The sequence below is a fragment of the Myxocyprinus asiaticus genome, chromosome 21, assembly GCF_019703515.2.
Source record: "Myxocyprinus asiaticus isolate MX2 ecotype Aquarium Trade chromosome 21, UBuf_Myxa_2, whole genome shotgun sequence".
NCBI lineage: Eukaryota > Metazoa > Chordata > Actinopteri > Cypriniformes > Catostomidae > Myxocyprinus > Myxocyprinus asiaticus.
In genome coordinates, this window is record NC_059364.1 from 45,891,319 (window position 1) to 46,179,676 (window position 288,358).

The 288,358-nt window shown below is 42.0% G+C and overlaps 2 protein-coding genes across 2 annotated transcripts in view; one reads left to right on the forward strand and one right to left on the reverse strand.

Annotated features, from left to right (window-relative positions):
* Window positions 1-7,671: 7,671 nt before the first annotated feature.
* Window positions 7,672-174,547, reverse strand: LOC127411741 (inactive phospholipase D5-like). The gene is made up of 10 exons (XM_051647472.1): window positions 174,429-174,547; window positions 123,458-123,594; window positions 77,681-77,858; window positions 77,377-77,485; window positions 38,141-38,268; window positions 30,510-30,707; window positions 29,327-29,463; window positions 12,590-12,758; window positions 12,124-12,214; window positions 7,672-11,669 (listed from the first exon to the last, which is right to left on the reverse strand). The coding sequence occupies exons 1-10, from the start codon at window positions 174,435-174,437 to the stop codon at window positions 11,455-11,457; spliced, it is 1,371 nt and encodes a 456-aa protein (XP_051503432.1). The 5' UTR covers window positions 174,438-174,547; the 3' UTR covers window positions 7,672-11,454.
* A 40,424-nt stretch (window positions 174,548-214,971) lies between these two features.
* The window catches only part of LOC127411727 (reticulon-4-like), an 88,042-nt gene continuing 14,655 nt past the window's right edge, over window positions 214,972-288,358 (forward strand). Inside the window, exons 1-5 of the mRNA XM_051647437.1 lie at window positions 214,972-215,870; window positions 247,652-247,696; window positions 249,075-250,394; window positions 272,530-272,737; window positions 273,212-273,350. Coding sequence (XP_051503397.1) covers window positions 215,168-215,870; window positions 247,652-247,696; window positions 249,075-250,394; window positions 272,530-272,737; window positions 273,212-273,350 — 2,415 coding nt within the window. The 5' untranslated portion in view covers window positions 214,972-215,167. The remainder of the gene's footprint in view (window positions 215,871-247,651; window positions 247,697-249,074; window positions 250,395-272,529; window positions 272,738-273,211; window positions 273,351-288,358) is intronic.

The window sequence follows — 288,358 nt, forward strand, 5'->3', positions numbered from 1 at the left end:
GCTTATATGTTGCGTTTTCGCTTAAAACTTCACGAAAAAATAAACAGAACATAAAATATCACATTTCATTATTTAGAGGAGGAGATTATCTTTCAAACGAGCCCACACACAAGGTAATTGGATGCATAGATCATTAGATAATCTACACAAAGCACAATGTTACATATGGCTACCAGGAGATGGCACCAGTTACATGACACAGACTCAATGATGACTCAAATGGCACAGAATGAAACTCATTCTGTGAAATCTCATTACTAAAATCATGTCTCCATGCTATGCATACCTTTTATCATTATTGTTTTTGCGTGTAATTAGTTTTGCTTTTGGATACATGGAGGCGTTTTAGTACACTAGGATCAATTATTTTTGTAATGCTATAATTTTTGATTGCTTTATCATATCAACAGTAAAACAATTCTCAGACACAGATGACATGATTGGGAACAAAACAAAAGCAGTTTTTCAGAGCCACCTTATTTACACCCAGAGATATATAATGTCAAATAAGAAAATTAAGAAAAAAGTACATTTTTTGTGATTTTTCAGCAGTTTCTTAGGCTGAGAGTCTCAGAATGTATAATAATCTATATCACAGAAAAACTTGGAACATTTTCTTTACAATGATACCAAACACTTGAGTTAAAAGCCTTTAATTTTGGGTATGCCACTGAAACAGGAAATCTTTAAAAACACATTCAGAGCTTAAAGGGTAAAAATAAAAATGGATGAAAAAGCCAAGTCAAGCCAAGTTTATTTTTAAAGGACATTTAAAAACAACAGATGTTGAACCAATACCAATGCTGTACAATAGTTGGAAATCCAAGTATAATAATAAAGCATAAATAGTAATAAAAGTGATAATGGAAATCATACTACAAAAAGTAATTAATAATTACAAAATTAACAGAAATAATAAAAAACACAATAAACTAAACAAAGAAACACAGCTAGAACATTTTCATTTAAAAGAAACCGATTTTTAATTACATCCACTTTATCAGCAACAAAGCACATGAATGTGAACACGCATTATCTGCCATTATCTAGCATAATTAGTGCATATAAAGCACCGGACACGAGAATAATGTCATTAAATTTGCCAGGGCATTGTTTCCCTGCTGTCTGCCACCCTATCCGAACAGATCGCAACCACCAGTTAAAAACTCTAATCCAATCCACACTGCAGGATTTCTTTATAGTTTATTGAACACATGAGTGGGAATTCACTGAGAATGAATTGCGGCCGGTAAAAACACCGGTTATTTGTACATGCTGTCTGCACTGGTTTAGCACCTGATTCACTAAAGAAATTATGCAGATCAGGCAATGCTGCAAACACACGGCCACAGACTACTGTGATGCAGACACTTGAATAATCTCTTTAAGGCAAGGCAAGTTTATTTATATAGCACATTTCATACACAATGGCAATTCAAAGTGTTTTACATATAAATGATAAAGAAAATACAAGATAAAATTTATTTTAAAACAATTAAGAACAAGAAATGAGGGGAGTCATGTGATGCCATGCGAGGAGCGGACATGTGAACGGCGAGCTCTGCGCACTTTGCTAGTTTTTAATACTTTTTATGTCATAAACTGGTGAGATTCGATACACCCTGATTCTTAACTGTGTTATGAAGACAATATGTCAAAGAATTCAAAATCCTCGGGCTCTGGAGATATTAAAAGACACTTACGTGCTCAAGCTGATACCCCAGACAGGGCCGCAGACTGGGGACTCAATTTGGACGGTGCGTCGGGAGAAATCCAGCGGCAACTGGCGAGCATGTCTGCAATGCTGGCAAAAGTCATCGCAGACTTGGAGGATCTGGCTGTAATACATCGATCGATCACTTCCATGAAGTTGAAATTCACTGAGTTGGTTACAAGATTGTCGGACGTCGAACAACGGATAGATTATCTGGCGTCATCAGAGAGGGAATTAGCTGCTAATCCGCTAGCAACCAAGACAGACTTGCAATGCATTTGGGAAAAACTGGAGGATTTGGAGAATCGTAATTGACGAAACAACGTCCGAATTGTTGGAATTCCTGAGCATGAAGAAGGCCGAGATATGGTAAAATTCCTAGACGGGCTCCTTCCGAGTCTGCTCAACATAACAGGCCATAAGCTGGGAATCGAGCGAGCTCACAGGGTTCCGGTTTGGAGATCCACTGAGGGATATAGGCCCCGATCAATTCTAGCCAAATTTCTGAGATCATCCGATAAAGATCTCGTGTTACGCAAGGCGAGGAGCAAAGGAAAGCTTTCTTTGAAGAACCACGGCAATTTCTTGTTCCCAGACTTTGCGAATTTGATGAGAGAAATGTGATGGATTCAAGGAATGCAAGAATCTCTTACATCAACGGAAGATTGCTTTTGCACTGATGTTTCCGGCCAAATTGAGAATAGATACTAAGGATAGCCGCAAAATATTTACATGCCCACAGCAAGCATTGTCTTTCATAAAGACATTGGAGTGAGTAAGCCATTGATTTTCATGTTGCTGTTTAGTGGACTTGTCTCACTGAACATACACTCGACTGTCCGAAGAAGCTGGGCACCTTTGGTTCTTTTTGTGCTGGTTCCACCTAGCGGCTGGAGTTTGTTTTGTGTAATATAATTTCTTAGGGATAGCTCGTGGATACATTTGCACATTTCTGGTGCTTATGCCTCCTGTGGCCTGGAGTTTGTTTTGTGGAATATCTCTTGCAGGACATTGGAGTGATTACTCATGTATCGGACGAATGGCCGGCTTACTGAACATTTGTTTGACTGCCCGAAGAACTGAACTTTTTATTAATTTATTTTTTTATTATTATTAATTAATTTTTTGTTATGTTTTTTTTTGTGCTGGTTCCACTAGTGGCTGGAGCTTGTTCTGTGGAGAAACACAACTTCGGGACAGTTGTGTGGATGAATCTACAAGTTTTTTGGGTTTATTCCGCTTATTGGCTGGAGTTTTTTTATAGACTATTTTTTGCTGTGTAATCCTGTTTCACAACATTTGTACAGCAAAGTTGTACCGGGGACTCTACCGGGGGCATACATGGACTGTTTGAGTTTAGAGGGATGGACACCGGCTGGCGTTGTCGTATGCAGGGTAAATGCGCACGTTTTTCTTTTTTCTGTTTGTTTGGTTTGGGGGAAGTCTGGGTTTGATTGTTACACTAATGTTGGAATGGGGTCTTTATAATATTGTTTTTGACACACAATCTATTTTTTTTTAATATGTCAAATGTTAATATGAGTGGATTATCTCTCTCCATGTGGAATGTGAATGGGCTGGGGCACCCCATAAGGAAGAAGGAAGGTTATTTCTTTTCTTAAACGTAAGAAATACGATATAGTGTTTCTTCAAGAGACACATCTTTCCCCGCAGGAAGCTGAAAAATTTGGGAAGCTATGGGATGGACATTTTTCCTTTAGTGCGGGCTCAAGTAAGAGCAGGGGAGTCATTACATTGATAAGTAAGCATCTACAATTCAAATGTCTCAAACAGATTACAGGGGGGGTTATTTTATTAATTTTGTGTGTGTGTGTGTATTCTGTTTTGTGACCACAGGGGTGTTCGATGGGGGTCGGGGTGGGGCTGGTGATTGGGGAGGGGTAATAATGGGGGTTAAATGTTGTCTCAATGTATATTTGTTGTTTTTCTTTCTTATATGTTTGAGTCAATAAAAAAATGTTAATCGAAAAAAAAAGTTTTATAAACATCTATAAACATAAAAAAAACAAGAAATGAGATTAAAAAGTTTTGAATTAAATTTAAAAAAATAAGTCAAATTACTAAAATGATTAAAAAAGAAGAGGAATACAGAAATAAAATGATGCAGTGCAATAAGTAAGTGCAGCACAGTGCTCAGTCAGTAAATGCACAGTTAAACAGATGTGTTTTCAGTGTGGGTTTGAATGTGGCTACTGTTGGAACACACCTGACCTCTTCTGGAAGCTGGTTCCAGCTGCGGGTGGCATAATAGCTAAACACTGTCTCACCTTGAGTGAACCCTCTGTATGTCTAACTGACTCGATCCTAATGATCTGAGAGGTCTGTTAAGTTTATATTCAGCAAGAATATCTGAAATGTATTTAGGTCCTAGGCTATTGGGCGATTTATAAACAAGTAATAGTACTTTAAAATCAATGCTAAATGTAACTGGAAGCCAGTGTAAAGACCTGAGGACTGGAGTAATATGTTCTGATTTTTTGGTTCGGGTGAGAATCCTGGCAGCGGCATTCTGAATGCTGCAGGTGTCTAATGGTCTTTTTGGGAAGGCAGTTAGGAGTCCATTGCAGTAGTCCACCATACTGGTGATGAATGCATGAACAAGTTTCTCTAAGTCTTGACTAGATACAAAACATCTAATTCTGGCTATATTTTTTAGATGGTAGTAGGCTGATTTAGGTCTGACTCCAAAATGACACCAAGATTCCTTACTTGATTTTTTGTCTTTAGTCCCTTGGATTCAAGTTATGTATTCACCTTGTGAATTTTGCCTTTGTTGCCAAATACAATGACCTCTGCCTTGTTGTTGTTTAACTGAAGTAAGTGTTGGCACACCTAACTGTTCATTTCATCAATGCACTGGCACAGAGAGTCTATTGGGCTGTAGTCATTTGGCGATAGGGCTAGATATATCTGTGTGTCGTCTGCATAGCTATAGAATGCAATTTGGTTCTTTTTCATAATTTGGCCTAGTGGGAGCATATACATTTTGAACAGGAGCAGTGCAAGAATTGAGCCTTGTGGGACTCCACACATCATGGATGTCCACTCAGACTCATAGTTGCCTATGTTCACATAGAAACCCCTCCCTTCAAGATAAGACCTGAACCAGCTGAGGACCGTCCCAGAGAGCCCTACCCAGTTTTCCAATCTGTCTAGGAGAATATTGTGGTCAGTGGTGTCAAAAGCAGCACAGAGATCTAATAATACCAGCACTGATATTTTGTCTGAATCAGTATTTAGCCGAATATCATTAAGGTTCTTTATGAGTGCCGTCTCTGTGCTATGATGTAGTTGGAAACCAGACTGGAAATTGTCCAAGTAGCCATTCGAGATTAAGAATTTGTTCAGCTGATTGAAAATAATCTTTTCAACAATTTTATCTATGAAAGGAAGATTTGAGGTCTGTAGTTGTTCAATACTGATTTATCTTGACTGTTCTTTTTAAGGAAACATGCCGGAGTAACGCATTTACTATTTATAACAGATCTTTTTATAGACAGTTAAACACATTTTTGAAAAATGATGTGGGGAGTGTGTCAAGACAGCAGGTTGACGTTTTAAGATGCTGTACTATTTCTTCCAGGGTTTTGCCATCAATAAGTTTTTGTGGTGGGTGCTGTCTGACCAACATGAGGATGAGCTGATCGCCATTCTAATATCATTGATCTTCATGAAAAAAGATGCAAACTTGTTGCATTTGCTGTCAGAGAGCATTTCACAGGGAACCTGTGTTGGGTGGTTTGTTAACCTCTCTAACAAAAAGAGTGCGGGTGTTGTTTATATTGCTGTTAAAAGGAATAGTTCACCCAAAAATGAAAATTTGCTGATAGTTTACTCACCCTCAGGCCATCCAAGATGTATCTGAGTTTCTTTCTTCATCAAAACAGAATTTATGACTTTTAGGATTTCATTTCAGGCCTCCTCCTCTAAACAATGCAAGTGAATGTCCTCCATTTTTTGACGGTCCAAAATGCATATTTAGGGTGCATTAAAATAATCCACACGAAAACAATACTTTTTAACTACAAATGTTCGCTTCCGTACATCTCTGTGACGTGCGCTCATGAGAGGGATGACTTAAGCTCGTTGGTAAGGTCACGCGACGTGGAGGAGGAGTCAGGAAGCGCATCATTGTTTATATTGTTTTTTTATTTTTTATTATTATTATTATTTGGAAATTATTTTTATTTTATTTTATATTGTTTTGAACTGTTTTGGTTTGTGAACGGCACAAGTTTCTCTTGTAAACAATGACGCACTTCCTGACTCCTTTTTTAAGGATATATAAGTATATCCTTAAAAAAAAATATATAAGTATTGTTTTGTTTCTAAAAATAATCAATCGTTTGCATTCAAAATAACTTTATTTGTCAACTGGAGTCATGTGGATTATTTTAATGCACCCTAAATATACATTTTGGACCATCAAAAAATGGACATTCACTTGCATTGTTTAGAGGAGGAGGCCTGAAATGAAATCCTTAAAGTCTTAAATTCTGTTTTGATGAAGAAAGAAACTCAGATAAATCTTGGACGGCCTGAGGGTGAGTAAATTATCAGCAAATATTAATTTTTGGGTGAACTATTCCTTTAATAATGTTTGAGAAGAAGGTCTGCCTAGCTGTGCCTAATTCTGTGCCTTCTGATATTTTACACTTATTACAGGGTGAAGAAACCGTGGGATAAATTCTTTGAAGCCTTTATTTAGAATAGTGGAGCTTATGAATTATCTTAAACTGAATTAGGTTGTGTCTAACATTCACATGTATGTACATTTCTCAAACATTTATTCCACATGTTGACATGAATATTAAAACCCATTTCCTCTTCCCAAGCGTGCTTTATTTTATCTGTGTTGTTGTCCACATTTTCCAGTAAGAGATTATAAAAGTTTGACACAGTCCCGCTCGTCCAAGGATAAACATTAACACATTTTTCTAAAATAGGATTCTGACACATAACTTCAAAACCTAGAATGTGTTTTCTGACAAAATCTCTTGCTTGTAAATAAAAAAAATAAAAACATTAGCAGATGAGAGGGCATAGTGTAATAGTTTAAGCTGTTCAAATGAACTAAATTTGCCTTCTTTATAGTGATCTTGGATTGTTACTATATCTTTGTGCTTCCACTGAAAAAATATCTTATCGTCTAATCATTGGGGGGGGGGAAGAGGCATGATTGTTACAGGAAGCCTGTCCAAATACTGTATATATCTGGAGTTTTTAGATACGTCTTAATCTGTTTCCATACTTTAAGTGAATTCAAAATGACTACATTTCCACTTATTATTATAATTATCTGTTTTAATGGGACTATTAAGTAGGGCCTTTAATTAAGTTCTCATACAAGAGGCTTCCTCAATTGCTAACCACTCTAGTTTGTCGCCTGCTTCCTCCAAAATGGCCGTCCTCCACCACGTCAAAATATTTAGATTAGCAGCCCAATAATAGCATTTGAAATTTGGGAGGCCAAACCCTCCTTGAGCTTTTGCTTTATTTAAATGTTTTCTGTTGATTCTTGCTGTCTTATTGGCCCAAATAAAAGTAGTTATGATTGATTCAAGTTGTTTAAAATTATGAAGGCAGATAAAGGAAGGAATAGCTTGAAATACATACAAAAATCTTGGAAGCACCACCAGTATAAAAAAGCATTAATTCTTCCTACCATAGACATGGGGAGTGTCTTCCATAAAATAAGATCTGCTTTAAGTTGATTGATTTTCTTTTTCCAATTCAATTGTATTAATGTTTCAGGCTTTCTAGTGATTATTATACCTAAAAATGTAAAGGATTTATAGGGAATTTTAAATCTAGTGTCACTTAAAAACTCTTGATCTATATAATCAGAGACTGGCATTAATTCACTTTTTTCCCAATTTATTGTAAATCCAGAAAAACTATTACATTTTTCAAGAAGATCGAGTAATGGTGGAATTGACATTTCAGGTTTAGAAACATATAGAAGAATATAATCTGCATACAGTGAGAGATGACAGCGAGAGATGTTGGGGTCTTCCCTTGATCACTATAGGAGCTATTTTATAGGGTGACCATACATCCTCTTTTTCCTGGACATGTCCTCTTTTTTGGACCTTAAAAAAGCGTCCGGCCGGAATGTCCATTCGGCTTTAGTTGCATTATGATGTGCATCTGGTCTAATACTTCATTGTGTGTGTGTGTGCATATTTGCATTGCTTTAACCCCTCTTTGTAAGTCCCACCTTCTCGCACACCAACTGGTCGATTATAAGAGGCTTGCAGCAACTATTGGCCAAATTCCTGCCTGCCAATCTCTCCGCGAACACGCGAAGCGCTGCTGTGTTTGGCATCAAACAGTTGCTTGACAGTAGCAGCAAAAGACAGCTGAGTGGAAACAATGCCAAAACGAAAGTGCAACTTTACAGAGGATTTACACAAAAAATTCCCATGCTTTTGTCCAGGTCGAGATCCGTGGGAAACAGAATGTATGACATGTAAAGCTGGCACTTATGTGTCAGTTGCTAATAAAGGTGTGTAGCACTTCTCAGTAGAAGGAGGAGGCGAGACGCAGATTTCCTGGTTCAGGTAGGTGCTTTTATTTTCCTTACTGCAGCACATACACACTGTCAGGGCTTTTCGTTGTTGGATAACTCAGTCAAACAAAAACATCCACAAACTAGTTTACAAAATACATTCTCAACTTTGTAATACTAATAACTTTAGACTTCACAGTCCATGCCCAGGCTCTCTCTCCCTTCTAACTGCTGTGTGGCTTTATTTATGCCACTCTCCCCGTGCTCACTGAAATTAGAGACAGGTGTTAGACATAATTTAACTCAGGTGTAAGCGCCCTTACCGCTGTCTCTCTCTCCGGAGAGATGCTTGACCACGCCCCCGCTGCCACAAGGTGCAAGTGACTTAGAAGCACACATTAGCTCTGCGAAGCATAAAGGGTCAGCAAAAGGTGAAAGTTCATCAGGTAAATTAACGGACTACTTTTTGCGACCAGGTAAAATTATCACATTGCTTCATTTTCCATGGCCATTCAAAATAATAGTAATAGTAAATGAAGGTACACTCATGGCATCAAATATTTTATTTTAGTGCATGGACATTCAAAAGAATGTTGGACATTTTTTATTTATTTATATATATTTATGTTATGCTAATAGAGTCTTTTTCACTGTATTAAAGTTTGCATTCATAGTAACACTGTTTTGAACCCTATTATTCCACCCCCCGGCGAAAAAAAAAAAGGTGTCCTCTTTTTGGAAAACCAGAATATGGTCACCCTATATTTTAGGATGTTGTATAATGCTTGCAGCCAGTGGTTCCATTGATATAGCAGACAGAAAAGGACATAGGGGACATCTCTGTCGCGTGCCACGAGACAGTTAAAATGGTTTTGAAATGTCTTGATTTGTAATAACAGAGGCTTCTGGATGTGCATAAATTATTTCAATCCATTTTATAAATTCTGAACCAAATCTGAGTTTCCTTAGTACTGATATCATATATTGCCATTCTATTTGGTCAAAGGCTCATTTGGCATCTAGTGAAATTACGCTTGCCTTTGTGCTTTTCTTATTATAAATTATGTTAAAGAGGTGTCTCAGGTTAAAATGTTGGGAATAAAACCAGTCTGGTCCTGATGAATAATAGAACACACATACTTTTTCAGTCTGTTAGCTAGAATTTTACTTATCTCAGTTTCAGTTGGAATAAGTGAAACTAGACGATATGAAGAAACTTTTAGTTTATCACGTTTCGGTTTTGGGATTAGAGCTATATTCACTTGGTACATTGTTGGTGGAAATTTGTTGTGCGCAGCTGCACATTTGATCAAACAATGAATCATTGGAACAAGATTGTTCCTGAATTTTTTTGTAAATTTTGGCACTAAATCCATCTGGACCAGCTGCTGTGTTATTAGGTAACTGAGATATTACTTAATTCACTTCCTCCAATGTGATCTCTTCATCTAAAAACTGTTTAGCTTCAGTTTTAAGACAGGGGAGTGTAGCATCTGGACCAGTCAGACACACAATTATTCTTTATTTAATGAATAATCCAACAAACGTCTCAAGACCGTAGCAAGCAAAGGTCCAAGTAGGCCCAAGTAGACTCCGAGATGTCTGCTCTCCCACTGATCATTATCAGCTTTTACTCCCCCTTTGCTGACACTGGTCCAGCAACTAGTGGACCTCAGAGACATTCCAGGTGGGGGAAGGTAGCCATACGCAAAAGCAAAGGAATGTGGGGAGAGTAAGCCACTCCATTCCCCCATAGGAAAGACACATAAAGCCCATAAAACAGACTTTTCTTCATTAATTTCTATAAATGAACATGCATATCCCCAGGACATTGTTATGACAGAACCACTAGATAATGTAAAATTATTGGTATCATGCTTCCTATCAAATTAATCCTTGTGTGACACCCTGCACATTGGTGTATAAACAAACATAAACACACAGACACACACACAGTGGCCATGTGTCTCTCTCTCTCTCCCGAACTGGCACCTCCAGCTCGTCTTTATCCCCCTCCCGGCTGATTAGCCCGATTCAGGGCTGGCCAAGTGTCCTCACAGCCCGGCTCTGCCCTCCTCGTCGTCACACATCCCCTTTCATGCTCGACTTTTCTGCTTTCTTTTGTCTTGTCAGCATTTTGCAGGATGGGCAGAATGAACAAATATGTGATTTCTAAATGGCTGCAAGGAATGTTAATTTTAAAAACGCTATCTGGCAGTAATAGCACGATGTAAATTGCACAAGGCAAATTTTGTGAATAAAGCACAATCTATAATAAGCCTAATTTACATAGAAAGGAGACGTGTTTCCGCGGAAAGGAATGACAATGACTTAATTTAAATACTCGAGACGGAGTGCAATTTCAGTGCTGATTGTGGCTATTTAAACTAGACTTCAGGTGGTTTGGTGAATAAGAAGCAGGGTTTTGCGCTGAAATACCATGTGAAAAAGTGGCACAACTGTTTAGTGAATTGGCCCAATTCTCTCTTAACACTCTAAACTGAAATGAGCATTCTGTAATATGCATGACTACAATAAATATGATTCATGATTCATACCTACAGTTTTTTTCTCAAAACGCTTCTCAAATAAATATTTTACATTACACAATTTAAAAATATTATTTACATTTGTGGAAAACATTTCCTGAAAAAAAAAGAATGAAAAGAAAATAAGCCTTCATTGATTTGTATAAATAATTAATAAATAGCTGCTAATTTCCCAGCATATCTAAATATCTATAAATACACACGTGCAAATCATGACAAAGTATGCTCAGATAATACTTATCTATAAATTTATAAATTTGATTAAACATCTGAATTGGCCAAAAAAAAAAAGATTAAATTTATGAAAATCTGTAGAAAGATTTCTTTTAGAATCTTCGAAACAAATGTCAAATAGGATACACAGTGCTGATAATGCATAATGATTTGTATGGAAGCACATTCATTATTTTGTAGATACAAAGTGTTACTGCCATCTGAAAACATTTTCATATTAAAAGATAGAAAGAAACAGTCTTTGGAATTCAGTTAAAAACTCTCACAGCACCTTAAAAGGCATCAACAAAAGTTATATTAATAGCATGAAATGCATCAGATTTCTTATTTAACAAATGCAGAAGCAAAGTGCATTGTACTATTTAAATGGAGCAAATGTACATGAATGAGTTAAAGGTTTGCCTGTGGTTTTGAAAGAGATATGCTCAAGTTGAAGCTGTTTGCTGTTTGACTGTGTGTTTGATGCATGCTTGGATGTTGTTTGGCTTTAGAGTTTTACTGTAGCGCGAGTGCCAATCACGTTCAAACACAGCTTTTATCCGGCCAACTACAGTCGAGTTCCTCTCCTCCACCGTCTGACTGATGACCAGACCCACACCAGTGCTGAACACAAACTCACTGCCCACCCAGTTCAGATTCCCTTCCAAAAAACAAACACAGAATGATTACAAAAATGAAAATCCGGTCATCATTCACTCACTAATGTCTTTCCAAACCTGTATGACTTTCTTTCTTCTGTAGAATACAAATGGAGGTGCTTAATGCAAAATGTTAGCTGCCATTCACCATTCACTTTTATTGCATCTTTTTTCCATATATTGAAAGTGAATGGGGACTGAGGCTAATATTCTGCTTGATTTCTCCCACAGTAGTAGGAAAGTCATACGGGTTTGGAACAACATGAGGTTGTGTAAACGATGACAGACTTTTCATTTTTGGGTGAACTATCCCTTAAATACAGATGTGTTACACACCTTTGATTTCTTGTACAGTATATACTGAAACAACAACAGCATGACATATTATTATCCTTCATTCTAAATTAAATGAAAGCATGACCTGAGAATCTGAATGAATATGGATGCTGTTCTCACCGAGATACACAGATGTGTCTGTCACCATGTATCTGTTGTGATTAACTCCATAGAGATGCCCTCTGCTTGACTCACTTGAGCTGAAGAACTTCTACACGAAGAAGAAAACATTCACTGGAGGTTTCCACTTTAAGTTGATTTACTCATTTGACAGTAGAAAAGTGCCATAGAAAAATCTGTCTGGTCATAGTGGAGATTTGTAGTGTCTCAGATGTGTTAATTTTTTGTCAAGCAGTATCCACTGTACTTCACTATGATGATGTATAATAGTCTGATTATAGTCACAGCATTATATAGACCACAAATTATGTAAAACTATACATAATCCACTTCTCACATGTTTCATATAAACCGAGAACCTCGTCAAAGCTCTTTACATGTTGACTGGATAGATAAAGAACTATAACATGCAAAGACAGATGTACTGTACATACTGTATTTGAGCATGTGATTATATATGACTTACCGTCTCCAGTGAACAGTTGAGCGACTCCACACACAGTGTTTCTAATGACCACAGGAAGTTAAACATCATTGGATTGGTTTGCTCATGGCAGCTTACTAACAAGCGCACTTCGATGTTGTTTTTCAGAATCAAGGCTTCTCGCAGCATATTGTCGATACGTGACCAGTACCTGTTAAATTAAATAAGGTAAATCTCTGTGGTCATGAGTTGAAATATTATGCTGAGCAACTATCTCCTGTTTTCATTTCAGTTTTCAAATCCTCTTTAGATCAGCATATAGTACCAGTCTTACGGAAAACCTCAACCATTATACCTGTTCCCAAGATTTCCAAACCTGTGGAACTAAATGATTATCGTCCTATTGCCTTAACTTCCCTGGTGTTTAATTGCTTTGAAAGATTTATTAAAACTATTGGATCCATATCAATTTGCTTATCAATCCAACAAGGGAGTAGATGATGCTATTTTAACTTTGCTGCATCTTGTGTATTCACATCTTGAGTCTCCAAAAAATCATGCTAAAATTTTATTCATTGATTTTTCCTCTGCTTTTATTAATAATAAACCATATATTTATTAATATTAAACCATATATTTAGTTTTTTTGTAGATGGAGGCATGATCTTGTAGTTGTTGGACTTCATAAGTTGCAGAGTACAGCAGGTGCATGTGGGTTTCTCCTTGTCTGACAAAGCTATTACCAATATAGGTTCCCCTCAAGGCTGTGTCCTCTCAGAGGACATGTGACGCCATGCGAGAAGCAGACGTGTGATTGCGAGCTCTGCGCACTTTGCTAGTTTTTTAAGTATTTTCATGTTATAATCCGGTGAGATTCGATACACCCAGTTACATATTTGCTCTTTGAGGTAAACATGGCAAAGAAGTCAAAATCCTCAGACTCTGGAGACATTAAAAGACACTTACGTGATCAAGCTGAGGCCTCTGACGGGCCTGCGTACCGGGGACTTGATTTGGACGGCACGTTCGGGAGATGAAATCCAGCATCAACTGTCCAACATCTCGGTGATGCTGACGAAGGTTGTTGATGACTTGGAGGATCTCGCTGTAATACGTCGATCGATTACAGCAATGGAAACAAAATTCTCTGAGTTGGTCACATGTGAGAATTTTGTTTCCATTGCCGTAATCGATCGACGTATTACAGCGAGATCCTCCAAGTCATCAACAACCTTCGTTGACAGATGTTGAGAAACGAGTCTTCGGAAAGGGAATCATCCGCTAATCTGCCCGCGTCCAAAACAGACTTGGAATACATTTTGGAAAAACTTGAATATTTCGAAAATATGAACCGAAGGAATAACATATGAATTGTTGGAATTCCTGAGCATGAAGAAGGCAGAGATATGGTGAAATTCCTGGACGAGCTCTTCCCAATTCTGCTCGACATAATAGGCCATAAACTGGAAATTGAGCGAGCTCACAAAGTCCCTGCTCGCAGATCTGCTGAGGGAGACAGGCCCCGATCAATCCTGGCCAAATTTCTGAGATCATCCGATAAAGATCTAGTGTTGCACCAGGCGAAGAGCAAAGAAAAACTTTCTTGGAAGAATCACAATATTTTCTTGTTCCCTGACTTTGCGAATTCAACAAGAGAGAAACACGATTGGTTCAAGGAATGTAAGAAACTCTTACATCAACGGAAGATCGCTTTTGCACTGATGTTTCCGGCCAAACTGAGAATAGACACGAAGGACGGCAGCAAAGTATTTACATGTCCAAAACTGGCACTCTCCTTCATAAATACATTGGAGTGAGTAAGCCATTTGATGTTTCTTTCTTATATTAGTGGACTGACTCGCTGTTCAGTGACTCGATTGTCTGAGGAAGTTGGGCGCCATTTTTGTTTCTTTTTGCATTGGCTCCGCCTAGCGGCTGGAGTTTATTTTGTAGAATGACACTCCAAAAAACTTTTGCATTGATGGAAGTTCACTTTTACACTGAAGTTCCCGGCCAGATTGAGAATGGACACTTTGGATGACTGCAAAATATCTACATGCACACATAAATGACGTCTTTTATAAAGTTGACAGACTGAGTAAGTCATGGTGTATTTTTTATTTTTATTTTTTTTACATGGCCTCCAAGTGCATTTGACTCACTCAGTACACACTTGATCATCCGAGGAACCGGGATGCCTGTTTTGTTTCTTTTCATGCGGATTCTGCCTAGTGGCTGGAGCTTGTTTTGTGGAATTACACTGCTTCGGAACAGTGTTGTGGATGAATCTGTTCATTCTTTGTGCTTATGCCTCCTGTTGGCTGGAGTTTGTTTTTGTGGAGTATTTTTAAGGGACAGTAGAATGATTTTTCTAAGGTGATAATTTGCGCTTTTTGTCCACAACAGTTCCCCGTACCGGTGAACTCTGGATGCCTCTTTAATTCTTTAGCACTGTCCGGTGACGAACTTGGCAGAGGAGTAATGCCACCAGGCCCTGTACTCGTGGTATTCCCCTTTTTAGGTGAGCCTGTGTGCTTGGGCTCAGTGCTCCAAGTGTGGTGATTCCCCTTTGGTAATCCTGAATGATGTGTTTCCACTGTTCGATTTCCCCTTAGGTTAAACACAGGTCCCCTGTGTTTCCCCTCATCAGAGCTTTCTCTGTCTTGGCCACTGTGCTGCGTATCCTCTCTGTAGATAGGGTCCTCCTGTGGTATCATTCCATATGTGTACTTCCCCATTGGTAAGTCCATGTGAGGTATGCTCCACATGTTAACCTCCCTCCGGCAGGATGTGGTCTCCCTGGAGAGGGAAGAGCACTTCCCAGCGCTATTCTAGAAAATGCTCGGCGGGAGATTGCTTAACAGCAAATTAAGAAAGGCACCGCTGGTAGCCTACTTGGGTAAGTGCCCTCTCCCCCCTTAACGGGACTAGGGAGATGCCTTACCTAACTCGCTGGACGGTCACGACAGCAGCTTGCCCGTGTCCACTCTTCCGTGCCTCATGACACGGTTCAGCGCCTGCTGCATTTCCTATAGGAACCCCTAGTGTCACTACATCGACACAACACCGAGTGAGTGACCGAGTGGGTACTGATGTAACCTCTGTTCCCTGATGGAGGGAACGAGACGTTGTGTCCCTCCTGCCGCAGCGCTGAACCGGCCACTGACATGGCCGGGACTCTCTATCGGCTCCTCAGCATAAATCTGAATAAGTGACACACGCCATCTCCTTTTGTACCCATATGTCCGGGGCAGAGAGTGGCATGCAAATTTCACACGGCAATTTTTATTGGCCTTTTCTATTTTAAGCAAAGGTGATTGGGGCTTTCAAGATCGAACCCCTAGTGTCACTACATCGACACAACGTCTCATTCCTTCCATCAGGGAACAGAGGTTACATCAGTAACCAAGACGTTTTCTTTAGTGCTGGCTCAAGTAAGAGTCATTACATTGATAAGTAAGCATCTACAATACAAATGCCTCAAACAGATTAAAGATAAATTAGGAAGAGTCATTATTGTTTTAGCAGAAATTCAGGGGCAAAGGTTGATTCTGGCTAATATTTATGCACCTAACTCTGATGATCAGGGCATATAGATCTTGAAAGGATGTCGCAAGCTGCTGGCACCCCTCATGATATAATACTGGGAGGAGACTTTAATCTTTTGATGGACTCAGTCCTTGATCATAGTGAAGCAAAAGTGTGTAAGCCCCCTAGAGCAACAGTGATGCTTCACAGGATGTGTAAAAATCTTGGTCTTACAAATATTTGGAGACTTTTGAACCCATCTGGTAGGGACTATAATTTTTTTTTTCAGTCCATAAGATTTATTCTAGAATAGATTTTTTTTTATATCTAAGTCTCTCAATTCATCCATTGTTGATTGCTCAGTTGGAAACATTTTAGTCTCAGATCACACCCTGGTGAGTTTAAAGGTGTTGCCACATACGGAGAAAAAGAAATCATATAGTTGCCGCTTTATTGTATCCCTTTTGCAAAATCCTGAATTTTAACAAATGTTAAAGGCTGAAATCAGTGTTTATATGGAGACCAACTGGTCCTCAGTATCCTCTGTACTAGTTCAGAGGGTTCTTAGGGGTCGCATCATATAGTATGCCTCATTCATCAAAAAATCCAAAGCACTTATCAATAGTGGATTTGGAAGGGAATATTAAAGTGCCGAGGCAGAGCTGAAGCGCTGAATGTCGTCTAATGGCCTCAGAGAATTTACCCATTTGAAATACAGATATAATACTATTTTGTCACGGAAGGTGGAGTTTTGGCTATTCAGGCCAAGACAGTCATACTTGGGGGACAAAGCAGGAAAACTACTGGCCAGATATATAAAGCTGAGAGAGTCTTTTTCTACCATTCCCTCAGTGAAATCTGCTGGTGGATATATATTTACCTTGGCCATTGATATTAATAATGCTTTTAAAGAATTCTATTTTGATCTCTGTAGTTCCATGTCTTTGTCTACTGATGAAGATATTAGAAATTTTGTGGAACCATTAGAACTCCCTAAACTGACAACGGAGCAAAATTTTTTTTTTAATTCTGAGATAACATTGGAGGAGCTTGTCGAGGTAATTAAGGCCTTGCCTACAGGCCAGACGGCTTTGCCGCTGAATTTTTTAAATCTTATGTTACAGAACTGGCTTCACTTTTGCTAGAAGTTTATACGGAATCATTAAAGAATGGAAAGCTTCCGCCAACCATTACACAAGCCTGGATCAGTCTGATTCTTAAAAACGACAAAGATCCAAGCGAGTGTAAGAGTTACCGTCCAATTTCCCTGATCCAGCTAGATGTTAAAATATTGTCAAAGATTTTGTCTAACTAATTAAATGAAGTTATGACATCTCTTATACATATAGATCAGGTGGGTTTATTCGGGGCCACAGCTCTTCTGATAACATCAGGCGTTTCATCAATATCATGTGGTCAGTGGCAAATGATCAGACTCTGGTCACTGCCATATCACTTGACACAGAAAAGGCGTTTGATATGGTAGAATGGGATTATCTTTTTAAGATTTTGGAAATATATGGGTTTAGGAATACTTTTATTAGATGGATTAAGTTACTTTATAGACACCCGGTAGTAGTGGTACAAACAAATGGATTAAGTTCAGATTATTATACTCTGGATAGGGGCACCTGGCAGGGTTGCCCTCTTTCCACATTATTGTTCTGTCTTGCCCTGGAACCATTAGCAGCCGCGATAAGAAGGGAAGATGATTTTCCAGGGGTGGTGGCGGGAGGTATGGCGCATAAGCTTTTGCTTTACACAGATGATATTTTATTATTCGTTTCTGACTCTACTATATCTATGCCTTGCCTCCAAGGAATTATTAATTCCTTTTCTAAGTTCTCAGCATACAGAGTGAATTGGTCTAAATCCGAAGCTTTGGCTCTGACAGCGTACTACCCGGTAACAGCTCCTCAGCCGGGTGCCTTCCAGTGGCCCAAACAGGGCATTTGCGTATTTTATTCTCAACAAATTTGTGTGATTTAGTTAGAGTTAATTTTGACCCTTTAATAAAAAGGTTTTCGAGCGATGTGGGCAGGTGGGCTTCATTACATTTATCTATGACTGGGAAGATTAATTTTATTAAAATGAATTGTATTCCAAAATTCAACTCCCTGCTACAGTCTCTCCCTATAGATGTCCCCCTCTCTTATTTCAAGCAATTTGATAGCGTAAGTGAAGTCCTTCATTTGGAATAGTAAAAGACCCAGATTACATTTCGGTAAATTACATTGGCCGATTGACAAAGGTGGGCTAGGCCAACCCAAGATTTTGTTTTATTATTATGCATTAGGCCTCAGACATTTGGCTCATTGGTTGCTTCCACCTGAGAGAGCCCCTCCCTGGTTTTGTATTGAACAGGAAGTTCTTGCCCCTATTTCGCCATTGCAAAGCCTTTCTATCAAACTAACCAGAGACGTTAAATTACACCTCGTTACCTCGCATTTGCACGCCGTATGGACAAAAGAGTCCAGAGTGTTTAATTCTGACATTTATTTAAATGTTGCTTCGAGCATATGGCTGAACCCAAAAGTCCCCTTTCTGCTGGACAGAGTGGATTGTGAGGGAGGTTAATACGCTCATTGACCTATATGAGAGTGGAGTGTTGAGATCCTTTGAAAATATGGTTCACCATTTTGGGATTACCAGATCTCAATTCTTTCAGGTTCTTACAGTTGCACCATCTTCTCTGTACCACCTTTGGGAGTAGTACACAGCCCCCTAAAGCGGCAGATACCCTTGTGGTGCTGCTTGCTGCTTTTAGAAAAGGTCATGAAGCTTCAGCGTATTATTCCTTATTGATCCAGAGTCTTGGGGACGGGGCGTTAACATCTCTTAAGAAGTTATGGGAAAAAGATTTGAATTTGATATTGGAAGATGAGGAGTGGGGAAGGATTTTCAAAAATGTTAATATCACGTCCAGAGATGCCAGGGTTCGCCTTATGCAATTCAAGATATTACACTGTTTCTACTGGACTCCATCCAGATTATTTAGGCTTGGTCTAAAAGATACACCCACATGCTGGCGATGCTAGTTGGAGGATGGAGATATAACCCATGCCTTCTGGTCTTGTCCTAGGATTTAGGAGTTTTGGTTAAGAGTCCAGAATTTTGTCTGCGAAGTCCTGGGCACTCAAATTCTGTTCTGTCCCAGACTTTATGTGTTGGGTGATGGGGCGATTATTGAAATAACCGATATATAAGGTGGGTCCTCACCAGCGTGATGATTGGGAGACAGATAATTCTGAGGGGATGGAATTCAGTGGGCGCTCCTGCTTTTTATGAATGGTGCACCGAATTGGGCAAGGAAGCATCATTGTCATATAGACAGCGTGGCAGTTCGGATGCATATGACAAGAAATGGGGCAGGTATTTGGCCTTTTTAGAGGGTACTCAGTGAAGGGCAGTGGAGAGAGACATTTTATTTGGGTATATATTTGTTGAATTTTATTTGTATGTGTATATACTTTCATTTTGTGCCAGACCACTAGATGTTTGTAGTGTGGGGGGGGTTCAGGGGGAGGGACATATAATTTTATATAATTTGATTCTGTGTGTGTATGTTCTGTTTGTTTAATCCTGTTTTTGAATCAATAAAATGTTAATATATATATATATAAAAAAAAAGGCTAATGAAGCTGACCACACATGGAAAGGGAGACTATTCCATAGATTAGGACCTATTGCAGAAAAGGCACGGTCACCCTTAGATCTATAGCGACAATGAGGAACCCTCAATAAAAGTTGATCAGAAGAGTAAGGGTGTAGAAGGTTACTGATATATTGTGGCGTGAGGCCAGATAGTGCCTTGTAGACAAAAATCAGAATTTTTAAATCGACCCTGAATTTCACAGGAAACCAGTGTAGAAACGCTAAAACCGGGGAAATGTGATCCCTCTTTCTTGACCCTGTTAAAAGCCTAGTTGCCGTGTTTTTAAGTAGTTGTAGGCGGGATAACGTGGTTTGGGGCAGACCAATGTACAATGTCTATCCTTGATGTAATAAGTGAGTGGATCACAATTTCCAAGTCTTTATGGGAAAGAAAATGTTTTATTTTAGCGATAGATCTCAGGTGGAAAAAGCTACCCTTGACAACAGCACTGATCTGCTTATTGATAAGTAATGAGGAGTCTAAAATCACTTCAAGACTCCTGACATGATCTTGTACATTCGACAACAGAGACATTGTCACCTAACTGGGCAACCAGGCCAGGTAAGGAGGACATGGAGGAACCTAAAATCAGAACTTCGGTTTTGCTTTCATTTAATTGTAAGAAATTGTTTGTCAGCCAATGTTTAATATCTTTGAAGCAATTTAGGCCGTTCTCAGATGAAAAATTCTTGTCTACACTCACTGGGAAATAAAATTGGGAATCGTCAGCATAACAGTGATAAGATATGCTGTACTTCTGAAAAATAGAGCTCAGAGGAAGCATATACAAGGAAAATAAAAAGGGTCCTAAGATTGACCCTTGAGGAAAACCACACTGTAATTGAGCCGATGTAGAAGATGAATTACCTACATTTACAGAGAATGTCCTTTCTTTTAGATAGGAGGAAAACCACTGGAGGGTCATACGGCACTGAGATCTAATAAAACTAATAAGACGACAGGTGAACCTGAATCCATGGATAGTAAAATATCATTAGTGACCTTCAACAACACAGATTCAGTGCTGTGCAAGGGTCTGAAACCAGGCTGAAATGTATCTAAAATGTTAAATGTATTTAGATAGGAGTAGAGCTGCGAATAAACAACTCTCTCCAAAATCTTGGAAATAAAAGGCAGTTTGGAGATTGGTCTGTAATTGTTGTGTATTGCTGGATCCCAAAAATTTTTTTTAACAAGGATGTAGAATTGCATGTTTAAAACTACTTGGAACAACTCCACTTCCTAATGAGCTGTTAATTATAGCTGTCACACTGGAACTGATAGTCATGAAAACTTCTTTAAGATGGCGTGGAAAAAGAATATCCAGCTTGTAACTAGAACACTTAATCTTGGAGACTACATCTGCTAACTGTACTGACATAACTGGTTCAAAGTGAGTCAGGGAGCTGGACAGGGAAGGAATTAGTGGTTGATCAAATTGTGCAGGTACAATCGCACTTTTAATCTGCTCAATTTTGTGAGTAAAGAAGTTTAAAAATGTTTCACATGTCTCTTGGGTGGCGTCCAGAAAAGCATTTGTAGTTGGGTTTAAAACAGAATCAGTTGTTTTGAGCAATACGTGTGGTCGATTTGCGTTATCAGAGATTAATGTATAGGAAAACGTAGCTTTCGCTTCCTTTACAGCTCTTTGATAGTTAGTTAAACACTCCTTTAAAATGTCATAAGAGACCTGAAGCTTGTCTCTTTTCCAATTGCGCTCTGCTTTTCTGCACTCTTGTCTGAGAATGCGGGTGACATCATTAAGCCAAGGCTGTGAAACACCTTTAACTCTCCTTGGCTTAAGCAGAGTGACATTATCAAGTGTAAAAGTACAAGATTTATTAAAAGCTTCAACCAAGGGGGTCACGTGATGCCATGCGAGAAGCAGACGTGTGAGCGACTAGCTCTGCACACTTTGCTAGTTTTTTTTATTATTTTCATGTTATAATTCGGTATGATTCGATACACCCAGTTACATATTTGCTCTTTGAGGTAAACATGGCAAAGAAGTCAAAATCCTCAGACTCTGGAGACATTAAAAGACACTTAAGTGCTCAAGCTGACACCCCCGAACAGGCCGCGTGCCAGGGACTCGATTTGGAAAGCACGTCAGGAGAAGAAATTCAGCGTCAACTGTCCAACATCTCGGTGATGCTGACAAAGGTTGTTGCTGACTTGGAGGATCTCGCTGTAATACGTCGATCGATTACAGTGATGGAAACAAAATTCTCTGAGTTGGTCACAAGAGTGGCAGATGTTGAGAAACGGATCGATTATCTGGAATCATTGGACAGGGAATTATCTGCTAATCTGCCCTCGTCCAAAACAGACTTGGAACACATTTTGGAAAAATTGGAAAATCTCGAAAATAGTAGCTAAAGGAACAATATACGGATTGTTGAAATTCCTGAGCATGAAGAGGGCAGAGATGTGGTGAAATTCCCGGACAAGCTCTTCCAGAGTCTGCTCAACATAACAGGCCATAAACTGGAAATCGAGCAAGCTCATAGAGTCACTGCTCGCAGATCTGCTGAGGGAGACAGGCGCCGATTAATTCTGGCCAAATTTCTGAGGTCATCCGATAAAGATCTCATGTTGCGCCAGGCGAGGAGCAAAGGAAAGCATTCTTGGAAGAATCACAATATTTTCTTGTTTCCGGACTTTGCGAATTCGATGAGAGAAACACGGTCAGTTCAAGGAATGTGAGAAACTTTTACATCAATGGAAGATCGCTTCTGCACTGATGTTTCCAGCCAAACTGAGAACAGACACCAAAGACGGCCGCAAAGTATTTTTATGCCCCAAACAGGCACTGGCTTTTATAGAAACTATGGGTGAGTAAACTATTGCATGTTTCTCTTGTAAGTGGGCTGACTCGCTGTTCAGTGACTCAACTGTCTAAGGAAGCTGGGCGCCATTTTTGTTTCTTTGCGTTGGCTCCGCCTAGCGGCTGGAGTTTGTTTTGTGGCATGACTCCTTCAAGAAACTTTTTCATTGACGGAAGATCGCTTTTACACTGAAGTTCCCAGCCAGATAGAGAATGGACACTATAGATGATGGCAAAATATCCACATGCCCACACAAAGGATGTCTTTTGTAAAGTTGACGGACTGAGTACGTCATGATGTATTTTTTTTTCGTGGCCTCCGAGTGAATTTGACTCTTGATCATCTGAGGAACCGGGATGACTTTTTTATTTTTTTATTTTTTGCTGGTTCCGCCTAGTGGCTGGAGCTTGTTTTGTTGAATAACACTGCTTTGGTGGAGTATTTTTGCGGGACATTGGAATGATTACGTCATATGCTGCACTCATCACAGCCAGCTCACTGAACACTTGTCTGTCTGTCTGAGGAAACTGAATGGCTTTATATCGGTTGAAATTTGTATTGTGGAGGAACACACCTTTGAGACAGTTCTGTGAATGAATCTACACATTCTTTGTGTTTATTCTGCCTATTGGCTGGGGTTTGTCTCACAAAGTATTTTCTGTTATGTAATTTTGCCTCACAAAATTTGTGCAGAAGCACTGGCTTGAGCAATCCGACGGCAAAGTTGTCACGGGGGCTCTCGTAGGCGTACATGGACCTTTTGAGTTTAGAGGGATTGACGCCAGTTGACGCTGTCGTGCGCGGGGTTAATGCGTTTTTTCTGTTTGTTTTATTCGGGGGGAAGTTCGGGGTTTGAGTGTTGCACTAATGTTGAAATGTGGTCTGTACAATCTTATTTTTGACACAAAATTAATTTTTTCTATTATATCAAAATGTCAAATGTTAATATGAGTGGACTATCTCTCTCCACATGGAATGTGAATGGGTTGGGGCACCCCATAAAAAGAAGGAAGGTTATTTCTTTTCTTAAATGTAAGAAATGTGATATAGTTTTTCTTCAAGAAACACATCTTTCCCCACAAGAAGCTGAAAAATTTGGGAAGATATGGGATGGACATGTTTTCTTTAGCGCTAGCTCAATTAAGAGTAGGGGGGTCATTATATTGATAAATAAACATCTACAATTCAAATGTCTCAAACAGATTAAAGATAAATTAGGGAGAATCATTATTGTTTTAGCAGAAATTCAGGGGCAAATTCTGATTTTGGCTAATATTTATGTACCTAACGTTAATGATCAGAGCTTTTTTATTGATCTTGAAGGGGTGTTGCAAGCCGCTGGCACCCCTCATGATATAATATTGGGAGGAGACTTTAATCTTTTGAATGACCTTTGAACCTATCTGGTAGGGACTATAAATTTATTTATTCTAGAATAGATTTTTTATATATATAAGTCCCTCATTTCATCTGTTGTTGATTGTTCAATTGGAAACATTTTAGTCTTAGATCACACCCTGGTGAGTTTGGAGGTGTTGCCACATACGGAGAAAAATAAATCATATAGTTGGCGCCTTAATGTATCCCTGTTGCAAAACCCTAATTCATCAATCCATAAGATTTATTCTAGAATAGATTTTTTTTGTATATCTAAGTCCCTCATTTCATCTGTTGTTGATTGTTCAATTGGAAACATTTTAGTCTCAGATCACACCCTGGTGAGTTGCCACATACGGAGAAAAAGAAATCATATAGTTGGCGCCTTAATGTATCCCTGTTGCAAAACCCTAATTCATCAGTCCATAAGGTTTATTCTAGAATAGATTTTTTTTTTTTTTAATTATCTTGATTCTGAGATAACCTTGGAGGAGCTTGACGAGGTAATTAAGTCCTTACCTACAGGCAAGGCTCCGGGGCCAGATGGTTTTGCCGCTGAATGTTTTAGATCTTATGCTACAGAATTGGCTCCACTTTTGTTAGAAGTTTATATGGAATCATTAAAGAATGGAAAGCTTCCCCCAACCATGACGCAAGCCTGGATCAGTCTGATTCTTAAAAAAGACAAAGATCCAAGTGAATGTAAATGTTACCATCCAATTTCCCTGATCAAGCTAGTTGTAAAAATTTTGTCAAAAATTTTGGCTGACCAATTAAGTTATGACATCTCTTATACATATAGATCAGGTGAGGTTTATTCGGGCCAAGCTCTTCTGGTAACATTAGGTGTTTCATCAATATCATTTGATCAGTGGCAAATGATCAGTCTCCGGCCGCTGCCATCTCACTTGACGCCGAGAAGGTGTTTGATATGGTAGAATGGGATTATCTTTTTAAGATTTTGGTAATGTATGGGTTCGGGAGTACATTTATTGGTTGGATTAAGTTACTTTATAGACACCCTGTAGCAGCGGTACAAACAAATGGATTAATTTCAGATTATTTTACTCTGAATAGAGGCAACCGGCAGGGTTGCCCACTTTCCCCATTATTGTTCTGTCTTGCCCTGGAACCATTAGAAGCTGTGATAAAAAATGATGATGATTTTCCAGGGGTGACGGCGGGAGGCGTGTCGCATAAGCTTCTGCTTTGCGCAGATTATATTTTATTATTTGTCTCTGAACCTACTAGATCTATGCCTTGCCTCCGCAGAATTATTAATTATTTTTCCAAGTTCTCAGGATACAATGTCAGTTGGTCTAAATCCAAAGCTTTGGCTCTGACAGCGTACTATCCAGTAACGGCTTTCCAGCCGGGTGCCTTCCAATGGCCCAAACATGGCATTAAGTATTTGGGGATTTTATTCCCAGAAAATTTGTCTGATTTAGTTAGTGTTAATTTTGACCCTTTAATAAAAAGGTTTTCAAGCGATGTGGGCAGGTGGGCTTCATTACATTTATCGATTATTGGGAAGGTTAATGTTATTAAAATTAATTGTATTCCAAAATTTTACTACCTGCTACAATCTCTCCCTGTCGATGTCCCCCTCTCTTATTTCAAGCAGTTTGATAGCATAGCGAAGTACTTCATTTGGAATGGTAAGTGTCCCAGATTGCATTTCAATAAGTTACATAGGCCGATTGACAAAAGTGGGCTAGGCCTACCCAAGATTTTGTTTTATTACTATGCGTTCAGTCTCAGACATTCGGCTCATTGGCCTCTTCCACCTCAGAGAGCCCCTCCCTGGTTTGGTATTGAACAGGAATTTCTTGCCCCTATTTTGCCATTGCAAAGCCTCTCTATCAAACTAATCAAAGAAGTTAAGTCACACCCCGTTATTTCGTGTGTACATTTGGTATGGACAAAATTATCCAGAATGTTTAAATTGGACATTTATTTAAATGTTGCCTCGAGCATATGGCAGAAACCAAAATTACGTATCGGTAAGTCCCCTTTCTGCTGGTCAGAGTGGATTGGGAGGGGGGTTACTACACTCGGTGATCAATATGAGAGTGGAGTGTTGAGATCGTTTGAAAATCTGGTTCAACATTTTGGGATCCCCAGATCTCAGTTTTATAGGTATTTAGAACTGCGCCACCTGCTTTGTACTGTTTTTGGGAGTAGCACACACCCCCCTAAAGCCGTGTTCTCTGGGGGAAACCTAGGTGTGTTAAACCGCTTACTCTTAATCCCTTAAAAAGCGTAATTAGATGTTCTCGTTTTCGTTATGTTTCAGAACACTGCTTTCTGCAAATACCCTGGAATAAACCGTTTTCTTAAGTGCATGTAAACGTGGTCACAAACTCTCCATCTGAAGGCTAACAGCTGCATAACTGTCCAGTCAGTCAGTAACTTCACAATGAAATTTTTGCATAATATCCTGTATACTCTGTACTTCCGTATTGCCATTTTTTTTTTTTATGTACTGGATCTATTGCTTACTATTGTAACCCACAATTTCTAATCACAGTTCTGTTTGGCACATGATGTGTTTAATCGGACAGCCTTTTCTATTTTTGACCCAACTTCCTGTTTGGATTTTAAGACTCTGGAAAGATTTATTAGTTTTTGGCCTGTTACAATTCCTGACTTTAACAAACTTCATACACACACAGATCACATTAATACGGAACCTCTTAGAGGACAGGGAGGCCACATTTACATCTTACATTAACATGCTTTTTCAGTGATCGGATTGCTATCAGACAGCACTTGACCATATTAAATGCCAGGTGTAAATGCACCCAAGACACATTGTGATCGGATCAGACAACTGTAGTACTCATTATGTTCATTGTTAAGGGTAAAGGGATTATTTTTTAATTTCTTTGAACAATTTCGTTCTTCCGGTGTAAAAACAAAACTTGAAGCAAAATCATAAAATATGAATTATATGCATTAACTCCAAGTTGTGATTTGAAGTACAGTACACTAATATCATTTGATTCTGAGCGTTTCTCCACATTATTCATGAGAAGGAACACTTCCATTTAATCACTGCACTGCTGTCATGTATTTGGTGTCTTTTGTGTTATGAATGTTATTTAGAATTCTTGTGTTTCTAGTTGGTCAGTAGTTCATGTGTATTAAAGCCCTGGTGTTTCCTGTGTTCATTGTTTGGTCATGTCCTTTCTTGGCTGTATCATTGTTGAGTGTTGTTTAATTATACGTTTTCTTTGTGTCTTTGCGATCTTGGTTTACTAAACACTGCACATGGACCCTACCCCTTCGCTCTCCGAGTACCATTGTTACAGAAGACCAGACCCAAATATATGGATCTAGCAGTGGAACTGTTGTATCTCAGGCAAGAGAATGACTCCAAAGAGGAATGTACTGAGCATTTATGTGCACTTGCTGGCTGTATGAAATGGGGAGACCTTGAACTGAAAGACCTTTACAGGTATGGTCTGAATAAGCCAATTAAATCTTGTCTGCCAGGAGGCAGATGTTATTTTACCAGAGCAACTGATCATGCCCTATGGCTAAGCTTCTCTCCCTACTCTGTGGTATAGTACCATACTCCCCCTTGATCCTGCTCCAGTGGTCTCAGAGGTCCCTGCAACAGAGGCCCCTTTGCTCTCTGCTCTGGTGGTCCTGGTGGTCCCAGCCTCGGTGGTCCCAGCTTCAGTGGTCCTGGTGGTTCCAGCCTTGGTGGTCCCAGCTTCAGTGATCCCAGTGGTCCCAGTCTTGGTGGTCCCAGCTTAAGTGGTCTCAGTGGTCCCTGCTTCAGTTACAGTGGTGCCAGTTACAGTGGTACAGTGGTCCCCTAGTGCCTTGACTATTCCTGAGTACCCTAGTTGCACCATTGCCCTTGTCAGTGTCCCCTAGTTCCTTGACTATTCCTGAGTTCCCTAGTGCCTTGAATCTTCTTGAGTCCCCTAGTGGCTCAAATCTTCCTGAGTCCCCAGCTGCCCTGACCTCGTCTGAATCTCCAGCTGCCCTGACCTTGTCTAAGTCTCCAGCTGCTCTGACCTTGCTAGAGTCCCCAGCTGCCCTGGCTCCACCCTCTGTGTCCCTAGCTTCCCTGGCTCCACCCTCTGAGTCCCCTGTGGCTCTGCAGCAAGATTCGAGCCACTAAGGGACTCAGGAAGAGGAACTCTGAGTCCCTGTTGAGGCTGGCACTCCTCCAGAGTCCCCTGTGTTCACTATACTAGTAACTCTCCTGTCAGTCCCACCTGGCCTCGCTTTCCTCGCAGTCCCACCTGGCCTCGTTCTCTTGTCCTGTCTGCCGGATCCCCCATGGTCTTCTGTTCCTCCACTGGCTCTGCCCTGGTCTCCTGATCGGTGGCTGGCTCCCCCATGGTCTATGCCCTCTCCTGATCCCCCATGGTCTATGCCCTCTCCTGATCCCCCATGGTCTATGCCCTCTCCTGATCCCCCATGATCTCTGCCCTCTGCTGATCCCCCTTGGTCTCTGCCCTCTCCTGTTCTCCTGTGGTCTCCGCCCTTTCCTGGCCCCCATGGTCTCTTGCTCCACCGGCACCCCACCGGTTTCCAAATCTTCTGCCTCAGAGCCCCACCCTGTCCACTTTAGAACTATGTTTTGGGCATCAGGAGCCCCCCTTAACCTGCTCCAGTAACAGATCGCTAACAGATACTGAACCAGTCAGCTGTGAGCAAAGTGAGATCTCTGATGCAATCACTCCCCCATGTCTAAAGATCATGAACTCTTTTCAAGTCTTGTGTTTCCTGTTCCTGTTTCCTGTTGTTACCTTGCCCAGGGACCTATATAATGCAACTGGTTTAGGTGGCTAACCAGGTAAGTTTAATTTTAGTTTGCATCAACTCTATGTTTTAGGTACCATGAAAGTGGGTCATTTTTACTAGTTTTCATTGCCATAGTTACTCATGCTGCATGGCTAGCCTGCTCCACAGCAGGTTTTGTTCTGGGTAACAGATCGCTAACAGATCCTGAACCAATAAGCTGTGAGTAAAGGGACATCTCTGATGCAACTAAGTCACTCCCCTGTGTCTCTTAAAACTCATTTTACAGAAACAATCGGACATCTACAAAATCGACTCTCCATGATAAATTCTTTAAATATAGATTTTCAGCAGATGCAGTCTTTCATTTTGTTTGAATACACTAAATTTGCTTTGGATTAATATAATACATGCCATTAATGATACATTTTTAAAATATTAAAAGCTTTATCAATTCACAAGATGGCAATAGAAAGGGATGAACACCTCCCAAACCCCTTTTTCATGCACTACTAGAGATGAACATACAGTATTTCACTTGAAGCTCAACAAGCGGTACACAAAATACTTCTTAAAAGTATTTTGGGTGTAATTCACAGGTATAGTTATAGTAATTATAGGACTCACCTGGTTTGGATGCTGTTGAGGATTGGTAAATAGTCAGTTATAGAGATATAAATAAAAGTCTTGGCCTCTTGAATGACTCTGAAAATGGCGTCAAGGTCTTTCGTCCGGTCTTTAGGGCACAAAACATCTGGAGAACTCTATCACCACAAACAATAAAAAACATCAAAGCAAGAAATTTTGTGATTTACATATATAATGTGAAAAGTTACCATACAGTTTTTACCTTAAGGAGCGAGTTCTACCTAATCTGACCCCTACAATGACTTTCACTAATGTAACCCAATGTAGTCAGGTTTCATCTGTAATATTGTTATTTTGTGACTTTTTTCAGTTGTAAAAATCTTCAGTAACACTTTACAATAAGGTTCCATTTGTTAACATTAGTAATTGCATTAGTTATCATGAATAAACAATTAACAATACATTTGTTACAGCATTTATTGATCTTTGTTAATGTTAGTTAATACAAATACAACTGTTCATTGTTAGTTCATGTTAGTTCATTGTGCATTAACTCATGTTAACTAATACAACTTTTGATTTTAAAAATATATTAGTATATGTTGAAATTAACATTAACTAAGATTAATAAATGCTTAATAAGTATTGTTCATTGTTAGTTCATGCTAACTAATGTTAACAAATGGAACCTTATTGTAAAGTGTTACCAAATCTTTAAATGTACATATAGAATATCTTGGGAAAACCATTAGCAACAGCAGGCAATGTTACTGGTAAGATTATGAAATCATCACAAACACGGTATTACATGAGCTCTGTAGTTTATATTCACAATGTGTCTAGCACTGAGCAGCCATGATTTATCAATCATCTCAGTATGAAGGAAGCGATATCTTTATGAATTACAACACATCTCACAGTATGGTATTTAATCAAGTGAGAAAACGACACTGTGATGGATTAACAACATTAATTCATAAACACACTTTATGAATTTCTAATCCCCCCCCCTTCTCTCTGATCTACTAATACTGTAGTACAAACAATTTAATAAAAACAGCATCATTACAGTTCTGCTGGATTAAAAAAAAAAAAAAAACAGCTAGTCAGTTGGCTGGTTTTAGAGTAGTTTTGGGCACTTGCTAGCTGGTCAGGCTGTGAGACCAGCAAACCATCTTAGGCTGGCTTAAGCAAAACATGCAGGTGTTGAAACACGACTCACAGAAAAGTATGCTTTTGCTTCTGTGTCATTCAGGTGCAGATGAAGGTGTTTGCCTTTGTTATACAATGCGCTCAGTTTCTTGGACCAAATGGAAGGCACAAACTCTTTATATTGCAGCTGCCAGTAGAGGCTGAATATCCTGTGCAGATCCAGCACCAGACAGCTGCAGTCATAAATGATAATTCCAAACTCTTTCATCTGTAGAACAAATGAAACACTACTAAATTTGTAAGAACTCATATGACACATTACACAATCCTGTGATAAAGAATAATTAAATATGATAAGAAGTGGAGTGCTCTATGTGCAGGAAAGTATGGAGCAGGTAATGCATTATGCTGCTAACAGAAGTGTACACATGTCTTATAGAATGCACTGGAGAAACAACTCATTGGCTAGTAACTGTTTTTTACTCACCAGACTTTTGATATGACAATGAAAGTGTAATGCAGTTGAAAACTGAAAAAAATATTAAACAAAACGTACCTGTCTGAATTGCTCTTTCAGCTATGTCTATGACTTCACACACTATAGTATGTGAAAGCATATTTTAATTGTAAATTACTTTTCCACATTTGAGCTTTTAAAAAATTTACAGATTACACGTATTCTATCAATATGATGTCACAAAATGACATCAATAATAATAATAATAATAATAATAATAATGAGCTGTCACTGAAATTTCATGCCAGCTACATATTTTTAACACAAAATAATGTTAAACAGTACTTGCACAGACAGGTCGACAGCAAACAGCAGCAAGCCTGTGAAGACATTGTCATGGTAACCAGATACATTGTAAGCTGATTTGCTGATAAACTAGAATTAAAGTATCAGCAAATCAGCATGCATTTAAACAGTCCAGGGGTGGATCTACTGGGCTGACATTGTGTGACAACAACGACAATAATCACAACATAGACAGATACATGGAAAAATAGAGGTCCCTGTCTGTCACTCACTCGACGTTGTGTCGATGAGAGCCCCAATCACCTTTGTTTTATTCAGAAAAGGCCGATGAAAACTGGCGAGTAGAATTTGCATGCCACTCTCCGCCCCGGACATACGGGTATAAAAGGAGATGGCGTGCACCACTCATTCAGACTTGTTCTTCGGAGCCAAGCGCATGTGTGTGTTTGTCCCGTCACCTTGTTATCGCTGCTGGATTACTGCGCCTATCAGCAGTCACCCTCGCATGGTCGAGTGTTGTGCTTCCCCTGGGCGCCTCGGCGGCTGAGTCCACAGGTGTAAAAAAGAATATATTTAAAAGAGTATATTTTCTCTAAAAGAGCTCGCACAAACGAATGGCGTCTTTTTAAAGATGTCCTTTCGCCATTGTGCTACTGGGTGTGGCTGTTATCTCTCCCCACCGGATGGTCACAAAATCTGTCTCGAGTGCTTGGGTCGCCAGCATGCCGAGGCAGCTTTTGTGGATGGATAATGTTTTCACTGTGAGAACTTGCCCATGAGAACGTTGCGGTTGCGGCTCTCTTTCTTCTCCGTGAAGCAGAGAGCCACCATGGCTGCTTCCCGACATGGTCCATCCTGCGTTGAAATTCAGGCGGCTGGGTCGGCGAGCGCCGTGGGCAATTTGGATGTGAATATGGGAGCTTCTCCGGCAGTTCAGTTCCCGCTTGTGCAATGGGCAGGCAGTATCGGGGCTCTGGACAGGGCCCTGCTTGCAATGGCACATCAACTGCCTAGAGTTGCTGGCGGTATCACTGGCCCTGCGGAGGCTTTGGCCGCTGATTCCGGGCAAGCATGTGTTGGTCCGGACGGACAACACAGCGACTGTCGTGTGCATAAACTGCCAGGGTGGCGTACGCTCACGTCACATGTCGCAACTCGCCTGCCGCCTCCTCCTTTAGAGTCAGCAGACGTTGAAGTCTCTGCAAGCCACTCACCTCCCGGGTGTCCTCAACCGTGCAGCGGATGCGCTCTCACGGCAGGTAACGCTCCACGGAGAATGGAGAATCCACCCCCGCACAGTCCAGCTAATTTGGTAGAGATTCGGGGAGGCGCAGGTGGACTTGTTCACTTCCCGAGAGTCCTCTCACTGCCCCCTTTGGTACTCCCTGTCCGAGGTTCCCCTCAGCACGGATGCCTTGGTGCATAGCTGGTCTTGGGGGCTGCACAAGTACGCGTTTCCCCCAGTGAGCCTTGTTGCACAGATGTTGTGCAAAGTCAGGGAGGACGGGCAACAAGTCCTGATGGTTGCGCCGTACTGGCCCAACTGGACTTGGTTCTCAGACCTGATGCTTCTCACTCAGGGGCAGGGCATGCTCCGGCACCCGTGGCCAGACCTCTAGAATCTCCATGCTCCTTGATGGGACGCCAACGTTGGTACACACGATCACTCAGGCCAGAGCCCCCTCCATGAGGTGGCTGTATGCTCTGAAGTGGCATCTCTTCACAAATTGGTGTTCTTCCCATAGGGAAGATCAGTAGAAATGTGCAGTCAGGTCTGTGTTGTCCTTCAGGAGGGGCTGAAGAGACGGCTGTCCCCCTCTACCCTGGAGGTGTACGTGGCTGCTATAGCAGCATATCACAATACACTGGATGGGAGACCCTCACGGCAGCACAACCTCATCACCGGGTTCCTCAAAGGTGCGAGGAGATTGAATCCCCCTAGATCGTGCCTGGTTCCCTCTTGGGATCTCTTTGTGGTCCTACCTGCCTTACAGAGAGCCCCCTTTGAGCCCCTGGAGCAGGCCAAGCTCAGCACTTTGTCGCTGAAGAGGGCCCTCCTGGTGGCACTCACTTCTATCAAGAGGGTTGGGGACCTGCAGGTGCTCTCTGTCACCAGCGAATGCCTGGAGTCCGGGCCGGCACACTCTCGCGTGATCCTGAAACCCCGACCCGATTACGTGCCCAAAGTTCCCACCACTCTCTTCCGGGATCAGGTGGTGAAACTGCAAGTGCTCCCTTCAAAGGAGGAAGACCTGGCCTTGTCGTTGCTGTGTCCAGTTCGCACCTTGCGCGTCTATTTGGACTGCACGCAGAGCTTTAGATGCTCAGAGCAGCTCTTTGTCTGCTTTGGAGGGCAGCAGAAGGGGAAAGCTGTCTCCAAACAAGGACTTTATTAGCTCTAGAATAACATTGTCTGTGCATACACTCTCTAGTCTTGTGTAACAGCTTTGGGAGACCACAAGAGGGTGATATAACATTTATTGAAGCAGGTCGCGGGTAGGAGAAGGCACAGTCCAAACTAAGGCCAGTTTAACATACTGTGTCCTCCGTGAGTGAGGCGTGAGCAGCGCGTTTTCATTTCAGCATGCATGTTAACAGATTACACCCTTCACATTGCAAGCATGAGTCACGTCCCAGTCGTGGCAGCGAGCAGATAGTTTCAGCGCCATGCCTATTTTTGCCGTGTGACTGATGCTGGTGTAGCAGAAAACTTAATCAGGAGATTATAGAAAAAGATGCAAAAGCAAATAAACAATATTTACACTGAACCTAGCCTACTATACACTACAATTATAGGTCTGCATACAAACAAACACAAAATAACTAAATAAAGGAAAGAATAAATAAATAAACTGCAGGACGTTTGCCTGTGTTGTACAGAGACAGTTAAGAAAATGTGCACACAAAATGTGCATCAAATTATCCAATATTTAGACCAGCCAATAGTCAACAGCGTTTTACAAAAATGGCAGAGTAAAGCGTGGACACACTGTCATCAATGGATGTGAAACTGGAAAATGGTCAATTTAAGTATCAAGAAACCAATCTCAGGCAAGTCAGATAGACATCAAGTCAGGCATCATCTGATAATAGCACTAACAGAAAAATAAAACATTCTTTGTGTACACTTGCTGTCTATTTGTATGGCTTTTGCCCTATGTGGAAAACAAATGTGGGGTTGCGGGAACGGGAGCAGTCGGGAAGAAAATCACTGCAGTCAGAGAGCAGGTGAACATGGAGTAAAATTCAGCAGGAGCATTTGGGTGCGGTATAGAATCTTGCGGGAGCGGGATTGAAAAACAGTCTGCTGCAGACCTCTAACTGGTATTAAAATGAATGGGAGAATTTGGAATGCCCGCCTTACAGGTAAAAGAGCCAATCACCTTTTAAACAAAGACATCACCTGTCAATCGACTTAAGAACGTGCATGCGCATTAGCTGATCCAGTCTGAAAAGAGTTTTTTAGCATAAACTGAGGTAAAGCAGCACGATTCATCATACTATTGTTGTCAGATTTTACTGCTGATTTTAAATATGTACTTTGATCATAATCATGACTAACTGTTTTAGAAATTTCAGTCTTTCCCCATTCAAGTAGATAGGAGCTGTACTTTTATGCCGCTTGTTTACAAAGAAAAAGCTACCCAGCCTGCCCGAGAGTGTTCCAAAGATGACCGCAGGGTGGACTGACTTGCCTTAAAAGGGGCTTTGAAATATCAACCAATCACAACCAAGTTCACTGATAAACAAGTGCAAGTGACTACCCGCCATTGCCATAGGAACCTAGAAAAGAGATGCAATGTGAAAGCCCAAACGCGATGCATTGCTCATGCCCCACTGCATCTGAAACCAGGTAAATGCTGCCTCCGGAGACTGCATACAGAAGCAGGAATGGACCAAGGCACGTCTGAATCCAATATTCTCGTCACATCCTGTTTACTGAGACACCTTCATCTGATTGATTTTTGAAGGAAGTATTGATGTATCCTTCGATGCCTATCTAATCCCACAATCCTGTGCGTGCGGATCCACAGCAGTTGAATTGAAGAGAGAAAATGGCGGCTGAAGAGGCAGTTGATAGTCAGTTTGTGTATAAATTATGTTTTTTCCCCAACTTTTCCATTTCTAGCTAGAATGTTGTAGCATAGTTATTAAATATACGCTTGGTTATCGACAAAACTCTCTTGATTTTGTTCTAGATTATTAGACCTTTGTAGTTCAGTTGGACTGAATGAATGCTGGTATCCTAGCAACAATGTGACGTAGCGCTGCCTAGGAAGCCTGTTTGCATGCAGTTTCCAGAGGTACCTTTGTATGCAAATGCTGTCTGTTTAGTCATTAACTCATAGGTCAGAGAAACAACCTGTGGTTTTGGATGCAGCTTAAAGGGATAGTTCACCCAAAAATGAAAATTCTCTCATCATTTACTCACCCTCATGCCATCCCAGATGTGTATGACATCCTTTCTTCAGCAGAACACATTTGAAGAAAAATATCTCAGTAGGTCCTTATAATGGAAGAGGGTGGTAACATGATTTTTGAAGCTCCAAAAAGCACAGACAATCAGCATTAACATCATCCATATGACTCCAGTGGTTAAATTAATGTCTTACAAAGCGATATGATCGTTTTTGGTGTTCAAAAGAGGGCTGAGGTCACATGGTCTCTTGGGTGACGTATTGGCTTTGGCATGGTCACACGAGAAGTGACGCATGCGCGACACACCCGGAAGAGCAGCGCTGTTTACAACTGAGTAAGAGGAACACTGTATAGGCCGAACACAAATTGAAGCAATTTTAAACAAAGAAGATTTTGATTTAAGAGGAGAAGAGTTTTTGCACAGCCATATTTATTTTAACCTGAGTACTCTGATCAGGAGCACAGGGAGATGGAGGAAGCTGGACCAACAAGCCTCAGAGAGACAGAGAGCTCAGGAGACATGGTGGTGCATATGTAGTCAATGCCAGGCAATGGTAACAGAGGTAGACAGCATTTGCTGCAACGAATGGAACGTTGCCATGCCATCGCTGGAAAGACCACATGACCTCAGCCCTCTCATGAACGTGCATACTGCTGCTTACCGGATGCACTGATTTATAGTTAAAAAGTACTTCAATATTTATCTTTTTTGCACCAAAAGCGATCGTATCACTTTATAAGACATGAATTTAACCACTGGAGTCGTATGGAGACGTTAATTGCTGATTGTCTGTGCTTTTTCGAGCATCAAAATCGTGTTACCATCAACATGCTTGGAGAAAAAGCCACTGAATATATGGTCTTTTTGTGAAATGCAACTGTATCGCAAATTCATGGGCATTTGTAATTTGATAGTCACTTCAATAAATGAACTCCCAGATACACACACATAATTCTCCAAGATGTCTGTTTAAGAGTGTTTCATCTGGAAAGCATCACAAATGAATTAACATCTGATGAACATCTTAAAAAGATTAGATTATATTTACATACATTCTAAATCATACATGTTTCAAAGACATCTGCTGAATGTATTATTGACATTCGAGAAGAAATGACTTATAGACATATTGCAGATGAACAAACAACCTAAAAGATATGCCTTCCAGATGTAAACAAACACATCAAGAAGACGTCGGGGTGATGTATTGTACTTGTTGCAATGAAGCTTCGTATATTAATCCACAAGAACTACAGTATGAGTGGGCACTTGCTTTGGTGTTTTGCCACCATTCACAGTCCTCATGCCACCCCATAAATAATTTTCTAGATTCGCCCCATAAACAGTCTTTCCTTCTGTGCAAACACTAGAAAGAGTTGATAGCTCAAAGGACAAAGATATTTAATTTCAAAGAAAAAAAGCCAAGGGCCCTCAGACAAAACCAGGACAAATTTGTAAGAATCGTTGGGACACCAGGACACACATTATGAAACCATACACACCTTGTGACACATCCACAACAAATCCAGACCCATGCAGCTATCCCATAAGGTAAACTTCCTTTAGAGCAATCGGACATGCAACACAACACATAGTGAAAGGATCTTGGAGCTAAACTTCTTCACCTCTACACAACCCAATCACTGGTGAGGGAAATCTGAAAATGTACTTACCAGTGGCAAATGACAAATACTTTTTAATAACCTATTATGAAAATTGGTAACATATGCGAGTGATTCTTTATTTGATTAAACCTAAAACATAACATTATTCCGGGTAAGATCATCTTAAAATTATGTTTACACTCCAACAAAATGGGAACACAATAGCCAAACCATTGTCATACAATTTAAAATAAAATAATAATTATACAGTATATACATATTTATAACTGCAATATCTAATATATAAAGTAATATTTCAGGTTCAATAGAAGTTAAGCTCAATTGACAGCATTTGAGGCATAACGTTGATTACCACAAAAATCCATTTTGATTAGTTCCTTAATTTTAAAACAAGCAAAAATCTGGGTTACAGTGAGGCACTTACAATGGAATTGAATAGGGCCAATCTGCAAGCATTAAAATACTCACTGTTTCAAAAGTTTAGCCACAAGATGTAAACAATGTGTCTTAACATGATTTTAGTGTAATAAACCCACTTACTAACCTCTCTGTCTAAAGTTATAACTAGTTTTAAAATGTAACACTTGTAGTGCGGGTAAACAATGATTTAAATGAAACAGCTCAAATAATACACAGGATTTAACAGAAGAATGAATGTAGGTGCTTTTATAAAAATACAAGCTTTACATTTCTGCCTTTAACCCCTGCAAATATTGCCCCCCAAAAAGTGTTTCATTGTAAACTCTTATTTTTGCTTCTTTTTTTAAAGGAGGGCTGAGTCAAATTATTTTTGTGGTAATCAACATAACACCACAAATGTTGTATAATTTGAGATTAACTTCTATTGAACCTGAAATATTCTTTTAAGGCAGATGCAGATATTTCTTCTTTACCAGAGAGAGTGATCTCCAGTCCATGCCAGCACTTCCGATGTACATGTGCTTTCTGTCCACCACCCAGAAGGAAGAGTTGAGCTGACCTTTAGTGAGAGCTTTCACGTTCAGGTAATGCACGTCTGCACCTGTATAGTCAATGAACACAGTCAGTTTCAAATACAATATACAGGAAACTGAAAATAAACCATTAGAAGGCATGCTAAAATTCATCATGAATTTATTAATCATTTATTGCCAATATTTATAGATATGATTCATGCCACAACCATCAGGGTGGGGCAATTCAAATGTTGCACTTGTTAGGTGTTTTCAACTTAATGCAGGGCTGCGCAGACTGATCGGTGCTGGACTTAAAGCAGTGCATGTCGGTTCGAAATTTTGTCTGACTTTAGATGCCGCAACCGCTGCGTCACTGTGACATATGCCATCAAAGTACCCCGAGGGCGATTCGAGACCAGCCGCCTGGCACATCTGGGGCAGTTGCTCCAAAGTAGCTCCACAATCTCTGATGACGACACAGCTTACTCGTAATTGTTATTTTCACATGCTAATGAGCTTTTGATTCACCGCAAATGTTTGCCAGATGTTTGCAACTCTTCGCCGCTAGTGGTGAACCTCCAGAAAACTTTTGGCAACAATGGGCAATTTGCTGCAAGTTTGCCACAAAGCTTATTTGCATGTGAAAATGATCAGTGGCGAATTTGTTGCAAGTTTGTGGTAAATTTGACATGAACTCTTTTTCAGATTAACAGTTTTTATTGATTCACATATTTGAACACAGAAAAACAAAACATATATACACAGAATCAACATTAACCACCAATATTACCCCTCCCAATCCCCGATCCCACCCTGGCCCCCAACAAAATCCCAGTGGTCGTACATGATATAGACACACACAAACAAAATAAAAAATAAAATAAATAAATAAAAAAATATAATAATAATAATCACACATCCATAAATTACAGATATCAGCCCTATTTCTCCTTGGACAAGTTAAATTTCCCCATTTTTCTAAATGACCCCTCTTCAGAGGCCTTCCCATCTCTGAGCACCACTCCTGAAATGTGGGCGCTCCAGCTGAACTCCATCCCCTTAAAAGTATCTGTCTGGCGATCATGACACTGGTTAAGACCCAACTCTTTGTGTCTATTTTCAATATCGATAACTGTCCCATCGCCCAAAATACAGAGTCTGGGGCAAAATGATAACCGAGTGCCCAATACATCACACACCAAACTCTGAACCTTCAATCAAAACTCCTGGATCTCAACACACACACAAAAGACTTGGGTTATGTCTCCATCCTCTGATTGGCATCGCCAGCAGGAGGGTGTGTCTTTAAGACCAAACCTATACAATCTAGAGGGGGTCCAATAGAACCAATGTAAAATCTTGAATTGCATAAGGCGCACCCTTGCATCTCTAGATGCAGATTTGATGTTTATTAGAATCTTAGCCCACTCTCCCTCCTTCAATTCCAAGTTTAAATCTTAAATCTCCAAGAGTGGGCTCATTTAAAATCTCTTGATAGAAGTTAAAGCTCCATCCCCAGACTCTGAATTAGCAGGGAGTAATACACTGATGCCTCATGACCTTTTCCAGAAGCAATAACCACCACTCCCATAGTATCTGCCACTTTAGGGGGGTGCATGCTATTCCCAAAAATAGTGCAGAGCAAGTGGCGCAGCTGTAAATACCTAAAAACTGAGATCTGGGGATCCTAAAATGTTGAACCAAATTTTCAAAGGATCTCAACACACTACTCTCATATAGGTCACCGAGTGTAGTAACCCCCCTCACAATCCACTCTGACCAGCAGAAAGAGGATTTATTAATACATAATTTTGGGTTCAGCCATAATCTCGAGGCAACATTTAGATAAATATCCGAATTAAACACTCTGGACACTTTTGTCCATACCGAGTACAAATGCGAGATAACGGGGTGTAATTTAACTTCTCCGGTTAGTTTGACAGAAAGGCTTTGCAATGGCAAAATAGGGGCAAGAACTTCATGTTCAATACAAAACCAGGAAAGGGCTCTTTCAAGTGGAAGCGACCACTGAACCAAATGTCTGAGACCGAACGCATAATAATAAAACAAAATCTCAACTTTGTCAATCGGCCTATGCAGCTTACTGAGATGTAATCTGGGACGCTTACCATTCCAAATGAAAGACTTCGCTATGCCATCAAATTGCTTGAAATAAGAGAGGGGGACATCGACAGGGAGAGAATGTAGCAGGTAGTTGAATTTTGGAATACAATTAATTTTAATAACATTAACCTTCCCAATCATCGATAAATGTAATGAAGCCCACCTGCCCACGTCGCTCGAAAACCTTTATATTAAAGGGTCAAAATTAACTCTAACTAAATCAGACAAATTTGCTGGGAATAAAATCCCCAAATACTTAATGCCCTGTTTGGGCCACTGGAAGGTGCCTGGCTGGAAAGCCGTTACTGGGCAGTACAAATGAATCCATCAATAGATTAAAGTCTCCTCCCAATATTATATCATGAGGGGTGCCAGCGGGTTGCAACATCCTTTCAAGATCTATAAAAAAAGCCCTGATCATCAGCTTTAGGTGTGTAAATATTAGCCTAAATCAACCTTTGCCCCTGAATTTCTGCTAAAACAATAATAACTCTTCCTAATTTATCTTTAATCTGTTTGAGACATTTGAATTGTAGATGTTTACTTACCAATGTAATAGCTCCCCTGCTCTTACTTGAGCCAGCACTAAAGAAAACATGCCCATCCCATATCTTCCCAAATTTTTCAGCTTCCTGCGGGGAAAGATGTGTTTCTTGAAGAAACACTATATCATATATCTTAAGTTTAAGAAAAGAAATAACCTTCCTTCTTTTTATGGGGTGCCCCAAACCATTCACATTCCACGTGGAGAGAGATAATCCACTCATATTAACATTTGACTTTTTGAAATATTAGAAAAAATAGATTGTGTGTCAAAAACAAAATTATAAAGACCACATTCCAACATTAGTGCAATAATCAAACCCTGAACTTCCCCCAGAACATAACAAACAGAAAAAAGAAAAACGTACGCATTAATCACGCGCACGACAGCACCAACCGGCGTCCATCCCTCTAAACTCAAACAGTCCATGTACGCCTACCAGAGCCCCCGTGACAACTTTGCCATCGGATTGCTCATGTCCGGTGTTTCTATACAAATTTTGTGAGGCAGAATTTCATAACGGAAGAAAATCTATAAAACAAACTCCAGCCAATAAGCAGAATAAACACAAAGAACATGTAGATTCATTCACATACTGTCCCGAAGGTGTGTGCCTCCATAAAACAAGCTCCAGCCACTAGCGGAACCAGCACAAAAAAAAAATGGCCCGTTCAGTTCTTCGGGCACTCAAACTCACTCCAATGTCCTTCATGAAATATTGCACAAAACCAACTCCAGCCATCAGGAGGCATAAGCACCCAAATGAGCAGATTCTCTCACAAGCTGTCCCGAAGAAATGATACTACACAAAACAAACTCCAGCTGCTAGGCAGAACCAGCACAAAATGAAATGAAAAAGGCGCCCAGTTTCCTCAAACAGTCAAGTGTATGTTCAGTGAGTCAGGTCCACTAGGTGGCAACATGAAAATAACCAAATGGCTTACTCATTTCATTGTCTTTAAGTAGGACAATGCTTGCTGTGGGCATGTAAATTATCTACGGCCATCCTTAGCATCTATTCTCAGTTTGGCCAGAAACATCAGGGCAAATGCAACCTTCCACTGATGTAAGAGTTTCTTGCATTCCCTGAATCATTTACGTTTTGCTCTTGTCGAATTCACAAAGTCTGGGAACAAGAAAATGCTGTGGTTCTTCCAAGAAAGCTTTCCTTTGCTCCTCGCCTCGCGTAAGATGAGATCTTTATCGGATGATCTCAGAAATTTGGCCAGAATTGATCGGGGCCTGTCTCCCTCCATGGATCTCAGAGCCGGGACCCTGTGAGCTCACTCGATTTCCAGCTTATGGCCTGTTATGTCAAGCAGACTCAAGAAGAGCCCATCTAGGAATTTTACCATATCTCGGCCTTACTTATGCTCAGGAATTCCAACAATTTGGACGTCGTTTTGTCGATTACGATTCTCCAAATCCTCCAGTTTTTCCCAGACACGTTCCAAATCTCCCTTGGTCACTAGCGGGTTAGCAGCTAATTCCCTCTCCGATGACTCCAGATAATCAATCCGTTTCTCAACATCCGACATTCTTGTAAACATCTCAGAGAATTTCATCTACATGGAAGTGATCGATTGACGTATTACAGCCAGATCCTCCAAGTCTGCAACGACCTTCATCAGCATTGCTGACACATTCATCAATACATGCCGGATTTCTTTCAGTAAACCGTCCGAATTGAGTCCGGGGCTTTCAGCCTGCCGCTGAGAGGAATCAGCTTGAGCACGTAAGTGTCTTTTAATGTCTCCAGAGTCCCAGGATTTTGAATTCTTTGACATATTGTCTTCCTAGAACAGTTAAGAATCAGGGTGTATCGAATCTATGACACAAATAGTATTAAATCTAACAAAGTGCTCAGAGCTCGTTCACATGTCCGCTCCTCGCATGGCATCACGTGACCGTCTGGTTAAAACTTTTTTTGATATTTATTAATAATGGGATGACAGAGAACCTTTCTGCACTGGTTTGGTTCCCATCATGTGAACGGACTAGGACTAGATCAAATAGCTGCTAAAAGATCATTTTGTTGATGGTGGCCATGTTTTTCTAGGTACGTGACTGTCCTTATAGACCTTGATGGCACCTTTTGTTTTTATTTATTTATTTATTTAAAAAAAAAAAAAAATTTTCCCCTTTTTCACCCAATTTGGAATGCCCAATTCCCAGTGCTCATGGTCGCGTAGTGATTCGCCTCAATCCAGGTGGCGGAGGATGAATCCCATTTGGCTCTGCATCTGAGACCATCAACCCACGCATCTTATCACGTGGCTTGTTGAGCGCATTGCCACAGTGACATGAGGCTTCACGCCATCCACTGTGGCATCCGTGCTCAACTCAACATGCCACCAAGAATTAACCACATTATAGCGACCACGAGGAGGTTACCCCATGTGACTCTAACCTCCGTAGCAACCAGGCCAATTTGGTTGCTTAGGAGACCTGGCTGGAGTCACTCAGCATGCCCTGGGATTCGAACTAGCAAACTCCAGGGGTGGTAGCCAGTGTCTTTTACCACTGAGCTACCCAGGGCCCCTTGATGGCACCTTTGACACAGACACTGCATGCAAAATTTCAAGTTGATCAGTCCAGCTGTTCCATAGTTTGATCCATTTTAATGTTTTTTTTATAGCGCCACCAAGAGGTTTCTGGTGCAGAGAAATGTGATCTGTTACCTGGTTGCTAGGGTAACCCCATCTGGTTGCTAGGCAGTTACCAAGGTGATACTGTTATGTCCTAGGGTGTAAGTATTATTGTTATTTGTATGGGCAGTGATAATTGTAATTGTAATTACTGTGTATGTGTTGTCTGTATTGTGGCAGTGTTTTAAGGTGTTTTGCTCTCTCTCTCTTTCCTTCTCTCTCACTCTCCTCATTGCGAGTCTGAAGCCAGTGCTGAGCAGTCTCATATGCATCAACCCAAGCTGTGTGGCAACCGCAGAGGATGCCATATGCCCCAGGAGCCTCTGAAATGTTTCAGTGGAACCGCTGTCTTCTGTCTGAACGCCTTAAGACAGTTCAGCACCGAACTTCGTGAAGACGCGAGGGGACAAGGACAGGTCGAAGGGGAGGACCTTGTATTGGTACACCCGGCCCTCGAAAGCAAACCGAAGGAAGGGTCTGTATCGAAGTAAAACCGAGACGTGGAAGTACGCGTCCTTCAGGTCTACCGCCGCAAACCAATCTTGATGCCAGACGCTCGCTAAAATGCGTTTTTACGTCAGCATCTTTTGCGTCAGCAACCCACCGCCTTCGGTACGATGAAGTAAGGGCTGTAAAACCCTTGCGCTGTAAAACTATCGTGCCCTTGCGCAGAAGGGTCACGATTGCTACACGCAAGGTAGCGGTGCTCTCGCCCTTCACCAAGATGAAGCGGACGCTGCTGAACCTGGGCAGGCGCCTGGCGAACTGAATCGCATAGCCGAGTCGGACAGTCCAGGTCAGCCATCACGACGGGTTGGAAAGCACAAGCCACGTGTCCAAACTCCGGGCGAGGGGGACCAAGGGGATAATCATGTCGGACGTACCAGCGGGTGGGGCCTCACAGCGGGGCGGAGCCTGAGGTGCCACATCACGGGGGCTCAAGCCCCGTGGCCGTGCTGAGTCCAGGGACATCGAAGCACTTACCTGGCTCCTGATACCCACTATAAGACACTATAAGGGAACATCGTCCCTGCAGTCCATCGGAGCCAACCCGGTGTGGACATGTTTGTGCCACAGCTGGGCGCGCAGGGGCGGGGGGTCCGCCGCTTGAGTGCCAAACCTGCGAAAATGGGACGGTGGACGGCAGTCATGATGACGGCCATGCACACCTGACATGTGACCCAGAGAACAAGGAAACCACTCTTTTTTTTAAGTTTTGGGTACCGCAGCCTCTTGGGCATGTGGTGAAAAATGAAACAAAAGATTCTCCTCCTGGTCCTCCACCGGGGGATGGAGTGGTCTGTGTATCAGCTCCATAGATGTGGATCTCCTCGTCCTTGGCTCGCCCATCTCAGGGGCGCTTCAAAGCCTTCCTAGGGTTCTTGGTGGCCGGCCATGAGACGGGTGGCGTCTGCTTCCTGCGGTGGGCTCCATGCCGGGGCCGGGCCGTGGGGGCAGGCTGCAGTGGAGCTAGTGCTGTTGTTGCAGGAGGATGCCCTTGGCGATGAGTAGACGGGGTGTGGGGTCTTGAGCCGCACCGGGGTAGGATGTGTTGAATGGCCTCCGTCTGCTACTTCATCGAACTGCTATGCAAAGTCCTCGATGGTGTCGCTGAATAGGCCAACCTGGGAGATGGAGCGTCAAGGAACCGTGCCTAGTCGGTCTCTCTCATCTCGACCAGGTTGAGCCAAAGGTGGTGCTCCTGGACCACCAGGGTGGACATCGCCTGCCCGAGAGACCAGTGACCTTCGTTGCCCGGAGAGCGAGGTCGGTCGCCGAACGCAGTTCCTGCATCAATCCCGGGTCAGAACTACCCTTGTGCAGCTCTTTTAGCGCCTTGGCTTGGTGAACTTGCAGGAGAGCCATGGCATGCAGGGCGGAGGCGGCTTGCCCAGCGGCACCGTAGGCCTTAGCCGTCAGGGACGACGTAAACCTACAGGGCCTAGACGGGAGCACCTTATCCACCTGGGGGATCACCGAATACCCCTTGACTGCCCCACCATTGAGGGTAGCAAGAGCGGGGGAGCTGAAAGATCGGGATCAGGCAGTAAATGGTGCCCCCCATGATCTTGTCAGATCTTCATGCACTTCCGGGAAGAAAGGGACTGGGGCGGGGCGTGGCCGTTCTTGGCCCAGGAACCAATCATCGAGCCGCGAGGGTTCAGGGGAGAGTGGAGGGTTCTACGCCTGATTCTACGCCTGATCGCAGACGTAAGAAGAGAGTTTGCCACTTTAATATGTTAAAGCCATATGTTACACATGTGGAACCCAATAACTCTCTGCCTTCTGTATCACTGTGTAAACCTTGTGTTACAGTCGTTCCTGCCTACATTTCTGATGAGGATGTGGTGATGCTGACTGAACCTTAATCCCCTGGTGTGCGGTTGAACAATTCAACTATACTTGTAGATGCAAGTGCTGTGGGAGCTGGTGCCGTCCTGCTGCAGAAGGACACAGCTGGAATCGAACACCCAGTCTGTTACTTCTCGAAGAAGTTCTCTAAAAGTCAACTGAACTACAGTACCATCGAGAAGGAGGCTCTGGCGCTAGTGATGGCTCTAAAAAACTTTGAAGTTTACATGGGAAGTAGCTGTATTCCACTTGTTTTATATACTGACCATAACCCTCTCATTTTTCTCTCTCATATGTGCAACATGAATCAGCATTTGATGCATTGGTCCCTGTGTCTCCAAGAGTATAACTTGGATATTCGTCATAAGAAAGGCTCCGAGAATGTGGTAGCGGATGCAATCTCCCGAGCCTATGGTGCTGATGAGTGAGATGGGTTTCAGTTAAGTGAATGAAACAATTATTTACAAGCCATTGGTTGTAAATTTGGTGATGGGGGTTTTACGTCCTAGGGCAAAAGTATTATTATTATTTGTATGGGCAGTGATAATTGTACTAATTACTGTGTATGTGTTGTCTGTATTGTGGCAGTGTTTTAAGGTGTTTTGCTCTCTCTCTCTTTCTCTTTCCTTCTCTCTCACTCTCCTCATTGCAAAGGTTAATGGACACCAGCTAACAATGGTTACCTTTGATTGCTGCCTTGCTCTGATTGGTTGCTGGACGGAGAGCTTGAGGATAAAGCTGGAGAGTCAACTAATTTCTGGGAGGCCTTTTGTCTCCAGGCTGCTGAGACGGTTTTCTCCTGCCCCAGACAACTAACAATTGTGCTATTATTATTGTTGAATTATACTAAGTGTTACCTGTTATTATTGTACAACCTGTTGTTATGGTACAACCTGTTACTTAATGAAGTAACGGTGGTAAGTGTTGATTCTTTGTTTCATATTTTTAGATATTGATACTGTTCAATAATACTGTTTGTAAAGGTTAGAAAGTACTCCTTAAAATTAGTCAGAAGAAATGTATGTTTGTTGTTTTGGTCTGGTCCCCTCCTGAAGCCTTTTGAAGCTTCCCTTTTTTTGTGTGTGACCTTGTAAATAAATATGATTTTTGATTGATTTGAGAATTGGGTGATCTTTGTGACAGTGCTGGGACAGGAGAGGATACCTCTTTAGCTGCCTGTTAAGTTTATTTTTATAAATTTTTCCATTCTTATTATTTCCTTGTTACCCCCTTCCCAACCCTAGACGGGGAGGGACGTAACAATACTCAAAAGGCTCCTTGCTACCCTGAGTCAAATGAATGAATTTGGAAGTCTCTATGATGTTCTGGTGCAGAGATACACTATATTGCCAAAAGTATTCGCTCACCCATCCAAATAATTGAATTCAGGTGTTCCAATCACTTCCATGGCCACAGGTGTATAAAATGAAGCACCTAGGCATGCAGACTGCTTCTACAAACATTTGTGAAAGAATGGGCCGCTCTCAGGAGCTCAGTGAATTCCAGCGTGGTACTGTGATAGGATGCCACCTGTGCAACAAGTCCAGTTGTGAAATTTCCTTGCTACTAAATATTCCACAGTCAACTGTCAGTGGTATTATAACAAAGTGGAAGCGATTGGGATGACAGCAACTCAGCCACGAAGTGGTAGGCCACGTAAAATGACAGAGCGGGGTCAGCGGATGCTGAGGCGCATAGTGCGCAGAGGTCGCCAACTTTCTGCAGAGTCAATCGCTACAGACCTCCAAAGTTCATGTGGCCTTCAGATTAGCTCAAGAACAGTGCGTAGAGAGCTTCATGGAATGGGTTTCCATGGCCGAGCAGCTGCATCCAAGCCATACATCACCAAGTGCAATGCAAAGTGTCGGATGCAGTGGTGTAAAGCACGCCGCCACTGGACACTAGAGCAGTGGAGACGCATTCTCTGGAGTGACGAATCACGCTTCTCCATCTGGCAATCTGATGGACGAGTCTGGGTTTGGTGGTTGCCAGGAGAACGGTACTTGTCTGACTGCATTGTGCCAACTGTGAAGTTTGGTGGAGGGGGGATTATGGTGTGGGGTTGTTTTTCAGGAGCTGGGCTTGGCCCCTTAGTTCCAGTGAAAGGAACTCTGAATGCTTCAGCATACCAAGAGATTTTGGACAATTCCATGTTCCCAACTTTGTGGGAACAGTTTGGGGATGGCCCCTTCCTGTTCCAACATGACTGCGCACCAGTGCACAAAGCAAGGTCCATAAAGACATGGATGAGCGAGTTTGGTGTGGAAGAACTTGACTGGCCTGCACAGAGTCCTGACCTCAACCCGACAGAGCACCTTTGGGATGAATTAGAGTGAAGACTGCGAGCCAGGCCTTCTCGTCCAACATCAGTGTCTGACCTCACAAATGTGCTTCTGGAAGAATGGTCAAGAATTCCCATAAACACACTCCTAAACCTTGTGGAAAGCCTTCCCAGAAGAGTTGAAGCTGTTATAGCTGCAAAGGGTCATATTAAACCCTATGGATTAAAAATGGGATGTCACTTAAGTTCATATGCGTCTAAAGGCAGATGAGCGAATACTTTTGGCAATATAGTGTATGTGATTTGTTACTTGGTTGCTAGGGTAACCACATCTGGTTGCTAGGCAGTTACCAAGGTGATACTCAAAAGGCTCCTTGCTATCCTCAGTCTAATGAATGAAACCAGAAGTCTCTTCGAGATTCTGATCTTGAGATCCCCATCTAAACATTTTGAATGGAAGTCAGTGGGGTTTGGTTGCTAAGGTGCTCTAAATGGTTTCTAGGGCATGACTAAGTAGTTTTTCAAGTGGATACATGAAGACTGATTGCTCACCCAAGTGAAACAAGCCAACTGTCATGTCTGTAGTCCATTCTGATCCAAAGATATCCCTCTCAGCCATTTTGAAAGGAAGTCAATAGGGCAGGTTGCTAGGGTGCTCTAAATGGTTGCTAGGGTGTGGCTAGCCAGTGACCAGAGAGATTCTTATTGGCTGATTACTAACCTGACTCAAAAGATCAAATCCCCAAGTGTCTACAAAATTTTGTTCTGAAGATATCATTCTGAGCCATTTTGAAAGGAAGTCTATGGGGGTGGTTGCTAGGGTGCCGTAAATGGTTGCTAGGGGATGGCTACGCCATTTCCAAGATGATACTTAAAGACTGATTGGTAGCCTGAGTGAAATGTGCCCGCCCCTATGTCTCTACGACATTCTGATTGGGAGATATGTTCCCACAAAATTCATTGTTTTGTCACAATAGGAAAAAAACAATTGTTTTCATGGGCAAGAGCCTTGACATAGTATGCCTGTGGGACATTTCTGGGCTGGTTTTAAGGCAGCATTTTACAGGCCATGTTTGTTGATTTTCCCAAATGATATTTGAGTAATATGTTGCAAATAGAAGATGCATACCATTTTTCAACCTAATAGATCATACAGCTGCAGAGGTATGAGCGTTTTTCAGTTGAAGTGCCCCCTATAGGTGGAATTTGACACGACTTGGCTTGCAGCCTCAGAATATCGTGTTGTCTGTGTGTATCTAGTTTCGCTACATTTGGACTTTTAGTTTGGTAGATATAGGTCAATTTCGATTACATGGACGACGCCTGACCAGTTCGTTGGCTTATATTTTCGTAACGCTTTGACGAAATAAAATTATTTTGATATTTTTTTGTCAAGAGGTTCCATAGATGATACATTCCAAATTACGTGAGAATCGGACATACGGCCTTGGAGGAGTTCAAAAAAGTAAATTTTCCAGAAAATTCAAAATGGCGGAAACATTTTATAGACAGAAGATGGAGATGTTTTGTAGACCTTAACTCAAGGATTCAGAGGAAAAAGAATTTTGATCCTAGCCCTTACGGCCCCAGAGTTATGACCACAAACGCAAAGGTGCTTATTATAGTGCCACCTAGTGTCCGACGGGTGTGTGTGGGTTCCTGAGTAGTTGGGGGTACTTCTGACCATCCCACCAAGTTTGGTGTCTCTGCGACTTACGGTCTCTGACGCCCAGACACTTTTAAGGCAGAAAAAGAATAATAAATAATAAAAAGAAAATCAGTACGAATACAATAGGGTTCCAGCAATTAATGCTTGGACCCCTAAAATAAAATCAGTACAAATACAATAGGGTTCCAGCATTTCATGCTTGGACCCCTAATAAGAAGAAAAATAATAAGAAAATCAGAACAAATACAATAGGGTTCCTGCACCTTTGGTGCTTGGACCCCTAATAATAATAAGAAAAATAATAAGAAAATCGGAACAAATACAATAGGGTTCCTGCACCTCTGGTGCTTGGACCCCTAAAAATCCTTACAAAAACAATAGGGTTTCTAGCCCTTCGGGCTTGTCATCTATCAATGACAATAGACTAAAATTATCAAAAGTTATTATCATTTTTAGAAACATCATTATGATTTGATTACAAAATAAGCCTTGATGCAGCATGATACATCTTATCGTATTTCAGTTATTTTATCAAAATACACACTCGGATAGATGTGAATTCTTTTTTTTAATTATAAAATTGATAAAACATTTAAATACAATAAATTAAAATAAAAAAAAATTCCTTACAAAATGTTGCAAATGTTTTCTTCTTTAGTTGTCATATGAACAATCAGACAGTAAGTATACTGAAGAGCTAGTTTAGCCCATTAACTGGCATCATCCCATATATGCTTTTTTTTTTTTAGCATTTTTTACAGTTGAAGTCAGAAGTTTACATACACTTAGGCTGAAGTCATTAAAACTCATTTTTTTACCACTCCACAGATTTCATATTAGCAAACTATAGTTTTGGCAAGTCGTTAAGGACATCTATGTTGTGCATGACTCAAGTAATTTTCCCAACAATTATTTACAGACAGTGGGTCAGAAGCTTACATACACCAAGTTAACTGTGCCTTTAAGCAGCTTGGAAAATTCCAGAAAATAATGTCAAGACTTTAGGCAATTAGCCAATTTGCTTCTTATAGGCTAATTGGCTAATTTGAGTCAATTGGAGGTGTACCTGTGGAAGTATTTTAAGACCTACCTCAAACTCAGTGCCTCTTTGCTTGACATCATGGGAAAATCTAAAGAAATCAGCCAAGACCTCCACTCCACAAGTCTGGTTCATCCTTGGGAGCAATTTCCATATGTCTGAAGGTACCACGTTCATCTGTGCAAACAATGGTACGCAAGTATAAACACCATGGTACCACGCAGCCATCATACTGCTCAGGAAAGAGATGCATTCTGTCTCCTAGAGATGAACGTAGTTTGGTGAGAAAAGTGCAAATCAATCCCAGAACAACAGCAAAGATGTGAAGATGCTGAAGGAAACAGGTTGACAAGTATCTAGATCCACAGTAAAATGAGTCCTATATCAACATAACCTGAAAGGCTACTCAGCAAGGAAGAAGCCTGCAGTTTGCAAGTGCACATGGGGACAAAGGTCTTACTTTTTGGAGAAATGTCCTCTGGTCTAATGAATCAAAAATTTAACTGTTTGGTCATTATGACCATCGTTATATTTGGAGGAAAAAGGGTGAGACTTTCAAGCCGAAGAACACCATTCCAACAGTTAAGCATGGGGGTGGCAGCATCAGTCTGTGGGGTGCTTTGCTGCAGGAGGGAGTGGTGCACTTCACAAAATAGATGGCATCATGAGGAAGGAAAATTATGTGGATATACTGAAGCAACATCTCAAGATATCAGCAGGAAGTTAAAGCTTTGTCACAAATCAGTCTTCCAAATGAACAATGACCCCAAGCATACCCCAACCAAAATTTGTAGCAAAATGGCTTAAGGACAGCAAAGTCAAGGTATTGGAGTGGCCATCACAAAGCCCTGACCTCAGTCCGATAGTGAATTTGTGGGCAGAACTGAAAAAGCATGTGTGAGCAAGGAGGCCTACAAACCTGACTCCATTACACCAGTTCTGTCTGGAGGAATGGGCCAAAATTCCAGCAACTTATTGTGAAAAGAATGTGGAAGGCTATCCAAAATGTTTGACCGAAGTTAAACAATTTAAAGGCAAAGCTACCAAATACTCATGAAGTGTATGTAAACTTCTGACCCACTGGGAATGTGATGAAAGAAATAAAAGCTGAAATAAATCATTCTCTCTACTATTATTCTGACATTTCACATTCTTAAAATAAATTAGTGATCCTAACTGACCTAAGACAGGGAATGTTTTCTACTATTAAATGTCAGGAATTGTGAAAAACTGTGTTTAAATGTATTTGGCTAAGGTGTATGTAAACTTCTGACTTCAACTGTATGTTTATTGGACTATATTACCTTCATATAACTTTAATCTTGACAAACCTTATATTGTTTGAAAGTGACAAGTCTCTAGCTATGAAAATATGCCCACTGTTTTGTGATCTGAATGACATCATTACAGAAATGCATTAAAATACTGAAAAAGTGGATTTTAAAACATGCAACATGCGAGTGGTATTACTTATCTTTTATATCTTCTGGTTTTGATCCAATCGGATGATGGCAGAAAATTCAAGTATACAATCCATGGTAAATGTCCATGATTGAAAGTAGACTTGACCATTTTATCCAAAAAAGCTAAAATTGAGGAAAAAACCGACTGATCATCCTTTGCTTGCGTCATCACGTAAATTAAAATGTCTATTATCAATAAAATATTGATTATAAAACTTATTTCATCAATCAGCATCGAGGTCTTGAGGTCTCCGCTATTCCGGTGAAACGTCCGCATTGTTTGAGCCCACCCTTGAGTCTCTCTGTAATTCACAGGCAGAGCTGTCAATCAAACCAGATCAAAGGCTCCATGGCCTCTCCAAAGTGCACATTGGCTGTTTCAGTGAATAGATGCAGCCAATGGATCACTAGTCAAGATTTGATTGACCGGTCATGTAGCCACTGGTATGACATTTCTATGGTTACAGGGGTTGGCCTTACTTATTCCAGAACAGTGACATAATAATCCTATTGTTTGTTTGGATAGAAAACCTAAGGCCACCATTACCAGAGGTGGGTAGAGTAGCCAAACACTGTACTCAAGTAAAAGTACAATTACTTAAAAAAAAAAAAGTATTACTCAAGTAGAAGTAAAAGTGCTAACATAAATAAGTACTTGAGTATCAAAGTATCCAATTAAAAGAGTACAAATACTCAAGTGACTTCCTTTCTTCTGCAGAACACACATTAAGTTTTTTAGAAGAATATTTCAGCTCTGCAGGTCAGTACAAAGCAAGTGAATGGGTGCCAAAATGTTTATGCTCCAAAAGCAAATTCAGGCACCATAAAAGTAATCCATGCGACTCCAGTGGTTAAATCCATATCTTCAGAAGTGATATGATAGGTGTGGGTGAGAAACAGGTCAATATTTATGTCATTTTTTGCTAGAAGTTCTTCTCCCCAGAGAAGAATATGAATCACCAAAAACACAAGAAGAATGTGAAAGTGATCTGTTTCATCTCTTATGAAGATATGGATTTAACCACTGGAGTTGCATGGATTACTTTTATGCTGACTTATGTGATTTGTTTTAGCATTAAAATGTTGGCACCCATTCACTTGCACTTTATGGACTAAAAGAGCTGAGAAATTCTTCTAAAAATCGTCATTTGTGTTTTGCAGAAGAAAGGAAGTCAAATACATCTGGGATGGCATAAGGGTGAGTAAATGATAAGAGAATTTTCATTTTTGCGTGAACTATCCCTTTAAGGGCTAAGAGGTTTGGAAACCTTTTTAGTAATTATTACAGTGAAAAGGTGAACAAATATCCCACAGGGAAATATAAACCAAAGCAAGATCATGTTATATTAATGCCTGCTTTCGCTATTTCATAGCTTATAGTTGTTAGTTCAGTGTAGTTACAGTTTTCAGTCTCAAAATAATTTAGATCATTAGTTCTGTACAGCAGGACCGCCGCCCCCTAAATGCAGAGTACACAGCTTGTGAACTGCAGTCTGTTCGCGCTCCAGTTGTCAATAACGCGATTGGCAGAGAAAAAAGGCATTTACACTTAACATGGATTTTTACATGGATTTATACAGTTAATCCGCCCAAAGTAGCTGCAATAGTTTCCAGTATCTCTGCGAGGGTGCGGGGTAAATGCATAAAAACTGCTTATGACATTCAGGATGCAGGACAAAGTGCACTGATATATTGCTGCAGATTTAAAAATGTACACTGAAAAACTGATGGCACAAGAGCCCATATTTACAGAATCACCTTGAAAATGACCATTACAATGTCACAGAAAAGTCTGCGTTATCATTAGAGCCAAAATTTACCTCAACGTACTGAAATAGCCACTTGACTTGGTGTTAAATTAAGGCATTGCATGTCAAAACTATTCTTTTTTTTACTGTGCAGAGCAAAGAAAGTGTTTCAAGAGCATGATGCTGCAGCAGTGATGGACGCAGGCTTGAGTGACAATCTGTGACATCGCGCGCAGCTGTGAGAACTTCTGCTGTCGTAAAAGATCCATTCAATAATCTCTCAATAAATAACACATTAATTAAAATTAAACCCATTAATGTAACGGCAGGAACGCCGCCCATTGTAACAAAGTAAAAGTACAACAATTTCATTAGAAATGTACTTGAGTGAGAGTAAAAAGTACCCACATTTAAACCTACTCTAAAAGTAAATTTTTGTCCCAAAAACTAAGTGAATGTAATGGAGTAAATGTAGCGAATTACTACACACCTCTGACCATTATGCTCTGAGCTTTCTTCCATTTCTGATGACTGATCGGAGACTAAATCTAACATTTTAGCTGCTTCTTTCAAAGGATCTATGCAACAACAGTACAATCTAGCTAGATTTGAGTACTTTGGAATATGTTCCACACAGTTTTGAGGAGTAATAAATGCCAAACCGACAGGAGTGCATATTCTGTGTTTGGACTCATAGCAGCTATTAGGGATGGGCACGAGTTCTCGAGTACTTGGACGTGGCAGCAATGATCGATCATGAAAATGATGATGGATTGTGATGATGGATTGTGAAATTCAGTGACAATTATCTGACAACTAAACACAAACATGTCAAAGAGGGAGCTTATTTTTAATTTTGAGATTGATTACATTGTGGTTTTGAGGGATAAATTAATTGTCAGAGACGTCTCATAGCAACCAAACTGATATGATGCTACAATGCTATCATTATGATAATCAAAACAAAGAGAGTATTATTAACTGTGTTTTGAACACCTGTCTCTGCAAAATGTTTGCTAAACACGTTTTATTAACATTTAATGTAAGAACTTTGACTAGTTGATGGATATTATTCAATAAAAGTGAATGTTTGTCACTGACTGTAAACCTCCCTGCCCTAAGTGACGTAACACACACCTGCATCTCGTCGAAATGGGAGTTGAAGATGTAAACATAGACATAAAGTGTCATTCCGTTGCAGTTTCCCCAGTTGAAAGGTGGAAATTCAGACTCTCCGAGTTGAATGGAATGCTTCATGAATCATTACAGCAACAACAATACAGAGCATCACAGCTTTCCCACAGGAATGAACACGCACACACACACACACGAGGCGCGTGTGGCAGTGGACTCAACACATATACAGCAGGCGAGTGTTTCAAACAGCTAGACAGAGTGCAGCTAAATGGAACAGAATGCAGCATCTTCAAAACTGAAAGCGCTTTGAAAATAGACGGTTCAGACAGTCACGGAAAAACTGGTTCACGTTTACTAAGATTACTATGGTAACCTGAAGGAAGAACATACAGCAGTGTGTTGTGCCCATTCTTTCATTGAGTTGGGCAGTGAACCTTCACATAATGACAAAATATGATGCATTATATTTTGATTATGCAATCTTTTGTACATTTTGTAACAGATTAATTTATAACAACCTATAACAATTAACAGACGATACTCTGAAACAACAAGATGCAATTCAGCAGCCAAAGATGTTTGTCAGACATGTTATTATATATACAGTTATGTACATGTCATTGCCCCTCGAGTACTTGAGTAGACAAAATGACCAACAATGCCCATCTCTAGCAGCTATAGGGCTAAAGCTAAATGCACAGGTGCTGATCAGTGTGAATGAATGGGCTGTTTGGATCATTTATTATTTTATTTAGTGGTGTAAACAAACTATTATATTATGGCATAAAAATATGATATGTTTGTTAGAAATGTGAATAATTACTGGCATCCACTGCTAACAATACTTACACTGTAACAATGCATTATAAATATAATTATAATAATTATAATCTGTAATTAATTTTATATAATGTTTTGCAATAAAATAGTGTGTAACAGATATATGTGTAAATACCATATGTGGTTTGAGTGGTGTTTCTGAAATTAGTTTTTCAAAAAATTTCAGAAATTACTTTTCACTCTTGCACCAATGAAGTTCAGATTTCATCCTGTGGCCACATTAATAAAATAAGTTAAAGTGCATTGCATTTTCATTTTTATAAACAAACTTCTATAACTTTTGTTTTTTAATTAACTTAACTGATTTCACTTGCACAATAATCTCCTAAATGTCTTCTTTAAAAAGAGTGCATAAATAGGTCTGCAGACAGAGGCATTTAAATTGGAGTATGCCACTCTTGAAACAATGTAGCTTTGATGTCATCTTGTTATTTGGTACTGTATCTACAATAATTCTAAGAAATTTGGCATTTTATAACTTATTTTACTTTACCAAAATTAGGTCTCTAGTCCCAAGTATTCAATAGTAAAGCTGAAAATGTAATTTTCTGGTAAATGCTAAAAGAGGTGAGTGCCAGTTAAGGGGTGTGGAGCAGAACGTGGTTGTGTGTCTGTCACTGGGGAGAGTAAGGGCCATCACCTGGTGATTGTTAACATTAAACACCTGTGTCTCATTTCAGTGACGACGGAGACGGGCTTTAAAAGGCCACTGGAGCAAAAGACAGAGAGAGAGAGTCCGAGGCACACACACCCCGAAGCTGAAAAGCTATTTATGACTGTCTACGTGATACTGTTTATTGTTAGTGTGAAGCTGTGTGTGCAAAACCATAGAGACTTGAGATACTTTGTTGTGGAGCTGAAAAGCCAAAGACTGTGTTTGTGAACCTGAAAAGCCATTAAAGGTTGACTAACCTGGACTGCCACCCCTCTTACTGCTTCCATATTTTTGGAACCTTTACACTGGTTCCGAAACCCGGGAACAAGGAAGAAGTCTGGTCCTCATGGACACCTCACTGCTGGATGAAGTCATCCATCCCCTGGATAGCATCCAGGAGACCCATCATCAAGCCCTTCTTGCCCAGGAGCGATGGTTCCAGGAGCTCCTCCAAGCCCAGACCGAGGATCGGCAGGCCTTCCGGAGCTGGCTAGCTCCAGGCGGTCCTCCACCGTGACCCCGGAGGCAGCAAAGAAGCTGCATATCCTACTCACCAAGATGGGCCCCAAGGATGATCCGGAGGCATTCATGGGTATCTTCAAGCAGTTAGCCACCGCCTCTGTGGATGACGCCATCCAGCTGGCCGAAGCCCACATGGCTTCCTACTCAAAGCCGGTGAGTCGCAGTCCAGTTCTCTCTCTCTCTCTCTCCCCCTCTTGCTTCTCCTTCTCCTCTTGCCCCTCCCTCTCCTCCCTCTCGCCTTATACCCACTCCCCGGAAATGGGGAGTGGTGCCACCCAAACCGGCGCCCCGCCTTCGCGGGCTGCACTGTGCGCCGGCGCCCTCCCCTACCCCTCTTTGTCGTCCTTCCCAGGTTGAATTCTCTGCCGCCACGAGTGCAGCCGGGAAGCCTGGGTCAGTCTGTCGGAGTTGCAGGGAACTGAGACGCGTCCAAAAGCAGTTTCCAGTAATAGAGGCAGAGACGTGGATCCAGGTACCCGACATGCCACGACTGCCCCCGATCGAGCAGGGACATACCGTATACAGGTAAAAATTAAGGGGCGTACATACCAAGCCCTGGTGGATTTGGGCTGTAATCAAACCTCGATCCACCACGGCTTGGTTCATGACGGGGCTTTGGGTACGAAACACAAGGTGATGGTGAGGTGTGTGCATGGGGATGTTCACAAATATTCAGTAGTGACTACCGTTGTTCAATTTCAGGGGGTAAAGCATAGAGTGGAGGCCGTGGTTAATTCCCACCTCACCCATCCACTAATTCTAGGGACCAATTGGGCAGGGTTTAAAAGATTACTAAAAGCATTGTGTGTGGATGGGTCCTGCAAACCGAAATCTTGGTGTGTGATGTGTGATGCGGTGGCTGGGGAGGCGAGCCGGGGACGTCTGTGTCTGCTCAGTGTCAGAGTGACGCAGGTGGGGGATCCTCCAGCATTCCTGCCCTTAGGGAGTTCCTGGAGTGGGATTTCCCTCTAGAGCAGTCGCATGACGATCTCTTAGGCACGCCTTTGACCAAGTGAGAGTAATCGATGGCCAGCAGCTCCAGCCTAATGCTGCCCTCACATATCCGTATTTTTCAATTATTAGGACCGGTCGTTTCGAGTGACGCAGGACACCCAAACCCACAAAAATACAACCCAGTTATTAGTCTCGAGGAGCCGTCGGGAAACACTTTTCCAGGCGGCTCACCATAATCCTATGGCGGGTCACTTAGGACAAGAGAGGACACTACGCCGGTTAATGGCCTGCTTTTATTGGCCGGGCATTCGTGGGGATGTGTGCAGATGGTGTGCGGCATGCCGCAAATGTCAGTTGGTGAATCCACCGGCCACCGCAAGAGCGCCATTACGCCCATTACCATTGATCGAGGCCTCCTTCGAAAGAATTGGTATGGCCCTCGTCGGGCCATTAGAACAGTCAGCATGCAGATATCGGTTTGTATTAGTCATGGTGGACTATGCAACGCGATATCCGGAAGCAGTGCCTCTTCGCAACATCTCAGCATGCAGTGTTGCGGAGGCACTCTTCAAAATTTTCTCCCGGGTGGGGATTCCGATAGAAATCCTCACCGACCAGGGCACAACGTTTATGTCACGTACACTACGTGAACTTTATGAGTTACTGGGGATTAAATCGATTCGCACCAGCGTTTATCACCCGCAAATTGACGGGCTGGTGGAATGATTTAATCAAACCCTGAAAAACATGATTCGCAAGTTTGTGCACGAAGACAATTGGGAAAGCTGGAACCCCTGTTATTTGCAGTCAGGGAGGTCCCGCAAGCCTCCACTGGGTTTTCCCCCTTCGAGCTCCTGTATGGACGTCGGCCCTGCGGGGTGCTTAACATCATACGGGAGGCATGGGAGGAAGGATCTTCCCAAAGCAAGAATTAAATTAAATATGTCCTTGATCTTCGAGCAAAGCTACACACTCCAAGCTCAAGAGACACAAAGCCGGCTCTATAATAGGGGTACCCAAATACGGGAATTTGCACTGGGAGACAAAGTACTTGTATTACTCCCCACATCGAGCTCAAAATTACTCGCCAAGTGTCAAGGACACTTTGAGGTTACACGGCAAGTCGGGAATCTCGATTATGATGTTAAACGAACAGATACAAGGGGTTACTATACCGAACATTTGTTATTTTGAAGTCAGAGATGACTGAGAGTAAAGAAATGCAGTACAGTGAGTCAGATGTTCATTTATTAATTGTTCTGGGCTGTGTTTCCCAAAAGCATTGTTTGTGTAAGTTGATCATAGGTACCATAGACACCAATGGTCTTTAAGAGCAACTTGGGCTAACAATGCTTTTGGTTAACACAGCCCTGAGTGATTCCATTCATTTAGTTGAATGAATTATCAGACTGAATCAACATGCAAGTTTGTGAGTAAAGGTGAATTATGGTGATGCTATAGAGGCGATGCTATAGAGTAATTGTTTTAATTTGAGTAAATTTAGTGGAATGAGTGAAAATGACAACAAGAAAGAAGTGCTTTTTGGCATTGTTACATTCAGTTTAGACTGCAAGCTCACAAAAACTTTTGATTATGACCATGACAGATGTGGTATCATTAAACTTGCCTTGACCAAAGGAATCTATCAAGACCAGAGTCATAACAATAGGCTAAAATTATCAAAAGTTATTAGCATTTTTATATATTTTGTTATATTTTTTGACCACAAGGTGGTGCTGTCCTGAAACTTGTTGACCACTTCAGGGCATCATGCCGATGACACATACTGGGTTTTGTAACAATACACCAATGTGTTTGTAAAATACAGCATTTTACAACAAAATTAAAAATGGCCGACACACAAAGTTGGTATCACTCAACACAGTATGCCACACAGAATCTAAAGAGTCCAGTTTCATGATTTTAAGACAAACTGTTCAGAAATTATAAGCAAAAATAGCCATTTTTTATATCTCCTGACCCGTAGGGGGCACTGTGCCAGAACGCTGCAGGTCACCGCAGGGCATGATGCCTATGACCCATACCAAGTTTCGTCACAATCTGTCAAAGCGTTGTGGAGATAAAGCCTCAAATTCAATTTTGTGTGTTCTTCATTGAATTTGTTGAAGCCCCATTTAAAAACGGTTTGGTCTATCAACATTTTTTTTATAACTTTTTGTCCTGAGTGTCTCCAGATGACACACATACATTTTTGTGCAAATCGGACTTACGGCCTAGGACAAGCTCGAAAAAGAACATTTTCCTGAAAATTCTAAATGGCAGAAAATCTAGTCAGGCAAAAATTTTAACCATGGTATGCTTTCGACTTGGCATGAGCTCAGGAATCAGGGGAAAAAGGAAATTTGTCTCTAGGACATACGGTTCAATTTATTAGCATAAACATGAGTAAAACTTTGAACTGTTGGTGGCCCTAGAGGGTTTGAGATAAAGACTCCAAATTTGCTATGGTAGCACAGACTGTCCTCTACCTGTTTACAAAATATCATAACTTTCCTGTGAACGGTTCTATGGGCTGCCATAGGAAACATATACAGAAGAATAATAATAATAAATATAGCTGCAAGCAACAATTAGAGTTCAAGCCTTTAAGGTCCTTTTAGTAAATTTTTAACAGATATTAAATATTAATTAGACAGACTGTTAGCAACAAAAACATTGATAAAGTGCCTTAATTTTCAAACACATCAGGTTAGGTAGCACAGAGATATGGTATATTTTTATATTTCTGACTGTTATGGTGCCAACAAGAGGAAGAGGTACCCAATGTTTTTCGTGTCCTTAGACTGACCTCTTACATGAGTGTTTTAAATTTGGTGATGATATATCATTCCGTTCAAAAGTTTTAACCATTTAAGAAAAATGTCCATCCTCACTTTGTATGTTTAGGCATACTGTTGCAACAGTGCTTCGACAGTTCAAACTTTTTTTTTTTTTTTGATAATTATTGAGATTGGGACTTCAGAGAACCTTTCTGCACTGATTTGGTTCTGATCTGGTGAACGGCCTAGAACTAGTTAAGATAGCAGGTAAAAGTTGATTGGTCAATGACAACAATATTTTTTCAAGATATGCAGATTTCCTCATAGACCTAGTGGAACCTTGGACATACACACTGCATGCAAACACACTGCATGCAAAATGTTAAGTCATTCAGACCAACAGTTCCATAGTTAGTGCAACTTGTAGAATTTGTATTATTATTACAGTGCTACCAAGTGGCCAATCCCAAAAATGATGTGTCTTCATTTTGATCCCCTACAAATTTGTGTCAAGTTTGGTTGAGATTGCTTATTGTGTTCATGAGTTATAGCCTTGTAAGTGTTTTAGGCTCCACCCACAAGATTTCATTGTTCTATTAAAGCCATGCGAAACGTGAAGTTCAAAATGTTTTTTAATTATTGATGTAGGAACTCCAAAGAATCTTTCTAAACTGGTTTCATTTTGATCAGATTAAAAACCTAGAACTAGTTCGCAAAAGCACTGATGATGCTAAAACAACAATTTGATTGACAGCAATAGTTCTTGAGGCAAAGTTTTTCAGGGTGAGGAGACCTATCTAGCTACATGAATTACTAGTGTATTTGTTAAACATGGCGAGACAAACAGCTATTTCTGTGCTCGAAAAATGTGATAGTGCCTCCTGGTGGCCGATTTTTTTTCAAATTTCATACAGGTGTCTGTGACCCATAGTTGAATAAGCCCATGAAGTTTCATTTCAATCGGCCATTGCTAACCTTGTCTAAAAGCATCTGATTATTAATTGGCTGATTGCGGAGTGGTGGTGGCGTAGTGGACTAAAGCACTGAACTAGTAAGCAAAAGGTTGTTGGTTCAATCCCCACAGCCACCACCATTTTGTCCTTGAGCAAGGCACTTAACTCCAGGTTGCTCCAGGGGGATTGTCTCTGTAATAAGGGCACTGTAAGTCGCTTTGGATAAAAGCGTCTGCCAAATGCATAAATGTTAATGTTAAATGCTGATGGCAGCCATATTTTTTTAGATAAGCAAATATTGAAATTTTGTGTGTAGCCTCTTTGTCCAGCACCCCACCAATACCTAAGATGTTAGGTATTGATGGGGTGCTGGACAAAGAGGCTACACACAAAATTTCAAGTCAATCGGGGCTACGATGTCATAGAAGATTCATTTTCATGTTTTTTCAAATTATAGCGCCACCAAGTGGCCAATCACTGGAAAATTATTTGTGTGTCCTCAGAATGATCCTCTACATTAGTTTGGTGAAGATATCTATTTCCATTCAAAAGTTATAGCCATTTCAGTAAAATTGGCCCCGCCTACTACGGATATTTTGGATGGGCATGGCCATCCTGAATTGTAAATTCAACATGTTTTTGATAATTATTGATATTGGGACTCCAACTAATTTTTCTGCACTGGCTTGGTTCTGACCGGTAAACGGCCGACTGGGGCGAAATTTTGCATCCACCGTGTCAGCTGGAGTACTACCATCCCTGAAAGTTTCAGGTCTCTAGGACTTACTTACTGGTCTGCACGATCAGTTTTGCAGCAAAATAATAATAATAATAATAAATATAGCTGCAAGCAGCAATTATCGGGTTCAAGCACTGTTCTGGACTATATTAGGCATTTCTCAAACATTATGCAACAAAGACAATGCACAAATTGCATACAAAATGTCAACTCAATCGGAAAAGCGGTAATGTTGTTACATCCACTTTAAATTTTGTCATTGTTATAGTGCCACCAAGTGGCCGAGCCCCATTTCTTTGTAAGTTTTTCTTCAGAATGAGCCCTTACATAAGTGTGCCAAATTTCCTGACAATATCTCATTCTGTTTAAGAGTTATAGCTATTTAAGTAGCAGTGGCTAAGTCAATAACTTATATTTTGCATGCCGTCGACACGTAAAATCGAAAGTTCCATTTTTTTTATTTTTATAATTATTCATAAATAGTTTCCAGAAAATCTTGTAGCACTTGTTTCAAACTTTGTAAGATTGAAGGACAGTTTAACACCACCAACTCTAGAAGCATGTGGCAGGGAATTAACATCATCACGGACTATAAAGGGAATAAAAACTCCGCCATGAACACCGCTGCCTCTCTACCGGATGAGCTAAATACTTTTTATGCTCGTTTCGAGGGAAATAACACCGCCCTCGCGGAGAGAGCTCTCGCGGCTGAAGCTACAGAGGTTAGTTCACTTTCCATCTCTGTAGCGGATGTAACCCGATCCTTCCGACGGGTGAATATCCGCAAAGCCGCGGGCCCAGATGGCATTCCGGGCCGCGTCATCAGAGCGTGCGTGAACCAGCTGGCTGGTGTTTTTACGGACATTTTCAACCTTTCCCTCTCTTTGTCTGTAGTCCCCACATGCTTTAAAACATCCACCATTGTGCCTGTACCAAAACAATCAAAAATAACTTGTTTAAATGACTGGCGTCCTGTTGCTCTGACCCCCATCATCAGCAAATGTTTTGAGAGACTAATCAGAGATTACATCTGCTCTGTATTGCCATTCAATCTTGACCCGCTGCAGTTTGCTTACCGCAACAACCGCTCCACTGATGATGCCATTGCATCTACAATACACACTGCTCTCTCCCACCTGGAAAAAAAGAACACTTATGTGAGAATGCTGTTTGTAGACTACAGCTCAGCATTCAACACCATAGTGCCCTCCAAGCTAGATGAGAAACTCCGGGCTCTGGGCTTAAACAGCTCGCTGTGCAGCTGGATTCTGGACTTCTTGTCAAGCAGACGCCAGGTGGTTAGAATAGGCAGCAACATCTCCTCATCACTAACCCTCAACACTGGAGCCCCGCAGGGCTGTGTTCTCAGCCCACTCCTGTATTCCCTGTACACACATGACTGTGTGGCAACACATAGCTCCAATGCCATCATGAAGTTTGCTGATGACATGACGGTGGTAGGTCTGATCACTGACAATGATGAAACAGCCTACAGAGAGGAGGTGCACACCCTGACACACTGGTGTCAGGAGCACAACCTCTCTCTCAACGTCAGTAGGACAAAGGAGCTTGTGGTGGACTTCAGAAGAAAAGACAGAGAACACAGTCCCATCACCATCAATGGAGCACCGGTGGAGAGAGTCAGCAGCTTCAAATTCCTGGGTGTCCACATCACTGAGGAACTCACATGGTCCATCCACACTGAAGTCGTTGTGAAGAAGGCTCATCAGCGCCTCTTCTTCCTGAGATGGCTGAGGAAGTTTGGAATGAACCACCACATCCTCACACGGTTCTACACCTGCACTGTGGAGAGCATCCTGACTGGCTGTATCTCCGCCTGGTACGGCAATAGCACCGCCCACAACCGCAAAGCACTGCAAAGGGTGGTGTGAACTGTCAGACACATCATCAGAGGTGAGCTTCCCTCCCTCCAGGAAATATATACAAGGCGGTGTGTGAAAAAAGCTCGGAGGATCATCAGAGACTCCAGCCACCCGAGCCATGGGCTGTTCTCACTGCTACCATCAGGTAGGCGGTATCGCAGCATCAGGACCCGCACCAGCCGACTCCATGATAGCTTCTTCCCCCAAGCTATCAGACTTCTGATCTCTTGATCTCCCACGATCAAAATACATCAGCACTGCACTTTATTACCCTTACTCTTATATCTCACACCGGACTGTCATAAATTATATTATTATTATTATATTATGTTCTCTCTTAACAACTGACTATCAACCGACAGCCTGAATGTCAATACAGTACAATACTGTACATTCTATATATATATATATATATATATATATATATATATATATATATTACATTTTTATTGAATAATGTGTATCTATATAGTAAAAAAACCCCAAAAAAAACAGCGTATTGTATACTGTACAGTGTATGTTATTATTTGTATATTGTTGAGTGTAATTATGTGTATAACAGATGTTTAAATTGTGTTGTGTTAATTTGATGTTATTGTAAATTGGTATATGTCTCATCACTGTCACGACTGCTATGTTGATCGGAACTGCACCCAAGAATTTCACACACCATTGCACTTGTGTATATGGCTGTGTGACAATAAAGTGATTTGATTTTGATTTGATTTCATTGGGATTGAGTGAAAAACCTAGGACTAGTTCACAAAAGTAGGTTTTTACGTAATCTCAAATATTTAATGAACGGTTTGACGGACACCAATGGTTCATGAGGCAAAGTTGTTCCCAATGAGAAGAGCTATCATATGATATTAATTACTTGTGTTTTTTTTTAAAACAATGCGTTATGTACAACCGTTAACACGCACAAAAATCATGATAGCGCCACCCAGTGGCCTATTTAAAAAACAACTTTGCACAGACCTCTTAGGCCAAGAGTCAAATAAGTCCACCGAGTTTTATTCCAATCGACCTTTGTTAACCTTGTCTAATAGCTGCTAAAAGCTGACTGGCCGATGGCAGACATGTTTTTAAACATACACAAATGTCCTCATTGATGGCACCTGAGACAACGACACTGCATGCAAAGTTTGAAGTCAATCGAACCATAGTTACAGCCATTTTCATGTTTTTCCCTGTTATAGCGCCATCAAGTGGCAAAACTGTGCAGATTTTTGTGTGAGTCCTCAGTTAGAGCCAATACATAAGTATGTCAAGTTTAGTGAAGATAACTCATTTCCTTCAAGAGTTATAGCCATTTACAGAAAAGGGGCCACAACTTTTACCTGTTTTATCGCATATCGTAGCTAACGTGAATCAAAAGTTCAAACTTGTTTCAATAATTATTGATATTGACACTCCATAGAATCATTTGGCATTGGTTTGGTCCCGATCGGATGAACGGCCTAGGACTAGTTTGCAAAAGTAGGTTTTGCAAAAAATCCAAGATGGCGGAAAATGATTCATTGCTGAATTGAAATTGGAGACATACATATTATTCGTCTTGAGCCACAGATTCCATTGATACAAGACACTTGAGTCTATGACAAACAGTTAAAAAGTGATGGCCATTTTTCTTAAAGTCTTTGTTTTGCTCACTATAGCACTACCGTCTGGCCGATCAGGGTGAGATTTTGTGCCTGAGTAGCGATAGTGAGTACTACCTTCTGACCAAGTTTCATGTCTGTACGCCTTACGGTTTGGGCTCCACGATCAGTTTTAAGACAGAAAAATAATAATAATAATAAAAAAAATCTGAGCAAACTTAGAAAAACAATAGGGTTTTGAACCCCTAATAATAATAATAATAATAATAAATAAAAATACTTACAAAAACAATAGGGTTTCTAGCCCTTCGGGATTGAACCGCTAAAAATAGCTGCAAACAGCAATACCCATCAAGCCCATTATCGGCAGCATGAGCAGCCAAAGAAGCATCATGACACATTTTAAGTTAGAATCCGATGAAGAGTTAGAATAAGTAAGCTTTCAATGATTAAAAAAACATCTATTTTAGAAATATCTAAAAATAGCTATTTTTCAGAATTGTTATCCAGTAGGTGGCACTGTTCCGAAACTGCTCAGGTACCATCAGGGCATGATGGCTATCACATGTAACAAGTTTCATTTTAATAGGCCAAAGCGTTGCCAAGAAAAAATCAAATCAAGTCACTTTTATTGTCACACAACCATATACACAAGTGCAATAGTGTGTGAAATTCTTGGGTGCAGTTCCGAGCAACATAGTTGTCGTGACAGTGATGAGACAATTTACAATAAACATCAGATTTACAACACAGTTTAAAATCTAATATACACATAATTACACACAACACAATATACAAATAATAACATACAACGTACAGTATACAATACACACAATATAGAATACACATTATAAAATAAAAAAAGTATATATAGTATATATAGAATGTACAGTAGGTTGTATTGTACTGTATTGACATTCAGGCTGTCGGTTGATAGTAAGTTGTTAAGAGAGAATATAATATAATAATAATATCATTTATGACAGTCCGGTGTGAGATATAAGAGTATAAAGTGCAGTGCTGATATATTGATTGTGGGAGATCAAGAGTTCAAAAGTCTGTTTGCCTGGGGGAAGAAGCTGTCATGAAGTCGGCTGGTGCGGGTCCTGATGCTTCGATACCGCCTGCCTGTTGGTAGCAGTGAGAACAGCCCATGGCTCGGGTGGCTGGAGTCTCTGATGATCCTTCGAGCTTTTTTCACACACCGCCTGGTATATATGTCCCGGAGGGAGTGAAGCTCACCTCTGATGATGTGTCTGGCAGTTCGCACCACCTTTTGCAGTACTTTGCAGTTGTGGGCGGTGCCATTGCCGTACCAGGCAGAGATGCAGCCAGTCAGGATGCTCTCTACAGTGCAGGTGTAGAACCGTGTGAGGATGTGGCGGTTCATTCCAAACTTCCTCAGCCGTCTCAAGAATAAGAGGCGCTGATGAGCCTTCTTCACAACGGCTTCAGTGTGGATGGACCATGTGAGTTCCTCAGTGATGTGGACACCCAGGAACTTGAAGCTGCTGACTCTCTCCACTGGTGCTCCATTGATGGTGATGGGACTGTGTTCTCTATATCTTCTCCTGAAGTCCACCACAAGCTCCTTTGTCTTACTGACGTTGAGGGAGAGGTTGTGCTCCTGACACCAGTGTGTCAGAGTGTGCACCTCCTCTCTGTAGGCTGTTTCATCATTGTCAGTGATCAGACCTACCACCATCGTATCATCAGCAAACTTAATGATGGCATTGGAGCTGTGTGTTGCCACACAGTCATGTGTGTACAGGGAATACAGGAGTGGGCTGAGAACACAGCACTGCGGGGCTCCAGTGTTGAGGGTCAGTGATGAGGAGATGTTGCTGCCTATTCTAACCACCACAGGAAGTCCAGGATCCAGCTGCACAGCGAGCTGTTTAAGCCCAGAGCCCATAGTTTCTCATCAAGCTTGGAGGGCACTATGGTGTTGAATGCTGAGCTGTAGTCTACAAACAGCATTCTCACATAAGTGTTCTTTTTTTCCAGGTGGGAGAGAGCAGTGTGTATTGTAGATGCAATGGCATCATCAGTGGAGCAATTGTTGCGGTAAGCAAACTGCAAGGGGTCAAGTGAGGGAGGCAGCACAGAGAAGATTTATTCTCTGATTAGTCTCTCAAAGCATTTGCTGATAATGGGGGTCAGAGCAACAGGATGCCAGTCATTTAAGCAAGTTATTTTGGATTGTTTTGGAATAGGCACAATGGTGGACGTTTTAAAGCATGTGGGGACTATAGACAAAGAGAGGGAAAGGTTGAAAATATCCGTAAAAACACCAGCCAGTTGGTTCGCGCACGCTCTGATGACGCGGCCCGGAATGCTGTCTGGACCCGCGGCTTTGCGGATATTCACCCGTCGGAAGGATCGGGTTACATCCGCTACAGAGACGGAGAGTGAACTAACCTCAGTAGCTTCGGCCGCGAGAGCTCTCTCCGCAAGGGTGGTGTTATTTCCCTCAAAACGAGCATAAAAAGTATTTAGCTCATCCGGGAGAGAGGCAGCGGTGTTCGCGGCGGAGTTTTTATTCCCTTTAAAGTCCGTGATGATGTTAATTCCCTGCCACATGCTTCTGGAGTTGGTGGTGTTAAACTGTCCTTCAATCTTGTTCCTGTACTGATGTTTTGCTGATCTGATTTGCTGTTTTTGGAGGGCATAAATGGCTTGTTTATGCTCCTCCATGTTCCCGGAATTAAAAGCGGAGGTCCGTGCATCAAGTGCCGTGCGAACATCACTATTAATCCAAGGTTTCTGGTTCAGATAGATCCGTATTGTTCTGGTCGGAACGACGTCCTCTATGCACTTTCTGATGAAACGCGTTATGCTATCAGCGTAAAGCTCTATGTCGTCATCAGAGGCGGACCAGAACATCTCCCAGTCTGCGTGATCAAAACAGTGTTGTAGCATAGAGTCTGATTGGTCTGACCAACACTGGATCATTCTGAGGGTGGGTGCTTCCTGTTTCAGTTTCTGCCTGTATGCGGGCAGAAGCAGAATGGAAGAGTGGTCTGATTTGCCAAATGGTGGGCGGTGGAGGGATTTGTAGCCGTCCCGGAAGGGAGAGTAGCAATGGTCCAAAACCCGGTCCCCTCGTGTGTTAAAACTAATATGTTTGTGGTATTTTGGTGCGACTGATTTGAAACTGGCTTTATTAAAGTCCCCGGTCACAATGAACGTTGCCTCAGGGTGCACGGTTTCCTGCTTGTTTATAATCCCATACAGTTCCTTGAGTGCCCGGTCTGTGTCGGCTTGTGGCGGGATGTAAACAGCAGTGATAATGACCGCTGTGAATTCCCTCGGTAGCCAGAATGGTCGACATAGAAAGATGAGAAATTCCAGATCAGGAGAGCAGAAAGACTTGATACAATGTACGTTCCTCTGATCACACCAGGATTTGTTGATCATAAAACATACACCATCACCTCTGCTTTTACCTGAGAGGTCTTTCGCTCTGTCCGCTCGGTGCACGGAGAACCCCGCGGGTTCAATGGCTGAATCTGGAATCTCAGCAGACATCCAAATTTCTGTTAGGCAGATAATGCAGCAGTCCCTTGTCTGTCGTTGGAAAGAGATCCGCGCTTTCAGCTCACAGAGCTTGTTATCCAGAGACTGAATATTTGCCAGTAGAATACTGGGTACCAGGGGTCGATTTGCGCGACATCTTACTCTGATGAGAACGCCGGATCTGTTTCCCCTTTTCCTCCTGTGTTTCCGCGGCCGGGCAACCCAGACAAAGGGCTCCACTGGCGTGTTTGTAAACAGCAAGTTGGCATTGAGGAATTTGAAGTCCGGTTTGTGGTGTGTAATCGCTGAACCAATGTCCAAAAGTGTTTGTCTGTCGTAGAAAATAAGGCAGACAACATCCAGTACAAAAAACATAAGAATTGTAAACAAAACAAACAAAACACTATAATGTTGTGTTGGAGCTCGCAATGCAGCAGCCATACTCGGCGCCATCTTGAGTCATCAATACAGCCTTGAGACCTGTTTGGCATGCTCATATAGAAATTTACTGTTGATTGGTCAATGATGGCTAGGTATCTCAAGATACCTGCTATGCTCATGGTCAATGATGGCAAGTCTGACAAAGACACTACATGCAAATTTTGAAGACAATCGGACCAATGGCTGTTGTTTCCTGTTATAGCTCCACTAAGTGGCCAAGCCCCGCAACTTTCTCAGATTGAGCCTTTATATAAGTGTGTCAAATTTGGTGAAAATATCTCATTCCGTTTAAGAGTTATATCCATTCACATAAAAGTGGAGACAACCTTTAATTTCACCGGCCTGTTTTGGCACTTACAAGTGAAATTTTGCCATGTTCCTAATCACCTCAAAAAACTTGCTTAGAGCGATTTTACTGGTGGAGGTTTCGTTCCGATTGGACGAATGGCCTAGAAGCAATTCTACAAGTATTTTCAGAACTTTTTTCAAAATGGCAACAGGCCATAAGGCAAACCATTGCAAATGTGGTATCGTTGCACTTGGCAAGTCCTCACGAACATAGCGAGACCAGTATCGTGAAAAGAGACCAACACCATCAAAAGTAATAAGCTCACAAAGTTATATAATGCAATTTTTTGGCCACTAGTTGGCACTGGAACCCAATTTCTCAGGCACCTTCAGGACATGGTGCTGATAACACATACAAAGTTTTCTACCGATACGTCAATGTGTTAATAAAATACAGCATTTTACGACAACATTTAAAATGGCCGACATGGGAAAATTGGGTATCATTCAACTCGGTATGTCACATTGAATCTAAAGAGACCAGGTTCGTGATTTTTGGCCAAAGCATTCAAGAGTTATAAGCCAGAATAGCTTTTGACCAGTAGGGGGCACTGTACCAAAATGCTACATATCATCTCAGAGCATGATGGCCATGACACACATCAACTTTCGTCAAAATCCGTCAAAGCGTTGTGGAGATACAGTCTCAAGACCTTTTCAAGATTTTGCGTGTTCTTCGTCTAATTCGTTGAAGCACCATTCGAAAATGGTTTGGTCTATCAGCTTGAATTCCATAACATTTTGTAAGCACTGTCTACTGAGCATCTGTGCAAAATTTGGTGAAACTCGGATGAAAGGCCTAGGATGAGTTTGAAAAAGTAGGTTTTTCTGAAAATTCAAAATGGCGGAAAATGTAGTCGGGCAAAAAATCAAAACAATGGTATGCTTTCGACTCGGCATCAGCTCAAAAAATTTTGTCTCTAGGACTTCCGGTTCCAAAGTTATTAGTAAACAAAAGTAAACATGAGTGAAACTTTGACCTGTTGGTGGCGCTAAAGGGTTTGAGCTAGACACTAAAAATTTGCTGTGTTATCAGTTTAGACTGTTCCCTATCTGTGTGCATAATTTCACAACTTTCCTGTAAATGGGCTGCCATAGACTTCCATGGCAGGAGAATAAGAAGAAGAAGAAGAAGAACATTAACAATCACAATAGGCGTCTTCGCCCTTTCAGGGCTTGACCCCTAAATAATATTAGCATAGATGTCATTCAATTTTATGCAGAGTTATAGATCATGATAGATGTTTCTGGTTCTGGCAGACCTAACTAAAGCAACACAACAAGAATATACAACCAGAACTTCAAAATAAAAAGACATGACCAAGAACTTAAGAACTCAAAACCATGAATTACCCCTCTCCTAAAGGTGACTTCTTATGCCCAAAATATCAAAGACACAGAATAGTTTTAATACAAGGTATGAGGGTTCAAGAGTTCAGAGTTGTTGTTCAGGTGTATAAGGCTTCAAATCTGGGGCAGACAACAGCACTTGGACTGGATCACCAAGTGTGTTCTGCAGTGACATAGACTAGGGAGTAAATAAACCTCTGTGACAGAAAACTCTGACATTGCAATGCCATTTATTAGGGTCATGAACGGCCTTCGTGAATAAGCAAAGGGACATGTGTGACTGAGACAGGGAACTCATGGACAAGATGCCCCTTGTCATCTTGTCGACGAGTTCCCAGTCTCAGCCGTACATGTCCCTTCTCTGTGACATGATTAGACTGAGGCTCAGCCCTGGCAGGAGCCTCCATTGGCAAATTCCACACCTTTTAGCCTCTTCAATTGTTTAACAAGGAGGAAATGACTTGGAAAGTGGTTCATCTCCCCAATCCACTGGCAATCAGTCTGTATGCTTTTGGATCTCCTTCCCAGTATGTGAATGTGCAGATGCCCTTGACCAAAAATGTTACTAGCCAGTAAAACCAAGCAACTTCAAGGAGGTCCTTAATGTCAATGGGTCCGTTTCCTCAAAGAAGGTAATCTTCAATCTCCAGTGGGACCTGGAGCATTCAGGTCATTCAGATGCCAGGTATAGCTAAATCATAGAGCAAATTTCAGACTTTTAGTGCACTCTCTTCTCCCCTGCCTGACATAATCCCATCTAAGGTGTCCTGCTTCTCAGAAAGGCCAGGAACCAAATAACCCATGGACATGCTTCTCCAGGATCCCAATTCGAGCTCCTGTTCCTTTTGAGTCTATGGCAGCCACTCTCAAGTCTCCAGTTGCCTCTCTCAAGTTCCTTACTCCTTTCAAGCCTCCAGTATGCCCTTTCTAAACCTTCGCTCTTTCAGAAACCCATCTGCCCCCTATTCTTCTTGAGTCCCCACTTGCCCCTCTTGAGTTCCAGGGTTTTTTCCCCAAGACACCTCCAAAGTTATCTGTTCCCCTTCTGTCACTCACTCGATGTTGTGTCGATGTAGTGACACTAGGGGTCGCTCTTGAGAGCCCCGAACACCTCTATTCTTTTGAGAAAAGGCCAATGAGAATTGGCAAGTGGAATTTGCATGCCACTTCCCCGGACATACGGGTATAAAAGGAGAAGGAATGCCCACTCTCATTCAGATTGTTTCTTCAGAGCCGAGTGGTTGTACTATCAGTGAGCTGAATACTACTGCTGTTCCATTCACTTCTTAAGAAGCGTATATGGATATATGGCGCATTTCCAGCGGCTTTCTCTCCTTCTGCATGACGAGTGCAGATTTCGCCCCTGGGCACTTCGACAGCACTAAAAGTGTGTATATTCCTGCTAAAGAGTATATTTTCTCTATTAGAGCACACACATTGACATTGAATGTCTTTTTAAAGACGCGTCTTTATAAAGATGCCTTTTTGTCTTTGTGTGATTCCTGGATGCGGTCGTTATCTCTCCGCCTCTGACGGCCATGGGTGCTGCCTCACGTGTCTGGGCAGCGATCACACTGAGGCAGCATTTGTGGATGGTTCATGTTCTCATTGCGAGAATATGACCATGGCAATGTTGCGGTCATGGCTTTCCTTCATCCGAAGCGGGAAAGCCACTCTAGCCGCCCCCCACGCTGCGCCTTCTACCCACAAGTATGAGGCCGGCCTGGCCGGCGCTGGAGGCGATTTGGGGAGTTCAATGGGCGCGGTCTCGCCGGGTAATGCCCCACGGACCTCCCGTTCTCCAGCATGCGCGTTTGCTCCCGTCCGGTTCCGAAATGAGACGAGCCCACCTCATGGCCAGCTTGACGTCAATTTCAGGGCCTGCGAGCAGGATGAGTCTTCAATCTCTGCATCGGAGAGTGCACTGGCGATGTCGGACGCTGAGGACTCGACTGGGCTGCCACCTTCAGGTCTGCCCACCCAGTCTGAGGCTGATGCAGAGCTGACCGCCATGCTTGCCCGGGCTGCCGTGAGTACTGGAACCCTCCACCCTCCCCTGAGCGCTTGCAGCTTGATGATTGGTTCCTGGGTTTGGGGCGCCGCTCACGGCCACTCCCCCCCCCCTCCCCTGGTTCCTTTCTTCCCGGAGGTGCACGACGAACTGAATAGGGCACTTTTCGCTGCCCGAAACAGACTTCCGGGTTTGTCCGCTCTCACTACCGTTGACAGCGGGGTGGTCCACGGGTACACGGAGGTCCCTCAGGTGGATAAGGCGGTTGCGGTGCACCTGTGCCCGCAAAATGCCGCCATCTGGCAGGATCATCCGGCGCTCCCCTCCAGAGCCTGTAGGACTACGTCGTCTCTGGCGACCAAAGCCTACAGTGCCGCTGGACGGGCCGCCTCCGCCCTGCATGCCATGGCCCTCCTGCAGGTACACCAAGCCAAGGCACTAAAAGAACTGTACGTGGGTAGTTCTGATCCCAATGTGCTACAGGAGCTGCGCTCGGTGACCGACCTCGCCCTCCGGGTGTCGAAGGTCACGGCGCGAGCACTCAGGCAGGCAATGTCCACCTTGGTGGTCCAGGAGCGCCACCTGTGGCTGAATCTGGTCGAGATGAGGGACACCGACAAAGCACGCTTTCTCAATTTGCCCATCTCCCAGATTGGACTTTTCGGCGACACCGTTGAGGACTTCGCCCAGCAGTTCTCGGCGGTGAAGAAGCAGACAGAGGCCATCCAGCACATCTTGCCTCTGCATGGCTCAAGATCCCGCACCCTGTCTGCTCACCGAGGGTGTCCCCCTGTGGCAGCGAAAGCCCAGGCGGCTCCGCCTGAGCCCAGCTCTCCGCCCCAGCGTAGAGCCCCCTGCAGGAAGCTGATGAAGCTAACTTGCCCTATGCCATATATGCAGAGCAAGGTAAGTGCTTTGAGGTCCCCCTCAGCACACCTCGGGACGAAGCAACGCTCCTCAACATGGCGTCACCTGCTCTTCCTTGCCGCGAGGTACCACCTCCAGGTACGTCAGACGCGATTGTCCCTAGAGTGCACTTCGCCCGGAGCTTGGACGCGTGGCTAACGCTTTCCAACCCATCGCGGTGGCTGGCCAGGACCATCCAACTCGGCTACGCGATTCAGTTCGCCAGGCACCCGCCCTGGTTCAGCAGCATCCACTTCACTTCAGTGCAGGGCGAGAATGCCACCACCCTGCGTGCGGAGATCGCGACCCTTCTTCACAAGGGCGCGATAGAGCCTGTCCCTCCAGCCGAAATGGGGGAAGGGTTCTACAGCCCTTACTTAATCGTACCAAAGAAAGGCGGTGGGTTGCGGCCAATCTTGGACCTGCGAGTTCTGAACCGGACTCCTTACACAGACTCCTGTTCAAGATGCTAATGCAGAAACACATTTTGACGTGCGTCCGGCATCAAGATTGGTTCGTGGCGGTAGACCTGAAGGATGCGTACTTTCACATCTCGGTTTTACCTCGACACAGACCCTTCCTATGGTTTGCTTTCGACGGCCGGGTGTATCAGTACTAGGTCCTCCCCTTCGGCCTCTCTCTGTCCCCTCATGTCTTCACGAAAGTCGCAGAGGCAGCTCTTGCCCTGTTAAGGGAAGTGGGCGTCCGCATACTCAACTACCTCGACAACTGGCTGATTCTAGCACACTCTCGAGAGTTGCTCTGCGTGCACAGGGACCTGGTGCTCAGGCACCTCAGCCGTCTAGGGCTTCGGGTCAACTGGGAAAAGAGTAAGCTCTTCCCGGTTCAGAGCATCTCTTTTCTCGGCATGGAGTTAAACTCAGTCTCAATGATAGCACGCCTCACAAGCAGTCGGTGCTGAACTGCCTGAAGTCATTCAGGTGGAGGACAGCGGTTCCACTGAAACACTTTCAGAGGCTCCTGGGGCATATGGCTTCCTTGGCAGCGGTCATGCCTCTCGGGTTGATGCATATGAGACCGCTTCAGCACTGGGCTTCAGACTCGAGTCCCGAGATGGGCATGGCGCCGCGGCACACATCGCGTAGCTATCACGCTGCTCTGCCACCACTTATTCAGCCCTTGGACAGACCTCATGTTTTTGCGGGCAGGAGTTCTCCTACAGCAGGTGTCTAGATGTGTCGTGGTCACCACAGATGCCTCCAAGTTGGACTGGGGTGCCGTGTGCAATGGGCACACAGCCGCTGGTTCCTGGACAAGCGCAACTGGGTTGGCACATCAACTGCCTAGAGTTGCTGGCTGTACTGCTCGCCCTGTGGAGGCTATTGCCGTTGATCCGGGGCAAGCATGTGTTGGTCCGGTCGGACAACACAGCGATAGTAGCGTACATAAATCGCCATGGCGGCGTATGCTCTCCTCGCATGTCATGCTCCTCCTTTGGAGTCAGCAGCGGCTGAGGACACTGAGGGCCACTCACATCCCAGGCAGCCTCAATGCTACAGCGCGTCCACAGGCGACGCTCAGGGGAGAGTGGAGACTCCACCCCCAGGTGGTCCAGCTGATTTGGAGTCAATTCGGCAAAGACCTGTTCGCTTCCCGGGAATCCTCCCACTGCCCGCTCTGGTATTCCCTGACGGGAGCCCCCCTCGGGACAGACGCACTGGCACACAGCTGGCCCCGGGGGCTGCACAAATATGTGTTCCCCAATGAGCCTACTTGCACAGACCCTGTGCAAGGTCAGGGAGGACGAGGAACGAGTCACCCTCATGGCCCCATATTGGCCCACCCAGACATGGTTCTCGGGCCTCACGCTCCTTGCGTCAGCACCTCCCTGGAAGATTCCCCTGAGGAAGGACCTTCTTTCTCAGGGACGGGGCACCATCTGGCACCCGCGCCCAGACCTCTGGAACCGCCATGTCTAGCCCTTGGATGGGACGCGGACGACCTAAGTGGCCTACCACCAGCAGTGGTAGACACGATCACTCAGGCCAGAGCTCCCTCTACGAGGCAGCTTTATGCCCTGAAGTGGCACTTGTTCATGAATTGGTGTTCTTCCCGAGCCAAAGACCCCCAGAGATGCGCAGTCGGGTCAGTGCTTTCCTTCCTGCAGGAGAGACTGGAGGGGCGGCTGTCCCCCTCCACCTTGAAGGTATATGTAGCCGCTCTAGCGGTCCACCACTACACAGTGGACGGTAAGTCCCTAGGGGAGCACGACTTGATCATCAGGTTCCTCAGAAGAACCTCAGCACAAAACCTGAATGAGAGTGGGCATTCCTTCTCCTTTTATACCCATATGTCCGGGGGAGTGGGATGCAAATTCCACTCGCCAATTCTCATTGGCCTTTTCTCAAAAGAATAGAGGTGTTCGGGGCTCTCGAGCGATCCCTAGTGTCACTACATCGACACAACGTCTTGTTCCGTCCATCAGGGAACGGGGGTTACGACAGTAACCAAGACGTTTCTATTTTTCCTCTAAAGTTTCCTGTGACCATTCAAGGGGCTCTTACATCTCCAGAGTCTCTGGTATTCCCCCTGAATCCCCATTGTTCCACCTTATGCCTGAGCACCAAGTGAACTTCCCTAAGTTAACTACTTTTTCCAATGAATACAAATGAAATAATCTGAATGAATTCCACAGTGGATGCTACATACTATCATATACTAACCATACTGAGAGAGAAGCTTGAGCTCTGAGGAATCTGTTAGTTCACTGACAACCCTCAAATTGACTGACCGAGACTTTAAACTCATCAGTTGATGAAGTAAGATCTGACCCTGAGAATGACAGAAGAAACATTTAAAATTAAATATAGCAATTTTGGGACTAATTTAGCTTTCTTTAGTAGAATCTATCTTGATTGATTTTATTTTCTTTATTCAGATATTCTACAAATATCTGGGTGAAGAGAAAGTTCATAGCATTAATGATAATTAATAAATTTGCTGAATTTGCAATATTGTGAATATTACCTGTTTGGCCTGGGGAAGTAGAGACTTGTACTTGGTAGAGTTCAAAGCCCACCATGGTGACACAATCTCAACAAATCGATGTGCTTGATCCAAAAGCTCATGAAGACCAGTGGTAAGTGAAATGGTGCCTTCATACGGAATGGAAACATCTTCTGGAATATTCTCCACAAGCACAACACTGTGAATGCAAGACAATCTACAGTAAAATGGAGATTTTTTTTGATGCTGGATATCTGAATATTGCTAAGGTCCATTAATGATTGCTTCTCATATTTAGAGGGGGTAAAGTATCATTCACAGATTTTTATGTTTGCAACAAATATGCAGGCATTTACAAAATTTTATTTTAATTATTTTGCATAGGGTTATGTTGATGTATAGGATCATAAGTGTAACCAATAAACTGCCACGGCGGTTAAAAAACATTTCAAAGATTTCTAGATGTAGCTTGATTAAAAAATGATACATTTTGTTCATTTCCTGTTAGGAATTCAGCACTGGAAATCTTTATCTAGCTGAAATACAGACAATCAGATCACAAAGACATTGAATACACAGATCAATAAGAGAAAGAAAACACCCTGCTGACAAGACTTACAAACATAACAGAGTATATATACTCATCTCAATGATCTATATAATTAAATATTATAATTTTAACAGTAAATAAATAATAGTGCGAACAATGATCACAAGCAAACACATACATAAATAGTTATATGTTTTGTAGTGGTTTGCCAGTGTTGCCTCATGCAAGTGACTTGATCACAAGGGCTCATGAAGTGGAGAAATCAGTTACATCCTTCCCCTAATAGGGATAATCAGAGGAGGGATCCTAGGTGAGGTGTGTCCCTGTAAAGTGAACATGTTCTCCTAAATGTCACTGCATGATGTCTTCTTGTAAGCTTATCTAAATTAAATTTCAATTTAAAGCACAATGGTTTAAAAAAAACTTTTTAAAAATAGTATAGATTGGGTTTAGATTTACTAAGGAATTATGATTCCACAATGAAGGCAAAATTATGAATCTGATCTATGGGCTTTGAGGAATAAAATGTATAATGCACATTTGCCTTCTCTGCTTCATTATCATACCAATTAAATTAATACACAATTATTTTACATGTCATCTTTCTGAAAGGTGAAATAACATGAATGTGTTTAATAATTACATTTGTGGGCATGAAGGCCAGTCCGTTTTAAGAGAATAAGAGCTTCTTTGCGATTTACTACGTTTGCACAATTTCAGATGTTTATGGCAAAGAGCATTACAGATTTCACAAGAGAGTGGTGGTAGCCTAGTGGTTAAGGATATACAGTAGGCTTTTAAAGGTTGCAGGTTCAATCCAAGAAATTAGATTTACTGAAGTCTCAGTTGTGCATTATCACCAATCCACTACAACACTAACAGCACTGCAGCATTAGAGGCTCCAGAGGGACTTTAAATGTGTGTTGTATTGAAAGTGGCCTTGAATAAGAAGCGTCTACTAATTTTTTACACTGCTGCTAAATCCTGTAGATTTGATCATGGGCATCAATTTCTCATCAATGTCCTGCCCAGTATACTGTTACAGTACAATGCCTGTATATTGAATCCGTGTAAGAGAAGATCTTAAAAGGCTACATTATCCCAAACCTTTCCAGCACTGACTTACATTAAATAGCTCTCAATCAATACTCTTACCAAATACTGATATTCCAAACCAAATAACTAAGCACATTAGAACTAATTGTTTTAAGTATGCACCACTGATAAAGTATGATTACATCTATAATTGTAGCTATGCTACATACGTAATCTGGTGAAACAAAGACGTAGCACACCTCAACAATGTCTTTAGTATGCATCACTCAAAACCAGTGTCAGCAAGATCATCTAAAACTTGTCACCAAGAAAAATACGTGTTCTGAAGCAAACAGAAAGCAAATAATTGTATTTCCTAGTTTAGAAAATATGTAGAAAATTTATATAATTATATTTATATCATTAATAAAACATTAATATCATATACAGTATACATGTGTGCACATGATCCACCACTGACCCCTTTGAGCATTCATCATTGTTTTAAAAAATTATGACCTGAGAGTGTACGGCCAGCACAGACACAACATTCAAACAGTCTGGCCCATATAAAGATGCATTTTGGGAAACATGGCCAAAGATAGGATAATGCTAATGACAGGTCTAAACAGGGTCCAAAACATTTTGAGATTTGCCAACTTCAACCACATTCGGAGGTGGTGAATAATGCGTGTGATTACATTGGACACCTAGTCTAAACAATAATCTGTTCGAATAAACAGCAGCAAAGCACCACCCATTTTCCTGTATATTAACCCATGCACTAAAACCAGAGTTTTAAACTTTGCCAGTTATATGTGGCTTTAAAAGGAAATGACCATCTGATCAGAAAATTTGATGTTCCCTTTCAAGTCGGTCACTTCGACGCTGTGCCAGTAGCTGATGATATGGTAGCTCCTCTAAGGGGTGATGATCTCTGAAACCCTATAAATCATAGCAATTTCAATTAGCAGGTGGCGCTTACCTCTCCTGCCGCTATACTCCTTCTGTGGCTTCCTTGTGACCATAATATGGTAGGCATGCGAGGATGGGAAATAGGGCACAGAGATTTTGAGGAGTATTTGTCAAGTGGCTTCAACTGTTCAGTTCTAGTATCTCGCTGAGATTGCATTCACTGTGAGTGCATGAAACTGAAAACGATTCGCTTTTGGCTCACTTTCATTTTAAAAGCCGAAGCCACTTACCTTTCCCCCTGCTATACTCCTTTATGGCTTCTGAGGGACTGCACGAGGGAGGTGCGCGAGGACGGGATATAGAGCACGGAGAGTTTGAGGATTTCTTTTCCATCTCAAGCAGATTTGCCAGTTCATAATACGCCGATGGCTCACTTCAGTGTGATGTTATCATTCACCTTAGCTTGTGATGATGATATCAGGGACATTTTGTCACTGGGCTTTCAATAGTGAGACATGTACATGCTCAGGTGAGGCGCTTAACGTGAATCCTTCCTTCTGGCAGGAAAACAGGACAAATCGGCCTCTGAGACTGAATTGCTGAAAGTTACTTGCTTGAGCCGAAAAAATTTAATAAAAGGATGAATGGTGTGCAATGTTTTGGCGTGCCTCTGAGTCTCACAGCTGGTGGCATTCTTTCCAGAGCTGTACAAGCAGCTAATTATGGCTTGATGTTCTCTCTATTCCGTGAGAGTGTAGGTCTCTGGCACTGCCATCTTTGAAAGATTGTTGACACCCCTGGCTAAATTTGTCAGGAATTTACTTCTCGCTTTCCCCACCATAGTGAGCCAGGAATGAGTTTCTCTTCTGTTACACAGGATGGTCACTTCATTGTCTTGCTGTTGTTAGCGACATGCCAGAAGACTATAATGTTGCAACACAAGACATACTTAAAACTTAAGACCTACGCAGTGGTTTTAAAAAGAAAAACATCTGTGACTCCAATGCAGCCCTCTCGCTTTCCCTGCCATCGCAAGCCAGAAACATGAACACTTTTACAGTGTGTTTATTGCTTGTGTTACTGTTGGCTCCATGCCATGTTTGTCACATTCCAATAAGGTCAAACCCTATTGCGGTTGCATGAGGCACAAAACTACAAACAAAAATGAGCAAACCTCAGTGAACCCAGCTTTTACCGTACTACATGGTTGTGCTGAGCGACCACCCCAAGGGTGGGCGATGTTCACATACAGTGTCCCATGGGTGTTAGGGATCATTCCACCAGGATAATGACCTCCTCCTGGGCATGGGCAGTGTTGGTGGACATTTGTCTGGCTGCAGGCTGGGCATCCCCTACAGCCTTTGCTAGGTTCTATAACTTGGATGTTTCCTCCCTTTTTTTCCAGATTTTGGCTGCAAAGGAGGGTAGATTTATCAATGTTTCACTAACCTGCTGGCTGGTGTCATTGCTTTTATTATTAGACTGGTCCATTATTAACTGATCATGTTATCTTCTCTTGTCTGCACTTTTTTGTGAAGAGTTGTTATTTTCACTGGTTCACTTCTCTGCCGGCTAGTGTCATTGTGTTACTTGCATGGCCTATGAACCTTTTTATCTCTTCTCTTCCCACTGTGTGAAGTAGAGCTTTGTGAAATGTTTTACTAGTGTTATTGTTTATGTTGACAGATTGGTTTTGACCTTGTCATCCTCCCTTTCTGCACTACGTTATGAAGAGTGTACATTTCATTGGTCCACTACCCTTTTGGCTGGTGCCATTGTAGTGTAACATTTCGGTCTATGTCCATTTTTAACTTCTCTCTTCCCAGTGTGTGTGAAGCAGAGCAATTTATGCAATGTTCCACTACCTAGAATGGCTAAGGTCATTGTCATGCTATTACCATAAATGGTTTAATTCTGGTCTCCTTCCTTCCTATTTTTCAATTCAAAGCAGAGGACATTTAATTCTTTTTACTGCCCTATTGGCTAGCAGGCTTTGTCACATTTGTATAAAAAAGTAGTGCAGCTTATGGTATACAACTCCCATAACGTCAGTGTAAAGATTCAATGATGACCAAGCAGGAAGCTGGGACTGGTTTGACAATCCACGTGAGACTTTAATTACACACCATGGTACTACTCTTTTTCAGTGTCACACATAACACACTGCTTTTCAGCAATACAAAACCAAATACACAGAAGGCTTGCTTTCCAGCAGTGGCCTCACACTGACACGTCGACACACACACAGTCAGCTCCGTGCATCTCTCTCTCGTCTGCCACTGTCTCCTCTCCTCAAATACTCCCGCCGCCCCTCACTGGAATGCGATACCGGTGTGGTACACAGGTGGAGCTCATTCACTACTTATCTTCCCGGCCTCACTCTGCCCAGACGCCGCTCGGCCCTGCCCTGCTTGCCACATACCCCCATCTCCAAACTCAGGTCGGGGAATTCTCTGGCCTGTGACATACCAGGGAGGGAACAGAGGGAGTGTTTATGTGTCGTGATGGTCTCCGGATCTAACCCGCACGTGCCTGGGAGTGGGAACAGGATGAGGGAGAGGAGAGGGGGAGAATAGAGAGTGAGGAGGAAGCAGAAAGGAGAGAGAGACAGGCTCGCAGGCCGCGGACACGCCATCGACTGGCCCTGGTACACAGGTGGAGCTCATTCACCCCGCTCAGCCCCACCCTGCTTGTCACAGTCAGCTACAGATGCAGTGTCAAAGTGACCAATGTAAAAGGGTTTATATGGCCCGCATATGCACGCATAGGGGAGGAGCGCCAAGCCCCACCTGCTAATTGAAATTGGCTTGATTTTGTAGGGTTTCAGAGATTGTCACTTCTGAGAGGAGCTCCCATAGCATCAGCTACTGATGCAGTGTCTCTTTCCCTCCTTTCAGGGAACCAAGGTTAAAGTTGTAACCGAGGTGTAATATATGTCTAATATCAACAAGCATCAACACAGATGAGAATCACACACATCTAAAGCTCAGTTAATACAAGTACACCACAAAAATATCTTAATATGCCTAGTATACATGCTGCACACTGCAAAGATAGCATGAGTAGAATGGATGTATGGTACTTTAAAATACTTCAAGATGGGGCATTGATTGTGGTATGTAACAGTGAGGAGCAGACAAATAAAGTGATGAAAATGAAGGGTGTATGTACGCAAGTGATTATAAGTTGCAAACAAGTAGGTGATAAAGCTTGGGTAAGTGGAGTAATCACTGGGGTTCCATTAGGGGTGTCCATGGCAGACTTGAAAGGAAATATAGAGGGAGGGAAGATAGTGGAAGCAAAACACCTATAGGTAAACAGGGAAAGTAATAGAGTGGACAGCCTTTCTGTAATGTTTCATTTTGAGAGTGGTATGTTACCAAAAAGGGTGATGGTAGGTTATTTCAGTTATCCAGTAAGAGCATATGTGCATGCACCACTGCAATGCTATCACTGTTAGAGACACTGTACATCATGATGGCACCGCTGATGGCCGCCTCAGTGTGGAGCGCTTCTATTGTTTTGTTGTTTTTGTTTGTTTGTCCTGTGTTTAGTAATCTTTTTCCATTCAGTTTTACCAGTGACGAACTACATCTCCTCACACGCACAAACAAGGACTTTTCAACTCTGCTGCCTTGTGCTTCACAGAAACCTGGCTGAGTGAAGCCATTCCGGACAGTGCGTTACATCTGCCGGGCTTTCAGTTGTTCAGAGCGGATTGCATCGCGGAGTTAACGGGGAAAATGAGAGGCAGTGGAACATGCTTTTACATCAATGAAAGTTGGTGTACAGACGTAACAATATTAAAGAATATGTGCTGTCCTAATTTGGAAGCGCTCTTTATTAACTGCAAGCCTTTCTACTCGGCGTGGGAGTTTTCCTCGTTTATTCTGGTGAGTGTGTTTATCACGCCATACGCGTGTTTGAATGCCGTGCTGCAACAGCTGGCTGATCAAATCACAGACACAGAACAACAATACACAGACTAAGTTATTATTATTCTTGGGGATTTTAATGAAGCAAACCTCACACGTGAACTGCCCAAATACAAACAGCACATTACATGCCCAACCAGAGACAGAAATATCCTGGATCTCTGCTACACAACAATAAAGGATGCATATCACTCTGTTCCTAGAGCAACTTTGGGACTATATGATCACTGTCTGGTTTATCTTCTTCCAACCTACAGGCAGAAATTAAAATCAACCAAGCCAGTAGTAAGGACTGTAAAGAGATGGACCAATGAAGCAGAGCGGGAACTACAAGCCTGCTTTGACTGCACTGATTGGAGTGTTTTTGAGGCTGCAGCCACAGACCTGGACGAGCTCACAGATACTGTTACATCATATATCAGTTTCTGTGAGGATATGTGCATTCCTACTAGGACTTATTTAACATTTAACAACGACAAACCATGGTTTACAGCGGAACTCAGGCAGCTTCGTCAGACCAAAGAGGATGCTTACAGAGTTGGGGATAAAGTCTTGTACAATCAGGCCAGGAACACACTGAACAAGGGAATCAGAGTGGCTAAAAGAAAATACCCTGAGAATGACCCTGCATCAGTGTGGAGTGGCATGAAACAACTTACAAATTACGGGACTCCTACCCTCAACCCTTTGGTGGACCAACAACTGGCTGATGACCTGAATGTGTTCTACTGCAGATTTGAAAGGCACAATCTCACACCCCACACCCGCTCTGACCTTCACTTCACACAAACACCAACACCTCCTGCAACCCCCCTCCTCCCCCCTCCTGCTACTCAACCTGCACTTAAGATCTGTGAAGATGATGTGAGCCGCGACTTTCAAAAACAAAGGATAAGGAAAGCACAGGGCCCAGATGGCGTTTCACCTGCATGTCTTAAATCCTGTGCTAACCAGCTGGCCCCCATCTTCACACAGATCTTCAATAGATCACTGGAGCAGTGTGAAGTCCCATGTTGCTTCAAATGTTCCACTATCATCCTCATCCCAAAGAAACCAAAAAACACAGGAGTTAATGACTACAGACCTGTCGCCCTGACGTCTGTGGTCATGAAGTCATTTGAGAGACTGGTGTTGGCCAACCTGAAGGACAACACTGGACCCTTTCTAGATCCCCTTCAATTTGCTTATCGAGCAAACAGGTCTGTGGATGATGCAGTCAACATGGGATTGCATCACATCCTGCAACATCTGGACAGACCAGGGACATATGCAAGGATCCTTTTTGTGGACTTCAGTTCGGCTTTCAACACCATCATCCCAGCTATTCTCCGGACTAAATTACACCAACTCTCTGTTCCCACGTTTATCTGTCAGTGGATTACCAGCTTTCTGACAGACAGGCAGCAGCTTGTGAGACAGGGGAAATTCACTTACAGCACCTGTACAATCAGCACTGGTGCCCCCCAGGGATGTGTGCTCTCCCCACTACTCTTCTCCCTCTACACCAATGACTGCATCGCCAAGGACCCCTCTGTCAAGCTCCTGAAGTTTGCAGACGACACCACTGTCATCGGCCTCATCCGAGATGAAGATGAGTCTGCATACAGAAGGGAGGTTAAACAGCTGGCTGTCTGGTGCAGTCAAAACAACCTTGAGCTGAACATGCTCAAAACAGTGGAAATGACTGTGGACTTTAGGAGGAACCCCCCAACACTGTCCCCCCTCACCATTCTAAACAGCACTGTGGCAGCAGTGGAGTCATTCAGGTTCCTGGGCACTACCATCTCACATGACCTGAAGTGGGAGAGCCACATTGACTCCATTGCGAAAAAGGCCCAGCAGAGGTTGTACTTCCTTCGCCAGTTGAGGAAGTTCAACCTGCCACAGGCGCTGCTGATACAGTTCTACTCAGCGGTCATTGAGTCTGTCCTCTGCACTTCAATAACTGTCTGGTTTGGTTCAGCTATGAAATCAGACATCAGAAGACTACAAAGGACAGTTCGGACTGCTGAGAGGATTATTGGTTGCCCCCTGCAACCCCTTCAAGAACTATACACTTCCAGAGTGAGGAAAAAGGCTGGAAAAATCACTCTGGACCCCACTCACCCTGCCCACTACCTTTTTGAACTCTTGCCTTCTGGCCGACGCTTCAGAGCTCTGAGCACCAGAACCGTCAGGCATAAGAACAGTTTTTCCCCCAGGCTATCCATCTCATGAACAGTTAAAACTGCCCCATTGAGCAATAATTAATGTGCAATACACAGCGTAGTCTTTTTATATTATCCAACACATCCTACCCCTTCTGCCATTACATTCCCTTGCACTGTACATAACCGATTTGTATTTAGATTTGCACTACATATGTGTATGTGTGTGTGTATGTATGTATGTATGTATATGTATGTTTATATATTCATATATGTATATATGTGTATATGTATGTATATGTATATGTATGTGTGTACGTGTGTGTGTATATGTATGTATGTGTGTATGTATGTATGTACAAGATGGCGCCAAGTATGGCTGCTGCGTTGCGAGCTCCGACACAATACTGCAGTTTTTTGTTTGTTTTGTTCACAATTCTATTTTTTTTTTGTCTTGGATGTTGTCTGCCTTATTGTCTATGACAGACAAACACTTTTGGACATTGGTTCTGCAATAGAACACCGAAAACCGGACTTCAAATTCCTCAATGCCAACACGCTGTTTACAAACATGCCAGCGGAGCAGACAAAGTCTGGGCAGCCTGGCCGCGGAAATGGAGAAGGAAAAGGGGAAATAGAGCCGGCGTTCTCATCAGATAGAGTAAGACGTCGTGCAAATCGACCCCCGCTACCCAGTATTCTACTGGCAAATGTTCAGTCTCTGGACAACAAGCTCTGCGAGCTGAGAGCATGGATCTCTTTCCAATGAGAGACGAGGGACTGCTGCATTATCTGCCTTACGGAAACTTGGATGTCTGATGAGATTCCAGATTCAGCCATTGAATCTCAGCAGACATCTCCGTGCACCAAGTGGACAGAGCGAAAGACCTCTCAGGTAAAAGCAAAGGTGGTGGTGTATGTTTTATAGTCAACAAATCCTGGTGTGATCAGAGGAACGTACATTCTATCAAGTCTTTCTGCTCTCCTGATCTGGAATTTCTCATGCTTCTGTGTCGACCATTCTGGCTACCAAGGGAATTCACAGTGGTCATTATCACAGCTGTGTACATCCCCCCACAAGCCAACACAGACCAGGCACTCAAGGAACTGTACAGGATTATAAGCAAGCAGGAAACCGCGCACCCTGAGGCCACGTTTATTGTGACTGGGGACTTTAACAAAGCCAATTTTAAATCAATCGCACCAAAATACCACCAACACATCAGTTTCAACACAGAAGGGGACTGGGTTTTGGACTATTGCTACTCTCCCTTCCGGGATGGCTACAAATCCCTCCCCACCTACCATTTGGCAAATCAGACCACTCTTCCATTCTGCTTTTGCCCGCTTACAGGCAGAAACTGAAACAGGAAGCACCCACCCTCAGAACGATCCAGTACTGGTCGGACCAATCTCTACAAGACTGTTTTGATCACGCGGACTGGGAGATGTTCCGGTCCACCTCTGATGACGACATCAAGGTGTACACTGATAGCGTAACGAGTTTCATCAGAAAGTGCATAGAGGATGTTGTTCCGACCAAAACAATACAGATCTACCCCAACCAGAAGCGGTGGAAATGATTGTGGACTTTAGGAGGAACCCCCCAACACTGTCCCCCCTCACCATTCTAAACAGCACTGTGGCAGCAGTGGAGTCATTCAGGTTCCTGGGCACTACCATCTCACATGACCTGAAGTGGGAGAGCCACATTGACTCCATTGCGAAAAAGGCCCAGCAGAGGTTGTACTTCCTTCGCCAGTTGAGGAAGTTCAACCTGCCACAGGCGCTGCTGATACAGTTCTACTCAGCGGTCATTGAGTCTGTCCTCTGCACTTCAATAACTGTCTCGTTTGGTTCAGCCAAAACCAAACAGAAGCCATGGAAGCCATGGATAAATAGCGATGTTCGCGCTGCACTTGATGTGCGGACCTCCGCTTTTAATTCTGGGAATGCGGAGAAGCATAAACAAGCCAGTTATGCACTCCGCAAAACTATCAGCGCAGCCAAACGCCAATACAGACATTCAAGACAAGCTTGATGTGAAACTCCGGGCTCTGGGTTTAAACAGCTCGCTGTGCAGCTGGATCCTGGTCTTCCTGTCAAGCAGATGCCAGGTGGTTATAATGGGCAGCAACATCTCCTCATCACTGACCCTCAACACTGGAGCCCTGCAGGGCTGTGTTCTCAGCCCACTCCTGTAGTCCCTGTACACACATGACTGTGTGGCAACACATAGCTCCAATGCCATCATTAAGTTTGCTGATGATACGACGGTGGTAGGTCTGATCACTGACAATGATGATGTAGGGCTTTATTGGTTGTTTAGATCAGTGTTACTATCAGAAATAATAATTATTTCTGTAGTTATTAATCAATGTTTAAATTAATTAATTGTATCTAACTCATTAAAACCTCATATGGGACTCCAGTAAATGTAGTGTGCTACGTTTAGGAGCAGGTTTGGTTATTAGCAATAATTAATAATTATCAAAGATAATTATTAATTATAAAAATCAATAGAACATTGATGAGAATCAATGTTAGTTTTTTTTTTAATCCTTTAAAATCAACACTTATCAAAGATAATCGTTAATTGTTAACATCGATGAAACATTAAAATTAACACTAGCTTATTGATCATTCAAATTCAATCAAAGATAATTATCAATTATCAAAAATCAATAGAATATTAATAAGGATTAACATTGACGGGGCACCACCCTGAAATCAGGGACTAATAACCGAATATTAAAACAGTCTCAATATTAGATTGTTTTCTTAGGAAAATCGACATCCGAAGAATATCGATTTTCGGGAAAAAAAAACAATGAATGAAGGTTTGAATCCGAGCACTGACATCCCGTCAGCATGACACAGGTGTATGCAAAACAAACCAAAACACTTCTCTTTGTAATATAAACGAAGTTTATTTATGCAGTAATATCAATTAATAATTAATACAATGCAGTCAATAAACTTCCGACTTACAACTACAAACTAAACAGTGATATGATTAGATATGGAAATAAAATAATCCTATAACACATAAGGTGTGTGTGTGACAGTGTGTGTGTGTGTGTGTGTGTGTGTGTGTGTGTGTGTGTCAGTGTGGTTAGTGAGAGAGAGAGAGAGAGAGAGAGAGAGAGAGAGATGATTAAGTGACAGCTGAAAGCTGATTTCGCGATAGCTGGAGATAAAGCAGCCATGTTCATCACTCAGAGACGCGGTTTTACGAGCGTTATTTGTTATTTGACTCTTTAATGGAAGAACTCAGTTGCTGTCTCACCCGCGATGGCGAAAATGCACAACAGTCCAATTGGTTGGACCACAATACAGCAAAACATATTCATGATAATTAATACCCTGAGTATTAATAATTAGCGGACATGGCGGTCCGTAAACTGTACAAGCAAAAACCTTGAAACACAAGAATAACACACTATAATATTCTATCTCTGCCCAGACGTAAACCTCTTACTTGAATCGCATGAGGACACAGGTAGAATGTGTTTTCCTCCGTCTTTTAACTCTGACCCGGTTCCTTGAGGCTCGGGTGATGACGGGGGCCGTTTCCTCACGCTGTCGGCGGCCGGTACGGCTGTTGATTCTCGGCGAGCTGGCGGAGAACTCAGAAATGTCGACTTGATTGAAGATGGAAGAGAAATCTTTAATCTCTTCACTTCTGTAGGCCAACGGATGAAGATGCGAATTGCTCGGGGGTCTCCTTCGGATCCGTTAGAGTGTTCGGTTGAACACAGAGTAATCTCAACTCGTCCAGCGAGATGGAGATTGTATGGCCACAGTTTCAAGTCGGACGTTACTTCCTTAAGCCACGAGGTTGCACCGGAGAGCAGCAAAAAGCTACGTCCGTATTCGGTGAACGAAGTCGCTGGAAGCAACTTTGGAAACATTTCAGAATTATTTGAAGTCCTGATGATGTCATGTTTGAGGGACGTTCTGTTGTGTGCCTCATCCAATAGGAGTTGAGAGCTCGATCCTTTAGAGGGCAAGGCTTCATGGATCTGTAGTCTGTTTTGGACTCCCTTTGTTTGATTTTGGCACGATTTTTATCAGTACAACATCTGACTTAGAAGGTGGGGGCTTGAGTTATGTTTTTATGACTGTTAGGCCTGCCTTTGTCTTCTATCTGAACACATGAGGCCCAACAATGAAGCAGCCTACAGAGAGGAGGTGCTCACTCTGACACACTGGTGTCAGGAGCACAATCTCTCCCTCAACGTCAGTAAGACAAAGGAGCTTGTGGTGAACTTCAGGAGAAAAGACAGAGAACACAGCCCCATCACCATCAATGGAGCACCGGTGGAGAGAGTCAGCAGCTTCAAGTTCCTCGGTGTCCACACCACAGAGGAACTCACATGGTCCGTTCACACTGAGGCCGTTGTGAAGAAGGCTCATCAGTGCCTCTTCTTCCTGAGACGGCTGAGGGAGTTTGGAATGATCCACCACATCCTCACACGGTTCTACACCAGAGAGCATGTAGAGAGCATCCTGACTGGCTGCATCTCCGCCTGGTACGGAAATATCACCGCCCACAACCGCAAAGCCCTGCAAAGCGTGGTGCAAACTGCCAGACACGTCATCGAAGTTGAGCTTCCCTCCCTCCAGGACATATATACCAGGCGGTGTGTGAAAAAAGCTCGAAGGATCATCAGAGACTCCAGCCACCCAAGCCATGGGCTGCTCTCACTGCTACCATCAGGCAGGTGGTATCGTAGCATCAGGACCCGCACCAGCCGACTTCATGATAGCTTCTTCCCCCAAGCAATCAGACTTCTGAACTCTTGATCTCTCACGATCAATATACATCAGCACTGCACTTTATTAATCTTATAATCTTATTATCTCACACTGGACTGTCTTAAATTATACTCTCTCTTACAACCGACGCCTGAATGTCAATAGAGTACAATACAACCTACTGTATATTTTATATATACTATATATACTATTTTTATTGTATAATGTGTATTCTATATTGTGTGTATTGTATACTGTATATTGTGTATTATTATTTGTATATTGTGTTGTGTGTAATTATGTGTATATTAGATATGTGAATTGTGACGTGTAAATCTGTTTATTGTAAATTGGTATATGTCTCATCTATGTCTCATCACTGTCATGACTGCTATGTTGCTCGGAACTGCACCCAAGACTTTCACCCACTATTGCACTTGTGTATATGGTTGTGTGACAATAAAAGTGAAGTGAAGTATATATATATATATATATATATATATATATATATATATATATATATATATATATATATATATATATATATGTATGTATGTATTGTCTATTGTGTATTTTATATATATACTTTTTTCTTTTCAATATTTATATATTTTTTATTCAATTTTAATTATTTTTTAAAAGTCTTGTTGCTGTTTTTGTATTGTTGTGTACTGGAAGCTCCTGTCAACAAGACAAATTCCTTGTATGTGTAAGCATACTTGGCAATAAAGCTCATTCTTATATGGACACACTGCAAATGTCTGTAGGTCCAAAAAGAGATGTGCACAATGTGGGGAAGAGCATGATTATGGAAAATGTGGAGAGAATGTGGAAGTTAAATGTAACTCTGCGGGGGCACATAGTGTTGCACACGGAGGTTGTGAAGTTAGGAAGACAGCAGTAGAGCTGCAAAAAGAAAGGGATGAAAATTATTTGTCTCATGCAGAAGCTATGAAAAAAGTGAAAGTAAGGAAGAACAAAAAAGAAGATGATAAAAAAGGAAGGAGAGAAATCTGGAAGAGATCAATCCAGGAATGCAGCAGAGGGAAACAGGATTACAGAGGAGACACTGATCGTAAATAAGAAGAATTTCTTGTTGTTTATGGCAGAGGTCATAAATTGTACAGCACAGACAGAAAGAAGGACTGAAAAAATACAAATAATAGTGAGGGCAGCAGAGAGATTTTTGGAAGTAAAAGGGCTGACATGGGAAATAGTTAGAGATGGTCTAGCTACAGATACACAGCCAAGTCAAGAAATATGGGTTGGTCATTAATCATGATGCTAATCATCTTGCAATGGAATGCTAGGAGTTTGGTGGCAAACAGTCTGGAATTTAAAGGTTATCTAAACCAGATGGATGAAAAACCCGAAGTGATGTGTATACAGGAGTCATTGTTGAAGCCTAATTTTGATTTTGTAATAAAGGGGTATACATCTGTGAGAAGAGGGAAATGGTAGTGGATGTGTTACTTTTATTAAATCAGGAATACAATATAGAGTGGTGGGGAAGGGAAGTAAAATGGAATATGTGGTGATTGAGGTGTGGGTAGGTGACAAGTGTTTTGTTATTATAAACTTTTATAATCCTTATAAAAAGCTGATTTTAGATGACCTGAAGCACATAGAAGGTCAAAGCGGGGAGAGGATAATCTGGTGTGGGGACTTTAATGCCCATAGCACCTTGTGGGGCGGAGGTACAGTAGATGGAAATGGTCAGATAATAGAAGAGTTTTTTGTTTTAGTTTTTTTTTCTCCCCTTTTCTCCCCAATTGGAATGCCCAATTCTCAATGTGCACTAAGTCCTTGTGGTGGCGTAGTGACTCGCCTCAATCTGGGTGGTGAAGGACGAATCTCAGTTGTCTCCGCATCTGAGATGGTCAATCCGCGAATCTTATCATGTGGCATTTTGAGTGCGTTACCATAAACAACTCACCACGTGCCCCACCGAGAACCACATTATAGTGACCACGAGGAGGTTAGCCCATGTGACTCTACCCTCCCTAGCAACCGGGCCAATTTGTTTGCTTAGGAGACCTGGCTGGAGTCACTCAGCAGATAATAGAAGAGTTGATGGATGATATGAATTTGGTATGCCTTAATGATAGTGGAGGTACAAGGATAAATGTGGGATCAGGTCAAGAAGCAGCGCTAGACTTAACACTGACAACAGTGTACAGTAGGAGGAATAACCAGCTGTACTAAGGAAATGTACTATAGGAAGTGACAACTTTCCTATAATGACAGAAATTGCTGGGAATATTGCGGCAAAAATAAGTGGAGATAGGATAGGAAAATGGATGTATGAGAAAGCTAATTGGACAGAATTTGTTAAAATGACTGAAGAAGGATTTAGTATGAATGATGTAATAAATGGTGATAATATAGAAACTATTAGTAAGAAAATTATAGGGGTCATCAAACATGCTGCAGAAAATAATATCCCCAAGAGTAAAGGAAGGAGGAAAATGAAAATGGTACCTTGGTGGAATGATGAGTGTGATAAAGCTATAAAAAAGAAAAGGAAAGCATTTTTTAAATGTGGGAGAACTCATAACTTCCAAGATCTGATGGAGTACAAACAAGCTCAAGCAAAAGTAAAGAAAACAGTAAGGTCAAAGCGAAACTATTGAAGAGGATTCTGTAGTAGAGTTGGGGAAAGTACACCAATAGAAGAAGTATGGAGAATGATCAAAAAGATGAATAGAATTTGGAAAGAATTTGAATATATTCATTGAATATATGAATATTGAATATATATTTAGCATTCTACAATAAAGCCTGGAAGATGGGAACATTACCCCAAAATTGGAAAGAAGCAGTGGTGCTACCAATAAGGAAGCCAGGGAAAGACCCAGGTACACTGCTAAATTACAGACCAATAGCGCTCATATCACATATGGGTAAATTAATGGAGAGAATGATAACGGATAGATTAATGAGATTAATGTACTACCTAGAAAAAGAGTGATTTCTAGGAGAGAATTTTCACCTAACCAGAGTGGGTTTAGGATTGGAAGAGGAACAATGGATCCCGTCATGTGTCTAGAGGCAGATATCAAGAAGGCCTTAATCAATAGAGAGTCACTAGTAGCAGTATTCTTTGACATAGAGAAAGCAAAAGATATGCTATGGAGAGATGGTCTGTTGTGAAACTGGAGAAACTGGGGATAGGTGGCAGGACGTTTAACTGGATTAGAGATTTTCTTAAACAGAGAACGATAAAAGTGAGAGTTGGAGATTCCATATCATCTAGTGGTGTTGTAGAAAATGGCACCCCTCAAGGAAGTGTAATAAGTCCAATGCTATTTATAATAATGATTAATGATGTCTTCGGAAAAGTAGACAAGAGCATTGTAAGATCGCTGTTTGCAGATGATGGAGCACTGTGGTACAGAGAAAGAAATAATAAACACAATGTGCAGAAAATGCAAAAGGAATTAAATAAAGTAGAATGGTCGTATAAGTAGGGATTTAAATTCTCGGTGGAAAAATCACAGACAATCATATTCTCTAATAAAAAGTAGACAATGAGTTGAAGTTGAGATTATATAATAAAGAATTATTACAGGTTTCTTTAATAAGATTCCTAGGAGTGCTTCAAGTCCACCACCATTGTCCCCGTGCCGAAGAAGTCTTCAGTGTCCTGCCTCAATGACTACCGTCCCGTTGCACTCACACCCATCATCATGAAGTGCTTCAAGAGGCTCGTCATGAGGCACATCAAGACCCAGCTGCCCCCCTCACTGGACCCCCTGCAGTTCGTGTATCATCCCAACCACTCAACAGGATGCCATCGCCACCACCCTCCATCTGGCCCTCACCCACCTGGACAAAAAGGAAACACACATTCGAATGATGTTCATAGACTTCAGTTCAGCATTCAACACAATCGTTCCTCAGCACCTGATTGGAAAGCTGAACCTGCTGGGCCTGAACACCTCTCTCTGCAACTGGATCCTGGACTTCCTGACCTCAGTCAGTCCGGATTGGAAGCAGCATCTCCACCACCACCACACTGAGCACTGGGGCCCCCAGGGCTGTGTGCTCAGACCACTGCTGTTCACTCTGCTGACTCACGACTGTGCAGCAATGCACAGCTCTAATCACATCATCAAGTTCACCGATGACATGACCGTGGTGGGTCTCATCAGCAAGAACGACGAGTCAGCACACAGAGAGGAGGTGCAGCGGCTGGACTGACACACACACACACACACACACACACACACACACACACACACACACACATTGAACACCATCGGACTCCCTTTGCAATCTTTGCAGTTTTTTTTTGCACTTTTCTATATTATCTACCCACATTTTTTTGCTGCTACTGTATTCATAAAAATATTGTATTTAATTTCTTGTCACTTTCTACCTGGTTGCTACCCCAATAAATGCTATGTCCATATATGGTATAAGCTTATCTGCTGAATACTATGTCATAGTATGTTATGTTTACAGCATTTTCTATTATATTTTCATCTTTTGCATTACCTGTTTTATCTGACACTTTCACATTAGAACTTTGTACTGGTCGGTGCTGCACTGTCTCTTACTGTGCCTATTGTCCTATTTTAGCAATTATTGTAACGTCTTGTACAGTTTGCCCACGTGCACTTTATGTAGTAATGTGTTGGTCTTATTTAGTTCTGTGTAGTCTCACGTAGTTCTGTGTTTGTTTTTATGTTGTTTTTTATGTTGTTTTATGTAGCAGCATGGTCCTAGAGGAACATTGTTTCTTTTCACTGTGTACTGTACTAGTTGTATATGGCTGAAATGACAATAAAAGCCACTTGGCTTGACTTGAGGAGTATGGTTGGATAGCAGATTGAAATGGAAAGGACATATAGAAAAGATGGTAGGAAAATGTAAGAAAGTATTGAATGTAATGAGAGGACTGGGGTGGGGAGCAGACAGAATGGCTTTAAAAACTATATATATAACAATGATAAGATCTATATTAGATTAAGGAAGCAAGCACAAAGAGTGATCCTGCCACCAATTCCTTTGTGGATTCTTCTGCAACCAGCGGTGGATCTAACATTATTGGAGGCCAGACAAAAAGAGGGTAAAGATGAACAGAAAGAAACAAGAGTAAAGGAGTATATTTGGCTAAAATATGGAAATAATATTAATATATTCACAGATGCTTAAAAAAAACAAAAAAAAACAAAAAACAAAAAAAACAAATGGAGGACAAGTAGGAGTTGCAGTTACTATTCCAAAATTAAAGATCTCAAAGAAGAAAAGAATAACTGACCAGGTATCGGTATAAACAGGAGAATTGATGGCTATTCTGTTAGCAGTTCAATGGATAAAAGATTCAAAAATACAACATGCGATTATATGCTCAGACTCATGCTTGGCATTAGCAAGTCTTGACATACAACATTCAGAAACAAGGCAAGATATAATATTGGGCATTCTTCAAAACTTATACACTATATTGCCAAAAGTATTCGCTCATCTGCCTTTAGACGCATATGAACTTAAGTGACATCCCATTCTTAATCCATAGGGTTTAATATGACGTCGGCCCACCCTTTGCAGCTATAACAGCTTCAACTCTTCTGGGAAGGCTTTCCACGAGGTTTAGGAGTGTGTTTATGGGAATTCTTGACCATTCTTCCAGAAGCGCATTTGTGAGGTCAGACACTGATGTTGGACGAGAAGGTCTGGCTCGCAGTCTTCGCTCTAATTCATCCCAAAGGTGCTCTATTGGGTTGAGTAGAGTCAAGTCAAGTTCTTCCACACCAAACTCGCTCATCCATGTCTTTATGGACCTTGCTTTGTGCACTGGTGCGCAGTCATGTTGGAACAGGAAGGGGCCATCCCCAAACTGTTCCCACAAAGTTGGGAGCATGGAATTGTCCAAAATCTCTTGGTATGCTGAAGCATTCAGAGTTCCTTTCACTGGAACTAAGGGGCCAAGCCCAGCTCCTGAAAAACAACCCCACACCATAATCCCCCCTCCACCAAACTTCACAGTTGGCACAATGCAGTCAGTACCGTTCTCCTGGCAACCGCCAAACCCAGACTCGTCCATCAGATTGCCAGATGGAGAAGCGTGATTCATCACTCCAGAGAACGCATCTCCACTGCTCTAGAGTCCAGTGGTGGCGTGCTTTACACCACTGCATCTGACGCTTTGCATTGCACTTGGTGATGTATGGCTTGGATGCAGCTGCTCGGCCATGGAAACCCATTCCATGAAGCTCTCTACGCACTAATCTGAAGGCCACATGAATTTTGGAGGTCTGTAGCGATTGACTCTGCAGAAAGTTGGCGACCTCTGCGCACTATGCGCCTCAGCATCCGCTGACCCCACTCTGTCATTTTACATGGCCTACCACTTCGTGGCTGAGTTGCTGTCATTCCCAAATCGCTTCCACTTTGTTATAATACCACTGACAGTTGACTGTGGAATATTTAGTAGCGAGGAAATTTCACGACTGGACTTGTTGCACAGGTGGCATCCTATCACAGTACCACGCTGGAATTCACTGAGCTCCTGAGAGCGGCCCATTCTTTCACAAATGTTTGTAGAAGCAGTCTGCATGCCTAGGTGCTTCATTTTATACACCTGTGGCCATGGAAGTGATTGGAACACCTGAATTCAATTATTTGGATGGGTGAGCGAATACTTTTGGCAATATAGTGTACATCTTACAACAAAGTGTAATAGAGTTGCAGTTCATGTAGGTACCAGCTCATGTGGGAGTTATAGGAAATGAGGAAGTGGATAGATTAGCAAAGCAAACTATGGAAGAAGAGGTGATAGAAACTGAAATATTACATTGTAGGTCAGAAATCAAATCAATAATAAAACAAAAGATGCTACAAAAATGGCAACAGTATTGGAATAATGAAATTAAAGGAAGACATTTATATGCAATACAAGCAAAAGTTAGGAAGGGAAGAAACACTGGAAGAAATAGGAGGGAAGATAATACAATATCAAGATTAAGGCTGGGGCATACAGGTCTAAATAAAACATTGCAGTTAATATCCAAACATCCAACAGGGCTGTGCGAATGGTGTGGACAGAATGAAACAGTAGAACATGTGATTATTCACTGTAGGAATTATGAAGAGAGAGAAGTGCTACTGGAGGAAATGAGGAGGATAGGAGAACAAGGATTAACACTGAAGAATATATTAAATCCAGAAATAGGAAAGAATACAATTACTGCAATATTAGTGTTCCTGGAAAATACAGATCTAATAAGTAGAATATAAGATATAAACTAATATAAGATTTCTGATCCAGGCTGTCAGCAAGAGGCAGAAATGCACAAATAAATGCGATCTGCCAGTATTTGGATTATTTCTATACGCTGGATTGTTTTCTTTTGAGGATTATTCATCATTTCTCATATGGATTACTTACTTTTGCAAATCTATGGATTAAATTTGTCTGGGAGGAACTTTATTTGCCCATCTTCATAAAGACTATCATTCTCGGACATTAACACCAGTCAGCACTGGAAGACAGGTTTAATGTTGCTCATTTCATTCCATATACCATTTTCATATTCTAAAGATTGGTATATTGCATTTGAGTTATTGTATTATTTTGTTTGGACTGAGTTTAATGAGTTCTTATGTTGGGCAGGGAATGTACATTTGAGCACTGTATATATGTAAATAACACATACTGATATGTTGGATTGGTTTAATATACTCTGTTAATAAGAGATGGATGTAGTCTGCCCTCTTTTATTATTTCTCAGTCGGTTTAAGATCAGGCTGGTTGTCACATAAAATGGCGCCTGAACAGTGACTGTCCAAAAATTAACCAAACCATCCAGAGGTATAAATATCAGAGAAATCAAAGAGTGCTTGGTATTGTATATTTATTTATATCTATATGCATTGCTCTATTTCTGTGGTTTATTGCATTTATACAATGTCTAAACCTGTATCTCACCACATTTTACAAAATGGCCGCTGAAACTGCCATGACCAGGAGGGCCCAGTATAGTTAAATTTCCAGTCTGAGGCATTCACAGAGCATCAAGAGCCATTGCAAGATATCATTCAGTCTCTCAGCAGTCTCTATTTAGAACCTGAGTCAGATAACAATGACATGGATAAATTTGCTTTTCTGCCACCTCCACCACCTCCTGATGAAAATGATAAAAGTCTGATTTTTTATGTTAACTGCAGCCAGAGTAAATCGTATAGAGAGCAAGGTTGATGAAGTAGAACAACATCTTAATTCACGCCTGAATGAATAAGAGACCCATGTTACGGCAAGTTTTGACACTCACAATAGATGGTTATATCATCTAGAGGCCCAAGTTAAAGACCAAGAACTAGCATTTATACAGTTAGAGGAGACACTCATTGTAGAGAGTACAAATTTTCTGGAGGAGAATATACTAGCTCTAGGGAGTACCATCATGGACTGCTTAAAGAGGAGAGATGAGCAGTTAAAAGTCCATGATACCGGTTATCCCACAGCCCATAGAACCACTCATGCTAGACCTGTTCATTACAATACACCCATCAAGTTGGAATTTCCCAAATTCAGTAGTCTCAATAACCAAGATCCCATAAACTTCCTGGAAAGGTGTGACGAATATCTATCCGTACATTAAGCAATACAGAAATCCTACCTATGTTACCCTCAGTACTCGCACACACCACTTAGGACTGGTGGATTGCAGTGAAGTCTCACGTTAAGACCTGGGCAAAATTTAAAGCTGTTTTCCTGCAATCATTCGTGACAGAAGATTATGAGGTAGAAGCTGAAAGGAGGATCAGAGAAAGGACGCAAGGGTAGGAGGAAGATATTTGAACTTTTGCGTATCAAATCAATTCAAATCAAATAAAATCACATTTATTGTCACACAGCCATATACACAAGTGCAATGGTGTGTGAAATTCTTGGGTGCAGTTCTGATCATCATAGCAGTCTTGACAGTGATGAGACATATACCAATTTACAATAACATCAAATTAACACAACACAATTTAAATTGTGTTTCACACACCATTGCACTTGTGTATATGGCTGTGTGACAATAAAGTGATTTGATTTGATAAAGTCTAATATACACATAATTACACTCAACACAATATACAAATGATAACATACACTGTACAGTATACAATACACACAATATAGATACACATTATTCAATAAAAATAAAAAACAAAAAAGTATATATAGTAGTATATATAGAATGTACAGTAGGTTGTATTGTACTGTATTGACATTCAGACTGTCGGTTGATAGTAAGAGAATATATATAATAATAATATAATTTATGACAATCCGGTGTGAGATATAAGAGTAGGAGTAATAAAGTGCAGTGCTGATGTATTTTGATTGTGGGAGATCAAGAGTTCAAGAGTCTGATTGCTTGGGGGAAGAAGCTATCATGGAGTCGGCTGGTGCGGTTCCTGATGCTGCGATACCGCCTGCCTGATGATAGCAGTGAGAACTGCCCATGGCTCGGGTGGCTGGAGTCTCTGATGATCCTCCGAGCTTTTTTCACACACCACCTTGTGCTCACCTCCGATGATGTGTCTGGCAGTTTGCACCACCCTTTGCAGTGCTTTGCGGTTGTGGGCTGTGCTATTGCCGTACCAGGCGGAGATGCAGCCAGTCAGGATGCTCTCTACAGTGCAGGTGTAGAACCGTGTGAGGATGTGGCGGTTCATTCCAAACTTCCTCAGCCATCTCAGGAAGAAGAGGCGCTGATAAGTCTTCTTCACATTGACTTCAGTGTGGATAGACCAAGTGAGTTCCTCAGTGATGTGGACACCCATGAACTTGAAGCTGCTGACTCTCTCCACTGGTGCTCCATTGATGGTGATGGGACTGTGTTCTCTGTCTTTTCTTCTGAAGTCCACCACAAGCTCCTTTGTCTTACTGACGTTGAGGGAGAGGTTGTGCTCCTGACATCAGTGTGTCAGAGTGTGCACCTCCTCTCTGTAGGCTGTTTCATCATTGTCAGTGATCAGACCTACCACCGTCGTGTCATCAGCAAACTTAATGATGGCATTGGAGCTATGTGTTGCCACACAGTCATGTGTGTACAAGGAATACAAGAGTGGGCTGAGAACACAGCCCTGTGGGGCTCCAGTGTTGAGGGTCAGTGATGAGGAGATGTTGCTGCCTATTCTAACCACCTGGCATCTGCTTGACAGGAAGTCCAGGACCCAGCTGCACAGCGAGCTGTTTAAGCCCAGAGCCCGGAGTTTCACATCTAGCTTGGAGGGCACTATGGTGTTGAATGCTGAGCTGTAGTCTACAAACAGCATTCTCACATAAGTGTTCTTTTTTTTCCAGGTGGGAGAGAGCAGTGTGTAGTGTAGATGCAATGGCATCATCACTGGAGCGGTTGTTGCGGTAAGCAAACTGCAATGGGTCAAGAGAGAGAGGCAGCACAGAACAGATGTAATCTCTGATTAGTCTCTCAAAGCATTTGCTGATGATGGGGGTCAGAGCAACAGGACGCCAGTCATTTATGCAAGTTATTTTTGATTGCTTTGGAACAGGCACAATGGTGGATGTTTTAAAGCATGTGGGGACCACAGACAAAGAGAGGGAAAGGTTGAAAATACTCCCATACAGTTCCTTGATTGCCCAGTTTGTGTCGGCTTGTGTGGGAATGTACACAGCAGTGATAATGACTGCTGTGAATTCCCTCGGTAGCCAGAATGGTTGACACAGAAGCATGAGAAATTCCAGATCAGGAGAGCAGAAAGACTTGATAGAATGTACGTTCCTCTGATCACACCAGGATTTGTTGATCATAAAACATACACCACCGCCTCTGCTTTTACCTGAGAGGTCTTTCGCTCTGTCCGCTCGGTGCATGGAGAACCCCGTGGGTTCAATGGCTGAGTCTGGAATCTCCGCAGACATCCAAGTATCAATATAGAGCTATGTGTTTGAGACTACAACCATCGATTACAGAGAAGGAAATCCTACAATCCACACTGAGGAACTGTAGCCTGTAAAAAAGGACAGAAGCACACGATTCTGTGTAGATTACCAAGCATTAAATGTCAAGACACCTCTAGATGCTTTTCCAATGGCGGGGATCTCAGATATACTTACATCTTTGTATGGAGCTACAGTTTTCAGCACCCTGGACTTGAAGAGCGGGTATTAGCAAGTTTGTATGGATGAGAAGAGCATCACAAAAACATCCTTCATTACGAAGAATGAGCAATATGAGTTTGTTCATTTACCCTTTGGTCTAAAAAATGCTGCAGCCACCTTTCAATGCATGATGAATACCATCCTGTGTGAGCTCATCAGCAAATGCTGCTTTGTCTATATAGACGATATAGTGGTTTATTCCACTAGTGTCCAAGAGCATTATGGGCACCTCAGACAGTTATTTGCGAAGTTGGAAGCTGCTGGAACATGAAAAAGTAAAACCTCCTCCAAAAACCTCTTTCGTTTCTTGGCCACATCATTTCCAAAGGAGGAGTGAAAACTGAACCTTCCAAGGTTGAGGCTGTCCAAAATTTTCCATTTCCCAAGTGAGTGAAGGAAGTTCAGTGGTTCCTCGGTCTGGCAGGCTGGTATCATTGGTTCATTTCTAATTTCTCTGAATGTGCAACCCCTCTACATGCTCTAAAAAAGAAAGATACAGTGTGGGAGTGGCTCAAGCCTGTCAACAGTCATTTGAGGACTTGAAGGAAGCCCTTCAAAAAGCACCTATTCTTAGACCCCCTGATTTTAGCAGACCTTTTAAGGTGCAAATGGATGGCAGCAACGTGGGATTGGGAGTGGTGCTTACACAGGACTCAGAGCAAGGTGAGAATGTGGTGGCTTACATATCAAGGTTACTCCAAGGTGCAGAAAAGGCATACTCTACCGCAGAGAAGGAGTGTCTCGTGGTGGTCTGGGCCGTAGAGAAATGGAGGGAGTATCTAGAAGGGAGACACTTCGAAGTACTCACCAACCACTATGCGCTGACTTGGGTTTTCAACCATCCAAAACTGTCTTCTCACTTGACAAGGTGGGCCATCAGTCTACAAATTTTGATTTCTCAGTCCGCTACAGAAAAGGCCAGTGCCACTGTCTCGGGGAGTTGAAGAAGGAGGTCAGGACTATAGCCCTAACTCAAGCTGTCAGCACATCCTGTGACTTACCAGTAAGCTGGGAGGACATAGGTCAAGGGCAGAAGGAAGATCTTACTCTACAGTCTTTCTGGGATGTAGCTAAAACCACTGAGCCAAACTCCAACCGTACCCATTATACCATTCATAAAGAATATCTATTCAGAAATACCACGGCCAAAGAAGGATGCCAAATCTTGCAAATTGTCATACCTACTCAGTACAGAGAACAATGCCTTCAATTTGCCCACACTAACACTTTAAGTGGACACCTCGGACACATGAAGACACTACATAGGTTGCTGGAGGTTATTTACTGGCCTGAAATCTGTAAAGATGTCTGAGGACTTGTAAAGACTGTCAAGTATGTCAACAATACAAACCTCACATCATCAAACGCATGGGCAAACTACAGTCCACCCTAGTAGTAGAACCAGGGTTCATGTTGGGTGTTGACTTGATGGGGCCCTTTCCCAAAAGCATCCACATAAATGAGTACTTGCTGGTGGTGTTACATTACTGCAGCAAATGGGTGGAACTGTTTACCATTAGAACTGCTAAGACCCCCGGTGATTGCTAACATCCTAATAAAAGACATCTTTACCCGGTGGGGAACCACGGTATACCTGGTGTCAGATTGCGGACCACAGTTCACGTCCCAACTCCTCCATGACACCTGTAAACAGTGGGGTGTAGTCCAGAAACTTACCACAGCGTATCATCCACAGACTAATTTGACGGAGCGAGTGAACAGAACCCTCAAGACGATGATCTCCTCATATATTGGTGAAAGTCATCGGCAAAGGGATAAATGGATCCCAGAATTCAGATATGCAATCAACTTGGCAAGACAAGAATGTACGGATTACACGCCAGCAGAGATTACACTTGGCCAGAAAATCAAGGGACCTCTTGAACAGTTAGTCCACAAATCCCCAGACCCTGAGCAGGCTGCATACAATGTCATTGAGAGACAGAAAGCTTTAATAGACCGGGTGGATCATCAAAATATGGAGAAAAGAGAAAAACTAGAGAACATAAGTAGGAATGGAGATGAAACAATTAAAAGTATATTGACTGTTGCTAAAGTGTCTTTCATTGCATTTATGGCAGAAGTAATAAATTACTCAGCTCAAACAGAAAGCAGGACGGAGAGGATTAAGATAATAATCAAAGCAGCGGAAAGATATTTGGGTTTTGAAGGAATCTTAATGGAGCAAGTAAATGAGAAGATAAAGATGCAAAATTCTCAGCCAACAGGTGGTGGCACATAATGGTACTATTAATAATACAATGGAATGCAAGAATCAAATGGATTAGAATTCAAGAAATATATAGATAGTCTAGATAATAAACCACACATAATATGTATTCAGGAAACATTGCTTAAACCTAATTTAAATTTCATTATACAAGGTTATACAACCATAAGAAGAGATAGATATATAGGAAATGGTGGAGGGGTCGCAACCTTTGTTAAGAATTAAACAGGATATAGAATAATAGATGTAAATAAAGAATATGAATCAGTTGTGATAGAAATATGGGAAGGAGCACAAAGTATTAAAATAATAAATTACTATAATCCATGTAATAGGTTAAATAGTGAGGTGTTGGAAAAGTTAGCTGGAGTAGGAGATCAAAAAGTAGTGTGATTTCAATGCTCATAATTCACTATGGGGTTGTAGGAATACAAATCATAATGGGAATTTGGTGGAAGAATTGTTGGACAGTTTGGAGCTAATATGTTTAAATTATGTTAGTATTACAAGATTGGATGTATTGAATGGAAATAATACAGCAATTGATTTGACTCTCATCTCCAGGAGTTTGGCAAGTAAAAGTGTTTGGTAGGTGATAGATCAAAGTAGACATGGAAGTGATCATTACCCAATAAGTTGTAAAATAGGGATTGAAATAGTAGAAGTTGAGATAGAAGAAAATTTAAAGTGCAAGTTTAAATCAGTAGATTGGAACCATTTTAAAGAAATAAGTGAAGTAGGACTACTAGGAATAGATACTAGTACAGAAAATGAACAACAATTAAACAATGAGATATGCAAAGTTATTAGAGATATAGCAATTTAATTAATTGGAAAAAGCAAGGGAGTAAGGAGGAAAAAAGCAGTCCCTTGGTGGACAGAAGACTGTAGCAAGACAATAAAACAAAGAAATCGAGCACTAAGAAAAGTTAAAAGGTCATGTCAAGTCATTTTTATTTGTATAGCGCCTTTCACAACACACATCGTTTCAAAGCAGCTTGACAGAAGATTAGGCATTAACAGAAGATAAAACTGTAATATCTATAATGTCTTAGAGCCATCATTGTGTAGTTGGATAAAATACGATTGTGAATTGTTTAAAAATAAGTAATTAAATAATAATTGTATTTATAACCCCAGTGATCAAGCCGAAGGCGACTGTGGTAAGGAACACAAAACTCCATAAGATGTTGGTTAATGGAGAAAAATAACCTTGGGAGAAACCAGACTCACTGTGGGGGCCAGTTCCCCTCTGGCTAACATCATGAATATAATGCCAATATTACTTATGTATAGTGCAATTCATGGTTTAAAATTATTCAACTAACTAAGTGTTAGGGATCAGTGTTTAAAACAAAGATTTTGCATGAACTGTAAGATTAATATTAAGACTAATGTCTTTGAAGTCCATCCTGGATTAACTGCAGAAGTTCACATAGATGCGATTGTCCTTGTTAGTTGGTTGATGAAGGGTTTTGTTGGCAATTAATTGATAGTCTGTGTATTCCATTTCAAGAGTTTAGTCCATCATTAGACCGAGATGATGCATGCAGAGATCAGTTAGGTGCATCGCAGTTCAATCTTGCCAGTAATTTAGGTGAGGTCTATCCTAAATCCAAGGTTCAGGCTATGGCATATGAAGTATCCCATGTCTTATGGTTGGAGTTGGCATTAGTTCATCCTCTGAAGTCCATCGTAATAGACTGAAGTGATGTTTGGCTGGCACCGGCTGCTATTAGTCATCATCACACAGCGACACGTAGCAGTGGAGTGCAACACCAAGCAGGAATGGAACAGGATCTGGCCAGTTCTGGTGACCTCAGGATAGAAGTCACGAGGTTGAGACAGGGAAACAAATAAAATAATATTAGCATAGATGACACTCAATTTATTGCAGAGCTATAGATCATGATCACTGTTTCTGGTTCCGATAGACCTAACTAAAGCAGCCTAATTGTGAGTTGAAGGATAAATTAGATATATGCCTGGATAAATAGATAAGTCTTTAGTCTAGACTTAAACTGAGTGAGTATGTCTGCATCTCGAACAGTGTTAGGGAGACTATTCCATAGTTTAGGAGCCAAATATGAAAAGGATCTACCAACTTTTGTGGATTTTGATATTTTAGGAACTATTAACAGGCCAGAATTTTGCGATCATAATGAACATGATGGAATTTTAGTGTGGTAGAAGGTCACTTAAGTACTGCGAAGCTAGACCATTCAAAGCTTTGTACATAGTTAACAGAATTTTAAAATTAATACGAAATTTAACAGGTAGCCAATGTAACGATGATAAAACGAGTCTAATATGATCATATTTCTTGGTTCTTGTCAGCACTCTGGCTGCTGCATTTTGAACCATTTGAAGTTTATTTACTGATCTTGCTCAACATCCTCCCAGTAATGCATTACAATAATCTTGAGGTCATGAACGCATGAATTAGTTTTTCGGCATCAGCAACAGAGAGCATGTGTCGCAATTTAGCAATATTTCTTAGGTGGAAGAATGCTGTTCTACAAACACTGGTAATTTGATTTTCAAAGGACAGATTGGTATCAAGTATAACACCTAAGTTATTTGCTGTTGAAGATGATGTAGCAGTACATCCTTCGAGAGTCGGCTTATTTTTAGAGGTTTTTGGTCCAATAATTAGTACCTCTGTTTTGTCGGAATTGAGTAGAAGGAAATTTCTGGCCATCCGATCTTTTATTTCATTGATACACTCTGCTAATTTGGAGAATTGTGAAATCTCATCAGGATTTGAAGAAATATAAAGTTGGGTATCATCGGCATAACAGTGGAAACTTATTCCACGATTCCTGATGATATCTCCCAGGGGAAGCATATACAAGGAGAAAAGCAGAGGCCCTAAAACTGATCCCTGTGGCACTCCATACTTTACTTTTGTTTGGTTTGACAATTCCTCATTTACACAGACAAAGTGTTAGCAGTCTGCTAAATAGGACCTAAACCATGCTAATGCAACTCCACAAATGCCAACATAATTTTCCAGCCTATTCAAGAGAATGTTGTGATCTATTGTGTCGAATGCAGCACTAAGATCTAAAAGGACTAGAAATGAAATACATCCGCGATCAGATGATAAGAGCAAATCATTTGTAACTCTGATAAGTGCAGTCTCTGTACTGTGATGAGGCCTAAATCCTGACTGAAATTGTTCAAATATATACTATTTCTCTGTAGAAATGAACATATTTGGGAGGATACTACCTTTTCTAGTATTTTCGACATAAACGGGAGATTTGAAATCGGTCTATAATTAGCCAGTTCTCCAGGATCAAGTTGTGGCTTCTTAATAAGTGGTTTGATAACTGCCATTTTAGAGTTTCTTGGGACATGTCCTAAGGATAGACGAGGAGTTAATAATATTAAGAAGAGGTTCTGAGATTACTGGGAATACTTCTTTGAAGAGCTTGGTTGGTATTGGATTTAACAAACATGTTGTGGCTTTTGATGTTTCGATAAGTTTTGTTAGCTCTTCATGACCTATGACAGCAAAGAATTGAAGTTGAACGTGAGGAAAATTATGAGACACTGTTTTCTGAGGTACTGTAACAGATGATTGCATAATTTCAATTTTATTTCTGATTATTTCAATTTAATCAGTTAAGAAATTCATGAAGTCATTACTCTTGTGCTGCGATGGAATATCTGGCTCTGTTGAGGCTTTATTCCTAACCAATTTAGCCACAGAACTGAATAAACACCTAGGATTGTTGTGGTTACTTTCTATGAGTTTGCTAAAATATGTGACCTGGCAGCTTTTAGTGCTTTTCTGTAGCTACAGACACTATCCTTCCATGCACCGCAAAATACCTCTAATTTTGTATTCTTCCACTTGCGCTCCATTTTCTAAGCTGCTCTCTTGAGAGCATGAGTGTGATCATTGTACCATGTCGCAGGGCTTTTTTCTTTAATTTTCTTAAATAGAAGGGGGGCGACACTATCAAGAGTGCTAAAGATGACTGTATTTATATTTTCTGTTATTTCATCAAGTTCTTCTAGGCTTTGGGGTTTACTGAGTGTATGAGATGGATCTGGAAGATTATTAGAGAAGCTATCTTTAGTGGTCGAAAGAATAGTTCTACCTGAACGATAGCGTAGTGTAGATTGAGTAACATTAGCTGATCGCAGCATACAAGAGACGAGGTAATGATCCAAGCATATTACAGTGTCTGACATCGTTTTTGCAAATTGACACACCTCTTTAACATTATCCCTAGTGATTTCCAATTGGCAAAGCCGGACATCATTAGTGCCGACATGAATAACAATTTTAGAAAATCTACGTTTAGCATTAGCCAGCACTTGTTCCAATGGAATTAGCCAGCACTTGATTTTATGTCAGACGCTCTGGCACCCGAAATGCATTTAACAATAGTGTCTCTATTTCCATGTTCCTTACAATAGAATCACCAATAACAAGGGCTCTTTCAACATGATTCTCAGTGGGTGCATCACTGAGTGGGGAGAATTGATTGGAAACCCTAACAGGAATGGGAGAGTGGTGTCGCTTTGCTGAGTATGCCGCCGAAACGTCACCCAAACGCCCTGCTGCAGGGGCTCTACAGCCGCAACCAAAGTGCGTGTGTTGCTCTCTGTACTGCCCGCATCCAAAACAGTATCTACCGGCTTCTCTTTCTCACTGACCTCCACTAGCATTCGGATGCATGCCTCTAACTCATGAACTTTCTCCGTCAGCCTGACTAATTCCTTAAATTTATCACATGTGAATCCCTCACTGCTGACGGAAGAGGCTATTGTAAACCTGTGACATGCAATGCAGGAAGAAATAACATAAGCGGATGCCATGACTTACCACAGTTGTTTGTTGTTGTTGGTTGTTCCTGAGTGGTGAGGGTTTGAGATCAATGTGAATCCCTCACGCAATTGTTTGTTATTATGGTTGTTCTTGATAAGCGGTGCTTTGAGATCGATGCAATAATCCTTGTACCACAGAGGAGAAAAACGGGTGTGTGCTGTAAAATGAGCACAGTTTAATCACGATAAAAATAGAAAGCAGATGCAAATAGAAAATGCATGCAGTTGAATCGTGATAAGAGAATAATGCGGAGGGAAACCCGATGCACGCTGAAAAATGGCAGATGTTAAGGACTGAAGGCTGAAAACAGATAGATAAGCAATGCTAAAAAAACTTGCAGGCTACAAACAGGCTACTCGAGCTAGGCGCCAGCAGCAACAGGTAAAATACACACAGATGAAATGGTAGAAAAGCGGAAAAACCCGAAACGTGGAAAATGACAAAGGATAAAAAGAGGAACGTATGAGAATAAAAATAAGCAATGCTAAACAGACTACAAACACTCATGAAGTGTGCAGTCAGCAACAGGAACAGGAAGTCCCCAATCAGTGTGCAGTCAATGGAATATGGAGAATATATTGAGTATAAAGAAATCAAGCAGTAGTTAGGAAAACAATCCGGATGGCAAAATGAGGTATTGGAGGGATTTTTGTGAAAACATTGGAAAGGAAACAGACGTAAATGAATTATGGGGAATGATAAGAAGGTAATATTAGAAGGAAATAAACAAATCATAAATAATGAAGATAAGGTTAAAGTATTAGCAAAAAATTTTGTGAAAATACATAGCAATCAGAATGTTTCAGAAAACATGAGAAAGAACAGAGAAAAGATAATAAGAGAAAATCCAGATATTTCTAAAGACAGAGTTCCCAATGGTAGTACCTTGGATGAAGAATTTTTGTTATATGAAATGAGACGAGATATGTTATGAAATGATAAAACATTTAACAGATCAAGCATTGAATATAATCCTTCAGATCTTTAATAAAGTATGGAAGCAGGGTAAGCTCCCTATAACATGGACGCATGGAGTAATAATACCTGTAGGAAAACCAGAAACTAATAGAAAGAATGGTTATGGCTAGATTGAGTTATGTCATTCAATTAAGCGGTCTAGTAAGTAATTATCAGAGTGGTTTTAGAAAAGGTTGAAGCACTTTGGACGCAATATTAAATCTGGAAACAGATATAAGAAAAGCTCAGGTAAACAAGGAGGATTTGGTGGGAATGTTTTTGGATGTAGAGAAAGCATACGATATGATGTGGAAGAGGGGCTTTTAATCAAGATTGATCAAATGAATATTAAAGGGAGAATGTATAATTGGATCAGGAATTTATTATTTAATAGAACCATACAAGTAAGAGTGGGAACATCTTTATCAAAAATATATAATATTTATAATGGGACCCCTCAAGGAAGTGTATGTAGTCCTATCCTGTTTAATATAAAGATAAATTATATTTTTGATAATATAAATATAGGAGTAGGAAAATCATTATATGCTGATGATGGAGCAATCTGGAAAAGAGGTCAGAATATAAAATATGTGGTAGAAAGTATGTAGAAGACAATGAATGAAGTTGAAAGATGGGCAAATTATTGGGGTTTTAAGTTGTCAGTGGAAAAACCCCAGGTAATATGTTTCTCTAAAAAAAGAAGACTCCATCAATCAAGATAAAACTGTATGATCAAGTTATAGTTCAAGCTCCAGTTGTTAGATTCTTGGGAGTATGGATGGATTCTAAATTAACATATAAGAATCATATTCAAAAAATAGTAGATAAAGCAAAGAGAGGAATTAACGTATAAAGAAGTTTGGCGGGTATTGACTGGGGTGCAGATCGGCAATCTTTGAAAAGAGTATATAGTTCAATAATAAGGCCTGTGATTGATTATGGGAGCATGTTATATGGGTCAGCATGTAAAACCTTACAAAACAAACTAAGTATCATACAATCCCAGGCTATAAGAATGGGCTCCTGATGGCCAAACAAAAACACACGTAGTTCAATGGGGGGGGGGGGTCCATGAGGCATGGCCTGGCGAGATCAAAATCAAATCAAAATCAAATCACTTTTATTGTCACACAACCATGTGCACAAGTGCAACATTGGGTGAAAGTCTTGGGTGCAGTTCCGAGCAACATAGCAATCATGACAGTGATGAGACATATACCAATTTACAATAAACATCAGATTTACACAACACAATTTACACATTTAATATACACATAATTACACAACACAATAATAATATACAATGTACAGTATACAATACACACAATATAGAATACACATACAATAAAAATAGTATATAAAGTATATATAAAATATACAATATGTCAGTTGATAGTCAGTTGCCAGTATGTTGTTAAGAGGGAATATAATTTATGACAGTCTGGTGTGAGATAATAAGATTAATAAAGTGCAGTGCTGTATTGATCATGAGATATCAAGAGTTCAAAATCCTGATTGCTTGGGGAAGAAGCTGTCATGGAGTCGGCTGGTGCGGGTCCTGATGCTGCGATACCGCCTGCCTGATGGTAGCAGTGAGACCAGCCCATGGCATGGGTGGCTGGAGTCTCTGATGATCCTCCGAGCTTTTTTCACACACTGCCTGGTATATATGTCCTGGAGGGAGGGAAGCTCACCTCCGATGATGTGTCTGGCAGTTCGCACCACACTTTGCAGGGCTTTGCAGTTGAGGGCGGTGCTATTGCCAGGCAGTGATGAAGCCAGTCAGGATGCTCTCCACAGTGCTGGTGTAGAACCGTGTGAGGATGTGGTGGATCATTCCAAACTTCCTCAGCCATCTCAGGAAGAAGAGGCACTGATGAGCCTTCTTCACAACGGCCTCAGTGTGGACGGACCATGTGAGTTCCTCTGTGATGTGGACACCGAGGAACTTGAAGCTGCTGACTCTCTCCACCGGTGCTCCATTGATGGTGATGGGGCTGTGTTCTCTGTCTTTTCTCCTGAAGTCCACCACAAGCTCCTTGGTCTTGCTGATGTTGAGGGAGAGGTTGTGCTCCTGACACCAGTGTGTCAGAGTGTGCACCTCCTCTCTGTAGGCTGTTTCATAATTGTCAGTGAACAGACCTACCACCATCATATCATCAGCAAACTTAATGATGGCATTGGAGCTGTGTGTTGCCACACAGTCATGTGTGTACAAGGAATACAAGAGTGGGCTGAGAACACAGCCCTGTGGGGCTCCAGTGATGAGGGTCAGTGATGAGGAGATGTTACTGCCCATTATAACCACAGCGAGCTGTTTAAGCCCAGAGCCCGGAGTTTCACATAAAGCTTGGAGGGCACTACGGAGTTGAATGCTGAGCTGTAGTCTACAAATAGCATTCTCACATAAGTGTTCCTTTTTTCCAGGTGGGAGAGAGCAGTGTGTAGTGTATATGCAATGGCATCATCAGTGGAGCGGTTGTTGCGGTAAGCAAACTGCAATGGGTCCAGTGAGGCAGGCAGCACAGAGCAGCTGTAATCTCTGATTAGCCTCTCAAAGTATTTGCTGATGATGGGGGTCAGACCAACAGGGCACCAGTCATTTAAGCAAGTGATTTTGGATTGCTTTGGTACAGGCACAATGGTGGATGTTTTGAAGCATGTGGGGACTACAGACAAGGAGAAGGAAAGGTTGAAAATGTCCATAAAAACACCAGCCGGTTGGTTCGCACACGCTCTAATGACACGGCCCGGAATGCCGTCTGGACCTGCGACTTTATGGATATTCACCCGTCGGAAGGATCGGTTTACATCTGCTACAGAGACGGAGAGTGAACTAACCTCTGTAGCTACGGCCGCGAGAGCTCTCTCCGCGAGGGTGGTGTTATTTCCCTCAAAACGAGCATAAAAGTATTTAGCTCATCCAAGAGTGAGGCAGCAGTGTTCATGGTGGAGTTTTTATTTCCTTTGTAGTCCGTGATGATATTAATTCCCTGCCACATGCTTCTAGAGTCGGTGGTATTGAACTGTCCTTCAATCTTGTCCCTGTACTGGCGTTTTGCTGCCCTGATAGTTTTGTGGAGGGCATAAATGGCTTGTTTGTGCTCCTCTGCATTCCCAGAATTAAAAGCGGAGATCCACGCATTAAGTGCCGCACGAACATCGCTATTAATCCATGGATTCTGGTTGGGGTAGATCCGTATTGTTTTGGTCAGAACAATGTCATCTACGCACTTTCTGATGAAACACGTTACGCTATCAGCGTAAACCTCTATGTCGTCATCAGAGGCAAAATGGAACATCTCCCAGTCTTGTAGCGTAGAATCTGATTGGTCCGACCAGCACTGGATCATTCTGAGGGTGGGTGCTTCCTGTTTCAGTTTCTGCCTGTAAGTGGGCAGAAGGAAAACAGAAGAGTGGTGGGTGGGGGAAGGATTTGTAGCCATCCTGGAAGGGAAAGTAGCAATGGTCCAAAACCCAGTCCCCTCGTGTGTTGAAATTGATATGCTGGTGGTATTTTGGTGCGATTGATTTGAGATTGGCTTTGTTAAAGTCCCCAGTCACAATGAATGTGGCCTCAGGGTACATGGTTTCCTGCTTACTTATACTCCCATACAGTTCCTTGAGTGCCCAGTCTGTGTCAGCTTGTGGGGGGATGTACACAGCAGTGATAATGACTGCTGTGAATCTGCGAGTCTGGAATCTCAGCAGACATCCAAGTTTCTGTAAGGCAGATAAAGCAGCAGTCCCTCGTCTCTTGTTGGAAAGAGATCCACGCTCTCAGCTCGCAGAGCTTGTTGTCCAGAGACTGAACATTTGCCAGTAGAATACTGGGTAGCGGGGGTCGATTTGCGCGACGTCTTACTCTGTCTGATGAGAACGCTGGCTCTATTTCCCCTTTTTCTTCTGCGTTTCTGTGGCTGGGCAGCCCAGACAAAGGGCTCCGTTGGCATGTTTGTAAACAGCAGGTCGGCACTGAGGAATTGGAAGTCCGGTTTTCGGTGTGCAATTGCAGAACCAATGTCCAAAAGTGTTTGTCTATCATATACAATAAGGCAGACAACATCTGCAGAACTGTAAACAAAACAAACAAAAAACTGCAATAGATAGGGCGTGGAGCATGAGACCAGGGTGGAGCCCGTGGAAGATGGAGCCATGAGAGGCTTGAGGGGCGGAGCCATGGAAGGTGGAGCTGTGAGAGGCTTGAGGGGCGAAACTGGAGAACTGGGAACCCAGAGAGTAGCCGAAGGCTCGGAGGACCAAGGCAGGGTCACTTGACGTGGCAGATGTGGTAACATGGCATGATGAGTAGGAATGGCAGTATGGCATAACGTGGCCACTGAGGCTTGCAACGCTTGCTCTGGGATGGACGAGGCTTGTAACGCTGGCTCTGGGATGGACGAGGCTTGCAACGCTGGCTCATTGGCCGTGGCAGGCGTGGGCACTGGCTCGTTGGCCGTGGCAGGCGTGGGCGTTGGCTCGTTGGCCGTGGCAGGCGTGAGCACTGGCTCGTAGGCCGTGGCAGGCGTGAGCGCTGGCTCGTAGGCCGTGGCAGGCATGGGTGCTTGCTCATGCAGCCGTGGCAGGCGTGGGCCTGGACCGTGGAGCAGAGGCGGGCCTGGACAGTGGAGCAGAGGCGGGCCTGTGACATGGCATGGAGCAGACTGAGGTGTGGCCGTGACATGGCATGGACCCTGGCTCGGCGACCATGACGTGGGACCATGGTTCGTCGACCATGACGTGGGACCCTGGCTCGGCGACCATGACGTGGGACGCTGACCCGGCGACCATGAAGTGGGACGCTGGTTCGTCGGCCATGACGTGGGATGCTGGCTCGTCGGCCATGATGTGGAACTCTGGCTCAGCGCCCATGATGGGGATCTCTGGCTCGGCGGCCATGACGGTGGACGTCACTGACATGGCAGTCACTGTAGGAGTGCATAGTTCCTGCTCAGCCACTCCTACAGTGAAAGATGAACCGCTCAATTGTAGGGCTAAATCAATGAACTGAGCCAGATTGAGGGTAATTCAACCGTCAGGCATCAGGGAGGAGACCAGCTCATTCAGCCCAAAATGGAAAAAGTCCTTGAGGGCACTATCATTAAAGTCCACCCTGCAGGCCAGAGTGCAAAATTCCTCAACATATTCCTCCAGGGGACGATTCCCTGATGTAGGCGTAGGAGCTGAACTGCTGGGTTCATAGTAGGTCATGTATTCTGTAACGTTGGCTGGCAGACGAAGACAATGGCTGTGTCTCGTTTGGAAGGCTGCATGCTAGGTAGGACGTGTCCTTTGAAGGCTGCAGTATACAGAGTGTCCTCCTTTAAACAAGCCTCGTTTAAACAAGACGGCCTTCATAGGACAAATGGAAACGGAACGTAACATGGTTGCTATGACAGCATGCCACTCTTTAACAAGTGTGAGCGCTTTGAGTGAGAAGGGAACAAAGTCCCTCTGGAAGAGAATGTATGAGGTACATTTTAGGAGAGTTATAATGATGTAAAGAGAAAAGAAAACAAATTTTACAGTTGTACTTTTAGTCTAATACTTTAATTTTATATTAATATAATTATACATATTATATACTCTGCACCCATCTACTGAGGTACTTCAACTTTGGAATTAACATTCCTTGCGTTTGAACATCATATTTACGGGCAAATTGGCATAATTTCTTTTTTTATTTCCGTTGAAGCAAAGAATTGTGGGTTGTCAGTGCCCACGAAGGATACACCTCATGCATCCTCCGAATTCCCATGAAAGAAGGTTGCATTCGAAGGCTGCATTCGAAGTGTCCTACTCGCTTTTCTGAAACGAGACGTATGCGGTCGACAAATGCGACCTCTGGAGGAGGCATCCTTCCAAATGATACACAGCCAATGATGATGTGAAAAACCCAAGTGCAGTTTATTCATAAAGTGTACTCCAAAAACTGTGAACAGAAACATGGACCGGACCGGACCTGACCTGACCTGACCTGACTTCCAAACAACGTTACACAATACCTGACCAAGGACCATGGCAAACATGAGGGTATAAATACATGGACAAGGGTAACAAGACAACCAATAAACAGACAGAACCATAAACAAGATAACAAGACTAATAAACTTAAACCAATTACAAACTACAACTGATAACGAGTTAACAAGACAATAAACCAATGAAAACAAGACATATGAACATTGGGAAACATGATATCACATGACATGAATCACATGACTATTAAACAGGAACTAAATTTCCAAAATAAAAGACATGAAAACAAGAACAAAACACATAAATGTGACAGGTCATATCTGAAATACCACCATGGTTATTTCCAATGCCAAAAGTAGATTTTCTATTGCATGAGATGATAAATGATATATCCAGACAGCTGATGCTAATAACAGCCTGGATGGCCCTTTTCCTCTTTGGCCCAGATAACACAACGGCTTTGTTTTTCAAAAACTTTTTGAAATGTGGACTCTTAGGACCAAAAAACACAGTTCCACTGTTCTACTTTCCATCTGAGATGAGACCAAGCCCAGAGAAGTCGGCAGCGCTTCTGGACAGTGTTGATGTAGGGCTTCTTCTTTGCATAGTAAAGTCTTAACTTGCATCTGTGGATGCAGCGGCTAGTGGTGTTGACTAACAAAGGCTTACTAAAGTAATCCCAATCCCAAGTAATCATGTTCATGATATCCATTACAGATGAATGATGTTTTTAAGACAGTGATGTCTGAGGGATCAGAGATCACATGCATTCAGGAGTGGTTTTCGTCTTGCTCTTTACTCACTGAGATTTGACCAGATTCCTTGAATTGATCCTTGCTCTTGAAAGACTAGGCTGTTTTTGGAAGCCCCTTATATACTATAACATGATTGCCTCACCTGTTTAACATCTCCTGTTTCACATCGCCTTGTTATTTCAACTCGTCAAACTGTTATTAGTCTTAAATTGCCCCTGCTTCAACTTTTTTGGAGCGTGTTGCAATCATCTGATTTGAAATTACTGTACATAAAAAAAAAGGAAATTCACAAGGAAAAACATCATATAATGTATAGTTGTAGTGCTTTCAATATAGCAAAGGGTGAATATAATTTACAAATCACTCTTTTTTGTTTTTATTAGCATTTTTCATACTGCTGGGCCTCATGTATTCAGATAGAAGACAAAGGCAGGCCTAACACAGTCGTAAAACCTAACTCAGCCCCCACATACCAAGTCGTAAATCTTACTGATAAAAACCACGCCAAAATCAAACAAAGGGAGTCCAAAACAGACTACAAATCCCATGAAGCCTTGCTCACTAAAGGATCGAACTCTCAAGTCCTATTGGATGAGGCACACGACAGAACACACCTCAACCATGACATCATCAGGAGTAGAAATACCTCTGAAATGCTTCCGGGAGTTGCTTCCAGCAACTTTGCTTGCAGTGGGTAGATGCAGCTCATCGCTGCTCTCAGGTGCAACCTCGTGGCACAAGGAAGTAACGTCCGACTTGAAACTGTGGCCATACAATCTCCATCTCGCTGGATGAGTTGAGATTACTCTGTGTTCAACCGAACACTTTAACGGATCCGAAGGAGACCGCCGAGCAATCCGCATCTTCATCCGTTTGCCTGCAGAAGTGAAGAGATTAAAGATTTCTCTTCCACCTTCAATCAAGTCGACATTTCTGATTTCTCTGCCAGCCCGCCAAGAATCAGCAGCCGTACCGCCCGCAGACAGAGCGAGGAAACGGCCTCCCGTCATCACCCGAGCCTCGAGGAACCGAGTCTGAGTTAAAGGATGGATGAACGCACATTCTGCATCCTCATGCGATTCAAGTGAGAGGTTTACGTCTGGGCAGAGATAGAATATTATAGTGTGTTACTCTTGTGTTTCAAGGTTTTTGCTTGTACAGTTTATGGACCACCATGTCCGCACATTATTAATACTCAGGGTATTAATTATCACGAATCTGAATTGCTGTATTGTGGTCCAACAAAATTGGATTGTTGTGCATTTTCACCATCGTGGGTGAGACCGGAGTTTATCCATTAAAAAATTAAAGAACGCAGGACTGTTTACGAGCCGTCCACCACGCCTCTGAGTGATAAACTAACAGCCGCTTTCTCTCCCACGATCGCAAAATCGGCTTTGGGGCCATCACTTAATTCTCTCTCTCTCTCTCTCTCTCGTATTAACCACACACACACACTTGCTCTCACACAAACACACACACCCTCTTGTGTTATAGGATTATTTTGATTTCCATATCTAATCATATCACTGTTTAGTTTGTAGTTGGAAGTTTATTGACTGCATTGTATTAATTATTAATTGATATTACTGCATAAAAAAACTTTGTTTATATTACAAAGAGAAATGTTTTGGTTTGTTTTGCATACGCCTGTGTCATGCTGACGGGATGTCAGTGCTCGGATTCAAGCCTTCATTCATTGTTTTTTTCCCCGAAAATCGATATTCTTCAGATGTCGATTTTCCTAAGAAAACAATCTAATATTGAGACTGTTATACTATCTGGTTATTAGTCCCTGATTCCAGGGTGGTGCCCCGTCAATGTTAATCCTTATTAATATTCTATTGATTTTTGATAATTGGTAATTATCTTTGATGATTGTTGAATTTGAATGATCAATAAGCTAGTGTTAATTTTAATGTTTCATCGATGTTAACAATTAACGATTATCTTTGATAATTGTTGATTTAAAGGATTAAAAAAAGTTAACATTGATTCACATCAATGTTCTATTGATTTTAATAATTAATAATTATCTTTGATAATTATTAATTATTGCTAATAACCAAACTTGTAGCGCACTACATTTACTGGAGCCCCATATGAGGTTTTAATGAGTTAGATTCAAAAAATTAATTTAAATATTAATTAATAACTAAATAAATAATTGTTAATTATTTCTGATAGTAACACTGATCTAAACAACCAGAAAAGCCCTACAATACTGTCCCATTAATCATGGATAAAGGTATAGAATAGTTTCCCTTGGTGTATGCTCCAGTGCTCAGATTCTCGCTCAAACAGTCAGATCCTGCCAGAAGACAATGATGGCAGAGTAGAGGAACTTACCCCAGTGGCAGGAAGGGCCCTAAACTGGTGGTGAAAGAGTGGATGGGGGGTGAAAACAATGCGCATAACAATAGATGAAAGACAGCTGCAGAGCTTATAAAACAGATGCTGGTGTGACGAGGAGGAGGGCATGGCCGGGCCGTGAGGATGCACGTCCAGCGCTGAGTTGTCCTAATCAGCCGGGAGGGGAATAAAGATGAGCTGGAGGTGCCAGTTTGAGAAAGAGAGAGCCACACACAGCCGCTGTGTGTTTATGTTTGTTTAAGTTGATTTATATCATTAAAGTTATGTTGATTGTTCTGTCAGTTCCCGCCAATTCCTTGCCCATCTTGTGAACCCTGTTATACTGGTGCTGAAACCCGGGAAGGAGGAAGAGCACATTGTCCAGGAGAACTCACCACTGCCTTCCGGCAGAGGCGGAGGAGCCGTTGCCATCCACCAGGGGATGGAGGTGTCACTGCCGTCCACCAGGAAGCAGAGGAACCGCTGCCGTCCACCAGGAAGCGGCGGAGCCGTTGCCGGCTGTCAGGGGACAGAGGACCCATTGCCGTCTGCTGGGTCGCAGAGGAACCGCTGCTGTCTGCTGGGTCACAGAGGAACTGCTGCCATCTGCCAGGGGGACGAGGAGCTACTGCCATTTGCCAGGGGGCGGAGCAGCTGAGGACCAGTGGACGGCGTGTTTGGGACCAGCGAGCCAGCTTTTCTCTCTCTCTCTCTCCTCTCTCTCTCTTTGTCTCTCCCCCTCATTCTTTCCCTCTCCCCTCTCCCTCCCTCGTCTCTCCCAGGGCCCAAGGAGACAGGGAATACCTGCCAGCAGAAGGACGACTGAAGGGCAACACCTCCCCTCCAGGAAGGAAGGGGAGTACCTCAAGCCAGAGGTTTCCCCGGCCGTGGTGGAGGAGTGTGACGAGGAGGACGTGGAATCAGCCTGAGAGAGAGATAAAGGGGAGCCGGAGACGCCAGTGTGTGTGTGTGAGAGAGAGAGACACACACAGAGTTATGTTTGTGTGTGTCTTTTATGTTATGTTGAAGCTCATTTGTATCACTAAAACTTATGTTGACTGCTCAGTCGGGTCCCAGCTTCCTCCTTTCCCGACCGAACAGAGGTCTTTTACAGCTGGATTATGATTGGATGAGATGAATGAATTGAATGAGTGGTGTAATGCTACTACGAGTCTTCCTGACAGAACTACAGCTATATTTACATTTCTACCAGAAAAAACTATGAATAATAGAGAATAATCATAGATAAATTAATAGAATAGTTTACTTTGGCATAAGCCTCGTCCTATGGTTCAGCGCTTAGATCTCGCTCAAACCATCAGTAAAGATCAGACAGCAGGAAAGGAACATACCCCAAAAGGAAATAGAGGCCTAATTAAATTTTAATCCCCTAAAAGCCGAAAAAAAAACCTCAGGATGACAAACTATGTCTTCAGAAGGTGAAGATAACCTGAAAAAAAATTGTATAAAACGTAGCACAGAATATAGGGTGTCATACCTTACAGAGCATAGCTTGCATGAATTTATAGCCCTAGCGAAAGGATGGGAATCGATGTGCATGTAACCAGGTAAAAGTTTAACAGGGTTATGGTTCATTTGTTTATGTGATTGTTTAAAAAGTGTATTTCATTTGTTTATAAGAGTTCATACATGTAATTTTTTATTACAAATATTTGTTATTTGTCTGTGAGTGAGAGCACGTTTGCAAAACAATTTCAGTAAGCCTGTTTATTTTTTCATTCATTACAAACCCGAACCCGAAGTTCTTCTTGAAAAACTGACCCCAACCCGGCCCAAAACCTGTCGTGTTCTCAGGTTCCTTCAGGCCCAGGTCAGGTTGCAGACTTCTGTCCCAGATAGTGGTTTGAGCTACCGGAAATGCTCAAATCTTCTCCGGTGGATTTCCTGACTAGGCCTCACACACTCGAACACTCTTCTGCACGCTTAACCAACTGTGTTGTGCAGGGCACCCACACTCAACATCAACATCCCAGGACACAGTGAATGAGTTTTTTTCTTTTATTGCTCTTAGGAGTGAAGTAGTCATTTGTTTAAGGCTACAACACACCCAAGCTTCATTCAAGCCTGCAATGGTGAACTGGGTATTATTGCTGCCTTAATGGGCTATCGGAATTTTCCTACTGCCCACATCTGAAGTGATAATTATGAGTACATCATGTTCAAGTGCTTTGTTGTCAGAAAGAACAGGAAACATGGTAGACGCCAAGTTCATTAATTCATATATTTTGACACCATAATACATATCACTCAGTTAGCTTGCTGACGATAATGGAATTTTGGTCAAATACAAGCTATTTTCACGGTGTAAAACTGTACAACATGCATAGAATGGTTGCTGATGTACATAAATGAATATTACCAAAATGGCAAGTGCTAACAATTAACTGTATTTCGAAAAATTAAAACCTGTCATTCACTACAGAAACTACTTGAAATTCATGTTTTGCATTTGATCAATTGCTTCGTTTCCTTTTCTTTGCATTTTTGAGTATATACGTAAATAGCATCTGAGTATACTTAAGTTTGATTATTGTGTGATTTACAATTCATTCAAGTGTTTAAAAATACTAAGTGTTTATACTGTTTCCCAGTAATCCTAAAATCTAAATCAAAGAGTACAGATTAAAAGAACTCAGGGTAGATCCCTCATTAAAAGGTCTAGGGGGTGCTACATGCAGAAACATGCAAAAGAGTACCTGATATTTGTGTGCACTGCTTGATAAAGTTACAGCCTTGCTTATTGTATTATTATACTTATTGTAGTATTACCTGTGAAAGATAGGCGATGCTTATCTTTCACGGGGGGTGGGGGGGAAGGTATTGTTTGTGCAATACCCTTAAAAAGGATAACCACAGTTTTAATAAAAAATGTTAATTAGAAAAAAAAGAAAAGAAAAAAAAGGATAAACAAAAAAAGGATATGTTTGTGCAGTACCCTTGTAAATGTTAAGCAATATTTTTTTTTAAGTTAACATAGATTGTATGTTACCCAAGATATTACAAATGACTGTAGAATATGATGAATCCAACAAGATGCAGATTATATGCAAAATATTAATGCAAGTAATTATGTGATGTTTGATACCGAAGCTTCATCGAAACCAACAACACGTTTGCAAGACCCATGACGTGTGACGTGTGAAGCTTCCATCAACTGAATATTCAGTAACTGCTTTGAAAGAAGCACAAATTCCAGAACAGTATTCAAAAAAAGCATCACACACACTCCACTAATCAAACTAAATCAATTACATCATAAAATAGTTATTTGCAATAAAATATTTCACATGACGCTGCAATAGCCACCAATGACATATTTAATGAACCATGCAAAAAATTGTTAAATTAAAATTATTAGGTTTGCATCCTTCAAAGACCTAGCGCTAATAGTTTTAATAGTTAAAGTGTTTTTTTGTTTTTTTAAATCGGAACCGTTATGCAATTTCATGTCTTTCTTTTTCACTTACAGGCAAAATCAGGAAGCTTTTTTAGCACCAATGCAACAAAATGAAGAGCAAAGCCAAATTTTGGAGTGTAACTGTTGCTTTGTCTATTTTATTATTCTTTTACAACAACATTTATATAAGGGAAATGTAGTTTTGTTGCACAGCAGTCGCCTTATAAATCAGCTAAATGAGTCTTATTTTCTGGCATACTTTATCACTTTTCTCAATTAACAGTATAAAAATGCATAAAAACTAAACTTTATAGTCAAAATCCACAAGTAAAACTGAATTATGACCAATACCAATTTGCTTACACCATGATTCTTTAATTCAAAATGCCCCCGACTCGGAAAATTGGGGCTCCAAAGTTTCCCACTAATAATTACAACATTTGTTTTTTTACAGTTATATCAATAACAAAAGATCAATGAACGTGTAAATTCACTGATTCCCTTAAGCTTTCCTTGTAGCCTTTGTCATTTCAGATTACTAAAAACTATCAAAAAGTTTATAAGATCTGTATTATTAGACATTATTTATTTAGAACTGTACATATGTTTGCATACCAGTCAAAACATTAGCAAACATTTATAGAGATCTAGTAAATCAATTGAATCAATACAGTTTCAAACCACAAGCAAAAATTTTTGACTCTTAGATTAAATAAGACTCTAGAATACTCAGATTCATAGTCACTGTGAGCAGCAGCTTTAGGTCAGATGTGTGAGTTTTGCTTACCGACAGGTCCTGCTGCAGTTGTCTTCAGTGATGCCATCCTCATCATCCCCCCAAATATCTACAGCAGAGAATATTAACGCTACCAGGACCGCACAGCAGCACACCAGTGCAAAAATCACAATGCATTTCTGCTGAGACTGCGAGAAACAAGAGAACACAAAAGCACTCTTTTAGAGGTAGATTCCACATGTGAGCATCAAACACACTGTTCCTTTCAGATGAACAAGGAAACAATTCTGTTGAAACAAATACAATACAAATTTAAAGTTTGTAAGTTTAAGCTCTGAGGGTGTTTTTAAAGATGTTCTGTTTCAGTGACATACCCAAAATTAAAGGCTTATAACTCGAAAAAAAATAAGAAGGGTCATGTGTAATTAGAGTGATTGATCACATGACTCTCTGCCCAAATATGGAGGACTATCACCACTGGTTGAAGCAATCTGATGCCAGTCCGATTGGTTTAGCTTTCCATGATGCTACAGCATTTCCGATGATGTCATCTGATCCAGGAAAGCTAACGTGTTTTCAGCTGGATAGCAAGATGCCAAATAGCCAGATGCTGTGTACGCATTGTGCTTTGTGTGGGTTATCTAATGATCTATGCATCCGATTACTGTGTGTGGACTTGCTTTAAAGATAATCGCCTCCTATAAGTAATGGTATGTGATATTATATGTTCAGTTTATTTTCGTGAAGTTATAAGTGAAAACACGGCATATGAGCAACACTTGTTCACATGAAATATGTATGTCAAAGACATATACTCAGCTATCACTCGCTACATTTTTGTCTGTAATACAATCATAAACATATTAACAAAATGTTTTATTTGTTATAGTTTATAGTTTCTGCTGTTCAGCAAAATACACCAGAAACATACATTTCACTGCTCCTTAATCACACGGCACACGTATGCTCAGTATCATCTGCTCATCAGCTCTCAGTATGTCAGACACCTCCAAAAGATTTTCAGATCAGCTGAACTGCTTTGAGCGACTCGTACTGTTGACACGAGAATGGTTGTGATTGGAGCATTCAGTCTGATTTGTGAACTAGTTGGAGCAGTTAGTTGCAAAGAAGAGTTAGGAGTTAAGAGTGTCAGACACTTCTTAGAGACAGGTTAAGATAGAGTAACTTGTCGATCGAGACACAAACTGTTCCAAACAATTCAGTCCAATTTGGTGAACTGGTTCAACTCGTTCACTGAAAATAACTGATTCAAAAGAACTATTTGTTTACAAATTGGACATCTCTAGTCTTAGTCTCTGAGCTGTCATAGTGAATGATGAGAGAGTTTAATCATGTAATTCTGAGCTACTAAATCACATGAGATTAAAGCCATGAACTCATGTCACCTCAGTCTTACGTTGATGGGACCTTTCCATGTCTAGCGCTTAATACAACCAAGAAATTCAGCCTGAAACTAATCTGATCACTTTTATTTTTGAGGGATGTTCTTCATTCAAAACTGAAGTGTGTAACTGTTTCAGTGTTAAAATACGTTCTACTATCCCAGTTTAATATGCTGAGACAACTGTAAGTAAGCCATTGATAAGTCAATTGTCTCAAAAACTGTAAACAGTGTGTCTCTGTTGCACTATACAAATTCCTCTGTTTTGTGTGAACCGTCCATAACAACACAACAACAATGACTCAACCAATGTTGTGTGTTTGGGAGCGGGACTATCTGTTTTTTCTATCAACAGCAGATGGGGGGCGTATTTGGAAGACAACATTCATTTTTGCAATTCTGTTCGGTGGAGCAAGTGTCGCAGAAATTACACACTACAGCTTTAAGTGTTGCTTTTCAATAAAATACAGTATTTAGCAAAAAGGTTAATCACCCACAAATGAAAAGTTTCACATAAAACCAAACGTTTTTACAGACTTGTTTTCAACTTCCTGCCTGTTAACACAGATGTTGTGAAGTCATGTTCACTCTCAGAGAATCCTCTTTTTTACATAAACATTTGTGTGATGGATCGTTACCTTCACATTCCTGCCATTCATGATTTTCTGTGACCAGATGATGTATGATCAAATGAAATCATTTGAGAGACTGGTGTTGGCCCACCTCAAGAACATCACTGGACCCTTTCTAGATCCCCTTCAATTTGCATATCGAGCAAACAGGTCTGTGGATGATGCAGTCAACATGGGATTGCATCATATCCTGCAACATCTGGACAGACCAGGAACATATGCAAGGATCCTTTTTGTGGACTTCAGTTCGGCTTTCAACACCATCATCCCAGCTATACTCCAGAATAAATTACACCAACTCTCTGTTCCCATGTCTATCTGTCAGTGGATTACCAGTTTTCTGACGGACAGGCAGCAGCTTGTGAGACAGGGGAAACTCACTTCGAGCACCTGTACAATCAGCACTGGTGGCCCCCAGGGATGTGTGCTCTCCACACTACTCTTCTCCCTCTACACCAATGACTGCATCGCCAAGGACCCCTCTGTCAAGCTCCTGAAGTTTGCAGATGACACCACTGTCATCGGCCTCATCCGAGATGACGATGAGTCTGCATACAGAAGGGAGGTTGAACAGCTGGCTGTCTGGTGCAGTCAAAACAACCTTGAGCTGAACATGCTCAAAACGGTGGAGATGATTGTGGACTTTAGGAGGAACACCCCAACACTGACCCCCTCACCATTCTAAACAGCACTGTGGCAGCAGTGGTGTCATTCAGGTTCATGGGCACTACCATCTCACAGGACCTGAAGTGGGAGACACACATTGACTCCATTGTGAAAAAGGCCCAGCAGAGGTTGTACTTCCTTCGCCAGTTGAGGAAGTTCAACCTGCCACAGGTGCTGCTGATACAGTTCTACTCAGACTCTATTGAGTCTGTCCTCTGCACTTCAATTTCATGCTATGAAATCAGACATCAGAAGACTACAAAGGACAGTTCGGACTGCTGAGAGGATTATTGGTTGCCCCCTGCTCACCCTTCAAGAACTATACACATCCAGAGTGAGGAAAAAGGCTGGAAAAATCACTCTGGACCCCACTCACCCTGCCCATTACCTTTTTGAACTGTTGCCTTCTGGCCAACGCTTCAGAGCTCTGAGCACCAGAACCGTCAGGCACAAGAACAGTTTTTTCCCTCAGGCTATCCATCTCATGAACAGATAAATTGCCCCATTGAGCAATAACTATGTACAATACACAACTTAGTCTTTTTTATATTTATCCAACACATCCAACCTCTTCTGCCATTTCATTCCTCTGGGGAAAAAACAAAACCAAAAAAAAAAAAAAAAAAAAAAAAAAAAAAACATTTGCACTGTACATAACAGATTTGTATTTGCACTGTACATAACAGATAACAGATTTGTATTAGATTTTACTACGTATGTGTATGTGTGTATGTATGTATGTGTGTGTCTGTGTGTGTGTGTGTGTACATATACGTATGTGAATAATTTTTTTTTTTTATATTATTATTATCTATTTCTTGCTGCTGTTTTTGTATTGTTTTTGTATTGTTGTACACTGGAAGCTCCTGTCACCAGATTCCTTGTATGCGTAAGCATACTTGGCAATAAAGCTGATTCTGATTCTGATGATGAACAGATTGTCTCCAAAAATAAAAAACAAATTCCTGCCATTTTAATAAAATGTAGCTTATTTAAAAAATAATAATAATATTTGCAAATTCTGTTTGTTCTATCGATTTGTATGATGTAATTAAATCTATTCATTTTTAACAAAAATATAAAAACTTTGGAACATTAAATTCAAAAAATAATTCCACATCTGACATTTAGGTGCTTGTATTAATGTAAAAAATGCTGTGTATCTGTATTAGCTGTTTGAATGTGATCTGCAATGTCCGATTTACCTGCATGGGCATTGGAAAATAAAATTTACAATGACAGCAAAGCACCTTGATGGACTTCTTTTGTGCTGCCACTAAAAACTATTTTCATTTTGACATTTCTTACTTGCACAGACAAGACAGTAAGCAGTGGCAAGAACGTGATGTCTTTGTCATGGTAACCACATTTATTAGAGCTGATTTGCTGAAAGTATCTGCAAAACAATGTTCAATGGCAAAGAAATAGCCCTTCCTTCTTTGCAAATGATACCAAAGTTGATAGCATGAAGGCATTGAGGATATTTTATTTCAAAGAAAAGATTAGTGAGCCTAACATCTGAAACTGGAACTTATTTCCATGGGACACAGTGACATCTAGTCCCCCTATACCCATGGTCCCCTTCTTACCAAATGTTACACCTTCACAAAGAAAGTGAAGACATGTCTTTGGGTTAACAGCAAATCAATTAGATTCACAATTCACTGTTTTCAACTTTTGTAAATTGTGAGTGATTCAATTCACAATTTAATTTGATTAATGATTCAATTAAGTGTTTTTAAAATTAATTTATAGGATTCTTTAAATACAAAAGATATTAACAAAAAAGAAAGAAATACTTCAGACCAAAAGTCACTCAAAAGTAACACATTACCTACATGGAATACAACAAAGTGTGCAACACTAACAATGTGTAGACTATATGAGTGGCCAGAGATGGGAGGATTACTTTGAAAATGTACAGGTCCTCCAGTATATTTCTTACTAAATATGTAATCAGAAACCTAATCCAAATGTCATAACATGAAAGTAACATAATCTGACTATTATTAGTTACTTTATTTGCATTTATGACCCTGAGGTAATATAAAGAAAATAAATCTCAACTTCATGACTTTATGGGCTCTATTTTCGTGTGCAGTGTCATATCCAATTTACGTGCTAGCGCAAGTGGGCATGGGTGGGAGTGTTTGTGCTCTTTGTGGATGTATGTGTGCAAACTGTGGGTAGGGCTGGACGATATGGCCAAAAATAGTATCATGTAGGGAAATTTGGTAGTATAAATGCACACGGTATGGGTTAAAGTGTCCGCGTACCTTCACCATAATGTGTAAGGAATTTTATAATGGAATTGGCCGCATTCGACCACCATTAAAAGAAGTGTAAATAATTAGATTATTTGTCTGAATAAAATTCTCCACCATTAAAATCATAATACGGCTTGTTGTATCCGCTTACAATTTCTTTTGTAAGGAATTAGTTTTAATAAGGGAATTATGATTAATTCACTTACTGGAGTAATACTATTCTCATGGCTAACTGAATATAATATCACAAATATGTTTAGATATGGTTCGATCTTCAGAGCGCAAATCTTTGAAAAATCAAGTGACGAGATTATCAAAATATACCTCAGTCAAATTAACTTTGAATAAAAACAAGACTTTATTGCTAATCTAAACACATAGACAAACATGACAAACAAGTTGGTGAGTAAATTGTAACAAAAGGTGAATGAAATGATATCTGTACAGAGAAATTGAACTTTATGGAGTCTATAGACAATGCCTTGAGAACCATTCGATACTTCTTTGAGTCTAACTTGATTTGCAATCGGATTCCTCAAATTATACTAAAGAGACACCAGCACTTTCAGCAAAAGTCTGGAGATGTACTTGCGTGTTGTTACGTTTCCTTGTGTTGCTTTGGTCCTTTGGCAATGTCAGTAGAAAGTTCTGGTTGTTCCATCGATATTTTGGACCTCTGTTAAGATCGTGGATAGTTTGTTGCTGGGATGATCAGGCGGGGTTTGAAGGGAGGCCTTCCGTGAGGGAGACTCATGACTCCCCATCATGTGTGTGTCATAGAGCAGAGAGGGAACTCTTTTCAGAACTTTGTGTTCCGAGCTTCCTGAACTCTACATTGTGCAGAGACAGAGGGGTTGCCGGAGCGAGGGCTAAGAGCCATGAGGGCAGGAGCGCAGAGGATGAAGTGAGCTGAAGAGAGAGCTTGTCCGAGGCGGAGAGGCTTTATACTGTTGAGATTGGCCACAACCCAAATGTGTCTTGAGCCAATCAGAAGTGTCTTTTGTGGGGTCACATGGTCATTTCTGTCCCTCCTTCTGAAGGTGATTGATGAGTCTTGGTCTGTGAAGACTCCTGTTTCCCGCTCAAAAAGTACGTTTTCATCATACATTTTATATATCTCGGATACAACTGAATATATAAAAATGTATTAACAAACATTCCTGAAATGCAGAATCTCAACGATAGTAAACATGATGTGCTTTATCATAAATGGTTACCATTCTAGTAATATGACATGAATAAAACAAGATTAAAGATTATAATCATCAATTTGTCAGTTAGCAAAGTAATTACAGGTCATAACAACATTGTTTTCAGAATTATCTAGCAAGGCTAATTATTGTGTACATTTTGGTACAAAAACGAAGATTCTGTGCATTTTAGAGGTTTAAGTCAACAAAGTACTGTGACTTTGTGTGAAATGTTCATGGATTAAGATGAGATGTTTTAGTATTAGAATTGTGTTGTCCATTGTAATCATGAGGGTCTCATAAGGGAGTCTGCTTTAGCTCTGTGTCTTGGTAATGCGTTTTTAGCATGTGACACAGAAAATGTCTCATTTTTAAGTGTTCTTGTGTTACTAAATGAATGAAACAAAGGGACCTCTTTTAGATTTATGGCATGGGGTTTCTTCAGAAGAGTAGTCTTTAAGTCATGTGATGGCCATTAACGTTCAGGGCTTTCCTGATTTACAACCTGGATGAGGAAGAATCTTGGTGCATCCACAGAACTCCTCTTTCTTCTCAAGACAGTTAACATTAGCCAGATGCCAGTTTTAGCTAGACTCCTTGGAGCCAGCAGAGCAGAGTCTTCAATTTATGATGCTGAGGAATTTTAGTGTGACTGCTGGCCTCTGAGTGTGGAAATTAATAATTCTTCTGCCCATAAGATCCTACAATCAAGATATTCTGATTCATATCTTTTGATATTGATATTTATCACGATATACATTCACTTTTGCAAAAAAAATTTAATTTCCAAAGTTGGCAGAAGAAAAAAATTCCTAAACCGTCAAAATAGTCTATATAGAACTGCATTGGGGGCCCAGAGTTAGCCAAAGCAGTGGTGTCTGAGGGATCTTCTATCTAGTGACTTTTTAGCTCACTGACTACTAGGGTTGGGAATCGTAAGGAATTTTAAGATTCTGGTTCCGATTCCTCTTAACGATTCCTTAACAGTTCCAGTAATGATTCCAGTAATTCTTTTAGTACTTTTTTATTTTTTATAATTATTTAGAAATGAGAAATGCAATTCTTATTGCATTTATTTCCCTCTGCTGTCTGTTATCAAATAATGAGATCATTTCAGATTTGTACAGAGCAGATATAACAAATCAGAAATAAATGTAATACAGTTCTTGTGAAAGGTGTGTTTGAGGACTTTTTAGAGACATAATTACAATTCAAAAATAAATCCTTATTCTATTTTAAATAAAGAAATCTAAACTAACAAGAAATGTGATGGCATATTTCATTAATTCATTTATTATTTTATAAAATTCAACTTATTACAACAAAACTTGTGTATCTTTAATTATACATTGTCATATGAACAACCAGTCAGTAACTGCACTGCTTGATTTAATAGAGACACAGCAGGTCATCATTAAATAAACAGTAACAGTTCCAGAGACAGTTAAGACTGTGTTTTGTAGCCTAATGTTGTACTTCAGGCTTGTGCAACTTCAAAAGTTCTTATTTAATTTCGAGTTGGACATTCATAACTTGCACATCAGTATAAGATTACTTGTATACCGTAAGCGCTGTATGTTTCGCACTGTAGATTCAAAAGAACTGGCTCATTAGAATAGTTCTTTCAGGATCTGACTATACCGGAAGCACCATATGTTTTGCGCTGTTGATTCAAAAGAACCGGCTCCTTTGAATAATTATTTCAGGAATCGAACTGTACCGGAAGTGCATATGTTTTGCACTGTAAAAAGAGCCGGCTCGAGACTTGTCTGATTGGGAATTAAATACACTGAAAGAATTGTGTTTTTACGCTGTAGAGTCAGTAGAGGGCAGCACTGCTGCAGAGATGCGCTGCTGGAAACACTTTCAGAGTATTTGAGGATGGTATTCCAGTCACATTCGCGGAAAATTGCATGCTGGAGAACCGTTAACAGAACCAAAAGTCAAGAAGATCATACGATTCCGGTATACTATAAAGAATGGAACAGAATGGTTCTCGGTTCCCAACCCTACTGACCACGCATTCGCTCTGCTTTTCAGCAGCAGCTCTCAAGCACACACACACAGCGGCAGCGCCTCATGCTTACTCACATGCGGGGAAAAGAGCGCAAAGCGGGACAGGGCATAAATTAACGCATTCGGTCCTAGAGAAAAATATTCAAGAACCCAGCGCAGAAAGATCAGATCTGGTGAACACAGCACTGCTGTTTTGTCATGCTGCTCACTAGAGACGATGAGAGGGCACAACTGTCATCACGATCGTCTAGATGTAGAACACATACAAAATATAAAAAATTACTGAAAAGCTTTTCATCGATATTGTGGATATTTTTTATTGCGATAAATATCTAGATAATTTTATTGCCCAGCCCTAACTGTGGGTGCATTGTATGGTAATGTAGTGGCACAAAGCGCAATTTGCTATTTTCCTGAGAAATAGGTAATTGCGCCAAGACGTTTCAAAAGCAGGTCTTATCTCAATACAAAGTCTAAAGTCAGCTCCTGCATTTGCTACTTGCAGTAGCTGGTAATAAAGTTCATGTCCAAACCATTAAAATATGGTGGAACATCAAATTATGTCACTGACAATAGCTGTTTTATGTAACAAAGATTTATTAGATTTGTGTTAAACTATCTATAGGTCATGGTTTATTTTTTCAATTATTATGGTTATGTTATTTTAACATTTGTATCTAATTTGTATTGGTATTTTTCCACCTGTTGTCCTAGAGTGATTTTTAAGTCTGCAAAGGTGGAAGAAGTTGGAGAGAGAAAAATAAATCAATAAATCAATATATTAATTTAATTTTTCAAAATAAAAATCGACCAGTAGAAGTGAAGTGCATGCTGATACAATCAATGTTAATACTAGCCAAGATTTGTGTCAGTAGATGATAATGATTAATAATACTTACATTCTCTATAATTTAACGGAGACTACAAATCCTGATGAGAACCACATTTTCCATGTGTATAAAAGGAGCGTGTCACTGTCAAAGAAGAATGCCTGACTTTCAACAAGGACACAGTTAATTCATAAAAGATGTAAATCCATATTGCCCAAAAAAAAATGTTTGTGTTCTGGATAAGAAAGAAAGCTATGTGGATTTGGAACAACAAAAGGGTGATTGTAATGACAGATTTAATTTTTTTCTGTGAACTATATCCCTTTAGGCAAGGCAAGTTTACTAAAATGGTAATTCAAAGTGCTTTACTTCAAAATAATAAAGAGAAAGAAAATACAATAAAAGTACATAAAGGTCCATTTTATTTCTGGTTCGTAAGTCAATTTTAAAATAAGAATAAAAGTAATATAAACATTTTGATTTAAAAATGCATTAAAAGAAATAAAAAAGAAATAAAAAAGAATACAGAAATAAAATGATGCAGTGCAATCAGTGAGCGCAGCAGTGCTCAGTGAATAAATGCACAGATAAACAGATGTTTTTTTCATTCTGGATTTGAATGTGGCTACTGTTGGAGTACATCTGACCTCTTCTGGAAGCTTGTTCCAGCTGTGAGTGACATAATAGCTAAACACTGTCTCATTTTGAGTGAACCCTTGGTATTTCTAACTGAAATAAGCTTAATGATCTGAGAGGTCTGTTAGGTTTATATTCAATAAGCATATCTGTGATGTATTTAGGTTCTAGGCCATTGAGTGATTTACAAAACAAGGAGAAAGAGCAAGTAATAATGCACACCAATGTTTGATGTCCTCTGCAGCTGATCTCATTAAGTTATTAGAGTTGCCAACTTTGTAAGCTTTCCTTACACTCTTCTCATCTTATTTTGTGCATTGTTTTGTTTATAAGGGGATTACCTGGTTAGGAAGATCACGGCTATCTGTTAAGTAAACCGGCAGGATTCTCAATCAGGATGTAACCAATATTATATGCTATGGCAAAAATCTAAATATAACCATCTGCTACACCAATGTTAATAACGATTCCACAGTTACAATTTACACAATTTAGCAAGTTAAGTCACATTAAAATATTCATACAAAATAATGTAATTTCGTTACCTGTCATCTTGAGCGTTGATGTCAAACTTGTTGAGCAAAGTAATAATGTTGGATTGAATTTCTCTGTATGTTTAAATATGTCCTCAAAAACAGAAGTAAAAGCTGTACACAAACACTGTGGAGCGCCATGTTTGTGGGCAGGTGAGATAGTCACGTAAAACTACAATGTTGCCACATAACCCATTACGTGGAAGCCGTGGAAGTCTCAGTGTGTCAGCAACAGTTTACAGAGCGCCTAAAGGCTGTTCAACACCAAGTAACCTAACCTAACCTAACCCTTGAGGGAAGACTTCGCGGCACAGCGGATTCTGTCCAAGGTCAAGCGGATTCTGCCCATTCAAGGAACAACAATCACTGGAGGGCAACCTCTGAAGCCGGTAAGCCCACTACTGTGATGAGAGGGGCGCGGCGGTCAATGCTGACTGACCCAAATCCCACGGAGACGTGGGCCTGGACGGAAGGCTGCATTGTGCACAAGACCTACCAACTGGGGCCCCCAAAACGTGAACTGCGGTTGATTGGCTGGAAGGTGAGAGCCGTTTTGGACACGGGGAGCTCTGACAGCCTGTTCCAGCCCCAACTGCTGGGGAGCGAGAAGCAGGATGGCCCCTGGAGCTTTGGACCTTGGTCTACCATCCCCATGGACGGACTAGTGCAAAGTTTCAATCAGACCTTGAAGCGGACTTTGTCAACATCTGTCATAATCATTGAGTCATTTGAGATTTTACTGCCAAGATATGTCTAGTGGTCAAGTCAAACGTGATTGTAAATTGTGCCTTAACCCTCTGGGGTCTGAGGGTGTTTTGGGCCCTGGAGAAGTTTTGACATGCCTTGACATTTGTGCTTTTTTCAATCGCTTAAAAACATATTAATGGCTAAAGTCTGATAACACTGTATTCAGCACAAACTGGGCTACAATAATATGTGAGCAACATGTACGTACATGTTTGTATTTTTGAGAAAATAATGTTTATGCGTGGTTTTTGAAAAAAACAAAAATTTTAAGTCACTGAAATAAGGCCATATAACACATACTAAACATTTGTTCACAAGACTTTTGAGAACTGGATCTTGTAGCCTCGAGTTTTTGCTATAAAATGATGTGAAAACCATCCTGATCACTCATTCATACAAAACAATATAGTCATTTAACCTTTGTAAGACACTTTTAGTGTTAGAAAGGCCATATGCGAGGAGGCTTGGATGATCATGAATATTAATGTGATTCACACCTGAGGAGACAAAGACCCCTTCCCCGAGAGAGAATGAATGTGAGGAGACTTAATGATTGAATGTGTTGTTTGTGGCTTATTTACAAAAAAAACAAACTTAAAGTTTAAGTTAAAAGAAGTAATCTGACTATACATTTTCTTTACATAAAGACTTTACTTAAAAACTTTTAGACCTACACTACCGTTTAAAAGTTTTAGATCAGTAAGATTTTTTAATGTTTTTAATAGAAGTCTCTTCTGCTCACCAAGGCTGCATTTATTTGATCCAAAATACAGCAAAAACAGTGATATTGTGAAATATTTTTACAATTTAAAATAACTTTTCTATTTGAATATATTGTAAAATGCAATTTATTCCTGTGATCAAAGCTGAATTTTCAGCATCATTACTGCAGTCTTCAGTGTCACATGATCCTTCAGAAATCATTCTAATATGCTGATTTTCTAATATGGGCATATTTACAGCACATTTTACACATTTACACCCGAACAGATATTTGCAAGCACAAGCTTCATTGATGATAATGAGGCAGCATACACACTAGTTAACATATAACCTAAACATGCATATTATTTTTATATCATATTACATATCATATTTATATCATACAGCATACAATTTAAATACCTGCTTTAGCTGAAACATTTAAATGAAACTAAAACTTGCCTATTAGGACATATTTCAAATTTCAATACTTTGAATACTGGCTGGCAAGTCTGGAAATAGTCCAACTAGTAAAATATGTACATGTTTATATAAAATAGCATGTCAGCTAACGTAAGTAAAGACAACTGTATCCTCAGCTGGATCAAGTCGCTCTTCAAAATGCAAACATTCATCGGAGTCCCGCTCTTCTTCTGAGAAAAATGTGAACTCTTCCTCACTATCCAGGACCATCTGTAGAGCTTCCTCACCTGTGTAGCGTGCTATCTTCCAAACACGCAGGAAAGTGAATGAATCAGATGATGAACTTCATGTTTTTTAAGGCATTGTTGGGGGCATTTACCATTTGCCTTGATTGCCTCAGCACATTACCATATGAATAGCGCACTCTACTGGTGGGTGGGATCAAATTAGCGATAATTAGCTGAGCCAGGAGAAACTGTACATCTCTTTAGTTTCATACAGATTACATTGCAGGAGAATATTTGTTTTAAATTTGAATTGTTTTATTTAAAAGTAGAGACATATGTTTCATGTTTGTCTGATATGTATTCGCAGAGTTTCAGTTCATTTTTGTGACGTGTTTCAGAAAGATGCTCGCGGAGACAGAGACGGCTTAAAGCGCACCCTGTTTATTTTCTTTATTTTACAAAAGCACAAGGTTTTGTTGTTATTGTGAGTGTACACAAATAAAAGTAGACCCTTTATAGTCTCTAATGATGTCTTGCCCAAAAATGACGGAGTATTTTAAGTTGTTTCCGCTGTTATGAGGAAAAAATCCAACAGGACGCGCCGGCGCCTGAGGGTTAAAATAAATACGTTAATAATATTTTAGACCCCCAATGAACAAGCTTAAGGTGACTGTGGCAAGGAATACAAAACTCTATAAGATGTTGGTTAATAGAGAAAAATAACCTTGGGAGAAACCAGGCTCACTGTGGAGGCCAGTTTCCCTCTGGCTAAACAGCATGAATATAATACCAATATTAGTTATTTATGTGTAGTACAAGTCAAGATTTAATATTAGTAATCTAAGTGTTTAAACAAAACGATTTTGTATGAACTGTAAGACTAATAACTAAAGTCTTTAAAGTCCAAGCTGTTAAACTTGTTGTTGATACTGACTGAGGTTTTCACTTAACTTGCAAGTGTTTGATAAATACCCTCTGTTTTCTTAAGGCTGATGGTAAGGCCAAAAGGGAAGCAGTTCACTAAACACTGTAGAGTTTCCTCAGTATGATCCATATTGTGAGAAGCAGATTGTTTTTTTCAGATGAAGTGTTGGTCCACGCAAGGTGTGGGCACAGGTTGAATAGGACACCATCAGTTCTGAACAGTTGATAGGTATGGGTGAGAAACAGGACAGTATTTAAGTCCTTTTTTACTCTAAATCACCACTTTCACTTTCAGATGTGAAAGTGAAACTAAACAGGCGCTACATGTGATTTTCAGATGTGAAAGTGGAGATTTAGAGTAAAAAAAAAAGGACTTAAAATCAAGTCAAGTCAGTTTTATTTGTATAGCGCTTTTCACAACACACTTCATTTCAAAGCAGCTTTACAGAAAATGTAGCTTTAGCAGGAAAAGTTGTAATATAGTAATGTCTTCGAGTCATAAGTGTGAATTAATAAAAATAAAATAAATAATAAAAAATAAGTAAATTATATTTATATTTAGACCCCTAGTGAGCAGGCTTAATGCAACTTTTGATCTATTTCTCACTCACACCTATAATATCGCTTCTGAAGATATACAGGTGCATCTCAATAAATTAGAATGTCATGGAAAAGTTCATTTATTTCAGTAATTCAACTCAAATTGTGAAACTCGTGTATTAAATAAATTCAATGCACACAGACTGAAGTAGTTTAAGTCTTTGGTTCTTTTAATTGTGATGATTTTGGCTCACATTTAACAAAAACCCACCAATTCACTATCTCAAAAAATTAGAATATGGTGACATGCCAATCAGCTAATCAACTCAAAACACCTGCAAAGGTTTCCTGAGCCTTCAAAATGGTCTCTCAGTTTGGTTCACTAGGCTACACAATCATGGGGAAGACTGCTGATCTGACAGTTGTCCAGAAGACAATCATTGACACCCTTCACAAGGAGGGTAAGCCACAAACATTCATTGCCAAAGAAGCTGGCTGTTCACAGAGTGCTGTATCCAAGCATGTTAACAGAAAGTTGAGTGGAAGGAAAAAGTGTGGAAGAAAAAGATGCACAACCAACCGAGAGAACCGCAGCCTTATGATTGTCAAGCAAAATCGATTCAAGAATTTGGGTGAACTTCACAAGGAATGGACTGAGGCTGGGGTCAAGGCATCAAGAGCCACCACACACAGACATGTCAAGGAATTTGGCTACAGTTGTCGTATTCCTCTTGTTAAGCCACTCCTGAACCACAGACAACGTCAGAGGCGTCTTACCTGGGCTAAGGAGAAGAAGAACTGGACTGTTGCCCAGTGTTCCAAAGTCCTCTTTTCAGATGAGAGCAAGTTTTGTATTTCATTTGGAAACCAAGCTCCTAGAGTCTGGAGCAAGGGTGGAGAAGCTCATAGCCCAAGTTGCTTGAAGTCCAGTGTTAAGTTTCCACAGTCTGTGATGATTTGGGGTGCAATGTCATCTGCTGGTGGTGGTCCATTGTGTTTTTTGAAAACCAAAGTCACTGCACTCGTTTACCAAGAAATTTTGGAGCACTTCATGCTTCCTTCTGCTGACCAGCTTTTTAAAGATGCTGATTTCATTTTCCAGCAGGATTTGGCACCTGCCCACACTGCCAAAAGCACCAAAAGTTGGTTAAATGACCATGGTGTTGGTGTGCTTGACTGGCCAGCAAACTCACCAGACCTGAACCCCATAGAGAATTTATGGGGTATTGTCAAGAGGAAAATGAGAAACAAGAGACCAAAAAATGCAGATGAGCTGAAGGCCACTGTCAAAGAAACCTGGGCTTCCATACCACCTCAGCAGTGCCACAAACTGATCACCTCCATGCCACACCGAATTGAGGCAGTAATTAAAGCAAAAGGAGCCCCTACCAAGTATTGAGTACATATACAGTAAATGAACATACTTTCCAGAAGGCCAACAATTCACTAAAAATGTTTTTTTTATTGGTCTTATGATGTATTCTAATTTGTTGAGATAGTGAATTGGTGGGTTTTTGTTAAATGTGAGCCAAAATCATCACAATTAAAAGAACCAAAGACTTAAACTACTTCAGTCTGTGTGCATTGAATTTATTTAATACACAAGTTTCACAATTTGAGTTGAATTACTGAAATAAATGAACTTTTCCACGACATTCTAATTTATTGAGATGCACCTGTAGATTTGAATACTGGAGTTGTATGGATTACTTTTATGTTTCATTTATGTGATTTTTGGAGCTACAAAGATATAGCCACCGTTTACTTATATTTTAAAGACCTACAGAGCTGAGATATTCTTGAAATCTTTGTTTGTGTTCAGCAGAAGAAAGTCATACACATCTGAAATGGCATGAGGGAAAGTAAATGATGAAAGAATTTTCATTTTTGGGTGAACTATACCTTGAAGTGCCAGTGCAAAAGCAAAGAAATAATACAAGCATCCATTGTTTTAAAGAAGTAGTTCACCTGACTGGAATGTTCTCAGATCAGGTTTTCTTGAGAACTGCTGACTTGAAGAAAGCGTAGCGAAAGGAAATCTGAGCTTGACCCTTTTCTGTGAAAAATAATCTCACATCCCACCTCACACAAGCAGAGCATCCTTTGCTGAAATGAGGGATTGGTTTGATAGGAGACGATCCTCCATCTGTCTCAAAGCAGACTATTGATCGTAAGCTGGAACCTTCTAATCAATAAATCAATTAAAGATGCATTAGGTAGATATGAGAGCCAGAGCCTGGGCCAAACTCCCTTGCGAGAGCACAAACTCAGCTCATCTTCTCCAGTCTCTACTGTCACACATCACAAAACCACCAGTGTGGAACAAAGTGTGCAGAATACTAGAGATGCCCACCTCAAGAGAGGAGATTTTGTAGCACAGAATTCACCCTCACTCACTCCTTTTTTTGCACACTGCTCTGTATTTTGCTTAGATGTGCCCTCTTCCAAACTGTTCCATCTTGAATCTTTAAAAAATCTAAAAAAACCTCTAAAAAGTTTGCCATCAGTAATATATTATGTGCTCAAGCTGATACCCCAGACAGGGACCAGGACCAGTTTGGACGGTGCGACGGGAGAAATTCAATGGCAACTGTCCAGCATGTCTGTGATGCTGACGAAGGTCGTAGTGGACTTGGAGGATCTTGCTGTAATACGTCGATTGATTACTGCGATGGAAACAAAATTCTCTGAATTGGTTACAAGAATTGGGGACGTTGAGAAATGGATCGATTATCTGGATTCATCGGAGAGGGAATTAGCTGCTAATCCGCTAGCGATCAATATATATTTGGAATGCGTTTGGGAAAAGTTGGAAGACCTTGAGAATCGTAATCGGCAAAACAACATCTGAATTGTTGGAATTCCTGAGCACAAGGAAGGTCGAGATATGGTGAAAACCTAGACGAGCTCTTTCCGAGTCTGCTCGACATAACAGGCCATAAGCTGGAAATCGAGCGAGCTCACAGAGACCCGGTTCAGAGATCAGCTGAGGAAGACAGGCCCCGATCAATTCTGGCCACATTTCTGAGATCATCCGATAAAGATTTCGTGTTACGCGAGGCGAGGTGTAACGGAATGCTTTCTTGGAACAACCACAGCATTTTCTTGTTCCCAGACTTTGCGAATTCAACAAGAGAGAAACGTGATCAATTCAAGGAATGCAAGAAACTCTTACATCAGCAGAAGATCGCTTTTGCGCTGATGTTTCCAGCCAAATTGAAAATAGATACTAAGGATGGCCGCAAAATATTTACATGCCCACAGCAAGCATTGTCTTTCATAGAGACAATGGGGTGAGAAAGCTGTTTGGTGATTTTCATGTTGCCCCCAAGTGAGCTTGACTCGCTGAACATACACTTGACTGTCTGAGGAAGCTGGGCGCCTTTTTGTTTCATTCTGTGTTGGTTCCGCCTAGCGACTGGAGTTTGTTTAGTGTAGTAACACTCCTTCAAGAAACTCTTGCATCGACGGAGAATCGCTTTTGCACTGATGTTTCTGAGGAAGCTGGGTGCCTTTTTTGTTTCTTTTTGTGCTGGTTCCGCCTATCAAGTTTGTTTTGTGAAATAACACTCCTTCAGGACAGTTGTGGATGAATCTGCATGTTCCTTGTGTTTATGCCTCCTATTGGCTGGAGTTTGTTTTGTGGAGTATTTTTTGCAGGACATTGGAAGGATTAGGTCATCTGTTGCACTAATGAACAGCCGGCTCACTGAACATTCGTTTGACTGTCCGAGGAAACTGAACGTTTTATTATTATTTTTTTTTCTGGTTCCGCTAGTGGCTGGAGTTTGTTTTGTGGAGGAACACACCTTCGAGTGTTTTATGAATGAATCTACACGTTATTTGTGTTTATTCTGCCTATTGTCTGGAGTTTGTATTATAGATTTTCTTCTGTTATGTAATTCTGTCTCACAGAATGTGTACAGAAGCACCGGACTCGAGTAATCCGATGGCAAAGTTGTCACGGGGACTCTCATAGGCATACATGACTGTTTGAGTTTAGAAGGATGGACGCCGGTTGGCGCTGTCATGCTCGGGGTTAATGTGCATGTTTTTCTTTTTTCTGTTTGTTTGGTTCTGGGGGAAGTTCGGGGTTTGACTCTTGCACTAATATTGGAATGTGGTCTTTATAATTTTATTTTTGACACAATCTATTTTTTTTCATGATCTTGAAGGGATGTTGCAAGCCGCTGGCACCCCTCATGATATAATATTGGGAGGGGTCTTTAATCTATTGATGGACTCAGTCTGTAACGATCTGGAAGTCACGAGAGCTGGATCTAGGTGCAGCTAAGGAGTTTAATAAAAATAAACAAGTACAAAATAACAGGAAAACACAGGAACAAAATAAAACATCCACGATGGGAAACAAGAACATGAACAGGAGGAAACATCTACGAAGGGCACTGGTCATACACGGGAGGTCAAAACACATAACAACTGACAAAGAACAAGCAAACAGGGCATTATATACACAAAGACTAATGAGTTAATGAAACACAGGTGAGGACAATCAAGAACAGATGGCAGTGATGAAGGCAGGGAATTATGGGAAATATAGTCCGGAAGGAACAGATGACAGGGGAGAAACACAAGGCAAACAACAGTGAATCATGACAGACCCCCCCCCCCCCCCCACACACACACACACACAATGGGCGGCTCCTGAAGCCCAAGGAAGGCTGGTCAGAGAGGCAGGGCCAAGATGGCACCGGATACCAGAGCAGAACAAGCGGAAGGCCGGGAGACCCAGAAGACCAGAGCAGATCAGGCAGATGGCCTGGAGACCCAGAAGACCAGAGCAGATCAGGCGGACAGCCTGGAGACCCAGGAGACCAGAGCAGATCAGGTGGACAGCCAGAAGACCCAGGAACACCAGTGTATATCAGGAGGACATCCAGGAGACCAAGGATACCAGAGCGGATCAGTTGGATGACCAGGAGACCCAGAAGACCACCACAGGGTCGAGATAGGGTCAGGAGGTCTGGGAGGCGGCCACAGACTAGAGACTGGAGCCGTGAAAGGCTCGAAGGGTGAGGCTGTGGAAGGCGGAGCCGTGGGAGGCTCGAGGGGTGGAGCCGTGGAAGGCAGAGCCATGGCAGGCTCAAAGGGTGAAGCCGTGGAAGGCGGAGCCGTGGCAGGCTCGTAGGGCGAAACCATAGAAGGCAGAGCCGTGGCCAGCTCGAGGCTAAGAGTCCAGGATGACTGGGAAATGACCTCAGTGGTCGTGAACATGAGCAGAGTCTCGGGAGCGTCCTCTCTGGTCGTGAGCATAGACAGAGTCTCGGGAGCGACCTCTGTGGTCGTGGGCGTGGACTGAGATTCGGGGACGACCTCTGTGGTCGTGGGCATAGACTGAGACTTGGGAACGACCTCTGTGGGCATGGACTGAGACTCGGGAATGACCTCTGTGGTCATGTACATGGGCAGAGACTCGGAGATGACCTCTGTGGTCGTGTACATGGGCAGAGACTTGGAAACAAAAGCCTTTCTCCTCCTCCTCCTCCGGGAGGCTGACGTAGGTATTGTGGGCTCTGGACGAACAAGGCTAGCAACGCTGGCTCTGGGATGGACGAAGCTTCCAGCACGTTGGCCGTGGCAGGCGTGGGCGTGAACTCATTGGCCATGGCAGGCATGGGCATCGGCACGTTGGCCGTGGCAGGCAAGGGCACTGACAATTTGTGGGAAAGGGTCTTCGTGGCCCTACACACCAATATCAATGGTGGATAATTCAACTTGGAGGCAAAGGCCGTGAAGGCCTTCAAGCAATGAGTCGCAGAAGGCAGGACTGTGGCATGGCGTGGAGCCAAATCAGGTGTGGTTGTGACATGGCATGGAGCAGGCTGTGGTTTGGCTGTGACATGGTATGGAGCAGGCTGAGGCATTGCTGTGACATGGCATGGAGCATACTCAGATGTGGCTGTGACATGGCATGGAGCAGGCTGAAGTTTGACTGTGACATGGTATGGAGCAGGCTGAGGCATTGCTGTGACATGGCATGGAGCAGGCTGAGGTCTGACTGTGACATGGTATGGAGCAGGCTGAGGCATTGCTGTGACATGGCATGGAGCAGGCTGAGGTGTTGCTGTGACATGGCATGGAGCAGGCTGAGGTCTGACTGTGACATGGTATGGAGCAGGCTGAGGTGTTGCTGTGACATAGCATGGAGCAGGCTAAGGTTTGGCTGTGACATGGCATGAAGCAGGCTGAGGCTTTGCTGTGACATGGCATGGAGCAGGCTCAGTTTTGGCTATTCAGGGCAAGACAGTCATACTTTGAGTCGGGGGACAAAGAAGGGAAGCTTTTGGCTAGATATATAAAGCAGAGAGAGTCTTTTTCTACCATTCCCTCAGTGAAATCTGCTGGTGGTAAAATATTTACCTAGGCCATTGATATTAATAATGCTTTTAAATAATTCTATCTTGATCTCTATAGTTCCACGTCTATATGATGAGGATATTAGAAATTTTATGGAACCATTAGAACTCCCTAAACTGACGACTGAGCAAAAAAATTCTCTTGATTCTTCAGGGTACTGCCCAGTAACAGTTTTCCAGCTGGGCGCCTTCCAGTGGCCCAAACAGGGCATTAAGTATTTGGGTATTTTATTCCCAGCAAATTTGTCTGAGTTAATTTTGATCCTTTAATAAAAAGGTTTTCGAGCGATGTGGGCAGGTGGGCTTCATTACATTTATCTATGATAGGGAAGGTTAATGTTATTAAAATGAATTGTATTCCAAAATGTAACTACCTGCTACAGTCTCTCCCTGTAAATGTCCCCCTCTCTTATTTCAAGCAATTTGATAGCATAGTGAAGTCTTTCATTTGGAATGGTAAGTGTCCCAGATTACATTTCAATAAGTTACATAGGCTGATTGACAAAGGTGGGCTAGGCCTACCCAAGATTTAGTTTTATTATTTTGCATTCGGTCTCAGACATTTGGCTCACTGGTCGCTTCCACCTGAGAGAGCCCCTCCCTGGTTTGGTATTGAACAGGAAGTTCTTGCCCCTATTTTGCCATTGCAAAGCCTTTCTATCAAACTAATCATAGAAGTTAAGTTACACCCCGTTATCTCACATTTGCACGCGGTATGGATAACTTGGACATTTATTTAAATGTTGCCTCAAGCATATGGCAGGACCCAAAATTATGTATTAATAAGTCCCCTTTCTGCTGGTCAGAGTGGATTGTGAGGGAGGTTAATACGCTCGGTTACCTATATGAGCGTGGAGTGTTGAGATCTTTTGAAAAAAAATTCAACATTTTGGGATCCCCAGATCTCAGTTTTATAGGTATTTACAACTGCGCCACCTACTCTGTACCATTTTTGGGAGTAGCATACATAATTATAATTCATTATAATAATATAATTTTATTTATTTATCACACATTATACATTTGCACATATACAGTGAAATTCTTTTTTTTTCACACATCCCAGCTAAGCTCGGGTCAGAGTGCAGAGTCAGCCATGTTATGGCATCCCTGGAGCAGATAGGGTCAAGGGCCTTGCTCAAGGGCCCAACAGTGGCATTTTGGCAGTGTTGGGGCTTGAACCCCCAACCTTCTGATCAGTAATCCAGAGCCACTGCCCCGGTGAGTGATACACCCCCCTAAAGTGTGATTTACTAATTTTGGAAAAGGTCATGAGGCATCAGTGTATTACTCCCTGCTAATTCAGAGTCTGGGGGATGGAGCTATAACTTCTCTCAAGAGATTATGGGAGAAAGATTTCAACTTGGTATTGGAGGAGGGAGCGTGGGCTAGGATTCTAAAAAACTTCAAGTCTGCATCTAGAGATGCAAGGGTGCGCTTTGTGCATTTCAAGATTTTACATAGATTTTATTGGACCCCCTCTAGATTGTATAAGCTTGGTCTTAAAGATACATCCACCTGCTGGAGACACTGCCCATGTTTTTTGGTGGTGTATTGAGATTCAGGAATTCTGGTTGAAGGTTCAGAGTTTTGTGTGTGACTTGGTGGGCACTTGGGTTTCGTTTTGCCCTTAGACTCTGTGTTTTGGGCAATGGGGCGGTCATCGATGTGGGGAATAGTCACATAGAGAATTGGGTTCTGACCTGTGTGATGATCGCCAGGCAGATTATTTTGAGGGGATGGAGGTCAGCTGGTACGCCCCCATTTTGGGAGTGGTGCATGGAGATGGGGAGGGTGGCGGCTTTTGAAGAGGTGTCATTTGGAAGACAGGGTAACTTAGATTTGTTTGGTGGGACATGGGGCAATTATTTTGGAGGGCTCTCGGGGTGGGGCGAGTAGTTAGTGTAGTTTTGGTTGAGTATGATTATTATATATATATATTTTGTGTGTGTGTGTTTGCTTTTTTTTTTCTGTATATTTACTCATGTGTGACCATGGGGATGTTTGTTGGTGGGTGGGGTTGGGGATTGGGAGGGGGAGGGGGAGGGGTGGTTGTGGGGTTTAAATGTTGGTGTGTGTTTTTGCTTTTCTTTATTATTGTAAGGTTTAAAAAAATTTAATTACAAAAAATAATGATTTATGTTTTTAGCTGTCAGGTAAAATTTGGTGGGAAATTGCAAGCTTACTTCATTCCTCCTTGTGTGTTCATGTCCTTTCCATAAGCACAGAAAAGAAGGTTGCGCTACTACGGTGCATGTGTGTAGACTGGAATCAAACATTACTGGGGGCATACTGAGTTTGGTTTGGTGCAAGTGTTTAATAAATAGGTGGGGGCATTTGTATGAGATAAATATATTTGGCGTGCTGTCCATACCAGAGGGGCTCAAGCATGGGACTGGCCTTGAGCTCTAAGACACCCCCCCCAATAATGGAATATATATTTGGAGATGGGGAGGTGGAGGGATGCCTGATGAATAGATGCCAGAGCGAGGGAAGCAGCCGCTATAAACTCAGCAAAAAAAGAAACGTCCCTTTTTCAGGACACTGTAATTTAAAGATAATTTTGTAAAAATACAAATAACTTTACAGATCTTTATTGTGAAGGGTTTAAATAATGTTTTCCATGCTTGTTCAATGAACAATAAACAATTAATGAACATGCTCCTGTGGAATGGTCGTTAAGACACTAACAGCTTACAGACAGTAGACAATTAAGGTCACAGTTATAAAAACTTAGGACACTAAAGAGACCTTTCTGCTGATTCTGAAAAACACCAAAAGAAAGATTCCCAGGGTCCATGCTCATCTGCGTGAACGTGCCTTAGGCATGCTGCATGGAGGCATGAGGATTGCAGATGTGGCCAGGGCAATAAATTACAATGTCCATATTGTGAGACGCCTAAGACACCGCTACAGGGAGACAGGAAGGACAGCTGATCATCCTCGCAGTGGCAGACCACGTGTAACAACACCTGCACAGGATCGGTACATCCGAATATCACACCTGCGGGACAGGTACAGGATGGCAACAACAACGGCCCGAGTTACACCAGGAATGCACAATCTTTCCATCAGTGCTCAGACTGTCCGCAATTGTCTGAGATAGGCTGGACTGAGGGCTTGTATGCCTGTTGTAAGGCAGGTCCTTACCAGACATCACCAGCAACAACGTCGCCTATGGGTACAAACCCACCTTCGCTGGACCAGACAAGACTGGCAAAAAGTGCTCTTCACTGATGAGTCGCGGTTTTGTCTTACCAGGGGTGATGGTCAGAATCGTGTTTATCATCGAAGGAATGAGCATTACACCAAGGCCTGTACACTGGAGCGGGATTGATCTGGAGGTGGAGGGTCCGTCATGGTCTGGGGCAGTGTGTCATTGCAGGCAATCTCAATGCTGTGCGTTACAGGGAAGACATCCTCCTCCCTCATGTGGTATCCTTCCAGCAGGCTCATCCTGACATGACCCTCCAGCATGACAATGCCACCAGCCAAACTGCTCGTTCTGTGCATAATTTCCTGCAAGACAGGGATGTCAGAGTTCTGCCATGGCCAGCGAAGAACCCGGATCTCAATCCCATTGAGTACATCTGGGACCTGTTGGATCAGAGGGTGAGGGCTAGGGCCATTCTCCCCCCCCCCCCCCCAGAAATATCCAGGAACTTGCAAGTGCCTTGGTTGAAGAGTGGGATAGCATCTCACAGCAAGAACTGGCAAATTTGGTGAAGTCCATGAGGAGGAGATGCACTGCAGTACTTAATGCAGCTGGTGGCCACACCAGATACTAACTGTTATTTTAATTGTTCAGGGACACGTTATTCCATATCTGTTAGTCATATGTCTGTGAAACTTGTTCAGTTTATGTCTTAGTTGTTGAAAATTTTATGTTCATACCATTATTTTCACATTAAGTTTGCTGAAAATAAAAGCAGTTGAAAGTGAGAGGATGTTTCTTTTTTTGCTAAGTTTATATCCTTGGGATATGATTGCCAGGCTTAGATTAACAGACTTTTGTTATGTTTAGCATGTAACCATCTCTTCAGTATGACTTCACTGCCAAAAAAAAAAAAAAATATATATATTTTTAAAGAAGAACCAATTAGAGATACTGCTTATTAGGAATGTCATAATATATCGATATATTGATTTATTGATTGGCATATTATTTTGGAGGCATCGATATATTAAAATTAGCCGGCGTTTAAATTAGAAGCCAAATTTGCGTGCTTTACAATTCACTCAGTTTGTCTTCTCTTTCTGTAGTCTGGCGTAATAGTGTTGGGAGACCACAAAAGGTGGATATAACATTTACTATCGTGCACAGGAAAGGCACAGGTATCACACACATCGTATATTAAAGCTCCTTGACATGCACAGGATGAGCTGATGCGGCGCAGCTGAAGCAGTCCAAAGTTACGAAGGTTTTTGTATTTCAAGAATTAACAAAGTGACGTTGATGAGTTTGCAGGTTAGTGTATGAAACCGAACGATTAGAAATGGCAACATTTATTATGCATTTTCTCTGCATGTAGCTTTGAAAGGTTTCATTCAACCTGTCAAACCACAAAAATACATACTTGTAACTGAATATACATTGTGTAGTCTATATGAAAGATGCATAGACACAATTTATCATCCAGTGATGGCTAAAGTAAATAATCTTTGTCCTTTGATAGTGATTTGGGTGGAATTTAACAGAATACTATGCGAGTTGCGCTCCCTGGCACTGCAGAATTTCAATAGATTCTGGCTGTAGACTTGCACTTGCACTCTCACTCACCTGCATTTCTCTGTCAGTAACATCACTTGCAATCGCCACCTGCAGTCTCCGCTGCCTGTGATGTCACTTACAGTAGTCACGTAGGGACAGGTGTCGGATTAGAAGTTCTGTAATTTAAAGGGATAGTTCACCCAAAAATGAAAATGATCTGATCATTTACTCACCCTCAAGCCATCCCAGATGTGTATGACTTTCTTTCTTCATCAGAACACATTTGAAGAAAAATATATTTTTTCCTTAAAATGGAAGTGGATGGTGATCAGACTTTTGAATCTCCAGAAATCACAGACAGTCAGTATAAACATCATCCATACAACTCTAGTGGTTAAATTACCGTCTTCTAAAGCGGAAAAAGTAGCTTTTGGTGCGAAAAAGATCAATATTTTAAGTACTTTTTATCTATACAATAAATAATTGCTTCCGGCCAGTAGCAATATACGTGTTCACATCAGGAGAGGGCGGAGTTCACGCGGTCTCTCGTGTGACATATTCATGTTGGCATATTATGGACATAATCTCATGTTTTTCTCTTGGCTGAGACATCCAGGATGAACACATAAATGCACCATCTTGAAAAACATACAGATACAACAAAGCTTCTTTATAGCGTTCCTCTGACTCAGCGTCATAAAAAATTCATAAAACACTCTTTCGGGTGTATCGTATATGCATCAGTTCTCACATGAACAAGCCAGCACGATTACGTCACGCACGTACTGCTGCTGATCGGAAGTGATGATTTAAAGTTAAAAAGTACTTAAGTATTTATCTTTTTTGCACCAAAATTGATTGTTTCACTTTAGAAGACATTAATTTAACCAGTGGAGTCGTATGAATGACGTTTATACTAACTGTCTGTTCTTTCTCGAGATTCAAATGTCTGATCACAATGCACTTGCATTTTAAGCTACTGAGCTGAGATATTTTTTCTGTTTTTCTTCAAATAGTTGTGTTCTGGTGAAAAAAGTCATACACACCTGGGATGGCATGAGGGTGAGTAAATGATGAGATAATTTTAATTTCTGTGTGAACTAACCCTTTAAATAATTGCCTTCCCACTGTGTTCAAGAATTTCTGGCATATGTATAATTTTTTTTGTTGTCAATATATAATGTGTTATATTCCGATTTGTTTACATATGGCTGCTCTTTGTGTTTAAACATTATTTAATTTAGTTGTAGTATTAGCTAACTCAACCATGATATCGCTCCGTTGCTATCGGAAATACATAAACTATTTAACAATATGAGACTGTTAAACCTCATAAGACAGTACTGTCTTAGGTTTATTACAGTATATTATCACTTACACTTTCAAACAACTGTATAGTTTACAGTCCCTGTTTTTCTTTACTTTCTTGCATTAAAAAGGTGTTGTAGTGGAGGTGGTAGGGATGAAATCATAATGATATTATTATTAAATCAGCATCATGCTGCTTGCAGTGTGGGGGCACTGTGATGGATTGTAGTGTCTTCATTCGAAAAATACGTATTTTGTTTTGGATACACAACATTTAATATTTCAAATACAAAAAGACATTTGGTCATGATTCAACAATTCCTATACACGATTCTAATATCAAGAATCATAACAAACATGAAAAGCTACAAAATAAAATTCACATATCAGTTTAGATAGTGGTGGGATTTAAATGTATCTTTGATCTCTTCTGTCTGTTCTTTTGACTTAATGTAACCTTTCTGTTCCACATCAGGATGATGCACTTGTGATTTCAGTGAGAACACCAGGACACTACCAGTTGTGTCAGTTATGTGTATGTATTCACACTGCATTCACACTGCATTGAGTGATCAATTGTGTTCTCTTGTCAAGACCATATACTGTTGCACTTTTTTTCAGTATTTGCGAAACCGCAGTAAGTACCAGGTTTCTCAGAGGTTACTGAGAGCACCAGGGGTCTTATTTGAGCTCTTTTCATCACTTTTAAGTGTTGTGTATGTGGTCGTCAGCCCCAACAACAACAAATCTTATGGACCCCCTTGCTATCTGTCACAGACCCCAGTTTCAGAAATGCTGTTCTAGAGATTAAAGTGTGCATAAAGGTTATTATTATACATCAAAACTAAATGCAAAAATTCTAAATGTTATAAATAAATACAAAATGTATAAAAACAGAAATAATTAAAATAAACATAACCTTGGTGTGCATTTATAAAAAATATATATATATATTTTTTGTGTGTGTGTGTGTGTGTGTGTGTAATCAATAGGGATAACGTAAACAGGACAATGCCTGGAAAATGCGCTGAAAGGACAGGCCTCGATTTACACGTACTGTAAATACAAAGACGTCTCAAAGTGTTACTTTTTGGAAGTAAATGTACAAGTTGTTTATTAATCTTCCGGCTGTATTTTCGCCTCATACTGATGTTTTCCTATCTATACAGTAGTCTGCCTTTTAAATAGAGATGGATGCCTCGTTTGACTACACAATTGTGAGTACTTGTGCTGTGCACAATAATGTTGAGACATTGTGATTTAAAGATGGTAAGGGGTATTAACTTTCATGTTATGAGCAGCTGGACATGCGGAAATAGTGGTGTGTGATGGAGAACTTTGGGCTGGAAAGGTACAGTATTTTATTTATTTATTTTTTTTATGTTTTGGAGTTTCAATAACAAATAAATTAAGCCATGAAAAGGTTTTTGTACACTTCACAGAGGAGTCCAAAGCCTTCACGAGGGGTGATTGATAGCTTGTTTTTTCAATTAAGGAAAATGGGGTGAGCAGACATCTTTCAGGTAAAAGAATATACTAGGATAAACAGACACTTAATGGGGTCATGACATGAGGAATCAAATTTTCCTTGATATTTTTGACATATACTAGGTCCTTGTACTATAAAAAACATATTGTAAGTTTCAGAACTGAAAACTTCCTCCTCACTAGAAAAAGAGCATTTATTTAAACCAAGCTGCAAAAATGGTTTGTGACATCACAAGGACCAAATACATCTGCATATGACTGCCTCTTCAGCAAGACATCAACGCCTATTTCCCGTCATTGCACCCTTGGACCCGCCCACTGGTTCTCAGTCAGTCACACAATTGAAGAGAAGAGAGATGGGACTTGTCATGGGGGCACTTTTAAAAGACACAATGTCAAGTTATAACTCTAAAAAGGATGCCCCATTGTGTTTCATTTAGCTGCACGCTGTCTTGCTGTTGTGCTGGGTGTTTTTGTTTTTGTTTTGTTTTTTACTTTGTTTTTTTTTAATTGTTTTTAAAACAGAACAAAACGATTACACAACTACACATACCTATAACAAAGGAAGGATGGGAAAAAAACATGACAGCTGTTTCTAGCTACAAATGTTAGCATCAGATTTAAATATTAAGGGAAAGAAAAAAATGAAAAAAAAAAGGTTAATTCACATTTCAAGGAATGCAATATATTCCATTACTTTACGTGCAGGAGTCAACACATATTGATGTTATTTTGTTATTTTCTTTTAAATAAATGTGTTGGTGCCCATTTCTGTTGAAAAATTTCTAGTTTTAACTGTAGTTCAGCAGTCATCTTTTCAAATATGTATATCTGTTTCAGTCTTTGTGTCCATTCAATTAAGGTAAGTGTGTGCGGTTTCATCCAGTTCACAGTGATTATCTTACTGGCAACCATTAATAGTATATGTAATATGAATAACTGAGATTTGTTAAATAGATCTTGAGGAAATCCTTTAAGCAGAAAATACAATGGAAGCATGGGTACATTACTTCCTAAAACTTTATCGATTTCCCTTTTAACCACCTGCCAATACACCTGTATTTTTGGACATTCACAGAATATAGTATGTATATAATCCCCTACCTTCCCACAATCCCTCCAGCATTGTGACAGTGGGGAAGTACAGTCAAATTTGGCAACCACCAATGGTGTCCTAAAAAACCTAATCTTCATTTTCCAATCAAATTCTTTCCACAATTGACTGTTAATACCCTTATGACAACCAGCACATACATTTACCCACATCTCATCTTCAGTTATTACATTTAACTCTAACTCCCAGTTTCTCTTGATATTAAATGTATCATCAGAATTATCCTGCATTAGTTTTCTGTAAATATGAGATACATGATTTTTAATAGGTAGATGGTGTTCAATTATACTAATTAAATATTGTTCAACATTTGCTGGAGTTCTTTTAATTATGTCCCAATCTTTGTGATTTCTGATGTAGTGTCTCAATTGTAGATATCTAAATAAATCATTAGACCTCAGTGAAAACCTATCACGCAGTTGAGAAAAAGACTGTATAACCTCCCCATCGAAGAACTGATTAATTATCTTCAGACCACCCGCAACTCATCTTTTAAAGGCATTGTCCCACACAGAGGGGAGAAAGTCTGGAATAACTATAATGGGTATTGCATGTGACAAGGTCGCTACTCCTCTAAACCTTTTTTATATTGTGGACCAAATGTTGAGAGTATGCTGTACCCATATGTTTTTTTTTTTTTTTTTTCTGTGATTGCAGGTCCATGAATGGCAAAACTGTCAAAGAGATTCCAGGAAGTGAATTTTGCTCAATATTAACCCATCCTATATCCTTGTCATTACGAATCCAAGCAGCTATAGCCCTAACCTGGCAGCCCAATAATAATACTGCAGGTTAGGGAGGCTCAAACCACCCCTGTCTTTGTCTGACATGAGTACTTTTAGTCATATTCTTGGACTTGTATTCTGCCAGAAACATTTCGAAATCAAATTTTCTAATTTATTAAATGCAGAGACTGGAACCCACACTGGAAGGGACTGAAAGAGGAAAAGAAGTCTAGGTAATACATTCATATTCACCATTTCCACCCTGCCAAACATGGAAAGAGGTAATACCTCCAATCTTACCAAGTCTTTTTTTATGTTTTCAAAGAGCCGTGTATAGTTAGCTAAATACAAACATGATGCCACAGGTGTAAGGGTAACACCTACAGTTGAAGTCAGAAATTTACATACACTTAGGTTGAAGTCATTAAATCTAATTTTTTAACCACTCCACAGATTTAATATTAGCAAACTATAGTTTTGGCAAGTCGTTTAGGACATCTACTTTGTGCATGCCACAAGTAATTTTTACAACAATTGTTTACAGACAGATTGTTTCACTTTTAATTGACTATATCAAACTAAGTTAACTGTGCCTTTAAGCAGCTTGGAAAATTCCAGAAAATTATGTCAAGCCTTTAGCCAATTAGCTTCTGATAGGAGGTGTACTGAATTGGAGGTGTACCTATGGATGTATTTTAAGGCCTACCTTCAAACTCAGTGCCTCTTTGCTTGACATCATGGGAAAATCAAAACAAACCAGCCAAGACCTCAAAAAAAATTGCGGACCTCCACAAGTCTGGTTCATCCTTGGGAGCAATTTCCAAATGCCTGCAGGTACCGCGCTCATCTGTACAAACAATAGTACACAAGTATAAACACCATAGGACCACGCAGCAATCATACCGCTCAGGAAGGAGATGCATTCTGCCTCCTAGAGATGAACGTAGTTTAGTGCAAAAAGTGCAAATCAATCCCAGAACAACAGCAAAGGACCTTGTGAAGATGCTGGAGGAAACAGTTAGACAAGCATCTATATCCACAGTAAAACATGTCCTATAGTTGAAGTCATAAGTTTACATACACCTCAGCCAAATACATTTAAACTCAGTTTTTCACAATTCATGTCATTTAATCATAGAAAACATTCCCTGTCTTAGGTCAGTTAGGATCACTACTTTATTTTAAGAATGTGAAATGTCAGAATAATAGAAGAGAGAATGATTTATTTCAGATTTTATTTATTTCATCACATTCCCAGTGGGTCAGACGTTTACATACACTTTGTTAGTATTTGGTAGCATTGCCTTTAAATTGTTTAACTTGGGGCAAACTTTGTGATGGCCACTCCAATACCTTGACTTTGTTGTCTTTAAGCCATTTTGCCACAACTTTGGAGGTATGCTTGGGGTCATTGTCCAGTTGAAAGACCCATTTGCGATGAGCTTTAACTTCCTGGCTGATGTCTTGAGATATTGCTTCAATATATCCACATAACTTTCCTTCCGCATGATGCCATTTATTTTGTGAAATGCACCAGTCCCTCCTGCAGCAAAGCACACACACAAAATGATGCTGCCACCCCCATGCTTCACGGTTGGGATGGTGTTCTTCAGCTTGCAAGCCTCACCCTTTCCTTCCAAACATAACGATGGTCATTATGGCCAAACAGTTCAATTTTTGTTTCATTAGACTAGAGGATATTTCTCCGAAAAGTAAGATCTGTCCACATGTGCACTTGCAAACTGTAGTCTGGCTTTTTTATTGCAGTTTTGGCCAACTGATTCAGTTATACCAGTTCTGTCTGGAGGAGTGGGCCAAAATTCCAGCAACTTACTGTGAGAAGCTTGTGGAAGGCTACCCAAAACATTTGACCCAAGTTAAACAAATTAAAGGCAATGCTACCAAATACTAACAAAGTGTATGTAAACTACTGACCCACTGGGAATGTGATGAAAGAAATAAAAGCTGGAATAAATAATTCTCTCTACTATTATTCTGACATTTCACATTCTTAAAATAAAATAGTGATCCTAACTGACCAAAGAGAGTGAATGTTTTCTACGAATTAATGTCAGGAATTGTGAAAAACTGAGTTTTAATGTATTTGGCTACGGTGTATGTAAACTTCTGACTTCAACTGTAAGTATTTAAAACCCTGACCATCAAAAAGATACCTCATCATTTAACTGGGTGGGCCAACTTCCTGAGATCATCATTGCCTCAGACTTCTCTGCATTTACTTTATATCCAGAAACTAACCATATTCCCTGAGGCACTTTAAAAGGGCAGGGATTGATGAGAGGGGATTTTCAATAAATAATACATAATCTGCATATAAGGATATCTTAAGATAGTTACCTCATTCATCTGTTATCCCCTGTATTTTAGGGTTGCTCCTGATTATTTCTGCTAATGGTTCAATTCTGAGTGCAAATACGACTGGGGACATAGTATCTCCTTGTCGAGTTCCCCTGCCTAAATTAAAGAATTTTGAACAATGGCCATTTACTGTAACTCTTGATTTGGAATTTTTGTAGAAAACCTTTACCCATTTAACAAAAATGTAATTAAATCCCATAAAATTCAGAGTCTGCTCCAAAAATACACAGCCTACTCTATCAAATGCTTTCTCTGCATCTAAACTGAGAAGAATAGAAGGTGTTTTGCTCTTAATGGCAATTTGTTGTAAGCTCTTCTTATGTTTTTTGTTCCGTAACGCCTATTAATAAATCCAGTCTGATCCGGTTTAACCAATTTCCTAATTTGTTTTTGAATTCTGTTTGCTAAAATGTAAAAAAAAAAAATAATTTAATCCTGGCAGAGTAAATTTATCAGTCTGTGTCCCATACATTGTGTGTAGAGTCTTTTCCCATTTTATGAATCACTGTAATAATTGCTTTAGACCATGAGTGAGGAGGGCATGATCAGATATGGTTATAGATTCTATATTACATTCCACAACTATATATAAATCAACTTTAGACATACAGAAAATATCTATTCTAGAATCGTAACGTAGCTTGGCAATGACAGGCAGACAATGATGATATGAAACCCAAGTGCAGTTTATTTTCATCAGTGATAATCAAAGTACGTGAGCAAGAACAAGACATAAACTTGACTAGACTTGACTTGACTTGGAAACGTTACACCAACAATACCTGACAAAGGACCATGGCAAACATGAGGGTATAAATACATGGACAAGGGTAACAAGACAACCAATGGACAGACAGAACTATAAACAAGATAACAAGACTAATAAACTTAAACCAATGACAAACTAGAACTGATAACGAGTTAACAAGACAATAAACCAGTGAAAACAAGACACATGAACATGGAGGGAAACAGGATATCACATGACCAGGAAACACATGACTATAAAACAGTAACTAAATTTCCAAAATAAAAGACATGAAAACCAGAACAAAACACATAAACGTGACATATCCCCCCTACAAGGGGCGGCTCCCGACGGTCAAACAAAAACACATGGAGTTCAATAGGGAGCTGTGGGGGGGTGGGGGTGGCGGGGTCCTTGAGACATTTCCTGGCAAGATAGGGTGTGGGGTGTGGCCTTTGTGAGACAGGGCGTGGAGCATGGCCTGGCGAAACAGGGCGTGGAGCATGAGACCAGGGCGGAGCCAGTGGAAGGTGGAGCCATGAGAGGCTTGAGGGGCGAAATTGGAGAACTGGGAACCCAGAGAGTTGCCGAAGGCTCGAGGGGCCAGGGTGGAGCCGGAGTCTCGGAGGACCAAGGCAGGGCCACTTGACGTGGCAGACGTGGTTACATGGCATGACGAGGTAGGACGAGGTTAATTTTATTTATTTTTTTATCCCCTTTTCTCCCAATTTGGAATGCCCAATTCCCCCTAATTAGTAGGTCCTCGTGGTGGCATGGTTATTCACCTCAATCCGGGTGGCAGAGGACAAGTCTTAGTTGCCTCCACTTCTGAGACCATCAATCCGCGCATCTTATCATGTGGCTCATTGTGCATGACACCGCAGAGACTCCGCATGTGGAGGCTCATGCTATTCTCCGCGATCCAAGCACAACTTACCACGTGCCCCATTGAGAGCGAGAATCCCTAATCACAACCACGAGGAGGTTACCCCATGTGACTCTACCCTCCCTAGCAATCGGGCCAATTTGGTTGCTTAGGAGACCTGGCTGGAGTCACTCAGCACACCCATGCTCATGATCGCTGTCTTTCGTGTCTGGGCATGACCCACATGGAGGCAGCGTTCGTGGATGGTTCATGTTCTCACTGTGAAAACATGACCACGGCAATGTTGTGGTCGTGGCTTGCTTTCATAAGAAAGCAAGACACCCCAGCGGCTCCCCACCTCAGTCCTTCTACCTACGGGTATAAGGCCAGCGTGGCTAGCACTGGGGGTGATTTGGGGACCCCAATGGGATCGCCTCTGCCGGATATCCCCCTGCGGACCTCCCATTCCCCAGCACGCTCATCTGCCCCAGTCGGGCTTCCGGATGAGTCCGCCGGCTCGTCTCATGGCGAGTCTGGCCTCTTGTTCAGAGCCCGCGAAGATGATGAGCTCTCGAGCGCAACATCGGAGAGCGGGCTTGTCCAGTTGGATGCAGAAGCCTCAGCTGGGCTCCCCCCCCTTGGGGACGATTGCCCAGTCACAGGCTGATGCAGAAATGACGGACATACTTTCCCGGGCAGCCGCGAGCGTCGGGTTAGAGTGGAACCCTCCACTTTCCCCTGAACCCTTGTGGCTCAATGATTGTTTCCTGGGCTTGGGGCACCACTCAAAGCAGCCATGCCCCACTCCAGCGCCTTTCTTCCTGGAAGTGCAAGAGGAGCTGACGAAATCGTGGGAGGCACCTTTTACTGCCCGGCCCCAATTCCGCAGTTCCCCCGCCCTCACTACCCTCGATGGCGGGGCGGCCAAGGGCTCCCCGTGGATAACGCCCTAAGCTCCCATCCAAGCCCTGTAGGTTCACGTCGTCCCTGAAGGCTAAAGCCTACAGCGCTGCTGGACAAGCCGCCTCTGCCCTGCATGCCATGGCTCTCCTGCAGGTCCACCAAGCCAAGGCATTGAAAGAACTGCACGAGGGTAGTTCCGCCCCAGATTTGATGCAGGAACTGCGCTCGGCGACCGACCTCGCTCTCTGAGCGATGAAGGTCACGGCGCGGTCTCTCGGACGGACGATGGCCACATTAGTGGTCCAGGAGCGCCACCTTTGGCTCAACCTGGTCGAGATGGGTGAGGCCGACAAGACACGGTTCATTGCTGCCCCCATTTCCCAGGCTGGCCTATTCGGCGACACCATCGAGAACTTTGCCCAGCAGTTCTCGGTGGTGAAGCAGCAGACGGAGGCTATCCGGTATATTCTGCCCCGGCGCGGCTCAAGATCCCACACCCCATCTGCTTGTTGCCAAGGGCGTCCCTCTGCGGTGACTGCACCGGTTCCGCCGCAGCCCGCCCCTTCGGCCCAGCCCCGGCATGGAGCCCACCATAGGAAGCAGATGCCACTCGTCTCACAGTCGGCTGCTAAGAACCTACGGAGGTCATCAAAGCGCCCCTGAGATGGGCGACCCAGGGATGATGAAACCCACTCACCTGGAGCTGGTAAGAAGACCACTCCATCCCCCGGTGGAGGACCGGGTGGAAAATCTTTTGTTGTCTTTTTGTTTGATTTCGCCATATGCCCAAGTGGCTGTGGTACCCAACAGTTCAGCAAAAGAGCGGTTTCCTTCCTCCCTGGGTCACGTACCCGGTGTGCACGGTCGTCATCACGACAACTGTCCACGGGTTTTTCCTTGCAGGATTGGCGCTCCAGCGGTGGTCTTCCCGCCCCTGAGCGTCCAGGTGTGGCACACAGCCGCCCCCAGATGTGGCAGTCTCCACGGGTTACAAGGACAGGCCTCTTCCTCCCCCATCCCAGGCTGTTCTGGGTTGGTCACAAGGAGCCAAGTAAGTGCTTCAATGTCCCTAGACTCAGCACGGCCACGACGTGGTGTGGCACCTCGAGCTGCTCCGCCGCAAGGCCCCACCTGCCGGTACGTCCGACGACATTGTCCCCTTGGTCCCCCTTGCGCAGAACTTGGATCCGTGGCTTGTGCTTTCCAATCCATCGCGATGGCTGATCCGGACCGTCTGACTCGGCTATGCGACTCAGTTCGCCAGGCGCCCGCCCAGGTTCAGCGGTATCCACTTCACCTTGGTCAAGGATGAAAACGCTGCTACCTTGCATGCGGAGATCGCTACCCTCCTATGGAAGGACACGATAGAACCTGTCCCTCTGGCCGAGATGAAGAAGGGGTTTTACAGCCCCTACTTCATCGTACCGAAAAAAGGCGGAGGTTGCGGCCAATCTTGGAACTGCGAGTACTGAACCGGGCCTTACACAGACATTCTGGCGAGCATCCGGCACCAAGATTGGTTCGCGGCAGTAGACCTGAAGGACGCGTACTTCCACGTCTTGATCCTTCCTCGACACAGACCCTTCCTGCGGTTTGCATTCAAGGGTCAGGCGTATCAGTACAAGGTCCTCCCTTTCGGCCTGTTCCTGTCTCCTCGTGTCTTCATGAAGGTCTCAGAGGCAGCTCTTGCCCCGTTAAGGGAGGTGGGCATTCGCATTCTCAACTATCTCGATGACTGGCTAATCCTAGCTCACTCTCGGGACATGTTGTGCGCACACAGGGACTTGGTGCTCTCACACCTCAGCCGACTAGGGCTTCGGGTCAGCTGGGAAAAGAGCAAGCTCCTCCCAGTTCAGAGCATCTCTTTCGTCAGTTTGGAGCTGGACTCAGTCTCTTTGACAGCGCACCTCATGAACGAGCATGCCCAGTTGGTGCTGGCCTGTTTGAAGGCATTCAAACAGAAAACAGCGGTTCCACTGAAACTTTTTCAGAGGCTCCTGGGGCATATGGCATCCTCAACAGTAGCCACCCCGCTCGGGTTGATGCATATGAGACCGCTTCAGCACTGGCTTCAGACTCAAGTCCCAAGATGGGCATGGCACCACAGGAGACGTCGCGTGGTCATCACGCCAGTCTGTCACTGTCTTTTCAGCCCTTGGACCGACCTCTCATTTCTACGGGCATGTGTTTCCCTAGAACTGGTCTCCAGGCGCGTCGTGGTCATGACGGACACCGCCAGAACAGGCTGGGGCGCTGTTTGCAACGGGCACACAGCCGCTGGCCTGTGGATGGGCCCGCGACTGCATTGGCACATCAACTGGAGGTTTCGGCCATTGATCCAGGGCAAGCAAGTGTTAGTTCGGACACACAACACTGCAACAGTAGCATATGTCAACCGCCAAGGCGGTCTGCGCTCTGGTTGTATGTCACAACTCGCCCGCCGTCTCCTCCTCTGGAGTCAGCAGCACTTCACATCCCGGGCAACCTCAACACTAAAGTGGACGCGCTGTCACGGCAGGTTACCCTCAGGTGAGAGTGGAGACTCCACCCTCAGGTGGTCCAGCTGATTTGGAGTTGATTCGGACGGGCACAGGTGGACCTGTTTGCCTCCCAGGAATCCTCCCACTGCCCGCTCTGGTATGCCCTGACCGAGGCCCCCCTCGGCATAGACGCGCTGGCACACAGCTGGCACCCTGGCCTGCGCAAATATGCGTTTCCCCGTGAGCCTACTTGCACAGACCCTGTGCAAGGTCAGGGAGGACGAGGAGCAGGTCATCCTGGCAGCACCCTACTGGCCCACCCAGACGTGGTTCTCGGACCTCACGCTGCTCGCGACATCCCCCCCCCGCCGAATTCCCCTGAGGAAGGACCTTCTTTCTCAGGGACGGGGCACCATCTGGCACCCGTGACCAGACCTCTGGAATCTCCATGTCTGGCCCCTGGATGGGATGCAGAAGACCTAAGCGGTCTACCGATCACTCAGGCTAGGGCCCCCTCTACGAGGCGCCTGTATGCCTTTAAGTGGCATCTGTTCGCTAAGTGGTGTTTTTCCCAATGGGAAGAGCCCCAGAGATGCGCAGTCGGATCAGTGCTTTCCTTCCTGCAGGAGAGGTTGGAAGGGAGGCTGTCCCCTTCCACCTTGAAGGTGTACATTGCCGCCATAGCAGCACACCACGATGCAGTCGATGGTAAGTCCTTAGGGAAGCATGATCTGATCATTAGGTTCCTAAGAGGCACCAGGAGGCTGAATCCCTCCAGACCGCACCTCGTTCCCTCATGGGACCTCTCTGTAGTTCTTCTGGATCTACAGAGAGCCCCCTTTGAGCCTTTGCAGTCAACCGAGCTTAAGGCACTCTCCTTGAAGACTGCCCTCCTGACTGCACTTAATTCCATTAAGAGGGTAGGAGACCTGCAAGCGTTCTCTGTCAGTGAAACGTGCCTGGAGTTCGGTCCGGGCTACTCTCACATGATCCTGAGACCCCGATTGGGCTATGTGCCCAAGGTTCCCACAACCCCTTTTAGGGACCAGGTGGTGAACCTGCAAGCGCTGCCCCAGGAGGAGGCAGACCTAGCCCTGTCATTGCTGTGTCCGGTGTGCGCTTTACGCATCTATTTGGATCGCACGCAGAGCTTTAGGATCTCCGAGCAGCTCTTTGTCTGCTTTGGTGCACAGCGGAAAGGAAGCGCTGTCTCCAAGCAGAGGATCGCCCACTGGCTCATTGATGCCATAACTATGGCATATCACACCCAGGACATGCCGCCCCCGGTAGGGCTACGAGCCCATTCTACCAGGGGTGTAGCGGCCTCCTGGGCCCTGGCCAGGGGTGCCTCTCTAACAGACATTTGCAGAGCAGCAGGCTGGGCAACACCCAACACCTTTGCAAGGTTCTACAACCTCCGGGTGGAACCGGTTTCGTCCCAGGTAGTGGCACGCAATACAAGTGGATAAGCCCGGGATAGCCAGCCGGGTGTATCGCTTGCACATAGTGCCTTCCACCTCCTTTTGAGCTGAAGACATGCGCCATTAATTCCCAGTAGTGTTCACAAACTTTGTTCCCTGGTTGACTTCCTCCGAGCCCTGTGGCAGTCGAGTTTTCAGAGAGACTCGCTGCCGGCCCAGTACACGTGAAAACTAAGAGTCCTGTTCTGGGGTAGGTGCTCCGCATGTGGCGGTTCCCTGTAAGGCTAACCCCATGCGATGTATATCTTCCGCTAATTCGTTTCCTTGTTGGCAAACTGCGTCTTCCTTGGGCAGAGCCCCTCTGCACCGGTCTCCATGTTTGCAGTAACTCCTCCCCCGTTGGGTAGGATCTAACTTGAAGACTCTTCACGTGGTCAGAAAGACCATGTGACGTATCCCTGAGTCCGAGTCACACCCCAACGTAGTCAAAGGGGTTTGTGGAGACGGATGCCTGTAATGTGTAAATCATGTTTTAGATTTGATTTGTGTAAATCAAATCGAGTTCCTGATGCGGCATCCAGAGGACAAAAGAATTCTGACACGGGTGAGGACACAGTCCAGGGAAAACTCGCAAGAGCTGATGAGCTACCAATGATGGTCCGGGACACATTTGTCGAGTGACTGTCTGGGACAGTATAAGGTAAAAGTCGACTGGCTGTTTGGAACAGCAAAACTCGAGTTGCAGTCCGGGACTGTATAGATTTAAATAATAATTATATATAAAAGGTTGTATGCACAATTACAATTATAGGAAAAAAATAGGAACCAAATAAACAGAACCAAATATAAAAGCTTAAGAAACACTTACAGGATAGTCAGCTAACTCGACAACAGTCTCAGTGCTGAAGGATAAAGCTGTGATTACAGTCTGGGTTAGAGTCCCTGAGAAACCTGAACCCCCCCTATAAAATAGGGTGAGAAGCAGGAACCTGAAGGCTGAGGACGGGGTCACCTCAACAATTGTGATCTTTCTGGTAAGAAAATACCACTGGGATTCTCAATAGATGATCATTTTTATAATTGTTATTTAGTTGAGGAAAGACCAGGGTCAGAATAGCCGGTCTGGGACCGCAACAGAAATTCCACTGTTATTCTTAATTAGGGAAATGTAAGTCTTTAATTAAGGAAAGACCAACGCTGGAATAAAAGGGATTCTAAATAATTGATAAAATTATTTTAAATGACAGGTTACTAGGGCAGGTTTGGAACCACTAGAGAATTGCTTAATTGCAGTAAAAAGGGAAAATGGGATCGAATTCGAGCAAAAATAATGACATTAATAGAGGTCCAGACCTCTGTCCAGATATGGATGCTCCAAATTGTAAATACATGTTAACTAATTATGGACCAAGCAGCTGCGCTCAATTAGAGATCTGGGTAGCTAAATGTGGTTTTCCAAAGATTGGAAGTTTTAGCACAAGACAGATGAAACAGTTAAAGGAAAAACTGATAGAGAGGGGAAAAGCAAGTCAAGAAAAACACGAGACATTGACTTAGAAAGAACAGAAAAAGCATGAGTTATTTAAGGGCATGAGTTCTTTAAGGGTGATTGGAAAGCATTTTCTGATTTGTTAACTGAAGCAAACCTGAGGGACAGAAAAACGCACCAGGGAGGGACATTGCCCTCTAACAAAATCTCTCAATGTCTGAAATATGTAGGTGACCCAGTCCTGGACTCGACCCCCTTCGGACGACGTCAGAACCAGGATGAAGACCAACATGATGGTCAATAGGCTGCAGGCGGAGAACCAGCGAAGACCCTGTTCAACTGACAGCACCCCAAGTGCCACCCCCCGAGTATGGAGAGCAACAGCTGTCCCCCTCCACCACCAGACACCACACAGCATACCTGACATTCATGAACACTTTAAAAACCACTGTGTGAACTGTGACACTGGCAACCTGCAAGACGTAGAAAATCATGCTGTGCACGCTAAGGAACTGTTGAATGAGAAAACACAGAATAAAGAGAAAGCCACTGCTGACAGACTGCAAATGGCAGAGCTGCAAGCATACACAGCAAAAGCCCAGCAGAAACACTGGAAGAGATAGAGGCAGAGGAGGAAACAGGGGGGTAGAGGCACTGCAGATAGATGTTTCACCTGTGGGGCAACAGATCACTGAATCAGAGACTGTCCAGAGACTAGAAAGCATTATGATAAAGGCTAACAAAGCAGGGGTAGTACTGACTCTGAAAAGCACTCACACGCTTACACCATGCAAACAAACCCTGTTCCCACCCCCATTCTCTAGGCTTATGAATGGCAACTCACAGAAGCCTCACAAGAAACAGTGGGCAGACAGTTATTGCAACACACACACAAACACACACCACGGGGAACACTAGGTTTCCTACAAGAGGACGATTGTTTGTACTGCTTATGTGTCAGAAGGAAATGAGGAAGATTTTGAGAAAAAAATGGTTTGGTGTTCAGCTATCAGAGCCTCTAAGAGCCAAATTTTACAATGTTCCAGGGGCTAGCCCACATATTTCATTATCTAAATTAGCTGACGTCAAATGGGAAGATTTAGGATCATGGGTGCGTAATTGTGTATTTGAAACAGATTGGCAAGACAACTCTAAAAATAAAAAAGGGTTCAATACAATGTTAAGCATGCTACTCACAGATTACAGATGCCCTTAGACATAACCCTAACCTTAACAGTTCAGATTGTTGAGGAGACATGTTTAATGGTCAACCACACGTCTGATGAAGACCCTCCTGGGCTCTCTGAAATATGAAGTTCTCTTTGGGCCCAAAGAAAATATGATGTGGGATTAATTATAGGCGCTGAACTGGTTGTGATCACTCCAAAGACCACTATGTGGCCATACAAATCTGACAGCACATGACAGTAGTTTGGACTGAATTCGGACGTGAAGCCTTTCCTTCTCTGAAGGTGGCTTTACAATCAATACCCACATTGGGACTGACTGACATGACTAAGCATTTTGTGCAGACTGTGGACGAAAAAGGACGATACATTTCTGTCACAAGACCATGGGGGAAATTAAAGCCAGTAGCTTATTTCTCATCTAAATTAGACACAGTTGCAACTGGGCTGCCCAAATGCTTTAGAGCTGTTGCTGCTGCAGAAAAAGCAGTGCTCACTTCCAGAGATTTGGTGGGTTATCAACATTTGACCCTATTGGTCTCACATGCAGTATCTATCATACTGTTAGAACAAAAACAGCTCACCTGTCTGCAGTACGATGGTTAAGATACAATGCTGTATTATTTGAAATGCCAAACATTACTGTTAAAATTTGTACAGTTCTTAAAGGAATAGTTCACCCAAAAATGAATATTTGGACCAACAAGGGTCAGGAAAATTGAGGGGGCCCTTGGATTGGGAGTAGGGTGAAGATCAGACAAGAACATAATACAACCACAACAGAGAAGGAAAAACACACCAAGGACGTAGTGGTATAAACTTTTTGGACACACACGGAACTGTCCAAAGTGTGACCCAGACTTCCCCTTCCTATCTCAATGGTCATGAGGTGTCAAGAATGAACAAGTAATCAAATATGTTTTAAGAAATAGTGTAAAAGAGATCTTTATGTAAATTATTTTTGTCCGAAAATGTATGATAATTGAATTTACTTAATAGCTCAAGTAAAACTACTGATTGAAAATTAGGGATGCATTTGGCCCATCTGAATCTGCAGGATCTAGCCTTAATAGGTGGATAATAGAAAACTTTGAGCCTTGGGGGCCATTATAGCACAGGTCTTCCTGCCTATGATTGTGGTATTGGGCCGTTTCCTGTGTTTCTGCATATGTGCCCTAGCCTGTGCTAGAGTGATGATACATAGATGGGTAGGTGGAATAGTAGCTGGGCAATATTCTCTTATACAGTACCAGCAAGTGAATAATGAGGATGATGAAAAGGAAGAAGAATGGCAACCGCCATTCACAGAGAAACAGAGCGAACATAGTGTATGACTTAGAGAACTAGTGCTATGCTGAATGTTCCTTGCGGGGAGCTAGTCCAGAGGCGAGGGGTTGGAATATCAATAGGAGTCCAGTGTCTCTACCCTGGTGAAGAATGTTAGAGCGAACCGCTTGTTAAACATGAGGCATGCATAAAGGATTGTAAGATTTTATTTACTCATAATGGTATAAAATGAAACAAACCCTCAATGCTTGCTCAAATATGTTAGCAAAAAACAGCAAATGCTATTTAATTGTGTTTAAAAAAAAAAGGGAGCAAAGTGTGCAAAGGGAGGAAGTGTGAAAGAAATTATAATAGTTAGGTATATTAGAACATTATTATAATGTATAAAATACTTTAAGCTAGAAAATGCAGTGTTGGAGCAGCCCTGTGTTGTGCTTATAAGTTGAAATGGATGACCAGTCTGTTTTTCAAGCAGAAGACAATATGTTACAACAGGTGTTACGTATCATTAATCACCAGGTGATGGCCCTTACCGCTTCCTCTCTCCCTAGTGACAGACACATGATCACGTCCTGCTCCACACAGTTGCTTCAATGTTTTATTTTTTGATCATTCATGATATGTAAAAATTTTTGTTTTTTGTATTATTAGAATTGTAACTCCTTTCACTTTCAGACGAGGTGGGCGATCCACCTCCGGACTTAACTTACCTGAACCTCAATAAATTTATCCGGGATCCAGTCAAGGAGCCTGCTCCAAAGCACCTCGTCTGAAAGTGAGGAAGGGGAGTAGGAGAGGAGGCTCACGGGAGAGAGCGAAACGCCAGACTCTGTCTCATATTCCCTTGCCGACTATCATTTTGGCAAAATTATATTGCAGTCCCTCTGCAATAAAATGAATAAACTCCAAGCTCATGTTTGTTTCCAGCATGAGTTTAGGGACAGCTGCATTTTGGCAATGATAGAGACATGGCTTGGTGAAAGGGACTTGGATTCTGAGCCGTGGATAGACAGTTTTGGTTCACCTTTACGCACAGATCGGGATGCAAGGACCACTGGTAAACTGCTCACAATAACTTAATATAATAGCCTCCACTACCCAATGAGACAAATGTTGGCGTGATATAGGCTTGCCCTTCTGAGAGTCAGCCCAGGATATAAAGAGCTGTTTATTCTTTCTCAGCGTCTGCATCCTTTCCACGTACACACGCAGGGCACAAACTGGGCACAAACAATGAAGCTTTTGATCCTCTGGTGAGGAAAATGGCAGTGGGTTAAAAGTCAGCAAGTCCACTGATTGGCCGTTATACAGTGAATTGCTCGCCTTTGGTACAAATGTCTTGAGGATTACTCTCAAAATCCCTTAAGTGAAGTGCATACAAAATTCATGAACCGACAAAGCATGAAATTCACCTACACACTTTGCAGTAGCGAGAGCTAACAATAAAGTAGTCTTTAGCGAAAGATGCTTCATGCTAATACTCTCTGTGGGTTCAAATGGGGGCTGAGAGAGTGCATTTAGAACCATGGACAGATCCCACTGCGGAATCAGCAGTTTTGAGATCGGAAGTAACCTCTGCGCACTTTCATAAACGTACACACCAGTGGGTGCTGACCCATTGTTCCGGAGTTCACTCCAACATGGCATGCCAATATCATTGCAAGATACACCATAACAGTAGAGAATGCTCTACCCTTATCTAAAAGGTCTTGCAGAAAGCTCAGTACGTAAGCTACAGAACATAAAAAGGAATGAGATGTCTGTGCGTGTACCACGGTTCAAACAAGCCCCACTTCAAATCATAAAGTGATCACGTTGAGGCCGCTCTCACACTCTGAATAGTTTAAGTTACCCTCTGGGGCAATCCAGTGGCATTTCAATTCATCCTCTCATTAGCCAGGTCCAAAGAGCTACTCGGTCTGGGTGTGGGTGAAAAATCTCCCCGTGCACTTGAGATAGGAGATCCCTGCGCAGTGGAAGAGGCCAGGGCTGGTGGTAAAGGAACTGAATTATCTCCGCCAAACAAAGTTTCCCCGGCCAGTACGAGGCAATCAGTATTACTGAGTGACCGTGCTCTCTTACTATTTTCAAAGTTGGGCCGATCAGGCTCAGAGGGGGGAACGCCTATAACAGATAGTTTGGCCATGGGTGTGCCAGCGTTTCCACACCCATAGGTGCATCTTCGCTCACCAGAGAGAAGAACAGTGGACAATGAGGGTTTTCATGCAATGCAAAGAGATCTATGGCAGCCTGCCCGAATCTCTCTCACAGCTGACTCACCACCGTGTGGGTGGAGCCTCCACTACTCGTACAGCGGATTCCCTCTGGACAACAAATCTGCCCTGTATTCATTATGCCAAGAACGTGAGTCACCCATAATGAGAGGAAGTGCACACTGCTCCACACAATCAGTTTTTGTGCTAGGCTGTGCAGCTGCTGTGAGCATGTGCCTCCTTGTCTGTTTATGTATGCCACTGTTGTCGTGTTGTCCGATCTGACTAGGACATGGTGGCCTTGAAGAAACTGTACAAAGTGCTTCAATGCTAGAAACACTGTTAATAACTCTAGAAAGTTTATGTGTGCATCTTTCGTAGGCTAAATTCATAGACTATGCCCTGATAGGTGAACCTCAGGAATTTCCTGTGAGCTGGTTACATTTGAGTTGAGATCCACTGATGTGAACCAATCTCTGGGACGAATAGAGTGAGACAGCACTCTGAGCGTGAGAATTTTGAATCTGTATTTTCTCAGATATTTGTTCAGGTTTTGCAGATCCAGAATGGGGTGGAGACCTCCCACTTTTTTTGGGATGACAAAATCCCAGGAGTAAATCACTGACTATGACGGGCGGAGTGATAGAACTGGGTGAAAATACCCACCTTAACGCACTGGTATTACCACACAAACTCAAAAGTATTTTTACCTTCATGGCTCATCTTTAAAACTGTTAAGCGTATATAAAATCCAAGAGCTGCTGAGGACTGCTTCCACAAATCTTCACGGGGAAGAAAGCGAGAATGATGTAAAGGCAGGTGACAGTGGCTTATATCAGGAAGGCAGGGGTTCCTGGTCACTGCTGTGATTTGTCTGTCATTGGACAGACATGGTGTTACAAAAATTGCTTCCATGGTTTCACGCACATAGGCGTTTTCCCATAGTGAGATACTAAACAAATGTTTGAAAGAGAACCATGAAGTTAAGAAGGTGGATCTAGGAGCTTTTAATTCAGATATACAGTAGCACTTGCAGAGGAGAAGTTTTATTCAAGATTTGATGTATATGATTTTAGTAGGGAAACTGCTTCTTTAAAATGCACTCTTCAGAACCATAGTCAGGTTATTCATTTTAATGCACAGAGAGTTGTTAACACTTTAGGTTTCATAAAGTTAGAAAAAATCATGGTCCCGATAATATTGGAAGCTGTGTCCTCATTTACTGTGCAGAGCAATTAGGTCCTATTTTTCCATATATTTTCAACAGGTCAATTTTTCAGCAGTCCATTGTTATCCCTGTTTCTAAAAATGGGCAACCTAAAAGTATGAATGACTATCGGCCTGTGGCTTTGACTTCTCTAATTATGAAATCATTTGAAAGACTGACAAAACAAGAACGTCTTGGTTACTTTCGTAACCTCCATTCCCTGATGGAGGGAACAAGACATTGTGTCGATGTAGTGACACTAGGGGTCACGCTTTTTAAAAAAAGGCCAATGGGAATTGGCGAGTGGAATTTGCATGCCACTCCCCCGGACATACGTGTATAAAAGGAGCTGGTATGCAACCACTCATTCAGGTTTTGTGCTGAGGAGCCGAGACAAGGTCCCGGCCATTTCAGCAAGAAGTTCATAGAGGGATACAACGTCTCGTTCCCTCCATCAGGGAATGGAGGTTACGAAAGTAACCAAGACGTTCCCTATCTGTCACTCACTCGATGTTGTGTCGATTTAGTGACACTAGGGGTCCCTATACAAAACGCTACAACTAGCTGAACTGTGTTAGGTGGACTGGCGGTGCGAGACGGGCAGACCGCTGTGTGGCTCGTAGCCAGCGCACCAGGCCATCACGTAACCTCCCCCAACGCTCTTATGAGTGTCGAATGGTCCTTCGGGAACAAGGCGACTGCCCAACAAATAGGGACAGGCTTGCCCAGCCATGGCCTCTTTTCCTCTTTTTTTCTCCCCAAAAAGAGTAGAATTTGTTAACCGACTGGGGGCCATAAATGTCTACATCAGGGGGGTGTCACTCCCAAGGGGAAGACACAGCGGAGACTACAACCCACCCAGAGAAGAGGGGGGTGTATTTTGAGTGGAAATACATCACATGGTCTTACCGAGACTTGTCGGAAGTATGTCATGTGGAGAAGTCGCATGGTAGATCCTACCCGAGGGGGGGAGAGTTTCTACAAACATGGTGACCGGGGGCAGAGAGGCCTCTGCCCAAAGAACACGCAGTTTACCGACAGGGAAACGATTTAGCGGAAGATATCACATGGGGTCACCTACGGGGAACCAGCACATGTGGAGCACCTACCCCAGAACAGGGCCTAATTTACAGGGCCGAGAAAAGAGATGATCTGAACTGGGGAGAGCTTGCTCTTTTCCCAGTTGACCCAAAGCCCCAGTCGGCTGAGGTGCATGAGCACCAGGTCCCTGTGCGCACACAACACATCCCAAGAGTGAGCTAGGATTAGCCAGTCGTCGAGATAATTGAGGATGCGGATGCCCACTTCCATTAGCGGGGCAAGGGCTGCCTCTGCGACCTTCGTGAAGACGCGAGGGGACAAGGACCGGCCGAAGGGGAGGACCTTATACTGGTATGCCCGGACCTCATAAGCAAACCGCAGGAAGGGTCTGTGTCGAGGTAAGACCGAGACATGGAAGTACGCATCCTTCAGGTCTACTGCCACGAACCAATCTTGATTTCAGATGCTCGCTAAAATGTGTTTTTGTGTAAGTATCTTGAATGAGAGTCTGTGCAAGGCCCGGTTCAGTACTCGCAGGTCCAAGATTGCCCACAACCCACCGCCTACGATGAAGTAGGGGCTGTAAAACCCATTCTTCACCTTGGCTGGAGGGACAGGCTCTATCGCACCCTTCTGTAGATGGGTAGCGATCTCCGCACACAAGGTAGCGGTGTTCTTCCCTTCACCGAGGTGAAGTGGACCCAGCTGAACCTGAGCGGGCGCTTGGCCAACTGAATCACGTAGCCGAGTCGGACGGTCCGGGTCAGCCATCGCAATGGGTTGGAAAGCGCGAGCCACGTGTCCAAACTCCGGGCGAGGGGAACCAAGGGGACAATCACACCGGATGTACCGGCAGGTGGGGCCTCGCGGGGGGCAGAGTCTGAGGCGCCACGTCGAGGGGGCTCGAACCCCGTGCCCGTGCTGAGTCCAGAGACATTGAAGCACTTTCCTGGCTCCTGACGCCCACCATAAGATTGGTTGAGGAGGGGGGAGGAGGAATATCGTCCCCGCAGTCCATCGGAACCAAACCGGTGTGGGCATGTTTGTGCCACAGCTGGGCACACAGGGGTGGGGGGTCTGCCGCTGGAGTGCCAAACCTGCCAAAATGGGATGGTAGATGGGACGACGGCCATGCGCACCTGACATGTGACAAAAAACAACTCTTTTGGAACAAGAAAACCACTCTTTTGTTTAACTTTTGGGTACCGCAGCCTCTTGGGCATGCGGCAAAAAATGAAACAAAAGATTCTCCTCCCGGCCCTCCACTGGGGGATGGAGTGGTCTGTCCACCAGCTCCATAGAAGCGGGTCTCTTCGTCCCTGGGTCGCCCGTCTCAGGGGTGCTTCGAAGCCTTCCTTGGGTTCTTGGCAGCCGGCCGTCTGCTTCCTGCGGTGGGCTCTACGCCGGGGCTGGGCCGCAGGGGCAGTCTGCCCAAGAGACCGCACCGTGACCTTCGTCGCCCGGAGAGTGAGGTCGGTCGCCGAGCGCAGCTCCTGCATCAATCCCGGGTCAGAACTACCCTCGTGCAGTTCTCTTAGTGCCTTGGCTTGGTGCACTTGCAGGAGAGCCATGGCATGCAGGGCGGAGGCGGCCTGTCCAGCAGCACCGCAGGCCTTAGTTGCCAGAGACGACATAGCCCTACAGGCGATGGACGGGGGTCTCAGGTGGTCCCGCCAGGTGGCGGCATTTTGCGGGCACAGGTGCACTGCAACTGCCTTATTCCACCTGGGGAATCGCCGTGTACCCCCTGGCAGCCCCACCATCCAGGGTAGTGAGAGCAGAGGAGCTCAGAGGAGCTCAGAGACCGGGTCCAGGCAGTGAACCTTGTGAGCTCCTCATGCACCTCCAGAAAGAAAGGGACTGGGGCAGGGCGTGACCGTGAGCTGCGCTCCGGGCCTAGGAACGAATCGTCAGGCTGCGAAGGTTCAGGGGGGGTGGAGGGTTCCACTCCAGCCTGACACACGCAGCCGCCCGGGCAAGCATGACTGCCAAATGCGCATCAGGCTGTGACTGGGCGACCACACCCAAAGGTGGGAGCCCAGTCGAGTCCTCAGCATCAGACTGGACAGCCCATTCTCCGATGCTGCTATCGAGAGCTCATCCACTTCGCAAGCGCCGAAACGAGATCGCGAACCCGCCCAGAGACGAGCCGGCGGTCTCATCCCAGCGGGGCAAACGAGTGTACTGGGGAATGGGAGGTCCATGGGGAGTTATCCGGCGGAGTGGCTCCCATTGGGGTCCCCAAATCGCCCCCAGTGCTAACCGACGCGGCCTCAAACCCGTAGGTAGAAGGACCGAGGCGGGGAGCCGCTGGGGTGGTCTTTCCCTCTAACGAAGGAAAAACTGTGACCGCAACGTTGCCATGGTCACACTCTCGCAGTGAGAACATGACCCATCCACGAACGCTGTCTCCGCGTGGGCAGCGCCCAAGCACATAAGACCGCAATCATGGCCATCAGAAGCGGAGAGGTAACGACCGCAACCAGGAAATACACACAAACGGAGAGGCATCTTTAAAAAGACGCTCTCCGTTAATGCCACTCTTTTAAGAAGGGAAAATATACTCTTTTAATAGGAAGAATATACTCTTTTAGCTGCATAGTAAAAATGTTAATAATTAAGTTATAGAGAAATGTTTTTGTTTGTTGAACAATGCCAGCTGTTAAAGAGCACCTATTTTGGTTTTTAAATGTGCCTAATTTTGTTTTAAAGGTCTCATACATAGATTGACATGCATCCAAGGTCAAAAAACACTTTAATTTACTCATAATTTAAATTGCAGCATTACCTTTTTTTCTCCCAGTGTCAAAAATGACTCGTTCAATGATCCATTCTATAGGATTCATTCTAAACTTCTCCTTTCAGAGAGCCTACTCTGCTCTGATTGGTCAGATGTCCCAGTCTATTGTGATTGGTTTACCGCTTAGTGTGGGTCAAAGCTGTTCGCGAGCAGCCAATGACGATCAGAGGTGGGTTTTTTGTTACCAAATGACGTAGGTTAGTACAGGAAGTACGTCTGGAATTACTAACGACTCGTTTCAGGTGTTCAGAATCGGTTCTTTCTTTTGGGAGTCAATAACTCCATTTGTCGTGCACTTTGATTTTTTAAACTTTGCAGACTTTTTTACATTCACAAACAGCTATATAACACACTACATGAAAGGTAATATTTGAAAAACCATAATAGGTGCTCTTTAAGAAAGGGTTATGACTAATCTTATTCTGATCTGATAAGAATCTATTACACATTTGCCTCCCGTCATTACCTCACTGGTTAGAGTTTCTTGTGAAAGTAATTTTTTAAAATGTGATTTATGGGTTGATCAAACATTCATTCAGTTCTGTGTCATTCAGCAGAATCTCACAGTCTTGCTCAGTCAAACCTTGTGCTCATAAACACAATCACAAATGTGACAAAAATGCTCACATTAATTCTAATTTGATAATGAAGAACAAAAAATATATGAAAAATAAAAATTATTTTCGCACACAAACCATCATTAGTGCAAAGACTGTTTTCAGGCCAATTGACTTTTCGGGCAAGCGCGTGAGCTGCAGATATTAGTAACAAACTGACAGACACATTAACAAACACCAGAACATATCATACATTACAATCTCTAGTGTGGATGGCACACACAAAGTGTCCCTTTGGTATACAAAATACAAGTATTTAGTCTCAATTTGAGTAAAAAATAAATATTTCAAGTGAGGAAACACATCAGGATGCATAAGAGTTTGACACTTTGTTCACATAGGCACATCTAATCAAAACCAGAGCATCAATCACCATCACAAGTCACTGTCTCAAACACTCCATCACTCAAATTACACCACACCATAATGAACATCACAGGTTCATTAAGAGCAAAATACAGGAGAAGAATAATTGGCAAACCACATGCAAATGTTTTTTTCTACTGGATTTAAGAAATTCATAGTGTCACAGCCAAATGAATAACATAACCATCATCGCGGGTTCATTAAGAGCAAATTACAGGAGAAGAATAATTGGCAAACCACATGCAGATGTTTTTTTCTACTGGATTTAAGAAATTCATTGTGTCACAGCCAAATGAATAACATAACCATCATCGCGGGTTCATTAAGAGCAAATTACAGGAGAAGAATAATTGGTAAACCACATGCAGATGTTTTTTTCTACTGGATTTAAGAAATTCATAGTGTCACAGCCAAATGAATAACATAACCATATCAACTGAGCCTTTACAAGAGCAGATTCTTTATGTCTCAAGCACGAAACTGCTCAAGACAGTATTTTTAATATCAGTTCTCAGTTGAGCTGGTAATGTTGAGCTGCTGCTGTAATGAGTGAATTCTCACCTTCATCATGTGTTGTGAATGTTGATGTCACTGAACACACAGCATGAATCTCTTGTGCATCTGCAGTCCTGAACAGATGTTTGAATGTGTGTTTCACAGACACGCCAGCATCTCTCCTCTCTCTCACTCCACCCTCCGATGACAGAGAGACTTGTACAGTACAACCTCTTCCAACCAATAAGGACATAGCTGGACTTTAACCCCTTGTGGAGGCAAGGGCGTGGTCAAGCGTTCATCTGGGGAGAGAGGAAGTGGTAAGGGTTTTCACCTGAGATGAATTGCTAGTAATTGCTGTTTCTGTGTTTGCAGTGAGAGATGGTGGAGATAACAGGTGCCAGTCCATAGAACGCACGAGAGAGAGAGAGCCCAGCTGACAAGCTGCTCGTGTGTTGGCCATTGCTGTTCCTTATAAAACTTAAATTCCTTTGAGTGTGAGGTCCTTTGTTGTCATTTTTGTCAACATGTTTTTTGTTTGAATAAAAAGTCTTTCCTGTGTTGGAATCACCATCTCCCACTTCCTCATTGTTTGAACCTTGTTACGCCCCTCCTTCAACTCCAAACCCACACCAACTTTAAATACACATTCAGACCAGACAGTCTCTCTCTCTCTCTCTCTTCTCTCTCTCTCTCTCTCTCTCTCTCTCTCTCTCTCATTACAAACAGAGAAGCCTAGAGGCACAGCAATTAAAATAACCTTTAACTGCTATCATGAACAACATGAATGCACAAAACTACATAGAGATGTATTTGATTGTAGTCATGAGTTATTTGATAAAATTGTTCACAGTGATCTGTATTTGTTTTACAGCTACAATCATGTAAAACATCTCTTAATCAGCATTTGATGTAGTAAGACGTGTGATGCATGATATATTCAGGAGGGGGCGCTCTTTGGTCTCATATTACTGTACTGTGCTGTGCCTTTTTCAACAAAAATGGTTGTTTCTAATGCCAGAGCTGATTACTGGGGAAATATCGGTCCACTTTTCCACTGACTTGAGAAGCAAAACGTGATGTTTCAGACAACATTAATACAAAACTAGCCAATAAACAAACAGTCTTTGTTTATGAGTCTTAAACAGTTTAATATCCAAAGTAATTTTCAGTTTGGTGTCTTTATGACTTCATTAACACCTTGCATTAATGTGTTTTTCGGTGATCGGATCGATATCGGATTGCACTTAACCACATTAAATGACAGGTATAAATGCACCTAAGATGCATTGTGAACTGATCATTAAAACCACATTTGGTGGTGGTCAGGAATGGATTCTGACCACATTCAATGAAGGTGTAAATGCACATGCGTTTTCGTTATCCGGATACAACTATGTAAGTCATTAATTATGTGATGAGTTTACGCTACAGTCATCCGTTGTTAAAGTGCTGTGTTCTTGCCTTTTTTCTGTTAATTCTGCCATCGTAATGTGAAGAACACACCCAGACAATGAACATGAATTATTCAATTGGAATACACTTGGAGTATCTCGTTTCTCTCCTCAAATCCCACTGGCTCACATCTCTCTTGTGTTTTCTAATGGACCCTTTTCACAGGCAGACCTCTTATGATGCGTTTCTGCCTTTTTTAACAACGTAAATGTAGCAAACTTTTTTCAATTTTAAAAATATTTATAACATTGTACTTTGTATTATATTACCCTGGAATAAGTTTTACAAAATCAGTTACCATAGCTGCGATGAGGTATCTAACACGTCTACTGAGAGAGTGGGCGTTTACCAAATGGCATTTATGCACCCTTGAAGGGCACTTTGGGAAGGGGACACCACTCGAAAGGTTGTTCCAAACAAAAGAAAGAAAGTTAATTATTTCACAAAGTGCGCTTTCACAAAACTGTGATGACATGCTCCCTTCAGAGTGCCCACATCAAGTGCTCTGTTTTTTATAGCAAGTAGGGCATGGATGATCACTTTCGATTGGAATTCACTCAGTGACAGAAAATGTGCCCTGTTTCTCTCTTCTTTCTGCTGTTATCCAGTGCTCTGTATTTTTATCTTCTTCTGCAAAGATGTGAAAGCATAATCGTTGATTTTTTTCTTTTGCTGTTGGAGCGAATGGGTAAGCAAAAATTAAATATGCTGTGGTCCCCCATTCACTGCCATTTAAGTTTACCCTGCCATTCGCAAGTATTACATTTTGGGAGTTGTACTTTACTCGAGTGCAATTTAAACAGAATACTTTTACTTAATTACATTTCCAAAGAACAAATAGTACTTTTTACTCCTTACAATTTTATTTAAACTTGAATAGTACACATTAAATTTTCGCAGATCATTTTCTTTCGTCTTACTGGACTGAAGCCACCTTTTCACTGCATCTGACAAACAACAGATGACAGACCAGTGGTCAGTTATTTCAAATGATGTGTCACACGGAGGCTGTGTTGAGTTCCAGACATCTGCAGAGGCGGAATATCGGATCTGATTTGAGCTTCTGATATGTTGAAATATCTGTGTGACTAGACCATATGTAACTGCCCGACTGAATGTGATGTATTCATTAAAAACTATAGGCACAAAGTGAGAAACACTGACGGTTTTTGTCCTAAACTTTATTCTAAACTCCTCCTACTTCTAGAGACTGGACAGTTATGAAGTAAAAAATAATCATTCATGTTGCAAATATACAGTATATATAGAAACTAAAGGCTTTTGTAATTAAATGTGTACATGTCATTTAAATAAATCTACACTTGCCTTCATATTTAAATCATACTGTATCTATGAATTTATACTCCCTATTTGCAAATATTAATTATGAATTTTATTGAATTCATCCATCTGCTCAAAAGCAAGGTTTGGTAGCAAACCTCAGAAAACAATTTGCAAAACTAACAACATTACTAACTTTCTTCAAAGCTTCATTTGATTGTTTTTTATATTTCTTTATGTCTTAAGGTTCTGTGTGCTCTGATATCGCAATTCATGAGTGCCTTCTCACATGCAACGAAGGTTGCACGACTGTGGCAACATTTTTGCAAAATAAAATTATGTGGTTCATTACACATCTCAGAGCAGTTCTGAGGTGAATTGTTACTGTGTGGCACTAAAAGAGAGTAAAATGTTCTCCTGAACAGATGAGGTTTTTAAGGTTAATGTTCTATTGAGATTTAAATCAACGAAACCTACCTCCCTACAAACCTTAAACCTAAACCTAACTGATAGTGTCAGAAAAAGCTAATGTGAGATGAAAAATACAATTTCTGAAGCATCCACGTCATTTTGAGGTGCACTTAAGATCTGTGAAGATGATGTGAGCCGTGACTTTCGAAAACAAAGGATAAGGAAAGCACAGGGCCCAGATGGTGTTTCACCTGCATGTCTTAGATCCTGTGCTAACCAGCTGGCCTCCATCTTCACACAGATCTTCAATAGATCACTGGATCAGTGTGAAGTCCCATGCTGCTTCAAACGTTCCACTATCATCCCCAACCCAAAGAAACCAAAAATCACAGGACTTAATGACTACAGACCTGTCGCCCTGACGTCTGTGGTCATGAAGTCATTTGAGAGACTGGTGTTGGCCCACCTGAAGGACCCTTTCTAGATCCCCTTCAATTTGCTCATCGAGCAAACAGGTCTGTGGATGATGCAGTCAACATGAAATTGCATCATATCCTGCAACATCTGGACAGACCAGGGACATATGCAAGGATCCTTTTTGTGGACTTCAGTTCTGCTTTCAACACCATCATCCCAGCTATTCTCCGGACTAAATTACACCAACTTTCTGTTCCCACGTCTATCTGTCAGTGGATTACCAGCTTTCTGACAGACAGGCAGCAGCTTGTGAGACAGGGGAAATTCACTTACAGCACCTGTACAATCAGCACTGGTGGCCCCAGTGATGTGTGCTCTCCCCACTACTCTTCTCCCTCTACACCAACAACTGCATCGCCAAGGGCCCCTCTGTCAAGCTCCTGAAGTTTGCAGATGACTCCACTGTCATCGGCCTCATCCGAGATGACGATGAGTCTGCATACAGAAGGGAGGTTAAACAGCTGGCTGTCTGGGGCAGTCAAAACAACCTTGAGCTGAACACGCTCAAAACAGTGGAAATGATTGAGGACTTTAGGAGGAACACCCCAACACTGTCTCCCCTCACCATTCTAAACAGCACTGAGGCAGCAGTGGAGTCATTCAGGTTCCTGGGCACTACCATCTCACAGGACCTGAAGTGGGAGACCCACATTGACTCCATTGCGAAAAAGGCCCAGCAGAGGTTGTACTTCCTTTGCCAGTTGAGGAAGTTCAACCTGCCACAGGCGCTGCTGATACAGTTCTACTCAGCAGTCATTGAGTCTGTCCTCTGCACTTCAGTAACTGTCTGGTTTGGTTCAGCTACGAAATCAGACATCAGAAGACTACAAAGGACAGTTCGGACTGCTGAGAGGATTATTGGTTGCCCCCTGCCCCCCCTTCAAGAACTATACACTTCCAGAGTGAGGAAGAAGGCTGGAAAAATCACTCTGGACCCCACTCACCCTGCCCACTACCTTTTTGAACTGTTGCCTTCTGGCCGATGCTTCAGAGCTCTGAGCACCAGAACCGTCAGGCACAGGAACAGTTTTTTCCCCCAGGCTATCCATCTCATGAACAGTTAAAACTGCCCCTTTGAGCAGTAATCAATGTGCAATACACAGTTTAGTCTTTCTATATTATCCAACACATCCTACCTCTTCTGTCATTACATTCCCTTGTACTGTACATAACCGATTTGTATTTAGATTTGCACTACGTATGTATATGTGTGTGTGTGTATGTATGTATGTATGTATGTATATTCATATATGTGTATATATGTGTATATGTATGTATATTCATATATGTGTATATATGTGTATATGTATATATATGTGTATGTATATATGTATATATATAAAAAATCAAATCAAAATCAAATCACTTTATTGTCACACAGCCATATACACAAGTGCAATGGTGTGTGAAATTCTTGGGTGCAGTTCCGATCAACATAGCAGTCGTGACAGTGATGAGACAGTACCAATTTACAATAACATCAAATTAACACAGCACAATTTAAACATCTGATATAAACATAATTACACTCAACAATATACAAATAATAACATACACTGTACAGTATACAATACGCACTATATAGATACACATTATTCAATAAAAATAAAAAAAAAATATATATAAAAAAGTATATATAGTATATATAGAATGTACAGTATTGTACTGTATTGACATTCAGGCTGTTGGTTGATAGTCAGTTGTTAAGAGAGAATATAATATAATAATAATATAATTTATGACAGTCCAGTGTGAGATATAAGAGTAAGAGTAATAAAGTGCAGTGCTGATGTATTTTGATCGTGGGAGATCAAGAGTTCAGAAGTCTGATTGCTTGGGGGAAGAAGCTATCATGGAGTCGGCTGGTGCGGGTCCTGATGCTGCGATACCGCCTGCCTGATGGTAGCAGTGAGAACAGCCCATGGCTCGGGTGGCTGGAGTCTCCGATGATCCTCCGAGCTTTTTTCACACACCGCCTTGTATATATTTCCTGGAGGGAGGGAAGCTCACCTCCGATGATGTGTCTGGCAGTTCGCACCACCCTTTGCAGTGCTTTGCGGTTGTGGGCGGTGCTATTGCCATACCAGGTGGAGATGCAGCCAGTCAGGATGCTCTCTACAGTGCAGGTGTAGAACCGTGTGAGGATGTGGCGGTTCATTCCAAACTTCCTCAGCCGTCTCAGGAAGAAGAGGCGCTGATGAGCCTTCTTCACAACGACTTCAGTGTGGATGGACCATGTGAGTTCCTCAGTGATGTGGACACCCAGGAACTTGAAGCTGCTGACTCTCTCCACCGGTGCTCCATTGATGGTGATGGGACTGTGTTCTCTGTCTTTTCTTCTTAAGTCCACCACAAGCTCCTTTGTCTTACTGACGTTGAGGGAGAGGTTGTGCTCCTGACACCAGTGTGTCAGAGTGTGCACCTCCTCTCTGTAGGCTGTTTCATCATTGTCAGTGATCAGACCTACCACCATCGTGTCATCAGCAAACTTATTGATGGCATTGGAGCTGTGTGTTGCCACACAGTCATGTGTGTACAAGGAATACAGTAGTGGGCTGAGAACACAGCCCTGCGGGGCTCCAGTGTTAAGGGTCAGTGATGAGGAGATGTTGCTGCCCATTCTAACCACCTGGCGTCTGCTTGACAGGAAGTCCAGGATCCAGCTGCACAGCGAGCTGTTTAAGCCCAGAGCCCGGAGTTTCTCATCTAGCTTGGAGGGCACTATGGTGTTGAATGCTGAGCTGTAGTCTACAAACAGCATTCTCACATAAGTGTTCTTTTTTCCAGGTGGGAGAGCAAACTGTAATGGGTCTAGAGAGAGAGGCAGCACAGAGCAGATGTAATCTCTGATTAGTCTCTCAAAGCATTTGCTGATGATGGGGGTCAGAGCAACAGGACGCCAGTCATTTAAGCAAGTTATTTTTGATTGTTTTGGAACAGGCACAATGGTGGATGTTTTAAAGCATGTGGGGACTACAGACAAAGAGAGGGAAAGGTTGAAAATGTCCGTAAAAACACCAGCCAGCTGGTTCGCGCACGCTCTGATGACGCGGCCCGGAATGCCGTCTGGGCCCGCGGCTTTGCGGATATTCACCCGTCGGAAGGATCGGGTTACATCCGCTACAGAGACGGAGAGTGATCTAACCTCTGTAGCTTCGGCCACGAGAGCTCTCTCCGCGAGGGCGGTGTTATTTCCCTCAAAACGAGCATAAAAAGTATTTAGCTCATCCGGGAGAGAGGCAGCGGTGTTCATGGCGGAGTTTTTATTCCCTTTAATGTCCGTGATGATGTTAATTCCCTGCCACATGCTTCTAGTGTTGGTGGTGTTAAACTGTCCTTCAATCTTGCTCCTGTACTGGCGTTTTGCGGTTCTGGTAGTTTTTCGGAGGGCGTAACTGGCTTGTTTATGCTCCTCCGCGTTCCCGGAATTAAAAGCAGAGGTCCGCACATTAAGTGCCGTGCGAACATCGCTATTAATCCATGGTTTCTGATTCGGATAGATCCTTATTGTTCTGGTCAGAACGATGTCCTCCACGCACTTTTTGATGAAACACATTACGCTATCAGCATAAAGCTCGATGTCGTCATCAGAGGCGGATCGGAACATCTCCCAGTCCGTGTAATCAAAACAGTCTTGTAGTGTAGAATCTGATTGGTCTGACCAGCACTGGATCGTTCTGAGGGTGGGTGCTTCCTGTTTCAGTTTCTGCCTGTAAGCGGGCAGAAGCAGAACGGAAGAGTGATCCGATTTGCCAAATGGTGGGCGGGGGAGGGATTTGTAGCCATCCCGGAAGGGAGAGTAGCAATGGTCCAAAACCCGGTCCCCTCGTGTGTTGAAACTAATGTGCTGGTGGTATTTTGGTGCGACTGATTTTAAACTGGCTTTATTAAAATCCCCGGTCACAATGAACGCGGCCTCAGGGTGCGCGGTTTCCTGCTCACTTATGCTCCCATACAGTTCCTTGAGTACCCGGTCTGTGTCGGCTTGTGGGGGGGGGATGTACACAGCTGTGATAATGACCGCTGTGAATTCCCTCGGCAGACAGAATGGTCGACACAGAAGCATAAGAAATTCCAGATCAGGAGAGCAGAAAGACTTGATAGAATGTACGTTCCTCTGATCACACCAGGATTTGTTGATCATAAAACATACACCACCTCCTCTGCTTTTACCTGAGAGGTCTTTCGCTCTGTCCGCTCGGTGCACAGAGAACCCCGTGGGTTCAATGGCTGAGTCTGGAATCTCCGCAGACATCCAAGTTTCCGTAAGGCAGATAATGCAGCAGTCCCTTGTATCTCGTTGGAAAGAGATCCGCGCTTTCAGCTCGCAGAGCTCGTTATCCAGAGACTTAACATTTGCCAGTAGAATAGTGGGTAGGGGGGGGTCGATTTGCGCGGCGTCTTACTCTGATGAGAACGCCGGCTCTGTTTCCCCTTTTCCTTTTGCGTTTCCGCGGCCGTGCTGCCCAGACAAAGGGCTCCGCTTGCGTGTTTGTAAACAGCGGGTCGGCATTGAGAAATTTGAAGTCCGGTTTACGGTGTGAAATTGCTGAACCAATGTCCAAAAGTGTTGTATTGTCGTAGACAATAAGGCAGACAACATCCAAGACAAAAAACATAAGAATTGTGAACAAAACAAAAAAAAAACACTACTATGTTGTGTTGGAGCTCGCAATGCAGCAGCGATACGCGGCGCCATCTTTAGTCAAACTATATATAGTCTATTGTTATACTTTTTTCTTTTCAATATTTATCTATTTTTTATTCAATTTTAATTATTTTTTAAAAGTCTGTTGCTGTTTTTGTATTGTTGTGTACTGGAAGCTCCTGTTACCAAGACAAACTCCTTGTATGTGTAAGCATACTTGGCAATAAAGCTCATTCTGATTCTGATTCTATGACACATTCGGCTCACGTGTCGACTCACGTGCTCTTCACGACACATACCCCAGTCCTTTGTATTGCATATATGCAACGCTCTATAAATTAAGCTACTGCACAATTTGATCACACTTAAACAAGCTTGTAAATATGGTTGGTTATGTAATGCAAATTTTAAAATGAGTCATGTGCTATAGTAAAAGTGATTTTATGTCATAAAATAGCACTGTGTGAAGAGTGAAAAGTAAGTGTTTATGAACTGATAATCTGTTTTACTCATGCTTTGAGTGAAAGTGGTTAAAATTCATTGTTGTTTTAGCTAGCACCTGTTCACTCCACCAGGAAATTGCCATGTTACGAACAAAAGGCCAAATAAAAATAATTTTGCAAAAATGTAGTTTTTTTTTTTTTTATTGCAAATATGCATCACAAGACAGAGAATATGTATATGTGAATGTATAAGATGTGGGTGTGTATAAGTCTATGAAATTTATAACAATAGTAATAGCAATAATAAATATAGCTGCGAGCAGCAATGACCATGGGTCCATTTCCACCCATTGGTTTTCGGAAAAAAATGCAAGGTGGACACAGCAACAACTCAACATTAATGTAAACTTGGACTCTTATCATACAATGAGTAATAGATACAGTATATGCCACCATTCCAGTTTGACTAAAACTTCAAAAAAATTTCCATCAGCAGTGTCTAAACAATTTAAGCAATTTGGGTAAATGTAAGATAACTTTTCAAAGTCTGTTGTAAGTGCCACACTTCCTGCTGCCAGTTGGTGGCGCTATGACTGTGACCCACAATAGCCACATCCATGTGATTAGCCCCCAAGAAAAAACATACAACTCAATTTGAATCTAAATCACACAATGCAAACAGAAGATATGAGACACTTCCTGTTTGCCTATTTTTGCCATTAATTTAGCGAATCGCCATGGCAAACACTGTTCGATTTTTAAAATCTGTTCGCAATTTAGCATCTTTGATTTCTTGGCATAATGTTGTCTAAATGTGGTGTCAGTCTCATGAATCACCATTCAGAGAATCTATCTATCTATCTATCAATATAAATGTTTAATTGTAATTAAAACATTCTTGCTAACTGATTAATTTGACATTTTTGCTTTAATTTAATATAATTATTAATTGAAAAAATATGTAGATCTAAAGATTATATTGTAATGAAGTTATTTAGCATTTAGAACTGTATTTATCCATAAACCAGCTTTAATTAACAAATGTAATTCATGGCATTAGGTATTAAGATAGTCTAAATAGATTTTAATATGAGCACAGAAGTCATTTAGGCTTGTAATTTCATTGCAATTCTGTTGTTGCATTTTTTTTCTCTGTGCACTGTCAAAATAAATGAAGTACATTAACTTTGAGTCTGCATTCGTTATTCATATGCACAACTGTTTAAATAGACTCTAAATTAATGTAGGGCAAATGAGGACATAAATTAGTTTAGAATACTGCATGTTCACCCATAGAATAACTATTCAAAGCACAAATTACCAACTGGTTACCAACAAACAACTATTTGTCATGGTTCCGACATTTGTGCCGGCTCACACTGTTGTTTGTTTTTCTCTCTCCCTTGTGTCTCACAGGTGGAGCCGGCATGTGATCAGCGTTTCCATGGGAAAATTGATTGATCTCGGGGAGATGCTGATCACAGCAATGATTTACTCGCCCGTAACCGTCTGCTTCACTCTGATTGCACTCCCTACTTATTCCTTGTGTGTCACTTCGTTATTTGCCCATTTATTGTTCACTGTCATGTTAACTGTGCTCTCTTGTGTAGTTGGAGCATACTCATTTGTCTGTTGGTTGCCCCTCTGTAGAGGTGCGGTTACCTTCCTGTTTGCCATCACCCTCGCCAGTGGTGGGAACTTTGGGCACGTAACCGGGCTGGGGTCTCAAGATCATGTGAGAGTGCACCAGCCCGAACTCCAGGCTTTCGCTGGTGACAGAGAGCGCCTGTAGGTCCCCCACCCTCTTGATGGAAGTGAGCTTCACCAGGAGAGCCATCTTCAGTGACAAGGTGCTGAGCTCGGCCTGCTCCAGGGGCTCAAAGGGGGCTCTCTGTAGGGCAGGTAGGACCACAGAGAGATCCCAAGAGGGAATCAGGCACGGTCTAGGAGGATTCAACCTCCTCGTGCCTTGAGGAACCTGGTGATCAGGTCGTGCTGTCATGAGGGTCTCCCATCCAGTGTATCGTGATACGCTGCTATAGCAGCCAAATACACCTTCAGGGTAGAAGGAGACAGCCATCTCTCCAGCCCTTCCTGTAGGAAAGACAAAACAGACCTGACCGCGCACCTCTGTGGGTCTTCCCCACGGGAAGAACACAAGTTTGTGAAGAGGCGCCACTTCAAGGCATACAGCCATCTCGTGGAGGGGGCTCTGGCTTGAGTGATCATATTTACCACCACTGGCGGAAGATCCGCTAGGTCTTCAGCGTCCCATCCAGGAGCCAGATGTGGAGGTTCTGGGGAATGGGAGGTCCGTGGGGGCTGAGCCGGCGGAAACGCTCCTGTGTCCACCTCCAGATCGCCCGTGGCACTCGCCGACCCGGCCACCTGAGTTTCAGCCCAGGACGGACCGGGTTGGGAAGCAGCCACGGTGGCTCCCTGCTTCACGAAGAAGGAAGTGAGCCACGACTGCAACGTTCTCATGGACATGTTCTCGCAATGAGAACATGACCCCTCCACAAAAGCTGCCTCGAGACAGATTTCATGGCTATCCGGAGGGGAGAGATAATGGCCACATCCAGTAACACAAAGGTGAAAGGCCATCTTTAAAAAGACACCAATCGTTTGTGTGAGCTCTTTTAGTAGAAAATATACTCTTTATAATACACTCTTTTAGCACCTGCAGACTCTGACGCCGAAGCGCCCAGGGGAAGCACAACACTCGACCGTGCGCGGGTGACCGCTGATATGCGCTGTAAATCCAGCAGCGTAAGCGTTGGTGATAGGGATGAACACACATGCATTCAAATCTGAATGAGTGGTGCACGCCATCTCCTTTTATACCCGTATGTCTGGGGCGGAGAGTGGCATGCAAATTCCACTCGCCAATTTTCATTGGCCTTTTCTATTTTAAGCAAAGGTGATTGGGGCTCTCAAGATCGAACCCCTAGTGTCACTACATCGACACAACCTCGAGTGAGTGGCAGACAGGGAACTCACAAATCATCATTATATACCTCTGCAATTGTGCTAATTACATTTTAAATGCAATTACATGTAAATATTTTAGTGCATAATAATTAAATATGCAGTAAGCAACCAAAAAAAAAAAAAAAACGCACAAAAAAATAGTATACATTTAAGTGAAAGCTGTGGGCATCGAAAGATCCTTAATTATTTTTGTACTATAATTTTCTGCCTCAGAGAATGCAATAAAACTTATCTAAGTTTAAAAAAGACATACAATAAATATGTAAGTTAAAAACACAAATGAGGATTCAGTAATTAAGCCCGTTGCCATTATTACATTGACTGATATTTAAATCTGGTATATGGCCTGTGCATTTTAAGTCTAGTCCTTCAGTGCGATTCATGCCATTAAGAAAACACAGTTTCACAATGAATAAGACACCGTATGCCCATCATACATCAACTAATAATACCAACTGACATTTTAAAAACACGTCCACGCAAGAAAGCCAGAACCAAGGAGGTCTAATACCAAGAAAAAGCTCTCTAATAATAATTGTGATTTAAATTTTGCTTGCAATAAATGTTGTTTCGTCAGGGTACACAGTTACTTTTCAAAACTTGATCCGACACTGAATGCTCAAGCAGCCTAATTTTCACTTAGAAAACTCCTGATGTTGCTATAACAATACAAAAAGCACTTACCAATTTGCTTGAAGTGAAAATCAGCCCTCCTTTCCTGATTAATTAATCAATCGCATGATCATGCAGAACATCTCAGGTTTGTAAATCCATAAGGATCTTGTTCTCAATGGCAATACCAGCAGTGAGTGACAGCCGACTCCTCAGCAAGATCTTGCGCTCTTCGCTTTCAAATTACGTACATCACTTAAAGCGTGATTGCGTCTCTCAAGGCCAGCTAAATGGACTGGACTTGGACATATCCTAAAACCAAACCCACAAGAACAAATATATCAGTCTGATTGGCTGATGAATCTTACATTCTGTCTTCAGATGCCTATTCACTGCAGCATTGAGGGATTCTGTGGAAATTATGAAGGCCTGATGGGGTGGAGCTCAGACTCACGCGCTGCTTCAGCTAAGGAGCATGGCTTTGGGCATGCAATTTGCGAAACAGTTGTCACACTTTGCTAGAAAGCATCTAGGAATAAATTCTGATTGGATAATTTTTTTTTGTTTTTTGCTGTTCGTTTGTAGATTAATTAGGAGTGGAAAGCGATTGAAAATACATAGGCAAAAAGGTCAATGAGAATGAAAGGATGAAAAAAATATTTATTTATTAGGCATGTTATGCCAGCAGAGAAGGCTTTGCTGGCCCTGAGAAATCGCCACTGCGAACAAATACAATTAGAGTTCATATATTTGAGCATTTATGTACACATTTAAATTCCACAAGTGTTTAAAAAAAACATAATACATATATGAAAATTGTCATTTTTGTCATATTCTATATATTGCATATATCTACTGTATATAATTGACATTTTTATATCAGTAAAAATACTTATGAACACTTACTTATAGCATATATTTCCATTTTCAGATCCATAACCTAGAGGAGGGTGAGGCACAAACTAACGTGGGGTTAGTTGTCACACACGTGGTTTAAACGTTTCCACACACGTTGGTAAGACGAAACTTCATTTGTTTACTTGTTGCCATATCAACACTGTGTAGATAAAAAAAAAAAAATTTGCAGAAAAATTCAAAAAACTTTGGAAGATATCGCCAAAAGTTCATTTTAAAGTAGCAAAAGTAAAAATTCACGTCAAAGTACATTTTCATCTCTGTTTTTACTGTTTATTTAAAATGAGGCAAACTTGGTATCATTTTAATCTCCAATTTTTTAGCTAGCATCTTACATTGTCTTTTAATTCTCAGATAGCCAGCAGAATTGACCAGCCAGGTTTAAATCCCAGTTGCGCCGATGGGGCATGCTGTAACACTGCGTTACAATATGCCCCAATTCCAAAAAACTATATGCAATTCCATGCAGTCAGATATGTAATTTACATAACTCCCCTTAATGTTGTGTGTGTGTTTTGTCATCAATCCATGCATTATTTCGGTCAGTGCTGTGGCTTTGTTGTGTATTTATTGTCAAGTGTCAAAATTATTGCTATATTATATATGACAAAGTTAATAAATGGCTTTTATTGACATGAAAATTTAGTTTATCTTCTAGGCTTTTTAATTAGATCAGATACAGTTGTTGGGGGGGGGGGGTTAAGCTGTTATATGGCCTTGTTACAATGTGCTCCTCACCTGTGGCACACTGTAACATTTCACTTTCCTTTTTTCGAGGTAGATTGCGAGAAAAGTACACGCTGTATTCATGAAACAAGACCACATACGTGTAGACACATGTGAAATTAATGTGAAAAAATAAAAATACATCGAACCCCAAGTACATTTATACAAACGTAAGAAATCCAAAAAGTGTTAGTTTGTGCCCCGCCCTCACCTACTGTATTAATAACACTTCAAATTCTAATCACATTTCATTACACAACTAATGGGGATTTTAAGTGAATGTTAGGGATTATTTGTATAAATGCAGGTTTTTGTGTCTCATTCGCAGCATGCAGGGTGAAGATTAAACGTGAGCTGTGATGCATGTGTGCTGTCTGCGGTGCCGCGCGAATGTTTAGAAGGATACACCATTAATATGTAGATTATACAAACAGCTGCTGCTCATTTGGAAATGTTACGACTGCTTCAGACTTTAAGCATTTGTTTTGCCGCTGTCAAACATAAAGGAAAGAGATGGGATTCCCATAATAATATAATAAATTTGATAACTTCATCTCTATGTGTGCTGTTGTCGGTCATGAGATATTGTACGTCAGTGGAGAAGTATCAGCGCTGATAAAAAAGGAGTCCGACTGAGTGGTCTAGTGGTAATTAATCCGCCCTTTGCATAAAAGGTTTAAGGTTCTAATCCGTCCATTTAAAACTGTTTTAATTAACAAAGATTGCACCCGCACTTCAGTTGATGTACATATTGAGTGGGGACACATTTGTATGCATTTTTCTATGGGATTCGACTGGAAAAGTGCTCAAACTTATGAACTCACAGCGACAGGAGCAGTCGCAAGGGAGCGCGGGGCACAAACTAACGCAGAGTTAGTTGTAACTAGGGTTGCAAAGGGGCGAAACATTTCCGGTAAATTTCCGGAAACTTTCCAGAAACTTTCCATGGGAAGTTAAGCTGGGGAATTTTGGAAATATTGGAAAAAAACTTTGGGCACTTGGCTATATGCTGCTGCATCTTTGTGGCATTCCTAACATAGGTCTTTGCACAGTATTTGCAAATGTACACAGCCTTTCCTTCTACATTGGCTGAGGTGAAATGTATCCACACATCAGATGGCGCATGTGGCATTGTTCTGTAGAATAAGATTAGAAAAAAAGGTTGTAAAAAACACTAAATGCAATGCCATGCACAGATATATAAATAGTTAGCTAAACAATTGGAATATTCTGGAAAGGTAAAAATATTTTACAATTGATGCTGGACAAATGAATAGAAATAGGCTAGATGAATAGATGAACACTCCTCAATCAGCATGCTAAATCAAACTATAACCTACGTTCTTGTATGATAAAAGAAAACTGGCTAGCAGAAGGCAGAAGAAACAGCATCACAGTTGAGCTAGCTAGCACCATGATAGCTAGCCTCTTAATTTGACAATGAAATGGTGTTAACTAGCTTACATTTAGCATATCTGATTTACTGGCTAGCTAGCTACTGTATAAACACATTATGATTTAGTATTTGCTAGTTAAAATTTAATACCATAGATCAAATATATTTACCCTAGTAATATCATCAAAACTTACTTGACTGGATGTAGTCCTTGGGCTCAAATGCAGTAGTGTGGCTTCAATAGTCCTGCTGTAGTAAGTAGTCTGCAGTAAGTAATGTGCTGTGTGCATGTGATTGAGGAATGTGCAGGGTAGAAATTCAACTGAATTTGCTTTAAATCTGGTTGTTTTAACCAAGATTTGCTACAAGATGTTTTTTTTTTTTTTTCAAACTACATTTAAGTTCCCTGTTATAGGCTAACTTGCAATTTTGCAAATTTCCAGTTTATTCCCATTAATTTCTGTTAATTCCCATGGAAAGTTTCCAACTTTGAAAATTCCTGGAATTTTGCAACCCTAGCTGTCACACATTTGGTTTAAACATTTCTACACAGGCTGGTAAGATGAAACTTCATTTGTTTACTTGTTGCCATATCAAAATTGTGTAGATAAAAAAAAATTGCAGGAAAATCCCCTCCAGCAGCGGAAATTTGCACGAGATGGCACAGCTCACGAACACCCATTGCACAACCCAACCATGAAACACTCGGTTTATATAGGAAGGAAACACGCTGAGTGCTGCTGCTCTCCATTAACAATCAGATCACCTGGTTACCCCACATCTGAGAGCGATTAAGAGAGAGAGGGAGATAAAGACAAAACACACGTAAAACAATATGGCCGAGAAGGCAATCACAATGGGGTACATATTTCGCTTTTCTATTTCCTGGAAAAGAGGGCGAGCTGCAGAAAAAACTGCTGACACTAAACGACATTGATAACAGCCAGAACAAACATTTATCATAAATTCTAAATAACACATTCCAGCGCTGGATTGGCAATCAAAATATACACAGATCAGATGAAACAGAAACTCAAGAACTGGAGCTGTTTAACACATGAAATGAGAAATATAGTTAACTGAAGAACGTAGTTACATATACTTCATATATATAACAGACAAAAGTGGGATCCCTTCTAGACAGGACACAAAAAAATCTTCTCAAAGTGTTATTTTGGGAATCATTCAACAATGGATCTCGGATTCCCTCTATTGGACATTTCTTGTAATTGCCACTCAGACTGGCAATTACAACACACTGGGTTAGACATAGCCTGGGTTTTCTAGTATTTTTACATTTCAGTTGATATTTGCATTATATTTTATTTATATAAAAATTAAGAAATATGTTTATTAACAATAAACTTTAAAATCCAAGCATGCCAAATACCTCAAAACATGTGAATATGCACAAAAAGGAATGATGACATTTAATGCATTGCCATGGCAACAGTATTTATGATATCAAGAATCCCTTCAGAATTTTAAATCTGCACTGTCTTGACATTATTCTAAAATTTTTTGAAGCAATTCAGGTTAACATAATAGGGATATTTCAGAGTCTGTTTAAAGTGACACACTTACTTCTGCCAGTTGGTGGTGCTAAGACCGTGACCCACAATAACCACGTTAATGTGATCAGCCTACAAGGACAAACATTTGGCTCAGTTTTCTTGTAAATCTCACCATGCATGCAGAAGATATGAGACATCTCCTTATTCAAATTTTTTGACATTCATTTATCACTTCACCATGGCAACATTGTTCGATATATCAAAAATCCTTTAGCAATTTAACATCGTCAATGTCTTGGCATGATGCCACCCACATTTGGTACCAGTAACATCAAATCCCTCTGAGGAGTATATAAAATTCCAGAGCATGCATTTTTCAAACAGTCCAAAATGGCCAACTTCCTTTTGGGCAGAGCTTATGACTGTCAGCACGAAAGTTGTCCGGCTTGATGAGATCAATAAGTGTACAAAGTTTGGTGACTGTAGCTCAAAAGGGATGTGCTACAGAGCCCCCCGAACAGGCCCATGTTCTAGGTGGTGCTGCACAGCCCCCCCTGCATGACCTCCCCTGCAACTTTACAAAGCCCTAATGGCCAGCGACTCTGATGTGTGTGCAAACTTTCAAGTGTTTTCACGCAGGTTATGTACCCCAAAAGTACCAAAAAACCTTGAAAAGAAGCGTAGTAATAAAAATAAGAATAATCTTTAGAAGATTAGAATAATTGTGAAAAAACATTCCAAAAACAATAGGGCTTTAGCACCTCTGGTGCAGGGCTGGGTACTCGGGCTCTAATAAAAATAATAATAATCCTTTGAAGAACAATAGGACCTTTGCACTTTCAGTGCTTGGGCCCTAATAATCTTTAGAAGAACAACAGGACTCTGCACTTTCAGTGCTTGGGGCCCTAATAAAAATAATAATAATCCTTAGAAGAACAATAGGGTCTTCGCACTTTCAGTGCTCGGGCCTTAATAATAATCATTAGAAGAACAATAGGGCCTTGTACTTTCAGTGCTTGGGCCCTAATAATACAATCATGTTAATTAGGGGGCCTGGGTAGCTCAGCGTGTAAAGACTACGAATCCAGGGCATGCTGAGTGACTCCAGCCAGGTCTCCCAAGCAACCAAATTGGCCCGGCTGCTAGGGAGGGTAGAGTCACATGGGGTAACCTCCTCGTGGTCGCAATAATATGGTTCTCGCTCTCGGTGGGGCGCGTGGTGAGTTGTGCGTGGATGCCGCGGAGAATAACGTGAAGCCTCCACGCATGCCATGTCTCCGCGGTAACGCGCTCAAAAAGCCACATGATAAGATGCGCGGATTGACGGTCTCAGACGCGGCGGCAACTGAGATTCGCCCTCTGCCACCCGGATTGAGGTGAGTCACTACGCCACCACGAGGACTTAGAGCACATTAGGAATTGGGCATTCCAAATTGGGGAGAAAAGGGGAGAGAAATAAAAAAACAATAATGTTAATTTACTTATGCTAAATAACATATAAAATAAATTGGATTGAGTTGTTTAGAAATCTTTAATGTGGGCATATCTCCAAGTCAAGCTATTATGGGATACACTGGAATACTGAGGCCATGAATCTCTGACAGCCTGCTCATGACCTCCGGCCAAAAGTGGTGTACATGTGGACAAAGCCAGAGTGCATGAAAATAATCATCAGTAGAATTTGGGCAAGGTGGACAGTTGTTATTTTGTATGTAAGCCATGCAGTGAAGTTTGTACATTGTGATGATTGTGTTCTATGGATAATCTTTTATTGGATCATTTGAATTTTGGTATTGCAGGACATGGAATATACGTTATAGCAAACTGCTTGCCAGTTGATATTATGGTCCATACCAATGTCAGTAGTCCATTTTTGGATTGGAGCTATTATGTTTTTGTCTCTGGATATAAATAATTTATATATTTGTGACAGTAGTTTCTTTTTCTTTTTTTTTTCAGTTAACATTTTTATTGATTTATAAACATATAACAAAATAAAAAACACAACACTGAATCAACATTTAACATTTAAACCTCCCAATACCCCTCCCCAATAACCAACTCCTCCCTAACCCCCAACCCCCAACAAACACCCCTGTGGTCATAAACAGATACACACACACACACCAAAAAACAACAACAACATAATAACCATATATAATTAAATCTAAACATCTCTCTCCACAGCCCCTCCCCGAGAGTCCCCCAAAAACACCAAATAATTGCCCCACTTCCTGTCAAACAAATTCTGAACCCCCAGCCTTCTGCTTGACATCTCCTCAAAAGCAGCCACCCTCCCCATCTCTGCACACCACTCCAGAAATTAGGGCACTCTATCCGACTTCCATCCCCTTAAAATAATTTGCCTGCCAATCATAATGCTGGTCAGAACCCAATTTTTTATGTGTTTATCCCCCAAATGTATGACCGCCCCATTGCCCAAAATACAGAGTCTGTGGCAGAGTGAAATTCGAGTGCCCAAAAAACAAAAAAACTCGGAACCTTCAACAAAAATTCCTGGATCTTAACACACCCCCAAAAAACATGAGTTGTGTCTCCATCTTCTGATTGGCATCGCCAGCAGGTGGGTGCGTCTTTAAGACCAAACCTATACACTCTAGAGGGGGTCCAATAGAATCAATGTAAAATCTTGAATTTTCTAGATGCAGACTTGACATTTTTTAGAATCCTAGCCCACACTCCCTCCTCCAATACCAAATTTAAATCTTTCTCCCATAATCTCTATAGAGAAGTTGAAGCTCTGTCCCTCAGACTCTGAATTAGCAGGGAGTAATACACTGATGCCTCATGACCTTTTCCAAAAGCAGTAATCACCTCTCCCAGAGTATCTGCCGCATTAGGGGGGTGTATGCTACTCCCAAAAACAATAAAGAGCACGTGGCACAGTTGTAAATAGAATTGAGATCTGGGAATCCCAAAATGTTGAACCAAATTTTCAAAAGATCTCAATACTCCACTCTCATATATGTCACCGAGTGTAGTATACCCCTCACAATCCACTCTGATCAGCAGAAAGGGGACTTATTAATACATAATTTAGGGTTCAACCATATGCTTGAGGAAACATTTAAATAAATGTCTGAATTAAACACTCTGGACACTTTTTTCCATACCTGTAATGATGGTACTTGGAGAGGAAGAGAGAAGATGCAGGAGTAGATGCTTTAAATCTTTTAATAATAAACACTGGAGTGGAACAAATGCTGGAGTGGAACAAACAATAAAACTAAACATCACAACATAACCATTAAAAATAACACTTCAAGGACTGACAATCAAATGAACAAAACTAGAGGGTATTTATACACAAGGAGCTAAATGAGGGAATGGAATACAGGTGAGGATGATGAGGAGCAAATGAAAGTGATGAGGGCAGTGAACTCTGGGCCACAGGGCAGGAACTGGGACAGGAGGCCTGGGAGGCAGCCATAGGACTGGGTCAGGAGGCCTGGGAGGTGACCACAGGACTGGGACTGGGTCAGGAGGCCAGGGAGGTGGCCACAGAGCAGGGACTGCCGTGGCTCCGTCTTCCCTGGCTCTACCTCCCTAGGAGGAGGCCACAGGGTAGGGACTAGAGGTCTCGATGGCCTGGGAAGTGGCCATAGGGCAGGGACTGGGTCAGGAGGCCTGGGAGGTGGCCACAGGGCAGGAACTGGATCAGGGGGCCTAGGAGACAGAGAAGGGACTGGGTTAGGAGATTTGGGAGGCAGCTCTAGGAAAGTAACAGAGTCCAGCGGTTGGGCTGCAGGTGGTGGAGACCCAGGAACCGAGGGCAGAGTCGTGGGAGACATAGAGGGCGGAGCCATGGAAGGGTCGACAGAGATAGGTGGAGCCGAGAGAGGCTCGACGAAGGCATGCGGAGCCTGGAGAGGTCCGATGAAGGCAGGTCGGAGCCGTGGAAGACTCAGAGGGGCAGAGCCATGGAAGGCAGAGCTGTGGGAGGCTAGAGGGGTGGAGCCGTGGGAAGCTTGAGGGGCGGAGCCGTGGGAGGCTCGAGGGGCGGAGCCATGAAAGGCAGAGCTGTGGGAGGCTTGAGAGGCAGAGCCATGGAAGGCGGGGCCGTGGGAGGCTCGAGGGGCGAAGCCATGGAAGGCGGAGTCATGGGAGATGGAGCTAGGGAAGGTGGAGCCATGGAAGGCTCGAGGGGTGGAGCCATGGGAGGCAGAGTCATGGGAGGTAGAGCCAGGGAAGACGGAGCCGTGGAAGGCTCGAGGGGCGAAAGGCAGAATCATGGGAGGATCGAGGGACGAGGCCGTGGAGGGCTCAAGGGATGAGGCCGTGGAAGGTTCGAGGGACAAGGCCGTGGAAGGCGGAGTCTTGAGAGGATCGAGGGAAAAATACGTGGAAGGCTCGGGGCTAAGAGCCGTGGAAGGCTGGGAACTGATTCCCATGGTAGAGAGTACAGGCAGAGACTGGGGATCGACCTCCACGTTCGAGAGCACGGGTAGAGACTGGGGAATGACCTCTGTTGTCGTGAGCATGGGCAGAGACTGGGGAATGACCTCTGTGGTCGTGAACATGGGCATAGACTAGGGAACGACCTCCATGGTCGTGACCACTGGCAGAGACTGGAGAGAAGGTGTCCTTATCCTTTGCCTCCTCTTCCGGCCAGCAGGGAGCATAGTTACGGGGACGTTGAGGCTACAGGCATTGGCTCTGGGACGGTTGAGGCTAAAGGCATTGGCTCTGGGATGGTCGAGGCTACAGGCATTGGCTCTGGCTCGTTAACCGTAGCAGGAATGGGCACTGGCTCATATACCATGGCAGGCATGGGCACAGGTTGTGGCCCGGGGTTCCCGCCATAATTCACAACATACGGGGTAAATGCAACTTCCGTGGTCGTTACCGCTGTCTGCAGCGGGGAATCGACCACCGGAACTTGGAGATGATGAGCCCCTCCCCCAAAAAAAATGTATTTAGGGAAATTATATGGTGAGGAGTTACCTTGGAGACAGGAGCCGTGGAAGGCGTGGAGACAGGGGCCGTTGAAGGTGTAGAGACAGGGACCGTTGAAGGCGTAGAGCAAGGAGCCGTGGAAGGCGTGGAGCAAGGAGCCGTGGAAGGCTTGGAGCAAGGAGCCGTGGAAGGCTCGGAGCAAGGAGCCATGGAAGGCTTGGAGCAAGGAGCTGTGGAAGGCATGGAGCAAGGAGCCGTGGAAGGCGTGGAGTAAGGAGTCACCTCTACGTAGTCGGCTATCGTCCAGTGAGGACCCGAGGAGGCATCAGCTCCTTCAATGCACCATTCAGGCCAGCCCTGAACAAACTCATCAGAGCATGGTCATCAAAGTGCACCAAATTCGCGAGATGGAGAAACTCATGCACGTGATCCTCAACTGGACGGTCTCCTTGTTCAAGGAGGTGGATTGCTACCGCAGGCGGTAGATCCATTTAGTTCAGTCAGTCCTTCTGTAATGATGGTACTTGGAGAGGAAGAGAGGAGACGCAGGAGTAGATACTTTAAATCTTTTAATAATAAACACTGGAGTGTAACAAATGCTGGAGTGGAACAAACAATAAAGCTAAACATCACAACATAACCATTAAACGTAACACTTCAAGGACTGACAACTGATGGGTCAGGAGGCCAGATGAAATGAGGCACTTAGAAACAATATATATATATATATATATATATATATATATATATATATATATATATATATATATATATATATATTCTAGAATAAATCTTATGGACTGATGAAAAGAATGTATAGTCCCTACCAGATGGGTTTAAAAGTCTCCAAATATCTGTAAGACAAAGATTTTTACACATCCTGACAAGCATCAATGTTGCTCTAGGGGACTTGCACACTTTTGCTTCACTATGATCAAGGACTGAGTCCATCAAAAGATTCAATTCTCCTCCCAATATTATATCATGAGGGGTGCCAGCGACTTGCAACATCCCTTCAAGATCTATAAAAAAGCCCTGATCATCAGTGTTAGGTGTGTAAATATTAGCCAAAATCAACCTTTACCCCTGAATTTCTGCTAAAACATTAATGACTCTTCCTAATTTATCTTTACTCTGTTTGCGACATTTGAATTGTAGATGTTTACTTATCAATGTAATAACTCCCCTGCTCTTACTTGAGCCAGCACTAAAGAAAACATGCCCACTCCATATCTTCCCAAAAAAAAAAAAAGCTGTTCAGTTTCCTCGGACAGTCAAATGAATGTTCAGTGAGCTGGCTGTTACATGAGATGACCTACTCCTTCCAATGTCCTGCAAAAAATACTCCATAAAACAAAATCCAACCAATAGGAGGCACAAGCACAAAGAACGTGCAGAATCATCCACAAATTGTCCCGAAAGAGTGCTGCTACACAAAACAAACTCCAGCCACTTGGCGGAACCAGCACAAAAAGAAACCAAAAAAGGCGCCCAGTTTCCTCGAACTGTCAAGTGAATGTTCAATGAGTCAGGTCCACTCGTCTGCAAAATGAGCCCCACACAATGACTTACTCATTCCACTGACTTTATGAAGGACAATGCTTGTTGGGGACAAGTAAATACTTTGCGGCCATCCTTAGCATCTATTCTCAACTTGGCCGGGAACATCAGTGCAAAGCGACCTTCCATCGATGAAAGAGTTTCTTGAAGGATTGTAATTCCACAAAACAAACTCCAGCCACTAGGCGGAACCAACACAAAAAGAAACAAAAAAGGCGCTCAGCTTCCTCGGACAGTCAAGCGAATATTCAGTGAGTCAGGCTCACTTGACTGCAACGTGAGAATCACACAATGACTTACTCATTCCGTTGACTTTATAAAGGACATGGCTTGATGTGGGCATGTAAATATTTTGTGGCCATCCTTAGTATCTATACTCAATTTGGCCAGGAAAAGAGACCTTCCATTGATGTAAGAGTTTCTTGCATTCATTGAATCCATCACGTTTTTCTCTTGTAGAATTCGCAAAGTCTGGGAACTAGAAAATGTTGTGGTTCTTCAAAGAAAGCCTTCCTTTGCTCCTCGCCTCGCGTAACACGAGATCTTTATTGGATGATCTCAGAAATTTGTCCAGAATTGATCGTGGCCTGTCTCCCTCCATGGATCTCCAAGCCGAACCCTGTGAGCTCGCTTTATTTCCAGCTTATGGCCTGTTATGTCGAGCAGACTCGGAAAGAGCTCGTCCAGAAATTCCACCATATTCTGACCCTCTGCTCACTCAGGAATTCCAACAATTCGGATGTTGTTTCGCCGGTTACGATTCTCAAGATCTTCCAACTTTTCACAAATGCGTTCCAAGTCTGTCTTGGTTGCTAGCAGATTAGCAGCTAATTCCCTCTCCAATGACTCCAGATAATCGATCCATTTCTCAACACCCGACACTCAAACCACCTCAGTGAATTTAGTTTCCATGGCAGTGACCGATCGACATATTACAGCAAGATCCTCCAAGTCAGCAATGACCTTCCTCAACATTGCCGTCATGTTTGACATTTGACAATTAATCTTTTCCACCGCACCTTCCAAATTGAGTCCCGGGCTCGAGGCCTCCAGAGGGGCTTCAGCTTGAGCATGTAAGTGTCTTTTAATGTCTCCAGAGCCCAAGGATTTTGAATTCTTTGACATACTGTCTTCCTAGAACAGTTAAGAATCAGGGTGTATCGAATCTCATTGGTTTATGACATAAAAAGTATTAAAACCAACAAAGTGCACAGAGCTCGCCGTTTACACGTCCGATCCTCGCATGGTGTCACGTCTATTCAGTTTGTTTGGTTTTAAGGATACTAGGGCTTGATGGATGGGAGAATAACAGTTTTTTATAACTTCTTTTAATTGTATGTATTGGAAATAAGCTTGATTGGGAATGTTGTGTTTTGAATGAATAAGGTCAAAGGTCATGAACAAGCCATCGTTGTATAAATGGCCCAGGCTGGTTACACCTCTCTGACTCCATGTTGAGAAATCAATGGTTTTTACTGTTAATTAAAAACATTGGGTTGTGCCATATTGGTGTGTGGTTTGATGGTTCCAAATTGTAATGTAATGTGTAGTGTGTCTTCCACCAAGCATTCAAGGTGGTATTAATGGTAATATTGTTTTTATAACTAGGCAGAGTTTTTATAGATTTGTCTATTAATGGAAGATGCTTTATATTTAAATGTTGAACCAGACAATTTTCGATATCTAGTCAGGGCTGGTTTGAGGTATGAATCCAGTGATAGGCGTAAATTAGCTGTTGAGAGAGAAAGTAGATATATAAATTTGGGGCTCCTAATCCTCCAAATTGTTTGGACTTTTGGAGAGTGAGTAATTTTATACTGGGTTTTTTATTCTTCCAATAATTTTTTATTTGTATAGCGCTTTTCACAACAACAAAAAAGCAGCTTTACAGAAACTCATGCATTAACAGAAAATGAAACTGTTATATCTATGAAGTCTTAGAGTCATCATTGTGTACTTTGATTAAATATGATTGTAAATTGTGTATAAAAATAAATAATTAAATAATAATTGTATTTAGAGTCCAAGTGAGCAAGCTGAAGGCGACACAAAACTCCATAAGAGGTTGGTTAATGGAGAAAAATAACCTTGGGAGAAAACAGGCTTACTGTGGGGGCCAGTTCCCCTCTGGCTGAACAGCATGAATATAATGCCAATATTAGTTATTTGAGTGCAATGCAAGTCATGGTTTAAAATTAGTAAACTAAGTAAGTGTAAGAGTTTAAACAAAGATTTTGTATGAACTGTAAGATTAATGACTAATGTCTTTGAAGTTCATCCTGGATTAACTGCAGAAGTTCACATTAACTACATTTCCATCCAAGGGTTTATTTGTGACAAAAGATGTAGCGCATCAAAAAGTTTATCGATATAGCTGATGGAAATGCAAATTATCACTAAAATTTCACGTGTCAACATAATTGTGGTGATGGGGGCATGGTTGTGTGTCTGTCTGTGGGAGACAGAGAGAACCAGTGTGCAGCATTGCCAGCTGCTGACATTGAGTGCCAAAGCTATTGAGTGTTTGTTTATATACGTTTATTTATTTTTGAGTGAATTATTGAACTGAAGCGTACCTCTATCTCTTTGAGTAGACAGCCGAGGTGTTGGAATGGCCGCCTGACCAGTGAGCAGCCCGACTGTTGCCACTACTCTCCGGGGAAGCGCAGCTTGCGGCCCAACAGCTCCCCACAGCCAAACTCCTCATTTATGCAAACTTGAAGAGAGCCACTCTGCAATGGGTTGGCCGGACCCTTGAACAGAGCCGACAGCACTTCCGCTCCCTGAAGTTGGACAAACACGGCCGCCCATTCGCCTTCACGCAGCTGCTCCGGGAGGCCTGCCAGAAATGGTTGCTGGCGGGGGAACCCCGCAGCGCCCAGGACATCGTGGATGAGGTGGTACTGGAACAGTTCGTCACCCAGCTGCCCTGGGGGATGGCCGAGTGGGTCCAGTGCCACCGTCCGGCATCGCTGGAGGAAGCGTTTCTGGGAAGCAGTGATCTGGAGTCTCTCTCTCTGTCTTCTGTCTCTCTCCTACCCCCAAACCTCACTTCCGCCCCTCCTCTTTCTGTTCCATTCCTGCCCCCAGGAAGCTGGGCGGCCCGATGCCCAGGTTTCCTATCGCTTAGGGAGGTCTTCTTCTCCCCCCACCCCCATCTCCCCTGCTAACTCTGCCTCTCTCCGCTATCCCTCCCAGGTTGGCAAGTCCATCCCCACGGGTGTAGGAGAGGGGCCTGGGCTGGTCTGATGGAGCCACATGGATCCAAGGCATTTCCAGGACCGCTGCTCTGTAATGGAGATGGGCACTCTGGTCCAGATTCCCGGCACTCCACAGGCTGCTTCCATTCGAGCTGGGGCATATCGGATACCAGTGAGTACCCAGGGGGATACATATCAAGCTTTGGTGGATTCTGGCTGTTCTCAAACCTCCATCCACCAACGGATGGTACAAGACGGGACATTGGGCACAAATAATTGGGTGAAGGTGCGGTGTGTGCACGGGGATATTCACACATATCCGGTGGTTACCATTGAGATACTATTCAGGGGGAGAAAACATTATTAATTCCTGCCTCACCAATCTTCTGATGTTGGATACGAATTGGCCTGATTTTAATAATTTTTTTCCCTCCCCTTTTTCTCCCCAATTTGGAATGCCCAATTCTCAATGTGCTCTAAGTCCTCATGGTGGTGTAGTGACTCACCTCAATCCGGGTGGTGGGGGACGAATCTCATTTGCCTCCATGTCTGAGACTGTCTGACCATCTGAGACATTGCTTGTTGAGAGCTTTACCACAGAGACACAGAGACATGACTTCATGCTACTCTCCACAGCATCCACGCACAACTCAACACGCACCCCACCGAGAGCGAACCACATTATAACGATCACAAGGAGGTTACCCCATGTGGCACTACCCTCCCTAGCAACCGGGTCAATTTGGTTGTTTAGGAGACCTGGCTGGAGTCACTCAGCATGCCCTGGATTCAAACTCGTGACTCCAGGGGTGGTAGTCAGCATCTTTACTCGCTGAGCTACCCAGGCCCCCATGACTTTAAGAATTTATTAAGGGAAATTTGTGCAGATGGGTCCTGTGAAATAATGTCTCGGTGTGTGTCGTGCAATGCTATGGCTGGAGAGGCAGTGCCAGGGCCGTCTACATCTGTTCTGCATCAAGATGACACAAGGAAGGAGGTTCCCGCCCTCAGGGAATTTCCTGAGAGGGATTTCCCTCAAGAGCAGTCACGTGATGAGTCCCTCAAACACGCATTTGATCAAGTAAGGTAATTGATGGTCAACAACTCACATACCCATATTTTTCAATTATCAAAGATAAGTTGTATCAATTGATGCAGGACACTCAAACAAAAGAAAATTCAACCCAGTTATTAGTCCCAAAGAGCTGTTGGGAAGCACTTTTCCAGGTGGCTCACCATAATCCAATGGCTGGCCATTTAGGACAGGAAAGAACACAACCAAATAATGGCCTGTTTTTTTTGGCCGGGCATTCACGGGGATGTTCGCAGGTGGTGTGCGGCATGCCGTGAATGTCAGTTGGTGAATCCACCGGCTACCCCAAAAGCGCCATTGCACCCTCTACTGCTAATCAAGGTACCCTTTGAAATAATCCTCATTGTGCCATTAGAATGGACTGCACACAGCCATCACTTTGCATTAGTTCTGGTGGACTTTGCAATGCGAAATCTGGAAGCAGTGCCCCTGCGCAACAAACAGCACGTAGTGTTGCGGAGGCACTCTTCAGAATAATCTCCCAAGTAGGGATTCCAAAAGAAATCCTCACTGACCAGGGCACTACATTTATGTCACAAACACTACATGAACTGTATGGATTATTATGTATTAAATAGATTCACACCAGTGTTGGGTTGGTGGAATGATTTAATAAAACCCTGAAAAACATAATCTGTAAATTCGTACACAAGGATGCTAGAAATTGGCATAAGTGGCTCGAGCCCCTGTTATTTGCAGTGCGAGAGGTCCCACAAGCCTCCACAGGGTTTTCCCCGTTTGAGCTGCTGTATGGGCATCGACCACGTGGCGTGCTGAACGTTATACAAGAAGCTTGGGAGGAGGGACCTTCAAACAGTAACATGAAATTCAGTACTTTTGATCTTAGAGCAAAACTTCACACTTTGGGCCAATTAACAAAGGGGAATTTGCTCCAAGCTCAGGAATATCAAAGCCAGCTGTATGACATGGGCACTCGACTATGGGAATTCACACCGGGAGATAAAGTGCTTGTATTACTGCCAACCTCAAGCTCTAAATTACTCGCCAAGTGGCAAGGGCCCTTTGAGGTCACACGGCAAGTTGGAGATCTCGATTAAGAGGTTAAGCAAATGGATAGGGGTTGAGCATGTCAAGTTTACCATCTTGACCTCCTAAAATCATGGAGGGATGCGGTCCCTGTGACTCTGGCAACAGTAGTTCCCGAGAGAGCGGAGCTCAGGCCAGAGGTGATGCTCAAACCTAATCAGTTCACGCTGGTCCTGTGTGGAGACCACCTCTCACCATCACAGCTCACAGAGGTAGCCAAGTTGCAAGCTGAATTCGTGGACGTGTCCACGCCTCTCCCCGGTCACATGAACCTCATAGAGCACCATGTCGAGACCAACCCGGGGGTGGTGGTTCGTAGCCACCCCTATCAGCTTCCTGAACACAAAAAAAGGTAGTTCAGGAAGAATTAGAGGTAAGGCTCGAGATGGGCATAATAAAAGAGTCACACAGCGATTAGGCCAGCCCGGTGGTTCTGGTAACTAAGAGCGACGGGGCGGTCCGATTCTGTGTGGACTACCAAAAAGTGAACGCGGTGTCTAAATTTGACATGTACCCAATGCCCCAGATTGACGAATTGCTTGATCAGTTGGGGGCAGCTCAATTTAATTCGACACTGGATTTAACAAAGGATTATTGACAGAGGGCTGGGGGCAGTGCTTTCGCAGGAGGGGGGTTGGGGGAGGAGCGACCGGTGCTGTACATTAGTCGTAAACTCTCGCTGAGGGAAACTAAGTACAGCACCATTGAAAAGGAGTGTTTGGCGATCAAGTGGGCAGCCCTCACCCTCCGGTTCTACCTGCTGGGGCGGGACTTCACCCTCTGTTCAGATTACACCCCACTCCATGGCTCCACTGCATGAAGGATACCATTGTGTGGATCACCCGTTGGTACCTGGCACTTCAGCCATTCAAATTTGAGACGATCCACAGACTGGGGACGCAGATGGCTGTGGCTGACTTTCTCTCCAGAAATTGGGGGGAGTCGGCAGGCCGGATGTTGAGTGGGGCGCAGTGTTGTATAAAGTATCCATTTGTCATACTTGAGTAAAAGTAAAGATACCTTCATGGAAATTGACTTAAGTAAAAGTTAAAGAAGCTCATGAGAAAATGGCTTAAGTAAAAGTATTAAAGTAACTTATATTAAATTTACTTAAGTATCAAAAGTACAAGTAAATTGCATAAATTACGGAACAGTTCATTTAACCCTTGTCAACTTATTTGATTGGTGGTGTTCATCATTTACTCACCATCATGCTATCCCAGATGTATATGACTTTCTTTCATCTGCAGAACACATACAAAGATTTTTAGAAGAATATTTCAGCTCTATAGGTCAATTCAATGCAAGTGAATGGTGGCCAGACATTTCAAGCTACAAAAAGCACATTAAGGGAGCATAAAGTTATTTATATTACTACAGTGGTTAAATCCATGTCCTCTGAAGCGATTCAGTTGGTTTTGGGTGAGAACAAACCAAATTGTAACTAATTTTCACTGTATATCTTGCCATTGCAATCTCTAGGAACAATCGTGATTTCAAGCTTGATTTCTTTTCATTTCTAGCACTTGACACATGCGCAGAGCCCTAGATGGCACTATAGGAAGTGTAATTGAGCTTGAAATCATGATCACCAAGGAGACAGCTAATTTTAAGATTTATAGTCGAAAAGGAGTTATATGTTGGATCCGTTCAGCAGACATTGGTGAAGCCACTGGAGTCTTCTGGATTACTCTTATGTTGCATTTATGTTCTTTTTGGAGCTTCCATTCACTTACATTGAATTGACCTACATAACAGCAATATTATTCTAAAAATCTTTTTTCGTTGTTTGTGTTCTGCAGGAAATATATTAAATGAACTATCTCTTTAATGGCGCATTCGAGTTACATCAGAATGATCATATTTATGGGATGAGTGTAAATGAACACCACAGTCCATAAAAAGGAGGGAGTTGAGTCATATTAGTGACTAGAACAGAGACTTCTGGGGGTGGGCTCTTTTCATTTGGGCCATTAAGCAACCACCCAGCAACCACCAAGAACACCCTGGCAACTGCATAGCAATGTGCTGAAACACAGTTAAAACAACATACTGTAGCATAAATGTGCTACAAAGCAAATATAACACTTTAGCAACCACCAGAAAACTAGTTTTGCTTAGGCAAAGACCATTCACATCTTCATACAATATAAAAATAAATATTGTTGGACATTTTCATGAGCGCTGGTAATTATTCATACAAAAAAAAAAAATCTCATGAGCAGTTTCTTGTCTTACCCAGAGTAGTCAGACGACGGAACACGTAGTAATCTGGCGCGTGCTTCGCTTGTGATTTTGAAATAGATTCGTGATTCAAAAAACGAATCATTCAGACCGCTTTTTGAATCTTTTTGTTCAGTTCAAAGGAATCAAATGTAAAAGATTTGACTCAAATGATTCTTTCAACGAATCACACATCACTATCGTCGATCTGCATGCATTTTTGCAGGTACAGCTGTTATTAAGTAACAAAAGTGTCTCTAGAAATGTATCGGAGTAAAATAATTTTTATTGGGAATGCAAAAAAGGTTAACAATTGTATAAATGTAAGTGCATATACATAAAAGTAATTGACAATAGATAAAAAAATAAGAAAAAGAAAGACAAAAAAATGAAACGAGACAGCCTCGATGACGTATGCGGCCGACAAATGCGACCTCCGGAGGACGCAGCCTTCCAAACGAGCCATTGTGTGCTTCTAAATCACTTGCACCTTTATTAGCAACTGACACATAAGTGCCAGCTTTACATGTCATACATTCTTCTTCCCACGGATCTCGACCTGGACAAAAGCATGGGAATTTTTTGTGCAAATCTTATGTAAATTTGCACTTTCGTTTGGGCATTGTTTCCACGCAGCTGTCACTTGCTGCTACTGTCAAGCAACTGTTTGATGCCAAACACAACAGGGCTTCACGCGTTCGCGGAGAGATTGACAGGCAGGAATTTGGCCAATAGTTGCTGCAAGCCTCTTATAATCGACCAATTGGTGTGCGAGAAGGTGGGACTTACAAAGAGGTGTTAAAGCAATGCAAAAATGCGCGCACACACAATGAAGTATTAGACCAGATGCACATCATAATGCAACTAAAGCCGAATCCCAGACATTTTCGCAATTTTAGAATTCCCAGCCGGACGCTTTTTTAAGGTCCGAAAAAGAGGACATGTCCGGAAAAAGAGGACGTATGGTCACCCTACAAAATGTAGTGAAGTGAAAGTAAAAGTCCAAAGAAATATTTATACTCAAGTAAAATACAAATATTAAAAAACTGTACTTAAGTACAGTAATGAAGTATTTGTACTTCTTTATTATACACCTCTGGTCGGGCGGTGGGGGTATGTGGTGATGGGGGCATGGTCGTGTGTCTGTCTGTGGGAGAGAGGGAGTGGTGTGGCTCAACAAGCTGGTTGACATGATTTCTAACAGCTGTTTCTCATTGCAGTGATAACAGAGAGATGCCTTAAAACCACTGAACATGCCAGAAGAGAGAGAGAGAGAATGAGTGTGCAGCATTGCCAGCTGCTGACATTGAGTGCCGAAGCTATTGAGAGTTTGTGAAAACGTTTGTTTATTTTTGAGAGTAAATTATTGAACTGAGTGAAAAAACCTGAAAAGAGTGCATCTGCTGCACAGAAAGAGAGAAATAAAAGCGTTACCTAAAGCGTGTCACTGCTCCCTATCTTCCTATACCTGAACCTGGAGTACTGATACAATAATATTTTTCTGTTTAACTGTAGTTAACTGTAGTATGTCGATACTTCAAATGTTGCGAAAAACTGGTTTGGAAACACATTTTGTCAAGAAAATTGGCATTAACGCAAAAAATGTAGTGTCACATGACAGAATTTACCCCAGTCGTTAGCCTGTGTTAATCATGACAAGGTATACATCCTTGAAAGCCAATTTATTGTACGTGAAGCATTACTTAAAATCAGTTTTTTGCAACATTTGAAGTATCGACATAGAGTTTATGCGCTACAGTTAAACAGAAAAATATGATTGTAACAGTACTCCAGGTTCTGGTATAGGTGTATCTGCACAGATCCGATGCTGCAAACACGTCTGCGTCATGACACTTCCAGCAGTGCTAACACAAATATCTCTTATCATGCACCTGTCATTGACAAGTGCATGGAGAACAAATGAATGGTGATGAATTTAATCGTGGTAGACATCCATTTATTTGTGTTAATCATGACAAGGTATACATCCTTGAAAGCCAATTTATTGTACGTGAAGCATTACTTCAAACCAGTTTTTCGCACATTTGAAGTATCGACAGAGTTTATGCGCTACAGTTAAACAGAAAAATATGATTGTAACAGTACTCCAGGTTCTGGTATAGGTGTTTCTGCACAGATCCGATGCTGCAAACACGTCTGCATCATGACACTTCCAGGAGTGCTAACACAAATATCTCTTATCATGCACCTGTCATCGACAAGTGCATGGAGAACAAATGAATGGTGATGAATTTAATCGCGGTAGACATCCGTTTATTTATTTAAGTTGCTTTTCCACACCATTTAAAATAATAGACGGCAGTCATGTAATTAGCCCACAATACAATAAACATATAATTTCTGTGCACAAAGAAGTTTTAAATTTAAAATAAATACACAATACTAGGAGAAAAGCTTCAGTGTGCTTTTTTGGAGCACTAACATATAGCCCAGTTCTATAAAATTATTGGTAGCTTACTTTTGAAAAAATGCCGGCAAAATTCCCTGTATTAAATAAAATAAATTAGCAAATGAATAAAGCATTAAATTAAAAAAAAAAAAAATAACCAAACAAAAAAATCCTGTTAGGCCTATATACTTGCCTTTTCTTTACACAAACTTAAATTAGCCTTACCCTGTTCTGTAGACGAAAAAAGTCGGCTGAATGACATTCTCAGAATGTTCTACACTTTTTTTCATGACTATAAACTATCAGAACTATTTGTCCAGTGCTGAGTTCACTTTCAGAAAACTAGCTTTTGAACATTTTATAACTTTTCAATATTTTAAATCTAAACCTCTTTACCTCGGATCGCATTTGCTGAGCTTCTTCAGGAAATGTAAATTGCATTATGACGCTAAAATTTATTTTAAAATATATATTTGCTGGACAAATATGCGGGACATAATGCAGTTGTAATGGCAATGCTTTAGATTAGATGATTGTTCAAAATAGCCTATTGAATATCAGGAATGTATCATTTATGTAAACCCTGATATTATACAGCATACATTTTTCTTTAATTGCTGTGCACAGAGCATATACACATCGATGGATGGTCCTTATACTAAGACCGAAAGTTTCCCCCCCCTACTTGGTGCAGGTTGCCAGCTTGAACAGGGCCATGATGATTTACTTTCTGGTCGGAACCGGTGGCAACCTGCAATAGGCGCAACATCAGGACCAATATTATATCAGATGGGCAACTGCTCCCTTTTGATTGCAAATCCTCCTCTTCTGATTGCATTTATTTGTGAAATTAAAATGACAGTAAGCTGGCTAATTTCAATGAATTGTCTCAATACTCTCCCCATTTTACCAAAACTTTGGGAAACAATTTTCTGGGACATCTGGGAGGCAAAAGGTACACATATAGCGATATATACACATTTCTGTATGGAAACGGCTTAAGGGCAGATTTCTTTTGCAATAAACCAAAACGTATGAGACAAAGTGTTTTTTTTTTTAAGCATGACATCATCATGCACACAATTTTATCGATAAAAGGCCATTTGAATGGAAATAGCAGAAGACGGCAAATTTTGCAAAAATAAATTTACGCATTTCTATCCTAAGTCCAAGGTTCACACAGTGGCATATGAAGTATCCCATGTCTTGGTTGGAGTTGGCATCAGTTCATCCCCTGAAATCCATCGTAATAGACTGAAGTGATGTATGGCTGGCACCAGCTGCATTTAGTCGTCATCACTCAGAGACACCAAGCAGGAATGGAGCTGGATCTGGCCGACTCTAGTAACCTCAGGATATGAATCCCGTGGTTGAGACAGGGAAACAAATAGAATAATATTAGCATTACATTACATTATTACACTATTTAGAGAGGAGAACCAGCCTGGGGGTGGGGTGACAGGGATCATTGAAAAAAGGTAATACATTTTTGGGAGTATATTCATTTTTTATAGATGATATACAGCCAATTAGAGATATGGGTAATTTGTTCCATCTTTCCAAGGTATTTTGTATTTCTTGCAATAGGGTGTATTGTTGAGCTTAAACAAATCTTTTAGGTTAGGTGAAAAATAGATTCCAAGGTATTGTATTGTTTTTGTTGTACATTTAAAAGGGTAAGTGTGGACCTCAGCATCCCAGTTCAGTTTGGTGATCTTGGATTTCGTGCAGTTGATGAAATAGTCTGATACTCTGCTAAAGTCACTAATCCAATTATGGACTGACTGGAGTGATGACAATGGTTTTGTGATGTATAATAGAATATCACTGGCAGATGTGATTTAGACTGGATTCCAGAAATATTATGTGATTGTCTTATTGCAGCACCCAGGGGTTCAATGAAAAGAGCAAATAATAACGTTTTTGTGTGTGTGTGTGTGTGTGTGTGTGTGTGTGTGTGTGTGTGTGTGTGTGTGTGTGTAATATTTTATTCAGTTCTTGTTTAGTTCTCAAAAGTTCCTTGGTAATTAATTCTGTAGGCCCCTGTGTAGCCAGAATGTCCAGTCTCTTCACCTAATTCTGTAGGTGCTTTTCTCTTGCTGACTGCTCTTTCTTTTTATATGCGCAATATGATATTTTTTTGCCTCTCATAACATATTTAGCAGTTTCCCATAGTGTGCATGCCGATATTCCTTCAGTGCTATTAGTCTCGACAAAGGATGCCCATTCTTGTTTAAAAAAGTGGAGAAAATCCTTGTCCTTCATCAATAAGGTATTAAATCGCAATCTAGGAGGTGGATGTGGCTGGTGCTCTGCAAGAAAGGTGATGCTGATGGGGGCATGGTCAGAAATAGTGATCGCATAAATATGTGGATCAGTGATTTTGTGTGTGATAGAATTGTTTGTCAAAAAATAATCTATAAGGGAATAAGATTTGCGATATGGGAATAGTATGAATAGTCCTTACTGTTAGGGTTCTTAAGCCTCAAGATGTCTGTCAGTCCATAATATGACATATAATTCTTAATAAGGTATGAGGAGTGGTTTAGTTTGCTTGCAGCAATTGTTGAACCTTTGGGTCCAATAATGTTTTAAAATCTCCAGCTAAGATAATATGTGAGTTGGAGAAATGAAGGTGCTCAGCAAATAATAATTGAAAGAATGATGGCATTTCTGTATTTGGGCTGTATATATTTCCAAGTGTTATATTGTCTTTTCCTATGGTTCCATTGGTGATGATATAATGACCTTCTGTGACTGTCAGTGTTGAACTATGGGAGAAGGGAATATTATGTCTGATAAGGATGGATACACCTCTTTTTTTGGAGTTAAAAGTTGGCCAGTCCATTTAGTCGCTAATTTCCGAGACTCTGTAAAGTGGGTTTCCTGTAGAAAGCAAATGTCTGATTTTAATTTGCACAAATGGTTTAATATCTTTGTCTTTTAGCTGGAGAACTGATTCCTCTTATATTCCAAGATGTTATTTTGACTGATAGAGCCATTTGAGTATTGTTAATTTACATGATATTGAATTATACAATGTGTGCCAGTAAAATTAATGAATGGAAGTATGCATTGTGAAGAGAAACGTTAAAACAATAGATACAAAATCATGAAACGTGTAAAGAAAGACAATAAAAAGAAAATTAAGTGAAAACAGCAACATTTTAGAGACAAAAATAGGGAGATTACAGTGCTTGGTGTGGACGAATTAAGATGTAACTGATGACTGTAACGCTTAATCAACGAATGTTAAAGTTGCACAGAGACAATTTCAGTCCTCCATTGCAGAACTCCTTTTTCACTTAGAAAAGCCAAGGGGTGAGTTTGGAATCTCTGTATAGCTGTCCATTTATGTATAATTTGTCCACAACTAGCAAAGCTCGGCTGCCAGCTTGCCTATGTTGATTGAGCATGGGATACAGTATTTTCCAATGCTCTGTAATTCGGTGCCCTTTAATTCCCTTCCTTTGCTCTTGACAGGCTCTTTGTGCTTGTCGTGCTTGAATTTGGCGACTATGGGCTATGGCCGATCTTTCAGACGTACACCAAGACGGTGTACACGGTGGAAAGTAATATTGCTTACAGTCTCAGCAGGAAGTTACATCTCGCTGTTCATGAAGCATTTAATAAGTGATTCTGGACTGTTGGAGTCATTCTTGGTTTTGCCTGAGAATATGAGATTATCCTGCATACTTATTTGGATGTCTAGAATTGTTTCTTTCATTTGTTTGTTTTCTTTTTTAATGATTTCAATTTGTGATGAAAGCGACTGCATGGAGGTCTTGAGTCCTTTATTGTCTCTATGAAGAGCGTTAATTTGTTGGTAAGCAAAGTCAAGGCTATATTGCAAATCCCTAATCTCTTCGTGAATGATTGCAAGCACGTCTAGTTTATTGTTTATTGAATCAAGCACACTAACCTTTATTTCAGTAGTGAGCAGATCGTCTGTATCTCTAGATGAGATTCTACATTTTTTTTCTTTTGGCCGGGTTCATTTCGGCATTCATCTCATGGTAGAAGTAATTGTCAATAAATTATCCACGGTCACGCAGTCGAATTTATCCAGAAGTATCGCTGTGTACTTGCAGTATTGCAGATATTCCAATTTCCAATAAGTTTTTTAAGGAGCAGCACTGTTTTTACTGTCAGAAGTGCAAAGCCATGTTGAATCTGCCTTTGTGCTCATGTGACCTCACACCTGATGCATCCTGCAAAAATGTTGTTATTGTAACATGATTCTTTCACCAGGTTGCGAATACCACTTGGGGAGAAATATGACAGTCGCTGGAGACAGTAAAAAAGGCAACTTAACAAACCAATCTAATTTAACATCAGCATCTCTCACATAAAGTTAATTTTTACTTTTTTAATACTTAAGTACAATTTAATGTGAATGCTTTTTTACTTTCACTCAGGTATGTTTTTTGGCTAGAATCTTGGACTAATTTAGTAAAATTTTCACTCAGTATCCATACTTTCACTGACATATAATTTCTGCAGTAGCGAATTCTCAGGGCCAGCAAAGCCTTCTCTGCTGGCCTAACATGCCAAATAAATAAATATTTTTAATCCTTTCATTCTCAATCACCTTTTTGCCTATGTATTTTAAATCGTTTCCACTCTTAATTAATCTACAAACAAATAGAGAAAAACTAAAAGTTTATCCAGTCAGAATTTATTCCTTGATGCTTACAAGCAAAGTGTGTCAACTGTTTCACAAATCGCATGCCCGAAGCAACGCGTGAGTTTGAGCTCCACTCAGTCAGGCCTTCAGAATTTCCACAGAATCCCTCAATAGTGCGAATGAATGGGCAACTAAAGTCAGATTGTCAGATTTATCAGCCAATCAGATTGATTTATTTGTTCTTGGTGGGTGTGCTTTTTGGGATATGTCCCGGTCGAGGCCTTCTAGCTGGCCTTGAGTGACGCAATCACGCTTTAAGTAATGTACGTAATTTGAAAGCGAAGAGCGCGAGATCTTGCTGACGAGTCGGCTGTCATCACTGCTGGTATTGCCGTTGAGAAAGAGATCCTTATGGATTTAAAAACACAAGATGTTCTGCATGACCGTGTGATTGCTTAATTTATTAAACAGGAAAAGAGGACTGATTTTCACTTCAAGCAAATTGGTAAGTGCTTTTTGCATTGTTATAGCAACATCAGGAGTTTTCAAAGTGTAAATTAGGCTGCTAGAGAATTCAGTGTCGGTTCAAGTTTTGAAAAGCAGTGCTGCATTCCATTCAACTCGGAAAGTCAGATTTTACAACTTCCTACTAGGAAAAGTGCAACGGAATGCATCTTGAAGTCAGAATTATAACTTGTAGGCTCGTGTAAAAATTCTCAACTCTGATTTCACCGAGATGCAGGGGCATGATGTCACACAAACATGTCGACACTCAGGGAGATATACGAAGTAAGTGATATTCACTTTATTAAGTAATATCGATAAATGAGTTTGTTTCCACATTACATGATATTAAAGCTTGTTTAACAAACGCCTGCAAAAACAGGTGTATAAAACATTATAATCTCTTTTGGTAATCGTACACCTGAAGCACAAACGCTAGCGCTGCTGCACTGTTTATCAGTTGGGTTGCTAGGAGACATCTCTAATGAGAGTCAAACCCCTGCTAAGCTAATGGGAGCATTGCAGTTTTGTTTCCTTAAACATCATCTTCTGAATATCGGGGAATGGAATGCATTTTTGGTCGGAGATATCAAGGAGGAATATCCCTCATCCAGCTTGAATGGAACGCAGCATACCCTGACAAAATGAAATGTATTGCAAGCAACATTTAAATCGCAAATATTATTAGATAGATTTTTCCAGGTATTATAGACCTCCTTGGTAGATTCATATGAAAAATTATGAACAGCAGACATTCATTTCACAAAACAGTCATGCTGAAGTTAAAATTACACTGGCTTGAGCATTAAGTGTCGTTTCAAGTTCTGGCTTTCGTGCGTGGACGTGTTTTTAAAATGTCAATTGGTATTACTAGTTAGTTCTTACATAATGTATGATGCCCAAAAGCATAGGGTGTCTTATTCATTGTGAAACTGTGTTTTCTTAATGGCATGAATCACACTGAAGGCCTGGACTTAAAATGCACGGCCCGCCACTGAATTTCTGAGTGCATTTTACACCCCTGATGGTAACTATGGCAGAAGGTTTTAAACAGCAGAACATGAGCTGAGTCTCTGTCCTCACACTTGAGAGCTTTGACAGATGCTGCGGCTTATTTTTGTCTGTTATCTGAAAGAGTCTGAAGAGCAGCAGGACGGACTTCACAACTGCACAGATCATCCCACTGAACACTCTCATACTGGCATTCAAATGTATTTTAATCACATGGTTTGCACACTTCACATTAATCTGTATTCTCTATAGCTGAGTGTTTGCCTTGTATTTCTATCACCTGTACATGATCAGACTTTAATAGCAATGAATGAAAAATCCACAAATGATTGTCGTGTAAACAGAGATCTGGCCATAAAAAAATAAAAATAAAAAATAAAAACCAACAAATGCTCTAAACATTGAAAATACTTCTTTAGAGGAACTCTAACCATTAAAATCATTGCAAAGAAAGCAATGATTATCAATCCCTGTGTCTCACTCAGTTTTATTTTATTAAAATTATTTCTCAAGTGTCAACTGAAGAGCATATTCTTTCCAAGCAAATTATGTCAGAAATAGATCACATACATCACTCAGTTATTCCTGAGCTGTATACATGTGTGGCTGTGAGACATGAGTGTGTGTTGAGTGACAGAGACAGCAGTGGTCAGTCTTTAATCAACTTAAAAACAGCACTGCTGAACCGCTTTAATGATGAAAAGCAAATGTTTACAGAGCTATGCTGCTGCACGTTTGAATATATTTCCAGTATTGTAATACAAAGTAACTACTAAAGACAAACAACATTCAAAAACACTGTGTACATATGCACATTATTATAGTTATGGGTGGTGTGCCACATATTTGAAACTTGACCTGTAAGACAGCACAAGAAGGATATACTTACATTTATTTTCAGTTACATATAGTTATCTATAGCTCAACATACTACACCAAAGTACATACAGACAAACTTCACATCAGTGTGATTTTCCTCTCATTTGATCAAATTTGAAATATACATTGAATTCAGCATATATCTCTGGGCATATTCACTCTCGCCTGTCCTGCACATTCTCAACTATCAGCAGCCTTTTTCCAAATTGTCCAACATTTGAGTGAGGCAGAGAAATCCCTTGTGGGCGGGGCTCCGCGCACCTTATGCTTCTCGACTGGTCAATGGGAACATCACTCAGTCGTGGTGTTTACTGATTGGTCAGACAATTCTGGGGCGAAGTATCAATATTCCGCTGAGTCACTTTAGTGTTGTCTGTGAACTTTCAGCGGACTCGTGGCGCAGCTCCTCTTTTCCACAAAGCTCACAGCGGACTGTTGTTTACACCTCCAAACCCAGAACAAAGTATGATAAGAAACAGATTCCAGATGGAAGAGGCAGATAAAGTTTCCTCCACTTCAGCTGATGAGAGTCCTTTTGAGCCGCTCACGAATGAAGTCGCCACCGTCAGTCAAACACAATCAGTGGAGGCGAGGGAAACCATGCATCACGCGGAGGATTTACCTCATGAGATAAAAGAGGAAAACATTACAACACAGACAGCTGAAGAAAACATTACTCCAAACGAATTAACCATTACTCCACGGACAGCTGAAATCACTGAGACTCCACAGATATCTGAGGAAACCATTGATCCATCTGCCACCGAAGAACCCCCTCAGACAACCGAAATAACGAATGCTCCACAGGCAGCAGTGGAAACCATCACTCCAGAGACCACAGAAGTAGTAACATCTACTTCACAGATATCTGAGGAAACTATTACCCCACAGCCAACAGGAGAAACCATCACTTCAGAGCTGAAAGAAGTGGAAAATGTCGCTCCAGAGAGAGCAGAAATAACACCTTCACAGATACATGAAGAAAGCATCACCCCAGCTGAAGTAACATCTCCTCAGGCAGCAGCAGAAGTGAGCTCAGCTGCTGTGAGTGTTATTTGTCCAGCAGTGGAGGTGAGCAGCTCGACTGATGTTCACACGCTTCATACAGACACTGATCTCACATCTGAAGACATTCAGAAACCTTCACAGTCTCTTGATCCGTCATCATGTGAGTATTATCTGTCCTGTGTGCATTGTGTTGTGATTTCATTGTGTTTTGGCTTTGTATTATCAGACAATGCGTATAGAGTCGAGACTGAATGGTCACGAAATCGATAGTATATTTATCCAAACGAATCACTTTTTCGTGAATATTGCTGTTCTTTTAAAAAAATATGGGATTGAATTGCTGATAAGGTTTGTCGATGCGGCTTTCTTGAACAAAGACGCAGCGCTTTGTATCTGTGGGCGTGAATCTCTACCGTTTGATTTATAAATACTAAACTCGGTTTATTTTAATGTGAGTGTTATTAAACTGATGTCCGTTCAGCTCGATTGGTCAGCAGAAACACAAACAAATCAGAAATGAGCACCTCAAGTGTTCATCACAATGCGATTCAGCCATAGACGACATGAAACATGAAGGATTTTGGGATTGTTGGGCCCATGTACGGATGAACTGATCTGTCTGATGTATGTGCAGTCATGACTGTTTGTGTCCGGTGTATTGAACTGTGGTGTCGGTTACTGTATTAAAGAGCAGCTCTTTTGTCTCCAGAGCTTCATGTCGGCATGATGATGATGATGATGCAGAGCCACACCTCATTTCTAATCTCCTTTCATGACATGATGATGAAGCAGAAGACTCATCCAAACCAGCTTCAGAAATATATCGATTCCTCTATGAAACATGTCTGAGAGCTCAGAGTGATGCTCATAATTGATAAAAGACTGTTCATGTCTGTTTGAACAAAAACTCAATTTAACGCCTTTGGTGTTTTTCTACGTGTTGTCTTATGTTCTTCTGTTGCTTGAGATCTTCATTATGGGCGATGAGGTTCATTTTAGAGCTTCTGTACTCTGAACTATATATTGATGGAGAGTCTTCTGCTAATTTGTTTCATTATCTGTGACACAGTGATTGTAATTCCCATAACGGAAAACAGGAAAGAACAGTTGTTTCATGTTGAGTGATCTTTAAAAAGAGATTAGATCTGTTTAAAGCTCTGCTATTGTTGGTTAGTAGACTATATGGGTATGTTTTATGTTTTCAGTGATTATACTGTTGACAAGCAGAAGTGAAAGCAGTGACGGTGCTCGCCTTGGCCGTTCCTCACTTGGGAGCTGTTTTCATTATTAGGTCCCAAGCAATGAAAGTAAGGAGGCCCCAGTGTCGGCGCCAGGATGAATTACTTAGGGGGGCATTTTAAATTTCCAGGGGGGCACACATTCACTTTACATTAACTAGCTACTGTAACGCGACTAAAATGACTGATGGTGTTTAGTGATGTCATCACTAAATGTTTTCACTATTAACTGCAATTCTAAATGGCACAGTTAATTTAAGACAAGAAATGTTTTATTTACATGTGGCCATAACTACTATGTACTTAACTATTTGATACAAAGTACTTATTATGTACATACATGTTGTTACATTGTAATTACATTTAAAGTACTTATATTTAATTACATTTGTAGTTACACTGTTAACTTTACCCCTAACCCTAACACAACCCTTACCCCAAAACGAACCCTACCCTTGCTCCTAAACCTACCCATACCTCAACCTCAGTAGCAGTAAATGTGGGCATTTTGCAGAACAACATGAAGTTACACAGTAAATACATAGTTTTGTATGTATTTAATGTTAGTACATATTAGTTAAGGCCACCTAATATAAAGTGTGACCAATACTATATATGCAATATATAAATTAATAATATAAAGGATTTTTTCATTGTAAGCCTAAAAGTGAAGATCTCTTGCGGTTGTGCTTGGCTGGTTATTGGCTGTTGTTATGGTTATGAACAGAGGCTGCGTATTGCGGACTGAACATGCATTTTCAGTTCACGTGAAACTGCACCAAAAAACACAGGAACTCCAAAATATAAGAAAGGAATTCGATCTACCAGTGTCTTAACCATAAAAAGGGACTTACTGTAAATCATCTGTTTGGGAGCATTTGAATAATTGACTACAGACAGTCACATAAGTCATATAAAGGTTCCACCATTCCTCCAACAACAAACTAGTGAGTTTATTATTTTTGACTGTGGGGCTTTTAAAGGGTTGAATTTAAAGATGCAATGTTTTGTAATATTTAAGCATGTTGACAGTGCATTTATGTTTAGTTACTTTCAGTGTGTTAAACTTTGAGAAGTTGAGTCTCTATTCATCCTCATTATATAAAGCATTGCTTGTGTTAAAATGAAATGCACTGAACAGTCAATTTATGTTCCTGTTATTATACATAATGCACATATTTATTTATGTTGTGGACAAATTAAAGAATGGAGTGTGTTACGAATTCTTTGGTGGGTTGTCTAACAGACATTGAATTCCTTTAATAAACTGTTGCAGAAGAAAAACCCGTGGGATGCCGTAAAGTAGGCCTACATGTTACGCACCTCTATTCACCTAAAATAAAAGTTTGAAGCGACTCCAAGCTCTCCAGTTACATTGAAGCACAATATTCTGTGCCCGGGATGTTGCCCTATGTTGGAGCGTCTCTTTTTATTATAAATTTCCCCCGGGGTAAAAAGCACATTTTATTTTATTTGCTTCCAAAACACTGAATAGCATCAAAAACTACCACCGGACTTTCCTTAACAGCTGATGATTATGCTCCTATACACAGATGAGCTCTTAGTGATATCTCTTAGTCTTGATAAATAATGATGCGTTTAAATCTTTCAGAACTCCAAGCAAACACTTGTTGATATAAAAGAATATATCAAATCAATCGCACATGCATCTACATTATAGCCCGACCAATATGGGATTTTTGAGAAAATTCACCGATTACCGATATGGTGGCCGATATAGTTAATTTTTGAGCTGGAATGAAAACAGACCTTTTCTATGTGGATTGTTCACCGATTTTGCACCAATATACAAATGTGTCCCCACTCAATATATACATCCACTAAGGTGCAGATGCAATCTTTGTTCAGTATATATAATATATAGTTTTATCAGAATCAGCTTTATTGCCAAGTATGCTTACACATACAAGGAATTTGTCTGTGTAAGCATACTTGGCAATAAAGCTGATATATGGATGGATTAGAACCTTTAACCTAATTACAATTTAATTACAACTAGACCACTCAGTCAGACATCTTGAATTTATCAAATTTATTAAGTTATTATGGGTTCCCTATCTGTCACTCACTCAACGTTGTGTCGATGTAGTGACACTAGGGGTCACTCTTGGGAGCCCGAGACACCTCTGGTCTTTGATAAAAGGCCAATGAAAATTGGCGAGTGGTATTTGCATGCCACTCCCCCGGACATACGGGTATAAAAGGAGCTGGTATGCAACCACTCATTCAGATTTTCTCTTCGGAGCCGAACGGTCATGCTTACTGAGCTGAATTCCCACGACTGTTCATTCACCTTTGCTGGATCTGACGGCGCATTTCAGCGGCTTCTCCCCCCTCTGCACTGGTGCACTGCAGAGAATGTCCCTGGGCACTTCGGCAGAAATAAAAGAGTATATTTCTCTAAAAGAGTATGTTTCTCTAAAAGAGCGGCACACATGGAACGTCTTTTTAAAGATGCGTCTTCTTAAAGATGCTTTTCCGATTGTGTGTTATTCCTGGTTGCGCTCGTTATCTCTCGCCTTCTGACGGTCACGATCACTGTTTTTCGTGTCTGGGCACTGCTCACGCGGAGACAGCATTCGTGTTCATGGCAACGTTGCGGTCGCGGCTCGCCTTCGTAAGAAAGCGAGCCACCCCAGAGGCTCCCGCCTCGGTCCTTTTACCCACGGGTATGAGGCCAGCGCGGCTAGCACTGGGGGTGATTTGGGGACCCCAATGGGACCGCCTCCGCCGGGTATCCCCCCGTGGACCTCTCGTTCCCCAGCACGCTCGTCTGCTCCGATCGGGCTTCCGGATGAGTCCGCCGGCTCGTCTCACGGTGTGTTCGACCTCTTATTCGGAGCCCGCAAAAGTGATGAGCTCTCGAGCGTAGCATCAGAGAGTGGGCTCGTCCAGTCGGAAGCCTCAGCTGGGCTCCTCCCTTCGGAGTCGATTGCCCAGTCACAGGCTGACACGGAGATGACGACATGCTTTCCCGGGCAGCCGCGAGCGTCGGCTAGAGCGGAACTCACTGTTCTTCCCTGAACCCTCGCGGCTCGGCGATTGGTTCCTGGGCTCGCGGCATCTCTCAAAGCCACGCCCCGCCCCCGTTCCTTTCTTCCCGGAAGTGCATGAAGAGCTGACAAGGTCACGGGAGGCACTTTTTACTGCCCGGTCCCGATCTTTTCAGCTTCCCCGCCCTCACTACCCTCAATGGTGGGGCAGCCAAGGGCTATTCGGCAATCCCCCGGTGGATAAAGGCGCTCACGGTGCACCTATTCCCGCAGAGCGCCGCCACCTGGCATGGGTGCCCAAAGCCCCCGTCCAAGGCCTGTAGGTTTACGTCATCTCTGACGGCCAAGGCCTACGCCATGGCTCTCCTGCAAGTCCGCCAAGGTGCTAAAGGAACTGCACGAGGGTAGTTCCGCCCCGGGTTGATGCAGGAACTGCGCTCGGCGACCGACCTCGCTCTCCGAGCAACGGAAGTCACGGCACGGTCTCTCGGGCGGACGATGGCCACACTAGTGGTCCAGGAGCGCCACCTTTGGCTCAACCTGGTCGAGATGGGTGAGGCCGACAAGACACGATTCCTTGCTGCCCCGATTTCCCAGGCGGGCCTATTCGGCGACACCGTCGAGGACTTTGCCCAGCAGTTTTCGATGGTAGAGCAGTAGATGGATGCTAGCCGGCATATCCTGCCCCGGCACGGCTCAAGATCCCGCACCCCGTCTACTCATCGCCAAGGGCGTCCCCCTGCGGTGACTGCACCGGCTCCGCCGCAGCCCGCCCCTTCGGCACGGCCCCGGCGTGGAGCCCACCGCAGGACGCAGACACAGACTCCCGTTCACGATGCTGACGCAAAAACGCATTCTGGCATTCTGGCGAGCGTCCAGCATCAAGATTGGTTTGCGGCGTTAGACCTGAAGGATGCGTACTTCCTCGACACAGACCCTTCCTGCGGTTTGTGTCCGAGAGTCAGGCATATCAGTACAAAGTCCTCCCTTTCGGCCTGTCTCTGTCTCCTCGCGTCTTTACGAAGGTCGCAGAGGCTGCCCTTGCCCCGTTAAGGGAGGTGGGCATTCGCGTTCTCAACTATCTCGACGACTGGCTAATCCTAGCTCATTCTCGAGACATGTTGTGCGCATGAGAGCAAGCTCCTCCCGGTTCAGAGCATCTCTTTTCTCGGTTTGGAGTTGGACACAGTCTCCTGGGCCCTGGCCAGGGGTGCATCTCTAACAGACATTTGCAGAGCAGCAGGCTCGGCAACACCCAACACCTGTGCAAGGTTCTACAACCTCTGGGTGGAACCGGTTTCGTCCCAGGTAGTGGCACGCAACACAAGCGGATAAGCCCGGGATATCTGGCCGGGTGTATCGCTTGCACATAGCGCCTTCCACCTCCCTTGGAGCTGAAGACGTGCGCCATTAATTCCCAGTAGTGTTCACAAACTTTGTTCCCTGGTTGACTTCCTCCGAGCCCTGTGGCAGCCGAGTTTTCGGAGAGACTCGCTGCTGGCCCAGTACACGCGCTAACTAAGAGCCCTGTTCTGGGGTAGGTTCTCCGCATGTGGCGGTTCCCTGTAAGGCTAACCCCATGCGATATATATCTTCCGCTAGTTCGTTTCCCTGCTGGCAAACTGCGTCTTCCTTGGGCAGAACCCCTCTGCCCCAGTTTCCATGTTTCTAGTAACTCCTCCCCCATTGAGCAGGATCTACCTTGAAGGCTTTCCACATGGTTGGAAAGACCATGTGACGTATTCTTCCACTTAAATATCCCCCCCTCTCTTTGGGCGAGGTGTGGTCTCCGGTGTCTTCCCCTTAGGAGGGACACCCCCGACTAGACCTGGCGGCCCAGTCGGATAATCCCCCTTCTTTTTTTAGGGAGTGGAAAAAGAGAAGGGGGAAAAGAGGCCACGACTGGGTTAAGCCTTTCTCTATCTTTGGGTGGTCGACTTGTCCCCAAAAAGGGCCGCTCGACACTCATAACTATGTTGGGGGAGGTTACGTGTCGACCTGGTATGCTGACTATGAGGCACACAGCAGTCTGCCCACCACACATCGCCAGTTCACGTAACACAGTTCAGCCAGTTGTGGCGTTTCGTATAGGGACCCCTAGTGTCACTACATCGACACAACGTCGAGTGAGTGACAGATAGGGAACGTCATGGTTACTGATGTAACCTCTGTTCCCTGATGGAGGGAATGAGACGTTGTGTCCCTCCTGCCACAACGCTGAACTAGCCACTGAAATGGCTGGACCTTATATCGGCTCCTCAGCATAAAACCTGAATGAGTGGTTGCATACCAGCTCCTTTTATACCCGTATGTCCGGGGGAGTGGCATGCAAATACCACTCGCCAATTTTCATTGGCCTTTTATCAAAGACCAGAGGTGTCTCGGGCTCCCAAGAGTGACCCCTAGTGTCACTACATCGACACAACGTCTTGTTCCCTCCATCAGGGAACGGAGGTTACATCAGTAACCATGACGATTCCCATCACTTTCCTTCATGTTTGACAGTGGCCAAACAAATGCTTGAAAAGCCTGAAGCAGTCACAACATATCCAAAAGCACAGCAGCTGTTTGTATCATCACCATAGTAACAGCGTAGCGTCTTCTCCACGTTGTGCGTTCACTACCAAATCCTTCTAATTTTCACGGGACCGCAGACAGCACACATACATCACAGCTAGCATTTAATCATCACCCTACGTGCTGAGAATGAGACACAAAAACCCGCATTTATACAAAGAATCCCTAACATTCACTTACAATCCCCATTAGTTGTGTAATAACATTTTATTAGAATTTGAAGTGCTATTAATACAGTAGGCTACGAATCTGAAAATGGCAATATATGATGAACACTTGTATGCTGAGAGTAAGTGTTCATAAATGTTTTTACTTGTATAAAAATGTCAATTATATACAGTAGATATATGCAATATGACAAAAATGACAATTTTCATATATGTAACATGTTTTTTTAAACACTTGTGGAATTTAAATGTGTACATAAATGCTCAAATATATGAACTCTAATTGTATTTTTTCGTATATGGCCAGTGATGATTTCTCAGGGCCAGCAAAGCCTTCTCTGCTGGCGTAACATGCCTAATAAATAAATATTTTTTCATCCTTTGATTCTCATTGACCTTTTTGCCTATGTATTTTCAATCGCTTTCCACTCCTAATTAATCTACAAACGAATAGCAAAAAACAAAAAAGTGTAACCAATCAGAATTTATTCCTCGATGCTTACAAGCAAAGTGTGACAACTGTTTCACAAATTGCATGCCCGAAGCCATGCTCCTTAGCTGAAGCAGTGCGTGAGTCTGAGCTCCACCCCATCAGGCTTTCAGAATTTCCACAGAATCCCTCAACAGTTTAAGTGAATAGGCATCTAAATTGTCACATTCATCAGCCAATTAGATTGATTTATTTGTTCTTGTGAGTGTGGTCTTTAGGATATGTCCCAGTCCAGGCCTTCTAGCTGGCCTTGAGTGACGCAATCACGCTTTAAGTGATGTACATAATTTGAAAGCAAAGAGCGCGTGATCTTGCTGACGAGTCGGCTGTCATCACTTCTGGAATTGCCGTTGAGAAAGAGATCCTTATGGATTTAAAAATCTAAGATGTTCTGAATGATTGTGCGATTGATTAAACAGGAAAGGAGGACTGATTTTCACTTCAAGCAAATTGGTAAGTGCTTTTTGCATTGTTATAGCAACATCAGGAGAGTTCTAAGTGTAAATTAGGCTTCTTGAACATTCAGTGTGGGATCAAGTTTTGAAAAGTAACAGTGTACCCTGACAAAACAAAATTTATTGCAAGCAAAATTTAAATCGCAAATATTAGAGCTTTTTCTTGGTATTAGACCTCCTTGGTTCTGGCTTTTGTGCCTGGACGTGTTTTTAAAATGTCAATTGGTATTATTAGTTGACTGCACGTAATGTATGATGGACATACGGCATCTTAATCATTGTGAAACTGTGTTTTCTTAATGGCATGAATCACACTGAAGGCCTAGACTTAAAATGTAATGGCTGTATATGGCCGGATACCAGATTTAAATATTAGACAATGTAATAATGGCAACAGGCCTAATTATTGAATCCTCATTTGTGTTTTTAGATTACAGATTTATTGTATGTCTTTTTTAAACTTAGATGATTTTGTTGCATTCTCTGAGGCAGAACATTTTAATACAAAAATAATTAAGGGTCTTTCAATACCCACAGCTTTCACCTAAATGTATGGTATTTTTGTGTGAATTTTTTTCTGTTGAAATTCTGTTGTTGCTTACTGCATATTCAGTTATTATGCACTAAAATATTTACATGTAATTGCATTTACAATCTAATTAACACAATTACAGAGGTATATGATGATTTGTGAGTTCTCACTGCAAAACAACCCCCAAAAATGCAGCAAATTGCATTGCAAAATTTGAGAAAAGCAGCAGCAAATTCAGCCATTTTGTAATCCCAGCTAGCCAAATTATGTGGCAATTTCCTAACTACACCATAATTTCATGACCAAACTTTCATTGTGACAATGTAACTGATTACGTTATGACAACCGGAAAAGTAAAACTCCTGTATTCGTTGGCAAGGTCGTGGATCAATAGTGTCAAAGGACCCAAAACCAGAGATGACGGTTCAGTGGTTTTATTAACAAAGTTCTCGATGTCAAGATAAGGCGCACCCGGTGCAGAAGGCTAAAATCCAGCGAGCCGCAATGGGCTAGTGAAGGATGTGTTCGTATGATAAGTGTGTGCGTTGCGGAAGTCAGGAACAATCCGAAGAGAGTCTGTTGAAGCTGGTGTGGTGCGAAGCAGAGTCCAGATGATATACTCCCCGAGACGCGGGCAGAGACCGAGGAGTACTCCTCCACATGAACTGGGCACAGAAATGGTGAGGGCAACGGCAAACAGGAAGGTAACCATACCTCTACAGACAGGTAACCAACAGACACACGAGTGTGCTCCAACTACACAAGAAAGCACAGTTAACATGACAGTGAACAATAAACGGTCAAAGAACGAGGGGAAACACAAGAAATAAGTAGGGAGTGCCATCAGAGTGAAGCAGATGGTAACGGGCAAGTAAATCATTGCTGTGATCATCGTCTCCCCGAGATCGACCACCGGTCCCATGGAAACGCTGATCACGTGCTGGCTCCACCTGTGAGACATGAGGGAGAGAGAAAAACAAACAACAGTATGAGCTGGCACAAATGCCGGAACCATGACATAGTTGTTTGTTGGTAACCAGTTGGTAATTTGTGCTTTGAATAGATATTCTATGGGTGATAATGCAGTATTCTAAACTAATTTATGTACTCATTTGCCCTACATTAATTTAGAGTCTATTTAAACAGTTGTGCGTATGAATAAGGAATGCAGACTCAAAGTTCATGTAGTTCATTTATTTTGACAGTGAACAGAGAACAAATGCATCAATAAAAGAAACTGAAACCTATCCCCTCAGAATTGCAACGAAATTAAAAGCCTAAATGACATCTGTGCTCGTATTAAACTCTTAACACCTAATGCCTTCAATTACATTTGTTAATTTAATTTAAAGCCATTTTAAGGGGGAGTCACGTGAAGCCATGCGAGGAGCGGACGTGTAGGCGATGAGCTCTGCTCACTTTGCTAGTTATAATGCGGTGAGATTTGATACACCCTGCTACATATTTGGTCTCTGTCAATATGTCAAATATGTCAATATGTCAAAAAATATGTCAAATGTCAAAAAATTCAAAATCCCCGGGCTCTGGAGATATTAAAAGGCACTTGCATGCTCAAACTGAAACCTCTGATGGGCCTGCGGACCAGGGACTCGATTTGAACGGTGCAGCGAGAGAAATCCAGCGTCAGCTGTCCAACATGTTTGTGATGCTGACAGACTTAGAAGATCTTGCTGCAATACGCAGATCGATTGCGGCGATGGAATCAAAATTCTCTGAGTTGGTTACAAAAGTGGCAGATGTTGAGAAGCGGATCGATTATCTGGAGTCATCGGAGAGGGAATTATCTGATGATCCGCTGGCGACCAAAGTTGATTTGGAACATGTTCTTGAAAAACTTGAAGATCTTGGAATAACTTCTGAATTGCTGGAATTCCTGAGCATGAGGAGGGCAGAGATATGATGAAATTCCTAGACAAGCTCTTCCCGAGTCTGCTCGGTATAACAGGCAATAAGCTGGAAATTGAGCGAGCTCACAGGGTTCCGGCTCGTAGATCTGCTGAGGGAGACAGGCCCCAATCAATCCTGGCCAAATTCCTGAGATCAACTAATAAAGATCTTTTGTTATGCGAGGCGAGGAGCAAAGGAAAGCTTTCTTGGAAGAATCACAGCATTTTCTTGTTCCCAGACTTTGCGAATTCGATGAGAGAAACGTGATCGATTCAAGGAATACAAGAAACTTTTACATCAACGGAAAATCGCTTTTGCACTGATGTTCCCGGTCAAACTGAGTATAAATACTAAGGATGGCCGCAAAGTATATTTATGCCCCAAGCAAGCACTGTCCTTCATAAAAACATTGGAGTGAGTAAGCCTTTTGGTATTTCTCATGTGAGTGGATTGACTCATTGTACTTACTCTTGGCTGTCTGAGGAAGCTGGGTGCCATTTTTGTTGCTTTTTGTGTTGGTTCCACCTAGCGGCTGGAGTTTGTTTTGTGGAGTGACTCTCCTTCAAGAAACTTTTGCATTGACGGAAGATCGCTTTTACACTGAAGTTCCCAGCCAGTGATAAGGATGACCGCAAAATATCTACATGCCTTCAACAAGCAATGTCTTTTATAGAGTTGATGGACTGAGGAAATCATGGTGTGTTTCTTATGTGGCCTCTGAGTCAACTCGACTCATTAAGTATATACTTGACCATCCAAGGAACTGAGACGCCTGTTTTGTTTCTTTTTGTGCTGGTTCTGCATAGCGGCTGGAATTTGTTTTGTGGAGGAGCATACCTTCGGGACAGCTGTGGATGAATCTGCATGTTCTTTGTGCTTATGCCTTCTATTGGCTGGAGTTTGTTTTACCTTATGTAATTTTGCCTCACAAAATTTGTATAGAAGCACCGGGCTTGAGCAGTCCGACAGCAAAGTTGTCACGGGGGTTCTCATAGGCGTGCATGGACTCTTTGAGTTTAGAGGGATCGACACCAGTTGGCACTGGGGAAGTTCGGGGTTTTATTGTTGCACTACTGTTGAAATGTGGTCTTTATAATTTTGTTTTTGACACACAATTTATTTTTTCTATTATATCAAAATGTCAGATGTTAATATCAGTGAATTGTCTCACCACATGGAATGTGAATGGGTTGTGGCACCCCATAAAAAGAAGGAGGGTTATTTCTTTTCTTAAATGTAAGAAATATAATATAGTGTTTCTTCAAGAAACTCATCTTTTCCTGCAGGAAGCTGAAAAATTTGGGAAAATATGGGGTGGACATGTTTTCTTCAGTGTTGGCTGAAGTAAAAGCAGGGGAGTCATTATATTGATAAATAAACATCTACAATTCAAATTTCTCAAAACAGATTAATGATAAATTAGGAAGAGTCATTATTGTTTTAGCTGAAATTCAGGGGCAAAGGTTGATTTTGGCTAATATTTACGCACCTAATGCTGATGATTAGGGCTTTTTTATAGATCTTGAAAGGATGTTGCAAACCGAGACTTTAATCTATTGATGGATTTAGTCCTTGATCATAGTGAAGCAAAAGTGTGTAAGCCCCCTAGAGCAACATTGACGCTTCAGAGAATGTGTAAAAATCTTGGTCTTACAGATATTTGGAGACTTTTGGACCCATCTGGTAGGGACTATCATTTTTTTTCATCACTCCATAAGATTTATTCTAGAATAGATTTTTTTTAATTATATCTACATCCCTCATTTCATCTGTTGTTGATTGTTCAATTGGAAATATCTTAGTCTCAGATCACACCCTGGTGAGTTTAGAGGTGTTGCCACATATGGAGAAAAAGAAATCATATAGTTGGTGCTTTAATGTATCGCTTTTGCAAAATCCTAATTTCCAACAAATGTTAAAGGCTGAAATTAATATTATATCGAGACCAACTGGTCCTCAGTATCCTCTGTGGGCATACTGAAGGTGGTTCTTAGGGGTCAGATCATACAGTATGCCTCATTCATCAACAAATCCAAAGCACAGGAACTCGTGGAGTTGGAAGGAAATATTAAAAGTGCAGAGGCAGAGCTGAAGCGCCGAACGTCGTCTGATGGCCTTAGATAATTGACCCGATTGAAATACAGATATAATACTATTTTGTCGTGGAAAGTGGAGTTTTGGCTATTCAGGGCAAGACAGTCATACTTTGAGTTGGGGGACAAAGCAGGAAAACTTTTGGCTAGATATATAAAGCAGAGAGAGTCTTTTTCTACCATTCCCTGTGAAATCTGCTGGTGGTGAAATATTTACCTCAGCCATTGATATTAATAATGCTTTTAAAGAATTCTATCTTGATCTTTATAGTTCCATGGCTTCGTCTACTGATGAAGATATTAGAAACTTTGTGGAACCATTAGAACTCCCTAAATGATGACTGAGCAAAAAAATTATCTTGATTCTGAGATAAACTTGGAGGAGCTTGACGAGGTAATTAAGGCCCTGCCTACTGGCAAGATGGCTTTACCGCTGAATGTTTTAGATCTTATGCTACAGAACTGGCTCCACTTTTGTTAGAAGTTTATACGGAATCATTAAAGAATGGAAAGCTTCCTCCAACCATGACACAAGCCCGGATCAGTCTGATTTTTAAAAAGCACAAAGATCCAAGCGAGTGTAAAAGTTACCGTCCAAATTCCCTGATTCAGCTAGTGTAAAAATTTTGTAAAAAATTCTGGCTAACCGATTAAGTTATGAAATCTCTTATACATACAGATCAGGTGGGGTTTATTCGGGGCCGCAGCTCTTCTGACAACATTAGGCGTCTCATCAATATTATGTGATCAGTGGCGAATGATCAGACTCCGGTCGCTGCCATCTTACTTGACGCGTAAAGGCATTTGATATGGTAGAATGGGATTATCTTTTTAAGATTTTGGAAATACTTTTATTGGATGGATTAAGTTACTTTATAGACACCCTGTAGTGGTGGTAGAAACAAATAGATTAATTTCAGATTATTTTACTCTGGATAGGGGCATCCGGCAGGGTTGCCCTCTTTCCCCACTATTGTTCTGTCTTGCCCTGGAACCATTAGCAGCCGCGATAAGAAAGGAGGATGATTTTCCAGGGGTGGCGGCGGGAGGTATGGCGCATAAGCTTCTGCTTTATGCAGATGATATTTTATTATTCGTCTCTGACCCTACTAGATCTATGCCTTGCCTCCACAGGATTATCAATTCCTTTTCTAAATTTTCAGGATACAGAGTTAATTTGTCTAAATTGGCTCGGACTGCGTACTGCCCAGTAACGGCTTTTCAGCCAGGCACCTTTCAATGGCACAAACAGGGCATTAAGTATTTGGGTATTTTATTCCCAGAAAATGTATGTGATTTAGTCAGAGTTAATTTTGACCTTTAATAAAAAGTTTTTCAACCGATGTTGGCAGGTGGGCTTCATTACATTTATCTATGATTGGGAAGGTTAATGTTATTAAAATGAATTGTATTCCAAAATGTAACTACCTGCTACAATCTCTCCCTGTAGATGTCCCCCTCTCTTATTTCAAACAATTTGATAGCATTGTGAAGTCCTTATTTGGAATGGTAAGCGTCCCAGGTTACATTTCAATAAGTTACATAGGCCGATTGACAAAGGTGGGCTAGGCCTACCCAAGATTTTGTTTTATTATTATGCATTCGGTCTCAGACATTTGGCTCATTGGTCACTTCCACCTGAGAGAGCCCCTCCTTGGTTTCGTATTGAACAGGAAGTCCTTGCCCCTATTTCACCATTGCAAAGCCTTTCAATTAAACTAACCAGAGAAGTTAAGTCACACCCCTTTATCTCGCATTTGCACATGGTTTGGACAAAAGTGTCCAGAGTGTTTAATTTGGACATTTATTTAAATGTTGCCTCAAGCATATGGCTGAACCCTACATTACATATTAATAAGTCCCCTTTCTGTTGGTCAGAGTGGAATGGGAGGGGGGTTACTTCACTTGGTGACCTATATGAGAGTGGAGTACTGAGACCTTTTGATAATTTGATTCAACATTTTAAGATTCCTAGATCCCAGTTCTTTAGGTATTTACAGCTGCTCCACCAGCTCTGTACTTTTTGTGGGAGTAGTGTACACCCCCCTAAAGTGGCAGATACTCTGGAAATTGTGATTACTGCTTTTGGGAAAGGTCATGAAGCATCTGGGTATTACTCCCTGTTAATTCAGAGTCTGGGGGATGGAGCTTCGTCTTCTCTCAAGAGATTATAGGAGAAAGATTTAAACTTGGTATTGGAGGATGGAGTGTGGGCTAGGATCCTAAAAAGCATCAAGTCTACATCTAGAGATGCAAGGGTCCGTCTGATGCAATTTAAGATTTTGCATCGGTTCTACTGGACCCCTTCTAGATTGTATAGGTTGGGTCTTAAAGACACATGCCAATCAGAAGACGGGGACACAATTCATGTATTTTGGGGATGTGTAAATATTCAGAACTTTATGTGTGAGGTGCTGAACACTGAACTTTCATTTAGCCCCAGACTCTGTATCCTGGGCGATGGGTCGACACTTATTATTGAGGACAAACATTTAAAAAGTTGGGTCCTAGCCGGAGTCATGTTTGGTTCGAAAAATCATCCTCAAGGGATGGAATTCGGCTGGGGCACCCTCATTTAGGGAATGGTGCGGGGAGATGGGCGAGGTGCCGGAGTTTGCGGAGATGTTTTTTAGAATGTTGGGGAAATGGGATTTGTTCATCAGGAATTGGGGTGGTTATTTGGCTTTTTTGGAAGGTTCTCAGGGAGTGGCTGTGGAGAGGGATTTGTAGTTTAGTTGGGTATGTGTTTTATTTATTTTGTTTGAATGTATATCTTGTTTTTTTTTATGTATTTTTTTTTTGGTGGGGGGGGGTAATGTGAATAATTGATTCTGTTTTTTATGTTGTGTTTGTATGTTTTGTCTTTGGAATCAATAAAATTGTTAATAACAAAAAAACCATTTTAAGGATGAATAAAAATGGTAAAAGAATTCATTACAATATAATCTTTAGATCTATATATGTTTTTCAATAAATAATTATATTAAATTATAACAAAAATGTAAAATGAATCAGTTTGCAATTGTTTTTTAAAATTACAATAAAAAAATGATAGATAGATTCTCTGAACATTTAAATACTCCTCCTAGGTGATTTTATGAGACTGTCACCACATTTAGACAATATTATGCCAAGACATCAAAGATGCTAAATTGCGAACAGATTTTTAAATATCGAACGGTGTTGCCATGGCGATTCACTGAATTAATGGCAAAAACAGGGGAACAGGAATTTTCACATATCTTCTGCGTGCATTGTGTGATTTAGATCAATACAATTAGAGTTGTATGTTTTTTCTTGGGGGATAAACACATGGATGTGGCTATTGTGGGTCACGGTCATAGCACCACCAACTGGCAGCAGGAATTGTGGCACTTACAATAGACTTTGAAATAGTCATCTTACATTTACCCAAATTGCTTCAAAATTGTTTAGACACTGCTGATGGAAAATTTTGAAGGTATGCTTAATAGCTTTAATAGTGTTGTCATGGCAACGGATTAAATAACATGAAGTAGTAGTCAAACTGGAATGGTGGCATATATCTATTACATATTGTATGATTAGGGTCCAAGTTTACATTAATGTTGAGTTGTTGCTGTGTCCATCATGCATTGTTTTCCAAAAGCCACCGAGTGGAAATGGACCCATGGTGCTTGGGCCTGTCATTGCTACTTGCAGCTATATTTAATATTATTATTTTTATTTTTAGCACATTCACCCATTTTTTAGGCATTCATCATGCTTGAAAACTCAAGAAACTTGGTACACACATCAGACCTCAGGCTTGGGTGTGGTCGAGGAGCTCTACAGTGCCTCCAAATGCAGGCAATGGTTGGATGAAGTTGCTCAGTTGTGCACAAGATTTGGTATGGTTATTGCTCTCATCATGTTAGACAAAGTTCACTTGGTTGTATTTGACGCCGCCCAACAGGAAGTCAGCCATGTTGGATGGAATGTGGGATTTTCACATTTTCCCACAGTGTTTTGAGGGGCTTACGATGGCTGAAAACTTATGACGTTTTATACATATATTTGTCTTAGGATATCTTTTAATTTGATATTGCAATTCAGCATAGATGTGCCTTGTCATTTCCACCATGCCCCCTAGTTTATAAATGCATATTTCATGCCTTTGGAATACTCAAATTCTTGAAAATTGGCACAACCGTCAAAGTTTGGCAAGATTTTAGAATTCTTTTGTAATTTGTCTTGGGTGTGGCCAGTGGACTCCATAGCACCCCCTAACATTTCCGAATGAGTTTATCGCTGTGGTTGCCACAGAGTTTGTCTGATATTCACAAGTTTTGGTGGGACATTGTTCTCAACATGACAGACCTATTTCCCACTAGCTTGTATTAGCACCTCCCAACAGGAAGTCGGCCTTTTTGGCTTTGGTTTGTTTGAAAAAATGCATGCTCTGGATTTTGAAATACTCCTCCTAGGGGATTTATCTAACAGGCACCAAACATGGCCAACATCATGCCAAGACATTGAAGACGGTAAATTGCGAACAGATTTTTAATATATCGAACGGTGTTGCCATGGCGAGGTGATACATTTTTGGTGAAAAATTAGAAACAGGAAGTGCTTATATCTTCGGTGTGCATGGTGTGATTTAGATCAAAATTGAGATTTATATTTGGTAATGGGGGCTGATCACATGGATGTGACTATTGTGGGGCACAATAGTGATACAAGCCAATGGGAAATATGTCTGCCATGGTGAGAACAATGTCCCCACTAAAACTCAAATCAAATCAAATCAAATCAAATCACTTTATTGTCACACAGCCATATACACAAGTGCAATGGTGTATGAAATTCTTGGGTGCAGTTCCGATCAACATAGCAGTCGTGACAGTGATGAGACATATACCAATTTACAATAACATCAAATTAACACAACACAATTTAAGCATCTGTTATACACATAATTACACTCAACTTAAAACATCAAATTAACACAACACAATTTAAACATCTGTTATACATAATTACACTCAACAATATACAAATAATAACATACACTGTACAGTATACAATATGCTGTTTTTGTTTTTGTTTTTTGTTTTTTTTGTTTTTTACTATATAGATACTATATAGATACACATTATTCAATAAAAATTAAAATTTAAAATATATATAAAAAAGTATATATATATATATATATATATATATAGAATGTACAGTATTGTACTGTATTGACATTCAGGCTGTCGGTTGATAGTCAGTTGTTAAGAGAGACATAATATAATAACAGTAATATAATGACAGTCCGGTGTGAGATAAAAGAGTAATAAAGTGCAGGGCTGAAGTATTTTGATCGTGGGAGATCAAGAGTTCAGAAGTCTGATTGCTTGGGGGAAGAAGCTATCATGGAGTCGGCTGGTGCGGGTCCTGATGCTGCGATACCGCCTACCTGATGGTAGCAGTGAGAACAGCCCATGGCTCGGGTGGCTGGAGTCTTTGATGATCCTCCGAGCTTTTTTCACACACCGCCTTGTATATATTTCCTGGAGGGAGGGAAGCTCACCTCCGATGATGTGTTTGGCAGTTCGCACCACCCTTTGCAGTGCTTTGTGGGCGGTGCTATTGCCATACCAGGCGGAGATATTGCCAGTCAGGATGCTCTCCACAGTGCAGGTGTAGAACCGTGTGAGGATGTGGCAGTTCATTCCAAACTTCCTCAGCCGTCTCAGGAAGAAGAGGCGCTGATGAGCCTTCTTCACAACGACTTCAGTGTGGACGGACCATGTGAGTTCCTCAGTGATGTGGACACCCAGGAACTTGAAGCTGCTGACTCTCTCCACTGGTGCTCCATTGATGGTGATGGGACTGTGTTCTCTGTCTTTTCTTCTGAAGTCCACCACAAGCTCCTTTGTCTTACTGACGTTGAGGGAGAGGTTGTGCTCCTGACACCAGTGTGTCAGAGTGTGCACCTCCTCTCTGTAGGCTGTTTCATCATTGTCAGTGATCAGACCTACCACCGTCGTGTCATCAGCAAACTTAATGATGGCATTGGAGTTATGTGTTGCCACACAGTCATGTGTGTACAGGGAATACAGTAGTGGGCTGAGAACACAGCCCTGCGGGGCTCCAGTGTTGAGGGTCAGTGATGAGGAGATGTTGCTGCCTATTCTAACCACCTGGCGTCTGCTTGACAGGAAGTCCAGGATCCAGCTGCACAGCGAGCTGTTTAAGCCCAGAGCCCGGAGTTTCTCATCTAGCTTGGAGGGCACTATGGTGTTGAATGCTGAGCTGTAGTCTACAAACAGCATTCTCACATAAGTGTTCTTTTTTTCCAGGTGGGAGAGAGCAGTGTGTATTGTAGATGCAATGGCATCATCAGTGGAGCGGTTGTTGCGGTATGCAAACTGCAGCGGGTCAAGATTGAGTGGTAATACAGAGCAGATGTAATCTCTGATTAGTCTCTCAAAACATTTGCTGATGATGGGGGTCAGAGCAACAGGACGCCAGTCATTTAAACAAGTTATTTTTGATTGTTTTGGAACAGGCACAATGGTGGATGTTTTAAAGCATGTGGGGACTACAGACAAAGAGAGGGAAAGGTTGAAAATGTCCGTAAAAACACCAGCCAGCTGGTTTGCGCACACTCTGATGACGCGGCCCGGAATGCCGTCTGGACCCGCGGCTTTGCGGATATTCACCCGTCGGAAGGATCGGGTTACATCCGCTACAGAGACGGAGAGTGAACTAACCTCTGTAGCTTCGGCCGTGAGAGCTCTCTCCGCGAGGGCGGTGTTAGTTCCCTCGAAACGAGCATAAAAAGTATTTAGCTCATCCGGTAGAGAGGCAGCGGTGTTCATGGCGGAGTTTTTATTCCCTTTAAAGTCCGTGATGATGTTAATTCCCTGCCACATGCTTCTAGAGTTGGTGGTGTTAAACTGTCCTTCAATCTTGCTCCTGTACTGGCGTTTTGCTGTTTTGATAGTTTTTCGGAGGGCATAACTGGCTTGTTTATGCTCCTCCGCGTTCCCGGAATTAAAAGCGGAGGTCCGCACATTAAGTGTCGCGCGAACATTGCTATTGATCCACGGCTTCTGATTCGGATAGATTCGTACAGTTCTGGTCGGAATCACTTCCTCTACGCACGTTCTGATGAAACACATTACGCTATCAGCGTAAAGCTCGATGTCGTCATCAGTGGCGGACCGGAACATCTCCCAGTCCGTGCGATCAAAACAGTCTTGTAGCGTAGAGTCTGATTGGTCCGACCAGCACTGGATCGTTCTGAGGGTGGGTGCTTCCTGTTTCAATTTCTGCCTGTAAGTGGGCAGAAGCAGTATGGAAGAGTGGTCCGATTTGCCAAATGGTGGGCGGGGGAGGGATTTGTAGCCATCCCGGAACGGAGAGTAGCAATGGTCCAAAACCCAGTCCCCTCGTGTGTTGAAACTAATGTGCTGGTGATATTTTGGTGCGACTGATTTTAAACTGGCTTTATTAAAGTCCCCGGTCACAATGAACGCGGCCTCAGGGTGCGCGGTTTCCTGCTCACTTATACTCCCATACAGTTCCTTGAGTGCCCGGTCTGTGTTGGCTTGTGGGGGAATGTACACAGCAGTGATAATGACCGCTGTGAATTCCCTCGGTAGCCAGAATGGTCGACACAGAAGCATAAGAAATTCCAGATCAGGAGAACAGAAAGACTTGATGGAATGTACGTTCCTCTGATCACACCAGGATTTGTTGATCATAAAACATACACCACCTCCTCTAGTTTTACCTGAGAGGTCTTTCGCTCTGTCCGCTCGGAGCATGGAGAACCCCGCGGGTTCAATGGCTGAGTCTGGAATCTCCGCAGACATCCAAGTTTCCGTAAGGCAGATAATGCAGCAGTCCCTCGTCTCTCGTTGGAAAGAGATCCGCGCTTTCAGCTCGCAGAGCTTGTTATCCAGAGACTGAACATTTGCCAGTAGAATAGTGGGTAGCGGGGGTCGATTTGCACGGCGTCTTACTCTGATGAGAACGCCGGCTCTGTTTCCCCTTTTCCTCCTGCGTTTCCGCGGCCGTGCTGCCCAGACAAAGGGCTCCGCTTGCGTGTTTGTAAACAGCGGGTCGGCATTGAGGAATGTGAAGTCCGGTTTTCGGTGTGAGATCGCTGAACCAATGTCCAAAAGTGTTTGTCTGTCGTAGACAATAAGGCAGACAACATCCAAGACAAAAAAACATAAGAATTGTAAACAAAACAAACAAACCATTGCTATGTTGTGTCGGAGCTTGCAACGCAGCAGCCATACTCGGTGCCATCTTGAGTCCAATGCTTGTGAATATCAGACAAACTCTTGTGGCAACAACAGTGATAAACTCATTCGGAAATGTTAGGGGGCGCTATGGAGTCCACTGGCCACAACCAAGACAAATGACAAAAGAATTATAAAATGTTGCCAAACTTTGACAGGTGTGCTAAGTTTCAAGTCTTTGAGTATTCCAAAAGCATGAAATAGGCATTTACGAACTAGGGGGCGTTGTGGAACCTGTGAGGCACGTCTATGCTGAATTTCAATATCAAATCAAAAGATGTCCTAACACTAATGTATGTGTAAACTTTCATAAGTTTTCAGCCATCGTAAGCTCCTCAAAACACCGCGGGAAAATCCAACATGGCTGACTTCCTGTTGGGTGGAGTTAAATACAACCAAGTGAACTTTGTCTAATATGATGAAAGCAGTAACCATACCAAATCTTGTGCACCTCTCAGCAACTTCATCCCAACCATTGCCTGCGTTTGGAGGCACTGTAGAGCTCCTCGACCACACCCAAGCCTAAACACTACATAACTTCTTGATTTTACGCAGGTCTGATGTGTGTGCCAAGTTTCTTGAGTTTTCAAGCATGATGTATGCCTTTAAATGGGTGAATGCACTAAAAATAAAAATTATAATAACGAGTGAACACAAACGTGTGAGATGTGTCTTGAGCAGGAGTCAGAGCGCTTGGAATGTCAACAAGAAATTAGAGATTCATCAAAAGAACTTGATGAGCATGTTGATATAATTCCTGATCTATCCATTCAAAATGAAAGAAGCAATCTATTTGAATCTAGTTTGAATGTCTTGTGTAGATCAGATGCTCTCAATCTACTTAGGTCTCTGATCTCCAAACAAAAATATATTTTCTTTCAAGTAAGACAGTGGTGCTTTGAGAAAGTTAGAGGTAAAAAGCCAGAACCTTTCCATGTATTTGTTACTGGAGGTGCAGGAACAGGAAAGTAACATTTATTCAGAGCTATTCATTATGAAGAAACCAGATTATTATCCCAAACTGAAACTGCACCAGACAAAGTTTCTGTTCTATTGACAGCACCTACTGGAATTGCTGCTTTCAACTTGGGTGCCAAGACCATCCATAGTACATTTTCAATCGGGACAGATGTAAAACTTCCTTACACACCTTTAGGAGAAGAAAAAGTAAATACAATGCATGTGGTATTTAGTGACTTGCATATACTGTTTATAGATGAAATTTCTATGGTAAACCACAGCCTACTAGCCTATGTCCATGGTAGGCTTAGACAAATAAAGCAGACAGGTGACTGCTCTCCATTTGGTGAAGTTAGTATAATTGCTGTGGAAGATTTTTTTTACAGTTGCCACCTGAGAGGAACACCATTGTATTGCAAAATGCTCCACTGGATTTGTGGAACAGCACATTTGCTGTTTGTCAGAATTAACAATCATTGTTAGACAAAAAGACTAAAATATTAAATAGATTGCGTACAAGTAGCAAGAGTTCCCCATTATCACTTAATGACTTAAATATGCACAAAAGTAAGGAAACTGGGCAAACCTCTTCTGCTTTACACATTTTCCCAACAAATACGCAAGTGGAAGAGCATAACATCAAACAGATAATTGCATATTGCCCAGACCACATTTGTGTAGAGGCTCAGGATTTTGAGAAAAACTTTAATTCCTGTTTACCGGAAAAGTTTCTAATTAGGTAAAGGTGCGCGAGTCATGTTAATTAAGAACATTGATGTCGCTGATAGGCTTGTAAATGGTGGCTGTGGTACTGTAACAGACATAGCCCTTAATACAAACAACACAATTGTGAATATAGTATTTGTTCAGTTTGGTGATGATAAAGTTGTGAATACCACTTGAAAGCGTACACCACCACCTAGAAACATCATGAATTCCACGCCAATTACTTTAGAGGAAGAGCGAGTTAACAGAAAGGGTGGGTTGAGTAAGCAGTTCCCATTAAAGTTGGCATGTGCTTGCACTGTACACAAAGTGCAAGGATTAACTGTCAGTGAAGCAGTCATATCACTAAAAAAGATTTTTGCAGCTGGAGACGCATATGTTGCTTTAAGTCGAGTCAAGACTTTAAGTGGGTTGATCATTCAAGATTTTGCTAATAAAGCAATTTATTGCAAAAACAACATCCAAGAATGTATCAACACAATGCCACAGTTTGAACTTTATATTATTTCACCACATAACACCAACAAATCTTTTTCAGTTTTCCTAATGAATGTTCAGGATTTACATTGCCATTTGCTAGGTTTAACTGCTTCAATCCAATCCTATAATTATAGCTGTAACAGAGACTTGGCTGCCTGCAAACATATTCAAGTGAATCCACTTGCATTGAAGGCTACCACATTCATAGTGCTCCACGTTGTTTTGCTTACAGTACAGACAACTAGGGCTGCAACTAACAATTATTTTGATAATCTATTAAAAAAAAAAAGCATTATTTCCTGTATTTTATTAAAATATGATTTTTCAAAAACTGAAATGACAAAGGGCGTAAGGATTTTGCTTTACATTACCGAATTAACGATTCTTTACTCTCACAAAACTTTGAACAAAGCCTGAATCATCAGAAGTTAAGTTTAAATGTAGTATTATTATTATTATTATTACTTTCAGGACATATGCAAAACAGTTCCTTTACTTGTAAAACTTAACAAAAAATGCTCTTCATTAAAGAGTAAAATGATCCATCTGGGATTGAGTGGGACAAAAACATTTGCCCAGCAGAGGGCAATAGTGACACGAGAATAGAAATGTTAATAATTCTGCCTAGCTGAAAAATACATAATTATGTTAGATACAGTACGTTTGTAAGCTGTCACTGATTATAAACATTTAAGTATTTTAATATTATAGTTTTTTAAATAGCATTTTCACTGATTACATGCTTCTAAACTATACTTTTCAAAAAAAATTTGTATGTTTATCCAGTAAAATAATGTTCCCTATCTGTCACTCACTTGACGTTGTGTCGATGTAGTGACACTAGGGGTCACTCTTGGGAGCCCGAGACACCTCTGGTCTTTGATAAAAGGCCAATGAAAATTGGCGAGTGGTATTTGCATGCCACATACGGACATATGGGTATAAAAGGAGCTGGTATGCAACCACTCATTCATATTTTCTCTTCGGAGCCGAACGGTCATGCTCACTGAGCTGAATTCCCACGACTGTTCATTCACCTCTGCTGGATCTGACGCCACATTTCAGTGGCTTCTCCCCCCCCCTCTGCACTGGTACAATGCAGAGAATGCCCCTGGGCGCTTTGGCAGAAATAAGAGTATATTTCTCTAAAAGAGTATATTTCTCTAAAAGAGTGGCACACACGGAACGTCTTTTTAAAGACGCGTCTTTTTAAAGATTCCTTTCCGATTGTGTGTTATTCCTGGTTGCACTCATTATCTCTCGCCTTCTGACGGCCACGATCACTGTCTTTCGTGGACATGTCCATGGCAACGATGCGGTCGCGGCTCGCCTTCGTAAGAAAGCAAGCCACCCCAGAAAGTCACCTTTTACCCACGGGTATGAGGGCAGCGTGGCTAGCACTGGGGGCGATTTGGGGATCCCAATGGGACCGCCTCCGCCAAGTATCCCCACGCGGACCTCCCATTCCCCAGCACGCTCGTTTGCCCCGATCGGGCTTCCGGATGAGTCCACCGGCTCGTCTCACGGTGAGTTCGACCTCTTATTCGAAGCCCGCGAAAGTGATGAGCTCTCGAGTGCAGCATCGGAGAACGGGCTCGTCCAGTCGGACGCGGAAGCCTCAGCTGGGCTCCTCCCTTCGGGTATGATTGCCCAGTCACAGGCTGACGCGGAGATGACGACATGCTTTCCCGGGCAGCCGCGAGCGTCGGCTAGAGTGGAACCCTCTGCTCTTCCCTGAACCCTCGCGGCTCGATGATTGGTTCCTGGCTCGCAGCGCTGCTCAAAGTCACGCCCAGCCCCGTTCCTTTCTTCCCGGAAGTGCATGAAGAGCTGACAAGGTCGTGGGAGGCACTTTTTACAGCCTGGTCCCGATCTTTTCAGCTTCCCCGCCCTCACTACCCTCGATGACGGGGCGGCCAAGGGCTATTCGGCAATCCCCCTGTGGATAAAGACGCTCGCGGTGCACCTATACCCGCAGAGCGCCGCTACCTGGTGCGGGTGCCCAAAGCCCCTGTCCAAGGCCTGTAGGTTTACGTCGTCTCTGACGGCCAAGGCCTACAGTGCCGCTGGACAAGCCCCCTCCACCCTGCACGCCATGGCTCTCCTGCAAGTCCGCCAAGGCGCTAAAGGAACTGCACGAGGGTAGTTCCGCCCCGGGATTGATGCAGGAACTGCGCTCGGCGACCGGCCTCGCTCTCCGAGGGACAGAGGTCACGGCGCGGTCTCTCAGGCGGACGATGTCCACATTAGTGGTCCAGGAGCACCACCTTTGGCTCAACCTGGTCGAGATGGGTGAGCCCGAAAGGACACGATTCCTTGCTGCCCCCATCTCCCAGGCTGGCCTATTTGGCGACACCGTCAAGGACTTTGCCCAGCAGTTCTCGACGGTGGAGCAGTAGACGGAGGCTATCCGGCATATGCTGCCCCGGCGCAGCTCAAGATCCCGCACCCCGTCTACTCGTCACCAAGGGCGTCCCCCTGCAGTGACTGCACCGGCTCCGCCGCAGCCCACCCCTTCGGCCCGGCCTCGGCATGGAGCCCACCGCAGGAAGCAGACGCCACCCGTCTCGCGGCCGCCCAGAACCCGTGAAAGGCTTCAAAGTGCCCTTGAGACGGGCGACCCAGGGATGATGACACCCGGTGTGCACGGCCGTCATCACGACCACCGTCCACCACTCTATTTGGCAGGTTTGGTGCTCCAGCGGTGGTCTCCTGCCCCTGTGCGCCCAGCTGTGGCACAAATCTGTCCCCGATGTGACAGTCTCCACGGGTCACGAGGACAGGCCTCTTCCTCCCCCATCCCAGGCTGTTCCGGGGGTGGTCACAAGGAGCCAGGTTAGTGCTTCGATGTCCTTAGACTCAGCGCGGCCACGACATGGTGTGGCACCTCGAGCTCCGCCCCGCCGTGAGGCCCCACCTGCCGGTACGTCCGACGTTGTCCCTTTGGTCCCCCTTGTGTGGAACTTGGACGTGTGGCCTGCGCTTTCCAATCTGTCGTGATGGCTAGCCGGGACCGTCCAACTCGGCTACACGATTTAGTTCGCCGGGCGTCCGCCCAGGTTCAGCGGTGTCCACTTCACCTTGGTGAAGAACGAAAATGCTGCTACCTTGCGTGGAGATCGCTACCCTCCTACGGAAGGGCGCGATAGAACCTGTCCCTCCAGCCGAGATGAAGAAGGGGTTTTACAGCCCCTACTTCATCGTACCGAAAAAGGCGGTGGGTTGCGGCCAATCTTGGACCTGTGAGTACTGAACTAGGCTTTACACAGACTCCCCACTACATCACACACAAAGCTATGAACCCTCAACCAAAACTCCTGGATCCCAACACATCTCCAAAAAACATGGGTTGTGTCCCCGTCTTCTGATTGGCATCGCCAGCAGGTAGGAATGTTTTTAAGACCAAGCCTATACAATCTAGAGGGGGTCCAATAAAATCGATACAAAATCTTAAATTGCATCAGACACACCCTTGCATCTCTAGATGCAGACTTGATGTTTTTTTAGGATCCTAGCCCACACCCCCTCCCCCAATGTAAAATATAATAAAAATATTAACAGAATGTAAAAATACTAGAAATTCAAAGCCATATGTCCATCCCAGTTATGAGTGACAATTATCTTTAATCAAACGCAGTACCATAAATGTCCACTAGAGGGAAGCCAAGCTCCATTGTTGAATGATTCCAAAAATAACACTTTGAGAAGGATTTTGTATTCCAGGATTATGGGTGTCTGTCTAGAAGGGATCCCTCTTTCGTACATTATGTATATGAAGTATGTGTAACTACATTCTTCAGTTAACTATATTTCTCATTTCATTTGTTAAACATCTCCAGTTCTTGAGTTGGAGTTTCTATTTCATCTGATCTGTGTATGTTTTGATTGCCGATCAGACGCTGGAATGTGTTATTTTGAATTTTATGATAAATGCTCATTGTGGCTGTTATCGGTGTCATTTTTACTTAGATAAAAAAATAAAAAGTTTGCAGTATAATTTCATTACAATAAATTTAGATTTCTATGGCTTTTTATTTCACTTTAAAAACGCACATGCAATAAATTGCAATGGAAACAGTATTTAAGATATAAAAATATCCCTTAACAGTTTTGCATCAACAGTGTCTTGACATTATTCTAAAGAAATTTGAATCAATTCATGTAAACATTAGGGATATTTCAAAGTCTATTAAAAGTGCCACACTTCCTTCCACCAGTTGGTGGCACTACAACTGTGACCCACAATAGCCACATCAATGTGATCAGCCCGCAAGGACAAACATTTGGCTCAATTTTGATGTTTGATGTTTGACATTTCCTTTTTCCAATTTTTTGACGTTAATTTATCGCATTGCCATTGCAATACCGTTCGATATATCAAAACTCTGTTCACAATTTTACATCGTCAATGTCTTGGCATGATGTTGCCCACATTTGGTACCTGTAACATGAAATCCCTAGGAGGAGTATATCAAATTCCAGAGCATGCATTTGTCAAACAATCCAAAATAGCCAACTTCCTGTTGGGCCAAGCTTATGACTGTCAGTGCGAATGTTGTCCGGCTTGATGAGATCTATATGTGTACAACGTTTGGTGACTGTAGCTCAAAAGGGATGTGCTACAGAGCCCCCTGAACATGCCCATCTTCAAGGTGGTGCTACAGAGCCCCCCTTGCATGCCCCCCTTGCAAATTTGCCAAGCCCTAATTGCCAATGACTCTGATGTGTGTGCAAACTTTCAAGAGTTTTCATGCATGTTATGTACCCCAAAAGTACTGAAAACTTTGAAAAGAATAATAATAATAAATATAGCTGCGAGCAGCGATATCGGGCCCAAGCACCATGGGTCCATTTCCACCCATTGGCTTTCAGAAAACAATGCAAGGTGGACACAGCAACAACTCAACATTAATGTAAACTTGGACCCTAATCATACAGTGAGTAATAGATAAATGCCACCATTCCAGTTTGCATACAACTTCACAAAATGTTCCATCAGCGTCTAAACAATTTAAGCAATTTGGGTAAATGTAAGATAACTTTTTCAAAGTCTGTTTTAAGTGCCACACTTACTGCTGCCAGTTGGTGGCGCTGTGACCGTGACCAACAATAGCCACATCCATGTGATAAGCCCCAAGAAAAAACTCAATTTTAATCTAAATCACACAATGCACGCAGAAGATATGAGACACTTCCTGTTTGCCTATTTTTGCCATTAACTTAGTGAATCGCCATGGCAATACCGTTCGATGTTAAAAAAATCTGTTCGCAATTTAGCATCTTCGATGTCTTGGCATAATGTTGTCTAAATGTCACCATTCAGAGATCTAAAGATTATATTGTAATGAAGTTATTTACCATATTTATTTATACTTAAACCAGCTTTAAATTAACAAATGTAATTCTTTAATATGAGCACAGAAGTCATTTACCAAAAAGTGTTAGTTTGTGCCCTGCTCTCGCCTACTGTATTAATAACACTTCAAATTCTAATCACATTTTATTACACAACTAATGGGGATTTAAAATGAATGTTAGGGATTCTTTGTATAAATGCAGGTTTTTGTGTCTCATTCTCAGCACGCAGGGTGAAGATTAAACACAAGCTGTGATGTATGTGTTCTGTCTGCGGTGTTTAGAAGGATACATATGTAGATTATACAAACAGCTGCTGTATATTTGGAAATGTTGCGACTGCTTCAGATTTTAAGCATTTGTTTTGCCGCTGTCAAACATAAAGGAAAGAGATGGGATTCCCATAATAACATAATACATTTGAGAACTTCATCTCTATGTGTACTATTGTCAGTCATCAGATATTGTACCTCAGTGGAGAAGTACTTAAATCAGCGCTGATAAAAAAAAGTCTTGACTGAGTGGTCTAGTGGTAATTAATTCGCCCATTGCATAAGAGGTTAAAGGTTCTAATCCGTCCATATAAAACTATATGTTTTAATTAACAAAGATTGCATCCGCACCTCAGTTGATGTATATATTGAGTGGGGACACATTTGTTTGCATTTTTCTATGGGATTCGACTGGAAAAGAGCTCAAACTCAAACGCGGGGTTTGAGACATATCCTTATTCCATGTTTTATGTTAATGTATTGCTTTGCCATGGCAACACTGTTCGATATATCAAAAATCCCTTCGCATTTTAGCATCGCCAATATCTTGGCATGATGTCGCCCACATTTGGTACCTGTAACATAAAATTCCTGGGAGGAGTATATCAAATTCCTGAGCATGCATTTTTCAAACAATCCAAAATGGCCAACTTCCTTTGGGGCAAAGCTTATGACTGTCAGCGTGAAAGTTGTCCAGCTTCATGAGATCTATATGTGTACAAAGTTTGGTGACTGTAGCTCAAAAGGGATGTGCTACATAGCCCCCCGAACATGCCCATGTTCTAGGTGGTGCTGCAGAGAAAACCTTGAAAATAATAATAATAATAATAATAATCCTTAGGAGAACAATAGGACCTCCGTACTTTCAGTGCTTGGGCCCTAATAATAATTGTAATAAAACATTCCGAAAACAATAGGGCTTTAGCACCTCTGGTGCAGGCCTCTTGCCCTGCACCTTCGTGCTCGGGCCCTAATAAAAATAAAAATAAAAATAATAATAATCATTAGAAGAACAATAGGGCCTATGCACTTTTAGTGCTGGGGCCCTAATAATAATAATCCTTAGAAGAACAATAGGGTCTTTGCACTTTCAGTGCTTGGGCCCTAATAATAATAATCCTTTGAAGAACAACAGGGTCTCTGCACTTTCAGTGCTTGGGCCCTAATAATCCTTAGAAGAACAATAGGGCCTCTGCACTTTTAATGCTTGGGCCCTAATAATAATCCTTAGAAGAATAATAGGGCCTCTGCACTTTCAGTGCTTGGGCCCTAATAATCCTTAGAAGAACAATAGAGTCTCCTCACTTTTAGTGCTTGGGCCATAATAATTAAACTATGATTATTAAAATAACTATTTAATTATTAAAAATAACTAAACTGGTGAGTTCAATAGCACATTATTAGCATATTTGTTCTGTGGTATCGAAATAGGTATCGAGAACCGTGAAATTTCACTGGTGTCTGTACCGACTACTGAAATTTTGATACTGTGACAACACTAAGCAAAATTGCAATTTTTTTTTTTACAGTAAACATCCTCTTTCCAGAGGAAGAGCAGAACTAGAAATGTAGAGAAATTGTACGAAAACTAGTACTGTCAGTCGATTACATTTTTTTTGGGGGGGAGGTTCTCCCAATTTGGAATGCCCAATTTCCAATGTGCTTTTAAGTCCTCATGGTTGCGTAGTGACTCGCCTCTATCTGGGTGGTGGAGGACAAATCCCAGCTGCCTCTGTGTCTGAGAACCTCAACCTGCACATCTTATCACGTGGCTTGTTGAGCGCGTTGCCACGGAGACATAGTGCATGTGGAGGCTTCACGCCATCCACCGTGGCATCCACACTCAACTCACCAAGTGCCCCACTGAGAACAAACCACATTATAGCGATCATGAGGAGGTAACCCCATGTGACTCTACCCTCTTTAGCAACTGGGCCAATTTGGTTACTTAGGAGACCTGGCTGGAGTCACTCAGCATGCCCTGGGATTCGAACTAGTGAACTAGGGAACTCCAGGGGTGTTAGCCAGCGTCTTTACCACTGAGCTAGCCAGGCCCCCGCTAAATTGTTTTATTGTGATTAAAAGTGCTGAAATTTAACACTATATATCTTAGAAAAGAAAAGAAAACAATATGTAACAATATAATGCTTTATTAACATTATCCAAACAAAGCCTTCCACAGTATAATGATAGAAATGCACTAAAATTGCACCAAATCAAGTAACATTAAACGTTTCCCAAAGTCTATGTGGGAGGTTGATTTATTGAAAGAACTAGTCCCCACATACAGTAGGTTGCATATTCATTGCAACAGGCATTAAATCTTTTAAACTCAAATCCTCCACAATATTAATCTGCTGGTAGACTGTGGCTATCCGCTTTCCTACAGCAATTGTAAAGCTGCGTTCATGATTCGCGTCAGAGCGTCAATGTCAGCGCCAAGCGCTGCTTTGAACTCAACATGTGCCTGCCTTACATAGGCTGAAAAATACTTGATTTCTATCAAGTCCCATCTGGGCTTACATTTACATTTTACATTTATTCATTTGGCAGACGCTTTTATCCAAAGCGACTTACAAAAGAGGAAAAACATAAGCGAATCATCTTAAGATGTTTCGCTTTGTCTTCAAAACAAGAAGGCTTGTTTTGTACATCAAATAGCATTAAGAGGTCCTTTCTCCATAATTTTATCACTGACAGGGAAGCACTGTCAGAGATTATTTTATTTACTGAGATAACAACCTCTGTGGCTCTATCATAGTAGAGAGCGTAGCGGTCAACTAGTGTGTAATGAGTTTACTTCCCATAAAATGTCTATGGGACCACCGTGTTATGCTATTTTATGCTAAGCTTTTAGGCTTATCTTGGTTTAAGGGCTCTGGTGTGTGTGTGCGTGCATGTCAGTGTAATGACTCCAGTGGACACATTACAAAGGTTCCGCCCTTCGCACCAGAAGGGTTTATGCTGTATTAACGGTAAATACGTTAACCTGTTAATTCTGACAGCCCTAATGACAATACATAGAAAACACATCTTTATTTTGGATATTTATGCTAAGTGTGTTATTTCCATAGCAGAGTTTTGTGTCCATTGCTGAAAATGTTTTGAATTCAGTAGAGAACACATCTATACTTTTGATGTTAATATTTCGTTTTTATAAATGCATTATCATTAAGAATACATCGCTTCATTATGCAGTGAAATTGAATTGTTCTGCAAAATTAAATGTCTGTTTCATAGGCTGTGTTAATTTTTTTTGAGAGCATTGACAATAGTTTGGAGAAATGTAAAAAAATCAATTGAAGAAAAACTATTTTCATAGTTTTTTCAGCTGCTGCCATGTAACACAGTTTTTGTTATTTTTACAATGGATCTGAAATGCCCAAACATAACAAGTGCTTATTTTTCAGATGAACCTGCCACTCCTGCTCTCTTTCACCATCAGTTTTTATCAGGTAAGTTCTTGTAAATCTTTCCTTACATGCTGTCATTTGATCTTTCACACATGAATTTATATATTTGGTGCATTTAAGTGTAATGTTTGACCAATGCTGAGTAATGTTTGTAAAATTATTGAATATGTTGACTAATAACTTTTAGGCCTGCTGCTTGAGGAAAACTAGTCTTCATGCTTTTGGATGATCACTGATTTTTGCTAACTATTAAAGAAAGCATGTCATATAGGGATTTGACTGCCTGCCGTGTTTTTCAGTTGTACCTGTGAGCCCTCCCTGTTTCTACCATGATGACCTACTCAGATCCGATACTGTGCGTTACTGTCAAGCTCAAAAAATGACATAAAAGCAACATTAAAGTACTCCATATGACTCAATCATTGTGTTCCAAGTCTTGAAGCCATATGATAGCTTTGAATCACAAAAGGTTGTGATCTGATTCAATTTATATATTTATTTTATATTTCAATAAATATATGAGAGGCCATCTAGAAGCTTTAAAATGTAGTAACATTTAAACTGAAATAGCGATATGACGTTGCACAGTTTCTAAACTGCAAAGCACAGTTTAATAAATGATTGTGCTCCCTTTTTCTGTTGCGATTCGTTAGATTGACATGGATGCATGTGCGCTCGCATGCTCAGTGTAACAGAGACTCGAAATGGAAATGTGAAATGGAAGTAAGTGCCTGATTTTGAATTCATAACGTAGATATTTTAAACTGATCAAGAAAAAAAGATCACTATCGGATCGGTTTCATGTTCAGAGTTCAGAAGTCGGGAGAGGAAAAAGTGGTATTTGTGTATCACTACATATAACTGATGTCTTTACCATAGCAAGATTCAATATCTTGGTAACCATGCACCAAAATTAGTGAACACTGTTGATCGTATAGAATCTTTATTTTATTATCGATTGGTATACAAGTACTGGTATTATTGTCACCCCCGTGCAGTCTCAAACAGAATGCTTTTCTGCAGAATGGTTGAAATAATTGGATGGTTGATGATATTTGTCTTGATTTGTGATCTCTTCTCCTCTCAATTTCCCAAGTCTCTGAACGATCTTACTATCAGAGAAGCCTAGTGTCTCCTTTAAATCTGTAACGCTTTGCATCAAGTAATCTTTATAACAAGGCTGAATGAACTTAACTTCTCTTAGCATTGTTCTAGAGCAGTTCACATTATGTCTCTCACATAGAAAAGCAGTTGCTGTCAGACACTTTCATACAAGGACAAACAGATCTAAAAATATCAGAACCCAAAGAATGTGGAAAATTTATGTTGAAGATTGTAAAGTCTTCACAGAATCATCACTGGCCAAAGTTAACTCAAGTTAATGTGTCATTCTAATACTGCACACACTTATGACCTGCAGACCTTGGGCTTCCTCCACCCGTAGCTTCACAGGCCAGCGCTTGTCCTACTATGGATTCATTCAGCAAGGATGCAGCAGGATTCAACCCAGATGTGCTGAACCAGTCAGATGATGACTTCATGTTTGAAATAAAAAAGAGTCCTTTTCAGGCATTTTCACCTGGTAATGATGCCAGCGATAGCCTCGAGGAAGCTTTAGCTGCTAGAAGATCTGTGGAGGTGTTGGATAGTCCATCTCCAGACTTGGTTCAGGATGCCTATAATGGAGATGAAGATAGCATGGAGCCACAGGAAATCCTATGGGATTTTGGTTCTGCCACAGTAGTTTCCCATTCATTTGTGCAGCAACTTGCTTCATCTGACCTTTTTTCTAATGTGAACAAAGAGTCTGACAACCGGCCGATGTCTCTCCCAGATATCCTGAAATCTTCACCGCTTAACCCTGACAAGATGGACTCGGGGTCTTCAGAAGAAAGTCCTGATTTTAGCCCAGTTCACAGAAGTAAGAATGAATCCCCAAATCCCCCATTCTCTGCACCTGCAAGCAATCCATTTGGATTTGACTCCAAGATTTTACTGCTGAAGGAGATGGCTGAAGAGACGGAGACAAGAGCTGAAGAAAAGGCAAAGCTGAAAGTGGAGAACATTTCGGAGCAAAGTTTTGTTGCTTTTGATCTTGTTAAGGAGATGGATGTGCCTCAAAAGAGTGGGGTCCTACTGAAGAACAAAGATGATGGTGAGATGTCAAGCCAGACTTTTGTTCAAGCGGTGGACAAATTTGAATGTCTTAACTTTCCACCTGAAAAGGCTCAACAACACTCAGATTCTGAGAGTCCTTCTGCAGATTCGTTCTCTCCAGTGCTTGATGCAATGGCAAAAAACCCTTCAAGTTTCCCCATAGAGCAAGAAAGCCGGAGTGTCAGGGAGGAGATTGAAGCCATAGATGAGGTTTCGGAGCAAGAGTTCTCATCTGAAGAGTTTGAGTTTGTGGAAAGGCCACCGCGAGGCACCACTAATGAATTGTTGGAAATGCCGGAGAGTTCAGCCATCATGAAACCATCAGAAATGCTGGTGAAAGACCAGTCGCCAAAAGTGGATCCTCAGGTTATAGATCAAAAACCTGCAGCTCAAGATGCAAACAATCAAAGCTCTTACCACCTTCTCACCCAGCTGTCAGAGAAATCCTCCGCTGTGAGTGGAAATGCCGGCCTGGAATTGGATTTGCAAGAAATGTCTGCAGCTCCTCTAATCCATTCTCCTATGGACACAATTGGGGCAGAGAAGAAGGAAACTAGAGTTGGAAACATGAGAGCAGCAGCAGGTAAATTCATCATGAACAGTCATCAGTATCAGTCTGGTCACCATTAGCATCCATCCTTCATTTTCTGTCTGTACTCTCGTCTTTTGGGTTGCATCTTTCCCCCTCATTGTTCATGTGCCCGTCTTATGTTTTGGAACGGCATGTCCATCAATGTCATGATGCATGATTTCCACATATAGTATGTATTGTTTCTGTCCATTTGCATGATCATGTTTTCATGGATTTGTTATTTTCTGTCTCATCACTAAATTCACAATTGAACAATGTTTTTTTTTTTTTTTTCAAACTACTTTTTAAAATATATAATCTGGCCTTTTGAGAAATGACAGTACTCTGAGAAAAGAGCATACGCCTGTATTTAAGTAAAACACTCCTGTCATTCACGTTCTTTAATGTAAAATACAACCCATGTTTTTACTTGTTATGCTCCATAGTGGTACATTGTTAATTTCTCGTCATGTTGAAAATTCATATAGCATCAATAGGCCTTTGCTCTTCAACCCAGTCTGAAGTTGGCAGTGTATAGCCTAATTGTAAATAATATTGGATCACTAGTTTGCATTGTGATTATTATCATTTACAGCTCATGTTTCGGTCAATGATTGCAATTGATTTGATGATGGAAGCAATTTTTCAGTTGTTGTGGTTCACAGTGATCAGTATGTGTTATAATACAGGTCTTTTTGATGGGGCTTGTAGTAGGGTTGCACGGTTTACCGGTACTAACGAAGTATCGCGATACCAATAAATGTTAAAGGTACGATATCATCTTGTTGCTAATTTCGGTACCATATTACAGTATGCTGTCATTAGCAAAATGATATGAGATGTGACAAATTTGAGATGAAATCAGTGACAATTTGAAAATAAAATAAAAACCTCTGGATATGGCCAAGTGTGATCATTACACAGCAGAAGTGTTGGGCCTCATGTATTCAGATAGAAGACAAAGGCAGGCCTAACAGTCGTAAAACCTGACTGAGGCCCACAGTCATAAATCTTACTGATAAAAACCGCGCCAAAATCAAAGGGAGTCCAAAACAGACTACAAATCCCGTGAAGCCTTGCTCACTAAAGGATCGAACTCTCAACTCCTATTGGATGAGGCACACAACAGAACGGCCCTCAACCCTAACGTCCGACTTGAAACTGTGGCCATACAATCTCCATCTCGCTGGACGAGTTGAGATTACTCTGTGTTCCACCGAACACTCTTAACGGATCCGAAAGAGACCGCTGAGCAATCCGCATCTTCATCCGTTTGCCTGCAGAAGTGAAGAGAGAAAAGATTTATCTTCCATCTTCAATCAAGTCGACGTCGCTGATTTCTCCGCCAGCCCGCCGAGAATCAGCAGCCATACTGCCCGCCGACAGAGCGAGGAAATGGCCTCCCGTCATCACCCGAGCCTGGAGGAACCGAGTCGGAGTTAAAGGACAGATGAACACACATTCTAGCTGCATCCTCATGCAATTAAAGTAAGAGGTTTACGTCTGGGCAGAGATAGAATATTATAGTGTGTTATTCTTGTGTATCATGGTTATTGCTTGTACAGTTTACGGACCGCCGAGTCCGCTCATTGCGGCTAATACTCAAGGTATTTAATGATCACGAATGAGATCTGCTGTGTTGTAGTCCAACCACATTGGACTGTTGTGCATTTCCGCCATCGCAGGTGAGACCGGCACACTGAGTTTATCCATTAAAGAATCAAAGACTGCGGGACGGTTTACGAGCCGTCCACCGCGTCTCTGAGTGATGAACTAACAGCTGCTTTCTCTCCCATGATCGCGAACTCGGCTTTGGGGCCGTCACTTTATTCTCTCTCTCATGTGTTATAGGATTATTTTGATTTCCATATCTAATCATATCACTGTTTAGTTTGTAGTTGTAAGTCAGAAGTTTATTGACTGCATTGTATTAATTATTAATTGATATTACTGCATAAATAAACTTTATTATATTACAAAGAGAAGTGTTTTGGTTTGTTTTGCAAACACCTGTGTCAAATGCTGACAGGATGTCAGTGCTCGGATTCAAGCCTTCATTGTTTCTTTTCAAAAATCGATATTCGGATGTCAATTTTCCTAAGAGAACAATCTAATATTGAGACTGATATACTATCTGGTTATTAGTCCCTGATTCCAGGGTGGTGCCCCGGCAATATTAATCCTTATTAATATTCTATTGATTTTTGATAATTGATAATTATCTTTGATGATTGTTGAATTTGAAGGATCAATAAAAGCTAACATTGATTCAAATCAATGTTCTATTGATTTTAATAATTAATAATTATCTTTGATAATTATTAATTATTGCTAATAACCAAACCCGCTCCTAAACGTAGCGCACTACATTTACTGGAGCCCCATATGAGGTTTTAATGAGTTAGATTCAATTATTTAATTTAAATATTAATTAATAACTAAAGAAATAATTATATTTCTGATAGTAACACTGATCTAAACAACCAGTAAAGCCCTACAGAAGGATGTAATTTAATTAAATAATATACAGTCACAAGCGCTGCACGCTACAGAATGTACAAGAGGTGCCGTTCTGCTCTGTCATATGATTCCTACACGCGCACCCACACCCACCCACACAAACGCAACACACACTACTGGTGCTTAATTTTCATGCAGTGTGTTTAGAGTATAAACGGCTGTTAACATAACTCCTCCGGTGCAGCTCGGAGATTTCAGCTCGAGAGTCATGACAGGATTATCCCAGCATTAATGGGAAGCTTAATATAACAGGAAGAACTCAAAGGTCTGTCAAAATAAAAGTCCTGCTTAAATAAAAGCTCTATTCAGATAGATGCATGAAATTAAAGACAGAAAAATATAACTAATGTATAAAATGTAATATTCAAAAAGTAGCAATAAGACTCATAATAACAATTGGCATATTAAATGGTTGTATTATTATTATTATTATTATTATTATTGTTATTAAGCAATATCACAAATGCAGGCAGCCTTGTGCCACAGGTAATCTGATTTTTTTTTCATTAATATTTTCATTAATACTGTGAAGCTCTGTTGTGCAGCATTTTATTTGACCAAAATATCAATTGCAATTTTTTTGCAAAAAAAAAAAAAAGAAAGAAAAGTTCTGTGTAATTTCATAAAAAAATTTTTTCAGAGGCTTTTTATTTGTTGATTATAGTATCGATTTAGTATCGATACCGAGGTACCAGGGCTGGTATCGTACCGAAGCCAAAATGAGCAACCCTAGTTTGTAGTTTATTTTCAGAGTTGGAAGAATTTACATGAATGGCCTCATTGCAACATTAGCTCATTGTAAAAGCTTGTCTGCAGCGTACCACTCATGTGTGTGTGATATAAAGCCGTCTTTAGGTCACAGAGCAACAGTATTGACAGAGCACTAAAATGGCTCATTTGTCTATCTGAAGAAACAATGAAATTTATGCTTATAGCTCTCAAAGTGCAGCTTGTCAGAACTGATATGACCCTAAACTCTCTATGGCCACATTCACACAGCAGCAGAATACTCTTGTCAGACCTGTTTTTGAGTGCTAAATAGGTACGTTAACACTCATTTTTGTTATTAACAACCGCATGCTGTAACCAAACGAACACCCTTGAATTTTTTGTACTCGTAACGTTTTTTTAGTAAACCTGTGCAGTGTGAATGGAAACACACTGGTCAATTAGTTGTCACGTCAAACCGTGCAAGTGGTTAAGATAAGATAAAAAAATGCATTTGAAGCTACTTGTGGTTAATCAATATTTTACAGATGAAATCACACCTTAATTAGACTCATTTAATAACGTTGCATCAATTGTGATGATTTATATTTACTTTAGTCATTGTTGCTATGGTTACAGTTGTTGTTCATCGTTATGGTGAGAACAGAATAACAGATTGACTTTGGTTATTTGTTCTAACGGACTATTCAGACTGCTGCTGTAAGGTTTTGAATGAACAGGACAATTTATGGCTTTCACCTGTTGGTAAATATTTGTTTTTATTATTCCCAAATAATGAGGCTACGTCCATAATAATCCGAATACATTTGAAAACAGCGTTTTCATTTTCGAAACACTCTCCGTCCACACTGCCGTTTTCAAACGTCTTCCAAAAGTTGCTCGTCCACACTAAAACGTTTGAAAATGATTAAATCCCCTTACTGCGCATGTGAAAAATCGCGGTTCCATGTACGGGCTGAATGCAGTTGTCCAAGTGTTTCATCACCGGACAGTAATTCTGAGTAAACTTTGTGTTGCTTATGAAGGAATGCATTGTGAAGATTGTACAAAGTAACATTTATCTTTAAAAACGCTATCAAAGTGAATAACGGCACAATAACACCATGTAACAGTTCGTGAGAAGGAGGAAGCTGAGGCCGGCTTGACAAACACGTAAACATTTATTGTTGTACAACACTTTTCAGCGTCACAACACACATTCAGAAACACTGCTTTTCAGCAGCATGGAAACATCTTGACACACACGGACAGCTTCACGCATCTCTCTCTCCTGTCTGCTACTTTCTCCTCTCCTTAAGTACTCCCGTCACCCCTCGCTGGAATGCGAGACCGGTGTGGCACACAGGTGAAAGTCATTCGCCACTCATCATGTCGGCCTTGCTCTGCCCAGACGCCGCTCGGCTCCGCCCTGCTCACCACACACCATTACAACATGGGCCGCCATCTTGATTGTTTTGGGTTGAATGAATCACATGACTGTGTCACGTGACAACAATACTTCATCGTTTTCAGGTATCTCCGTTTTCCTCATCTACACTACAGGGTACATTTACACGACAACGATGTACTAAAAATGGAGGCGTTTTGCCTTTGCGTTTTTGAAAAGTTTCACGTACAGACAGCAACGTTGTCAAAATGATACGCGTTCACACGGATCCGTGAAAATGACTAAAAACGCTGTATTATGCATGCCAGACCAGTAGTTGGCGATGTCACTTTGTAAAGAAACATTACGTGCCTGCGCACATAAGCATTCTTCCACAGAGCGGTGAATACAAACAATGAAGATGGAGAAAGCATCGAGCAATTTTGTCTGGACGGACGATGAGGTTGCTTTATTTCTACAATTACTTTGCTGGAGAAGCGTCAATAAACTCAAAATCTTGAGCAGCACAAACACAGTCCTGTAGTCCGTCATTGTAGTTTTGAATGTCTCGCACGTTGTTTTGAAGTACTCGTGTGCATGCCTATAGACTGAGCTCTCAAGATTATTCAATAAACTCTGCTCATTTTTACCATCACTTCATCTCCTGCCTTCTTCTGTATCCCCCTGCTGACTCTTGGGCTGGTAGGAGAGTTGACTTAACATAAGCTGTTGATGTTGACTGGTTTTGGATATCAGACAGAACTCTGATATATGGATATCTTCTGATGGAGACAAATGCCTTGTGTACACTGGATCTAACATTGTTTTTCATATTCTAAGCATATGCTGTACATACTGTACATGGCATCACATCTCTGTCCATAGGCTATATACATAAGCGGTGGGTGAATGGATTGCAGGGTAAAGGTACATAAAAAAAAAATGGGCGTAAATAAATAAATAACATTTAAAATACAAATACATTTTCCCCATCTGATTTCATACATTAATTTCAAGATTTTCAAATTGCAGGTTCTGCCTACTGTACAATGTTCAGACTCCATACAAAACACTCCAAATGAATAAATTGTTGATTATTGTTATTTGCACAGACACCAGTATTCATATTGATAATTATACATCTCAAATTGATTGTACAACGCGAAGACAATGTTTTCAAATTTATCCACTTGGGAGAGTGTTTTGAAAAGGCTCAGTTTTCGTTGTCAAAAAAAAAAACGGTCTCCATGTGAACGGAATGCCAAAAACCTAGAGAAAAATATGCGTTTTCAAACGAAAACATATCAGTGTGGACGTGTCCTGACAGCGTGAATTTGTCTTATGAAAGATGAGTCGAGAGAACATCCAGTATAGTTTGAATAGATGTAGATTGTTTTGAATCTTTAATTGGGCAAGTGGAGTTCAACTTTATCTCCGTTTATAAACTGACTGTGTCTTAATTGATATTAATGTGAAGTGTATGAGGAGATGTTGATGTTTGTTGTGTCATTGAAGTCAGACAGACAGTGCCATGTTCCTCTCATGTATTTATCTCCTCCCTTGATTGTGACCTGCTGCTCCACCCGCTAGATAACGTCTCGCCGCCTCTTACTTCTGCCTCACATCCACACAGAAAATATGGACGAGAATGACTGCCAGCCCTCTCTACACTGGAAACACAAGGGTAGATACACACTTTCATACATGCTTTCTCACATGGCAAGTGATCTGTGGACTATGAATGCTCATGTTGTTTCTTCTGAGGTATACTATCAGCTAAGTAAATGATGTTTTGCTGTTGAGATGTTGTGTTTGACTGCTGTTGTCTGTAGCAGAGCGGTTACTGGTGAACATTTTAACAAGTTCAGCTGTTTGTTTTAAAAAATCTGATGCTTTTCTGGAATTAAATGTGCTGGTGTTACAGTCAACCTTTGCTCTTGGAGAATGTTGTGGTTATTGAGTGAATCTGGTCAAAGGTTCTGGATGTGGTGGTTCAGAAGTAATTAACATTTAATCATTTGCTGGTATGTCTTGAAAAATTGGGTGATCTAGAAGCAGATACTGACTTCCCTCGACTCATACCTCAGATTATTGAAACTATTGTGAAGTTTGTGTGAAAGTCAAAATGTGTTCACTTCATTTTCTCAGTGTGTCTAGTGAACTGCACGTGTAGTTGTGATGCCAGTCATAATCTCACCCGTGAATATATTCCTCTGTTGCAACACATGCGTGTGATGTCAACATTGCAGCAGTGAGGTCATTGTGTGAGAAGTCAGGACAGATCAACTTCAACTGAGATAATAAAAAACGACTGAAACAAAACCCTGTCAAACATATGAGAACACACAAATAATGTTGTTTTGTCCTGTGCATGATTTTTTTGATTGAACTGCAACACTATAATTCATGTCATTATTAGGACTAAGAAACTAAATAAAAATGTTCACTGAAATATTGCTAAAATTTGAATTATATTAAAATTAAGAAATTATTTCAGGTAGGGTGAAAAATCTACAAGACACCTGGGCCAGTATTCACAAAGATTTTGTATCAGTATTCACAAAGAGTTCCCAGCTAGGAGTTTTTGCTTAAAACCTATTCACAAAACTGCTAAGAGCAAGTTGTACTAAGGAAATCCTAAGATAAGAGTGAGGTGAGTTGACCTCGTTGCTATGGACGACACGTTTTATAAATGCGCTATTTTAAATCGCCCTCAGTGATTGTTAGACAGGGAACCACTATTTGCCAACTAAGACAGACAACGATATAACATATAGATAGACAGACAGACAGACAGACAGAGACAAACATAAACACACAGTATATATATATATACACATAGAGTAGATAGATTTTTTTTTTTCTCCAGTTGATGAACACTACATCCTGTGTTGGTGCAATGAAACACAAGCGTGTGTCCTGTCTACTATATCAACTACACTGGGTAGCCCCCGTTTTTCTCTGCAGCGAGCCCACATCCACAGGACAAAATACAGTCTGAAGAGGGCATATATAGTAGTTTGATAGATGATTCTGCTGACCGATGACAGAAATTCCCAATTCATCCGGTCTACAGTTTCATTTTGATGTGGCTAGAGAACACAGAGTTGTCTAAACCTTTATCTCCGGTGTAACTGGGTTATTTCAGTTTTGGGGAGCGGTAACTACATCTCTAGCTAAGTTTCAGGTGATACTGTTTTTTTTAAAGGTCAATGTCAGCATTATAATATTTATAATATTAGAATATTATTAAAATACATCGACTCAGTTGTGATTCAGGCAATGGATTTTTAAATGGTCAATGTCATAATAATATTCTAATATATTGTTTTTAATGTGGATTGACGTCAGCAGCCATGCTTGGGATCGTCTATGATTAACTCTTAAGGATTTAGAAGACTTTAATCTGTCGTGGGTTTAGGAGCTACTTTTACTGTAGCATTAAAATGCTTCATGAAATACTCTTAGATGAAAGTTTTACAGTCCTTTTTTTACAGAGTGACATGCCCCTAATTTTTAATAGTTGCTCCTAAATGTAACGTTAGGAGCTACTTTTAGCCTTAAGATTTTTAGAACTTCTTATCCGGAAGTGAGAAACTACCATCAAAAACACACACATAAATGGCTAAATAAAAGCTGGATTTAAATGGACCTGTGAAATGGAGATAAAAAAAAAAAAAATCTACAGTGTTGTTACAGATTTTGTATAAAAGCACTTCATTTGAAAAATAAATAAATAAATAAATAATACAAGGGTACGTTGAAAATTTTTATTAATTAAAATAATTCTATTTTCATTTAATGAAAGATTTTTTGTTGTTGTTATTAACAGTTTACCATAAATTGTTCCAAAAAACATCCACCCCACTTCCTGACAAACAAATTTCCCAGCCCTCTAAAAATCACCTCCACGAACGCCGCCACCCTACCCATCTCCCCGCACCACTCCCCAAACGAGGGTGCCCCAGCTGACTTCCGTACCCTGAGGATAATTCATCTGCCAATCATGACTCCGGCTAGGACCCAACTTTTTAAATATCCATCCCCAATTTTTATTACTGACCCATCGCCCAGGATACAGAGTCTGGGGCTAAATGAAAATTGAGTGTCTAATACCTCACACATAAAGCTCTGAACCGTCAGTTTAGGGAGATCCATCTATCGTCAGTTTAGGGAGATCCAGTGATTCCACAAAGTTTCTAATATCGTTATCAGTAGACAAAGACGTGGAACTACATAGATAAAAAAAACAATTCTTTAAAAGTATTATTAATATCAATGGCCGAGGTAAAAATTTCACCACCAACAGATTTCACTGAGGGAATGGTAGAAAAAGACACTCTCTGCTTTATATATCTAGCCAAAAGCTTCCCTGCTTTGTCCCCCGCCTTAAAGTATGACTGTTTTGCCCTAAATAACCAAAACTCCACCTTCTGCAACAAAATAGTATTATATTTGTATTTCAATCTGGTCAATTCTCTGAGGCCATTTAACGACATTCGGCGCTTCAGCTCTGCCTCTGCACTTTTAATATTCCCTTCTAACTGCACGAGTTCTCGTGCTTTGGGTTTTTTGATGAATGAGTCATTCTGTATGATCCGACCCCTAAGAACCGCCTTAAGTGCCTCCAAAGCCACGCACACAGAGGAAACTGAGGACCAGTTGTTCTCCATATAAACATTGATTTCAGCCTTTAACATTTGTTGAAAATCAGGATTTTGCAAAAGGGATACATTAAAGCATCAACTATATGATTTCTTTTCCTCCGTATGTGGCAACACCTCTAAACTCACCAGGGCATGATCTGAAACTAAGATGTTTCCAATTGAGCAGTCAACAACAGATGAAATGAGGGACTTGGATATATAAAACAAATCTTTTCTAGAATAAATCTTATAGACTGATGAAAAAAATGTATAGTCCCTACCAGATGGGTTCAAAAGTCTCCAAATATCTGTAAGACCAAGATTTTTACACATCCTGTGAAGCGTCAATGTTGCTCTAGGGGGCTTGCACACTTTTACTTCACTATGATCAAGGACTGAGTCCATCAAAAGATTAAAGTCTCCTCCCAATATTATATCATGAGGGGTTCCAGCGGCTTGCAACATCCCTTTAAGATCTATAAAAAAGCCCTGATCTTCAATGTTAGGTACATAAGTATTGGCCAAAATCAACCTTTGCCCCTGAATTTCTGCTAAAACAATAATGACTCTTCCTAATTTATCTTTAATCTGTTTAAGTCATTTGAATTGTAGATGTTTACTTATCAATGTAATGACTCCCCTGCTCTTACACAAGCCAAACATGCCCACCCCATATCTTGTATAATTGGAAAATTGTGCCTTAAAAAGAGTGGGAACCATCTTTTGCTCAAGACACTGATAAAAGAGCAAGACAAAGATTGACCAAAGACCTCCATAACCTGCTCAGTTTTGCATTTGAATGTGCATTTTATCTTGAATTCAACAAATATTCGAATTTCAGTTGGACAGACTTGGTCATTGTCATGAACTGAGTGTGTATTGACACACAAAAAGAAAAGAAGTTCTCTATTTATAATTTAAAAAAACCAAGGTAACCATAGTTTCTGCTAAAATACCATAGATACTACGTTATTGTTGCTACTGTAAAACTTTGGGAACCCTGTGTTAGCCACCACTGTCATCATTAAATTAAATCAAAATTACAGGAAGATTCTGAAAGCATCTTCCCTTACAAAGAAGTACTGTGACTGGATGGTACAGTGCTAATAAACAAAAGGTCCGTGCCCGGTTGCATAAAGCACCTTCAATTGAATTTTCCCTTAAAGGATTAATTCACCCAAAAATGAAAATGTAGTCATTGTTTACTCACCCCTGTGTTGTTATAGTCCTATATGACTCTTTCTTTTTCTTAAAACAAAGGGAGAAATTGTGAAAAAAATATTCTCAGTGTTGTCATACAATGGCAGTTCATGGTGACCACCTCTTCAAGCTTCAAAAAAATGCAAAAGTATAATTCAGAAGTCTAATAAATTATTGTATGCGACTCGTCTTGTTTTGAAGGAATATGATAAGGTTTGGTGAGAAACAAACTGAAATCAAATGTATTATTTAGTGAAAATCTTCAACGACTGTTAGTCTCCTGTGTGCATTCGTGAGGCAGCCTACACACAAACTTTAGAGCTCTCTGCACGAGAGCAGAACCCTGCGGCCTCTCTCGTGTGTGAGAGAGAGAGAGAGAGTGTGTAAGTGTGAGTGTGTGTGTGAGTGTGTGTGTGTGAGTGTGTGTGTGAGTGTGTGTGTGCGAGCGTGTGTGCGAGCGTGTGTGCGTGCTTGTGTGCGTGAGTGACAGACCTCTGCCAGAAGAGACCTGCCAAAAACAAGTAGTTTTAACCGGCAAGCGAGATGCTGGCTTCAGTATAATTTTATCAGAATGATTTTGGACCGGTGCCAGTATATAGCAGCCGCGACTCACAGCGCGATGCCAAATATAGAAACCAGTGATCAACAGAATGTCCTGTCACCCGTCGCAGCTGCTTAGGACAAAAACTCTGATTAAAATGAAATAGATAACTTTTATTGCGTGTCATTTGGCATCTGAGGTGGACATGGTGTGTGACTGTAGCTACCTTCTACCCCATAGAAATGCATCTATTTTTCCTCTACAAACTCTTCAGACATGTTTTGTAAGTTCTGTTCTCTGGTTTGTATGCATCCATGTTGTGTTTTCTGTTGTTAAAATTTCTGGTGGTCCTGTTGAAGCAAAACAAAATGAGTTTCTGCTTGAAAGCCCATCTCACAAGCAGCTGCAGCGTTCTACTCTCGTGCAGGGAACTCTAAAGTTCGTGTGCAGGGTGTCTCATGAATGCGCACAGGAGACCAACGGTCGTTGAAGATTTCCACTAAATAATACATTAAATTTCGGTTTGTTTCTCACCAAACCTTATCGTATTCCTTCAGAACAAGACACAAGTTACATACCATAATTTATTAGACTTCTGAATTATACTTTTGTATTCTTTTGAAGCTTGAAGAGGTGGTCCACCATAAACTGCCATTGTATGTAATCACCGAGCACAAAAATTTTGTGTTAAGAAAAAGAAAGTAAGTCATATAGGGTTATAACAACACAGGGGTGAGTAAACAATGACTGAATTTTCATTTTTGGGTGAACTAATCCTTTAAGATCACCCTAAAGTTTCCCTTGAACTCATGGTTTTGCAGAAAATAACCCTTAAGTGTTAATTGTTTCGAACTTTAAAAAAAAACAGTTACTGCTGTCATGGTTACTATAATTTTACTGTAGTAAAGCCATGGTGATATTTTAAAATTTGAATAATGGTTTAGCTGTGTGTGTGTGTCCGTGTGCTCTGATGCTGGTGGTGGGAAGATAGAGGGCAAACAGGGTTAGTTCACTTTCATTATTCACTTATGTTCACTCATTTGTAACAGAAATAGAAAGCGTGTGCATGCGCAGGGTTGGGGAGTAACAGAATACATGTAACAGGATTCCGTATTCAAAATACAAAATATTAGTAACTGCATTCCACTACAGTTGCAATTGAAATCATTGGTAATCAGAATACAGTTAATTTCAAAAAGTATTTTGATTGGAGAGTCGTGTGGCACCACGTGGGGGTCGGACGTGTGAACGACAAGCTCTGCGCACTTTGCTAGTTTTTAATTCTTTTTGTATCATAAACCAGTGAGATTCGATAAACCCTGTTACATAACTGTTCTAAGAAGTCAACATGTCAAAGAATTCAAAATCCTCAGGCTCTGGAGATATTAAAAGACACTTACGTGCTCAAGCTGATACCACAGACAGGGCCAAAGATCAAGGACTCGGTTTGGACAGTGTGTCGGGAGAAATTCAGCGGCAACTAGCAAGCATGTAGGTGATGCTGACGAAAGTCGTAGCGGACCTGGAAGATGTGGCTGTAATATGTCGATCGATTATGACAATGGAAGAAATTCTCTGAGCTGGTTACAAGAATCGGGACGTCGAGAGACGGATAGATTATCTGGAGTCATCGGAGAGGGAATTAGCTGCTAATCCGCTAGCGACCAAGATAGACTTGGAACGTGTTTGGGAAAAACTGGAGGATTTGGAGAATCGTAATCGTCGAAACAATGTCTGAATTGTTGGAATTCCTGAGCATGAGGAAGGTAGAGATTTGATGAAGTTCCTACACGAGCTCTTTCAGAGTCTGCTTGACATAATAGGCCATAAGATGGAAATCGAGCAAGCTCACAGAGTCCCGGCTTGCAGATCCGCTGAGGGAGACAGGCCCCGATCAATTCTTGCCAAAGTTCTGAGATCATCTGATAAAGATCTTGTGTGACACGAGGCGAGGAGTAAAGGAAGGCTTTCTTGGAAGAACCACATCATTTTCTTGTTCCCAGACTTTGCGAATTCGGCAAGAGAGAAACGTGATCGATTCAAGGAATGCAAGAAACTCTTACATCAATGGAAGATTGCTTTTGCACTGATGTTTCCGGCCAAACTGAGAATAGATACTAAGGATGGCCGCAAAATATTTACATGTCCACAGCAAGCATTGGCTTTCATAGAGACAATGAGGTGAGTATGCCATTTGGTGTTTCTTACATGGCCCCCGAGTGAGCTCGTCTCACTGTACATGCACTTGACTGTCTGAGGAAGCTGGGCGCCATTTTGTTTCTTTTTGTAATGGTTCTGCATAGCGGCTGGAGTTTGTTTTGTGTAGTAACACTCCTTTAACAAACTCTTGCATTGAAGGAGGATCACTTTTGCACTGATGTTTCCGGCTAGATTGAGAATGGATACTAAAGATGGCCACAAAGTATTTACATGCCCACAACAAGCAATGTTTTTCATAAAATCGATGGACTGAGGAAGTCATGGTGTGTTTCTCATGGCCTCCAAGTGAGCTTGTCTCACTGAACATACACTTGACTATCCGAAGAAACTGGGCTCCTTTGTTTGTTTGTTTTTGTGCTGGTTCCACTAATGGCTGGAGTTTGTTTTGTGGAGGAACACACTTTCGATACAGTTTTGTGAATTAATCTACATGTTCTTTGTGTTTATTCTGCCTATTGGCTGGAGTTTGTTTTGTAGATTATTTTCTGTTATGTAATTCTCTCTCACAAAATTTTTATAGATGCACCAGACTTGAGCAATCTGACGGCAAAGTTGTCGCGGGGACTCTCGTAGGCGTACATGGACTGTTTGAGTTTAGAGGGATGGATGCCAGTTGGCGAGGGGTTAATGCGCACATTTTTCTTTTTTCTGTTTGTTTGGTTCGGGGGTTGATTGTTGCACTAATGACTAATGTGGTCTTTTATAATTTTCTTTTTGACACACAGTCTATTATTTCTAATATGTCAATATGTCAAATGTTAATATGAATAAGTTGTCTCTCTCCACACGGAATGTGAATGGGTTGGGGCACCCCATAAAAAGAAGGAAGGTTATTTATTTTCTTAAACGTAAGAAATATGATATAGTGTTTCTTCAAGAAAAGCATCTTTCCACGCAGGAAGCTGAAAAATTTGGGAAGATATGGGTGTACATGTTTTCTTTAGTGCTGGCTCAAGTAAGAGCACTGAACTCATTATACTGAAAAGTAAACATCTACAATTCAAATGTCTCAAACATAATAAAGATAAATTAGGAAGAGTTATTATTGTTTTAGCAGAAATTCGGGGGCAAAAGTTGATTTTGGCTAATATTTACGCACCTAACGCTGATGATCAGGGCTTTTTTATAGATCTTGAAGGGACGTTGCAAGCTGCTGGCACCCCTCATGATATAATATTGGGAGGAGACTTTAATCATTTGATGGACTCAGTCCTTGATCATAGTGAAGCAAAAGTGTGCAAGCCCACTAGAGCAACATTGACACTTCATAGGATGTGTACAAATCTTGGTCTTACAGATATTTGGAGACTTTTAACCCATCTGGGAGGGACTATAAATTTTTTTCATCAGTCCATAAGATTTATTCTAGAATAGATTTCGTCTGTTGTGGATTGCTCAATTGGAAACATCCTCTGTGGGCATGGCTTGGGAGGCACTTAAGGCGGTTCTTAGGGGTCGGATCATACAGTATGCCTCATTCATCAAAAAATCCAAAGCACGAGAACTCGTGGAGGTGGAAGGGAATATTAAAAGTGCCGAGGCTGAGCTGAAGCACAGAATGTCATCTGATGGCCTCAGAGAATTGACCCGACTGAAATACAGATATAATACTATTTTGTCGCGGAAGGTGGAGTTTTGGCTATTCAGGGCAAGACAGTCATGCTTTGAGTCGGGTGACAAAGCAGGGAAGCTTTTGGCTAGATATATAAAGCAGAGGGAAATCTGCTGGTGGTAAGATATTTACCTCAGCCATTGATATTAATAATGCTTTTAAAGAATTCTATCTTAATCTCTGTAGTTCCACGTCTTTGTCTACTGATGAGGATATTAGAAATTTTGTGGAACCATTAGAACTCCCTAAACTGATGAAGGAGCAAAAATATTCTCTTGATTCTGAGATAACCTTGGAGGAGCTTAGCGAGATAGTTAAGGCCTTGACTACAGGCAAGGCTCCGGGGCCGGATGTCTTTGCCGCCGAGTTTTTTAGATCTTATGCTACAGAACTGGCTCCACTTTTGTTAGAAGTTTATACAGAATCATTAAAGAATGGAAAGCTTCCGTCAACCATGACACAAGCCCGGATCAGTCTGATTCTTAAAAAAGACAAAGATCCAAGCGAGTGTAAGAGTTACCGTCCAATTTCCCTGATCCAGCTAGACGTTAAAATATTGTCAAAAATTTTGGTTAACCGATTAAGTAAATTTATGACATCTCTTATACATATAGATCAGGTGGGGTTTATTCGGGGCCGCAGCTCTTCTGACAACATTAGGCGTCATCAATATTATGTGGTCAGTGGCGAATGATCAGACTCTGGCCGCTGCCATCTCACTTGATGCTGAAAAGGCGTTTGATATGGTAGAATGGAATTATCTTTTTAAGATTTTGGAAATATATGGGTTCAGGAATACTTTTATTGGATGGATTAAGTTACTTTATAGACATCCAAATTAATTTCAGATTATTTTACTCTGGATAGGGGCACCTGGCAGGGTTGCCCTCTTTCCCCATTATTGTTCTGTCTTGCCCTGGAACCATTGGCAGCCGCGATAATAAGGGAAGATGATTTTCCAGGGGTGGTGGGAGGTGTGGCGCATAAGTTTTTGCTTTACGCAGATGATATGTTTTTATTTGTCTCCGACCCCACTAGATCTATGCCTTGCCTCCACAGAATTATTCATTCCTTTCCAAGTTCCCGGGATACAGAGTCAATTGGTCTAAATCTGAAGCTTTGGCTCTGACAGCATACTGCCCAATAACGGCTTTCTAGCCGGGCGCCTTCCAGTGGCCCAAACAGGGCATTAAGTATTGGGGCATTTTATTCCCAGCAAATTTGACTGATTTAGTTAGTTCATATTGATCCCTTAATAAAAAGGTTTTCAAGCGATGTGTGTAGGTGGGCTTTATTACAATTATCTATGATTGGGAAGGTTAATGTTATTAAACAAATTTATCTATCTGTTACAATCTCTCCCTGTAGATGTATTGCTCACTTATTTCAAGCAATTTGATAGTATAGCGAAGTGCTTCATTTGGAATGGTAAGTGTCCCAGATTACATTTCAGTAAGTTACATAGGCCGATTGACAAAGGTGGGCTAGGCCTACCTAAGATTTTGCAACCCATTATCTCGCATTTGCACGCGGTATGGACAAAGGTGTCCAGAGTGTTTAATTCTGACATTTATTTAAATGTTGCCTCAAGCATATGGCTGAACCCTAAATTATGTATTAACAAGTCCCCTTTCTGCTGGTCAGACTGGATTGTGAGGGGGGTTACTGCACTCGGTGACCTATATGAGAGTGGAGTATTGAGATCTTTTGAAAATTTGGTTCAACATTTTGGGATTCCCAGATCTCAATTCTATTTACAACTGTGCCACGTGCTCTTTATTGTTTTTGGGAGTAGCACACACCCCCCTAAAGTGGTAGATACTCTGGGAGAGGTGATTACTGCTTTTGGAAAAGGTCACGAGGCATCAGTGTGTTACTTCCTGCTAATTCAGACTCTGGGGGACAGAGCTTTAACTTCTCTCAAGAGATTATGGTAGAAGGATTTAAACTTGGTATTGGAGGAGGGAGTGTGGGCTAGGATTCTAAAAAATGTCAAGTCTGTATCTAAAGATGCAAGGGTGCGCCTTATGCATTTTAAGATTTTACATAGATTTTATTGGACTCCCTCTAGATTGTACAGGCTTGGTCTTAAAGACACACCCAGCTGCTGGTGATGCCAATCAGAAGATGGAGACACAACCCATGTTTTTTGGGGGTGTGGTAAGATCCAAGAATATTGGTTGAAGGTACAGAGTTCTGTGTGTGATGTGTTGAGCACAAATTTCGTTCTTCCCCAGACTCTGTATTTTGGGAGATGGAGCGGTCATAAATTTGGAGGATAAGTACACAAAAAATTGGGTTTTGACCAGTGTGATGATTGGTAGGCAGGTTATTTTAATGGGAAGGAAGTCGGATAGAGCACCCTCGTTCCCGGAGTGGTGTGCGGAGATGGGGAGGGTGGCTGCTTTCGAGGAGGGGTCGAGCAGGAGGATGGGAGTTGGGAATTTTTTTGATAGGAAATGGGGCAACTATTTAGTGTTTTGGGGGGAGGGGTTATAGTGGGGGTTTAATGTTAAATGTGATTGATTCACTATATATATGTTGTGGTTTTTTCTTTGAGGAAAGTTTATGAATCAATAAAAATGTTAATTGAAAAAAAAGTATTTTGATTACTGAGTTAACTGCATTTTTATTGTCATTTCTTCTATTTAATATTTAGTCTATTCAGTTGGAAAACATTTATCCATATAAATGATGCGATCTAAAGAGTGCAAGAACAGCGGTAAAACACTTTCTTAAGATGTGTTACATTCATACAAGCAGACAGTGAAGTAAGTTTGAAGTAAGTTTGGACCAGCAGAAATAGAAATAAACCTTGTGTAAATTGTCATGTGAACATTTAGCTTTATGCTGAGCTAAAATGCTATTTCTTGTCATTTTACATGCACCTGATACCAGACACGATCATATTTTTTATCAAGAAAATATAACAAGCGATAGCGAGACAAACAGACCGAAATGCAGAGGAACAGTTCAAAGGATATATTTACAATAAATAGGAGCAGTCACTGTGGATGTCGAGGGTCGAGGATCCCGGCACCGGCTGCAGCAGCGGGTAGGGATGACTGAGAAGCGCACACGCTGTGGCCTCACAAGGAGCAATCTATGAAGAGTGTGTTCGTAGAATGAGTGTCGCATTGTGGAAGTCAGGAATAGATTCGTAGAATCTAGTGGTGTGACGAGATCTTGTGCCATAAGATCTCGCGATATTAAAACGTGATGATATTTCTCGTTGAGGTGAAAAGCTATCTCACGATATCAGCATGACAGAGTGTGAGGGTGAAATTAGCATAGAAGAACTTTTAAATAATTTGTGTGGCAGCATTTTAGGTACCCGGTGGAAACAATAAATGGTGACAGAGTGACAGGCTGTGTGACGACAGAGTGACAGGCTAAAGGCTGTGGCTCGTTTGGAAGGCTGCATCCTCCAGAGGTTGCATTTATCGACATACGTCATCGAGGCTGTCTCGTTTCATTTTTTTATTTTTTTTGTCTTTCTTTTTCTTATATTTTATCTATTGTCAATGCCTTTTATGTATGTGCACTTACATTTATACAATTGTTAACCTTTTTTGCATTCCCAATAAAAATAAAAATAAATAATATAAAATGAAACAAGACAGTCTTGATGACAAATGCACAGCCAATATGTAAGCACTGTAAGAAAATAGTGCCATACACCGCGGCTAACATAAGCACTATGCAAAGACACCTACAGAACCACTGCAGCTCTCAACTAAAATCAACCAGGTCTGAAGAGACTCATGTGAAATCATACAGGAGAGAAGCCAGTCAGTTGAGTTTGTGGCAAAACCTTTTACAGTGCTTGCATGTTGTTCTGTCTTTTACTGCATATGATAATTCATACTCCGAAAGTAGAACTGAAGTGACATTCATTACAAGATGATTAGTTAAAACATTTCAAAATGCACCTGCATTGTTTTGCATTTTGTAACTTTCAGTCGAATAAAAGACTATTTTTCCAGTCATATACACTACCGGTCAAAAGTTTTGAAACACTTGCCTGAACTGTTTCTTATGATCTTAAAAATCTTTTGATCTGAAGGTGTATGCTTAAATGTTTGAAATTAGTTTTGTAGACAAAAATATAATTTTGCCACCATATTAATTTATTTCATTACAAAACTAAAATGTATTAAAAAAAATAAAGTTTTTGAAATTGATGACTTGGACCAAATAATAAAGAAAAGCAGCCAATAAGTGCCCAATATAGATGGTAACTCCTTCAATAGTGTTTAAAAAGCATCCCAGGATGATACCTCAAGAAGTTGAGAAAATGTCAAGAGTCTGCAAATTCTAGGCAAAGGGTGACTATTTTGAAGATGCTAAAATATAACATAGTTTTGATTTATTTTGGATTTTGTTTAGTCACATAATTCCCATAGTTCCATCTATGTTATTCCATAGTTTTGATGACTTTACTATTATTCTAAAATGTGAAGAAAAAAATTATAATAAAGAATGAGTAAGTGTTTCAAAACTTTTGACCGGTAGTGTATATAGTGTTAAAATATCATCTCGTTCTCGTGAACCCTGTATCGTGTATCGTCTCGTCTCATGAGCTAAGTGTATCGTCACACCCCTAGTAGAATCATCCGTTGAAGCTTAGTGAGGTGCAGAACGACACCCAGCATGGTAGGACTATCTAGCTCCTAACATGCGGGCAAAGACAAGGTATCCTCCGTGTAAACCCAGCTGACATACAGCAAACTGGAAGGCAACCACACACCTGACATGCAGGCAACCTACAGATACACGAGACAGGATCAACTAGACAGAGAGAGTGAGGTTAGTTACTTCACACCAAACAATCTAGCCGACATTCATTCAGCACTGAATTACATTTAACATTCCAGCCAAGGACATGACACATGAGGAGATTAAAATAGGCATGAGACAAACAAGGAACAGGTGCCGCTCACCAGCTGAAAGTTGGCATGATCAGTGTTCCCATGGAAACGCTGATTCCGTGTGCCAGCGGCACCTGAAACACATGAGGAAGAAAACGTCAACACGCTTGTAACCAAACAAACAGGGAAAGATGATGTCACAGTCCCATCAGACAAAAACCCAACCTAACAAGGTGACAGGACCTTGACATCACCGGAGAGCGCACGGCTGTAACTCGCGCATGGTGGTATCTCACCGCTCACACAAAGAATGTACACGAAATACAAGACAGACAGGGAACAATGATGCCACGGTCCTGTAAAAAAAACCCCAACCTGACAAGGTGACAGGACCATGACATTAACCCCCCCACCCCAGAAGAGACACCTCCTGGCATCCCAAATGGGAACTTCAAATAAAAAACAAGATGAGAACTAACAAAGAACAGAAAACACAACAGAAAGGGAGGGAAACCAGGGAGGAAGTTTAAGAAAAGGAGTGTGGTCCGGAGGCCTGGGAGGAGGCCTCAGGGCAGGGGCAGGGTCTGGCGGCCTAGGAGGTGGCCTCAGGGCAGATGGGACAGTGAACTGGGCAGAAGTCGCTGGACAGGGTTCAGGAGGGAGCGGCTCAGGGAGCAGAGCTGTGGATGGCTCAGGCGTGGGCACTGGTCACGGCCGGAGAATGGCCTCCGTGGCCGTGGACACCGCCAGAGACTGGGGAGCACTGGCATTGACAGAGGAACAGCCTCTGTGACTGTGAATTCAGGTAGTGACAGGGGAACGACCTCCATGGTTGTGGGAACTGGCAGTGACAGGGAAACGACCTCCGTGATCGTGAGCACGGGCAGGAAAGGGGAAATAACCTCCATGGTCGTGAGCACAGGCAGGAAAGGGGTAACGGCCTCCGTGGCCATAGACACAGACAGCGACAAGGGAACGACCTCCGTGGTCGTGAGCACAGGTAGGGAAAGGGAGAACAGCCTACGTGGCCGTGGACGCGGCTGCGGCAGGAGAACGGCCTCCGTGGCCGTGGGTGCTGGCAGTGGCAGGAGAATGGCCTCCATGGCCATGGGTGCTGGCAGCGGCAGGGGATCGGCCTCAATGACCGAGGGCGCTGGCAGCAGCAGGGGAACGGCCTCAGTAACCATGGGCGCTGGCAGGGGAATGGCTTCCGTGGGTGCTGGCAGCGGAATGGGGTAGGGAAACAGCCTCAGTGTAACGTGGGCGAAGGCAGCAGCAGGGGAATGGCTTCCGTGGGTGCTAACAGCGGAATGGGATATTGTTTTTCTGTAAAATTATCTAAAAATCCATAAAACAAGATCAATTTTCTTTAGAAGCAACACTGCATAAGATATTTAGGTTTTACAGTGGTTGTATTTTGAATGTGTATTTTGTCTTACTATACTGGGAGATTTTTTTTTATAGTCAAAACAAGTGAAAAAGTCTACCAGTGTTTAAGAAGTAATCCAAAGTGTTTAGATTACATTACAGAATTTAAGTAATCTAATGAAATACGTTACAAATGACATTTTACAGCATGTATTCTGTAATCTGTAGGGGAATACATTTTTATAGTAACCCTCACAACCCTATGTATGTGTTTAACAGCTCCGTTCATTAACAGGAGCGTTCTGGTTTTGATGCGCCGCTCACTCACAGTCTAGACAGTGTTATTTGTCTGTTTAATCGCCATTGAACAGATTTAACATGCTATTTGTAAACAACTTTGATACTGTAATGTGCACGTTCATTGTGCTGAATATGATGTAGTATTATTCTGTCTGCTGTTAAATGTTGTGTTGATGAGGATTTAAGATCAAGGTCAAATCTATAGTTTCTTATTTTAAAATTAATAGGAGGTTGTTGAAGCAGCTTGTGTGGTCTCCATGTTTAGTAAACAGAATACACAGTGTGAAACACTGCCTCCAGTGGCTAAAGCGGTAAGTGTTGTTGGGTGTATGGGTACATGTGAGATCTTTTCCAGGTGAAATGTCCACAGAGGGGCGCCAAAAACTAGTTGTGAAGTGAGTTGTTTTCAGCTGTACAGCCTGTAGTACAGTGAAGAGGAATGCATATTTTATAAACTGAACCTCCCAAATCTAAACCTAACCATCAGTAGATGGTCGTGTCACAAGGGAATGTAAATGCAACCAAGCCCTATGTAAAAATGTCTGCTGGGAGATGGCACTTGTTAATCTTAAAGAGCTCAAAAGATCAGTCTCATCAGTGACAGAAGTGATGCAAGAGCTCTTCAAAATGAGTGCATGTTCACTATATGTTCAATCCATGTATTTTTTTTTTTTTTTCAGTGGACACACAAATGAACCATAGCTTCATGATTTCCTGTGATGTAGGCTTGTCATTGTTTCCTGTGATCTCTGAAGTTATGTTGTTTTGTTGCAGTGCTGGAGCTGGTGTATTGGCGTGATGTGAGGTCGAGCACTGTGGTGTTGGGCTGCAGTCTCCTCATCCTCCTCTCTCTCAACACGCTCAGCATCATCAGCGTGCTGTCTTACCTGTCTCTGGCTCTGCTGTCCATCACAGTGTCAATCAGGATCTATAAGGGAATCCTGCTGGCCATCCAGAAATCTAATGATGGACATCCATTCAAGTGAGTCATCTCAAACACTACAGGCAGATCATAGCACAAATACATACACTACCATTCTACTCTTACCATTTCTGTTAAATATATAGCTAAGGCAGAAACGGTAATAAAAAGAGTAGTCTGGTATCCATCCAATCTCTCTTTGTGTGTGTGTGCACGTGCACACAGAGTCTTAATTGTAATGTCTAATTTCCTGCTGCTCGTTTCATTGGCAGTTTGTTCAGGTCAAAACATTCTATTGTAGTAATGGAACTTCAGCCATGACAGCTCAGTTTTCAGTCTAACGCTACTTCTTTTACATGGTAGGGAACATTACATGCTAAACCCACAATTATGATTAGCATATTTTTCTTAGCATTTTTTAATGGTGATGTAGTTTTTTGTAACCAAAAAGATATGTGGCACATTACAGTTTAACTCTTTGATTAAATTCTGATTTTGAGTGTTTGTAGTATTACATTTTTTGTCATTGTTCAGACAGTACCTGGAGCAGGATGTGGCTTTGTCAAATGGTCTCGTGCAGAAGTACAGTGATGTGACTCTTAGTCGAATCAACAGTGGAATAATTGAGCTGCGCCGTCTGTTCCTGGTGGAGGATCTGGTCGACTCTCTGAAGGTCAGAATTTTTTTGTACATGTTGATATGTACATTGTTGGGATGCTTTAAATTAGCAGAAGTCATTGCAGAGACGCTGATCTTCACTGCAGCACAATGTTGAACTTCTGTCAGACAGCTACATCAGGACAGGCTAAATACATCTTAAATCTCTAATTAATACATTTTATGAGCACTCTTAAACAAATACAAACATTTAGCAGATTCTGCAAGGGGTATGTAAACCTGCACTCTGTCTAAACTGGGCGCGTCGACATAAACTTTCTAAACCGTTTATTTGTGTTGTTGGCAGTAGCGCCAGCACGTGCAGTGCGAAATGGAACGTGAAAACTTTTTACTGTTGGCGCAACACGCCGCAATGGACGCTTCCAGTGTAAACAGCATCATTGATTATAATGGGTTCTAATGCTTTTGAAACGACACTCGCATCTGGTGTAGACAGGGTGTTATGAGCAGAACTGTCAATGCATGAATGTATTCTACACATTGGGTGCATAAAAGGTTTAAAATATTATTGTAACATTTAACTGCAGTGCGTTTCACACTGAATGTTTGTTCATGGTTTGAAAGCAACAGAACAGTAAAGTAACCAAATGAATTAAAATCAATAGTAATAATAAAGAAAAACAAAACTTAATTTCTGGGGACACCATGTGAGAAGCAGACGTGTGAGACACGAGCTCTGCGAACTTTGCGAGTTTTTTAATTATTTTCATGTTATAATCTGGTGAGATTCGATACACCCAGTTACATACTTGCTCTTTGAGGTAAACATGGCAAAGAAGTCAAAATCCTCAGACTCTGGAGACATTAAAAGACACTTACGTGTTCAAGCTGAGGCTTCTGATGGGACTGCGAGACAGGGACTCGAATTGGACGGCACGTTGGTAGATGAAATTCAGCGTCGACTGTCCAACATGTCAGTGATGTTGACGAAGGTTGTTGGTGACTTGGAGGATCTCGCTGTAATACGTCGATCGATTACGGCGATGGAAACAAAATTCTCTGAGTTGTGTACAAGAGTGACAGAAGTTGAAAAATGAATCGATTATCTTGAGTCATCGGAAAGGGAATTATCCGCTAATCCGCCCGCGTCCAAAACAGATTTGGAATTAATTTCGGAAAAACTGGAATATTTTGAAAATATGAGCCGAAGGAATAACATACGAATTGTTGGAATTCCTGAGCATGAAGGGGGCAAAGATATGGTGGAATTCCTGGACGAGCTCTTCCCGATTCTGCTCTACATAACAGGCCACAAGCTGGAAATCGAGCGAGCTCACAGAGTCCCTGCTCAGAGATCTGCTGAGGGAGACAGGCCTGATCGATTTTGGCCAAATTTCTGAGATCATCTAATAAAGATCTCGTGTTGCGCCAGGCGAGGAGCAAAGGGAAGCTTTCTTGGAAGAACCATAATATTTTCTTGTTCCCGGACTTTGCGAATTTGACGAGAGAAACGCGAATGGTTCAAGGAATGTAAGAAACTCTTACATCAGAAAAAGATCTCGTTTGCTCTGATTCTGGCCAAACTGAGAATAGAAACGAAGAATGGTAGCAAAGTTTTTACATGTCCAAAACAGGCACTCTCCTTCATAAATACATTGGAGTAAGCCATTTGATGTTTCTTATATTAGTGGACTGACTTGTGGTTCAGTGACTCTATTATCTGAGGAAGCTGGGTGCCATTTTTGTTTCTTTTTGCGCTGGTTTGTTTTGTGGCATGACTCCAAGAAACTTTTGCATTGACGGAAGATCTGAAGTTTCCGGCCAGATCAAGAATGGACACTTTGGATGACCACAAAATATCTACATGCTCACATAAAGGACGTCTTTTATAAAGTTGACGGGCTGAGTAAGTTATGGTGTATTTTTCTTTTTTTTTTTTTTTTTTTTTTTTTGCGGCCTCCGAGTTAGTTTGGCTCTTGATCATCCGAGGAACCAGGATGCCGGTTTTGTTTTTCGTGCTGGCTCCGCCTAGCGGCTGGAGCTTGTTCTGTTGAATATCACTCCTTTGGAACAGCTGTGGATAAATCTGTTTGTTCTTTGTGCTTATTCCTCCTGCTGGCTAAAAAAATACTGTTTTGTTGAGTATTTTTACGAGACATTGGAATGATTATGTCATCCGCTGAACTCATAACAGCTGGCTCACTGAACTTGTCTGTCCAAGGAAACTGAACGGCTTTATATCAGCTGGAGTTTATTTTGTGGAGGAACACACCTTCGAGACGGTTCTGTGAATGAGTCTACATGTTTTTTCTGTTATTCTGCCTGTTGGCTGGGGTCTGTTTTACAAAGTATTTTCTGTTATGTAATTTTGCCTTACAAAATTTGTATCCGATGGCAAAGTTGTCGCGGGGGCTCTCGTAGGCGTACATGGACTCTTTGAGTTTTAAGGGATTGACTCTGGTTGGCGCTGTCGTGCACGGGGTTAATGCGCACGTTTTTCTTTTTTCTGTTTGTTTTGTTCGGAGGGAAGTTCAGGGTTTGATTGTTGCATTAATGGGGAATGTGGTCTGTATAATCTTGTTTTTGACACACAATTTATTTATTTTTATTATATTAATATGTCAAATGTTAATATGAATAAGCTGTCTCTCTCCACATGGAATGTGAATGGGTTGGGGCACCCCATAAAAAGAAGGAAGGTTATTTCTTTTCTTAAACGTAAGAAATATGATATAGTGTTTCTTCAAGAAACACATCTTTCCCCGCAGGAAGCTGAAAAATTTGGGAAGATATGGGGTGGACATGTTTTCTTTAGTGTTGGCTCAAGTAAGAGCAGGGGAGTCATTATATTGATTAATAAACATCTACAATTCAAATTCTTCAAAAAGATTAAAGATAAATTAGGAAGAGTCATTATTGTTGATCAGGGCTTTTTTATAGATCTTGAAGGGATGTTGCAAGCCACTGGCACCCCTCATGATATAATATTGGGAGGAGACTTTAATCTTTTGATGGACTCAGTCCTTGATCACAGTGAAGCAAAAGTGTGTAAGCCCCCTAAAGCAACACTGACGCTTTACAGGATGTGTAAAAATCTTGGTCTTGCAGATATTTGGCGACTTTTGAACCCATCTGGTAGGGACTATACATGTTTTTCATCAGTCCATAAGATTTATTCTAGAATAGATTTATTTTTGATATCTAAGTCCCTCATTTCATCTGTTGCGGATTGCTCAATTGGAAACATTTTAGTCTCGGATCATGCCCTGGTGAGTTTGGAAATGTTGCCACATACGGAGAAAAATAAATCATATAGTTGCCGCTTTAATGTATCCCTTTTGCAAAATCCTGATTTCCAACAAATGTTAAAGACCGAAATCAATGTTTATATGGAGACCAACTGGTCCTCAGTATCCTCTGTGGGCGTGGCTTGGGAGGCACTTAAGGCAGTTCTTAGGGGTCAGATCATACAGTATGCCTCATTCACCAAAAAATCCAAAGCACGAGAACTTGTGGAGTTGGAAGAGAATATTAAAAGTGCAGAGGCAGAGCTGAAGCGCAGAATGTCTTCTGATGGCCTCAGAGAATTTACTAGATTGAAATACAGATATAATGCTATTTTGTCACGGAAAGTGGAGTTTTGGTTATTCAGGGCAAGACAGTCATACTTTGAGTCAGGGGACAAAGCAGGGAAGCTTTTGGCTAGATATATAAAGCAGAGAGAGTCTTTTTCTACTATTCCCTCTGTGAAATCTGCTGGTGGTGAAATATTTACCTCGGCCACTGATATTAATTATGCTTTTAAAGAATTCTATATTGATCTTTATAGTTCTACGTCTTCGTCTACTGATGAAGATTGAAGAAACTTTGTGGAACCATTAAAACTTCCTAAACTGACAACTGAGCAAAGAAATTGTCTTGATTCTGAGATAAGCTTGGAGGAACTTGATGAGGTAATTAAGGCCTTACCCACAGGCAAAGCTCCGGGGCCAGATGGTTTTGCTGCTGAATTTTTTAGATCTTATGCTACAGAACTGGCTCCACTTTTGTTAGAAGTTTATACAGAATCATTAAAGAACAGAAAGCTTCCTCCAACCATGACACAAGCCCGGATCAGTCTGATTCTTAAAAAGTTGTAAAAGTTACTGACCAATTTCCCTGATCCAGCTAGATGTAAAAATTTTGTCCAAAATTTTGGCTAATCGTTTAAGTAAGGTTATGACATCTCTTATACATATAGATCAGGTGGGGTTTATTCGGGGCCGCAGCTCTTCTGATAACATCAGGCGTTTCATTAATATCATGTGGTCAGTAGCGAATGATGTGGTAGAATGGGATTATCTTTTAAAGATTTTAGAAGTGTATGTGTTCGGGAGTACATTCATTGGTTGGATTAAGTTACTTTATAGACATCCTGTTGCAGCGGTACAAACAAATTGACTAATTTCAGAATATTTTACTCTGGATAGGGGCACTCGGCAGGGTTGCCCTCTTTCCCCATTATTGATCTGTCTTGCCCTGGAACCATTAACAGCTGCGATAAGAAAGGAGGATGATTTTCCAGGGGTGGCGGCGGGAGGTGTGGCGCATAAGCTTCTGCTTTACGCAGATGATATTTTATTATTCGTCTCCGACCCCACTAGATCTATGCCTGCCCTCCACAGAATTATTAATTCCTTTTCCAAGTTCTCAGGATACAAAGTCAATTGGTCTAAATCCAAAGCTTTGGCTCTGACAGCATACTGCCCAGTAACGGCTTTCCAGCCAGGCACCTTTCAGTGGCCCAAACAGGGCATTAAGTATTTGGGTATTTTATTCCCAGGAAATTTGTCTGATTTAGTTAGAGTTAATTTTGACCCTTTAATAAAAAGGTTTTCAAGCGATGTGGACAGATGTAATTCATTACATTTATCAATGATTGGGAAGATTAATGTTATTAAAATGAATTGTATTCCAAAATTCAACTACTTGCTACATTCTCTCTCTGTAGATGTCCCCCTCTCTTATTTTAAGCAATTTGATAGCATAGCGAAGTCCTTCATTTGGAATGGTAAACGTCCCAGGCTACATTCCAACAAATTACATAGGCCGATTGACAAAGTTGGGTTAGGCTTACCCAAGATTTTGTTTTATTATTACGCGTTCGGTTTCAGGCATTTGGCTCATTGGTCACTTCCACCTGAAAGAGCCCCTCCCTGGTTTTCTATTGAACAGGAAGTCCTTGCCCCTATTTCACCATTGCAAAGTCTTTCTATTAAACTAACTGGAGAAGTTAAGTCACATTTTTTTCACATTTGCACATGATTTGGACAAGAGTGGCCAGAGTATTTAATTTGGACATTTATTTAAATGTTGCCTCCAGCATATGGCTGAACCCAAAATTATGTATCAATAAGTCCCCTTTCTGTTGGTCTGAGTGGACTGTGAGAGGGGTTGTTACACTCGGCGACCTGTATGAGAGTGGAGTGTTGAGATCTTTTGAGAATCTGGGTCATCATTTTGGGATTCCCAGATCTCAGTTTTATAGGTATTTACAGCTGTGCCACATGCTCTGTACTATTTTTGAGAGTAGCACACACCCCTCTAAGGTGGCAGATGCTTTGGGAGAGGTGATTACTGCTTTTGGAAAAGGTCATGAGGCATCAGTGTATTACTCCCTGCTGGTTCGGAGTCTGGGGGATGGAGCTTTAGCTTCTATCAAGAGATTATGGGAAAAAGATTTGAATTTGGTATTGGAGGAAGAAGTGTGGACTAGGATTCTAAAAAATGTCAAGTCTGCATCTAGAGATGCAAGGGTTCGCCTTATGCAATTTAAGATTCTACATAGATTTTACCCCCTCTAGATTGTATAGGCTTGGTCTTAAAGACACACCCAACTGTTGGCGTTGTCAATCAGAAGTTGGAGACACAACTCATGCCTTTTGGGGGTGTGTTAAGATTCAAGATTTTTGGATGAAGGTGCAGAGCTATTTGTTTGACGTTTTGGGCACTCAAGTTTTGCTTTGCCCCAGACTTTGTATTTTGGGTGACAGAGCTGTCATAAATTTGGGGGACAAATTTATAAAAAATTGGGTTTTAACAAGTGTTATGATTGGCAGACAAGTCATTTTAAGGGGTTGGAAGTCCGACGGAGCGCCATCATTTCTAGACTGGTGTACAGAGATGGGGAGGGTGGCAGTGTTTGAAGAAGGGCTATCTAGAGGTTTGGGTAATTTGGACTTGTTTATGGGAAAATGGGGCAAATATTTGGCATTTTTGGAGGGCTCTCAGGGAGGGACAGTGGAGAGAGAGAGATGTAGAGGTTATGTGTGTGAATAATTATATTTTATTAATTATTTAATATTTGTTAATTATGTGGGACCACTGGGATGTTGTTTTGGGTAGGATTTGGGGGGGTAGTAATAGAGGGGGTTAAGTATTGATTCTGTTTGTATATGTTCTTGCTTGTATGTGTTAATATAGAAATCAATGAAAAAAATTAATATATATATATATATATATATATATATATATATATTTATATAAAAAAAGAAAAACAAAACTTAGTGATTAAAAAGTGTTAACGGATAAGAGGTAGGGATGTGCATAAACTGTGGTACATATTTTTGTAATCGGCTAGTCACTACAGTGCATCCGGAAAGTATTCACAGCACTTCACTTTTTCCACATTTTGTTATGTTAGCCTTATTCCAAAATTGATTAAATTCATAATTTTCCTCAAAATTCTAAAAACAATACCCCATAATGACAATGTGAAAGAAGTTTGTTTGAAATCTTTGCAAATTTATTAAAAATAAAAAATGAAAAAAAAATCACATGTACATAAGTATTTACAGCCTTTGCTCAGTACTTTGTTGAAGCACCTTTGGCACCAATTACAGCCTCAAGTCTTTTTGAGTATGATGCTACAAGCTTGGCACACCTATTTTTGGGCAGTTTCTCCCATTCTTCTTTGCAGGACCTCTCAAGCTCCATCAGGTTGGATGGGGAGCGTCGGTGCACAGCCATTTTCAGATCTCTCCAGAGGTGTTCAATCGGGTTCAAGTCTGGGCTCTGGCTGGGCCACTCAAGGACATTCACAGAGTTGTCCTGGAGCCACTCCTTTGTTATCTTGACTGTGTGCTTAGGGTCCTTGTCCTGTTGGAAGATGAACCTTCGCCCCAGTCTGAGGTCCAGAGCGCTCTGGAGCAGGTTTTCATCAAGGATGTCTCTGTACATTGCTGCATTCATCTTTCCCTCGATCCTGACTAGTCTCCCAGTTCCTGCCACTGAAAAACATCCCCACAGCATGATGCTGCCACCACCATGCTTCACTGTAGGGATGGTATTGGCCAGGTGATGAGCGGTGCCTGGTTTCCTCCAGACATGACGCTTGCCATTCAGGCCAAAGAGTTCAATCTTTGTTTCTCATGGTCTGAGAGTCCTTCAGGTGCCTTTTGGCAAACTCCAGGCGGGCTGTTTTGTGCCTTTTACTGAGGAGTGGCTTCCGTCTGGCCACTCTACCATACAGGCCTGATTGGTGGAGTGCTGCAGAGATGGTTGTTCTTCTGGAAGGTTCTCCTCTCTCCACAGAGAAATGCTGGAGCTCTGTCAGAGTGACAATCGGGTTCTTGGTCACCTCCCTAACTAAGGCCCTTCTCCCCCGATCGCTCTGTTTGGCCAGGTGGCCAGCTCTAGGAAGAGTCCTGGTGGTTCCAAACTTCTTCCATTTACGGATGATGGAGGCCACTGTGCTTATTGGGACCTTCAATGCTGCAGAAATTTTTCTGTAACCTTCCCCAGATCTGTGCCTCGATATAATCCTGTCTCGAAGGTCTAGAGACAATTCCTTGGACTTCATGGCTTGGTTTGTGCTCTGACATGCACTGTTAACTGTGGGACCTTATATAGACAGGTGTGTGCCTTTCCAAATCATGTCCAATCAACTGAATTTACCACAGGTGGACTCCAATCAAGTTGTAGAAACATCTCAAGGATGATCAGTGGAAACAGGATGCACCTGAGCTCAATTTTGAGTGTCATGACAAAGGCTGTGAATACTTATGTACATGTGATTTTTTTCGTTTTTTATTTTAAATAAATATGCAAAGATTTTAAACAAACTTCTTTCACGTTGTCATTATGGGGTATTGTTTGTAGAATTTTGAGGTTAATCCATTTTGGAATAAGGCTGTAACATAACAAAATGTGGAAAAAGTGAAGCGCTGTGAATACTTTCCGGATGCACTGTATATAATTAGGCTGTATTAGTTAGTTCATGAATTGGTATATAGAAAAAAATTGCTCTAATATCAGCCTTTTTTTATAAATGAAATCTGTAGCTCCATAGATATGAGTTATTTCATTAGCTTCCTGAAAATCAAAATGAAAATACATTGTGAACATTCATAATTGTATTTGTTAGCACTACTGGAAAAAAAACCCCAACGCAGGCGGGTGCCAACGCATTTAAATGATAGCGATAACCCGTGTTGTAATTGACTGAGTAGTCGTAGTGATGGACTAAAATAGAATGGTCAAAAAAAGTTACAGTGGATGGTGTGGAGTAGAAAAAGCTCACGTTTTTTTAATAATTACATGTGGATAGCTCAGCGGTAGTGTGTTCGGCTCTTGTGCAGAAGGTCATTGGATCTTATTGTTTGTAATAAATCATCCTGGTTACTTTCGTAACCTGCATTCCCTGACAGAGGGAACGAGACGTTGTGTCGATATAGCAACACTAGGGGTCACACTAGGGATCCCCAAACACCTCTGATCTTTGAGAAAAGGCCAATGGGAATTGGCGAGTGGAATTTGCATGCCACTCCCCCGGACATACGGGTATAAAAGGAGCTGGCTTGTAACCACTCATACAGGTTTTGTGCTGAGGAGCCGAGACAAGGTCCCGGCCATTTCAGCGGGTCGTTCAGTGTTGTGGCAGGAGGGACACAACGTCTCGTTCCCTCCATCAGGGAATGGAGGTTACGAAAGTAACCAGGACATTCCCTAGCTGTCACTCACTTGACGTTGTGTTGATGTAGTGACACTAGGGGTCCCTATACAAAATGCCACAACTAGCTGAACTGTGTTACGCGAACTGGCAGTGCGAGACGGGCAGACCATTGTGTGCCTCGTAGCCTGACTGCGCATCTCTGGGGGTCTTCTTGTCGGGAAGAACACCACTTAGCGAACAGACGCCACTTCAAGGCATACAAGCGCCGCCGTGGGCGGGAGGCCACTTAGGTCTTCCATGTCCCATCCAAGGGCCAGATTTCAGGGGTCTGGTCGCGGGTGCCAGATGGTGCCCCATCCCTGAGAAAGAAGGTCCTTCCTCAGGGGAATTTGCCGGGGGGGGGCTGTCGCGAGGAGCGTGAGGTCCGAGAACCAAGTCTAGGTGGGCCAGTAAGGTGCTACTAGGACGACCTGCTCCTCGTCTTCCCTGACCTTGCAAGTAGGCTCACTGGGGGGAACGCATACTTGCGTAGCCCCCGGGGCCAGCTGTGTGCCAGCGCATCTGTGCCGAGGGGAGCCTTGGTCAGGGCATACCAGAGCGGGCAGTGGGAGGATTCCCGGGAAGCGAACAGGTCTACCTGCGCTTGACCGAATCGACTCCATATCAGCTGGACCACCTGGGGGTGGAGTCTCCACTCTCCCCTGAGCGTGACCTGCCACGACAGCGCGTCCGCCGCACTGTTGAGGTCACCCGGGGTGTGAGTGGCTCGCAATGACTTGAGCCGCTGCTGACTCCAGAGGAGGAGACGGCGGGTGAGTTGCGACATGCGACAAGAGCGCACACCGCCTTAGTGGTTGATGCACGCTACTGTCGCCGTGTTGTCCATCCGGACCAACACGTGCTTGTCCTGGATCAATGGCCGAAGCCTCCGCAAGGCGAGCAATACTGCCAGCAACTCAAGGCAGTTGATTTGCAAATGCAGTCGTGGCCCTGTCCAGGAGCCAATGACTGTGTGCCCATTGCACACGGCGCCCCAGCCATGCTTGGAGGTGTCTGTCATAACCACAGTTCAGACAGTTCAGCACCGACTGCGCGCAATCTCTCGTGAGGCGTGCCATCATAGAGACTGAGTCTAACTCCGTGCCGAGAAAAGAGATGCTCTGAACCGGGGAGAGTTTGCTCTTTTCCCAGTTGACCCCAAGCCCCAGCCGACTGAGGTGGCTGAGCACCAAGTCCCTGTGCGCACACAACAAATCCCTATAGTGAGCTAGAATCAGCCAGTCATCGAGATAGTCGAGGATGCGGATGCCCACTTCCCTTAGCGGGGCAAGGGCTGCCTTTGCGACTTTCGTGAAGGCGCAAGGTGACAGGGACAGACCGAAGGGGAGGACCTTGTACTGGTATGCCCAGCCCTCGAAAGCAAACCGCAGGAAGGGCCTGTCTGTGCAAGGCCCGGTTCAGTACTCGCAGGTCCAAGATTGGCCGCAACCCACCGCCTTTTTTTGGTACGATGAAGTAGGGGCTGTAAAACCCCTCGTGGCGGGGCGGAGCCTGAGGCGCCACGTTGGGAGGGCTCGAGCCCCAAACTCGTGGCCGTGCTGAGTCTGGGGACATCGAAGCACTTACCTGGCTCCGTATACCCACCATAGGACCAGTCCGGGACGGGGGAGGAGGGAAATCGTCCTCGCGGCCTGTTGCAACCGTTCAGGCGTGGGTGCAATTGTGCTACAGCTGGGCACGCGGGGGGCCCGCCTCCGGAGTGCCATGCCTGCCATAAAGGTGCGGTGCCCGGGAATCGTGGCCGTGGACACCGAATGTGTGACCCAGGAAGTGAGGAAACCGCTCTTTTCTTTTCTTTTGGGTACCACAGCCCTTTGGGCGTGCAACAAAATAATAAGAAAAGAAAAACAGGGATTCTACTCCCAGCCCTCCACCAGGGGATGGAGTGGTCTGTTTACCAGCTCCAGGTCTGTAGCGGGTCTCCGTCTCCCTGGGTCGCCCATCTCAGGGGTGCTTCGAAGTCTTCCTCGGGTTCTTAGCGGTGGGCCATGAGACCAGTGGTGTCTGCTGGCGTCGCCAGTGACGACGTAAGCCTACAGGCCCTGGACGGGAGTCTCGGATGGCTCCGCCAGATGGCGGCGTTTTGCGGGCACAAGTGAACCGCAACCGCCTTATCCACCTGGGGAATCGCCGAGTACCCCCTGGCTGCCCCACCGTCGAGGGTATTGAGAGCTGAGTAGCCCATAAATTGGGTCCGGGCAGTGAAAGGTGCCTGCCACGATATCGTCATGCACCTCTGGGAAGAAATGGGGCGGGGCGCGGCCGTGAGCGGCGCTCTGAGCCCAGGAACCAATCGTCGAGCCACGAGGGTTCAGGGGGGAGTAGAGGGGAGTAGAGGGTTTCGGGGGGAGTGGAGGGTTCCACTCCAGCCCGACGCTCGCAGCCGCCCGGGCAAGCATGGCCGCCAGCTCCGCGTCAGCCTAGGACTAGGCGACCATACCTGAGTGTGGGAGTCCAGTTGAGTCCTCAGCGTCAGACTGGACGAGTCCACTCTCCGATGCTGTGATCGAGAGCTCATCCTCTTCGCGAGCCCCGAATGAGATCGTGAACTCACCCTGAGACGTGCCGGCGGTCTCATCCCAGAACTCGACTGGGGCACATGAGCGTACTGGGGAATGGGAGGTCCGTGGGGGGTTTCCCAGCAGAGAAGCTCCCAATGAGGTCCCCAAATCTCTCCCATTGCTAACCACCACGGCCTCATCCCTGTAGGTAGAAAGACCGAGGCGGGGAGCCGCTGTGGTGGCTTTCCCTCTGACGAAGGAAAGCCGCGACTGCAACGTCTACGAATGATGTCTCCACATGGGCAGCGCCCAAGCACGTGAGACAGCGATTGTGGCCGTCAGAAGCGGAGAGATAGCGACCGCAACCAGGAATTATACACAGACGGAAAGGCATCTTTAAAAAGACGCTCCGTCTGTGCCACTCTTTTAGTAGGAAAATATACTCTTTTATTAGGAAGAATATACTCTTTTAGCTGCTGAAGCACCCAGGGACATTTTCTGCACACCACTGGTGCAAGAGGGGGAGAAACTGCTGTAATGCGCTGTAAATCTAACAGCTTTCAAGGTGAATGGATCGGCGGAGGAATTCATCTTGCTGAAACACAACCACTCGGCTCCGAAGAAAAAATCTGAATGAGTGGTTGCGAGCCAGCTCCTTTTATACCCATATGTCTGGGGGAGTGGCATGCAAATTCCACTCGCCAATTCCCATTGGCCTTTTCTCAAAGATCAGAGGTGTTTGGGGCTCCCACGGGCGACCCCTAGTGTCACTACATCGACACAACATCGAGTGAGTGACAGATAGGGAAATACATTTGACTATATATAGTAACATTTGATATTGCTGGAGTCAATTTCAATAAAATAAATGCAGACATTATTTCAGCATTGCATGGTTTTTATTTGCATTTCAATAAGTTTTGCACTGTGGCTGGTACTGACTCTGTGTCCTGTAAGATTATTGTTGGTCATTTGGTTTTATACTGTATATCATTTATACTTTTAACCTTATATTTGTTGCCACGATTATGTTTTAAAAGATAAAACCATATGCGGTCCAGTCGCATAGTGCGGCAGCATTCATGATTACATGATAAAGATTATGATTAAACAATCACAGTCATACAGAACAATAGCATGAGGGTTATATTTATATATATTTTATATATCTTATATTTTTCCAAAGATCCAAGTGAAAATCCAAACATCTTTCTACCCCAAATTTCACCCTACCATTCAAACCGCAAGTAGATGCTAGTGATCATGGTGGTGGTGCAGTGCTTGTGAAGGAAGACAACTCTGGTATTAAGCATCCAGTTAGTTGTTTTTCTAAAAAAACTTTTGTCACTAAATGATTACTAAATGTCAAAACAACTACAGCACCATTGAAAAAGAGGCTCTGGCATTACTGTTAGCCCTTCAACATTTTGAGGTCTGTCTGAGGCGCCACTGACCTCATAAGTAGTTTACACCACAGTCCTCTAGTCTTTCTGTCCCATATGTCAAACTCTAACCAATGTCTGATGAGGTGAGCACTCATTATACAAGAGTTTAACTTAGATATACACTACAAAAAGGTGTCAGAAAATGTGGTAGCTGATGCGCTGACAAGGGCTCATATTGGTGATGCTTGAAGGTAGGATGTATTCATTGGGGTAAGATGTGAATACCTGTTACAAATGGGGAGTTTTTAATTAAGGGTGGGGGTGTTACATCCCAGGGTGTAGATTGTTATTTTTGTGTTAAGTGTTTGTACAACAGGATGTACAGTCAAAATTATATACATCCACAGATGTAACAAAAACTTAACACAAAAATAACAATATATGCCCTATATTAACAAGGAGTAAGAACAGAGTAATTGGTTTCACTCAATTTTTTCTCGATCTTATAAGGACCAGAAAACTTTGCGTGCATGAGTGAACCAGGAATAGGCAGTAAAACAAGCACAGAGTCACCTGGTTGAAAACTGTGCGTAACGTCTTCTGTCATATCGAGTTTTCAACTTGGACTGGGATTCAGCAAGATGTGCTTTGACAACATCCCAAGCCTTATGAAGTTGCTTGCGAAATGTACTTAAGTATTATAAGACTGACACACATGGGGAGTCTTTAGAGAGAAGTTGTTCACTTGTCTCCATGGACCTCGAACGGTGTGCTCAAATACAAGCTCGGCTGGACTGAACCCTAAAGGCTCTTGAACTTTATTCCTTACAGTAAGCATTAGTAAAGGTAACCACTCCACCCATTCTTTACCAGTTTTAATACAGTAGCTGCTCAGCATTGACTTCAAGGTCTGATTGAAGCATTCAAGCACCCCTTGTGACTATCGGTGGTATGCACTCGACATCTGATGTTTTACCGCCAGCTCTTTTACCAGCTGCTCAAATATCTCAAATATCAGGTGAAATTTGTCTCTTGGTTTGTTCGAATTACTTTAGGTAACCCAAAAAAAATTTAACCAGCTCTTTTACTACTGCTTTAGCTTTAATAGAGTGCAGAGGAACAGCTTCAAGGGTAGCAAGTGGCTGTGCACATTATCGTGATAATGTATTGATAAACGGACTTAGCTTTTGGTAGTGTGGTGGAAATTCACCTGTAAAATGAATCGGGCCCATTCTAAAGCTTAAGCAAAGAAAATCTTTATTCTTACAAGCTCAGGTAGCCCTCCTACTAACAAAGCCTAACAAACCTCAGAGAGCTAAAAAGGTTAGTTCCAAAATACAGAATATTTATCCAATACAATCATGCATATTCATTTTCAGAAGACAAAGAATCAACTAAATGATTGGCTAAATATAAAAAGTAATTACCATAGAACCTCCTATATTTCTTCACCTTACAAGGACAGGTTCCTGTCCTGAAATGCTCTATTCTTCATCCACACTAGTCTTCCTCAGCACATTCCATAATAATATGTTTTTCACTCTTCAGCTGTGTCCTCTGAGAAGACACAGTTCTCTGCCTCCCTTTTCCTCTCTGACCTTGGCAGAGATGGCCATACAAAGAAACTTCAGTCGACTTAGCTACAAAAAGAGAAACTATTTATCTAAACATTTGAACATATTTGGTTCATTTACAAAAAGCAATTTACAGTTAATTAGAAATAACAGAAAAGAAACGAAGCTTAGAACCTATATGTTCAAATTCAGATAGATTAACAGAATTATTAGTGCATAAAAACAGAAATATTAATCAAATTATTGTTTTAAAACATCATCATCATCATAATCCTAGTGATCAGAATATGGAAAAAGATCAGGTTAGTCTTCCTCACAGTAGGTGTCTTGGACATGAGAACAAACCAAATTTGATAATTGTGTTTTGAATACATTGCCTCATAGAACAGTTTTATTTTGATTGATCACTCAAATGCAGGACAGTGATACCATCTGTGTCACACCTAGAACAGCTGGGTGAATGCCCAAACAGTTTGCACCACCACATACTGGGTGATTCTTCCTTCTTTTGTTTGGGTCTGTGTTGATCATGTGTCCTTGTATCTTCTTTCTTCTGCCCTACTCCCAATTTCAGGGCCCCCTCAATTTTCCAGACCCTCGTTGGTCCCCCT

Excerpts from the sequence above, each read along its gene's own strand:
- LOC127411741 (XM_051647472.1), bottom strand. Across the intron at positions 77,859-123,457 it reads AACTGCAGCAGGACCTGTCG|TGTTGTGCTTGTGGAGAATA; the intron begins GTAAGCAAAACT and ends TTGCATTCACAG. Across the intron at positions 77,486-77,680 it reads TACTTCCCCAGGCCAAACAG|GGTCAGATCTTACTTCATCA; the intron begins GTAATATTCACA and ends TGTCATTCTCAG.